Source organism: Centropristis striata, chromosome 11 (genome assembly GCF_030273125.1).
Source record: "Centropristis striata isolate RG_2023a ecotype Rhode Island chromosome 11, C.striata_1.0, whole genome shotgun sequence".
Classification (NCBI taxonomy): domain Eukaryota; kingdom Metazoa; phylum Chordata; class Actinopteri; order Perciformes; family Serranidae; genus Centropristis; species Centropristis striata.
Window position 1 is genome coordinate 27,417,874 of NC_081527.1, and position 288,358 is coordinate 27,706,231.

Consider the following 288,358-nt stretch of genomic DNA (forward strand, 5'->3'; position numbering starts at 1 on the left):
AGCCTTATTTCAGCGAGAGAAGAACAATTCAAACCAATCATTCAAACTACTGATGATGAATCAATAAATCACTACAGGGATTGAATATGAGTGAAAATGCATGTTTCCTGCTGAAAATGAGTTGAAATCACAAGAAAAGAGTAAAAATGATACTTGGGTCTTACAGTGTTAAAACATGACTGCGGGTGGCCAAAACAGCCTTATTTCGGCGAGAGAAGAACAATTTCAGCCAATCCTTGATACTAATGATGATGAATCAATAAATCACTACAGGGATTGAATATGAGTGAAAATGCATGTGTCCTGCTGAAAATGAGTTGAAATCACAAGAAAAGAGTAAAAATGATACTTGGGTCTTACAGTGTTAAAACATGACTGCTTGTGGCAAAAACAGCCTTATTTCGGCGAGAGAAGAACAATTCAAGTCAATCATTCAAACTAATGATGATGAATCAATAAATCAATACAGGGATTGAATATCAGTCAAAATGCATGTTTCCTGCTTTTAATGAGTTGAAATCACAAGAAAACAGTCAAAATGATATTTGGGTCTTACACTGTTAAAACATGACTGCTTCTGGCAAAAACAGCCTTATTTCAGCGAGAGAAGAACAATTCAAGCCAATCATTCATACTACTGATGATGAATCAATAAATCACTACAGGGATTGAATATCAGTCAAAATGCATGTTTCCTGCTTTTAATGAGTTGAAATCACAAGAAAAGAGTAAAAATGATATTTGGGTCTTACAGTGTTAAAACATGACTGCTTCTGGCAAAAACAGCCTTATTTCAGCGAGAGAAGAACAATTCAAGCCAATCATTCAAACTACTGATGATGAATCAATAAATCACTACAGGGATTGAATATGAGTGAAAATGCATGTTTCCTGCTGAAAATGAGTTGAAATCACAAGAAAAGAGTAAAAATGATACTTGGGTCTTACAGTGTTAAAACATGACTGCTGGTGGCCAAAACAGCCTTATTTCGGCGAGAGAAGAACAATTTCAGCCAATCCTTGATACTAATGATGATGAATCAATAAATCACTACAGGGATTGAATATGAGTGAAAATGCATGTTTCCTGCTGAAAATGAGTTGAAATCACAAGAAAAGAGTAAAAATGATACTTGGGTCTTACAGTGTTAAAACATGACTGCGGGTGGCCAAAACAGCCTTATTTCGGCGAGAGAAGAACAATTTCAGCCAATCCTTGATACTAATGATGATGAATCAATAAATCACTACAGGGATTGAATATGAGTGAAAATGCATGTGTCCTGCTGAAAATGAGTTGAAATCACAAGAAAAGAGTAAAAATGATACTTGGGTCTTACAGTGTTAAAACATGACTGCTTGTGGCAAAAACAGCCTTATTTCGGCGAGAGAAGAACAATTCAAGTCAATCATTCAAACTAATGATGATGAATCAATAAATCACTATAGGGATTGAATATGAGTGAAAATGCATGTTTCCTGATGAAAATGAGTTGAAATCACAAGAAAAGAAACAAAATGATTTTTGGGTCTTACAGTGTTAAAACATGACTGCTGGTGGCCAAAACAGCCTTATTTCGGCGAGACAAGAACAATTTCAGCCAATCCTTGATACTAATGATGATGAATCAATAAATCACTACAGGGATTGAATATGAGTGAAAATGCATGTTTCCTGCTGAAAATGAGTTGAAATCACAAGAAAAGAGTAAAAATGATACTTGGGTCTTACAGTGTTAAAACATGACTGCTTCTGGCAAAAACAGCCTTATTTCAGCGAGAGAAGAACAATTCAAGCCAATCATTCATACTACTGATGATGAATCAATAAATCACTACAGGGATTGAATATCAGTCAAAATGCATGTTTCCTGCTTTTAATGAGTTGAAATCACAAGAAAAGAGTCAAAATGATATTTGGGTCTTACAGTGTTAAAACATGACTGCTTGTGGCAAAAACAGCCTTATTTCGGCGAGAGAAGAACAATTCAAGTCAATCATTCAAACTAATGATGATGAATCAATAAATCACTACAGGGATTGAATATGAGTGAAAATGCATGTTTCCTGCTGAAAATGAGTTGAAATCACAAGAAAAGAGTAAAAATGATACTTGGGTCTTACAGTGTTAAAACATGACTGCTTCTGGCAAAAACAGCCTTATTTCGGCGAGAGAAGAACAATTTCAGCCAATCCTTGATACTAATGATGATGAATCAATAAATCACTACAGGGATTGAATATGAGTGAAAATGCATGTGTCCTGCTGAAAATGAGTTGAAATCACAAGAAAAGAAACAAAATGATATTTGGGTCTTACAGTGTTAAAACATGACTGCTGGTGGCCAAAACAGCCTTATTTCGGCGAGAGAAGAACAATTTCAGCCAATCCTTGATACTAATGATGATGAATCAATAAATCACTACAGGGATTGAATATGAGTGAAAATGCAGTTTCCTGCTGAAAATGAGTTGAAATCACAAGAAAAGAGTAAAAATGATACTTGGGTCTTACAGTGTTAAAACATGACTGCTGGTGGCCAAAACAGCCTTATTTCGGCGAGAGAAGAACAATTTCAGCCAATCCTTGATACTAATGATGATGAATCAATAAATCACTACAGGGATTGAATATGAGTGAAAATGCATGTTTCCTGCTGAAAATGAGTTGAAATCACAAGAAAAGAGTAAAAATGATACTTGGGTCTTACAGTGTTAAAACATGACTGCTTCTGGCAAAAACAGCCTTATTTCAGCGAGAGAAGAACAATTCAAGCCAATCATTCATACTACTGATGATGAATCAATAAATCACTACAGGGATTGAATATCAGTCAAAATGCATGTTTCCTGCTTTTAATGAGTTGAAATCACAAGAAAAGAGTCAAAATGATATTTGGGTCTTACACTGTTAAAACATGACTGCTGGTGGCCAAAACAGCCTTATTTCGGCGAGAGAAGAACAATTTCAGCCAATCCTTGATACTAATGATGATGAATCAATAAATCACTACAGGGATTGAATATGAGTGAAAATGCATGTTTCCTGCTGAAAATGAGTTGAAATCACAAGAAAAGAGTAAAAATGATACTTGGGTCTTACAGTGTTAAAACATGACTGCTGGTGGCCAAAACAGCCTTATTTCGGCGAGAGAAGAACAATTTCAGCCAATCCTTGATACTAATGATGATGAATCAATAAATCACTACAGGGATTGAATATGAGTGAAAATGCATGTTTCCTCCTGAAAATGTGTTGAAATCACAAGAAAAGAGTAAAAATGATACTTGGGTCTTACAGTGTTAAAACATGACTGCTTCTGGCAAAAACAGCCTTATTTCGGCGAGAGAAGAACAATTCAAGTCAATCATTCAAACTAATGATGATGAATCAATAAATCACTACAGGGATTGAATATCAGTCAAAATGCATGTTTCCTGCTTTTAATGAGTTGAAATCACAAGAAAAGAGTCAAAATGATATTTGGGTCTTACACTGTTAAAACATGACTGCTTCTGGCAAAAACAGCCTTATTTCAGCGAGAGAAGAACAATTCAAGCCAATCATTCATACTTCTGATGATGAATCAATAAATCACTACAGGGATTGAATATCAGTCAAAATGCATGTTTCCTGTTTTTAATGAGTTGAAATCACAAGAAAAGAGTCAAAATTATATTTGGGTCTTACACTGTTAAAACATGACTGCTTGTGGCAAAAACAGCCTTATTTCGGCGAGAGAAGAACAATTCAAGCCAATCATTCAAACTAATGATGATGAATCAATAAATCACTACAGGGATTGAATATCAGTCAAAATGCATGTTTCCTGCTTGAAATGAGTTGAAATCACAAGAAAAGAGTCAAAATGATATTTGGGTCTTACAGTGTTAAAACATGACTGCTTCTGGCAAAAACAGCCTTATTTCGGCGAGAGAAGAACAATTCAAGCCAATCATACAAACTAATGATGATGAATCAATAAATCACTACAGGGATTGAATATCAGTCAAAATGCATGTTTCCTGCTTTTAATGAGTTGAAATCACAAGAAAAGAGTCAAAATGATATTTGGGTCTTACAGTGTTAAAACATGACTGCTTGTGGCAAAAACAGCCTTATTTCAGCGAGAGAAGAACAATTCAAGCCAATCATTCAAACTAATGATGATGAATCAATAAATCACTACAGGGATTGAATATCAGTCAAAATGCATGTTTCCTGCTTTTAATGAGTTGAAATCACAAGAAAAGAGTCAAAATGATATTTGGGTCTTACAGTGTTAAAACATGACTGCTTCTGGCAAAAACAGCCTTATTTCGGCGAGAGAAGAACAATTCAAGTCAATCATTCAAACTAATGATGATGAATCAATAAATCACTACAGGGATTGAATATCAGTCAAAATGCATGTTTCCTGCTTTTAATGAGTTGAAATCACAAGAAAAGAGTCAAAATGATATGTGGGCCTTACAGTGTTAAAACATGACTGCTTGTGGCAAAAACAGCCTTATTTCGGCGAGAGAAGAACAATTCAAGCCAATCATTCATACTAATGATGATGAATCAATAAATCACTACAGGGATTGAATATCAGTCAAAATGCATGTTTCCTGCTTTTAATGAGTTGAAATCACAAGAAAAGAGTCAAAATGATACTTGGGTCTTACAGTTTTAAAACATGACTGCTTCAGGCAAAAACAGCCTTATTTCGGCGAGAGAAGAACAATTCAAGCCAATCATTCATACTAATGATGATGAATCAATAAATCACTACAGGGATTGAATATGAGTCAAAATGCATGTTTCCTGCTTTTAATGAGTTGAAATCACAAGAAAAGAGTCAAAATGATATTTGGGTCTTACAGTGTTAAAACATGACTGCTTGTGGCAAAAACAGCCTTATTTCGGCGAGAGAAGAACAATTCAAGCCAATCATTCATACTAATGATGATGAATCAATAAATCACTACAGGGATTGAATATGAGTCAAAATGCATGTTTCCTGCTTGAAATGAGTTGAAATCACAAGAAAAGAGTCAAAATGATATTTGGGTCTTACAGTGTTAAAACATGACTGCTTGTGGCCAAAACAGCCTTTTTTCGGCGAGAGAAGAACAATTTAAGCCAATCATTGATACTAATGATGATGAATCTAAAAAATCACTAAAGGAATCGAATATGAGTCCAATTGTATGTTGAAATGAAAATAAAAAAGTTGAAGTCACATGAAAAGAGTCAGTCACTTTCATCTCATTTACTTGGTAAATAGACATGTTTTACCTGGTAACACTACAGAAAGTTTAAATAACAAGAGGATCCTGATGGCATATTTGCTAGGTAAGTACTAAATAAGACCAGGCATGATAAATGAATGAGCAACGTAATTACCAGCCAAAACGGCCCAATAACCTAGTAACTAGATGGACAGGTGATATATTGGATTATACTACCAGGTAAATGTGTTGTAATTTCTCTCTTTTTACATAGCAATTGTGTTAGTATTTTACTGTAGTTACCTTCATAATGCCGGTTGTAATTACCCATTAATGCAGAGTTGTTTTTTAGTAATAGTTGAGATATTACAAGGCAATTAGTTAGTATTTACTCTATAGTTATCATCATTTTACCAATGTTAGTTAACTTGTAATTCCTTCTTTTTACCTTGTAATTACACAGTAAATACACAGTAATTAGGGGACTGTAAAAGAAAGGGTTACCGAAAAAGCATATTCCTCTTTTTCGCAGCTTAATGACCAAGATTTTTCATTGTAGCCAAAACCAACATAGTTCATATCCGCTTTTCTCTTGTTATTCTTGTATGTGAGTGCCAGACTAACTTCCCCTCTATACTCGACCTCTATGTAACAACGTCCAGTCAGACACTCAGTACTTAGGACCTGAGTCCAAACATCAAATCTATCCGGGTGATCAGGATACTACTGAGGTTTCCCTAGTGTTGCTTTTCTGTTCCCTTCAGATAATAACAGCTCTGGATATGCTGTGTTTGGATCAACTGTGATGTTTCGTGCATATCTTAGGAATACAGTTCTGGTCTTAGGCTCTGCGTCTGGGTCGGACAGTAACACATCAACTTCAGTCTGTGAGAATTTTCTCCATTTCTTTCTCAGAATGTGCTGTTGTTCATCTTTGACTTCTGACAGAGCTGCAGTCACATCCTCAAAGTAGCGCAGAGGACGGATTATAATGCTGGAGACACCTGTGTGTTCACTAACTCCTGACAGTCTTAAGTAACTTTCCCGAAACTTTTTCTGATCCTCTATGTGATCTCCTGCTGCAGCTTCTCCTGAAGCTCTTTCACTTGGCTCTCTTCAGTTTCTTGCTGGGATCTAACCTGCTGCTTCAGCTCAGAGATTTGTTTTTGGGTCAGGCTGATGATTTCAGTGAGGATCTTCTCACTGTCCTCCACTGTTTTATCAGCAGAGTTATTAATTGCATCCAACTCCTGCTGAAGCACCAGCACATCTCTCTCTCTGTCCTGGATTCTCTTGACTTTGACTCCTTCACTTTCTGATGTAAACAAATGTAAAACAATGCATGCAATTGATACCAAAATAAATAACAATAACATTAATACAAAAACAATAGCAAAAAAATCACAAATATTAACAGATGAAGCATTTAATTACTACAAGTGAATTTAAAAACGAGAAACAACTCCAGCATGGGTTTAACTGGGAGGAAAGGTATTTATTTACACTTTATATACATTTCTGGTTTGTTATCTTACAGGAAACAGTGTTTGTATTCATGTGGAGAAGCTGCCCTGCCAGAGAGAATATCAAATTTCTTCTTTTAACAGTGCTTCAACCAAAAAATGTGTAAATAAGGTTTACAAGAGGGTGGGAGGAATGGGACAAGGTGGGGGTGCCAAATAATTGAAATTAGTAAAACAAAACAAGGTCTGACTAAACTAGTATACAACAGCAACAACAAAAATAATAATTATAAGACCTAACTGACTTATCTATAAATACTGTTTAGAAATAAATATATATGTGGCACCAACCAATAACCCTAGTGTGTCTAAAAGAAATGGTGTGATGCAAGGTATTTGTTTGTTGTGAAATGCATTCATCAAATTCTAGTTTGAACTTGTTTTGTGTTTGCTGCAGCTGGTTGTCAGAATAACATGTGCAACTTGCATATCACATGGGGACATTTCCCTTCTCAAATATCCACATGTGGAAACTATACTAATTAACATGTAATGTCTTTAGGGACTAGCATTGGATAAGTGCATCAGTTGTGTCTGGTGTTTGTATCTGTGATTTATCAGTTTTAAAATAATACATTGTACTGACTTTTTCTGGGCTTTGTTTGTAGCTGCTTCTTTGTGCAGAAACATGTTCTGAATGTTGTGGAATATTTTGGGGGATGCTTGTTTCATTGTTCAGACAGTATTGTGTAAATCAACAGGAATGTGTAAATAGAATGAGGAATGATTTGCATTGAAATTAGACTGATTTTCCTGCTTTGTCCCCCACCTCATCTATTTATTCAGGTTATTTGTTCTCCTACTTAAAAAGTGTAGAAGGCAGGCTTTTCCTAAAACAAACAATCTATTCATACAAAAATAATTCCTCTCAATCATCAGCTATGACCCACTAGAAGTGTGCGGTGTGTGTCTCTGCAGAGACTCTGTCTGACTATTTCCTCTTTCTTTTCATCTTGCTTTGATTTGGACATTTATGGCTGTTGTCCTTTTGAAATGAAGCAGCACATTGTTTTGTCTAAAAACAAGATAAAAACACTAAATCTGAGGGAAATGATCTTGCTGCATGGACAGATAATTTCACTTGACAAGATTTCTTAAATTAGGATTATTAAATCTAGAAATAAGCATGTTGAACGCTTTAAATAAGAAATTAACTCTTAAAATAAGATAAATTAAAGCTGCAAGCAGCGATGAACTGGCCCGAGCAGAGTTCACTGCAAATTATTTGTTTCTTACCAAGATGAGAAAAACTTTAGATTTAGAAGTTTTAGATCATTTATGTTGTTTTAAAAATTAATTTCTTATTTTAAGTGTCAACATGCTTATTTCTAGATTTAATAATCTTAATTTAAGAAATCTTGTCAAGTGAAATTATCTGTCAGCGAGATCATTTCCCTCAGATTTAGTGTTTTTATCTTGTTTTTAGACACACCTTTTTTACAGTGCACAAATATCTGACACAACACCCATAAAATGCCCATATATACAGCGAGGCAAAATGCCAGCAAACTAAGGTAGTTTCAAAATGATAATAATTCTGATGATAATTGCTTTCACTTCTATTAGACCAAGTTTGAATGTTGTGTTAACAAACAGTGACAGAAAAGTCCTGAAGTATGCCTCCCTATTTAAATGCCAAAAAATGAATACTTTTACTTTGGTTACGTTTTGAATTCAGGACTTTTACTTGTAGTTTTTGTTCACTGTGGTATTTCTACTTTTTCCAGATAAGATGGTGTTTTTTTTCTTTGTTCAGTTACAAATAGTTCAATAATCATTTGCATTTTGCATCAACATGGAATGAGAATATGACTGATATGAAAAAAAAATGTTATAGGTCCTTTTTTCTGCAGCTGAACCTTTTTTTAACCCATGGAGTGAAAATAAATAAACCGAGAAGGCAAGGAAGAGGAAACCATCCCAAAGAGAGAGGGTCCACCTGTTGCTATGGTGAAAGCTTTCTTCAGAAAATACTTTTCATCTATTGTATGTTGAGCCAGATTAATGCGAGGAGACTCAATTGTCCAGGAAAATCATTTTTTTAAATAATGGACAATATACATTGAAATCCAAAAAATAAAACAAACACACACAATATCTGAAACCAATACAAAGTGACTCAGAGACTGCTTCTTTAACATGTGAAGACACTGAAAAACTATTTAAGTTGTAATCAAGTATTTTTACAAAGTTGTATTGGTACTTGTTGAGAAATACATTGAGGAAACGTTTAAAATTAAACTTACTCCAACACAAAATCCTCACCTATTCCTCTGCGCAGATTGTTTGATGGGGAATGATGAGCAGGAGATGTCTGAGTTCTCAGTTTAACTTCATTTTATAACAATATGTCAAGAAAAGTGCAGTTAAAGAGTCTCTGGGTTCAATCTACACATCCCTGACATGACATTAGGCTGGTCAGTTCATGAAGGCTGGAACAAGTATCATTTCCCTAAAACCCAGTGTTCTAGCCTAACAATGTTTACTCAGAATGTGGGTTGAACTCTTCAGAAGGAGCCTCCTTTCAATCAGTTGAGTTGTCAGTTTATTGCATACATGGACATGTCATGTCACCAAGCAGAGAAGACAGTTATTTTTCTGCTCAGCACACCATGTCCATGACCTGACCTGGAACAAAACTTTAAGATGTGTAAATAATCAGTGACACCTCAGTTTTTGACACTAAAGTCAAATGACAGAAATACACAAGCTTGTGGGCAAAAGATTTGTTAAATCTGCATGTTAAGAGAGCTCTGGTAATTAAAATCAACTGTTGTAGGGCAAACAGAGTGACTTTATTGGACTTATTGTAAACACTGAGGTAAAAAAAAAAATCAGATTGAACCTTCTGTCCCTTAAAGGACATCTGTCTATTTTTGTGTGCAGAACTCAGCAGTGGCTCCATATAAATAGCAATGAAGAACAAGCCCAGCATGGTGAATGTGGTCTGGACTCTGTGGAGGAAGGTCATGGTTTCAGTGAAGCTGTAGAAGGACAGAATACCTGCACTGTGATCCAGGTACACTCCTAATCTGGAGCACAGAGGACCTGATACGGGAGTTTCAACATCGTTGTGCCAAAATGTACACTTGTTTGTTTCGCATCTTACTGCCAAAGATTTGTCATTCCATCCAAAAAACCATTCATTCCACTTCCCTTTTCTGCTGATATATTTGTATGCAACTGCTATATAAAGTGTTCCCCCTCTCCACTCCACCTCCCAGTAACAACGTCCAGTCAGACTCTCTTTACTCAGGACCTGCTGATAATGAGTGAATCTGTCTTGGTGATAGGGATAAGACTGTTGCTGTCTCATGCATGTTGCTTTTCTGTTCCCTTCAGATAATAACAGCTTTGTGTTTGCTGTGTTGGGATCCAATGTGAGTTCACATGAATATTTCAAGAATTCAGCTCTGGTCTCTGGCTCTGGTTGTGGTGAAAAAACATCCACATCAGTCACAGTCAGCGAGATGTTTGTCAATTTCTCTCTCAGGACGTCCTGTAGTTTGTCTCTGACTTCTGACACAACTGCTGTCAGGACCTCAAAGTAACGCAGAGGAAATATATTCATGCTGGTTGTACATTTGCTTAATTGTGACACTGAGGAGTAGTTTTGTAGAAACTGGTTGTGATCCTCTCTGTGTGAGAGTTTCTTCAGCTCAGCCTCTTTCCTCTTCAGCTCAGTGATCTCCTGCTGCAGCTTCTCCTGAAGCTCTTTGACTCGTCTCACTTCAGTTTCCTGCTGGGATCTGACCTGCTGCTTCACCTCAGAGCTTCTTTTCTCCATCAGACGGATCAGCTCAGTGAACATCTTCTCACTGTCCTCCACTGTTTTATCAGCAGAGTGATTGATAGCTTCCAGCTCCTGTTGAAGCAGCTTCACATCTTTCTGTCTCTCCTGGATTCTCTGCTGGATGTTTAGTCGACTCACCTCCAGCTCTTTCTGCCTCTCAGTCCTTTCTGCTGCAGCTGACACCGTATCGTGGTCTTTATGTTGATCCACAGAGCAGAGATAACAGATAGACTGCTGATCAGTCCGGCAGAACATCTTCATCGCCTCATCATGCTGAGAGCAGACGTTCTCCTGCAGCTTCTTGGAGGGCTCCATTAGCTTGTGTTTTTTAAAGGCAGAGGATTCATAATGAGCTTGCAGGTGTTAATCACAGTAAGACACCAGACAGATGAGACAGGACTTGGTGGCTTTCAGTTTTCTCCCGCTGCAGACATCACAGGCCACATCATCAGGTCCAGCATAGCAGTGATCAGCAGGAGCAGCGGGGAGTCCGCTCTTCTTTAGCTCCTCCACTCAATCTGCTCACATGGTGCTTTTCACCAGGACAGTTCTCGGTGTGAAGGTCTTCCTGCACTGTGGACAGCTGAAGCTTTCCTTCTCATCCTCTTTATCCCAGTGGGTTTTAATACATTTCATACAGTAGCTGTGTCCACAGGCATTAGTCACCTTCAGTAGATCCAGACAGATGGAACAAGAGAAGGTTTCCTGGTTCAGTTGAACTCCTTTCTGTGCCATTTCACCTCTTAGAGACAAGGACTGTCTGAGTTTCACTTTCCTCGAAGGGAAACTTGTTTGAGCTCTGATCTAAACATGTGTTTCTGCAAGAAGGGGGCCTGTCAGCTCAGCACTCCACCACCATGTTGGTTACACCCATCCACAACAATTGTAGATCTGAAGTGAGAGAACATGGAAATACACAGGGGGCGTGGAGTTCGCTGTGTTTGAGAGCAGGAAGAGGAGGGAGGAATTATGAAGCAGCACTTTGCATTTAAAATGGAGTCTGGGTTAAAACCTGCTACAACAGTTAAATGTTTAGTAGCAAAAGAGTCAGTGGCTGTTAAGGCTTTTGGCATTGGCTTATTTATCTCTTCCATCAAATTCGGCTCAATGTTCTTTGCCGGGTAAAAAAAAACAAGTTATTTTTTAACACTGACATGTTTTAAAAATCTGAGTATGAGGAATAAATTCAGTTTAAAGGGTAAACTAAATGTAGCTTGTAAAATACCAGTGCAGCCTCAGATTAGATAGAGCAACTACAGGTGCATCTCAATAAATTAGAATATCATAGAAAGTTTATTTATGGCAGTAATTCAATTCAATAGGTGAAATAACACATCAAACAGAATCAAACATTTCATGTCTTCATTTATTTAATTTATTCTAATTATAATGATTATGGCTTACATTTAATGAAGACCTAAACTTCAGTATACTGAAAAAAATTGAATATTACAAAAGACCAATTTTAAAAAGTATGTTTAATATGTAAATGTTGGCCTCTGATAAGTATGTCAATCTATATGACTCAATACTTGGTTGGGACTATTTGACCTGAACTACTGGAAAGTGACTTTTCCATCATATTCTAATGTATTGAGATGCACCTGAAATATGAATTAAATATAGAGAGAAAATATTTACAGACTACATGTTTCCTGATAACAGTTAAAGCTTTTACCCTCAGGGAGGCGCTATAGACACGTCAGAGACATCAAACATGAACAGCAGCTCATTTGTGTCATTTGGCTGCATTTATGTTTTTAAAATCATGCCATGTGTGATACATTTTTCCTTCTGATTTTCTGCAGTGTAGCCACATTACAATCAACTAGAAAATAGACTCAACACAACTGAAAACATGAAATAAGAAGTTTATATGGAAACTGCGGCCAACACAGTTTAGACACATAAATTAATTTGCAAATGTGAATGTACAGCAAGTCCTTTGTGACAAATGAAAACAGGAAGCTAATTGAAAAAAACTTAGCAAGGATTTAACAAACATTTCCCCCCATTTTATTTCAATTTTGCTGTATTGATGTTTTTTAAATCCTGCCATGTGTGTTACTTTTTCCCTTCTGTTTGTTCTAATATATACAAATATATATAAATAAATATAAATAAATATATATATATATATATATATATATATATATATATATATATATATATATATATATATATATATATATATATATATATATATATATATATATATATATACATATATATATATATATATATATATACAGATTTCATTAAATGCAGTGGTGGAATGTAACTTACTCAATTCCTGTACTTTTTGGTACAATTTGAGGTACTTGTACTTTATTAAATTACTACCATTTTATGTAACTTTATACTTCTACTTCATTACATTTAAGAGGCAGATATTGTACTTTTTACTCCACTACATTTAGCTGACAGCTTTAGTTAATTTTCAGGTAGAGATTTAACATGAAAAAATATGATCAATTTAAAATGAGTATGCATGTTTATGAGCTTCATAACAGTATATACGTAGTTAGAATTAACCCTAACCTGGACAAAAGTAAAATGCTGCTTTAAAGTGGGTCAATCTTGCATAATGAGTACTTTTAAGTACATTTTGATGCTGATACTTTTGTACTTTCACTTCAGTAAGTTTTGAATGCAGGACTTTTACTTTTAGTGGAGTAATTTCACAGTGTGGTATTAGTACTTTTACTTAAGTGAAGTAATCTGAATACTTCTTCCACCACTCTGCCCTACAAAGTCTAACTGCAGTAACTACAGTTTTGGTAGTTGTGGATGTCTGTTTTATCTTGTGACAAAGTTTTAGATTTTAATTTTGGTTTATTTCAGAGAAATTACTATATAAAAACTGCAGTAACAACAAAATCCAATTCAAAGCTAAAGCAGTAATTGCACTTACCACAGTCTGCTTTGGATATATATACTAATTTAAACATAAAAATAATATAAATTATAAGTTTATTTGAAAGGGAAATTATTATTTAGATAGTGATAAAGTAAAATAGTGAGATAAAATTATATTAAGACGAAAATATAACATTACTTTATAATATTAAGTCTAAAATACACAAATCTTTGAATAGAGTTGTTAAACACTTTTAAATACACTGATAACAAAATCAATTTGAAAATGTTTATTCACTGAAAACAAAATATAAAAGCTGAAAGAAGACAACAACATTGTAGTTACTGCACTCTGTTTGTGCATTACTATTAGAACCTTTTACAGCAAAACCAGAGTGCAGTAACTACATTTTTGGGGTCAAAGGTCAAATAAATCATCATGATTTTTGAGCATAAAATGACATCATCAATACATATAGAAATAAGTGTTATATTACTTATCTACATATAACCAATTTGACTGGCCAGTTAAAAAAAAAACTTTAAAGCAGTTATTCTCAGTTTTACCTTTGTGTAGTTGCTGCAGTTAGACTCTGTAGGGCAGCACTGATTAAATGTGAATGTACAAACTAATGAAGCCACTGGACTCTGATGTCCAAACCAACAATAAATTAATTAATTGAAGTTCTATAAATGGCACTTTGCAGTCTGTGAATACAGCCTATTTCCCTTTATAAATATGAAACTACATTCCTAAGCTTAGTGTCACAAGAATTAACTAGGAAAGTCTGAGATAAATTAACAAAAATGTCCAAACATAAATAAATGGTCGATGGACACCACCACTGGTATTAAAATCAACAGTCAAATACATCTACAGGCCAATAACAGAGATGTAGAAACACTAATTTCTCTGTGTGGAAGATGTTTTAGTGAGAAAAGCTCAAAGGACAGAGTATGATAAATGTTCCTCTGCTTTAACATGAACTCTGAACTTTCAGGCCTCATGTTTACTTTCTCTGGTACGTTGAGAATGAAGACAAGAAGAAAATACTGCGCTGATGTTTGTTTATTCATTATCTAAAGACACAGTTTGTTCCACATCCCACCAGTAAATAAACATTGTAAAGAAAGAGGTAGAACACAGGTTTCATCCATCTGTCCCTTAAAGGGCTTCTGTCTATTTGAGTTTACAGAACTCAGCAGTGTCGTTAATATAATGAAGCTGAAGTCCAGCACAGAGCGGCTGAGTGAATGTGGTCTGGACTCTGTGGAGGAGTTTCATGGTTTCAGAGACGCTGTAGAAGGACAGAACACCTGCACTTTGATCAAGGTACACTCCTATTCTGAAAGACCAAGGACCTGAGAGGGCAGTTTGGACATTGTTGTGAGAAAATCTATAATTCCAAAGGTTGTTTTGTGTTTTACATTTAACCGCCCAAGATTTGTCATTGAGTCCAAAGCCACTTGCCTCTGAGATCTTTGCTCTGCTGATGTTCTTGTATGAAACTGCTACATCCAGTTCTTTTCGTCCCCACTCCACCTCCCAGTAACAACGTCCAGTCAGACTCTCTCTGCTCAGGACCTGAGTCCAGTCTGTGAATCTGTGTGGGTGATCAGGATAAATCTGTTCTAGTCGCCTCAGTGTTGCTTTTCTGTTCCCGGCAGATAATAACATACGTTTATTTGCTGTGTTTGGATCCAGTGTGAGTTCACGTGAGTATTTCAAGAATTCAGCTCTGGTCCTGGGCTCTGGTTGTGAATTTGAACGTAAATCAAATTCAATCACTGTCAGTGAGATGTTGGTCAATTTCTCTCTCAGGACGTCCTGTAGTTTGTCTCTGACTTCTGACACAGCTGCTGTCACATCCTCAAAGTAGCACAGACGACGAATATTGATGCTGGATGTGGATCCACTGAGTTGTGACACTGAGGGGAAGTTTTGTAGAAACTGGGCGTGATCTGTGTGTGAGAGTTTCTTCAGTTCAGCCTCTTTCCTCTTTAGCTCAGTGATCTCCTGCTGCAGCTTCTCCTGAAGCTCTTTGACTCGTCTCACTTCAGTTTCCTGCTGGGATCTGACCTGCTGCTTCACCTCAGAGCTTCTTTTCTCCATCAGACGGATCAGCTCAGTGAACATCTTCTCACTGTCCTCCACTGTTTTATCAGCAGAGTGATTGATAGCTTCCAGCTCCTGTTGAAGCAGCTTCACATCTTTCTGTCTCTCCTGGATTCTCTGCTGGATGTTTAGTCGACTCACCTCCAGCTCTTTCTGCCTCTCAGTCCTTTCTGCTGCAGCTGACACCGTATCGTGGTCTTTATGTTGATCCACAGAGCAGAGATAACAGATAGACTGCTGATCAGTCCGGCAGAACATCTTCATCACCTCATCATGCTGAGAGCAGATGTTCTCCTGCAGCTTCTTGGAGGGCTCCACCAGCTTGTGTTTTTTAAAGGCAGAGGATTCATAATGAGGCTGGAGGTGTTCATCACAGTAAGACACCAGACAGATGAGACAGGACTTGGTGGCTTTCAGTTTTCTCCCGCTGCAGACATCACAGGCCACATCATCAGGTCCAGCATAGCAGTGATCAGCAGGAGCAGCGGGGAGTCCGCTCTTCTTTAGCTCCTCCACTAAATCTGCTAACATGGTGTTTTTCACCAGGACAGGCCTCGGTGTGAAGGTCTTCCTGCACTGAGGACAGCTGTAGATCTCCTTCTCGGCCTCTCCATCCCAGTGTGATTTAACACAGTTCATACAGTAGCTGTGTCCACAGGGAATAGTTACCGGATCCTTCAGTAGATCCAGACAGATGGAACAAGAGAAGGTTTCCCGGTCCAACTTTACTCGTTTTGCCTCCATTTCTCCTCTTGACTGTGTGAGAGTTTCTCTGTCTCTGACTTTAAATAGAGCTCTGCTTCTTTTGTTTCTCTAGATTTACTTCTCTTCACTGACTAGCTCGTCTGCTCCTGCTCTGTCTCTTTCTGGTTGTCTCACCGCTCTGTCTCTGCTGTGTTTGGAGCGGGACAACAAGAGGGCGGGGCTACCGAGAGGAGGGTTTCTCTTAAAGGGACAGTACAAGTAGCTGACCGAGGCTTTGTTGAAGCTTACTACTGACTGTGCTTGTTTAACTTGTTATGACTTTTTATTTAGAAACAACAGTTTTTCCACAGTTTTGGGATTCAAGCGGTTTCTTCTTTTCGATACAATTTCCCCAGCCTTGGAAAAAACCTGTTTACAAGGCACAGCTGGGGTGCATAAGAAATGTTTAGCAACTTGATAAAGATTGGGATATACATTTTTGTGGTTTGCCCAGTATGTGAACAGTTCTGCAGTTCTTTCTAGTGGAGGATCAGCGAGGTAGCGGTTCACTTCCACAATAGTGTTGGTGATTTGGTGACGTTCGAAGCACTTTGCTGCTTCGAACATGTTGCACGCCCCCTCATGGACATGCCTCAGAAGGTCGTTTTTTGTCCCTGCAATTTTTACCATCCAAAAGAGATGCGTCAGGCACTAGGATCAAGCGGAAAACGGCCGCTCAAACTGAAGCCTGTTTCCCTTAGTTTAGACCCGCCCACAAGCTCCTCGATCGGCTCTGCCGTTCCTTGTGTGATTGGCCGTCCCGCTGTCACTCCATCAGGTTGTAAACAGCGCCAGGTTGCCCAGGAGACAGGAGTTCCTGAATCTAAAACAAAGTCCAGCATAGAGGACTGTGTCTTGTCTGTGCTGTTTAGTGTTTTCTCTGTAGGCCTACTCTGTTTTTACATCATTGTAAATGAGGGGTTGCCCTCAATGATTCCTCAAGAAAAAAAATAAAGGATAAATTAAATGAAATAATCTGCCGCTGTAAATTGTTGTTAACATGTTGGGCGTTTGTTCTGCCTGGGTCACGTCAACAAGACGGATTGTAATATCAGAGGTTTCATTCACATTAACGTTTGAATCGGTGTCCATGTGATAGGTGTGTGCGTGCCTGTGTGTGTGTGTGTGCGTGTGTGTGTGTGTGTGTGTGTGTGTTTGTGAGTGTGTGTGTGTGTGTGTGTGTGTTTGGTAATTAGGCGCAGCCAGGATGTCTAAAAGAAGAAAAGTGGTCATAAGAGACTTATTTAGAAGTTTAAGTGTAAATTCGTCAGATTACAGTGTAATCTAAGGAATTGCTTTATTGGGAGCCAGTGAAGGTGTTGCAGGATCGTGTAATCATTACACCATCCTGCAACACCTTCACTGGCTCCCAATAAAGCAGCTTCAAGATCCTCCTCATCAATTACAAAGCTCTTACAAAGCTGAGTTTTAAAATGCTGAAAAGTAAAATGTGTTATTATTATTATTATTATTATTATTATTATTATTATTATTATTATTATTATAACTGTAGAACCTCAACAATGAGGTGATATTTAAAAAAAACGTATATTTAATGCGAAAGAGATACACTTTTGATTATTTGTATTCATTATTTTCATGTGTGTTGAAAGGCGGTAACTGTTTAAAAAACACCAACAATAAAAGATTTAGGGAAAAATGCAATAAAACCTTGGATTACAAATGTGAAGTTTTTTCCTCTATAACTGTATCATCAAAATTGATGATTGTTTCACCGCAAATTGTCACACTGTTTATGTCATGCATCAATATATTTTTGTCAGGTGACGGAGAGATGCAGAAGGAGATACAGGAGGAGAGGCTGGAGGAGGTAGAGCAGGAGAGGCTGGAGGAGGTAGAGGAGGAGAGGCTGGAGGAGATGGAGAAGAAGAGGCTGGAGGAGGTAGAGGAGGAGGAGATGGAGGAGAAGAGACTGGAGGAAGTAGAGGAGAGAAGCTGGAGGAGATGGAGGAGAGAAGCTGTATATAGAAGCCATATATTCCAAAAATAAGTGTAAAATTGGTGGTACAGAGGTGGAGTGAAGTTCACTAACAAGGTGAAACACAGAATTGTGTGATAATGTTTTGCTACATGGTCAAACTGAAAAAGGGAACAGTAAACTTAAAAGTAACACTGGAAAACTAGAAGAACTACTAGAAAACACGGTGAACTGAAAGAGTTTGAGTTTTATTAAAGATACTTGTGTCCCCCCCACCTCTGAAATCAACATTTCGTCCATGGCCGGATCATTTGGCTCGATTCACCAAGAAGAGCTGGCACTTTCTGCTCCTAAATGGCTCTTTATTTTATCACTTATACCTTTTATAATTCTGTTTTGACTTGTATTTGAACACATCACTCATATTTCAATAAATAGTAAAATCCCTTGTAACTCTCTAACGTGCTTGAAGAGCCACTCTGCTACACAAAGCAGATAGAAAATGCCTATAAAACCTAAGCATAGAAATTTTAAAACAACTTTTGACATTTTAATTATTATTTTTGAAACACACACACCTAACAAAACAAGTACTGAAAAATAAGAAATCAAATACAGCAATCAAGTAATTGTGCTTTGTGAATGCCAACTACTGACATCTGGACCAAAATACCAACAAAATGTTTTTGGTATAGAGTAAAAATAATAATAAATAAGCAACATAATGAAAAGAAATAAAATACAATGTGCAAAACAGCAGCATCCAATGGTTTTAGGTGTCTCTATAAACTAATCACCATCATCTAACTAACTTTTTATTAGTTTGTTTCAGGGCAGATAGGCATTGAGGAAGATCAATTATATATTATTAGGGCCACGGGGCAATCGCACCGAGCACTGGTCCCATACAGCAATAGCTGTATTATTGATAATAAGCAAATCATGATCAAGAAAACCATGGAAAATGTCTAGATATCAGCTCTTAAATTAAACTCTTATGACCTTTTTTTGTTGTTATCATTATATTTGTCCAAACAAATGTACCTTTAGTTGTACCAGGCATTAAATGAACAAGAAAGCAAGGAAAAAACAAGGGTGGTCTAAGATTTTTTTTCATGACTGTATCTTTGCCAACTATAGAAGAAGAAAAGAGCATGACAGTCTTACAGCAAGAGCTTCTGTGTTTGGTCCTCGTTAAGGCCTTGTTGTGTTGTAAGCAATATCACCATTCATCCATTCATCCATTCATCCATTCATTCTCCTTATCCAAACTGGGGCTGGAGCTTAGCTGGAGCCAGTCCCAGCTGACATTGGGTGGTACACCCAGGAGAGGTCACCAGAGACATTTTATTTCAGTGACTGATCAACAAGGCCATAGAGAGACTTTTCAGTCTATAAGTGTATTTATTCAGATTTATACAGTTTAAAAACATCCCAAAACACCTTAGTGGAGCTCAACCAGAAAATATGTAGATTTGGGAGCGAAAAGCCCACGATGTGTGCAGTTTCACACTTAAACAACAACAACCCTACTCAGAATTTGAATAGGTCCATTAAAGTTTGGAAAGCCCCTTTATATGTGCAGTTTTACACTTAAATGACCCTACTCAGCACATGAATATGACCATTGAAGAATGAAAGGCCTGCATGTAACAGCAGATCTCCTCACTCAACCTCTCTTTTAAACAGTCATCCATGGTTGCAATGATTCACAACTTTGAAAAAAAAAAGGTTGACTGTTTATATCATCTTTAATAAAAAAACAAACCTTACCTGATAGGGTTAGGCAATTTAACAAACTTCATTAACAATTAAGATGGCTTCCAATGATTATGAAGACTAAATATATAAACTGATAATTGTCCTGCGTTCTATTCATAATCTCATTTATAAATCCAGAGTCACCCTTTCCCTGACCCCTTATTATATAATTCTCATGTATAAACAGATAATTTACCAAAAAGTAACAGTTGTTATAATGTAAAATATGTCTTCTAAGGGTGAAAAGTATCTATAAATATTTTACATTTATGACCAATTTAAATGTCAATGTATGTGGTTACAATTACTATTACTATACTAAGTAACAGTGTTATGAAATATATATGTTAAATGTTTAAACTTCTAATACAAATTATTCAAATTAATAATAATAATACATTTTATTTGGAATGCGCCTTTCTTGGCACGAAGGACACCGTACAAAAAGATAGTCCTCAATTTTCACAAAAAAATAAGTAAGCAACCACTTTCAAAGCATCTAATATTTATTTACCAACCCCTTTTCCCAGCAGCACAAATGTATTGAATTGATAGAGCCATCACAGAGGAAGACAAGACACAATCAAGAATCTAGAATCAAGTAGCATTTTAGTCCTCAGCTCATTTTAAACAGAAATCACCTCAAAATTAATTTTTGAGCAACAGCTCCGATTGACAGTTTAACATATAAGTGAGAGATAACCAGATATTTTGCTTGTGCCCACACTGCCCTGGGCCCTTTAGAGAGCGTGGGCCCAGTTGCCCATATGGTTAATCCGGCCTTGTGTCTTAACATATGTGGACACTTTTTGCAGTATTATTTTGTTGCTGGGTAGGATGTTGGAGTAATAGTCTTTTCTTTCAGTTCATTAAGATTGCCTACTTTACTGAAGGAAATAGGGATATAATAAGGCTTTTGCTTTTATTGCTTTCATTCAGATGTTGTTTGAAGAGCGAACTAAGACTAAGCTTGAAGCAATCTGTACATTTGAAACTGATGACAGGAAACCCATTACATCCTTCCTGAAAGTCTTCACATCTGTGAAGAGCATTAGTGTGCCAACCTCACCACAGAAACTAAGCACATTTCTGATACAGTCTGCTTCCTTTCCTTTTTACTCCACACAGTGTTGGATCAGCTCTGTGTAACATTTTCTGGTGAATTTTATTTTACTTTGACATTTTGTTGTAGATATCAGGATATCTGACCGCTGAGCTGTGTGTAAAGACAATAACAAGAGGTAGAAACACAGACAAACCAACTATTCCTAAATGTATATGAAAGGGTATAAAAGGGTTTAAAAATCAACAAAATGTTAGTTAAACGCATAAGTACTTATTTATATTTTTGTCATCAATTATTTACATAAGTCTAAGTAAATATAAATATGAAATGTATACAGATTTAAGTAAATGTTAATGTACATAAATATGTATATTAAAATTGAAGCTTTTTTCTGCTTGTTTGTATGACAATTTTTAAATTTTTCATTTCACAAATACAATAGTATAAAGTATAACTATTGACCAATATTGTACGATCTATTTCCTTTTTTAAAAAGTTTATTATGTGACAATGTTAATATAGTCATACCAACTATTCCTAAATGTAATGTATATGACAGGATATTAAAGACAAATACTTTCTATGAGATTGTTAGCAGGATGAAGGCGCCCTCTTGTGTCCTGCATTCAGTTTACACATTTCACTTGTTAACCTGCTGTGACGTTCACATTTAAAAATGTTACTGAGCCTGTGGCATCTTCAAACAACATGAGTGAAGAGATATTTAAAGATCACACAATGTCAGTTTGATCGCAGGAGTCACACCATGGAACGCTAATGATGCATTTAAGTCACATGGGAAAGACGGTAGACAAGAGTTTCCAGTTTACAATTATGTTTCACAGCAGCCTTCACGAGAGAATAAGTGTTGGGAATATGAGATTTTAGACTGTAGGTTAAAATGTTTGACTTTAACTTTTTGTATAAAAAGCATATACACATTTGGAGCCAAATATAAGAATCAACTTAAATAACGTTTTGCTTTAACTTTATCTGTTGTCAAGGTTTTAAAAAGTTCTTGTGTAATAAATCCTCTTTTTTGCTCAGTTTGCAAATAAAATATTAGTTGTAAACAGCAACCAGTGATAGGAAACTCTGTAACAAAGCTTTTCTTCAGTGAGAAAAGTTAAAAGGACAGAGACTTATTCTACAGAAGTCAGTCAAACATGTACTGTGTGGTATTTAAAGAGGAAAAACTGCCTCAGTCATACTCTGACATTTGTTTCACATTTTCTCAATCAACTTTGAATGCTGCCCTGGAATAATGACAACAAAAGAACCACTTTATCCAAATGTGTTTCTTCTTCATGTAAACCTTCAGTTAGTTCACACATCCCATCAGTTAAAAAACTCAGATATGTAGCAGTAATATAATCATCTCATTATCGATTGAGAATCACAGTCATTGTGAAAAACAAAATAAAATGTAATTTATATGTGGCAAGGTTGGATTTATTCCTAGAAATCTTTACAGTACATTAAAATGTTGCCGACAACGCCAGCTAGAGGTTTTAAAAGGAGCCTAGAACTCCACTACATAAAATACATACAGGTTCTTTGGGTATCAGGTTGTTACTGAGCAGAGAATAGGACACTGAGGGCAATTGTAAGGGTATAAAACTTTTTCTAAAAACTGTATATTTAAAATTGTCCCAGCCCAAACTCCAGGACCATTAGCCAGTCTCTAGTACTTCTTTGGTCCACTTAGGCTGTTCAAAGTCCTTTTCCAAAGGGATGCAATAGTGGCCTCAATCCGTGGCACACCAGACGACGTCCCAGCACACAGTTCTGCACATTGTTAGAAAAATTACATGAGGAAACCTTGAAAATTGAATGATCTGACACCAACAGAAACTCCTTTTCTCTGCGCAGATCGTTGATGGGGAATGATGAGCAGGAGACGTCCAAGTTCTCAGTTTAACAAAAGTTTATTACAATCCGTCAGAAAATGTGCAGTCCGGGTTCAAATCTACATGTCCCTGATACACACAGACGGGTTCAGTTCGTGAAGTCTGAGCCACGTCTAATTTGCCTGAAACATTAAATCCTCACGATTGTTTACAAAACATGATGTTAGATTTCTTCCAGGAAGTTCCGCCTTCTTCATCCGCTGATTCGCCAGTTTTAATCAATACAAGGGCACATCATGCCACCTGGTTGCTTGCTGCCCGGAACAAGGCCGTGACATCAAGTCCTGACCTTTCTGCCTTGTTATGTCTTACAGAGACACGGGATTTTCATTCCGAAAAACAAAAAACACATTAAAAACTGACCCCGTCACATATACAGGGTTTTTTTCAAAATCACAAAGTAGTGACAGCAAAATATCTACAATTAAACAAGGTCTATTTTGACACATGCAATGGAAGAGAAACAACACCCTGCTTTCATCAATAAAATATACTTTATAATAATATAAACAGTTGACTTGTCAACAGTACCCTGATTTACAAATTAACAGCGGATAAAAACACATGAATGCTACCAAACTAACACAGTAATGTAAAAAAAATAAAATAAAACCTTCTCCAACCTCCAACTGAAAATATGTAAAGTATTCTTTCTCTACAACCATCTCTCCATCTCAAAATTATATTTTGTCACCTTTGGACCCCACTTACAGTTTACAGAACTCAGCAACTCCAGAAGAATAGTTAAGAAGCCGAAGTCCAGCATGGAGAGGCTGAGTGAATGTGGTCTCGACTCTGTGGAGGAGTTTCATGGTTTCAGAGACGCTGTGGAAGGACAGAATACCTGCACTGTGATCCAGGTACACTCCTATTCTGGAGCATGGAGGACCTGAGATGGGAGTTTTTATATTCCTGTACAACAATTCACAACTGTCTCCCTCACATCTTAAAGCCCAAGATTTGTCATTGAATCCAAATCTGCATTCATCCGAGCTGCCTGCTCTGCTGATATCCTTGTATGCAACTGCAACACCAACTCCTGCTTCTTTCCACTCCACCTCCCAGTAACAACGTCCAGTCAGACTCTCTTTACTCAGGACCTGAGACCAAACAATGAATCTGTCTGGGTGACTACAATAAGACTGCTGCTGTGTCATAAAGGTTGCTTTTCTGTTCCCTTCAGATATTAAGAGATACATGTTTGCAGTGTTTGGATCCAGTGTGAGTTCACGTGAATATTTTAAGAATTCAGCTCTGGTCTCTGGCTCTGGTGGTGGATTTGACAGTAAATGATGTACTTCTGTCACTGTCAGTGAGATGTCCTCTCTCAGAAGTTCCTGAAGTTTATCTCCGACTTTTGACACAGCCATTGTCGCATCCTTGATGTTTGGACAGATATTGATGCTGGATGTAGATCCACTGAGTTGCGACACTGAGGGGTAGTTTTGTAGGTACTGGGTTTGATCTCCTCTGTGTGAGAGTTTCTTCAGTTCAGCATCTTTCCTCTTCAGCTCAGTGATCTCTTGCTGCAGCTTCTCCTGAAGCTCTTTGACTCGAGGCAGCAGGTCAGATCCCAGCAGAAAACTGAAGCAAGTCAAGTCAGAGCGTCTTTTCTCCATGAGATGGATAAACTCAGTGAACATCTTCTCACTGTCCTCCACTGTTTTATCAGCAGAGTGATTGATAGCTTCCAGCTCCTGTTGAAGCAGCTTCACATCTTTCTGTCTGTCCTGGATTCTCTGCCTGATGTTTTGTCGACTCACCTCCAGCTCTTTCTGCCACTCAGTCCTTTCTGGGAGTCCAGTCTTCTTCACTTCCTCCACTAAATCTGCTAACATGGTGTTTTTAACCAAGACAGGTCTCAGTGTGAAGGTCTTCCTGCACTGAGGACAGCTGTGGTTTTTCCAGCTGGATTCTTCATCCCAGTGTGTTTCAATACAGTTCAGACAGTAGCTGTGTCCACAGGGAATAGTCACCGGATCCTTCAGTAGATCCAGACAGATGGAACATGCAAAGCTTCCCCGGTCCAGCTGAACTCCTCTTCGTGCCATTTCACCTCTCAGCAGTGACTGCAATGAGTCTCTGTGCTATGACTTAAAGCAGAACTCTTGTTGTTCTTGTTCCTGTTCATTTGCTAATCTTGCTCGTCAGCTCCTGCTGCTCTGTCATGTAGGTTACACCCATCTTCACACTTGCATATCAGTGAGGGGGAGGGAGCAAGGTCACATCTGCACAGAGTGGAGCTTGCTGTGTTTTAAGCAGGACAAAGAGAGTTATTAAGCTGTCATGCATTCCAGTCAGAGGAGTTTCTCTTTAAGGGGCAGGGCACGTTTCATTGTCTTTTCATCAACAGTACAATGTGACTAGTGTGAATGCTTGGCCTGTGGTATTGTTCTTTGCAGGTTTCTAAAAATCCTTCAGCCAAACAACTCCAATGTGCTTGCTTGGTTCCTGACCAATACAGATCACATGACATAGTTACCTCACACACCCAGATCTCTATTTATTTATTTATTTAGTGTGAAATGCGTATGTGTGTGTGTGTACTTTGTATTTATAAGTGCTTGTATATTTGTGTGGATATTTCAGGGAGGAAAATAGATGTGTTGCAAAGTTCTGTTGAATTGGGATCAGGCATTTGTAGAGGTGATTTTTTGAATAAATGTAGACCAAGTTTTGTTGAATCGGGGTATGTTGTGATTAATTGAAAATTTTTCCATTGATATTTGATCTGTTAACAAATTCTTCCAGTGTGTGATGTTCAGTTTTTTCTTGTTTTCCAGTTTACACACCCAGATCCATCTGCACACACTCAAGGAAATACCGTACACTGATTTATGGGAAACCAGCAAACAGCTATTTATGATGTTTAAAAATAAAAAAAATATTGAAATATGCATGCTACTATACAAACTTATTCTACCTCTGCATAACTTACAAAAGACCCCTTCAAAAATATGCAACTCAACTCAACTTTTTTCAGAGTACAACTTAATTTACCTGACAGAGAAATGTTGCTAGTTAGATTGTGGTTTGAGAGTTTACTTACAAAATATAAATACTGGTGGCATCATGTGGAAAGATCTATGACTCGATAGGGAGAATACTGGGAGAACTTGTAAATGTGGATGAATCTTGTGTAATGTGGATGAATCTTGATATGAAGTCCATACCATGTATGGAACACACTCAGAACATTAGCACATTTTGTATGTGTCTATGAATCATAATGTTATTTGTAACTTAAATAAAACAATGATGCGGCATACTTATTTAGACATATGCATTTGGTTTGTGATGATTTATTTTTTCTTTTTCATGTGACAATGTTAATCTAAAAAAATAATCTGTGAAATGTTAATTGCAAACCTATAAGTACTTATTTATATTATTTCAATCAGTTATTATATATCTATACAGGTGGAAGTTAATATAAATATTATAAATGTATACAGTTTTAAATAAATATGAATATGTATATAAAAATGGGAATACTTTTTACCGCTTGTTTGTATGACAATTTTTCCTTTTCACAATAAAAAGTATGAAGATATATTTTAAAATATTCTAAGAAATTATAATAATATTTTTATGTGCCACATATAAACTAAAGTGTTGCCAAACCCACTTGTTACTTTGAGCTTCTTCTTCTTTTTTTATTGGTACACTTTGTGCCGTTAATATAAATATATATATATATATATATATATATATATATATATAATATATATATATTTATCTGAACATTTGTAATCATAAAGAGAAGAAATACAAGAGACACAGAATTCTTCTGCCAAATTTAAAATAATTTTTAACAAAAACAACAAAAAATTCACTCCTTGATGTCTGTTTTATCTTGTGACAAAGTTTGAGATTTCAATTTCACTTTATTTCAGAGAAATATTTATGTAAAAACCACAAAATTCAAATCAAAACCAAGCAGTAATTGCACTTACCATCGTCTGTTCTGTATATATATACTAATTGAAACATAAAAATAATAGAAATTATAAGTTTATTCAAAGGGGAAATTATTATCTAGATAGTGATGAAGTAAAAAAAGTGAGATAAAATTATATTGAGACTAACATATAACATTTGCTTATCATATTAACTCTAATTATGCAAATATTTGAATATAGTTGTTAAACACTTAAATTAACTTATAAGAAAATCAATTAGAATTTTTTTTTTCCCTATTCAACAAAATATAAAAGCTGAAAGAACACAACAACATTATTGTTACTGTACTCTGGTTTTGCATTACTATTAGAACCTTCGACAGCAATGTTTAACTAACTTTTTGGGGTCAAAGGTCAAATAAATCATGATTTTTAAGCATAAAAATTCCATCATCAATTCATGTGGAAATAAGTGTCATATCACTGACCACTTTGGCTGGCCGGTTAAAAAATGTAAAAAAAACCCAAAACTTTAAAGCAGTTTTTCTCAGTTTTACCTTTTGTGTAGTTACTGCAGTTAGACTTTGTAGGGAAGAAAACTGCCACATCTATTGACTGATAAATGCTTGAAACTTTGTACTTTTTAGTGTTTCAGGAGGAAAAGTGTCTTACTTATACTGTCAGCTACAAATTTCGTCAAACATCTTCGTATCATACTCTGGAATGAAGACAAAAAGAAAATACCTTTTTAATGTTTATTCATTTTGTAAAGCTTAAGCTTGTCCACACATCCCATCAGTGAATAAAACCAGTCCTAAAGAATTATGAACATTGGAATCATGAAGAAAAAAAGTCTACATAGTTATGAATTTCTTTGCAAATTTACAAAGTGGTGAGAACAAAATATGGAAGATAAAGGCACGTTCTCTCAAGAAACAAATATCTGTGTCAATATCTATCATCAATGCAAATATTCAAACATGATAGAGCAATGTCCGTGCAGGTAAACAAACTCCATCATGAACACTGAGAGCCCCCATACAACAATCAACTGTCAGCTGATTCTGTTTACTTGAGTTTACAGAACTCAACAGTAACAGGATCAAAGCAATAGAAGCTCAGTCCAGCATAGAGCGGCTCAGTGAATATGGCTAAAGCTCTGTAGAGGAGAGTCATGGTGTCAGAGACGCTGTAGAAGGACAGGACACCTGCCTTGTGATCCAGGTACATTCCTAATCTGGAGGGTTTAGGACATGAGATGGGCTGGTAGTAAGGGTGATGCTGAAATCTAGTACGAGCATGGCAATCTAAGGCCCAAGATTTGTCATTATCTCCAAATGCAACGTTAAAGGACTTTGTTTCGTGACTGTTCTTATATGCAACTGCGACACTCACCGTTTCCCCTTTCCACTCCACCTCCCAGTAACAACGTCCACTCAGACTCTCTTTACTCAGGACCTGCAGCCGCACAGGTCTGTCTTTTGGGTCGTCAGGAGAATCCCATGTTATCTTCCTGTTTCCCTCAGATAATGACAGTGGTCTATTTGCTGAGTTTGGATCCAGTGTGAGCTCACATGCATATTTTAGGAATCCAGCTCTGGTCTCTGGCTCTGGTTTTGGCAGTAAAACTTCCACTTCAGTCACAGAAAGTGAGACATCTGTCCACTTCTCCTCCAGGACGTCCTGCAGTTTGTCTCTGACTTCTGACACAGCTGCTGTCACATCCTCGAAGTAACTCAGAGGACGGATGTTGACGCTGGATAAACTGGATACATATTCATATAAATGTGACAGTGTGTAGTAGCTACGCATTACAACCTGTCTGTTCTGTGAGAGCTCATGCACCTCAGCCTCTTTCCTCTTCAGCTCAGTGATCTCCTGCTGCAGCTTCTCCTGAAGTTCTTTGACTCGTCTCACTTCAGTTTCCTGCTGGGATCTGACCTGTTGCTTCAGCTCAGAGCTTCTTCTCCTCATGAGACTGATCAGCTCATTAAAGGTTTTCTCATTGTCCTTCACTGCTTTTTTAGCGGAGCGATTGATAGCTTCCACCTCCTGGTGAAGCAGCTTCACATCTTTCTCTCTGACCTGGATCATTTTCTGGATGTTCTGTCGAGTCGTCTCAATCTCCCAATACATCTCAGTCCCTCCGAGCTCAGAGTCGTCATCATCACTGTAGGTCAGCATATCCATGGCATCATCATGACGAGAGCAGATGTTCTCCTGCAGATTCTTGGAGGGCTCCACCAGCTGGTGTTTCTCAAAGGCAGAGGATTCATAATGAGGCTGGAGGTGTTCATCACAGTAAGACACCAGACAGATGAGACAGGACTTGGTGGCTTTCAGTTTTCTCCCGCTGCAGACATCACAGGCCACATCATCAGGTCCAGCATAGCAGTGATCAGCAGGAGCAGCGGGGAGTCCGCTCTTCTTTAGCTCCTCCACTAAATCTGCTAACATGGTGTTTTTCACCAGGACAGGCCTCAGTGTGAAGGTCTTCCTGCACTGAGGACAGCTGTAGATCTCCTTCTCGTCCTCTCCATCCCAGTGTGATTTAATACAGTTCATACAGTAGCTGTGTCCACAGGGAATAGTTACCGGATCCTTCAGTAGATCCAGACAGATGGAACAAGAGAAGGTTTCCCGGTCCAACTTTACCTTCTGCGCCATTTCAATTGTGTGAGAGTTTCTCTGTCTCTGACTTTAAGTAGAAATCTGCTTCTTTTGTTGCTGTAGATATGTTAATGTGCTCTGATCGCTCCTCAGCTCTGTTTGTGTTCAAGCGGGAGGAAAAGGGGCGGGGCTGTCAACTTTTCCTCTTCCTGCCTTTGAGAAGGAGGTATCTCTTAAAGGGACAGTGCAGTTTTTCATTATGCAGAGAAGATTTTAACAAAAATGTAATTATATATCTAAATGTGAACCAAGGTTATTATAGTTAACGAAAACTAACGAAATAACGAAAACTGTAATTGAAAAACATTTTCGTTAACTGAAATAAGAAATAAAAACGAGTTTAAAAAATAAATAAAAATAAAAACGATAATTAACTGAAACTATTTTGTGGTTACAAAACTAACTAAAAATATAGTGAAAATGTCCTTCGTTTTCGTCTTTGTCAACTTTTTTCAGACGTTAACCTTTTTGGTTGGTATGAAATATATTTAATCTATCTGGTTTTATGACTTAATAACCTTATTGGGGCTGAGATGGATCAGACAAAAGAAATAAAGGAAACATTTATTATGACTTTTTTGAATCTCACACCCAACAAATACCCCATTACTAAAAAACTAAAACTAAAAAAAACTAAACCAAAACTAAGTATTTTCAAAAAAATAAAAACGAATAAAAACTAACAAACTCGCTTGTTAAAATAATTGATTATTTTCTATATTTGTAAATGATTTTATGCTTTATTTCTGCTTCTCTGTTGTTTGACTTTCTGGTGTCTGTCCCTGTGTCTGTCTCTGTTGTCTGACTCTGTGTCTGTCTCTGTGCTTGACTATCAGGTCAGCCTTGGTAAATATCTCTATGCATTTATATTAAATCAGGCAATATGATTTTGATACAATGATTATGTTTGTGTGTTAATATTATAACATATATTTCATTGTCTGTTTCATATTTTTTAGACTTTTAGAATCCATGTTAGACAGAGAAAAATATTTGACTCTGTAAGACATAATATCTTTGTAAGACATAACAAGGCAGGAGGTTTTTGTTGAATGTTCTGGAGAAGAGGCCAGGTCAGGATGGCCTTGTCCGGGGGAGCAAGCAACCAGGTGGCATGAAGTGCCATTGTATTAATTAAAACTGGCGAATCAGCAGATCAAGGACGGCGGGACTCCCTGGAGGAAATCGACCAGCATGTTTTGTAAACAAATGTTAGTATTTTAATGGGTTCAGGGAGAGAGTCCATCTGAACCCATTAAAAAATTATTTCCTCATGCAATTTTTCTAATACACTCTAAAAACATAAAAAGCGCGAGGAAATTAAAACTAATGAAAAACCCAAAACTATTTACCTTGATGTGAAGTACTTTCAATCACTATTAAAATTTTAATATCCTGTCTGGAAGGGCACAGACACTTTCTGTAACAGTGTCAGTGAAAGTTCTGTCAAACAATGTGTCGGTTTATGAAGTTATTAATCTGTATAACCATGTCTTTCCCTAACTCTAATCATGCTGTAGTCATGTGCAGATACTGTAGAATGCAGCGGTTTTATTCAGTCTAAAAAAACCCCACTATCCTATCATCTATGTTTCCATCCAGAGCCGGCCCAAGGCATAAGCGAACTGGGGGCCCCGAGAGCAATTCAAAAATATATTTATTATTCCTCTCAGATTCCCCATAAGGCATGTCACTATACCTATAGACAGTTAGTCAATTGGGAAAAAGTCAAGCAGAGCTGGTTGACTTAGTCAAGAAGTAAAGATGTTATATGATATATAGAGATATATAGATATTTCTTAGTGATTTTATTTGTTGTTGCTCTTTATTGTTGTTCTTGCACTACAATTTATTTAAGCACATTGCTGTTGCAGTTTTTTTGAAGCCAAAAATAATAAACCAGATGACACTTTTACTTAAATATATATAATGTAGTTTTTTTTAATAATGTTTTACCATTTGGAACGATGTGTAAATCAACCCTAGCTCACTCTTCTAGTTGAATGTGCTACATTTTGAGATTAAAAACCATATGTGACGCCCTGGACATCATTCATTCATTAGTACTATTTATGTAATTAACTGGGCCACCCCCATAAATGTGTGAAGACATATCAGGCTGACAAATGATAATGTAAACAACACTGCTAGGGCCGCAATGAGTTTATAGTAGGTGTGTGAATGATCAACAACCAATATTATTGGCAGAAATAGAGGGCGAATTCTGCTTAGGGCCCCATGGAGGCTTGGGCCTGTCTTCATTCCATCCCATAACCACTGGGGGGCGACAGAGTTCTACTAAAACTTCAACGAGGAGAAACGTGTTTATGTTGCTCATATTCACACACTGTCAGACTAAGTTGTATTCTTGTTATTGTCTGTTAAATGTGCACAGTGTTGACTGAAGCTGCTCACCAACGCTAACTCTGTCAGCCACTTCACATCTAAGTAAAATTCACTTTCAGTCCCTTAACTTCTGGACAACAAAATGCCATTTTAGTGAGATTTTATTTGCTCTATTTACGGTTTACTCTTTAAGTTCTGCAGCTCTATGGAGTCAGCACAAGCATGGCTAGAGGTTGGAACAACACAAAAATGTTTTGTGCAGCATAACATAGTTATAATGACATAGATCATTCAAAAAAACAAAAACGCAAGTTTAATTTCCCATTTAATTTTTTTCACAAAAAATGGGGATAGAAATTAGGTCTTAACATACACTTCTGAAAAAAATCTTACAACAGGGGTAGTAGTAGGGGTTCCAAGTATTGGAATTTCGTGTTGGTAAAACATAACCAGGTTGTAAGTAGAGCTTCGAAATGCAAAAAGAATAATCAAGAGCAAGAGGTTAAAAAAGAATTGACAATTAGAAAACTGCATTTAAACTCCAACAGGCTGTACATCAACTGATCAAAAGTTTAAGACCGTAGCCTTAAAAAAACAAAAACAGAATTGACAAGAAGTGTCAAAAAAGGACTCAGTATTGAGTAGCCCCACTGTTTTTGTTGAGTACTTGCTCGTGCAACTCAACAATAAGCCATGTTCAAAGATGGAAAGCATTTTTGCCTTTTCAATTAGGGGGTCATGGCAGTAAGTATGTCTGATGGAAAATTATGAGAAAACAAGATAAGCGGAAGAAAATGGATGGATGGATGGATGGATGGACAAGATTTTTTACACATATTTTGACTTTTTAAGGCTATGGTCTTAAACTTTTGATCAGCTGCTGAACAGCCTGTTCTGTCCATTTTTTCGATGAATTGCTTTTTTGTCTCTTGCTCCTGTTTATTCTTTTTACATTTTGAAACTCTACTTACAACCTGTCACTCTACAACCCTTGTAATTTCTCCCCCGGTCTTAAGATTTTGTTAAGGACTGTATAATACATATTGAAAAAAATAAAAATAATTACCAGGTCACGTGGATGAGGTTGTGCTGAAAAATATGATACCAAAGTGGCATGATAAACATTTTTAAGTGACAGAATGAAAAGTGTTAAAAAAACAGACAAAATAGCCCAAAACTCCACAGGGTTAGTGCAGGTTCAAGCATGAATTATTATACATTAAAAGACTGTATTTTCTGTCTGCCATTAATGAATTCTAAGCCACTACAGCAGTCGTTTGCTATAAAAGCTTTCAGTCTGAAGGAGTGTTGATGCCTGAACTGAAAGCTTGCAGTCTTTGTTTCATTAAAACTAAGCAGGATGTTACTGTTATTCACTTACTGTGCAGCTCTCATTTACTCTGAGCTGTTCTCCAAAACCCCACTGATGCATTAGATTTCTTTTTTTAATGGTCACTGCAGGCGCTGACTCTTTGTTGTATCAGACCGGCTAAACCGACTGCAGCAGTAAAACAGCCTTTGTTTTCCCTGAATCCAACAGACAGCGCACTGTTAATAAAGGAGCTTTCTGCAGAGCCAGTGTAATGCTTCAGCCAGATCTGATAAAAAATGTTTTCTTTGTAGTTTCACAGAGCCCAGAAGTTTTCCATGACTGCTTTAAAACGCCAACAGATACATTCCAACACTGATAGAAATACACAAGGGGAAGAGTATTGATAAAGTGACTTTCCGACTCTTTTTTACTTTGATTCAGGCCACAAAACAAGATATGTTCTGTGATACACATGGGGGCAAAAAAAGGCGTGTCTGGCCCGAACGATACTTTATTGTTTTATAGGTGCCACATGTTTATTTCAACGGCAGGTGTTAGAAATAATCTGTTATTCTGTCTCGGTTTTCTACAGTGATCAGACATAATGAGCAGTACTCAGACACTCCTTATACTGGGGACAATAACAGGTGTTAGAATTGTCTCTTATTCTGTCTCTGTTGTCTGTCTCTGTGCATGGGGATCACTATCTGATTGACTAGGTCACTGTCTGTGCATGCGTAATTCACTAACTGTGTGTGTGCCCCCTCTCTATGCATTTATAGATTAACCCTCTGAAATCTTGGGCTATTATGTCCGTTAAAAAATCTGTTTAAAAATCTTTACCATGCCATGTTGGCATCAGTTTTTTTCAGCGTTACCTCACCTATATGTCCTGATAATTCATTTTTAACTTTGACTTACTTGATCAAAAATTTAAAACTAAAAGAAACAAAGGAAAACATAAAATTTGATCTTGAAAATTATGTTTCACACACAGAAATGTACATGTTGCAAATATGAACACGGGTTGCAAATTTAACATATAACAGGTAAAATGAGGATAATATCTAGTTCTATATTTTTATACTTAATATATTTGACAATATCTCCAGTTTTACTGGGCCGAATATCATCATCAAAAAAAAAAAAAATCTGGTATGGAGTTTCAAGCCAGAAATTTAGAGGGAAGCTGATGGCAAGACTCAATGTTGCTTTATTTTTACTATGATTATTCTAGATACATTTATTTGATCTGCCTAAACTTTCTGTGTCCTATTTAGAGTAAGATTATATACTCACAAAAATATATATTTTACGTTTCATATCTTATGTGGATATTGCAAAATCTGTGTCTCCAATAATATCTCTGCAAGGCAGGAGGTTGTGTCTCAAAAGTTGTTCCAGGTCAGGTCACGGACATGAGGTGCTGAGCAAAAAGATAACTGTCTTCTCTGCTTGATGACATGACGTGTCCACAATATTGATTAAAACTGACAAATCAACGGTTGGAGAGGGACGCACCTTCTGGAGAGATCTACCTACATTCTCAGTAAACATTGTGAGGCTATAAAACTGGGTTTTAGGGAAATTATAGGGGGTCCAGACTTCATGAACTGATCCGCCTTAATCATGTAAATCAGGGACATGTAGCTGGAAACCCAGAGATTCTGTAACTGCACATTTCTTGACGTATTGTAATAAAATTACTTTAAACTGAGAACTTGGACGTCTCCTGCTCATCATTCCCCATCAAACGATCTGTGCAGAGAAATAAGTGAGAGGATTTTCTGGTTGAGTCAGATAACTGAATTTTAAAGGTTTCCTCAACACAGGTATTATGGATTGTGGCTTTTATGAGAAGGAGATAATAAGAAAGTGGCTGGTGACATACTTGAGACTCTTTCTCTTTCTCTTTCTAAATGCCAATGCATAAATTCTTCCAAAGTACAGGAGTCTCTTTGATGTCAGTAATCACTGGTTGCATGTAAAAACCTCACCGTTCTTTTAGACAACGCCCCCCGTCACACTGCTGCCAGAGTCTGCATCAAACTCACCTGGGAAGCCTGCAACAACTACATAAACCATTTGGACAATGTGATACAGGTCAGTGCACTGAATAGAGATCCTACAGGGATGTAGTAGCCTACATCAGGGCCTGTTCTAGGCAGCATATATGAGGGGGCAGTCAGAAATGTGAAGGGGGCATCATGTGTACACATCATGCTCCAGACCCTTTTTTTCTGTGCTTATAGTAACGATGCTTTCTTCATTGAAAGGGGTCTATGTGTCCAACCCCAACCTGGAGAAGTGGATTACACTTTGTCAGGCGTCTACCTTCAGACCTGTCCAGGTGTCCCACCTGAAGACTTAGGCCTCGTTCAGACTGCCAGCCAAAATCCGATTTTTAGCCCATCCAGATTGGAACTGGATGGCTCTTTTGAAGTCTGAACAGTCACAAATCACACGGAATCCGATTTTTGCAGACCGGATCGAAACCACCTTCGGGAGATAGCTTCAAATCGCATTTGGACAGATGCGTCTCAGTCTGAACCGCTTCAAACACTCAGATCGGTTTTGACTGTCCGTGACGTCACTCTACGTGTATCGCGGGCATCGCAGAGACGAAGTGTCCACCGGCAGCTGCGCCCAACTCATACGGGCCTGACGGGGTGTCCATCCGCCCAGTTTCTCCCCTGGTGCATCTGAGATGTTCTGCACCTCTACTGGACAGTGATAAGGCCATGATGGAGGCAGGTGACCTGCCTCCATCATTTGTTGTTGTTCTTGCCCCTTTCGCAATTATATGACGTCAGAGCGTCTGATGCCGTTACTACAGCAACCTGTCAGATCAGTCAATAATGTGGCCAACTCTGAACAGAGCCATATCCGATTTGGACACTTGCTAAAAACAGTGTGGACAGTCAGCCCTAAAAATCGGATTTGAGTAGGAATCTGATTTAATCAGATTCGCCTGCAGTCTAAACGCAGCCTAAGCTCCTGCTGGTTTAGCTATTAAGGTCACTGAGACATGCAAACCCCTGACCACAATAAGGTGGCAATCCCTCGGGGGGATTTTTATAAAAATAAATAGAATAAAACGTCCTTCATCCAGATTTCAACCAACAATCATGTATCTTGTGTCCCTTTTTCGACAAATTTTCCGCTACTGCAGATCATTTTGTCAAATTGTAATGTATATGAATTTGTGAGTATATTTAAATGTGCTTTCTCAACTTCTAAAATTTTGATTTGAGGGGGCTAGAAATTTATTTAAGGGGGCTCGGCCCCCTCTTTCCCCAGCGTAGAGCCGGCCTTGGCCTACATCCTGTATAGTTTGTAATCACTGACAAAATTCATTTTTGATGACTAATATTCACAAATTACAGTAAAACACTGTCAAATTGGATCAGAAATAGAGTGTAAAATTAAACATTGTACATCACCGTAGTAGATACTTTTAATGACTGTAAATCAAAGAATAGCATAAAAACTGTAGAAAACACACACTTTCGATGTGAAAATATCCATTTTTCATGTAAAATTAATGGAGTAATACCATGATGACACAATTATCCTAAAAGTAATGGGCTTATTCAGTATAAATTACAGTTTTTGCTGATATTTACATTTACATACGTTCACTGTATTTTTTACGGTGAAGTTCTGGCAACCACAGCTGCTGGTATTTTACCATAAATTAAACAGATTTTTTTTACAGTGCAGATCAACGTCCATTACATCTTGATATAAGCATCTGCAAAGGAGTGACAATCCTTTGAACACGTTGGGGGTCAGGTTGAAGAAACTGAATGTTCAATATCTTGCGTGTCCACCATTTGCATTTCACAGAGCAACACATCGCCTTCATGGAGTTGATCAGGTTGTCTATCGTGGCCTGTGGGATGTTATTAAGTTTATTTCGGGTGGCCCGTGTTGAGAAATGCATTGGGGAAACCTTTAAAATTAAATGATCTGACTCCAACACAAAATCCTCACCTATTTCTCTGCGCCGATCATTTAATGATGAGCAGGAGACGTCTGAGTTCTCAGTTTAACTTCATTTTATTACAATACGTTCAGAAATGTGCAGTTACAGAGTCTCTGGGTTCAAACTACACGTCCCTGACATCACATTAGGCTGGTCAGTTCATGGAGGCTGAACGCAGTCTTATTTCCCTAAACCCAGTTTTATAGCCTACAGAGGTTTAATTAAAAAAATGTAGGTTGAACTCTCCAGAAGTCGCCTCCTTTCAATCCGTTGATTTGTCGGTTTATTGCATACATGGACACATCTTGTCACCAAGCAGAGAAGACAGTTATCTTCACCATGTCCGTGACCTGACCTGTTAACAAAACTCTCAAAACCCAAACTCCTGCCTTGATATGACTTACAGATTTTGCAACAAAACAATAAAACATAAAATATATCTTTTTTGTGATAATAGAATCTTACTCTAAGTAGGGTAGAGAAAGTTTAAGCAGATGGAATAAATGTCCATCCATCCATCCATCCATTTTCCTCGGCTTATCTGGGGTCGGGTCGCGGGGGCAGCAAGCTAAGCAGGGCATTCCAGACAATCTGCCACAACCACCAGCTCCTCCTGGGGGACCCCAAGGTGTTCCCAGGCCAGGAGAGAGATATAATCCCTCCACCGTGTTCTGGGGCCTCCTACCAGACACACAATTATCCTAAAAATAATGGGATTATTCAGTATAAATTACAGTTTTTGCTGATATTTACATTTACATACGTTCACTGTATTTTTTTTTTTTTTGAGTAAATCTATTTAGTTTAATCATAGTTTAAAAACAATATTAGCACATGATCATTGTAGCGAAGCAGCTTGCATGATTAATCTATGAATGCACAGAGAGAGGTTACATACACAATTAGTGAATTATGCATCATAGATAGTGACCTGCGTCAACAGATAGTGATCCTCATCCACAGAGACAGACAACAGGAGTGTCTGAGTACTGCTCATTATGTCTGATCAAATGCCACACTCATGTCTGAGTGACTTACACACACAGATATGTGTGTGTAAGTCACTATCTGTGTATGTGCCCTCTCTCTGTGCATTTATAGATTAATAATGCGAGCTGCTTTGCTACAATTCTCATGTGCTAATATTGTTTTTAAACTATGATTCAACTAAATACATTTACTCCATCTGCTTGAACTTTCTCTGCCCTATTTAGGGCAGATTCTGTTTTCACAAAAATATATATTTTATGTGGATATGTTTGTTGCAAAATCTCTGTCTCCAGTGATATCTCTGCAGGTTGTTTATATCAGGAATTATTATTATTTATAGCAGGAATTTGTGATTTGACAGTTTTTTGCAGGTCAGGTCACCGGATATGATGTGCTGAACAGAGAGATACATGACATCTGCTTAGTGATATGACTGTCCACGTATTGACAAACTGACAAATCAGCTGATCGAAAGGAGGCACGTTTGCATAAGATCAACCTACATTCTTAGTAAAGTTCTGTTAGGCTATACAATGGGTTCAGGGAAAATACACTGGTCCAGACTTCATGAACTGACTAGCCTAGGTGTTGTCAGGGAAGTGTATATTGAACCCAGAGACTCTGTAGCTGCACATTTCTTGACGTATTGTAATAAAGGGAAGTTAAACTGAGAACTTGGACGTCTCCTGCTCATCATTCCCCATCAAACGATCTCCACAGAGAAATAGGAGAGGATTTTGTGTTGGAGTCAGATAATTTAATTTTAAAGGTTTCCTCAGTATATTTCCCAACAAGCGTGGTGTTTCGATACCTTGTGTTGTAAAGTGTATCAAATCAAAACGAATGATGTCTGAACCTTCAACCAAAGTGTTTCATTGTTTTTTACGCTAAACTACAGAAAATGTGAGGCCCCAATATGAATCAAGATTCTCCTACTGCCTGTTTAGCTGTAGTTTCAGGAAGTTTGTGAATTTCCAACCATGTCTGTCCTGCATGAAAACAGATCACGCACCGGCCCAACCTGCATATGTCACTCAGCGTCATGTCACACGCTCCATTGCTCCGATTAAATGAGGGCCATGCTTTAATTGCTCTGATTGGTCATAGGTCTATTCAGAGGCATTTTATTTCTGCACTGTTGATAACACCACTTGAAAATCAAAAAATGAACCCAGAGGTTCCAGACTAATATGCATTTACAAAATTAGTCAGGCAATGCAAGGCTACTACTGTTCATGAATATCTGTATAAAACTTTATTGAGATGCTGACCTCTCTTCAGACATGCCACACCTGCCCAAATGGCTGAAAACAATGATTAATGAAGTTTTAAAAAGTACCAAAAAGTCCACAGAAAACATGAAAAATATCTGTATAAACATAGCATTTCCCCTTTGTTTCACAAAAAAAGGCATTTTAATCATTTTCAAATGCCAGGGGGAATATGACAATTTCTCAGCACACCATGCACTAATTTAACAATTAACAAAAAACAACAACATAATTGCAGTTGTGAGTTTTGAGCCCACATTGGTGATGAACCATGTGGTGTGGAGGTGTTTAATGAGAGTGTGGATGGACCCCACGGAGAGCAGCAGCAGCAGCAACAACAACAACACGGTCCTCAGCTGATTTTAAATTTAATCACGTGTCTTTGGTCCATCTTCATTTTATCCATATTTATAGCAGCCTCCTTGGTGTCCTTCTGCTTCACATTCATGCTGTTACACACATTGACACCGAGCAGATGCCTAATTAAAATGGCTGAGAACTTAAATGAACACCTGCCAGGTTTTATTAAAGTCAGGTTCAAACTTGCAGCAGAGTGTGACTTTCATTCTGTCAGCCAATTTTACACAGTAGGCTTTCAATCTTGGCTTGCCACTGACATTTATAGATAATAGGTAAGCGAAGGATCAGATTGGTGTCAGTGTGCAGTTACCGTCTGTCTCTTAAACTCTTAGGAAGGGGTCTCACTCTGATTGACCAGGAGGGGAAATGCAGCAAGCGGCTCTGAATTCCTATTTATGAGCCAGTACCAACACCCTGAGTGATCTGAATAACTCTACAATCAGCTCAGGGGGTTGCGGCATTCAGCTAAAATAAAATCTATCTATAAAAGCAAGAAGCGTGTGTGTGTGTGTGTGTGTGTGTGTGTGTGAGACCGTTAGACAGACTGACCTCAGATTTCGTATGTGTCTTGCGCATGGCACGAAGGTGTCATGGTGTCAATTTTGAAGATTTTTGAATTCATTTTTCAAAATCTCATTATTTACGTAGGACGTGCGGCATTGCACTGTTTCCGATCGGACGCCTTTTTAGGGGAGCTCCGTCCCATTGTGTGATATGCCTACACCTGGTCAGTAACACAATTCACTCTGGATTTACACCCTGACTCATCTCATCTGTAAGTCTATTTAGCCTACCTATCTTTAGGAGTTTTAAAGTGCGCTACAAGGTTCAATTTTCCAATAATATTCAAATAGTTTCCAGCGAATACCAGTGTTGAATGTGTGCTGGATAGTGTGGTATCTTATGAAAAGTAAGTGTTTTATGGAGTTGCAGATGTTTACATCTCAATGTACATCCATGTATTACCCAATATACACTTTGAATATTAACACTACGCAAAGAGTATTACACCTCATTGCACATCCTTTTTTTCACACACAACCTCATCTGGCCATAATTGAAAAATCTACTTAATATCCCACTATACGAATACATACTTCCTACGGGCACTGCACTAGTAGGAAAAAAGATAAAAGATAGTCAGTACCAAATAATGAGTTAAGAGTCAAGAGTCAAAAAGTCAAAAAGAGTAGATCGTCCCTACCTGATATATGCAGACACATTCACACTGGATGAAATTCTCAGTGGTCAGTCCATTGGTTAAACCCAAAGAGTGAAGTATATGCAACACATGTATTGAAATTAGATTCATTAGATAACATTCACAGTAGTATAAAACATGTTACCTGTGTCCCTTATGGATTATATAATCCAACTAAATTGTGAGGGAAAATACTCAGCAAGACATCTGCTAGTTTGGTCCTATTTTTAGAATCCCTGTTTCCATCAAAGTTGAAGAACATTTTGGAATGTCACATTCAAGAAAATGCGAATTAATTGTAATTTTAGCAAACAAAAAACAAAATGAATGTTACTTACTTCAGAAAAATGAACAGCGACTCCTTGGAGTGTCTGTTAGTCCAACCAAACGCTGAACAAGACATTTTATGAACAAAATGTTCAAATAAACTGCCATTAAGTGAAAGGTCAAAGCTATGAGACGAAACCGGTAAACATCCTTTATTATGTATATAACCAAAGTTATAACTTTATTGACACGTTGCCGTGGATACGCATTGTTCTACTTCTCTCCTGATGACGGCTCACCTTGTTAGCCACCTGTCAATCAAAGGTAGCCACGCCCCAAATCAAATGATTCTTTATCTTCTGTTTTCTTCTAAATTAGGCAATTATTTACACTATTAACATCAAATTGTCTTGAAGATTTTTTAATTGCGATTGAGACCAAAGTGTTGTCCTAAAAAATACTTCTGAGGTAATAAATCAAGCGAGAAGTTTTCTCATTGCATTGAAATGAATGGACCGAAATGCTTCTGCAGCCACTGTCAGCGCCCCCTGCTGGAATGTTTGGTAGAATGCAGCTTAAGGCACTTCCTGGTTTGCCTTCCTGCTCAGACCCGGAGGTTGCCGCCTGGTACTGGCTGACTAACTAATTTGTCATGCTCCTAGTGTGTGAAGACCATAAAACCTGGTTGAAGATATGAAAACAAGACATCTGCTAATTTGTCCTCATCAGACTGACAGAGTAACAGTAGGAGATTGATCTGTGAGTAAACAAATGTGACACACGTCTGTGCATCAAATATTCCCGCAGGAGGTTTCAGCGTTTGGCTTCATGGCCTCCCAGCATGGCCCTCTAATCAGGCTCATCAGCACATCAGATGAGCAATGAACTACAGTATAGGATCTGCATTGTACCCTTTTAATTGCAGAATTAGTGTCTGGTTCCCAGGAGTACAGATCAGTGACCTGTAAATATTTATGAGCCACTGGCATGCTCTCAGCTTGTTTACATCTCTTTGAGACATGTAAACAGTTCACTCACTGTGGATACAATGCCTGCTGTGATGGATTGTGGAATCTGAAGTGTATTACCCATTATTACCCATTCGTGGATGGTATTCTTTTAGACTCCTATAGCAAGCGGAACATCTTTATTATTCATGACAGGATGCAGAAAATCAGCAATTCCTCATGCGCACCAAACTGGATAGTGACCGGATCTGCCAGAGGAGGTATCCCAGCTCAGCATGGGTGCACTCACCATCTCTATGCAAAAAAAAACCCAAACATGCTCTTATAAGACTTAAAATATTGAAAGTGAATTGCTGAAGCAGTCTCACACAAACACAGAATGCAGGGAGCCAACTGAATTCATCCCAGCAACCCTGTTGTTGATGTGGTGTGTATATCTTCTCTCTCAGCTGGAGGAAATATTCACATACTGCACTAAAGTAGAAGTATCACAATGTAAATACTCTATGCCGAGTAGAAGTTCTGTGATCAAAATAAAGTAAGTTAAAACTTAGTGTAACCTTACGGATTGATTTAACACGCACAGGGGCTTCAATTAAGGAGGCCACAACAGTCAGTGTGGGTCAAACACATGCCATTTATTTTACAATATCTAAAACTCTAAAAAACACAGTCAAGAAGAGACAAGAGGACAGACAGTCATATCACGGCTAAGAAACCAACCACCCACTGCCTAGGACACTGGGAGTATACTAAATATTCAAAAGAAATATAAACCCAACACACTTCAAATGAAAACACCACACTAATTCAATGTGCTACCACAAACCATATCACCATCTAAAGTGAACTCCCAGCATTTCAGCCTGTTAAAATCCGAAAATTAAACAACTCAAATCTAAAATAATAAAAACAATAAAATCAATATGGCTAAAATATAAAATACTAAAAAAAAAAAAATGGCAGTCAGTGCTATGCCACACAGAACAGAGAGTCACCAGTCACAGCCATGTGTTCAAACCCAGAGTTTCCAGAGAGTGACTGTGATAGTCACACCTGCTGTTAATCAGGTGTGACTATCACTCTCCTCCAGCTCCTGTCTCCTCTGATTGGTCTCTGCTGCTTCCTGGTGACCTACTGCTACATTAGTTTGTTAAGTCATGTTTGGAGCAGGGAAATGTTCCCAGAGTAGGTTTGAGCAAGGAAACACAGAAACATCCTAAAAAACAATAGTCATTTCATAATGTTTTCGGCTCAGTTTGTTCATCTGTTTGTCAGCAAGATTGTGGAGGGAAAAAAACTACTGGCCCAGTTTTCCGGAAACTAGATAGGGTGCGGCAGAAAGGGAAAGGAGGAGCCCATTTCATTTTTGAAGAGGATCTGGATAACGAGGTAGATTCCAAACATATTTCTTCACTTTTGTGAAAAATGTGAGCTAGGGCATTTCTGGTGGTATTGGAATAATCAGAAAACTGCTATCAACAAATTGTTTAAACACGAAAGCGTATGTGTTGTTTTCACATTATGACTTAGGTTTTAAACAAGGACAGCAACTAATGTTTTTTTTTTCATTGTCTACAATCTGCTGATGATTTTCTCAATAAATCGATTAGTTGTAAAAGTAGAACAACTTTGTCATAGACTTCTGTATAATTAGACTTCTTTTTGAAACCTGTGTAGTCACCCCTGCTGGCCGTTAGAAAGAATGCAGATTCAAGACACTTCTGCATTTCTGGAGGTTGTTGCTTGATTGATTGACACCCTGATAAATTAGGATTTAAGCACTTCACTTTCACATTTAGACAACAAATTGACTGACATAAGGAAAAAAGAAAGCTTGAATGAATTGAACCAGAGGAGGCTATATGTCTGGGTTTTTTTTTAAATTCAACACTATTTTTTATCGTCCTTGCCTTCATTTCTTTTGATTAATTCATGAGCAGCAAGACAAATGTGCTTACTGGGATGTATTGAGATGCATTTTTTCTTTGGGTTGGCCCACTTTTAGATATTTGGAGAAACTGCACACTCGAAGCCAAATTAAACACACACACACACACACACACACACACACACACACACACACACACAAAGCAACAGAATAGCATCAGCCTTGCTGCCCACAGGAAGCATTTGATCTAAATAGGATTCACACAAGATACTGAGTGTAGACTGGTGTCTGGGTTTGCTCTTTGTTATATTGAACTTAACTGATCCAGGATAAAACAACTGAATGCCTCAAAGTGTCCCAGTGAACTCTTTTGACCACTGACCTGTAATAATTAGGAAACTTTAATTATGGGAGATTTCTTCAGTCTGGGAGCTAACAAGGAGTCCAACATGAGAGCAGCAGGTCAACCATCGGACACTATAAATAACTGAAATCTGATTAACTTCATATAAAGCGCATAAGAGCCAAGAAAATCAAATAAACCCAAAGTAATTGTACGATCTTATAAGGATACAAGCCTCATAATAAGTCTTTTTGGTTACTATAATCCAGGTTACCAAAACTAAGCTAAAACAAAATAGAGGTCTTAAAAGATAATATTTTAATATTTAATGTGCATCAGCCGCAGCTGTTTGCTCCAAATCAATCAACATAAAAACGAAACATATTTTCTCTGTTACCGTGGTGGTGTCGAGCCAAGCAGATCGTCTCAGTTTCACACATGAGCTTTTTCCTTCCAGCCTCAATACAAAGGAGGTGAACTGAATCTAGTTTGCGGAGCACACAGCTCTGGAAAATGACATTAAAAAATTCAAAGGCAGCAACTCCCTTCAAATAGTGTCCCTGTTACTGTGGATAAGTGACAGAACTCAGTGTCCAAACTTTTCATAGAGTCGGTTTCTTTAGTAGTGGACCATTTGAACCATCACAAAGAAGGTTTCCGTTTAAAGTACAGTCAGCCAGCTCACATGGACTAGATTATTATGTAAATGGGGAATATATAGAGCATTAATGTTTGGCGTCAAGGCTTCCGACAGGAAAACATCAAGCTCAGCTCAGCGGGGAGCGACAATTCTAACTTTCCCCCCGAGAAGAAAGCTGTTCTCAAAGTCTACAGATGGATGCTGAGGTGCATGCAGCAAAACAATGAGCGAAGGCTTAAAGGAAAACTTGCATATTTTCAAATCTGGACCCCCTATTTTCCCATGATTTAGTGTCGAAGTGTAGCTTGGGTATACTCATACTGCCTTGCACGCTCGATTTAATTTCGAACCTGCAGGCCGTCTGGCAACTACGGCAGTTTCTTAGCCCTGTTTTAGGGATCCAATCACAGAACGGGGAGGGACGGCAAGACGATGATGCGTACTACTCGACAGATGGAAGCTTGTAGTTTCGTAGTTTTCTTACCGATCCAACATGGCTGCAGCAGACGCGAAACTCTCTTTAGCTGTAGACGGCGTTTTAAATAGTTTAGAGCGAAAGTTGATTTTAAAAGAAGAACAACTTTTGACTTTACACTCTTGTTTCACCACCAAAAAGGATGTTTTAGCCCTGCTTCCAACAGGATTTGGCCAAAGCCTAATCTACCAACTAGCCCCACTACCGCTCGCTGCTGTAACACTGGAGATCTCGCTACGAGCCGGGGGACAGCGGAGTCGCCGAAAGACCCGCAGCAGCTCGTCTATTGCCCATAAAATCAGTGGATGTGTGTGGCTGAATGACATGAGGGGGAATAAGGCGTAAAAATAAATAATCTTGCAGAAAGCGAGAACTGGAGAAGCAAAGCAGCAAGCAACACTCTCTCACAGACACACACACACCAACACTGCCGGTAGACTGTGAGCAGCCAGAGCCAGAACATGCTGCAGAAAAACGTTGCAGAAGCAGAATTGAGCATTTTAGTCTCAAAGTAGAGATGGGCTAGCCTGGCTATGTAAACATCAATTTCTGTCGCTCTACATACGTCATCTGGTATAACCGATGCGATTGGCTAAGAGCTACGTACGACGCTTTTGATAGACATTCGTAGAGCCCAATAAACACCTCTGGACGATCGTAAACCACGCCTCCTCTACGGAGAAATGAATGGCTGGTTTATCCTTTGTGATTAGTCTGGCGTTAGCCAGGCTAGTCGAAGTGAGTAATGGCGACTAGTTTTTGAAAGCGAGTTTTGAGCGACGGTGCTGCAGCCGATAATGATGACAAGAAAAGTTACATTTTATGAGATGACAGGAAACATTTATTGACCAATTAATCCTTCATGACGTTCTACCCTGTTTTAATGTGCATTTATGTCATCATCTGCAGCTCTGAGTAGCACTTTGTAAAGACAGTATTTTGTCATTTATTAATGACAGGAAATACAGTAATTAGTTTGCATGTTATGTTAGAAATGGATCCATTTTTCATTCAGACGGAGTCAGAAAACACAAAGGCACTTTCATGAACTTTACAGGGTGTGACTTTCCACAGAGAACAGAATTTCTTGAGCGCTTTCTGCAAGGAGATACTAATTTGCTATCGGGCAGCTCTCAGGGAGCGTCTATAATCGTAGAAAAAAGATTCTTTCATGTGTGACGGCGACAGTGAGTGGTAATGTTATCCTGAGGACGTCAGCCAGGCTTGTGTAAAATGTGTGTGTGTCATCTGAAGAAATCTTGACTCTTAACACAGACTGACACAAGAATTCTGCAGGCTTCACCGCTGTTACTACATGGATTTCACACGTCACAATGGAATCCAGGTACACTCTTAGAAATGAAATGTTGATTTTACTTAACCAAGTTATGTCAACCGGTCCCACGAAACTGTGTTGTTTAAATTGGAAAAGCAAATCACTATTAATGTGAACAACACATATTAAGTAAATCTAACTTAATATTCTTACTTTCAAGCTACATGACATTATTGTATTGTATAAACACAACAATATTATGTTGGATTTACTGACACCACATTAAGTTAACTTAATATCATTGAGTTCAATCAACTTAATACAAATGAACACTATTAATGTGGTAGGTTTGTGTTAATGCAACACCCTAGTAGCTAAATCAAAAAGTTAAATAAATTCAATTCAAGTTGCTTAATTTAACTTGAGCCTTTATTATACTCAGAGAAATTAGGAGACAGTGGGACTATTACATATAATGTGTATAATTCTGTATGTGTACAGTATACACATATTCACATTCAAAAAAACTGAAAATATACTTGTGAAATAATAATAATTTAAAAAAAGCGTATAGATATATCATGTTACTCTTTTAAAACCACACCTCATTAAATTCCCATTTGTTGAACCATCTGAGTTTTTCAGATAACTCCAAAACATTTGGTTACCTACAAACTGGTCAACCTGGAGGTTATGTTTACTGAAAATATCACAGCTGTGCAATATAGGCAGCCCTGCTAAGGTCAAAATGAAATGTAACTCCTCAAACAAGCTATCAATTGCTGAACATGGCACATGTGAAAAAAACTATAATTTCAAAAGAACACTTGCTATTTCTGAATGATTGTTTCTTCAGTGACACTTTGAGTAAGGTTTACAGTAGTGATTTCAGGGTATTCCTAGGCAATTGTGTTCACAACATCAGCACCTCCATGTTCATAGTATTTGCATATGAGTGTCTCTGACCATTATGACCATGCTTCAGACAAGATTTACTGCAGGTCATCTTACTTTCATCTTCATAAATTCCAACTCCATCACTTGTGCAAAAATGTCAAATAACACAATTACAGAATTACACCCAAAACCACTTCCTCCATTTCTCTCTCTGCACTTACATCAACATCCTTAAAATGACAGAAAGAAGCATATTATTATAGTATATTTTCCATTAATATTTGCCAGTTTCTTCAAAGACAGGTAATTGTTTGTTGAACAATTAATCTAAATGATCCTATTAGGAAGTACTCGTTTAGGCCACAGAGCTCTGTCGCACCATGGTTTGCAGAAACAGCTTCAAAAATTAATAATAATACGAGTTTCATGGTGGTTGTTTTTTACAGGAGTGATTCCTAATATTAGCCAGCAGTGTATTTTCTAAATTCTTTCCTTGTGACCATATACTGTATATTCAAATGTGTCCCTTATATGTCTGTGCTATCTTTGGAAAATTTGATGCTCAATTGTCATAATTACACATTATATCAACAAGATAATTTGAGTGTATGCTATCTAGACAGGTTTCTGTTGAGCTATGGTTGATTAACATGTCTGTATAATATGTCATAACTCACCATGCACGTCTTAACAAGGTTGTCGGGATCTTCATTTAGGTATGCTAAATGCTTTAGGTATGCTAAATGCTTTCAGTATGCATTCCCGTCTAACTTCAATGGTTGGATTCTGTGGGAGACCAAAAACAGAACTTTTACCAACCCTTTTTAAAATAAATAATGGTTTTAGATTCAGAACTTTTAATATTAAACTGACATAAGCAGAGAATATTGAATAATGAAATAGAATTAGAAATTGTGTTAATAATGCTCATGAGTTCATTCTTTTATAACACTATATTTGATTATGATATGGCTTTAAAGCATATCTGAACTTGCCTGAAAGTGAAACAAGAGGTAAAGAGGTTAAACAGTAACACCAAACAGCTTTTTTATGTTAGGAGTTCAACTCCTAGTCAGGGTTTAAGTGAAAAAACACACACCTGGTCCATGGTAACCATGGTCAGGTTAATTCTGCGTCCTGGTGCCCCTCCCTTCTTCTTGAAGACCTTCATCAGTTGGCTGGAGTAGTGATCCAGTTGGCAAATGTTGAAAGCAGGGGGATTGTGGTAATGCGGGTGAACTCTGTGTTTACCTGCAACAGATTGACACAGAAACTCACATGAAAAAAATGAGGAGCTTATTGTTTAATAAATGTACAACCATTAAAAAAAAAAAAAAACATGAACATTACCTGATTCTCAGAAAACAGAGCTGGCCATCTGTTTTTAAACTCTGCTATGAAGGGCCTATCTTCAATTACTTCTCGTCTTCGATGGGCGAAGGTTTTCTCCATTTTACTGTTGATTAGCTGATGGTTGTTCTTCTTCTTCACCTCTAATGTAAGCGCTTCCCTTTTCCTTTTCAAGGCTTTTGGTTTCGCCTGCTGGGTAATCAGGACAGAAGTTGATTTCTGCTTTCTTTGGCTTCTTCACCTGGTTTGGACCTTGACCCGTGGCACTTCGCTTTTCTTTGACAGCATTTAGGCTCAACTCTGGGCAGCCAATGTTCCTCAGTCTTGTGCGGTAGTTTGCCATTTTATACTTTAAACTAATTTTCCATCCATAGAAGCCGGTAACTGATCTCTGCTCCTTTAAACAAGGATACTTTGTTATCAGAGCATCGGCGACATCATCAAACTCTGAACTCGAAGGATAATCTTTGTATTTGACAATTTCTGATGCCAAACCATCAAGTATATCTGACTTGAGTTTGGGACTGGGACTCAAAAGAGTACCACTGTTCAGGAAGGCTTGGTTGGCCCTTTCCAACTGAATCTGTACCTCATAATTAAACTGAGGTATCTGGAAATTTTGGGGCCATAGCTGTGACCTAAGGGAAGAACCTGAAGATGTAGATCCGGGGGAGGAAAGTATATCTGTGTCTGATGCTGTGGACAAAGAACTGTCATCTAACCACCCTGAAACAGGTAGACATTTGGATGTGTCTGACTCATCTGTTAAGTAAATGACTTTAACGGTGCTCTTGTCTTTGATTTCTGAGATCTCTGTCAGGTTCACAAACTCATTGTCATATTCAATGTCTCTATACTGTAGTCGGAAACTACCAGACAAGCTGAATTGTTTTTTAATTTCTTCTTTGAGAGCCTCTACTCAATCAAATTGCCCAATGGGGTATTGTGCAGAGTTAGTTTTGATGCGTTGTCCACTCCAAGTACAACTCTCAGTGATGCAGGCATCTTGTGTTCATTCTGAAAAACAAAAACAAAATACATAATATTTTTTAATACTTTTTTTAAATACTTAATATTTTTTCTCAAATCTCAATGAATTTCCTAAATCTCATCATAATGAATTTCAGCATTGCAATACTTTATTTAGGGTTAACTGAGTTTTAATAACTGACAAACCATTTACCATACTGTATTTTAAGAAATTACCTGTCACATGTACAAATCTTTTTAAAGTAACCATTCGTAAGGGTCCAACTCTGTAGTCAGCCAGAGGATACTGGTCAGAGAATTCCTTCAGCTCAACCGCTGCGAACTGTGTTGTTGGATGCAACTCAAAAGCTCGGTAGTGGTCTCTGTACCATGAGGTCAGTTTTTTAATGATGAGACTCAAATCATTTCTTATAATGCACAGCTGCATTATTTCTGAAGACTCGGGCAGACCACCACATGATCCATGCACAACTACCATACCTTTTTTGTACTTTATGCCATTAACAGTGACACTTTGAGCAAGCTTTACAGTAGTGATTTCAGGGTATTTCCAGGCAATTGTGTTCACAACATCAGCATTGAGGACATCAATGGGGACCTCTGAGATTTTAACAACATCCAAGGAGAGGTTTTCATTGTCAGGACAAAGCATATGATGGGCAATCATTAACTGATGTTTTGTTGCCAATGACAAAGTTACATTCCTAAAGTTATTTATATGCCTCACAACCTGCTTAAAAAAAGCTGTTTGGCTTCAAACCGCATGGTCCATAATGAGACAAGGGGACCAAAACATTTTATCATTTCTGGATAATGCTCCAGAAAATGATGTTTGGGCAACAACCTTTGATCTGGAAACAGTTCCTGATAATGTTTTCGATGATCTGATATTTTGCACTCCAAGTATGCAATTGATTCTAGACTATGAACAGGTGCAACGCCCAATTCTGCAATGTCCTTTAAATCCAAAAGCACCTGCCAAGCAGGTTCCTCATTGGGAACAACTTCTCCTACAATTAAAGGGAGTAAGCGAAGAAGACACCAGTTTTCGTGGGCGTTTCCACCCACTGTGTGTTTCTTGTGTAAAGTTTTTGGTAACAAATGAGGCTGGTTAGTCTTATCTCCCTCTTTGTAAGGAAAAGAAAGGATAAGATTATTGAGGTGTTCAAGAGTGAACAACTTTTTAGATATAAGCACCTGAATGCACCGTGCTAACTCGACAGGAACTATGCCCTCAAATAGGTTGTGGACAATATCTTGGGGATAACCTGTTGTCACATTAAAGTGAGAAAGGCTGTTAGTTAAAATGCAAGACTTTCTTACCCCAAAGCAGCTTATCCCCTTTTCTTGAGCTGCTTTGATGTGAAGCTGGTGAACTTCCTTGGTTCTGCGCTCAAAAAGTCCTGTTTTTACTTCCTGCGTCTGGATGTCAGATAGCTGAGCTGTACAAAAACGACAGAAATATTTTCCTGAAAAATTCTCCACAAATCCAGCCAAACCGTGGGCTCCTACACTATCAGCAACAACACACTGTATAGTGCCCTTGATAAAAACTCCAAGATGTGGAATATATAGGCCTTGCTGTTCCAGAATCACTACATCATGCAACAGAGGTTCAAATATCTTTTCATAGCCAAAAGTTTTAACATAATCACTTTTGCATAACAGTGCCAAGTAGATTGAGGAAAGGGTCGAGCTGTAACCAGGAGGTAAGTTACCTAGAATCCAGTAAACTGCACAAAGTTTGTGTTTCTTGCGTGACGTTCCTAATGGATTGCAGACCTCAAAGTCGTCAATATAAAAACACAGGGAAATCCTCAAATCCTCACCAAAAAAAGGATTGTTTTTGTGATGCTCACCATCCTGAAAGCACACATACTGGTTTACATTTGAAGATGAAGTTGTATGATTATCAACAAGCTTATCAACTATATCTTTACGAGCAAGTAACTGCTGTAGAGACTTTAGTAAGGGAACATACTGAAATGTTTTATTGGACTTTGCCTCCAGTACATACTCGACGAGTTCAACAACCTTAAATTTTTCCTTGTAGTACTGTTTGCGTCTAAAGGCAGTTGCCAGTGGACCGCCCTTAGCAATAGCTTTTACCAAAGGATTATTAGTAGAAATGGCAACACTGAGTTCATTAATTATGAGCTGGTCAACCTGGAGGTTATGTTTACTGAAAATATCAAAAGTTGTGCTTTGTGATATAGGCAGCGCTGCTGAGGTCAAAATGAAATGTAACTCCTCAAGCAAGCCATCAATTGCTGAACATGGCACATGTGAAAAAACCTCTAATTTCAAAAGAACACTTGCTAATTTTTTAATGATTGTGTCTTGCAAGTTCTCATTTGGTGTGTCAGTTTCAATCAAATTATGACAATCTAAGTCTGAAGCAGTTTCTCCAAGATCACCTAGATGGTCTTCAGATTCATAGTCATTGCCATTTACATTACCACCTTTCACTAGTTCAACTTTAAAGTCTTTAACTGTGCAATGTGGATGCTTCCTATTCTTATGTGATTTGTAAGAAGTATATATATTCGTCTGAAACGTACAATTTTGAAACACACAAGCTACTGTTTCATAACGCTTCAGATGATTGTTGATGTGAGAAAAATACTCTCTACTGGATGGTATTTCACTTCCAGGGCACAAAGGGCATGTGAAAACTCCTAGTTCTGCACTTCTAGTACCCGACACATCAACATGACATCGACTGAAATGAGTTTTAAGAGCATTCCATGTTTTGAATGAACATGGACATTCATAGTATGTGCATGGATATGAGTGTCTCTGCTTCAATTTGTAGTGTTTTAGCAACTGGTACCTCGTAGATACACTCCCAGAGCACTGTTTGCACCTCCACATCCAGAGCCTACAAAGAAGAGAGACAGTGATTAGTACTGCTTATAAAACAGATATGGAACATAGTAAATACCAGTTAAATATTGTTACATTGAGCCTCTCTGAGTCAACTGCACTGGACCTGTATATATTTTTACCAATAGCAATTAATGGATGTAAATTATGATTTTTTTTGCAACTACATTTAAGCCTCTGGCTTTGCATCTATCAGGTGAAACACAAAACAAACAAAAACCTCTTTCATGGAACACAGGCCACATAAAATGTACAACTTTAGTATTACTCAAGGATTATTTATTAGATTTTAAAATGTGATATGAAATTTCAAATATGAATTTATAAACAGTGTTCAAGCCCACTAGAGCTCCTCCTGCTTTCTGTTCAATATTTAGGAATGCAGTAAACAGGCAATAAAGAAAATCATCTGGTTATTTATTAATTCATGAAATAACAGCTATGCAAATTTTACACTTGTCAGTGGCAAAAATATTTCAATGGCACACACCAAACTCATTTATTTAAAAAAAAAAAGTCAGGGAAAAAAACTAACTTTTTCCTCCCCAATATTGCAACTCTCTGGGAGAGAACAACTTTAAAAGATGTTTAACACAAAGCAACATCTACACCCCACAGTGACACAGTACACCCTACACTAAGTGTAAACATGAAAGTACGTGTGGGGTGGTGCCTGCCTGGCTCGTTGAAACAGTGTATCATATCCCTGGACCCTACAAGTGACAGGCAAACAGCCAATCATTTAACAGCTGTATAGCTCGTTTGCAGAACCATTACCACATGTATTTGTTGACAATATAATAGCGCGAAGTGAAAACATGAGGCTGAAAGAGGCAATTATAAACAAAAAAGAACACGTTAGCATGTGGTGTTAAACCTATGGGCTACAATAACCTAGTAAAGTAATGATAACCGGTACACTACCACTGTGAGATTGCCCCACTTAGCTGTTGCTGGAAGTAGCCCTGTATCCGAACAGCGTGATAAACTCGTCCCACATCGAGAAGAAAAAACACCTCACATGGCTGCCATGTAAGGGGGGAAAATCGCCGATGAAAAACACATTAGCAAGAAACTGTGTGTGTGTGTGTGCTTTAAGCTAACGTTAGCAATGACCGTTTCTACAACCTCTTTCAAAATGTACGACCGAGGGCATTAAAAACTGAAAACACTTATCGTCGGTTGACACAACGTACAGTTTCACACTTTATTATCAAGGAAACGTTTGTACTTACCAATTTTTTCAAGGAAGACGGCTTCCAACTGAGCACATGGCGGGCGAGTGGTGTCCGTTGCTTTGCTCTGTGGTTACTGCGCATGTCTGAGAATGCGTCGTTGCATCGCAGAGTGTCTTTGCGTGCGTGTATGATTTAAGTGAGATGGTTATGTTCGTTTGAATCTTCTGTGTTTTGTAGCCTTGAAATCACTTACTATTATGTTATTCCAATGAGACCTTGTTAATTTTTCTGTAAAAACGTAATATTTTTAGTAATTTTACCACAACAAAATTACACAATATGAACAACACCACTATTTCATTTCTTAGAGTGTAGTTGATAATCTGTTGAGCATTTAAAACCGTTTTCCGTTATCCATTATGTGCCTGCAAATACAGACCTTGAGGTGATTCCATAGACTGTATATAAATAATGGACGTAGTGACCGTGATGTCACCCATTGGTTTGTGGCCCGTTGGAAGCATCGAGTTCAGCGTTACACTCGTTGCCATCTTGCGTCACCATCTTGTTTCCGATACGGGGAGCAGACCATATCTGGACTGTGGAGGAGCGAGAGGGATCTGATCACTGACTACACGCCTCCCTACACCTCAACCTGACTGGGAGAAGTCGCTGCTAATTCATGTTAGCATTAACTGGAGCATCAACTGGGATGTTAGTTTTGGCTTGCAAAAACATTCAAATAAATTGAGTGAAAATACAGTGAAAGGGTCAAAGTTATGAGACCAAACCACTGGACGTTTTATATCTATATAACGTTATATATAACTTTATTGACACGTTGCCGTGGATACGCATTACTCTGCTTCTCTCCTGATGATGGCTCGCCTTGTTAGTGACCTGTGAATCAAAGGTAGCCACACCCCAAATCATACGATTGTGTATCTTCTATTTTCTTCTAGATGGGGCCATTATTGAGAATTCTACAATGTCATTTAGCAGACGCTTTTATCCAAGCGACGTACAAATGACAGTAATACAACACAAGCAAGGATGAAGTCAAGAAACATAGCAGAGTAAGTGCCGTGGGTTAAGTTCGAGTCCATTAGGACCCAAGTGCTTTATAGATCACAAGAGCGGTCAGTGCGATACTTGTCGTAGTCGTCAGTGTAGATCAAGATTGAAGGTGTCCAGTAAAGAGTAGGGTCTTCAGTCTCTTTTTAAAGATTGAGAAGGAAGTTACACCACTATTAACTTTAAATTATCTTGAAGAGGATTTTTTACTAGCGATTGAGACTATAGTGTTGTCCTAAAAAAAAATTCTGAGGTAATAAATCAAGTGGAAGTTTTCTCATTTTGCACTGAAATGAATAGACAGAATTTTTTTGCGGTCAAACTTAGCGCCCCCTGCTGGAATTTTTAGTAGAATGCAGCTTAATGCACTTCCTGGTTTGCCTCCCTGCTCAGACCTGGAGGTTGCTGCCTGGGTGATTCGCTTAGCTTAGCATAAAGACTGGAAACAGCTAGCCTGGAGCTTTGTCTGAAGTCACTGCCTCTTTCATTTATTCACTAATATATACCCGCTATTTACACCCCACGTAACACATAATCAGCAACTACTTTGACAATTGGTTTTAATGCAAAAGTCGCAGAAAATGTTTTCATTGATTAAAATTTTCCTTTTCCTGCTTAGTAAACATTACATGACATTTAAATACATCACCTTCAGGCCTTTTCCGCTAATTTTCCAGACAGATATTGCTTTTGGATTTTTTCGAATGTTTTTTTTGGTGCTTTAAGTACAACAAGCCGAGTACCATTAGCTAATTTAATATTTGATATCTTCAACTGCAACTGACACCAATTTGTAGATTTCTGTCTGATACAGAGCACCACAGATTTTTTTTATGGTGAACATCATTTAAAATAATTAAAATATTAAATTACAAAACATTTTCTTGAGGAAAATCTAGATTTGTATCATTTTATCTTTACAAAGAGAAGAATAGAAAAGTTTCCTTCAGCAGCAAGTCAGACTGTCTTTATCTCTCCTTTTTAATCAGAAATCTTTTGACAATATTTCCATGAACAGAGATAAAATATAATAATATTCATACTTCTAAAGGTCTTTCTGTAATTCCCAGTGCCGCTGAAGCTATCAGTTTGATCATTTGAAATTCTGTTTGGGTGGCTCTGGGCTGCCGGAGATCCTCGAGGAAAAGGACGTGATGTGCCCATTTGTTGTCGAGGTTAAAGGTCAACAAAGGCTCAAAAGCAACGGAGGAAAAAATGTACTTTCATTTAAATCGCTTCCTCAGAGGATGTGAGTTGTTGTTGGCTGAATGATTGACGTCGGCTTGATTGTTGCAGGTTTGCTTTGGCTGTGGCACACGTCTCTGCTTTTGTCAGCTGAGGCGGAGTGACAGCTCGCCCTCCCTACCCCTCTGGTTGTCACTGTAACGCTGCACTCCGCTGGTGACTCCTGAACCCCGGCGACGTCAGGCCTCCACCGGCCAACATTTGCTCCCACGCTGGGCTGTCAGTCTTATCGACCATTGAGTTATACACACAAACATACACACACATCGTGTCCCCTCTGAGCTCTCTCAGACACAATCTCACCACATTCAAGTGACGGGCAGAGGACACACCAGAGAGGAGAAATAAAGAAAAATACTCAGTGTTCTGGCGGTTATGAAAAGATGACTTCTGCTGGAGCAGTGTGTCCCCAAGCCATCCACAAACCTCTTCTGAGATGTTTTTTTAGGGCAGGTTACTGAATAAATCTTTTGAACACATTGTGATCAGCAATAACAGAAGAACAAGAGCCAAAGGCTGATCTATAGTTAAAGGGGAAAGGAAACATTGCTGCTTTACTGAGAAGGCTACACATATAATGTATTCAGATTCCAATGCATTTCTCAGGCTGGAGACAAAACAAACAAAAACATGAATAAGAGTAGAGTATTTTTACATACTTTAAATCACGCCCAGTTTGTTTTGTGGTTTTCTAGTCTGCTTCTTTCCTGTCCAAACAGCTTTAACACCTGTGACTTTTGAGGAAAAAAGCGTCTTTTGATGACATTCATCATCAGTGGTGGGTTTGATTCGAGCCTGGCATGAACCGCTCAGACAGGATATAATGACAGTTTGACATGAATCCATCACCAGCCAAGCAAGGAGACTTCATTAAATGCACTCTAATCTTTCCAGCCAGAGTCTCATGTGCTGCGCTCACGTCACATTTCAAGCTACTGAAAGTATATTTACACTATTCATAATATAAAGTTATTTGGCGTTGTGTTGCCGTTGCCTCAGCCTCTAGCCAACTATTTTTCCACACTGGCTGGCTGCTCCATGTCCTAGTGGAAAGCACGTTGACAGCAATTAAACATGACACAGTAGGATAACAAATATTCTATAATACTGTATCACCCAAATGTGAAAAAATATTATGTGAGGTGTTTCCTCTCATTTAGCTCTCAAAGTGCGCAAGGTTGATGCATTTTACTTTTCAAGGAGATGTTTCTGTACCTGCTTGACTGTTTCGACTGAGACTCCAATCTTCCTCAGAAACGTCATTACTCAACCTTAAATTAAATTCATTATGGATGTGGATTCAAAATCATTGTTTTATTTTATGGCCTTTGTGCCCTCAAGATATTTACAACACAAAAGGCCAAGTGGCCTTGCCCCTAAAATGACAAAATTCCAGGCCTGATGTTGACAAATTTTGTGTAAACTGAAGTGAAAGTTTGTCACATTTTTTCAGCAATTGTTTCACTACCAACAATATTTATTTACATGCACTCTTTTCTTGTGCCCTCGTGTTCATATGCAAAACAGCGAAATTTGTGTCATGTAGTAACTTTATTTTACGCTAAGAAAAAAAGAGAGGTTAAAATGTCCCTGTTGTTGGACTAATATATGAATATCTTAAAGATCTTTCTCCTATAGATTTGATCCTTTAATAAAGATCAGTGAGAACACAACAGATTCAGTACTATAGTTTCCAGAACCATTGTTTGTTCACTTACTGGGGTTAAAATGTTACCAAGCTGTGCACAAAAATAGCACAAAAGACTGGGATTGAGCCAGTTCTGGCTTACATGAAGTCTGGAAAAGATACAATGCATTTGAATCAGATTTGTGATCCAACTGACGGAGACAAACATGGCTAAATTCAAACAAAAGGGAAATCAATCACATTTGGACTTTACCCAGAGATAAAACACTTGACAAAAATTAAACAACACCTTTAATTTGTAGATGCAAAGCAGGTTTGTCAGGTATCAGAACAGTCTGAATTTCAGTGATGCTGAGATGAAAGTTGCTGATGAACAGATGTTTGTTGCCGACAGACGAGGAACCAGATGGCTGAGGGCTCCGACTCTTCAAGCTCACTGATCTATTTCTCACAAATGTACCAACTTCTCATTAAAAAGCAGAGCTGTTTGAAATTCGGCCACAGGAGAATCCATGTGACATGTTCAGTGAGGGAAGTGAATGAGAAAATGATATTATGCATGAAGAAGAGAATCACAGAGCAGACAGCTGGAGGACAGTGTTCACGTCCTTACCGGGCAAACAGTGTCAGAGTCCATGCAAGTTAAGGATATTTGAAGCAAGCAAGAACGTTTTTTTCATCCTTATCTTAACTTTTCTTCCTTCATCATTTCTATAGGATTCTTTGGAGATATATATATAAGGGCTGGGACTCGATTAAAAAAATTAATCTAATCAATAAGGGGCTTTGTAATTAATTAATCAAAATGAATCGCATTTTAATCGCATATAAATATTTGACCTGAGAACAGTGAGAAGTAATTTTTTTCACATGGATTTTTAGTATACCATTGAATAATGACTGAATACATAAGCTTAAGCAATAAAAATATTGTTTATTTTTGTTCAAGTCCAACAGACCATTGCAATTTTTGCGTGTGTAAGTGTAGCAATAGCATATTTAGAAATATAGTACATTTCAGAAATTCAGGCAGCCTAAAGGTAGGTAGACCTTCTGTAAACTATAATACTTTGATTTTCTAAGTAAACACAATCCACGCTAGCTACCACACTAGCCGCTAGCTGCTACATGTTTTGCATTGAGGTGAGGCTCAATGTGCTGTGGTGATATGTGAATTCCTTGTTGCATAACTTGCACACAACCATGCTGTTATCGACGCTTCCATCCGTTGGTTTCAACCACGGAGCCAACCAAAGCGCTCTCATCAGCTTCTTTGTTCATGTTCACTGTTGTTAGTTGTTGTCTGAACTCATGAACGCTAGTTGGTGCTCTAGTATAATCGGTCTGCCTGAAACTCATCCAATGAGAAACGTTCCGCAGTGCAAAAATAAGTGTGATTAAAATGCATCAATTTTTTTAACACGTTCATTTTTATGTAATTAATAATCTTAATTAACGTGCTAAAGTCCTGGCCCTAATATATAGAATATATATATATATATATATTAATATTTATATATATATATATATATATATATATATATATATATATATATAGTATATGAATATATGAAGGGATTACATTTCATTACTGTTCATCTTATCTGACATGGTTTGAGTTTATATCAGATGTCACAAAAACAGAAATATGGAAAAGACACTGATGTAAAGTGGTGCAAGAACAGCTTGTCAAACAGCCCTGAGACACTCTAAGCACTTTCTAACTTAATTCACATGTTGGTCACACTTCTTCTGTCTCCTCTGGAGACTATACTGTCTGTCTATCACATCCATCACAGAGGTAATCGTGAAATTTAGCTGTGAACGTGAATGGCCAAAGAAGATGCGAAGAAAGTGGAGAAAACAAACGTCAAGAACACTTCAAACCTGAGTTGCACAACTTGCCAAACACTGCAGAGACCAGACATGGCTGTCAGGTTGATGGCTTAGGAAAGTTAGAAAGTTTGGGCAGTGCAGATGTCCTGCAATTCAAATTCAATCCAAGCAAATTGAACTGGTTGGAAACTACCTGTTTGACACATAAACTGTATAAATAATGGACATAGTGACTGTGTCGTCACCCGTTGGTTTGTGGCCCGTTTGAGGCATCGAGTTCATCGTTACACTCGTCGCCATCTTTTGTAGCCATCTTGTTTTCGGAAACAGGGAGCAGACCATATTTGGAATGTGGAGGAGCGAGAGGTAACAGCTAATAAATGCATTAATCATGAGATATATATAGCGTACATGTTACCTTGATGGGCATTAAAGCAACACTATGTAGGATTCGTGGTACTGAGAAGGGCAACTGTCTGCTACTTCGTTCCCAAAGCGGCACAGTAGCCGACTTGAATTTGTTGTTGCCAGTACCAGTGCCATTGCTGATATTGCTGTTCCACCGACTCCAGATCCGCTGTGTACCGCACCACCATCCGTCAGCACGGCGCATCAATTCAGCACAGAGCTGAGACCATGTGAACCAGTAACTCTGCCGCTGAGACCATGTGAACAGTAACTCTGTCGCTAAGACCATGCGAACCGGCGACTGCCACTGAGACCATGCGAACCTGCAACTGCTACTGAGACCATGCGAACCAGCAACTGCCACTGAGACCATGTGAACCGGCGACTGCCACTGAGTCCATGTGAATCGGCAACTGCCACTGAGACCATGCGAACCAGTTACTCTGTCGCTGAGACCATGTGAACCAGTAAGTCTGCCGCTGAGACCATGTGAACCAGTAACTCTGCCACTGAGACCATGTGAACCGGTGACTGCCACTGAGACCATGCGAACCAGTAACTCTGTCGATGAGACCATGTGAACCGGCGACTCTGCCGCTGAGACCATGTAAACCAGTAACTCTGTCGCTGAGACCATGTGACCACCTGTATCGTCCTGATCTATCACGGAACACTGCAATGCACTCAGGAGATACAATCAGGATAGCATGGGTGACATTTGTGGAGAGAGACTGAAGCTCTGCATCCAGAGGCAACCAGCCACCAGGGTTTCCTTCTTGGGCCTTCAGGTATCCACATCTTATGGGAGACATGCGTACATTGTAGACAGTGTTGTCCATAAGAACTTGTTTTGGCATTTCCACAACAGTCAGATGGTCCTGAACATATGGGTCCTCCAACAGTGGCTGGTTTTTGAACCCCGACATACAGTAGAGTGAGTCTCCCATCTTGAGCACTCTGTCAAGGTTGGCAGTGTTGAACTGTGATCCCTCGTTGTGGCAGGCCAGAAATGTAAGACCAATGCAGGTGCACTGATGATTTCTGCTGAAGACGTGGTATCTGTCATCACTCTGACTGTGGCTCGCCCTCACAGACAAAATAGGTTTTCTCCTTCTTTGCTGTGGCTCTTCAATGTGAGGTTCTTTGTGTGGCCAGTGGGGAAGCTAAATAAAGTGGTATAAAGATTTATTATTATTATTATTATTATTATTATTATCATCATTATTATTATTATTATTATTATTATTAATTATCCTATTACAACAATATTTGTCACATAATTATTATTTTTTTAAACATAATTTCATAAAAAATAGAATGTAGTATAAATTACTTTAAATGAGAGTAGAATTCAAATTTAAATATTTCACCAGAAATTAATTTATTAGAAATGTGGGCTTATTTAAGATGTTTAATCCATCATTTCAGGACTGTCAAGAATTTATTTGCTTTATCCAATGTGACTTCAAGGTTAATATTATTGTGTGTGTCGAAATCTACATTTGAATGTCATTATTTGCGTTTGAGAAGAAAAAAAAATCATGTTAATTGCAATTATCATGTCATTGAAAATAATGTGAATATCATTAAAGGCCTTGATAATCTGAAATTATCAAAATAATGAAATTAATATATTATTAATGTGGGTTTATTAAGGATGTTTAACCCATCATTTCAGGACTGTCAGTAATTTTTTATTTTATCCAATGAGACTTGAAGTTTATTATTGTGTTTGTGGTAATCTACATTTGAATGTCGTTATAGTTATGTTTTAGAAGATAAAACTAATGTTAATTGCAAAATTAATGTAATTGAAAATAATGTTAATGTCATTGAAAGGCCTTGAAAATCTACCATTGCTTATTTTGTTTGTTTGATTTGCTTCTCTCTGGGTCAGGATTTGCAAAACTATCGTAAAATTTTGAAGCAACCAAGTAGATTTAATTTTTTAAAAAGCCTATCTTTTCAACTGGTGAACGGGGGCAAGTGGATCCAGAGGTCATCCAGCTGTTCTTGGACTGTGGGGGTGTCTGTATTTTCAGAACCTGATGACACACAATACCAAATTTATTCATACATTATAAATACTCAATTGTGAATTAATATTTTATTATTCAAAGGAAGTAGTTAAGACAGCAGATTGTATTATCAGGCCATGTCTGTGTCCACTGTGATGGGGAAAAACAAACCCATACCTTGTAGACTGGAGAAGGAGTTGTGGATGCGTTATCCATCATCCACAGCCGGCTGGTTGACGGAGGTCTTTGAGGTACCCCATGGTCGGAAGTGGTTGGGCTAAGTGGGGCAGGATCTGCAAGTCGAGACTTGTCCAACGCACTTTATGAGCGCGGCATCTTGGAAGCATTGGTCTTCCTCGTCTCACTTGGTCCTGCAATATACAATAGCCTGTACAACAAAAACTGACAAAATAACACAATTGTAACAATAATATGCAACTGTAAGTGATTTGAACTAAATTAATTTGCTAACTAAACTGTCCCTAGACCAGCATAAAAAGCTTAACGATACAAACTAAATACTCTACTATAAACCTAACCTACTCCTAACCTAACCTAAATATAAATGTGCAAAATATATGAAAAGTTAGCTTAGTCTGTCTTGAAGATGCTGGTCACAGGAAACCTGGAAAAGTCAGAAAATACAGTGACTTCTATACTATATATTGAGGACCACATGCTGAAAAATCTGCATAATGTGAAATACTTACTCTGATGTGAAACAACAACATGATGATGGCTTCTCAGGTTTTAGCCTACAAAATAAATAAATACAACATGTTAATGAGACAGCAATACTTAATTAGATGAGAGTTTGACCAAGCGTCAATTAATGAATGTAATCAATAATCAATTTGATTATTTGTACTAATAATCAATTTCCCCTCATTCTCTGATTTAAAAATACATGAATAATACTAATAATATTGATTATCCCAAATACACATTTCCTTCAGATATATTTGTATATCACTATACATGACATCACAGAACAGTGGTTGAAAGTTCTTTATGAATAATAATTTCAGTGTTTCTCAACATTACAAATGCAATTTTTTTAAATTGCTTACCTGAAAAGGTGAAGACAAACAACTGAATGCTGAAGGTCAATGAAGAACTTTATACTCAAGTCTCTTAGGTGATGTAGTGTTTATCTAGAACAGGATGACAACCGTGAGCATTGCAGCAATGTAACAATAATGTGTTATTAATATTTTAAATAACTGAATTAATGTATCACTTATTCATAAAAATCAGTATGAAGCTGAATATAATCATTTGAATTAAATGCACACATAGCACCTCTAGAAACATTTTCAGCATATGTGCCCCTCTGCATCCTTAGATAGATCCTTAGATAATATACATTTTAACTTTAAACATGTATCCCATAGGTAACACTTAATAAATGCTTAACTGCCTCATAAGCATTACTTAACCATAGGTAGCCATTAGTGAATGTTTTTTGGACCCTTATTGTAAAGTGTAAACCAGTATCCCACAGGAAATGCATAACAGTTGTAAATAAGCATTATTAACCACTATTAGTTGAAATGTAGTTGGAGCAATCACATATAAAACATTTTACATATTTTATTTTAAACATAAAAACAGTTGTAGATAACATCAGTTAGTTAGGAGAATAGGAGAACTTTGACACAACATCAACATCTGTCCTCTTATTGATCCTCTTATATGGCAATGCTCTGTCCGACGCAGTCTCTCCATCGCTGTCACGCAGACCTCCCTCAGTTGCGTTGCCATTCTTGATAGGGTTCTTGAGGACCCAGCAACGTTGTCCACCATGAAATCATATTCATAAATGAATTCAGGCTTACTTAAAGCTAACCTGCTATTGATGCACCTGGTGTAGTTTTGTCAACAAGTTTCAAAATATAGACAAATATTGACACTGAATATTTAAAACTGTTTTGATCATTGTCTTCTTTATCAATACTTCATATTCTCCCATGAGGGGGGTAGCACATTCCAGTAGAGTGATGCATTTAATTTATGTTTATCATGCACCAAACAATATTATAAGTAACTAGAAAATTTCGAAAGAAATTTTGATTGTGTGCTTGCCTCTGGCCCTTGATTCTCGTTGCTTAAATCAGCAGTTAAACAGGGACTTCATGCCGAGTAATCTGACACTTTATACAAGTTTCTAGGACAAACGGTTCATTAGTTGTGAAAAGGGGCGTGGCTAATAAAAAGGGGCGGGGTCATCAATCAACAGTTAAACAGGGACTCTGTCCTGAGTTCACAGACACTTCATACAAATATCTAGGCCAAACGGTTCATGAGTTAGGAGGCGGGGGGGGGAGTCGGGGGCTGGGGGAGGCTTTGGTAGCTAAGCAACCAGGTGGCCAGGTGGGGTCGACCAATCAGAGCAGAGCAATCAATGGAATGTTCCGGAACATTGGCCAGAGGTAGAGAAACTGATATTTCTGGCCTCGAACAGAAAGCATTTTTGGCAAAACCATAATACCTATCATTGATCTGACTTCACTTTGAGCGTCCTGAGTTCTTCCTGATCGTCTACATGTTTTTTTTTAAGAAAAATGAAAAAATAGCTCCTAGGTTTTTAATATGGTAGCAAATGAGGCTGTTGGTGTGTGTTGGTGGCGCGTCTGTGCGTCCTACGCCCAAACTATAACTCTGACAGCTTTACAAGAGGATTGTGAGTGAGAAGACAAATTTGCCTACGTTTCTATGTATAAATTATTTCTGTAGAGTGGAATTTGCACCCTTGAGCGCAGTTTTCAAATTAATTTTTTGACAATTTTTTCTCTCCCTCTACACTCTTGCGATGATGTCACACACTGACACGAACATACAAGGAAAAACTAGGAAACAAATTGAGAAAAAAGTCTAGAAATATCTAGAAAAGCTTTAGAAAAATTTAGAGAAGGATCTAGAACAACCTAGAAGGTGATAATTTAAAAAATTGAGAGATCTAGAGCTTTTCTAGATTTTTTCGATTATTTTCTAGATTTTTCTTAATCCTTCTCTAGATTTTTCGAAAGCATTTCTAGATATTTCTAGATCTTTTTCTGGATTTTCTAGACATTTGTTTTCTAGATCATATTCTAGATTTAAAAAAAAAATCTTTTTCTGGATTTTTTTCTAGTTTTTACAAGAGCATTTCTAGATCATTTTCTAAATCCTTTTAATTTTTCAAAATCTTTTCTAGATGTTTCTAGATTTTTCTAAAACATTTCTAGATTCTAGAAAAATAATCTAGAAAATCTAGAAAAAGATCTAGAAATATCTAGAAATACTTTAGAAAAGTCTAGAGAAGGATCAAGAAAAATCAAAAAAAATATCTATCTAAAATCTAGAAAAGCTCTCAGAAGAACTAGGGAAAAAAATCTAGAAAATGTCTAGAAGATGACCTAGAAAAAATCTAGAAAATCCAGGAAAAGATCTAGAAATATCTATAAATGCTTCAGGGAAAAATGAGAAGGATATTAGATATTTTTTACTTGTTTTGGAAAGTCTTGACAAGCCAAATTTTCTTGTTCCATTGGTAGATAATTTTGCTATTTCAATCAAAATACACCAATTTTTTTTAAATTAATAACAAAATAAAACACAACATAAATCACCAATTGACAAACAGTAAAAAAAAGAAAAGAAAAAGAACAACAACAATAAAATCACAATACCAACCTAAATAAGTAAATAAATAAAACAATAATAAATAAGAACTTTAACACATTAAATAACATTAAAACTAAACTAGTCACAAACAAACATCAAACATAACTAGAAAATTTCCTCTGGGGAAATTCTGAAAGGGCCACGGGGGCTACTGCCGGTGTGTGTACACTATGATGAGATTCTTCAGAGATTTCAAACTATGCCCTTTAACCTCAAAATGTGTGTGTGTGTGTGTGTAACTAAAATCACGTTACCTGTAACCAAGTTACCTGTGTGTGTGCATGTGCGTGCATGCGTGTGTTTGAAGCATGTGTATGCATGTGTGAGGAGTGTGCGCAATTACATGCGTGTGTGTGTGTGTGTGTGTATCTGTAACTGTAATCACATCAAAGATCAAAGCAATCAACAGAATTAACTGACACCTGCCAATGTCCCGGAAGAGTGACTGCAGCCAGAGGTGGGCAGACTTTATGGCCTCGAACAGAAAGCATTTTTGGCAAAACCATAATACCTATCATTGATCCGACTTCACTTTGAGCATCCTGAGTTCTTCCTGAACGTCTACATGTGTTTTTTTTTAAGAAAAATTAAAAAATAGCTTTGTTAGAGTGATCTAAAAAAACTGTTAAATCTCCCTTGTTAAGAAATCTTCCTGCGTTTTTAATATGGGAGCCAATGAGGCTGTTGATGCGTGTTGGTGGCGCATCTGTGCGTCCTACGCCCAAACTATAACTCTGACAGCTTTACCAGAGGATTGTGAGGAAGAAGACAAATTTTCCTACGTTTCTATGTATAAATTATTTCTGTAGAGTGGAATTTGCAGCCTGGAGCGCAGTTTTCAAATTTATTTTTTGACAATTTTTTCTCTCCCTCTACACTCTGGCGATGATGTCACACACTGTGACACGAACATTCCGTGCAATACACACCCATTATAATCTCACAATTTCTCCAAAAATGATCATGGTCATTGAACAGGGATTGATAATAAACTACATGACCTATCGAAATGTGGATTAATACACCGATACACAAGACTTGTGTCTACTGTTTAAAGTTTAAATGGAGTCTCTAGGTGAAATTATGCCGGAAAAGTAGATGTTTAAAGATCTCCAATTATTGTTATTTTTCGCTCATTTTTTTTCAGCCGTCCCATTCATTTCATTGCAAAATTTTGGGCAGTTTTTCGCGACTTACGTCGCCTGCTTCGCCCCGAGCAGTGGTGCATATTGTTGTTTAACGTTTGGGTATTTTGGAATTCTAATGGTCATTCATTCATTCAACAATATCCTACGCGACGGTAGCGTAAGCATTAGCGTTGTTGTAATTTATATAGCTGTGTGTGTGTGTTTGTGATTTTGGGCTATATAAATAAAATTGATTTGATTTGATTTGATTTGATTTAGTGTCAGGTTACTAAGAACCAGTACCAGAGTACCAGTACCAATAATCCTACATAGTGTTGCTTTAATGCCCATCAAGGTAACATGTACGCCATATATATATATATATATATATATATATATATATATGATTAATGCATTAATAAGCTGTTACTTAATGCTTATTCCCTCCAAATAAACACCATTAGTGAATGATTACTAGAGACATAATTAACAACTTACTAATAACTAATGTGTTACTTAATGCTGATTAGTGCATACTTAATGATAAATTATTACATTATTCAACCTTTATTAATGCTTAATAATAATTAACTAACTTTGAGTAGTAAGCATTAACTAACCGCTTATTAATACATTGACCTAATGCTAACTAATACATAATAATGATTGTTCATGTATTATTAAACAGTTAATTAATGCTTAATAATGCACTAACTAACGTTAATTAAGGGACCCTTATTTAGGGTGACCAAGCGTCCTCTTTTGCCCGGACATGTCCACTTTTTACGTCCTGTCCGGGGCGTCCGGCCGGGTTTTTTAAATTCACGAAAATGTCCGGTGTTCACTGTTTTTCATAGGACCAGTACACATGCACGTAAATTGCGCTTTGCACACAATTTTGCGAGACGTAATTACCAAGAGGCTGCCTTGTGGGCGGGTCAGCGCCGCGCACACACACAGAGAGAGACAGAGCAGACAGAGGGCAGATCGAACAGCGGAGCAACATTGCACAGGAAATGCCGAAGCGTAAGTGCAGCTTCACAGATGAACTGCAAAAAAAATTTCCGACGTACCGCCCCGGTCGGGACAGGTGGGAGGCGGAGTGCACCGTGTGCAATGCTGGCACATATGTCTCAGTGTCTAATAAAGGTGCTGGAGATCTCAAAGCTCAAAGCTCAAAGACAACTAAAGATGAAAAGTATAGATCCTTTTTGTTTGTTAAGTTAGTATCTTTGTGAGACTCTTCTATTATTTATCTTATTGGAGTTATTAAGAGATATATTGTTGAAGCTAGATTTTCAAACAGAAGAGTTCATATTTAGAACATTATTTCATATTATTTATTCATTTATTTGAAAAGAGTCTACGAGAGCTATTATTTTGTTACAAGTTTTTACAGATTTCATTTTATTTTATTACAGAAGTTAATTTTGCACCATTGAAGCATAATAAAACATGTTCATCAACCTCCGAGAAGCCTGTCTGAATTTGTGTCTCGAGGCCGTGCCGATTGTCCTCTTTTTTGGAAATCAAAATATGGTCACCCTACCCTTATTGTAAAGTGTTACCATTAATTCATGTTAGCATTAATTGTAGCATTAACTTGGATGTTCATTTAGGCTACGTTTCTTACCTGAAAAAATGAACTGTGGAGGAGGAGAGGGATCTGATCACTGACTACAGCCTCTCTACACCTCAACCTGACTGAGAGAAGCTGCTGCTAATTCATGTTAGCATTAACTGGAGCATTAACTGAGATGTTAGTTTTGGCAAAAAACAAAAAAAAAAAGTATGTTACTTACCTCAGAAAACTGAACAGCGACTCCTTGGAGTGTCTGTTAGTCCAACCAAACGCTGACCAAGACGTTTTTAATGAAGAAAACATTTCATTAAGTGAAAATAAAGTGAAAAATCTTAAAGGGTCAAAGTTATGAGACCAAACTAGTAAACATATTTTTTTCTTTTTTAACTTTATTGACAGTGCTGTGGATACGCTTTTTTGTCTCCTGATGACGGCTCGCCTTGTTAGCCACCTGTCAATCAAAGGTAGCCACGCCCCAAATCATACGATTCTTTATCTTCTATTTTCTTCTAAATGGAGCCATTATTTACACTATTAACATCAAATTGTCCATTCATTTTGTATTGAAATGAGCACCCCCTGCTGGCATTTTTAAGGCACTTCCTGGTTTGCCTCCCTGCTCAGACCTGGAGGTTGCCGCCTGGTTTGACAGTAGAGCTGAGATAGTCATTGCAGAACTTGTCACTAAAATGCTTTGACGGTTTCTGGATATTATCATCTGCATGATTTTACTGCCGGCTGTTAAAGACCCTGCAGTAAAGACCCAGTGTCCCCCCTCTGGAGGACTCTGGTTTCCACACTCAACAACCAGCGCAATGAAGCCAAGTGCTCAAACACGGACCCCTCGCCAAACCCGCCTTCCCCGTCCCAATTAACAGCGTCTTCGCCTGAAGCTGCTGCGTCAGCTCCGATCACGGCAGCTCGTCTTCTCAGAGATGACTGAACATCCAGCTCGCTGCCCCCAGGCCGGGTGGCCCCCCCTAGGACAGAGCCGACATGTAGAAAGGAGGCAAGAGAGGAGGAGGAAGAAGAAAAATGAGGGAAAATGAAGATGCTGTAATTCTCAATATCATGTCTTTTTCTGTGCATCTTCCACTTCCGTTACTTCGTGACCGTGGCATCTTTTTCTTTGGATTTTCTGTTGAATGTGAGCTCAAAACAGAAACTCTTTTTACTTGACGCCTGTATTCACTAACTAACCCTGTTCTTCTGTTCATTTAAAACAACTCAGAAACATTAATTAACTTACATTTTCTGCCATGAGTAACCAGACTGAGGGGCGAATTCACAAAATTACTGCACGACTTTTGCGATCACTAAATGGGCACAAACCAGAGAAACAAAAAACGTTTATTCCCAAAGCACCCCCAAAGGTGAAATACACCCCTAACCGAGCTGCCAAGCAAATAACATCTCGATGCTCTTGTGGTATTTGCACATATTTAAATAGGGTAATGTTAGGGCTGGGCGATATATCGATATATTTTTAAATAATATATATTAATAATATATTATATATTGATATGGAATTAGACCATATCTCATATATCGATATAGTTCAATTTTTTCTCTGAATATATAAATGCTGCCCTTACTATGGTTTGTCTTATTTAGTTCTTTTGTAATATCCGTTATTCTTTTCTCATATAAACATATAATTTCAGAAAATGATTGGCCTATTTTTTTATAGGCTATTTTTATTTCAGATATTTTTTTATTTAAATGTGCACTTTATGAATGCAGATTAAAAAGTTTTAATAAAATTACTTGTGACATGTCATATTTGGCTTTAACTTGGAACATTTGCTCTAACTTTGCGATAAAAATATCAGGATATGTATCATATATCGATATTCAGCCTAAATATATTGGGATATGACTTCCATATTGCCCAGCCCTAGGTAATGTGCATACATTTGGTGCAAAATTTCTATGCCTCGTTGCAAAAACAGTTTACTACCATGCACAGTTACAGTGAAAATATTATATATAATTATTAATAATATATAATAATAAATATAATAAATAACGCATTTTAAAGGGATGTTTGGCTAAACTCTCAGACCCCAGATCTGTAATTTTTGAAATATATAAATAAATTAATAAAAAATAAGTTATATAAATGGATTAAAAAAGTTTTTCTGCCACTCAGTCCGTTTCTCATGGCTGATATGGTCACTTTATGAAACTGGACTGGTGTGTGTGTGTGTGTGTGTGTGTGTGTGTGTGTGTGAATTTAATAAACATTAGATCCTGACTGATTCTGTGTGTGTGTCTGAGTCTGGAGATTCGAATAATCAGTGAAGTTGTGTTGTGGTGCCGGTGTGCAAAAGCGCACAATGACTCGCTTATTTCTTGAGCAGAGGTCTACAGCAGCTTATTCTGATCTTCATGATACATTTTTAAATTTGTAGTTTGGTTCATGAACATGCCTATAAATGAGCACCCTCATTAGTGGATACAAATCCTCAAAAATAGTTGTTTTGCAGTTGAAGAACTCCTCTTCTTATAGCCTGGTTTTAAATTTTCTCCATAAAGTAATGGAGCTCTTTTCTGTGGCTGCGTGTGACCTGGCACAGCAGTGGGCTGCAATTAAATCCCATCAGTTAAGTATCACAGACTGAAAAAACATATTCTTTTGAAGCTCACATTTTTCTTTGAAGACAGTCTATCATATTAACATGAGAAATGATTTGCATTAGGAATAAGAATAAACTATCTGTGAATTTAACACAGTCATGGTAATTTACAGCCATCTTTGTACAGAATTTAAATGAACATCAAAATGTCTCCTAAAAGATTTCTTTTTCAGAGACTTTTTTTAATTTAATAAAATCGATACACAAGGATTTTGTGGACAAGAATAAACCCCCAGGCTCTTAAACTGAAAAAATTCATTATGCATGTCTCAAGTTTTTCATTTAACTGCATGTTTGTGTGTGTATATTTCCTGCTGCAGTGACTTGTGAACTGACAACAGTCTGTTGCTCATACCGTCTGCACTCTTATCAAATAAGTGAATGCAGCTCAATTAGGGAGCAGTTAAAAGGACTGGAGGACGTTTGACAGACAGAATTCTGAAAGGAATGGGCGCCGACTGCTTGTTTCAATGGTTTCAGAATAATGTTCAGAAAAACATCTTTTGATATGAAAATCACTCAAGAGCAGGATGCAAAATGGAAATTCATGATATTTGTTTTTTAGTTTTCCCAACACCAACAATCACATGAGAATTTAAATAAGTGCTTAAACAAATGACAGACAATTAATTAGAATTATACCAAAAACAATTACCAGAATAGAATACCTGTAACCTAAACTGTCAAGAGAAACAAATATCCAAAAACTAAATATCTTTGATGAAGATAAAGTTTTTCATACGTAAAGTTTTACTAAAAGAGTATTATAGCAATACTCTGAGCAAATGTTTGTTTTTACAGCACCAGAATTAAATATTCTGGCTTCAATACCTCACAGCATTAATGGCAAGCAGTAACCCCAAATTTCAGGCCTCGAAATTTCAAACCTTATTCTCTGAGCTTCTGCTGAGGTACAAAGTAAATTCTTCTGGATCTGAAATGTGGCGTTCCACAAGGTCCAATCCTTGGATCCATAATATTCTCAATCTACATGTATGGAAACATCATCTGTGAGACAGATTATTTCATGTTGAAATAATGTCCCCTTCTATGCAAATGATACTCAGTTGTATGTATAAAACCTGGAGATCCCAGGTACCTAAACTGCCTCCACGTTGTCTAAATTTACCAAATTCGTGCAAAAATTATGTTGCTTCTGAGATTCTATAAACAAAATTTTGTCCAGACCTGTGTAAAATAATATCTTTTAAGGCACAGTGATGTCTGGAGTGCTGTATTTAATATGAGAATCACATACAAAACAAAACACTAAAGCCACATTTACATGATGACTGTCTGAACAGAAGACGCAAAAGTGCCGTCACGTCTTCACTTTTTATTCTGCGTCTAGACAAGCGTTTTCGGGAGGAAATCTACCTGCATAAGGTGACGCTAAAGTGTGTGAATTTGATTGGGTATGCATGCCAGGCGGCATCACTTAAAGCATTGAGAGCATCTTTGGGCATGCAGAAGTTTTCACGCCACACATTTTCATCAGCTACTCCTTCCACAAAGTTATCCACTAGATCTCCCAGGTCTCGTCCAAAGCCGTCTGGCTCGCCTCCGACCAATTGGTGCATCCAAAATGTGATAGAGGTAATTACAAATCCTGTACATTTGATGGAAAGACCGTAAGTTTATTAGAGCTGCCAGAGCAGCTTGAAGGTCCGACGCATGGAAATAATCCCACGTTTGTTTATTTCCCTTTACTGGCACATGTATGTGACGTAAACGCGTACGTGATGTGAGCAGATCTGAGCAGTTTTGCGTAGGGGGGTAGCTACGGCGGAGCGTATTCAAGTTTTCCACTCTGGAGGGTGGTTTCAGATTTTTGCGTTTTTAAGCCCCCAAAACACCGTCACAGTCTAAATGAAAGGGGCCTTAACCCTCTGGAGTCCATTAAAGCACCTGCACATTACTTCTTCATGACGTGACGACATAAAAATGAAGCAACATTGAGTCTTGCCATCAGCTTCCTGCTAAAGTTCTGGCTTGAAACTCCATACCAGATTTTTTTTTGATGATATTCGGCCAAGTAAAACCAGAGATATTGTCAAATATATTTTGTATAAAACATTGAACTAGATATTGTCCTCATTTTGCCTGTTATATGTAATATTTGCAACCTGTATTCATATTTGCAACATTTAAAATTCTTTGTTTTGAAACATAATTTTCAAGATCAGAATTTATGTTTCCTTTGTTTCTTTTGGGTTCAAATTATGATCAAGTAAGTCAAAGTTAAAAATCAAATTTCAGGACATATAGGTGAGGTAACATTGAAAAAACTGATACCAACATGGCATGGTAAAGATTTTTTAACAGCTTTTTTAACGGACATAATACCCCAAGATTTCAGAGGGTTAAAATGAGACAGAAACTGTGTTTTTTACCAAGGACTAATGTTTCCAGTGACGTCTGATGAGACCTCACCTACATGTGAACAGGTGCAACAGAAGAGTGTGGGAGGAAAGTCTTCACACACTGAGAGGAGATCCAATCAGGCAAAGTAAGCAATTTCAGCAGTAGATGTTGAATGTAGAGTTGTTCCGATTCTGATACCAGTATCGGAAATTGTTCGAGGCTTGGAGCTAAGCTAAGTAGCACTATCATGTTGGTGGTGTGGCAATATTTCACACTGGAATCTCCCAGTAAGACTGCGACATGTAACGTGGCAAAGATAAAATCTCAAGGGGTGGCACGAGTGTTGCTAATTTAAAATGTATTTATTTAAGTTGCTGTTGGACTGTTTTTTATACTGTGCCTTCATTGTACAATATTGTGGCTGCACTTTAATTTACATATATTTCTAGATTTATTTAAGTTGCTGTTGCACTACTGTTTTGTATACTGTTTTATTTAAAAATAAATGTATAAATAAATGGTTTGCTGTATTTATTCATGTTTTACAAAGGGTTTAACCTGAGCCAGGCCTTACAACAACGATAATCAGGCAGGTGCAGTACGATGTTTTTTTTTAATAACATACTGGTATTGGATCGGTACTCAGTATTGGCCGATACCCACAGCACATCAACAAGTATCGTAATCGGTATCGGGAGGGAAAAATTGTATCGGAACATGTCAAGTGACAAGTCTGGTCCTACTGCAGCAAAATGTAATATCTGAGGTCCTGGTTTAGGTTTCAGCCTCAACACTTATTATACACTTAGCATTTGGGTAGAAAATGGAAAGTGTCCAGAGGGGATTGTAAATCATTAGATGTCAAAAAGAGTCTGTTCAAATGTATACTTAAGTACAAAATTGCTTTCAGGGTCAATTCATTGCTTGGGTCTTCGTACTTTTTTTGGTTAAAAATGGTTTAATTACATAATAAACAACATTTTTGATGTATTTTTTACGGTGGCCGACAAGGGTCAAACGGACGGCAACGGCCCAATACGTCTCAGTTTGAGAAAACAGCTTCAAGTACAGAAACGATGCAAAATCACAAACTCAAACACAAGTCTAAACGAGGTACAAAACGAGGAACGTGGTGCAAATTAAAAAACGTGCTGCAAAAAACAAAGACAAATGCATCATCATCATGAAACGCGCTGCAAATGGAGAAACGTTCTGCAAACCGAGAAACGATCTGCAAACAATACAGCGGGAACGGTAATGTGACTTTTACTTGATTTTATATATATGTATATATGTGTTTATATATGTTTGCATGTAGATTAGCCTGCTTGACATAAAACACCCGTTTTAATAATACATTAAAAAGCCCTCTTATCACAGTCTCCCATACCATACAACGCTGCACATTACGTGTTACAGTATGCTTGTTAATGACAGCAGTTAACTTGTAAGCAGTCATAGATTATCTCCATTGTGTGTCAAGAGGTAGTGAAGAGTATTAATACTCACCTCAATAACGTTAGTTAGGCATATAAACACATATATACATATATATAAAATCAAGTAAAAGTCACATTACCGTTCCCACTGTATTGTTTGCAGATCGTTTCTCCATTTGCAGCGCATTTGATGATGATGATGCATTTGTCTTTGTTTTTTGCAGCACGTTTTTTAATTTGCACCACGTTCCTCGTTTTGTACCTCGTTTAGACTTGTGTTTGAGTTTGTGATTTTGCATCGTTTCTGTACAAGAAGCTGTTTTCTCAAACTGAGACGTATTGGGCCGTTGCCGTCCGTTTGACCCTTGTCGGCCACCGTAATTTTTGCTGCTAAAATTATATTTAAAAAACAGGGAGTACTCTTAGAAGTGAAACCAAATGATCACAAAACATCACCCCTATTTAAAGTGGCAGTGGGGAACTTCACCCCATGTTTGCATTTTAAGTTTGATGGGCTTTGTTGCTCAGAAATAATGTTACCACTCACAACCATTTCGAACTGAAAAAGTTTTAAAGATTTACATTCACACAGTGCAATGCTTACAAAGATAGCCTTTATCAATCATCTTTTGCATGACATTCATGGTGTCTCTATACAAATACATGAGTTGAATAAAGACATGATACTCAGCATCATGTCAGTCAACATTAAATATGAAATCACTCAACAAAACAACACTGTATGTGTTGACCATGGTCTTCAGTGTTTGTTTACACTCAACCACTTACAGTCACATAGATGTCTTATGGTACAATGAGTAACATGGTGACATCCTGTTTGTATTATATTTGGTGATACTTTTCTTAAGGCATACAGCTGTATTAGATTATAATGTTAGATTTTTTCATGGCAGCTATCAGAACCTATTTTATTTTCTTACAAATGAATGTATTTGTTTGTTTTCTTGACAGGTTTTACAGTGTATTATTTTAAATAAGTGCTTAAACAAATGGCAGACAATTCATTAGAATTATACCAAAAAAAATGACCAGAATCCAATACCTGTAACCTAAACTGTCAAGAGAAACAAATATCCAAAAACTAAATATCTTTGATGAAGATAAAGATTTTCAAATGTAAAATTTTACTAAAAGAGTATTATAGCAATACTCTGAGCAAACGTTTGTTTTTTTCCAGCACCAAAATTAAATATTCTGGCTTCAATACCTCACAGCATTAATGGCAAGCAGTAAACCCAAATTTCAGGCCTCAAAATTTCAAACCTTATTCTCTGAGCTTCTGCTGAGGTACAAAGTAAATTCTTTTGGATCTGAAATGTGGCGTTCCACAAGGTCCAATCCTTGGATCCATAATATTCTCAATCTACATGTATGGAAACATCATCTGTGAGACAGACTATTTCATATTGAAATAATGTCCCCTTCCATGCAGATGATACTCAGGTGTATCTAAAAACCTGGAGATCCCAGGTACCTAAACTGCCTCCAAGTTGTCTAAATTTACCAAATTCGCACAAAAATTGTGTTGCTTCCGAGATTCTATCAACAAAATTTGGTCCAGACCTGTGTAAAATAATATCTCTTAAGGCACAGTGATGTCTGGAGTGCTGTATTTTAATAAATTCAATAACAAAGTAAGACATACACCCCCAAAAGATAGCGATAGTAAAAGTTAAACAAATTATGGCACTTATTCAGCACAGCCAGTGGCTTTACTCTTTTGTTCACCAAAGATCTAAAACAATATAGAGAACTGTTTCAGATACTCGACCTGTGGGCCCACCCCCCGCAGAGTAGGGCATAGGGGTCGGGTGCAGTGGGAGTCGGGCAGCAGGCGAAGGCGGGTACCTGGGCGTGCTGACCCCCGGCTCCAGCGGCTAGCTCTGGGGATGTGGAACGTCACCTCGCTGGCGGGGAAGGAGCCCGAGCTTGTGCGGGAGGTGGAGCGCTACCAGCTAGAAATAGTTGGTAACGCAATGAGAGGGTCGCCTCCTTGCGGCTGCAAGTCGCGAGGAGAAGGTCTCTGACTGTTGTTTGTGCCTATGCTCTGAACAGCAGTTCGGAGTACCCGGCCTTCTTGGAGTCTCTGGGTGGTGTCCTGGAAGGGGTACCGCCTGGAGACTCTATAGTTCTTCTGGGAGACTTCAACGCTCACGATGATGGTACCTGGAGGGGGGTGATTGGGCGGAACGGCCTGCCCGATCTGAACCCGAGTGGTGTTTTGTTATTGGACTTCTGTGCTAGTCATGGATTGTCCATAACAAACACCATGTTCGAACATAGAGTTGCTCATAAGTGTACCTGGTACCAGAGCACTCTAGGCCAAAGATCGATGATCGATTTCATTATTGTATCGTCAGATCTGCGGCCGCATGTTCTGGACACTCGGGTGAAGAGAGGAGCAGAGCTGTCAACTGATCACCACCTCGTGGTGAGTTGGATCAGGTGGCAGGGGAGGATGCTGGACAGACCTGGCAAACCCAAACGTGTAGTGAGGGTGAACTGGGAACGTCTAGCGGAGGCCCCTGTCTGCAGGGTCTTCAACTCCTGAAGAATTTCTCCGACATCCCGGGTGAGGCTGGGGACATGGAGTCCGAATGGGCCATGTTCAAAGCCTCAATTGTTGATGCGGCTGGTAGGAGCTGTGGCCTGAAGGCCATCAGTGCTTGTCGTGGCGGCAACCCAAGAACCCGCTGGTGGACACCAGCGGTCAGGGAGGCCGTCAAGCTGAAGAAGGAGGCCTTTCGGTCTTGGCTGGCCGAGGGGTCTCTGGAATCAGCAGACAGGTACCGTTCGGCCAGAAGGGCTGCAGCTGCGGCAGTCGCTGAAGCAAAAACTCGGGTATGGGAGGAATTCGGGGAGGCCATGGAGGAGGACTTTCCGTCGGCCTCAAAGAGGTTCTGGAAAACTGTCAGGCGTCTCAGGAAGGGAAAGCAGGGCTTGGCCCAAGCTGTGCTCAGCAGGGGCAGAGACCTGCTGACCCGACCTGTGGATGTCGTCAGACGGTGGAAAGAACACTTTGAGGAACTCCTTAATCCAGCCAACACGTCCGCTGTAGAGGAGGCAGAGTCTGAAGGGGTGAGAGGTACTGCCTCAAGCGAAGGAGTTCAAGTATCTCGGGGTCTTGTTCACGAGTGAGGGTAGAACGGAGCGTGAGATGGACAGGCGGTTTGGTGCGGCATCAGCAGTGATGCGGGCGTTGTACCGGACCGTCGTGGTGAAGAAGGAGCTGAGCCGGAAGGCAAAGCTCTCGATTTACCGGTCCATCTATGTTCCAACCCTCACCTATGGTCATGAACTTTGGGTAGTGACCGAAAGAGCAAGATCGCGGATACAAGCGGCTGAAATGAGCTTCCTCCGTAGGGTGGCTGGGCTCAGCCTTAGAGATAGGGTGAGGAGCTCAGACATCCGGAGGGAGCTCGGAGTAGAGCCGCTGCTCCTTCGCGTCGAAAGGAGTCAGCTGAGGTGGTTTGGGCATCTGGTAAGGATGCCTCCCGGGCGCCTCCCGTTAGAGGTGTTCCGGGCACGTCCAACTGGTAGGAGCCCCCGGGGAAGACCCAGAACACGGTGGAGGGATTATATCTCTCTCCTGGCCTGGGAACGCCTCGGGGTCCCCCAGGAGGAGCTGGACGTTGTGGCTGGGGAGAGGGACGTCTGGAATGCCCTGCTTAGCCTGCTGCCCCCGCGACCCGGCCCCGGATAAGCGGAAGAAAATGGATGGATGGATGGATGGATGTTTCAGATACTGAGAAGGTAAAAAATCCGTAATGAAAAGATGATTACTCAAAATCAACCCATATTCTATATGCCTTAAGCTAAGTGTCACCTTTTTTTTTGTCTTGTGGCAACAATTAAATACAACATGTAGACAAATAGAGCACGCTGTACAGTACAAAGCAAGCTTTTCCTCTTTTTCCTTGTCATATCTTGACAAAATTTACATTAGATTCTGCAGAAAAAGTCATGTTGACAGCCATTTATCAACAGTAATGAAAAAGGCAAACACTGAGAATATCATGCAACTGCTGTGTAACACTTCCTGAATGAAAAAAAAGAAACATTATTCCCACTCATTAGCAGTTATTTTCTTTTAGGTTCCTGTATCCACCTGGAAGTTCTGCGTTAACTAATGACTGTCATGATTCAGCTGGAGGAAATAGAAAAATGTTTGAAGCAGCTTGTTGAGTGGCGCATTAAGCCACACCCACTGACAGTAAGATTTTGTCTTATTAAACCAAATCTTAATATTTGCAGTCCCTCTGCAGATTAAAACCAGTGCTCTATGGCTATATGGGTATTATTTTCTCTGTGGGATGGGGCAAAGAGATTTTCCAACAGAAAACAGTTTGTGGGTGGCAGTGATCACAATTGCTGCATAAGTAGGTTAAATTGAATGGAAATCTTACAGCATGTATTTGATCCTTCACTGTCTTCCCACTGAAAACCCAGTCCTGCTTAAATTATACATAACAAATCTGTAAAATCCATCCTGTCCTCTCCCAGCCGAAGGCTCCCAGGCTGTGTAAACTGTATTGTTTGAATACAACCGCACCAATTCAAACAGAAGTTCCCGGTGGACAGCATCTCTTTTAATCACATGACACCTTCAGTCTGAGCACCTACATTATTTCATTATAACAGATCAGCACAAACCATCATAGCACAGATAAAGGGTTTGGAGCATGCACAGCACTTCTCAATAACAGCATATGATTAAATGTACATTTAAAAAATGATGCAGTTTTGAGTTCTGAATCATTACAAAACAACCCTGTTTACCAGTGTTTTTTTCATACCAGGGCTCCTGATCTGACCTGGGTCAAAATGCATTAGTGAGCCTTTCTTAGAAGTGATTTAAACAAGCAAGTATCAGATGGGTGGGGGTGACCATCATGGACCAAAATACATCATTAAATGAACAAGTTGTCAACTTTTCCTGCAAACTTCTAAAAAGAACTGCTTTTCTGCCGTTTAGTTGAGTGAAATCTCGATGAATGGACCCAAACCAACAGTCCTTAAAAATAAGTTAGTCTTTCAAATTGAACAACTGTCCATTGAAATGACATGTTCTGTGTTCCTGATCCAACACGACTACCGGCAAAACAACATGGTTTTGGTCATTGCCTTCTGATCTAACACAACTATAGTTAAGGTTCAGGCAGGTTTAGGCACAGAAATTTCTTGGCTCGGGTTACTGCAAAAATACACTGGACACAGATGTGGCATGACAGGTCTGCCTCAGCAAAATGTGTCCATTATAATCAACTGAGGCTGATTAAATGACCATAAAAGCTGTGTGCACCTGCACAGGAATTCCTGGCTTAACTCTCTTTTGACATGGCTCACCTATTTCTTTTTCTCTACATGCAGCTACGTGGCCCAAGTACGTTACTAGGTTTCGAGGATATGGAGTATAAAGAATGACACGGTCCACGAAAAGTGGACGTTAAGTTGTTGGTGATGGGTTAAACAAACACAGGACTTGGACCCAGGAGACTGGTGTTTGTGTCCCATATCATAACAAACAAACAGTGTAATTTAAAGCTGCGTAACTCAATTCCCCTGCATAACCTGTGGGTAGCTACGTAATGTCTATTAGGGCTGCACAGTTGATCGAATTTTAATCGTTATAGCGATTTTGGCCTCCACGATTAAATTAACTTTATCGTTGGCGATGTTTCCATTTTAAAATGCGGCTCTCCTGCATATCTAATCAAGCACTTTCTACACCAGTAGTCCACCAACCACCAGGGGGCAGGGCCGTTTTTGTCCCTTAAAAAAGGCTGGTTGCTGATTGGATGGAACGCAAGGAGGATGTGACGTAGTATTCTACGCCACAACAACACACGCCATTTGTAAAAGCTGGCGAAGCAGTGTTGCCAACTTAGCAACTTGATTGCTATATTTAGCGACTTTTCAGACCCCCTTAACGACTATTTTTCAAAAAAGCAACAAGCGACAAATCCAGCTACTTTTTCTGGTGTTATTGGACGAGTTGCAGGGGCTGGCGGCTCGTTAAGAACTGGGGATTTCCACCGGGCGCAGAATGGCTGCGCTGCGGTTTTGATTCATCCTCTGCCCGGCGTCAATTCCCACAGGTCACGTAACGGCAGCGTAGCAAGTTAGCTGTATACACGCGGCCGTTCCGCGGCCGGTGGGAATCCCCAGTAAGAACGAGTCGAATCGAATCGGCACAGTCCTTCTGCAGCAGTCTTTCCCAGCTGCAGAGCTGGAGGGGATGTTAACCCCTTAGCGTCCAGTCTGCAAATTGCTAACAGGCTAACAGTTAGCTCTGTAGCAGTACAGTGTGTATGTGCTGCTGCTGCAGGAGATGTTCTCTTAGCGATCTCTGTTTGTTTACAACAAGCACCAGACACTCTGTGGACACACTAAAAACTGTTCCTGTTGTTTGTTTAAAAGTAGTGCAATAAAAATACAGATGTTTTCTCTAACATGATGAATAATCGTGATTAATAATTGTGATTACAATATTGATCAAAATAATCATGATTATCATTTTGGCCATGATCGTGCAGCCCTCACGTCTATGTCATATTTTAAGTCACCTACATAACGGCTTCACTCCTGGTAGTTAAATCCATTGATTTTACTTTTTTAACTATCTTTTGCTACACCTAACCATAACCTTAAACAAGTGGTTTTGCTGCCTAAACCTAGACAAACTGCGACCATTTCTTAATCTAAAGTCTATAGCTCTGCTAGATATGAAGAGAAGATTGGCACCGATGCATTTAACATACACAAGTCAAATCACATCCATATCTTACCTCACACCTGTGCGTGATCAAGGAAAACTAAGGCTGCTGATATTGCAACACCTGCAAATAAGCCCTGTTCTCTCTTGGCTCACACGGATAACAAAACATAAAAACACTGAGTTAAAATGGTTCTTTCTTGGCAGCAAACACAAGCACACCCTCACGGGATGGATCAAACTGCTTTAGTTCATACATTTTGAAGGCTTATAGAGATTTGTAAAGCTAAAACCAAAATCAGAAACAACATGCAGCTCCCACCCATGTGGCACTTCACCTCAACTTCAAATAATTTTCGACCCATGTCAACCTGGAGATTCTGTTTGCTTTTGTATTCTTTAAAGGGTTCCCTCGGGTCCTCACAGCACTGTGGTCTCTGACTGCAGGATGGACTGGGTTCGGGAGTTGCGGTGAAACTGCACCATGTGCTCTGAGCCGTTTCTGGAGGCGAAGGTGCTATTGAAGTGGTGATCTCTGCTCAGACGGCAGTTCAGATACATACTCCGCCACTTTCTCTTTAGCTCGCCTTGAACCTGCAAATAAACATGTTATGATGGTACGCACCGACAAAGATTTTCAAAGCACTGAATAAGTTGTTTACCAACAAATATGCAGAAAACTGTCAAAATGTGACATCTAACTGTGGTACTGCAATCATACTGTATGGAAGGATTAATTATAACACCTCAAAATGAAACACGCGTCGGTTTCTACTCAACTGTCAAGTGAATTTTAATCAAACTTTGGAAATGCAGCAAAAAAGATATAAATACCTGTTTTAGTTGGTGAATTACATTAAATATTTATCTGGATTTTTTATTTTACAGTTTTTTTAACTGGAGCATTATGTTTCCTGTTAAGATTTCACTTGAAATGTTATTTTTCAGAGATGCAACAAACAAGCTGCAGAATTTTAACAAGCAGTCCATGTTAAAAAAAAAATGGCACTTTGCTTTTTCAGCACTTGACATTTGAATATTATAATTAAAAATATTTTTTGATGGATATAAAAAAAGCTAATGATGAAATTTGGACATGCTTCGACTTATTTTAGCTCTGACAAAAGACAAATATAATTTACTGCTCATGGCCACATTAAAAAATAAGCTGTTTATAGTTAAATAATCATGTTATCAGCTGTGTGCAGAGACATTCATGGGAATATTTCAAATGCGTCCCTATTTTTCTGCCTCTCTAGAATCAAAAACTGAATAGGAAATCATGCTTTATGCAAACAGATGTTGATTAGAAGAGCCACACTCAGTTTGTCATTACTATTACTGAACACAATGTACTGTAGTGTGTTATTTATATTATGTAATGAAAGCTTACCTCACTGTTCAGGAAACAGTACAGGATGGCCACCACCAGACCCTAAAGAAAACAACACAGCAATGTTAAAAAGGGACATTTTAATCGTAAACTTACAACCTGAAGATGGGCCCAAGCTTTTTCATTCATTCATAAATAATAAAGAACCTGAAAGGATCCGAGGGCGAGGTCAAAGAATATTCTATAATCCTCTGCGATGGATTCATTGAGAGAAACGAAGACCACGTAGTGGATCCCAAACAGAGGGATCAGCAGCAGAGTGGATTTGGCCAACCTCCTGAGAGAAAAACAGGAATAAACTGTTATTTGCAGCAACATATACTGTACCATTGTCTTACCCTACTTCACTTACTGTACTGAGATATGGGGCAATAATTTCATGAGTTCAATTAAATCACTAATTATTCTACAAAAAGCAATACGGATAATACACAAAGCAGGCTATTTGGACCATACTCACTTTTCTTACAATCCAAATTGTTAAAACTAACAGACATAATTAAATTCCAAACAGCACAAATAATATACAAAGCAGCTAATAACTTACTTCTAATTAATATACAAAACTTCTTTAAGGGTCGAGATGGGGGATATCAATTGAGGGGGTCAAACAACTTTAAAGTCAAGAAAATATGTACAAATAGGAAAAGGTTTAAAATATAAAAAGTATGTTTAAAAATATGGAATGAGCTGTGTGAAGAATTAAAACAATGTTCAAACATTAAACACTTCAAAATCAAATATAAAAAGCATGTCTTCACACGATATAGGGATGAAAACGGGTGTGTGAAATGACAGTAGATGGTTATTGTTGACATTTTATTTTTTAAATGTATTATTAATATTTTTCTTTTTTGTGTGTTCTTGTTGTTTGTTTGGTTGTTCATTGTTGTCTCATTATGACTACATGGGTGTATGTGTACTTATGTGTTTGTAAGCTAAAAGTTAAAACAAGTTATGCATGTTAATGGTAATAACAAGTTTATAAACTACATTACTATGTGTTATACATACATATATATAAATAGTATTGTTGTTATATAACTGAATATAGTAAATTAACATAGGGAGAAGGGGTGGGATTTAATAAGCTTTGGCTTCTTCCCACTCCTTTTGAACACAAATAAGTGTTGAGTCTTGTTGTTTCATTTTGTGTTGTTGTCTTGTATTTATTGTTGTTCGTTTGTTTTTAAATGTTCATTTTTTTATTTTGTGTTCAAATAAATTCTCAATCAAAACAAAAACATTTGACTGTAATAGATACAGTGTTTGCTGTATGAGAGAATAAACTGCTGATTTACTGTAAGATGTAGATGAGATTCAAAAGATAGTTTAGGTTTTATGATCAGTGTCCCTGAGACACAAAAATGATGGGTTTCCAAAAAATGTTCACTCCAGGTCCACTGAGGGTATAGTCTGAGCTTTTAATGAAGTTTAAAAAGGCCTTAATTTAAGATTGTCGATAGAAAGGTTTTGTGCCGCTGGAAGCATAAAAAAATTATGAAAAGCTCAACAACAACTTGTCTTTTCTGAGAGAACAAGCCTTGTTATAAAATATTTAGAATTTAACTTCAAAGATTAAGAGCTCTTTTTGGGATTCATCAATAATTTCTCATTTCTGACATGTTCAAATTTAAGAACCAGCCATATTCAGCCGCCATCTGGACACAGTTCCTGGAGAAGACATTGGTTCTGTGCTCAAAATTAAGCATAGAATGGACATTTTCGCCATTGGAGCGGCTGCAATTTTTACACCTTACATCCATATCAAATTCTCAATAAACCAATCTGTGGCAATTTACGAGTCGAAACTGATCGTGGTGAATTTTTGCAGCAGCACCAATCGAACGAGCTGTGAAGAGTACAAAGCATGGACAGGTGTCTTTTGTGCAGTTGCTTTTGTGCACATCTGTGTTGCCTTTATGCTAGAAAAGAACTGATGATTGCTGGATTTATTTGCTCCACATGAACGGCAATAAGAGACGGACAAAAGGAAACTGCTGGTTTAGTGTGGACTTTAAGCCACAGCTAGTGATGCTAGTTCCATCTTGCTTTTGTGCTACACTGGATACAGAAAATGAGCCAAACTACAGGCTGATGCTGGGTCTAAACAAAAAACTGGGTCTGTGTAAAGAATGGACGATGCAACATTGAGGCCTAAATATCTGGATACAGGCACAACCATTTTGTTCTGTGACGTGTCTTGTTCTGTGACACACAGAGCCAGGGATAAAGAGTGGAGCGTGAGTTCCCACCCAAACACCAGCCCGACCAATCAGGAGTCAGTTACAGCTGTCATCTTGACGTCACAGCCCCGTTTTATAGAATCAAATAACTAATTAAAACCAAACTGATCAGAGAAACGACAACAAAGACACCAGTGTGATAAGAACAACTTAAAATGACAGAAACCATCTTTGGGAAACATTTCTTTGACTTGACCCGAACACCTCCGAAACTCATTGTCTAAAGACTTAATTAGCATCGATGGCATTACCCTGGCCTCCAATACCACCATAAGGAATCTCGGAGTTATCTTTGATCAGGATCTGTCATTTCAACTCCCATATAAAACAAACTTCAAAGACTGCATTTTTTCACCTACACTGTAACGAATTGCTGTAAATTTACTGCAGGATTTCAACAGTATTAAGGCGTTTTTTTTTAAATGCAGTGCTTTACTGTTAATATTAAAGAAAATCTGTTAAATTACAGTCCATTCAGTTTTTTTTAACAGAACTGTAATGTATTCCTAATATACAGCACTTTACCGTAAAAGTATCTTAACTAACACTATCATGCAGTATTTTGGGCATTCTGGGAAGTGGGAAGAGCATTGCCTGAGCTGCACATGTGAACCTGCCATTCTTGATCCATCCCCATCCTTCTAATTATTTGGTGAGTATAGCAATTTTATTTGATTGTTTTATATTATATATTTATATAATTGTTTTATTTGATTGTATTTGTTTTGTTTGCATTGATGATTACTGCATGTGCACATCATGCAATAGAAGGATATACCAGCTAGCTAGCTAGGAGCACATTTTAATTTCTACTAAGTTAATGTGTGTTGACACCTGCATATGGCCAGTGAATTCATGAAACTTTATGATAGTCTTGTGTAAACATTTTACCGTCTAAGTCACTTCGACAGTTGACTACAGTGCATGCTAATTATTGTGTGTCACAGTGCAGATTCAAATAAAGGCAATATTATTTTCAAGATATTTATTGGATGACAAATTAAGTACTGAAGAATATTTGTTTTGCTGTAACCGTGCATTGTGCAAGGGACTGTTCATTTGTATTTAGATTGAATTTTGACATATTTCTTTGATATTACAGATGCAGTAGATGACTTTACTGCTGCCCTACTTATCATAGTAAGTAGCATACTTTCATGTTCATCACATCACAACAGTCAAGTCTGTTCGGCTTGCAATGATGTTTTCTTGTCGGGTCTGTAGACAGCTAGCTAGATCTGCAGCTAGATGATACTGAGCATTTGGAGGCTAGTCCAGAAAACATTGATGATTTACCATTTTTAAGGAATCTTGCTTTTATCTTAAACTACAAGCAAAGTTGCTACTTCCATCCTCCACCATTCAGACAATCATAGAAGATATGCAGTCAATACACAACATCAGCCAGTCCCAATTACTTTTTAGACTGAATGAAAAGGTTAGATACTTTAAGTAGAACCTGGTTCTACTTAAAGTATCTAACCTTTTCTAAGGTTAGACCTTTTCTTATGTTTTCAATCCTAACTCTATACATTTTCTGACTTTTATTGTTTTGTTTATCAGATTCAGTTCAACAATTTGATTTTTACACATTGAATAAACATATATATGTCATATATATAATTTTTCAGGCGTTTCGTTGGAATAAACCCTGAGAGAGGCACCAAGACTGGACGAGGCAAAGTCGTATCCAAGAAAACGGGCAAAGTTACAACCAAAAAGAGTACCACAGTGAACCCACATGTGTCCACTCTGCTAAGGAGACTCATGGATTTTGAGTGGGACTTCATTTGAGATGGTGAGATGACTCAATCCCATTAATCTATTTGTCAAAACACCTGCTTTTCTCTCTCTCTCTCTCTCTCCACTACTCTACTAATACTTATTATTTTCTCAGTCATTCTTTTACTCATGACACCACCACACATAAACTGTTTGGATGTTTCAGGTTGGAATGTCATTATGATAGGAGGGAGTGAGGGGCACAAATGTTAATTTTGTATGCATGTTGTATGTTAATTTTGTATGCATTGTAAGTTGTTTTGGAGCTGATCTCTCTCTCCCTCTCTCTCTTTCTCTCTCTATCTCAGGCACACACACACCACACACACGGCTACCTAGGCTGGATTGAGAAACCTGGTGTCTCTGAATGAGTCGTAACTCTCCTGCCAATGTTCTTGGACTTTCACACTAACAGTAACTACAGTTTTGTAACATATACTGTGTAATGATGTTCATGTTAATTTAACATCCATTTATTTAACATGCAATTGCTCTGCATGTGAAGGTTTTGCATGTCTACTTTACATTCAAATAAAAAGTAAAGTGCAATAAGAAGCTGTGCAGCTTTTTCCCTTACATTGCAATCACAGGATTGAAAAAATCAGTAGGTTTATTTTCTTATGGTTCGCAATCTGCTTGTAGCCATGTTTCAAACAGAGATTTTGTGACAAAGACATCTATTAACATGTTTTCCTTAACAAAAGTGCCTTTTATTGTATGCAATCATATGACTACTCATGTCTTAATTTAGTTTTTAAAAATAGTTTATTAAAATGTATAAATAATACAAACTAAATAGTAATTTAATTGTAAAATACTGTGAAATTAATTTTAAAAACCAGTTCATACTGTATTTTTCATGAACAGTACAAAACTGTAAAGTAAGTGACAGTAAAAAGATGTTAATTTTACAGTAACACAATGGCAACCCAGCTGCCAGTAGTTTACGTTTTTTTTTCATTTACAGTACAAAGCTGTAACTTTCAGTGACAGTAAAAAAATAATAATTTTACGGTAAAATAATGGCAACCCAGCTGCCAGTTCTTTACTGTTTTTTTACAGTCCATACTGTATTTTCCATTTACAGTACAAAGCTGTAACTTAAAGTGACAGTAAAAATATGTTAATTTTACGGTAAAATAATGGCAACCCAGCTGCCAGTTCTTTACTGTTTTTCTAACAGTGTACGTAATATTACAAAAATTAGACACATCCTGTCTCAAAAGGATGCAGAAAAATTAATTCATGTTTTTGTTACTTCAAGGTTAGATTACTGTAATTCCTTACTGTCAGGCTGCTCCAATAAATCCCTTAAAACTCTTCAGTTAGTCCAAAATGCTGCGGCTCGTGTACTAACAAGAACCAAGAAAAGAGATCACATTTCTCCTGTTCTCCCTTCGTTGCACTGGCTCCCTGTAAAATCCAGAATTGAGTTTAAAATCCTTCTTCTTACTTACAAAGCTCTAAATGGTCAGGCACCATCATATCTTAAAGACCTCATAATGCCATATTACCCTTCTAGAGCACTACGCTCCCCAAATTCTATGTTACTTGTGGTTCCTAAAGTCCTTAAAACTAGATTGGGAGCCACAGCCTTCAGTTATCAAGCTCTTTGACAAAGCCTATAGTTAGGGCTGGCCGAGGCCTGCCTTGGACCAGCCCCTAGTTATGCCGCTATAGACCCAATGTGTCGGGGGACACAATACACCGGGGCCCTCTTTCTCTCTCTCTGATGTCCCAATAATACATGACACAAGCTTTTATTTTCCCAGAGTACTCGCACTTTTCCCTGCTCTCTCTTCACAGGGTGTGGAGCTGTGGTCTTGCTCGGTATCACTCCTGCTGGTCTCACTGCTGTGGATCTGGTTCGGCCCCAGATGGGAATGCTCCTCTCCTGGTCCACTCACCATCACTACTGGCCAATGGTGACCAGTGGATTTTGGGCTATATAAATAAAATTGATTTGATTTGATTTGATTTGAAATTGATACTTCGAGTTTTTAGTTTGGCTCATGTCCCATCCACTAACATGGAGGGGGCAGGGTTTATAACCTATACTGCAGCCCGCCACCAGGGGGCGATCCAGATGTTTTGGCCTCACCAGTGGGGTGCTGTCATGACGTCCATCTTATTAATAATAATAATAATAATAATAATAATAATAATAACAGTAATAATAAAATCTGTAGGAGGAGTTTGTTAAAGTATGCAACGTGGAAATGGCGAAAATTCCACATGCGATCCAAGATGGCCAAGTTCCTTTACATTTTAGGGTATGGCTTCTTGACTTTTTGGTGCGTCTTCCCATGATACATGTATGTACCAAAGTTTGCGTCTCTACGACAAACCTTTGTGAGGGGCTGAATTCTAGGGGGCGCTGGTGGGTGATTTTGCCATGCCCATTTCTGAAAGCAATGAAATACGTACATTTTCGACACGACTAAATTTTGGTGCGAGTTTGGTGAGTTTATGAATATGATAAAGCCCTCAAAAAGGCGATTCATTTGCCGTTATAATAATAAACGGACCAATTACAATAGGGTCCTCGCACTTTCAGAGCTCGGTCCCTAATAATAATAATAACTAGAAAATTTCTTCTGGGGAAATTCTGAAAGGGCCACGGGGGCTACTGCCGGTGTGTGTACACTATGATGAGATTCTTCAGAGATTTCAAACTATGCCCTTTAACCTCAAAATGTGTGTGTGTGTGTGTGTGTGTGTGTGTGTGTGTGTGTGTGTGTGTGAAACGTGTATCTGGAGGAGTGTGCGTGCTTACGCGTGCATTTGTGTGTGTGTAGCGAAAATCGCATAAAGTTACCTGTGTGTGTGTGTGTAATTAAAATCACATAAAGTTACCTGTGTGTGTGTGTGTGTGTGTGTGTGTGTGCGTGCGTTTGAAGCATATGTATGCATTGTGTATTGGTGCGTGTTGGTGGCGCATCTGTGCTTCCTACACCCAAACTATAACTCTGACAGCTTAACCAGAGGACTGTGAGTGAAAAGACTAATTTCCCTACGTTTCTATGTATAAATTATTTCTGTAGAGTGGAATTTGCGGCCTGGAGCGCAGTTTTTTTTGTACTTCTACACTGTGACACGAACATACCAGGAACCAGTGGCAGGCGGTGCATTTCACACTTAGGCCTTCAGTGATGTCCAACTTTGCCAGCATTTATAACACCAGGACTGGAGAGTAGTTAGAAACACACTGAAGCACTACTAGGCATTGCATCACCTCAGTTGTTTACAAAATGGGCTATTATCCGGCGCATTTTAAAAGTCAACAATAGCCTACCGCATCAGCAATTAAAACATATCTGATATGCTACTGTCAAAACTTAAAAATAAAAGGGTATTTAAAATTATCTTTCAAAAAAGTTTTATTAAATGAGTCCACAAAGAATATGCAAGCTTTAACAAGATTGTACAATACATTGCAAAATCGCAGTTTAATAACAGAAAGACACTAACAAGACGGCCATACTTTGGTGACAGCGACACAATAAACAAGTCTCTTTGTGAAAAAAACTTTTTCATATCAAAACGTGACATATCAGGACTTTCTGTGACCTGTTGCTTTGAGTACATCCACACAGCTGCGCCAATGCGCCAGATTATTTACATACCGTTAACAGTCCCAGGTGTGACTCTGTTGATCTGCAAATCAAACTAGTAAGTATCCATATCCAATCACAGGACGCGTAAATGTCACGTTCAACGTGAAGCCAGCTAGAGGGCCTTACTGACACAACTCGTGATCTGATTGGCTATCGCAACTATCTATCAACTGTATTTGCCCGTTCACTTACAGTGCACAGACGCCCGCATTGTTGATTCTGAAGGCCCGGGCAGATTTCATACAGCCTGGCAACATAAGATAGCTAAATTCTGATTGGATAAAAACTCTAACCTAAAAACAACAGCACTGGAAAGAGCATAATATGACATGAGGAGAATATGAATACTTTTAGATATTTAGGGAAAGTAAATGAAAAATTAAATTAACCTTTATCATAATCATGATCATGATTTCTGGTTATGTTAGGCCAGCAGAGAAGGCCTTGCTGGCCCTGACGGCCCACCACTGCCAGGAACTAGGAAAAAAATTGAGAAAACAGTCTAGAAATATCTAGAAAAGCTTTAGAAAAATTTAGAGAAGGATCTAGAACAACCTAGAAGGTGATATTGAAATAAAATCTAGAGATCTAGAGCTTTTCTAGATTTTTCTTGATTATTTTCAAGATTTTTCTTAATCCTTCTCTAGATTTTTCGAAAGCATTTCTAGATATTTCTAGATCTTTTTCTGGATTTTCTAGATATCTGTTTTCTAGATCATATTCTAGATTTTTTTTAAATCTTTTTCTGGATTTTTTTTCTAGTTTTTACAAGAGCATTTCTCGATCATTTTCTAGATTTTTATAGATCCTTTTAATTTTTCCAAATCTTTTCTAGATTTTTCTTAATCCTTCTCTAGAGTTTTCAAAAGCATTTCTAGATATTTTTATGGATTTTCTAGATATTTGTTTTCTAGATCATATTCTAGATTTTAAAAAAAAATCTTTTTCTGGATCCTTTTCATTTTTCGAAATCTTTCTAGATATTTCTAGATTATTTTCTAGATTTTTCTTGATTTTTCTCTAGATTTTTCTAAAGCATTTCTAGATTCTAGAAAAAAATCTTGAAAATCCAGAAAAAGATCTAGAAATATCTAGAAATGCTTTCAAAAAAACTAGAGAAGGATCAAGAAAAATCTAGAAAATAATCAAGAAAAATCTAGAAAAGCTCTAGGAAAAACTAGGAAACAAATTGAAAAAAAAGTCTAGAAATATCTAGAAAAGCTTTAGAAAAATTTAGAGAAGGATCTAGAAAACTCTAGAAAGTGATATTGAAAAAAACCTAGAGATCTAGAGCTTTTCTAGATTTTTCTTGATTATTTTCTAGATTTGTATTAATCCTTCTCTGGATTTTTCCAAAGCATTTCTAGATCTTTTTCTGGATTTTCTAGATATTTGTTTTCTAGATCATATTCTAGATTTTTTTAAAAATGTTTTTCTGGATTTTTTTCCTAGTTTTTACAAGAGCATTTCTCGATCATTTTCTAGATTTTTATAGATCCTTTTAATTTTTCCAAATCTTTTCTAGATTTTTCTTAATCCTTCTCTAGTTTTCAAAAGCATTTCTAGATATTTCTAGATCTTTTTATGGATTTTCTAGATATTTGTTTTCTAGATCATATTCTAGATTTTTTTTTAAATCTTTTTCTGGATCCTTTTAATTTTTCGAAATCTTTCTAGAATCAAGAAAAATCTAGAAATATCTAGAAAGATTTCGAAAAATTAAAAGGATCCAGAAAAAGATTTTAAAAAAAAATTTAGAAAGAAAAGATTCGTATTAATCCTTCTCTAGATTTTTCGAAAGCATTTCTAGATCTTTTTCTGGATTTTCTAGATATGTTTTCTAGATCATATTCTAAATTTTAAAAAAAATCTTTTTCTGGATTTTTCTAGTTTTTACAAGAGCATTGCTAGATCATTTTCTAGATTTTTCTAGATCCTTTTAAATTTTTGAAATCTTTTCTAGATATTTCTTCTAGAGAAGGATCAAGAAATATCTAGAAAAGATTTCAAAAAATTAAAAGGATCTAGAAAAATTTAGAAAATGATCTAGCAATGCTCTTGTAAAAACTAGAACCTTCTCTAGATTTTTCTAAAGCATTTCAAATTCTAGAAAAATAATCTAGAAAATCCAGAAAAAGATCTAGAAATATTTTAGAAAAATCTAGAGAAGGATCAAGAAAAATCTAAAAAATAATCAATCTAGAAAAGCTCTCAGAAGAACTAGGGAAAAAAATCTAGAATAAAAAGGCTAGGAATATCACATTTTTTTAAGAAAAATTAAAAGGATCTAGCAAAATCTAGAAGATGACCTAGAAAAATTCTAGAAAATCCAGGAAAAGATCTAGAAATGCTTCAGAAAAAAATGAGAAGGATATTAGATATTTTTTACTTGTTTTGGAAAGTCTTGACAAGCCAAATTTTCTTGTTCCATTGGCAGATAATTTTGCTATTTGAAGCAAAATACACCTAATGTTTTTTTAAATTAATTTAAACAAAACACAACATAAATCACCAATTGACAAACACAGTAAAAAAAAAGAAAAGAAAAAGAACAACAATAGAATCACAAAACCAACCTAAATAAATAAATAAGAACTTTAACACATTAAATAACATGAAAACTAAACTAGTCACAAACAAACATCAAACATAACTAGAAAATTTCCTCTGGGGAAAATCTGAAAGGGCCACGGGGGCTACTGTCGGTGTGTGTACACTATGATGAGATTCTTTAGTGAACTATGCCCTTTAACCTCAAAAAGTGTGTGTGTGTGTGTGTGTATAATTAAAATCACATAAAGTTACCTGTGTGTGTGTGTGTGTGTGTGTGTGTGTGTGTGTGTGTGTGTGTGTGTAATTAAAATCACATAAAGTTACCCTTTGTGTGTGTGTGCGCGTGTGCGTGCGTGTGTTTGAAGCATGTGTATGCATATGTGAGGAGTGTGCGCCCTTACCCGCATGTGTGTGTGTGTATCTGTAACTGTAATCACATCAAAGATCAAAGGCAATCAGATCAAAGCAATCAACAGAATTAACTGACACCTGCCAATGTCCCGGAAGAGTGACAGCAGCCAGAGGTGGGCAGACTTTCTGGCCTCAAACAGAAAGCCTTTTTGGCAAAACCATAATACCCATCATTGATCCGCTTTCACTTTGAGCGTCCTGAGTTCTTCCTGAACGTCTACATATGTTTTTTTTAAGAAAAATGAAAAAATAGCTTTGTTAGAGCGATCTAAAAAAACTGTTACATCTCCCTTCTTCAGAAATCTTCCTGCGTTTTTAAATATGGGAGCCAATGAGGCTGGTCATGCGTGTTGGTGGCGCATCTGTGCGTCCTACGCCCAAACTATAACTCTGACAGCTTTATCAGAGGATTGTGAGTGAGAAGACAAATTTTCCTACGTTTCTATGTATAAATTATTTCTGTAGAGTGGAATTTGCGGCCTGGAGCGCAGTTTTCAAACTTATTTTTTGACAATTTTTTCTCTCCCTCTACACTCTGGCGATGTCACACACTGTGACACGAACATTCCGTGCAATACACACCCATTGTAATCTCAGAATTTCTCCAAAAATGATCATGGTCATTGAACAGGGCTTGATAAAGAACTATATGACCAATTGAAACGTTGAGTAATACACCGATACACAAGACTTGTGTCTACTGTTTAAAGTTTAAATGGAGTCTCTAGGTGAAATTATGCTGGAGAAGTAGACGTTTAAAAATCTCCAATTATTGTTCTTTTTCGCTCATTTTTTTCGGCCGTCCCATTCATTTCAATGCAAATTTTTGGGCAGTTTTTTCGTATTCTGTAGAGAAAAGTAATAGCACACCGATCGCGATCAAACCGCAGGTTTTGATATATAATTTGTCCTGCAACTCTTCTTGCGATTGCCCCGTGGCCCTAACAATATCTCTATCTGTCATTGTAACAGGTACAACGAAATTAATTGCATTCCTTGGTCAGTGCAAAAGTAGCAATGAAGAAGTAAAAAGTCACTATGGACATAAAAAAAGTGCATAAAAACCTCACACGCCACACATATCCCACCCATACACGTTCATAAAATGTAAAACATAAAAGCTATGCTTTGGGTAAAACATAAAAGCTATACTGTTTTAGGGTCTGACACTCACTCTGCCTATCTGCAGCAGGAAACTTACTTCACTGGGAGGAGGGTGGACTGCTCCACAAGCTCATTAACCAGCCTACCATCTTTTTTTTAAACTTTCTTTATTGTACAAATGATGACATAAAGAGGATAGATTAACAAATACAAATAGAGACAATAGTGAACAAAAAACTTGGGTTATCTCCACGTTGAACAGTGCATCCTTATTTTATTTTTGGGATCAACATGCTGGACAAACAATACAACCCAAAGTGGACCTGTGAAAAACCTGTGAGACATGGAAAAACTTAGACCAGAGGATATTTATTCCAGCTCTGAAATGCAGTCAACTCGAACAGCTTTGGTTGAAAATACCAGCGATATCTGTCAGTCTTCACAGTTTATGGTCTCAGCCTGACTCAATAACATGTCTCTCCAGTTCATAGAGAGTCCACTCAGGTATGTCACATATTGATTCACACATTTTTAAACCCTTTTGGAAATAAAAAAGCACACCATCTGGACCTAATTAGACAAAAATTCTATCTTGGGCTCATCAGGAGCTCTAAAATCCCAGCAGTGGATTTAACAAAATGTGAGCAAGTAAAGCAGAAACTATCTGTATGGCTGTAGAGCAGGGATTCCCAAAGTGTGCGGGTGCGTGAGCTGCTGCTAGGGGGTGCGCGAGATGAAAAATGCAATGGTGGTCCCCCCCCCCCCCCCCCTTGTTTGGTAATTTTAACATGTATTTTTGATCAATTTGTGTCTACTTTGATAATTTTGTGTCATTTTTGCATGTATTTTTGGTTGTTTTGTGTCTTTTTCGGTCATTTTTTACATGTCTTTTCGGTCAATTTCAAAATGCACTTCATCTTTAAATGAAGCATAGAATAAGTTATCTTCTTCCTTTTTTTCCAACCCGTGTTATGATGACGGGGTTGTTAGCTCCATGCTCATTTCAACAATTTTTGTTCAATGCGGCTCAAATATTTTAACATTTTCCTCAACTTATGTGCTTTCTGCCTCTGATCCTGAGCCTGTCATGTCATCATCCTCTTTGCTCTTAAAAGTGGAAGCTTATGCATAACTTTGTTGCATTATATTGAAACTGTGTTTCAGATTAATTCAAATGCGAGAGCGCATTGTTGTAATCGTGATTATTTTATTATATGTGTGTTCTGGTCATTTGAGCATGATTAAACATGCCGCCTTTAATAAGGCTATAAAAAAGCTTATTGCATTTTTGTTTTTTTTGAAGGTGTGGGGGATTGGGGGTGCGTCAACCCGGTTGGAACATAGAAGAGGGTGTGCGGCTAAAAAAGTTTGGGAAATGCTGCTGTAGAGGAATGGAAACTAAACACATTTGAATAATAAAACTACTCATGCACTATAGTGTTACCACTGAAACTCCCACATGAGACGGTAAAATCCTTCCTCCCAGGATTACTCTCTCCGGGCTGTCGACTCTGCTCAGCCAGACACTGAACCACACGTCGCTGACACTGAGTCTTCACCTACACTAACTGGAGATCCTGCAGGGCTTACCATCATCTCTCTCCTCCCTGACTCTCAAAATCCCCGCGGCTGCAGGACACGAGAAATACCTGACAGCTCAGCGAAGCTCAGATTTCCCTGCAGGGTAAAAAGCGCCTGAATATTAAAGACACCGCCTCTGACTGGGCAAAAGACTCAAACAGGCACAGAACGCTTCATAGAGGCACATTTTATAAAAAGCTGCATCATGAAACACCGTCTTCTTGAATGAGATTTAGTGTCACTCTTATCTCTACGGACAGCAGAGGGGATAAAAATGTTCTGGGTGTCTGAGATTATCTGCTTTTTGAGGTATTTAGCTGACTATTTTTCTTACACACTTGCACTGAAACACGGGTATTTATGTGTCATTGCTTGGTTCATGAATTTTGACAAACTCTTTTATTAACAGCTGAAGTTTGTTGCACATATCCAGGTGGATAGAGATTAAATTTAAATCTCTGTGATTTTTTTTGCAGTTTGAAGAGCATCAAAGTCTGTTACCTGTATTGTGATTGGTCGTTGCCACCCACATCGGGACACCTCAGCTTCTGAACCAAGATCCGAATGATGCTTATGAACAGGATAAAGTTCACCTGGGAAATACAAAGAACTATCATAGTCAGAGAAAAACCCACACGGCAGGGGGTTATCTTGCAGCGCTGGACACTTTTCCACGCATACAAAGACAGAAACACAAAGAAGAAAACAGCCAGGTAGTGCTCCATCCAGAGAAAAATAGATGAAAGGTTTGGCGCATCTTTGGCCCCTTTTTAAGCCTGACACCTAGAAACAGTTATTGACATTTTGTAAATTACTTTTGAGGCATTTTTGGTGGCATTTGCAGGTGAATGTGCTTTTAACCAGTGACCCAAGACTTCTGCTGCTATCTTGGCTTCACATTTGCCCGTTTGCTAAAAGGCAATACCCAATCATATCTTAGAGACTGGCATAATTAAGGCATGTCAGGTCTGTCGAGCTTTTAATTTATCTTTACATGCCAAATTGGAGTGCAGATGATAAGACAATCAGCTTGATCTCATCTTCATAGACTTTATTTCAAGTTAAAGTGATAGCATTTAACAAGCACAAATTCACAAAAGCTGCAACCACATTCGTGCATGCATCTTTGCATGCAGTCACACCTACAAACACTGGACCCCAGGACAAATATCAGCTTCCTATGGTGAAAACTGTGGCCATGACAAACTTTTCTCCAAAATCTTGTGCAAAAAATCCATGCCCTATGGCTTTTTAAAACATTGTGAAATGGCTGCATGGTTGCAACCATGAACTACAATGGCATATTAGGGCCAAGCATGAAAAAAAAATACGGTACCGGGGGAGGGGGGTAATATTTTGAGAAAAAAGTTTCAAATTTATGAGATTAAAGTGGCAAATCTACAAAAACAAAGTTGTGGATATATGAGATTAAAGTGGCAAATCTATGAGAAAAAGGTAGCACATTTATGAGATTAAAGTGCCATCCTTGCATCTGTCATTGCATTGTAGTTCCTGATGCAGAAAAGCTATCACCTCATTCAAATCAGTACGGTGTTTTCATCTGAATTGGCCCAAATCATTAGCCTGGCTAACACCAGACCAAATCTCATTGGAGATTAGGTCTGGACACCTGCCGTTTATTTCTCCGTAGAGGAGGTGTGGTTTACGATCCTCCAGAGCCGTTTATTGGACGCTTAGAATGTCTATTAAAGCGTCTGTAGGTAGCTCTTAGCCAATCAGATCAGTTATACCAGATGACGTAGTAGAGCAACAGAGATGGATGTTTGTTGTGTGTGTGTCTGTGAGAGAGTGTTGTTTGCTGCTTTGCTTCTCCAGTTCTCGCTTTCTGCAAGATTATTTATTTTCACGCTTTATTCCCCCTCATGTCATTCTGCCACACACATCCACTGATTTTATGGGCAATAAACAAGCTGCTGCGGGCCTCTCGGCGGCTCCGCTGTCCACGGTAGCGGGGCTATTAGCCGCTAGCGACGCTAATAGCTATTGGCCGCTAATAGCTATTGGCCGCTAATAGCTATTGGCCGCTAATAGCTATTAGCCGCTAGCGGCGCTAATAGCCGCTAGCGACGCTAATAGCCCCGCTACCATAACGTCGGTGATCTCAGCGGAGCCGCTGAGAGACCTTTCGCCTTTCAACTTTCGCTCTAAACTATTTAAAACACCATCTGCAGCTATAGAGAGTTTCGCGTCTGCAGCAGCCATGTTGGATCCGGAAAGCTTCCAAGTGCCGAGTAGTACGCGTCATCGTCTCACCGTCCCTCCCCGCTCTGTGATTGGATCCCTAAAACAGGGCTACGAAACTGGCTTGGTTGCCAGACCGTCTGGAGGTTCGAAATTAAATTTGAGCGCGCAAGGCAGTCTGGGTATACCCAGGCTACCAAATCATGGCAATGTCTCTTCAAAGTCAGGATACTTATGGTGGTGATTCTGGGCTAAAACCACAAGTATTTCCTTATTGCTAAATCCAATTGCAAAGTATAATTTGAGTTATTAAGTCACTCACTGCTGACATAGTGTAGTGCATGCGGCAGCTTCTGTGGTGATGTAGTTCCTTGAAAAACAAAACCGTACCCTATTTTTCCAACATTCTTTCTGTTATAAATCTGCTACTTTTTTTCTCGTAGATTTATCACTTTAATCTCATAAATCTGATACTTTTTCTCTCGTAGATTTGCCACTATAATCTCATAAACATGCTACTTTTTCTCTCGTAGATTTGCCACTATAATCTCATAAATCTGCTACTTTTTCTCTCGTGGGTTTGCCACTTTAATCAGTTTTATAGAATCAAATAACTAACTAAAACCAAACTGATCAGAGAAATGACAACTAACATCAGTGTGATAACAACAACTTAAAATCTTCTCATAAATCTGCAACTTTTTTCTCATAGATTTGCCACCTTTTTCTCGAAATATAACCCCCCTCCCCCAGATCTGTATTTATTTATTTTTTTCATACATGGCTCTAATACGTCATCGTAGTGAACAGTAACAAAACCAGAAGTTATGTTAAAATAAGTCCTGTGTTTGTTTGACCCATCCAACACAACTCCTTCACAACAAATAATAACTCTATTGCCCTTTATACTTTATCACCTCAGTACCCAAGCACTTTTTTCAGGTGTCTAATAATGTCTAATATTGCTGCAGCATCAAATGACATGCAACAATGTATAAATACATTTGGTGATTCAAGGGTGTTACGCACCATGCATGTTTCCATTTTGAAGTGCTTTTTGAACTAAGTATGTAAAAACCTGCAGACAAAACTGGAGGTAAAGAGCCATCACGTACCATAATAGAGAATCCGATTGGTCCGTTGATCACCCAGTTGGGTATGGGGTTGTCATTTCTCTCCCAGCATCTGAGGGCAACATAAATAACCATTATATAAGTATTATAGTAGATACATAATATACACAAAGTGTGAATGGTTAGCTACTGCTACCTACTCAAGACATTTTCAATGCTGGCCCAGAGCTTTTAAAAAAGTAATTCACGTCCTTACAGTCTCATGTCCTTCAGGGCAAGTTTAAGTCTAAAATCCATTTATTGATTTTTGTCCACTTATCCAGGTACAGGCTGCAGGAGTTCAAGGTAGCCCAGGCATCTTTAAAGCCATATCCTGCAGCTCTTTCTTAAGGATCCCACTGTATTACCAGGTCAGGTGGAGTATGTAATCCTGCACACATGTTTTGCATCTGATTCTGGGTCCCAGTAAGGCTACGTTCAGACTGCAGCCTGAAGTGACCCAAATCCGATTTTTTCGCCCCTCTGTGACCTGCATCTGATCTTTTAATGACAGTCTGAACGACACAGATCCGATTTTTTCAAATGCGATCCAGGCCACTTGGATATGTGGTCCTAAAACCGATACATATCTGATCTTTTGACATGCGACTCCAGTCTGAACGGCCAGGTCGCATTCATCATACATAGGCTTACTGCTCGCGGCCACATTTTCCGCTACTTCCGTAAACACTGAGCACGCTCGCTGCATGTGATGTTGTCGTGTCCTCCAATGCGCATGCGGGACACTTTTGGTACGTTTAAAGTTCACACTGGAGATCACACACAAGTCGCATTTAATTGGAAATGTGAACGACCTTGCAAAAAAATCGGATTCCACAAAAAAATCCGAATTGAGCATTAAGCCCTGCTGTCTGAACGTAGCCTTAGACATGCCCAGAAAATGGAAATATAAGGCATCATTATCAGCAGGATGGACCTTTTTAATTGGCTTCTTCTGACATGGAGTTTCAACACTGAGCATCTCTTGGATGTCTGAGCTGATGAGCATACCTCTGAGGATTAACCCATCACTCTGCTGAGAAAACTAATTTCAACATCTCAACCTCAATCAGCTCATGATCATAACTGAGGGCTGGCAAGTTGACTGACCAGTAAATTTAGAGCTTGGTTATCCACTTTACAGTCCATTACATCCTCAGTCATGGATTACATCCCATTGTATTTGAATTATTTCACTGGTGCAACCTCCAACAAGTTTGAGGAACAGTGGAAACAATGGACACATTTTATCCCACAAGTCAAGATGGAAAGTCTTAAGCTGACAAGTAAAATTACGCTTTGGAACAATATTTATAGTCCTATTAGTTAAATAGTCAAGTTTCTTGTCTCAACAACAGCTGTCTGATGCTGTCCTATGCCTCTCTGACTTCCCGTGAAATCAAACTTTATGTGTGGACTGTTCGCAGATGCAATCCGAGAGATTTGCCTCACGGACACATTTGAGACATCTAATAGACCATGGGTCTCAAACTCGCGGCCCGTGGGCCAATTGCGGCCCTCGTGACGATATTTTGTGGCCCCCACCTTGATATGAAAGTTTAATGTGAGTTTTATATGAATGGCACTTTACCATGTTGTGTGTGGAAGGTCCATTTTTATTGCGCAAGCTGGAGCTTTGTTTAACTTGTTTCTACGACATTAACAAAAAAAAGTGGCTGCTACCAGACTGTTTATTATCTGCCATGTTGTTGTTACCGGAAGAAGTGGAAATGTTATGTAATGTAATTTTGTGTCTTTTTTAGGTGATTTTGTGTCTTTTTTTTCTCGTCATTTTGTGTCTTTTTTTATTTATTTTTAAATTGTGTCTTTTTTTGGTAATTTTGTGTCTTTTTATAATAATTTTGTGTCTTTTTTAGTAATTTTGTGTCTTTTTTAAGTAATTTATTTTTTTCAGTCATTTTGTGTCTTTTTTTGGTAATTTTTTGTCATTTTGTGTCTTTTCTTGGTCATTTTGTGTCTTTTTTTGGTCGTTTTGATACTGCCTCCAGCAGCCCCCAGGTAATTTGAGTTTGAGACCCCTGTAGTAGACTAAATATCTGGGTCTGTCAGAGAGTCTGTTGGGGAGCTGCGAGACGGGTTGAGAGAAGGAATATTGATTGCTGTGTTGGTGGTTTGTGTGCTTGAGATAGAAAAAAAGTAAGAGAGTAGGAGGTGTGTGCGTGTTTGTAATTGAGTAATTAATCATTTATTCTGAACGATGCTTTGACACTTTTTGCGCCCCCTGCCTGAACCAGTGATTTTTTGCCAGATTGAACCTGCCTTTCCCATGGGTCAACTTACATAGACATGCTCATCACCATAAATACTATAAAATAAATAAATAAGATCTTATAATTTGTGACCCCGTCACCGGCCAGTCACACAACAGCCTCTCAAACACAAGACAACGAATGTGTAGCATGAACTGAAGAAGCGGTCGACCGATACGAGTTTTTAATGCTGATGCCGATACCGATTATTTTGACATCAGTCTTAACTGATCCCCGATATGTGCTGCCGATTTTTTTGGGCCGATTCTTGAAGCCGATATTGCCTTTTCTCCCTCCATTACATGATAAAAATGACACAATGATAACAAATGTTACACAAGTCTCAATTTAAACAAAAAAAGAAACATTTATTAACAAAACAAACAAAACATATTTACAGTTGGATAGCAAACAATGTGTATGTTGTTCTAGGCCTCAAGGTGGTGGCGCCTCAGATGATCGAACCTGGTCTCACAGGAATCCGTGAAAAGGATTTGCTTAACTCAAAATCCGTGGAATAGCCACGGAATCACTCAAATTTCCGTGAAACTGACACGGATTACACTACAATGCAGGTTAATGACAGTCATATCCTGTGGCTATTCCATGGATATTTCCACAGTTCTCTCATTTTTAGTTAAAAAAAATCAATATTTTGACTTACTTTCTGCATAAAAATGGATTTTGATCACATTACTAGTGGGAAATATATGTTTTATTTTCTAAATATTCACTCAGTGAATGCACATAATCACTTTGTATGTTGGAATAGCCACGGGATATGACTGTCATTAACTTGCATTGCTGATGTCAGTTTCATGGAAATTTTAGTGATTCCATGGCTATTCCACAGATTTTGAGTTAAGCAAATCCGTGGCTATTTCACCTTTCACACTATTTCATGGTCCTGTGAGACCATGTTGGACGATCCATATATCTGATGTGTTCTTCTTTTTTCCAGTATCAGCAGCAGCTCACCAGAGAATGGCAGATGTTGTACCAACCCTTGCCTGGTGTTGGCTCAGTGAAATGGGCTAATTGACTGGCGAACGCACGCACGTATCAGCCGATGCTGATACAAGAAAAAACGCAAATATCGGCCCGATATCGGTCTATCTCTAAACTATAGAGCAATCTGATGACTCTGAAGGCCCGTCAGTCTGAACTAGGCTTCAGAGCCAAACGGCCATAACTTAAGACCCGACTCCTTTTAAATCTTACGTCAAGTCTAAATTGAATCAAGTCTGACAGCAGTCAACTCAAAGTCAAATCCCAAGACTCAATTTTTGACGTAATCTAGCTCTGGTTTCTGCATCTTTCATTCACATCTCACACCCTTTATCAAATTGTTGAAAGCTGCAGAACATGCAATTAAGTTTATTTTGTGAAGCTTCTATTCCCAAAGTCAAGAATAAAGTTTCCAGCTTAATTGTTATTCACCACACATTGTCCTCACACTATGAAACCGTATCCTCGCCGTCCTTTTTATAAATCAGCCTGCTGCTCTGTAATTGTTGTTGCAGAGTTGTTTCACAGAGTCTTTTTAAGAATACGCCCACTCGGTGCGACTCGCTCACTGATGAGCTGCTGTGTCGGCTGCAATAACGTGCAACAGAAGACAAGCAGATCCAATGCAAATCCCTCCCGCTGAAATATCCAATAAAGTGCTCTTTGACATGGGGGATATTAGTCTTATTGGAATCCAAGCCGCGTTCACATCTGCTGGCTTAATCTCATCAATAACATTTTATTTGTGGATTTAATGAAACAACACATTAAGTCCCTGTTCAATATCAACATGTAACACCTTCAAATGCGACTTGTCTTCATAACATGCACATAAATAATAATGGATCAAATAAAAAACAATTCCAAAGAGATGCACGTCAATATATCCTTTGGACAAAACAAATATCAATCAGGCAGCAGATGGCTTACCGATACAATTTAACTGAAGGATACTGTGAAATACATTAATAACAAATCTGAATCATGTTTTCATGCTGATGAGGGATTGTTTCCTGGTTGGTTGGTGTGACTCACCCCGTATCCTCCAGATAAATCCTTGTCATCACCCAGACAAAGACGAACACCGTGGGGATTCCTGCAAAACGTCACAAAGGAAACTTTTAACTTAAAATTTAACCTAATTGGAATAACAATTTCTTGGTTTGTCACGTGATGCCATGGGGCCCCAACAATAGACATTGGAAAGAAACAGCTGTTAATGAAATTGTTTTCAAATGCCACAACCATAGCCAAAAATACATAGCCATTTTTTAATAACATTTCGATAGTCTAGTACAGTGGTTCTCAACCTTTTTTCAGTGATGTACCCCCTGTGAAATATTTTTTCAGCCAAGTACCCCCTAATCAGGGCAAAGCGTTTTTGGTTGGGAAAAAAAAAGACTTAAAAACAGAGCACTGTGCCATCAGTGTCTGATTTATTAAACTTTGGAACTGATAAACACATACAAAATTCAAACGTTTGAAAATAAAAAACATTTAAATGTTAATAATCCATGACTAAATTATTGCAAATATTTCTCATCACTACAATGTAGTGATTCAAACTAATGTAGTAAAAACAGTGAGCATATAACCATTTAAAACTATAACTGCTACGCTTCAACCACAACTCCATCTTTGAGTTTTCAAGTGATTAACAGGTGATGCCAGGTGGCATATGACAGGTTGGGTCGAACCATCCTGGTATGGGGGACACTCTGGGTTTTTAGGAGAATGAAATTGAATAGCCGACTCAATATAACATTATTTTTATGAACTTTAACTTATATTTTCCTAAAATATTTATTACCGGTAAATTATTTTTAAAGGATTTTTGCATGGATGCTTTTTAAATGTATATTTTAAAATCTAAAATCCCTGGAGTGCCTTCACATACCCACAGGGGTACGCGTACCCCCATTTGAGCCACCGGTCTAGGGAGTTGGCTTCTTTGATGCTTGCTTTATGGACCCCATAGAAGGTGTACTGGTATTTTTAGGCACAAAAGTCATACATTTCTGGGCTTCATGCACCACTGAGCAACTTTCATAGGAATGAACAGAGCCCTGCCTCCAACACTGTATCCAGTTTTCTTTATACACATCCATTATCTGAGGCACAAAGGCTCTTCAGTGATGCCCAGAAATGTCCCGAACACAGCAAAACGAGACAAAAAGAGAAACCTCCAATACAGTTTTAGCCACATTTTTGAGTACACCCATTCAACTGTTCGTTAACGCAAATATATAATCAGTCAATCACATGGCAGCAACTCAATGCATTTATTCATGTAGAAATGGTAAAGGCGAGCTACTGAAGTTCAAAGCGAGCATCAGAATGAGGAAGAAAGGTGACTGAAGTGACTTTGAACCAGACGGGTTCTTTGGTCTGAGTACTTCCCAAACTGCTGATCTAACAACGTCTCTAGAGTTTACAGAAAAAATACCCAGTGAGCCTTGTTGCCTTGTTGATTAGGTCAGTGGAGAATAGAGACTGGTTCAACAGGAACACAAATAACCACTCACTGTCTCAGAATGCACAACACATCCAAACTTGAAGCAGCAGAAGACCACACCACCTTCTACCGCTCCACCATCAAGAATGTGTTTTCTTAATCTCTGTTTGGTTTCCTTGCTGCTCAGAAGCTGATAAAAAGAAGCTGCAGAGGGTAATAAGGTCTGCTGAAAAAACAATCGGCTGCCCCTTGCCCTCCCTGGACGACATTGCCAGCTCCCGATGTCTTTCCAGAGCGAGAAAGATCGACCATTACCACCTCCACCAGGTCACCACCTCCACCCAGGTCACAGCCTGCCCAGCCTGCTGCCCTCTGGGAGGAGCTACAGAAGCCTTAAATGCAGAACGAGCGGGATGAAAAACAGCTTCTTTCCCTGGGCTGTCAGAACTCTCAACACTCAGAACTCTCAACACCCACACAGGATAAATTAATTAAAATGTGCAATAAAACAGACATGTGCAATACAATTGATATGTGCAAAACATACAATCTACCTCACCTATAATTTATAGCATTTTCAGTCGTCATTTATTTATTTAATACTTATTTATTACATCACATGTCCTTGTTCTTGTTTTGTCCTTGCTTTGCTCAGTATTTTTAAATGTTTTAACTCATGTTGTTTTGTGTTATGATTATCATAACGATGCACCTTATGCAGTGGCACTTTCAATTTCGTTGTATAGTGAACTATAAAATGATGTAAGGACCAAGCCAGCTGTTAAGGCCTTAAACCACATGTTACTGTCCTTTGTTTCAACCACGAGGGATTATGTTAATTGACAGCCATTTTGATATTGCAAAACCTGTGCGGAGCCCCACCCGGGGGGTCTTCTCCTCAACACTCATTGGCCAACTGACCACTGACCGGTGACGCTTGCAAGAGCTGAGCGCGGTTTACAAAAACCAAACGTAGCCCACTGCTCCTTCGTTCTCAGGTATTCCATTGACCTAAAGAGACGTGTTCCAGGTACCACAATTGTTTTCCCTCTTTTTTGAACAAGACAAAGGGACCATAGTTTTTCTAAAGTTTGCTTTTTGGCCAGAGTAAACTCAGATTAATTACCTTTGTGCAACGTTTTTAAAGGACTCAGAAAACCAACCGGTTTATTTATTCACTAAGGGACAGTGAATAACTTCAAAGGAAAAAGGCGACCAGATTCCCTTTTTTCTTTTTCTTTGTCGACACTTTTTCCCTGCATCCTTCATCAGGATAATAGACTGTTTATTACTGACGAGTATTAAACACCGTCGTGCCACGAAGCCTGCCTCTCATTGCAAGGGATTCTCTGAGGCCGACGAACAGCTGATCGGCTCCACGTGTTTCCACGCCGCCGCCACCGCCGCCTGACCGAATCAGCTGAGAAATCACGGATCGATTTCTCTCAAGTAAGGGCTTAATATATCTGGGCAGATCTTAGTTAAGAAAGGTTTTTCTTTTAAATCTGTTTGTGAATTTACTGTTTGTGTTACTGTAGTTGTATTACTTTGGTGCGCTGTTTTCTCCATCTCTCTCTCTCTCTCCCACTGCGCCGGCTCCAATCGGCGCATCTCTCTCTCTCTCTCTCTCTCTCTCTCATTCTTATTTTGCTGGTGTTATTACTGCATTGTAGAGGTGTTATTTGTGTTTGACCGGCACGGTCAGTTTAACTGTGAGACCCCCGACCGGCTTATTCGCCGTCTCTCTCTCACTTTCTCTCCCTCTCTCTGCCTCTCTTTTACGCACGCCGTGCGTAAAGAACCCAAGGCGCTGTTCCGTGGTTGATTTGGTCGTTGTGTTCAAACTCCAACGCTAAGTCACCCACGTTACTGTGCGCTTTGTTTCTCGACGCCACGTGGGCACTCAACCCCCCATTGTTGGAGTGTTTATTCTACCTGGGTAGTACACGGCAGCCATCTTGCGCGTACCACCCTAAAAGGAGGGGGCGTTCGCAACTTCTCTCTCTCTCCGCCCCTCCTCTCTCTCTTTCTCTCTCTCTCTCACACACACACACACACTCTCTCTCATTTCGTCTACACACACACTCACCTCAATACACATAGACGCCTATACTTACATACATACATAGTTATACACACACATATATAGCTTCGTACATAATATTACTATTACTGTGTGCCTTATTTGTAATTTACAGTATTTTACTTGGATATTATTACTGTAAATAAATATTTTTCCTATTTTAACAAGAAGTTTCCTGGTATTGTTTATGAAATATTGTGTGAAAGCCAACCTCTGACACGTCAAGGATTCATTGACTTTTAAGATTTGAGACTGTGATTTTTGCTATCTTTCCCATTCCTACGTGAATGGGTGGTGCCCCGAGAGTAACTTTAATTCATTTAAAGTGTTAAATATTAATTTAGTCAATTTCCGATAGCAAAATTGACCTAAATTAGCTTTTACCCCTACAATGACAATAAAGGCTATTTGATTTGATTTGATATGATTTGACACCTTGGTAGGTAATAAAGTGGCTGGTGAGTGTATAAGCACTTTAAATGTCTGATTGTTATGTCGAAAACTGGCTACAACAGCTGATACATTTTGTCTAAAGCTGCATTAATCAAACTTTGGGGACTAGGGGTCTGAATAACTCCACAACAAACTGATAAGTTATCAAACAGTTGCTTATTTGCACTTCCACACTTAACATTAAGGCCCCAGAGGAGTCATGTTTGTGTCTCCATGATCAATGTAAGTCTAATATTTACTCTCCTTTTAGCTCTGACTTGGTCTCCAACAACTCCTGAGAATGATATCTGATGCTTTAGTTGGTGAATATTCCATTTCTTCAGCCACTAACTGTGTCTGTCTGTTAAAAGTGAACTAACTTGACACACCAGACTGTTTGGTACATTGGAAACTATTTGGAAAAGGAAAGACACTTTCAAATAAAACTTGGCAGGTCATTAAATCTGTCTTTCTAGGTTACATTCTGCCTTGAGTGACTCTGACTGGCCCGAACACTTGTCATGCAGACACAAATGCATTACTTAAAGCCTGACAAGATGGATTTCCATGATCTGTTGATCCTGTATTCTCATGTGATCTCATGATATCTTCATTATTAAGCTGCCATGGAAGGTAATTAGTGTGCAGTGGGTTTACCTTCTTCAAGCTGCCTGCTGCTGCTAGAAGTAAGATTGATGAAACTAAAAGAAGCTTTGTGAAGTTGCAGAGTTCAGAGACAACGCTGTGTGGATTCCAACACCTTTTGATTTGACTGAGCATAAAAATAATGAGGCTTTAAACACCAGAAAGTCAGTTCTTCTTATTCGAAAGTGGTGAAATTTAATAAGGCTCACCCCAGCCGATGAACATGTAGACGATGAAGTGTCTGTCCTCGGAGAAGATGACGACGAGTAGCGTGTGGAGGTACAGACCCTCCACCAGCAGCCAGAAGAAGTTGGCCATGATGAAATACTGGAAAAACACCAGGCTGGCTTTACATCCCACCTAAATAACAACAAAGGTCAAATTGACTTAGTGTCCAAACTCGAAACACTAAAATGGTAAATGTCTCAAAACTATCAGCAATTTTGTAACAGCGACATGAAATTACCCTTTAAGTATTTTTCTCACGTCAATATATAGTGGACATCCTATTGTTTGTAAGTGACCACAGAGACACTGTGCTAATTATGTTTATTATCCCGATATGTGGGTTTACACTCCCTGTTTAGCTTTAATTTGTAGATCAATATGTGCAGTGAGTAGAAGTGAGAACAAAGGTCAGAGCACCCTGATAGTATTAACGTCAATTATTACAGTGTTTTATCTCCAACATAAAAGCAAAATAATCTATATTTTCAGGGTCTTCATCATGAGCTGTGTACCGAGTTTTCTTGCCACCATTATTTCCAGGGCTCACTGAGCAATATGCTAAACAAAACTGGCACATGACCTTTACTTACTAATTATCCCGTCATTCTGATTGTTAAACATGTCTTTCTGTAATTCACTAATGAACCTCAGTTCATTTTTGCATTAACAACAGGCGGGAACCTCCGTGTCTGAGCATGGAGGCAAACCAGGAAGTGCCTTAAGATGCATTCTACCGAAAGTTCCAGCAGGGGGCGCTAAGTGTGGCTGCAAAAAAATTCTATCCATTCATTTCAGTGCAAAATGAGAAAACTTGTCACTTGATTTATTACCTCAGAAAATAAGGGGACCCATCATCAGAAGAGAAGCAGAACAATGTGTATCCATGGCAATGTGTCAATAAAGTTATATATAACGTTATATAGATATAAAAAAGGACGTTTACCGGTTTGGTCTCATAACTTTGACCCTTTAACTGTATTTTCACTTAATGACAGTTTATTTGAACGTTTTGTTCAGTACAAATGTCTTGTTCAGCGTTTGGTTGGACTAACAGACACTCCAAGGAGTCGCTCAGTTTTCTGAGGTAAGTAACATACATTTTGTTTTTGTTTTTTGCCAAAACTAACATCTCAGTTAATGCTCCAGTTAATGCTAACATGAATTAGCAGCAGCTTCTCTCAGTCAGGTTGAGGTGTAGAGAGGCTGTAGTCAGTGATCAGATCCCTCTCCTCCTCCACAGTCCAGATATGGTCTGCTCCTTGGAGTGTCTGTTAGTCCAACCAAACACTGAACAAAACATTTTTACTGAACAGTGTTCAAATAAACTGTCATTAAGTGAAAATACAGTGAAAGGGTCAATGTTATGAGTCATGTTAGTTATGAGACCAAACCGCTAAACATCCTTTTTTCTATCTATATAACGTTATATATAACTTTATTGACACCTTGCCGTGGATACGTATTGTTCTGCTTCTCTCCTGATAACGGCTCGCCTTGTTAGTGACCTGTCAATCAAAGGTAGCCATGCCCCAAATCATATTATTCTTTATCTTCTATTTTCTTCTAAATGGGGCCATTATTTGAACTATTAATATGAAATTGTCTTGAAGAAGATTTTTTACTAGTGATTGAGACTATAGTGTTGTCCTAAAAAAAAATTCTGAGGTAATAAATCAAGTGAGAAGTTTTCAAATTTTGCACTGAAATGAATGGACAGAATTTTTTTGCAGCCAAACTTAGTGCCCCCTGCTGGAATTTTCGTTAGAATGCAGCTTAAGGCACTTTCTGGTTTGGCTCTTTCCTCAGACACGGAGGTTGAGATTCTATTAGGCTACAGATTCACTTCCTTGTCAAACAGCTGGTTAGCTTGTCCGAGAGCGTCTAAACCTAACAGTAGTGACGTTGAAGTAATGCGACCGTGGTGTAGTTCTCTATAGCAAAATGTTAGCTTATCACTTCTCTTGGCTGCAATAAAGCTTCAAACATCATAAAAGTGGTGTTTATCTGTGAAGATTATCTTGCTGAACAAAACATGTAAGCATCAGAAATGTATTTTCTGCAATGATCCAAAATCCAAAATCGCTCAGCAGCAGATGAGAGGCAGTGACCTCATCAGTGACCTCACCAGTGACCTCACCAGTGATGGCTGGTTGGAGCACTGCGTGTTTCGGTTGAAGATGATGTCATCCTTCACCAGCACGGCCACGGCTCGCAGAATGAAGGAGAAGAAGAGGTTGAGGTGGATGTAGTTCCTGGTGCAGTGGAGCTTCCTGCACACATATACATAGAGATTATAGAAAATTAGCTTCTTCGTAGAACGATTACATAATAAAGAGAAATGGAAGTATGAACACATGCAGAAAAAAATTCAAAACGGTAAAGGCCAAGAAAAGTTCTGCACACTGCAAACTGGCTGCAGATAATTTATTCCTTGTGAAGCATCTGTTTGATCCTCTCGGATCTTCTTCATGCATGAGAGAGTTGAGACACAAATATTTCTTATTAAATGCAATAAATTACATTCACCTTATGCTGGATAACCAGCAGGTAAAAAAAAAGAGGATTAACCATCATCAAAGACACATGCACTGAAAATGTAATGAAATAAAAAACATTCATATTTACTCTGTAAAGTGTAAAATAATGAGCACATATTTATGCACATTTATCCTGATAAATTCAAAAGCTTCACTGCTCTGGTCAAACCTCCAGTGGCTTTTTTAAAAAACGAATCCCACAGCAGAGTAAAAAAAAAGAAAAGAAGAAGCTCCAATCATCACAATTTAAATGAACAAACTGAATAAAACTAAATCCAATTAAGCTGTAAAGTGAGAAGGCCGTCTCACACACAAACACACATCTGTTGACAATTAATGATAATCTGCCAAATGAAAATGTGGCTAATTGCCAGCCATGGTTAATTTAAAATCCAATTACACTGACAGCTTTTCTTCAGATTCAGCTGTGGCGTCAATCAGCACACAGAGAAATAAACCACGAGAGGAAAAGACCAAAGCTTGATGAGCCTGAAATTAACACCAGCCCTTCGTAATTAATCAGTCAGGTTTTTTTGTATCTTTTTATTTGTTTGTATTTTGCGACCACATAGTGCAATATTTTTTATTTCTTACCGGAACAGACAGAGGATGGCGCTCCCCGTGGTGAGGGCAATCAGAGACAGACTGTGACCCAGAGTGTACAGCGTCTGCACAACCAGGTAGAAGACCAGCTGCAAAGACGGAGAGAAGAGTCATTCTCATCTTCATCATGACAGCAGCAGGAACCAGAGGAAGGTACCTTTAAATCTTCATCAGTTGTGAACTTACAATCATCAGTTGTGAAGATAAAGGTTATTGTGCCTACCGAAGACTGTCTTCCCCAAAAAACGACCCCATGTGTTCACCTGTTTTAAACGTTATCAGCCCATTGAATGGGCATTATCAGCAGTGAGTAGGGTCCTGCTCCACCTGCTGGCAGGTTGAAAAGATCGTTATCAGCAAATTCAATGTTCCACTCGTTAAAAGAAAGCATTAAAAGGCAGCCGTTCCCTTGCGACTACACTTCAAAGTCATTTCTCAAAGGTTAGGGCAAAAAACTTCCAGGTTAGGCATTATAAAAGACAGTTTAAGGGTGCTTTCACAACCCAAAGTTTACTCTGTTTCAATCAAACTCTGGTGCGGTTAAAACTAGGGATGTCCCGATCCGATCACGTGATTGGAAATCGGGGCCGATCCATTCACGTGATCGGAAATCGGGGCCGATCCCGAGATTTCAGACTCGATCTGAAACAGACATTATGTACTAACCAGGGATCAGATATATGTATATTCAGCATTATATCATTTTACTGCAGGCTGCATGTCAATAAGCGAAGCAAAAGTTCACACACTCCAATCGAGGTGGCGCTAATGCACCTTAAAGTTGATGCCGCCCCCATTACAAGAAGAAGAGAAGAAGAAGAAAAAAACCAACAACACTGCAGCAGCGTGCGATTAACACTGCGATTGCAAACTGTGAGGAATTTTTATTTGTAAATATTACTTGATTGTTTAAGCTACCTCAAAGAAGTGCTCAAAGAATGTGTGTTAAATGATAAAATAAAAAAAGTACTTCCTGGATCTGTGTCTTCGCTCATTTTTTTAATGTATTATAGAAGTATTGGATCGGGACTCGGTATCGGCAGATACTCAAAATCAAATGACTCGGAGGCAAAAAAAACCTGATTGGGACATCCCTAGTTAAAACCTTGTTATGGTTCGTTTGGTTGCTTGTGAACGCTTCGATCGTACTCTGATGCTGACCAAAACAACAGAATTATCAACATATTGCTCAAAATAACTTAATATTTGCCTTGGTGGTAGGAGCAGATGGTAGTAGGAGCATCAAGGCTCTCCGTCTCTGATTCTACAGCTTCCTGATCGCAGCACGTCGTCTGTGGAAATAATGGATCAACACATTGGTGACGACCTGGAGCCTCAACAGGAGCTCGTACTGAGCGTTTCTCTCCACATTAGTTTGGTAAACACCAGAGCAGATTAAGGCCGGTAGAATCAAACATACTCGGTGTGCGTTCGGTTCCATGTTGCTTTGTTTATTTCCATGTTTATATTTTTTACCGCTAACTTTACAAACAATAGGAAAAATAATAGTGCGAGTAGATTTCAGCCCTCCACCTTCATACACACTCCTCTTCAAATCTTTTTTTGTTTTGGTCCGCTTACATTTATCAAACCAGACTAAATGCAAACAAACCAAACGTATAATTTTTACTCTGATTCGGACAAACCAAGCGGACTTGGGTTGTGAAAGCAACCTAAAAATTTAAATAAATGCATGTAAATTCAAAAGAAGAAAATGCAGGCACTCTGGTGGATTGGTGGAAATGTTAAAAACCCTTTATTAGGGCCCGAGCAGGCAACGACCTGCGAGGTCCCTATTGTATTTCTAATGATTATTCTTTTTATTATTTTTCTTCCCCCCAAATGATCGCATATTTCACTGCCTGAACATACCCCAAAAGTCATGAAACTTCAAATATAAGTCACACCTGGCGAAAAATTTTATAATCTATTGTAATCCTGAATTTCCACCACTAGGTGGCGCTATAATAAAGGAAAGTGCGTTTTGGCTAATAACTCCCACATACTTTATCGCACATTCAAAAAACATATCCACGCGTTCACTGAGTTGTGCTGAATCTCGTGATATACGCCACTCCCATTTTCGCCTCGAGTTTTTTTTCGCAAATTTGCGAAATGTCGCAAACCTACTTTTTCGAACTCCTCCTAGGCAATTTCATCTTTTTGCACCAAACTTTGCACACAGCATCTATGGACCCTCATGACAAAAAAGTTATTAAAAGAATTTTGATAACCCAAAGAATACTCAAGTTATTAAATAACAACTTCCTGCAGGTGGCGCTATTTTCAACACAAAACACAAAGTGTTGCATATCTCCACATTGGTGTGTCTGAATGACATGAAACTCAGGTTACTACTTCCCCATGAGCCCCTGAGGCTCTGTGCAAAATTTGGGGCGATGAACACTAGGTGGCGCTCTTTAAATTTAAGTATTTTATATCTCCAAATCGGTTGGTCGGATTAACACCAAACTTGGCATACTTATTGTCAATGCCCTCCTGAGGATAACCCTTGAAGGTTTTATTGATCGGCCCCTAGTTGGCGCTCTGGCAACAGTTTAATTTAATAAGTGCCACTGTGCCCAGACCATAAGACTTAAGGCAATGAAATTCATAGGGGTGGTATAGACTGGCCCCTGTAACGCACAAACCCCGACGGCAGCATGCCCCGACACGCGTGTACTGCGAGGGCCCGTTCAGTACTGCGCGCAGTCCTAGTTTTAACATAGGTTACATATAAAAAACACCAACACGTTTTAAATGCATGTAAATGTTGGAGGTAAAGGTGTTACAAAGTAGTTATTTTGGCCTTCAACCATTTTAATGGGTTCACATACTTTTTCTTGCCACTGTGCAATTTGTGCAATAAAATAGGACAATTCCCTCACATGCATACTGCACTTTAAACAATCAGTGTCTCTGCTCTGTGCATTCTCCCATTAACACAGCTATCTTATACGGTTTTAGATTTATATATTGCTCGCACTGATTTTCTTTCTTTTTTTATTCATTTAACACTTACTTGTTTTTTCAGTTTAAGGTAACTTGGTTTTTATTTTACTGTCACTGGTTTTATTTAACTGTTATTTATACCCCCATGTATATAGTGTTAACTTTTAAAGTGTATAGTGTTCAAGTTTTTTTTTTTATCTTTTTGATGTGACCATATGTATAGTATTCAAATGTTTTCTCCTCTCTTGCCATTTCTGTCTGATTTGTCGTTTGGGAGCTTCTGTGACGAACACAATTTCCCTAAAGGGATTAATAAAATATTTATATTCTATTTTATTCTATTCACTGCAAACCGGTATCAAAATACATATATATGTAGAATATTTTATAGTCTAGCTTATTTTAGAAATAATGCAAAAAGGAGTGATGTGCTGATATGCAAAACCAGCACAAGAGAAAGTTTAATGTAATTAAAGTGCAGAGGAGGACTCTAGTTAGACAGCATTAGGGTGAACAGGCTGTTTCTGTGGTGTGTATTGTCTCTTAGTACCCACCTCACCTCCCTGACAGCACTGATGTTCACTAGATGTGTGCTAATGATGTTCGAAGGGTTTCTAATCACCTGCTGCAGAGCTCTGCTGTCCTGGGCCGAGCACAAACAATGCCACTTTGAAATGTTTGTTGTTGTTTGCCTCTCCGAAAAGTTAAAAACTTAGGCACATAAACTTTGCCTTTTAAAAGCTTCACTAAAGGTAAAGTATGCAGGATTTTTCAGGAAAAGGGCAATACATAGACTCAAAAGATGATCATCATTTAAAGGACAGATGTAGTTAAATTAGCACATTTATGCTCCCCAGAGGACAAACTCTTCTCTAACAGAGCCATCAGGTTAGCATGTTATATGTTTTGTTGAACACTTTACAGCTTTAGTGTGGGTGTTGGTGAGATGATATTTAAGGCAGTTCTTAAAAACAGACTAATCTGACAGAGTGTAAATTCAGATTCCAACCAGTCTTACCAACATACAACATCCAAAGTGGATTAAACTTAAAATTTTGCTTTGTCCTCTTATTCCACCTCCAAATAATCCACATCCCACATCCATAACACCATGGAAGCTACTCAAATAAATGAAGATAAACAGCAGCGGCAACATGTTATCTGCTGTAAAAGAATATTACTTAGATTTCTGTATTCTGCACACCATTGAATGTTTGTAGGCATTTTACACAAAGGTTAAAGTGAAGAATTTACACACATAAAGTAGGATAAAAAGGAAGAAAATAAGTGTGATCAAAATAAAAGATCCTAGTGAACTAGTGAAGAGAGAGAGAGAGAGAGAGAGAGAGGGAGGAGAGAGAGAGGGAGGAGGAGGGGAGAAAGAGAGAGAGACAGAGAGAGAGAGAAGGAGGAGAGAGAAATATAGAGGGAGCGAGTGACACACAGCTGTTGTTTGTTTTGTTTTTATTTATTTTTTCTTTTCTTTCTTCTTTGCTGGGACGGATAGATTGTATGAATGATCAATTGATTGTAATTCAATGATTGTAAATATTGCTTTCTTTTATTGTTATTAGTTTTTCTTTTCTGAATTCCTTTAAAATGAATAATAGAATTATAATAATTTATTGTAAATATTGCTTTCCTTACTGTTATCTTTTTTTTTCTGACGCTTGCTTTGGCAATATGTACAGTGTTACGTCATGTCAATAAAGCCAATTGAATTGAATTGAGAGAGAGGGTGGAGAGAGAGAGAGGGAGCAGGAGGAGAGAGAGAGAGAGAGAGAAAGAGAGAGAGAGAGAGAGATTGACATCCTTCATGTGAGAACAAAGACACTGAAATACTGAAACACTCACTTAATACTGTTCTTCTACATGATTTATGAAGATTTATCTGGAAAATATTTTGGTTTCCTTACATGATTTGTTGTATGATCTGCTAAAATAAGATGCTAATGCAACTAAAAAAAGCGGAAACTGATTATTTCCAAATTAAAAACCAGGTTTGTTTGAAAGGGCGAACAGAACTGATCAAATAGCTGCAGGTGCAGCATTATAACTTTTGTTCTAAACTTCATGTTGTCACATGGATTTGGAAAATTAGTAAACAGAAAATGTATTTTTTGGCTCTGTCTTTAAATAGAGTTCAAATGTTTGATCCATTGAAATCAGGGCAATACATTTTTTTTTAAAGTTTGTTGTTAGTCATCACTCATTACATGCAGCCTTGAAGCTACATACTAATGGCTGCACGCTAACATGCAATTTAGTTCCAAAATGAGACGATTTCACACAGCCTCACACACACACACACACACACACACACACACACACACACACACACACTATGAGGGGCATTTTATGCCAGCACACTATACTAAAACGCCTGTACAGCGCCTATGCGATGACATCAAACGTCTAACGTGCGCGTGTAAATTCCATTCACTTTCAATGGACAGACAGGCGTCACGTAGGCGTCACGCAGACGCTGTACACGCGTTGTTGCACATACGCCTACGTGACGGCTGCGTGACGGGTGAACTACGCCTCAAATACGTGACATGAAGACCCGCGTGACTGTTAAGTACAATTCTACATAGGCGTACAGACACGCGTATTGCGAGTACACCAGATAACATGGGTGACGGGTGAAAAGTGCCACCAGCGAACGTAGCAGACGCCTGTGTGTGTGTGTAACGCGTGTACGCCTATAACAGTTCAGCTGTTACACAGAGTCTCAGCTTCATATGGTATTGTTTATAAGAAAGCACAACTTATAGATGAAGAGAAAGACTATCTAGTACGTACCAGATAAACTTAACGTTTTTCCGGCCAAAACCGGAGGCTTAATTAGCCTGTTTTAGGAGTGAAAGTCAGCAAAATGCAGCTTAAACAAAATGTTTTACCTCATTAGTTAACTACGAATTTCTGTAAAACATAATGGATCTGAGCATAAGTGCCGAATTGGGTTAAACAGTGTAGATATAAGGTCCGATGGAATCATATTGTGAACTGACTGCTGTCCACATGGCTACTGAATATTCATTAGATAGGTCCGCATGGCTACTGAATATTCATTAGATAGGTCCGCATGGCTACTTAATATTCAGGGGTGACAGCGATTACGGCTTCTGCAGGCAGGTAAACCTACCTAATTACAGCTGGTGCGTAATGAACTGTATGTCCGCGCGCTAAGCTGGGAACTGGCTGTGAGTGTCGCACTTTACTATTACTATTTTTAAGTAGCTGAAATTATTTTAATTATCCCTTTCACCCTTGCTATCATTAAATATCAATTCGATATCATTCAAACCTAGAAAGAGAGAGAGAGAGAGAGAGAGAGAGAGAGAGAGATTTCCTTAACAAGAAAATAAAAACTGGCCTGAAAATAATAGAAATATCCTGACAGCTCTGTGGGGGCTTGGGGTTCATCTATAAGTTGTGCTTTCTTATAAACAATACCATATGAAGCTGAGACTCTGTGTAACAGCTGAACTGTTATAGGCATACACGCGTTACACACACACACAGGCGTCTGCTACGTTCGCTGGTGGCACTTTTCACCCGTCACCCATGTCATCTGGTGTACTCGCAATACGCGTGTCTGTAAGCACGCCTATTAATCAGACTTTATGCTGGCACAGGCGACGCGTTTTAGGCGTTTAAGTATAGTGTGTTGGCATAAAATACCCCTGATACACACACACACACACACACACACACACACACACACACGCTTTTTTTTGATCCCAGAATGCTGCATGCTATCGAAAATGTAATGTCATTAGTTTTCAGGTATTCAGTCATAAACCAAAGAAATGTAACAAAGTCAAACTTGAACCTGATGATGCCGTGAGAGGAAAAGTCTATCTGTCTATAAAGGGTATCACCAGATTAGCCGTGTTTCCATTAAAGTCAAAGCCACTTTTGAAGATTTGTGAGTTTCCATCCGCTGGCTTAGAGCGAATAAACAAAGCTGCAGTAACGTACTTTGGTCAGGAAATGGCAGTGTAATGTATCACTGTAGGCTAATCCATCAGTAAACAGGAGAAGAAGAACAGAGAAAACAACAACAACAAAAAGACAGAAAATGGAGAGAAGTAGATTCAAGTGGGCAACTTCTAATTGTTCTTTCATGTCCGAGGAAACAGCTGATTAGTCATGTGAGTTCAATCTTTGCTACATTAGAATTTATTGAGAAAATGTGTTTCCATCTCCCATTTTTTTTTCCGGAAAAGACAAAAAACATCTAAAGCAGGCATAAAAATTTTAATGCACATTTTCGAAAGTTTCATTGATTTTTGGTCTTTCCATCAAACTTTTCTCATGAGAATCTTCAAAATTTGCAGAGAAATTCATATTGATTTTGAGGGGACTGTAAATGTGTAGTGGGAGTCAGTGGAGGAGTGTAACTAGCTACATTCACTCAAGTACTGTACTTAAGTAAAATTTTAACAAAATCGTACTTTACTTGAGTATTTCCATTTTACTCCTTAACTTTATCTACTCCACTACATTTTAGAGGCGAATATAGAATTTTTTACTCCACTTATTTTTTGTATTTGGCAACTGTTGAGATTTACATTTAAGATTTAACTACTTTTTTTAATCCCACAATGGGGAAATTCAATCTCTGCATTTAACCCATCCTTTTTTACACACAAGTGAACACACCATGTAAGGAGCAGTGGGCTGCACATTGCTGCGCTTGGGGAGCTGTGTGGGGGGTTAGGTGCCTTGCTAAAGCCCAATTTCTAACCTCTAGGCCATGGAATGCCCACTTTACACCAAAAGCCTAATTTCTGTATATATTTCAGTATTTTGTCATATCATCAAGAATATCATTATCCCAAAAATACCCTGAAATATCATGATAATCTTTTAGGGCCATATTGCCCACCCCTAGTTGAGATTAAACATAAAAAAACATGATCAATTTCAAATTATTCTGCATTAGCCCTATCTGGACATGTAAGTCCAGTAAGATGCTGCTTACATAAATGCATGAATAATAATAATCTAATTGGAATATATGAAATAATCTGCAATTGATAATTTCAGTCATGTCATTTAGCTGACGCAATTGTCCAAAGCGACTTACAATAAATGCATTCAACCTGAAGGTACTAGCCTTAGACCACAGGAATCAAGTAAGTACAGAACTTTAAGAGCCATCTGTAATCTATATGCTAACGAAGAGAAGAAATAAAAGAGTAGAGGTTTATTTATTTATTTATTTTTTATAGATTTAGGCGACCATGACTTAACCAAGGTATTGTTGGAAGAGGTAGGTCTTCAGCCCGTCTGAGGTCCAGTACATTTTGATGCTGATACTTTTGTACTTTTACCTCAGTAAGTTTTGAATGTAGGATTTTTACTTCTAGTGGAGTAATTTCACAGGGTGGTTATTAGTACTTTTACAGAAGTAAGGGATCTGAATACTTTTCCAACGAACAGTGTTTGATAAACGTACTATTAATCAGACCACAAATGAGACAAGAATTAGCGTTTCATTGCTGTCTCCTCCAGGCGAAGCGATTGTTTCAAACCATAAAATGCTGATTATTTGGTCACAAATGTCCACATAAACAGCAGCATTGGCGTGTTCATGGTCATTCAGTTATTTGATTTAACTTAATGCTTATAAAACATGTTTAAATGTGCAGAACGGCTTTAAAGTCAATGGGGTGTTTGTCACTCTGCAGAACATCTGGTCTGAACTCTGTGTGACCCTCTGTCCTGCTTTGTCTGTTTTGTGAAATGTCTTGTAAAGTGTCAACACCAGTTAAGCAGGTCACATTAAGGATTCAGGAAGTAAAACAATGTGACAGGATTTGACGTGACTGTTGGCAAAAGTCTGAAAAATAAGACAAAAAAAATATTTTTTTATGGGGAGACATAAATAAACAGAAATAATCAAGTTGTTCAAGAATGATGAACTTCGCAGTATGCAGATTTTCTCCATCAATACAATTTTTTTATTATTATTTTACCGGAAATAAAATGATCATAATAACATTTTAGTTCACAGGATGTAAATACAATAAACCCATATTATTAAAAAAGGTAGATAGACAGGTAGATTCTAGGTCTACACAAAAATAGCATCACTTTCAGCTCTTTTTTTTTATAGTTTTCTGTCCTTACTTTTATATAAAAGAACATGGAGAACTTCTTCAGACTTGAGAGCAACAAGTGAAATATCACCTGAATGTCTGAAAGGAGCAAAACACACATTATGACAGGAAAAAATAAAGTGTGAGCCAGCTGTGTGTCTGTTTTAACTGAATGTAAATGTGACTTTAGCTTCTCAATCATGCTTTGAATTTTCTCCCAAAAAGAAGTCAGGAGAGGAAATCAAACACACACAACATCTTTTTCTGAGGAAGCCAGATAACAGGACACACACACACACACACACACACACACACACACACACACACACAGAGTATTTATTAGCAGATTCAGATCTTTTTGTGTTGGTTTCTAACAGGAAATTACCATCTCTTCAGCTCTTCATGCCAAAAAGTTTCCTCAGCAACAAAAACACTTTTCTCCCTCTCTCTGTCTCTCTCTCTCCTCCTTCAACACGTACAGGATAATAAGCCTTAAATCTGATGCAAACCTTCATCCAAAGCACAAAAGCTTCATTACATCATATTTATGCTGAAACACGAGTTATACATATTTTATGTCCTGATGAAGTCAGAGCAGAAATTAACCCTTCCTCCCTTCCTTCCTTCCCAGGGTCGTTGTCTGTGTTAAATCGAATTTTGAATAGATTTGAAAAAGCATTTCAACTCCATTCTATTGCATTTTTTAAAATTAAATATGCACTCTTTATTATTTTTTTAGCTAATATTATATCGTTGTAATTTATTTGAAGTCCTTTTAGCAATTATTTATCTATTCATCTCTTGAATTTAGTTTTCAGTCTTTTATTTTTAAATGTATTTTATTATTACTATTATTATTATTATAATAAATTATAGCTTTTGAATACATTTTATTGTATTTATGTACGTAAAATGCACTATTTTTTATTTAAGCTAATATTCAGTTTCTCCTTCTTTGAAATGTATTTGCTTTATCTTTCTTATACATGTTTTTGTCTTTAATTTTTATATTTCTTCTTCTCTTATCATGGCTTTTAAATACATTTTGTTGTATTTGTGTAAGAAAAAAAATATTTTTTTGTTTATCTAATCTGATGTTATTTTGTTTGTTTTAATAATTATGTATTTTTCAGTCTTTTATTATTATATATCTTAGAAGTATTTTAAAAGACAGGATGAGAAGGACAGTTCGAGACAGGAGAGAAACGAGGAGAGATAGTTAGTTTAACAAGTACAAAGGCTGATTGAGAATAAGACCAGTCGTGACCCGAACTGAACCTCCGCAGTGGCGGGGAGCAGCAATTATCAGCATCCAGGCCAAACAAGCCTTTCTTCTGCTTCCATGAACTGTTAGAGTGGAGGCGGAAACCACAGCACGCCTAACAAACCACATAAAACCACACAGACTTATCATCACAGCCTCAGAATAGCTTCTGCTGTGACTCTGAGGATGGGTTGTAAGATGTAAATACAGTTATATCTAATGAGATATGACGTGTAATAAACCTGATTGACTTGATAACAGTAGCTGCACTTAAATACAGACCTACTTGTTCTTATGAAAATCATGAGATTGATATGAAAGGAAGAGTAGAGAGCTCTGCCTAAATATACTTTATTGGTCTTATTCAAAATTGTATCTCTTTCAATAGCTGGATTACCTCTTTAAGATGATACAAGAATCAATAAAAACAGCCAGGAACATTCATTTATGCACAAATGTGCTCACTTTCCACAACTTATAGAGACTGCCTACTGTGACTTTGCAGATAGTCATCAAAAAATGCATTTATGTGCCTTTATTTTTTAACTATTTTATGATGCTTCACCATCTGCTTTTTTCAACAAGATCTCCAACTTGGACAGAATAGACAGTTTGTCAGCACCATCTATAACGACTCATGACTCATATATATTTTAATGGACATAGTCACGCTGATGTCACCCGTCGGTGTGTGGACTGCTCATTTGAAACATCACAATAGTTTGGCCTTACGACTGTCGCCATCTTGCTTAATGTCCATCGACATTTTTGTTTTTTGAAACCAGGAGAGAACATATTTGGAATGGGAAGGAGCGAGAACTGGTGTATTTAAAAAATAAACTGAAAAAATGAATAGCGACTCCTTTGAGTGTCTTTTAATACAACGAAACGCTGAACATGAGACATTTTTAAATGAACAAAATGTTTAAATTTTCATGAAGTAAAAACTTACTTACTCAAAGTTCTGAGACAAAAACACAACAAACAAGTTCACGGCTCCTGACGGCGGCTTGCAGAGTAAGCAACCTGTCAATCAAAGGCAGCCACGCCCCAAAACATACACTTCTTCATCATCCATTTTCTTCTAAATGGAACCATTATTTGCACATTAACATCAGATTTTCTTGAAGAAGACTTGAAACTAGCGATTGAGATCCTAATGTTGCCACCAGAGTCTGAGGTAATAAATCAAGTGGCAAGTCGTCTCATTTTGTTTTAAAGAATGCAGGCTGAAGCCACTTCTGGGTTTGCTTCATTGCTCAGACCTGGAGGTTTTAGCCTGGTCATTATACAAGCATGTACAAATCACAGTTGTAAAAAAGGCTGCATGTTCTGAGCCACTGACCTATGTTTGGGGGAAAAAAACTTCCTGGTTAGGCATTATAAAAGTTTTGAGGTCGTCTGGTTCTGACTTGTTGATATTGTTCTGCCTTAAAAATGGAAATGTATTCAGTGTGAGGCAAGAGTCATGATGGTCAGTAATTAAGACTTTAATTGCAAAAAAAATCATTTCTGAAAAGAGGTTTTGTGACATATAAAGATAATTCGTAGTGACCAACCTGTTATCAGGGGTTACAGTAGGGAGGTAGCTGACTTGTCTGACCTGTCGACCAATCAGATGCTAATTAAACCTTTCATTCAAAAATATCCACAGGACACACACCTGGGTACACTGCTGTGTAAGTGAAGGCTAATGTTTTTTTTCATTAGATGACGCAAATACCGAGTAGGGAAGCACACACAAACACACACACACACGCAAATTGCTCACATTTAAACATGTATCACACTGCAGTCGGGCATATTGACCTTTTAAAGATGCAGTTAATTACCAGCCGACCCCTGCAGGCTACATCAATCACAGGCTGCTAATGGTCCACTTTATGTTGCAGCTGCTTTTTCCTGCTGCAGGATCATGTTCATTAGTGCTCAGGTGACATTTACATCACAGTAAAGACGCTCTCTGTACCTTGTCCTGGCTGGTGTCCGACCCACACACACTGCTGATGTTTGGGAAAACGTCCGTCCAGCCCATCGACGTGCAGTTCCTGCTGATGTTACCTGTGGATATAAAGAGATAATCTCTTATTTAAGCTTTTTAAACAGACTGGCATCATCATACTGCAGTTAAAGCGATGCTTTTGGAAAAGGTGCTCAAACTTTTGCAGTGGATGCTCCAAATTTCTGGAACAACTTTCCCTAAAAACTTTTAAGTCACCGCTGAAGACTTTCCTCTATTGTTTGCTCATATGCTTTTGTTTCTATCTACGGATATGAAAAATTGTTCCCAACCTTTTTGGCTCTGGGGAACATGAAACTACTCCACACCTGCATGACAGCGTCTCCGCTGATCATAAACATATTGATCATGAATTAGTGTCCAATGCTTGTTGTAAACAAACAGAGATCGCTAAGTGAACACCTCCTGCAGCAACAGTACATACACACTATACTGCTACAGAGCTAACTGTTACCCTATTAGCAATTTGCAGACCGGACACTAAGGAGTTAACATCCCCTCCGGCTCTGTGACTGCAGCTGGGAGAGACTGCTGCAGGAGGACTCTGCCGCTTTGATTAGTTCTTACTCCTATTAACGAGCCACCGGCCCTGCGGCTCGTTAAGAAGAGTAAAAACGAGTCTTCAAAAAGTCTCCAATAACACTACAAAAAGTTGCTGGATTAGTCTCCAGTCGCTTTTTTGAAAAATAGTCGCTAAGGGGGTCTGAAAAGTTGCAAATTATAGCAACAAAGTCACTTAGTTGGCAACACTGCTTAGCCGGCTTTTACAAATGGCGCGTGTTGTTATGGCATAGAGTACTACGTCACATCCTGCATAGCGTTCTATCCAATCGGCAACCAGGCTTTTTTCAGGGGAGAAAAACGGCCCCGCTCTTCGACAGGGACAAAAAATGTCCTGTTAAAAGCCGGCTCTGGACGGCTCATATTCAAATTGGGGGCATTTTGGCAAGTGAGACCCGCCTCATTTCGGGTATTGGGCTGTAGTTGAAAACCCTTATAAAGAACTTTTAAACCCACACGCTGGACCTGTGTTCACTAGATTGCCCTAACACTCTGACCGTCTCCAGGGAAGTTTTTAGTAGTAAATCATTTGTGAAGCTGGTATTATGTCAGAGAAGTCAAGACACAAATCAGCCTTGTTTCAGAGCAGCCCGATGTCTTTAATCTGCATACAAATAACAGGACTTTAGACCTTTAAATTACATGCAATGCATACACCAAATTGAAGTTTTGGATTTGAAATTGTGATATTATATTATATATTTGGAGCAGCTTAATGTGTCAGGAGTCATTTGGGATATTGGGTTTTTTGGGGGGTTTCTGGACAGCGCAGAATTAAAGCCCAATTTTTTTTTTGCGTAAAAAATATTTCTATATATTTTTTTCTTAGTCATGACAACAATACAAGTGTTAAAAATAAACCCTCCAAACATAGGAAGGGAGGACACAATAGAACAGTGACAGTTTTATTTTGTCAAAACCTGAACAAGCTTGGAGATATAATGTAGAAATCATGTATCCTGACCCTGCACACTACAGTCTTATGAAGTGTAAAACTTTTCACATCACTCAGTGTGTTTCAGATGAGAGGCATTTCAAGCAGGCTGTGAGCTCCTGAGGGACATTTTCTGTGTGTCCTAATGCCAGAAAGGCTGCAGTGCACTGAGAGTTCATCTCTCTTGGAAATTCCCAGAGTTCACTGTAAAAAAAACCATGCAGCATCCCCTGCTCACTGACTGGAAAATAACGCTACTGCACTTCTGCCTCATTACACTCTTTCCAAACCCTCCTCACACTGTAAACACGGCCCTGAGAGCTCACAGCGCTGCAACTTAAGAAAGCACATGCAAATACACAAAACACAAGCAAATTGAGAAAACTTTTTCATTAATTTGAGCATTTACAAAACGCGCTGCAAAGACCACAACACAACAGAAGTGTTTCCAGAGGACACTTAAAAGTGATGCACATGTCTGGACACGCATGTGATATTATCACGTTATTTCAAGATAACATAATTTCATGTTATAAGGTGATAAGGTGCGTTAGCCGGCTAGCCCGCATGAATCACACTGCAGTTAAACAAATTAAATAAATGAACAAATGAATGATGCTAGCCCGCTAACACTAGCGGCTTACGTTAGCATGCTATGATCAGCCGCTAACATTATAACGTGACAAGGGGGGTATTTATCTCGTGGGTAAATAACAAAATCTACAAATATTTATCCATAGATACACATAAAAACACATTTTATACACAAACTTTTGCATGATTATGTATATACGCACATAGTTATATACCTACATATGCATACATAAAGTTTTTACGTCAGGTCAAATCAACCCATAGTAATTCTTAGTAGTTTTTTAGCCTTAACCAAATGAAACTGCTGCATTTCAAACGTAATGACACTAAAAGTGTAATGTAACAAAATTGTGAGCAGCCATTGAATGGGCTGATAACAACCTACTAGGAGGTGGAGTAGGCCCATTTTTCCTCAGACTTATGGCATAATAAGTGCTGAAAAACACCCATTTACAGTGTCATAATGCGAGTAAATAAAAACAAAATGTGATCACTATTGACGGCAGCCCTGCTTCTCTAAAATCACGATTTCTGCAGGATGATCTGTCTCACACTTTTGACAATTATCTCCTCCTTACACCATCTAGAGTTGATTAAAACATCATACCAGCTACGATCCACAACTTCAGCTGAGGAGCGCCGTTATATTATGAGTATGTAACTATTTCTTTAAAAACTTCAGGAGGTTTGGATGCGTCCCAGACAGACAGACAGGCAGGCATCAGACTGAACTCTGGCTCGGGACAGGCTGCTGGGTGCTTACATAATGTTCAGTCATCAATGTAAATCAAAAAATGGCCTCCAAACTGCCATCTGGTCACTGGCTGGAAAAACTCAGCAGGGAATCCACTGCACATTCTGACACAGAGCGGCAATAACGGAGGGTGAGACGAGGACAAAAGGCCTCTTCAGTTTATATATTGAAAACCTGAAACACAAATCTTTCAGTGGAGTCATCCTGTGTGACAGAGACGTGGTAAGAAATGTTTGGATTGATTGTGGAGACACAAGTGTGTTTACACAGACTACAGGATCAGTTTCAACACAAATTTTACAATACAAACACTGTGGATGAAGACCTTGTGATGTGATCGAAAGCTCCAGTCACAGTAGAGAAAACGGTTTCCCAGGAAAGCCAAAAATTTACTTTGAACCACATTAGTCTCCTCCACAATTTGTGACCATCAATACTATACATATTTCAACTTAATGTAAATGAGTAAATAACATACCATTTCTGCCGAATACGGTCCTGAGGACTCGGGGACAGGGGATGGTGACCGTCTCGCCGATCTCAGTCTGCTCCCAGCATGCAATGTTGTCCCACTCTCCTTTGCACCCCGGCTCTAAAAACCAACAAAAATGCAGCTCCATGAGAACATTTTTCCACCGAAATATAAATTTAAGAGCCTATCTTTAAAGATGCAAATGTTAACATTCAGGGGCAGGAAATATTCTCATTACTTAATCATTGCATATCTTAGATAATTATTGTAAAGGAGAATGAGGGTTCTTCTATGTTTTATTTAAGGCATCTTATTTTGACAGTGTTCTTGTAAATTCTCTGGTGGACTCTGCTAACACATCCATGTGCTCTCATCATGTGCTCTTATTTTGAAAGCAGGTCTAACACATTCTTACTGTCTTTTTTTTTTTTTTTCAAACAATGTGTTTATTGGATTTTACATTTTAATAAAACAAACAATACTGTTCCATACACCAGTAATTGCAAGTAAATGCAACATACTACAGAACAGATACCAACCCCCCACCCCCCTCCCATAGGCACCTAGCCCCAAGAAATTGGCAAATATAGTTGAAAAGTAAAGATAAAACAAACAAAGGAAAAACAAAAGATGATGGGTTGTGATAAAAGAAAAGATAAAATTATAAAATAAACAACAATAATAAAAATAAGTAAATTAATAAACAAATAAATAGATAAATAAAATCAATAAGAAATAACAAATACCTAACTTATTATATATACATATATATATTTAATTAAAAAAATGTAGTAAAAAAAAAAAAAAAGATAATAAGTAAATACAATTAAAGGGAAAACAAACAAACAAAGGCTCAGCTCATTTCAGTACTCAATTCACAGTCATCTGACATCTTGTGTTATTGACATAAGACAAAAAGGGATTCCACGACTTCTCAAATGAGACAGCCTTACCAGTCAAAGTCAGCCTAATTTTCTCTAATTTAAGAAAAGAAAGCCTCCGTGTGAATAGGTAGGTGGGACTGAAGATTTCCATTTTAACAGTATCAACCTCCTGGCCAGCAGAGTAGTGAATGCTATCAAGTCCTTTTTAGCTGGGGAAAGAGTAAGTGGGAAAGGCCATACACCAAATAGGGCAGTTAAAGCATTGGGAGTCACATCCCTTCCAGTTACCTTGGATAAAGTACTAAAGATCTCAGACCAAAATCTAGTCAGAGAAGAACAGCTCCAAAACATGTGTGAAGAATTAGCTGTGGCTTGTTGGCATCGATCACATACGGGAGACACTGTATCAAATATTTTTGCAAGCCGCGCTTTAGTGTAGTGAGCTCGATGGAGAATTCGACATTGCATAAAGCTGTGTCTAGCACAGATCGAACACTTACAGTTGAAACCAGAATTTTACATACACTATATAAAAAGACACATATGCTTTTTTTCTCACTGTCTGACATGAAATCAGACAATCACTTTTCCTGTTTTAGGTCCGTTAGGATTACCAAAATTATTTCTATTTGCTAAATTCCAGAATAATGAGAGAAGGATTTTTTTAGACAATTTTTTATTACTTTCTTCAAAGTCAGAAGTTTACATACACTAACATTATTATGCCTTGAAACAATTTGGGAAAGCCCAGATGATGCTGTCATGTCTTTGGAAGCTTCTGATAGGTTTATTGACAACATTTGAGTTAATTCGAGACACACCTGTGGATGTATTTTATGGCACACCTGAAACACACTGCTTCTTTGTGTGACATCATGGGAAAGTCAAAAGAAATCAACCAAAATATCAGGAAGATAATTGTGGACTTGCACAAGTCTGGTTCATCCTTGGGTGCAATTTCCAGATGCCTGAAGGTGCCATATTCATTTGTTCAAATAATTATACCCAAGTATAAACACCATGGGAATGTCCAGCCATCATAGCGCTCAGGAAGGAGACGGGTTCTGTGTCCCAGAGATGAACGTGCTTTGGTCCAAAATGTGCATATCAACCCAAGAACAAAAGCAAAAGACCTTGTGAAGGTGCTGGCTGAAGCTGGTAAAAGTGTGTCATTATCCAGAGTGAAACGAGTACTGTACCAACATGGGCTGAAAGGCCACTCTGCCAGTAAGAAGCCATTACTCCAAAAGAAACATAAAAAAGACAGATTACAGTTTTGTCAGACCAAAAATTAAGGTTTTTGTCCCTGTGTGCATTTGCAAACTGTAATCTGTCATTTTTATGTTTCTTTTGGAGTAATGGCTTCTTACTGGCAGAGTGGCCTTTCAGCCCATGTTGGTACAGTACTCGTTTCACTCTGGATAATGACACACTTTTACCAGCTTCAGCCAGCACCTTCACAAGGTCTTTTGCTTTTGTTCTTGGGTTGATATGCACATTTTGGACCAAAGCACGTTCATCTCTGGGACACAGAACCCGTCTCCTTCCTGAGCGCTATGATGGCTGGACATTCCCATGGTGTTTATACTTGGGTATAATTATTTGAACAAATGAATATGGCACCTTCAGGCATCTGGAAATTGCACCCAAGGATGAACCAGACTTGTGCAAGTCCACAATTATCTTCCTGATATTTTGGTTGATTTCTTTTGACTTTCCCATGATGTCACACAAAGAAGCAGTGTGTTTCAGGTGTGCCATAAAATACATCCACAGGTGTGTCTCGAATTAACTCAAATGTTGTCAATAAACCTATCAGAAGCTTCCAAAGACATGACAGCATCATCTGGGCTTTCCCAAATTGTTTCAAGGCATAATAATGTTAGTGTATGTAAACTTCTGACTTTGAAGAAAGTAATAAAAAATTGTCTAAAAAAATCCTTCTCTCATTATTTTGGCATTTAGCAAATAGAAATAATTTTGGTAATCCTAACGGACCTAAAACAGGAAAAGTGATTGTCTGATTTCATGTCAGACAGTGAGAAAAAAAGCATATGTGTCTTTTTATATAGTGTATGTAAACTTCTGGTTTCAACTGTATGTACTCTCCGTAAAATCTCCTCCCAAACATCATCTAGAATCACCTCTCCAAGATCTGTCTCCCAAGTTGTTTTAAGTACAGTAGAAGAGCCTTGACACAGGTTATATATATTTAAATAAATAGAAGAGATTGCCCCCTTTAATGAAGAGGAAGGCTTCAGAAATGTTTCAAAATCTGAAGACTTAGGAAGAGCAGGGAATTCTGGGAATGAGCTACGGATAAAATTTCGCACCTGAAGATATCTAAAAAAATGACCTTTAGGAAGCAAAAATGTATCTATCAATTGCTGAAAAGAGGCAAAAATAGAATCAACGTACAGGTCTCTAAAAGTTTTTATGCCCAGCCTAGCCCATATAGAGAAGGTGCTGTCCAATAATGATGGGGGAAAAATAGGATTAGTTGCAAGCGGAGCACCAATAGAAAGTGTTTTCAGGCCAAAATGACATCTAAATTGAGACCAGATTTTAATACTGGAGGCCACTATCACATTGTTAGTATAACCAGAAGTAGAAAAAGACAGGGGTGAGTACAATAAGGCTTTCAATGATACCAGATAAACAGAATTTGCTTCCAAGATCAACCATGATGGAGGGACCTCAATATCTCCATAATTAACCCAATAGTTCAAATTTCTAATGTTTGTTGCCCAATAATAGTAAAGGAAGTTTGGCAATACCATTCCGCCCAGAGCCTTGGGCTTCTGTAAAACTTGTCGACGCATCCTAGAGTTTTCTTGTTCCAAAGAAAATCAAAAATAAGGGCGCTTTCACACCTGAAAGTCCGGACCAAGGTCCGTGTTCTGTTACATTGTATACATTTGGTCCGGTTGGTTTTGGTTTCACACTGCAAAAAGAAGAACGGACTTTACAAGACAATTCTACTGGACACGTCATCTCCCTGTGTACTTCCGCGGCTCATTTTGTTTTGGTTACGCTGCGTTGTTAGGCCGGCCGGCATCTGACGTCAGTGTTACTTCTAACTTGCTTACACAAAATGAATCCAGCGAGACACCTTTTACTCCGTTTAAGTCCTTTTCCCATGCGTTATTTCAGTCTTGTGGCAGTGAAGGTTTCTGCTGCTGTCCTCAGCTCCGTTGTGCACACAATTAAATGTTTGTCCTATGTCTTGTGTTACCTTGCCGCTGATTAGTGATTGTGCTCACCTGCTGAGGCGCGCCGCGGAGCAACGCACACGCCGTAGCGTGCATGCAGCAGCACGGCCGCTGTCACACACACGCAGCTGCACCTCCAGGCAGCAACAAATACTTTTGCTGGTCTTTTGCTACCTGCAACACCAGCTTAATCAGCAATACGTGAGAGTGCTTGGTATTCGCAAGTACCGTAATTCTAGAGCAGAAGAAGAAAAAAACTTCCTGTCATTGATACGAAGGTCCGAACTATAAAAAAGTTGTTTTCACACTGCAAAAGGTTCGGACCTTGGTTCGTTTGGTCCGGACCGAGACCACCTCTTTTGGTCGGACCAAACTTTGGTCCTTTGGTCCGGACCGTGGTCCGCGGCACCTTTCACACCTGGAATTTAGGTTCGGATCAAACTGAAAAGTCCGAAAGTCCGAACCAAACGAGATAGGTGTGAAAGCGCCCTAAGACTATCTACTTTACGGAAGAATGAAAGAGGAAGAAAGATTGGAATGCATTGGAATAAATATAAAAAGCACGGAAAAATGTTCATTTTAATTGCATTGATTCTGGCAGCTATAGAAAGGTTTAATAGCGACCATTGCTCAAAATCTATTTTAGTTTTTGTGAGCAGAGAGACAAAATTTTCCCTATAGAGATTTACCAACATTTTGGCAACATATACTCCAAGATAGACAAAGCCAGAGTTCACAACTTTAAAAGGTACGTTTGGGAGTTGAAGTGAATTTTCTTTTACTTTTCCATTAAGAGTAAACATTTCACTTTTGCCCAAATTAAGTTTATATCCAGAGAATCTACTAAATTGGTCTAGAACTAAGAGGACTGCAGGAATAGAATGTGACAGATTAGACAAAAATAATAAAAGGTCATCAGCATACAGCGCCACCTTCAGCTCTACACCATTTCTGGTTATACCACAAATATCAGGATAGACCACAGAGCAATTGACAAAGGTTCCATCACAATGGCAAATAAGAGCGGACTTAAAGGGTAACCCTGCCTTGTAGAACGATGTAACTGAAAATATTCAGAATTTGTGCCATTTGTCCTGGCCAATGCCTGAGGAGAAGCATATAATAACCTGACCCATGAAACAAATTTTCCCCAAAAACCCAATTTCCCCAAAATGAAAAAAAGATAATCCCACTCTACCCTGTCAAACGCCTTCTCTGCGTCTAGTGCTATCAGAGCTTCTGGGAGATCGATTGGAGGGGAATTATAAACCACATTAAAACACCCTTCTAAGATTAAAAAAGGAATGTCTGTTGCGAATAAACCCAGTTTGATCCAAAGATATGATCAAAGGTAGGAAAACTTCTAAGCGTCTGGCAAGCAACTTGGACAATAATTTGAAGTCAGCATTCAGCAGACTAATGGGACGATAAGAACCGCATGAAAGTGGGCCTTTACCTTTCTTTAAAAGCAGAGAAATGCAAGCCTGGTTTAGGGTGTGGGGAAGAGTGCCTGACCTATAAGACTCGGTGAACATCTCTAATAGGTGCGGGGCCAGCTGTTTCCCAAAGGTTTTATAAAACTCGGCTGGGAAGCCATCTGGACCGGGACTTTTACCAGTTTGTAACGATTTAACTGCCGCCTCAAGTTCAATCGCTGTGATAGGACATTCCAGCTCCTCAGCCGCAACCCGATCCAAAGTGGGAGCGCTAAACCTATCAAAGAAAGAGATCACATCTGCAGAGGCATTATGACAATCCGATGAATATAGCAATTTATTGAATTCCATAAAGGTTTTATTAATTTCCAAAGGGTCAGATGTTACACTCGAGCCAGTATCAATCCGAAGAATTAACTGAGACGCAGAAATTTGACGTAGCCGATGAGCCAAGAGTTTGCTAGTCTTATCTCCCTGTTCATAAAATTTAGACCTTGATTGTAGTAAAAGTTCAGTAGTGTACTGTGACATAATAAGATCGTATTCAGCTTGTAAAGTAATTCGCTCCTTATAAGTATCTGGCAGTTTTGATACTGCATATAAAGAATATAATTGTGCGATGCGTTGGGATAGCTTGGCAAGCTTCTCTTTTCTAGATTTCCTCTGATGAGCCTTATAGGAAATAATCTCCCCCCTGATAAAAGCTTTCATAGTTTCCCACAACACAGAGGCAGTTATTTCTGGAGTTTTGTTATCCTGGAAAAAACATTCTAATTGCTCAGAAACAAATTTAATAAAGTTTGTATCTAACAACAAATGTGTATCTAGGCGCCATGGTGGTCTTGTATTAACAAACTTCTGAAAGTAAACATTCATAAAAACAGAGGCATGGTCCGACACAACAATCAAATCATATTTACAGCCAGAAATAGAGGATAACAACTTATTATCCACTAAAAAGAAGTCAATTTGTGTACAAGTACGGTGAATATGTGAGAAAAAAATGAGTATTCTCTTTTATCTGAATTAAAAAAACGCCAAGGGTCAACAACATTAAACTCATTCATAAAGGCTTGAACCACTTTGGTCGATTTGGACAGAGCAGCCGCGGTTGAGGAAGAACAATCTAAGGAAGGATTCAGCCAGCAATTAAAGTCCCCTCCTAACATTAAATCATATGTGGACAAGTCCGGTAGCATTGAGAAAACCTGTCTAAAAAAGGATTCATCATCCCAGTTGGGTGCATAAACATTCGCACCTTTACATCGAAAATGTGTCCCATAACAGCTATAAACCTGCCAGCAGAATCAGAGATTGTCTTGACCTGGACAAAAGGAAAATCTCTATGTAAAAGAATAGCAACCCCTTACTGGAAAATGAGGAATGGTATATTTTCCCGACCCAGTTCTTCTTCAGTCTAACACTATCTATCTCTTTTAAATGGGTTTCCTGCAAGTATATTATATGAGCATCAAGGTGGCGTAAGTAGTGCAAAACTTCACTGCGCTTGATTGGGTTATTTAGGCCCTTACAGTTTAAACTCACAAATCTAATATCCCCACCCACACTGGATAATGTTCTATTAACGTGGGTCATCGAAAGACAAAGAATTCAGTATGTAAAACAGCAGAAAAAAAATTTAAATAAAAAAAATAAATAATAATAATAAAAAAAAAATAAATAAAAACCACTCCATACGTCTGGAAAAGTAGCGCAGGTGCCAACCCATTACCCGCAAAAATTACATAAACTAACAACCCCCCCACATAGGAACAGAACACCCGACCTTCCTCCTCAACTAGCAGAAGCATCCAGACAATGATGCGTGCTACCTCGCCCCACATTGAAAAAACACCTGTCGTTACCAGCATAGACATATAACAGATTTACAGTACAAACCCGATCGCATGGACTTACCTTTCACAGGTAAGAATCAAAAAATACTTTTGATTGTATCTGGCTATTATAACGTCATTTTACGAACAGAATTTGCTGAATAATGACTTAGCATCTCAAAATAATTATTTAGTATCTAAAATAATGAGAAACTTTTTCAAAATAGTGACTTAGCAACACAACATTATGGAAAACTTTTTCAAAATAATGACATAATATCTCAAAACAATGACCTACTTTCTCAATATTTTGTAACACTCATTATTTAGTTATTATTTACTCATACTGAGTTATACTGATTTGCATAAAGTATTTATAAAGTCTTTTACCAAGTCTTTATTTTTAGATACCAAGTCTTTATTTGAGATGCCAAGTCTTTATTTTTAGATACCATGTCTTTATTTGAGATGCCAAGTCTTTATTTTTAGATGCCAAGTCATTATTTTGTACGGAGCCCCTAAAGGGACATGGTGAAAATAAAAAAAAACTTTGGTATCTCGTGAGCACGAGATATTTTCTCGTGATGCATATTGCATGCGCGCAGTACAAGTAAACACTGGCGTGAGACAACAGAAAGATTAAAGGCATGCGTTGTGTCCTTACTGGTTTCCACACTAACTGGTTGCCGTGGCTATGATCTGCGCAGTTTCTGTTACGCATGAGCTGTCCGTGGTACTGAAAAAACAATCGCCGTTAATGTGATAATTTTCTGTCTGATGCAGGTCTATGTTATGCTGTACGTTAACACTTTAGCGAGCCTACTGATTGGGTACATCTGTAGTCGGCACTTTGTGCAATAAAATGATTTATTGTGCCGTGCGATAGAGCCGATACGCATGTTTTGTCTTTACTGTTGTGTTGTGTACAGCCTTTATAAAGCTCTGTTGGGAGAGCTTGTGTGAAATATTATTTCTGCCTTCGCCACTGGTAGTATACCCTCTGGGTCCAAAACGGATTGCACTACATACACAAAGTTTCTAGTGACCCGCAATCCTGCTGATCTGCATCTCTCAGTCATCATCTGGTATCCATGGAGACACCCGGTGGCGAAGGCAGAAATAATATTTCGGGTGGGCCAGTACAAAAGTGGATGGGCCATCTTTTCCCAGAAAAAGGACTCGTAAAAATGTAGAACTATAAAAATGACAAATATAGACAAACTGGAAAAAAAGTGACTATTTTACTTTGCAACATTATGCATTACAAAGGAAATGACAGCAAAACACTATAACACAAGCTCTCCCAACAGAGCTTTATAAAGGCTGTACACAACACAACAGTAAAGACAAAACATGCGTATCGGCTCTATCGCACGGCACAATAAATCATTTTATTGCACAAAGTGCCGACTACAGATGTACCCAATCAGTAGGCTCGATAAAGTGTTAACGTATAGCATAACATAGACCTGCATCAGACAGAAAATTATCACATTAACGGCGATTGTTTTTTCAGTACCACGGACAGCTCACGCGTAACAGAAACTGCGCAGATCATAGCCACGGCAACCAGTTAGTGTGGAAACCAGTAAGGACACAACACAAGCCTTTAATCTTTCTGTTGTCTCACGCCAGTGTTTACTTGTACTGTTTAAGGTTGAGCTGCCTCGCCGCGGTCCGAGCCATAATATAACGACCACCCGTGTCCGACTGGTCCCTCCTCCGCCCTTCATCATCATAAACAACACAACGCAGAGTCCCAGGGTGTGGAGAGGCTCGTCCCACACGGGCCGGGTTACAAATACATTACATTACTGGCTATGCGTCTGGACTACACTATTGTTTTGTTTTCTCAAGATCTCTAATTAATGATATCGTTATCTTGGGAAAACAACCGTTGTTTTTTTTCAAGTAAAGCAGCAATGTCCTTATAATGAAGCCCCAGGTCAAAATATAGCCGAACTAACTCCTGTAATGTCGTTTTCATACAGAAAACAAGCTGAAATGCAGAGGGTGTTCTTACAGACACCATGCACGCATGCAATATGCATCTCGTGCTCACGAGAAAAGTATCTCGTGCTCACGAGAAAAGTATCTCGTGCTCACGAGAAACGTATCTCGTGCTCACGAGAAACTAATCTCGTGCTCACGAGAAACTAATCTCGTGCTCACGAGAAACTAATCTCGTGCTCACGAGAAAATATCTCGTGCTCACGAGAAAGTATCTTGTGAGCACGAGAAATGTTTCTCGTGCTCACGAGATACCAAAGTTTTTTTTTATTTTCTCCATGTCACTTTAGGGGCTCTGTAATTTTGAGATGCCAAGTCATTATTTTTAGATACCAAGTCTTCCTTGTGTATATATGTTCATCAATGTGCACCCCCCTCCCTGTATATATATATATATATATATATATATATATATATATATATATATATATATATATATATATATGTATATATGTGTATGTATATATATATCAATGTGAATATAAAAACGATTAATCAAAATCAGTTAAATGTAAACGTTAGTGCTCTTTATTCAGAAAACCCTCATGTCACATCTACATTTCAGGATCTGGTTATTATAGACACAGATTAAATGTTAAATTTCAATATTTATCATTACAGTAACAGTGTTGCACGCATTAGTAGCTGAAAACACGCATTAGAAAAGTACATACGTTGGTTTGGTGCTTACTTATATCCTAAACATAAGGAGTAAACATTTATAATCATCACTTTAAAAGTTACATATGTTGTTTTTGGTGCCTATTTGTTTCCCAGATATATTAGTGTGTGTGTGTGTGTGTGTGTGTGTGTGTGTGTATGGGTGAATAAGAGGCATTAACTTAAAGCACTTTGTAGAAAGGCCCTTTATGAAGTTCAGTCCGTTTCCTTTTATTAGTTTACGGGCAGATCTGCCACATCCAATATGGCGGACGCGCTGACGTATTGCAGCAACGAACCAACCTGCTCAATGCGGAGTCTATGTATATATGTCTATGGTTACCAGCAGCTTAACCGAACTGCTAAACGACCTCGGGGCTTGTGAATATGGGCTGTCCCAAATAAAATAAATAAATAAATAAATAAATAAAGTAATAAACAGAAAAAGGTGCCATGGATTTTTTTTAAATGTTTCAAAAGCACTACATTCTCCAGAGTCAGAAACGTCCTTATCAGCAGAGACTGACTAAAAAATAAATAAAAATAGCACCAATATGCTCAGAATGAAGCATTAAAACGAACAGTCAGTACCCAGACAATACTGTATTTAGTCTACAAACAAAACAACAGCGGCATAACAGGGACCTGCTAGATGTGCAGCATACTGCCGCAAAAATACAAACCGAGCCAACGAGCGCATGTGGATCCCAAAGTTATTCACTCTCCGGGGCCGGATTCTTCTTAAGTCTCTTGTTAACGAAGTCCATGGCCTGGTCCGGGTCTTCAAATCTGTGAGTCTGGCCGCTAGACATGGTGATTTGCAGAGTAGCCGGGTACCGGAGGCCGAATTTAACGTTAGCGCAGGCATGGAGCTCCCTCTTCACCTGGGCGAAAGCCGCCCTCCGCTTGGCCACAGTCGGTGTAAAGTCCGGGAAGATGAACACCCTCTTCCCGTTGTGTAGCAGTGGGGAGCTCTGTCCCGCGCGGCGGAGAATAGCATTTCTTACTTGAAATTGTGTCACCATGATGACCATCGGGCGCGGTGGTTCTCCCTCCTTTGGCTTAGCACGCAATGTGCGGTGGGCCCGGTCAAGCCCGGGCATCTCGTCGAGTCCCAGCAAATCCATTAAAAGTTTTGCAATAAACTCTGTAGGTTGGGGACCCTCGGATCCTTCGGGCAGACCCACAAGTCGAATATTATGCCATCGAGAGCGTGCCTCCAAATCTTCACATTTCTTCCCAGAGACTCTACCATAGCAGATAGCTTAGCTATATTCACCTGCATGCCAATTAGTTGGTCCGAGTGCTCATTAGCGGAGGTCAATAATAGTTTCACTTTGCCGGGAGACTTTTTCTTGCAGCGGTTTGAGAGCAGTCGCCACCTCCTTCTTGACCAACTCCGAAATAATTGACGAATTATTCGAATTATTCGAATCATAGACTGTATATATATATATATATATATATATATATATATATATATATATATATATATATATATATATATCCTACATCATTCGCGTCACCGGAAGTCTCCCTTCTTACTGTCTTATGTTGTGTTTAATTTACACTTAAAGTCAGAACTTGAAAGTCAGAACTTGGAGCTCGGAACAACGAGGAAAATTCTTACAATCGCGTAGACCTTGAACGCACCATTAGCCGCCGGACTCTCTATGTGCGCTGCAATGTAAATATTAAGTATGAGCAGTTCATTGACAGTAAAATGCTACTTACATAAAAGCACCAATATTAATAATAATCCAATCATATATTTGGAAGATAACATTCTGCATAACAAGTACTTTTACTTTTAATAATACTTTTTGAATGCAGGACTTTTTTTTTTTTTTACTTCAGCAAAAGATCTGAATAGGCTACTTCTTCCACCACTGCAAACCTGAGCCGTCTGCAGCTGCAGGTTGTGAGCATCAGTGAACTAATCTTGTCGCCTTCCACCACGATTTACTCTCCATCTTTCAGACAGACCCTGGTCACAGGAAACAGAAGACCCCTGGGTAAAAATGATTTTTTTTTTTAAAAGAAGAAAAAAAATATGCTGGGCTAAAATAAAATAAAAAGACCAAAAAAGACATAAAATAATCAAAAAAAGAAAGAAAAAAAAGAAAGAAAAATTTAATAAAATTAAAAAAATAAATGACCAAAAATAAAAAAATATTTTTAAAAATACACAAAATGGCCCAAAAATAGTCACATAATTACAAAAAAGACACAAAGTTACCAAAAGACACAAAATTACAAAAAAAACATGTATGCCTAAAATAAAAATAGTAAACCCAATCATATATTTGGAAGATATTGGGATTATTCTGCGTAACAAGTACTTTTACTTTTGATACTTTAAGTAAATTCTGATGTTTTGTACTTTTGTACTTTTACTTCAGTAAGTTCTTGAATGCAGGACTGTTACTTTTACTTAAGTAAAAGATCTGAATACTTCTTCCACCACTGCAAACCTGAGCCGTCTGCAGCTGCAGCGGGCTGTGTGCATCAGTGAACTAATCTTGTCTACATCTTGGTGTGCTTTTCATCTGATCTGTAACTTTCATGCTGCAGAAAAAATACTGCTTATTTGAACCTGAGCTGTACATTTACCCTAAGCTTCACACAATGATTTACCTGCAAAGTCGAAATTGTATAAATAATATAACAGTCAGGGTAATGAACTACTGTTGGCAGAAAAGAGGAACAAGTAATGGGTAATAAATAGCATTTTAGGAGTATTGAGGCCAGCACTGTGGGGGGTGAAGGCTCATGTAATGCTTAGATCTCTCTCTGATATTGTTCATGGTGGTGGGTGATGATTGCTTATCGATCTGTGTACAGTGTGCTCTATTTCTTTCACTAAACATCAAACCTGAAGCTGCTGGTGAAAGAGAAATACTGTTTTTGATTACTGAAATACTGTCTTTCATTGTTTTTACAAAAGAAGCTCACATACAGACTTTGTGCACATTTGGATGCAAATTGCAAATGTGTGTTCACAAACCCCCAAATATTACAGAAAAAATTCAAATCTGTTCTTATCCAAATAATGTCTTTGCATTCAGTTATATCTAATGAGATACAATTAAAATTGGATTTATGTAAACAATTATCCTCCTCATTAAGCATTTTGGATTTCCTTTCCTTTCAGGAGACAAACACATGTGTAGGATTCAGTTCAGAATAAGGGAGGAGTGTCTCTGGATGAATACAAATCTGTCGCCCACCCTCCAGAAACAAAATAAACAAACTGCCTCCCAAAATAGCTCCCCCAGCTCTTCAGCGTGAGCCTTAATGGCTGATGGCAAACGGAGCAGTCAACAGGGCTTTTTAGCGACAGATGAATGGAGACAGTGTGCTTGGTAAAATATAGCCCTCATCTCCAACATCGCTGTGAAAGAAGCCGAGCCAGCCAGCGACCGAGGCATCAGACTGTGACGGTGAACCAAACTGCTGTAAAAATAAACCCATGAGTGTCGAGTAGAGAAGAAGAAGAGAACCAGAGGGGGTGAGATGTTTTAGTTTAGGTTCCTATAGAGTTTCAATTATTGGATTGCATTTTATAATACAAACTGCACACAATCACAATCTCATGTTTCAGCCGTTTAGCTGAATTTTTTGCTGACAGAATCACTCGTGTTGCAGAGATCAAACTTGTGACTTTGAGGAACAAGAGGCAGAAGAATTATCCTCAACATCTTTGAGATCTTCAAATCTCATCTTCTTTTACTCTAAAAGACAAAATAAAAACCAAATTTCATCAGCCCTCTTCAATTATATATTCATCTCACTTTACTTTTTCATCAATCTGCTTACAAATAATATGACTTAAGACTTTGAAATCTCGTGCACTGCAGATGCCAAAATCCAATTTTGCGTGCATATGATACGCTAATCATTCCCCCATGTTCATCCTTGGAGTTAGTGGCACCCTCTAGCAGTCGTTATAATTGTGAATGATGCTGAGAAAAAAAAGGTGAAAATATGACCAAAAAGACATGAAATGACAAAAATAGCCAAAGAGGCTACGGACAGACAATTTGTTCCATCTGCAGTTTGGTTGACATTTGGACATCATGTAGTGTTTTTATTTTAGGAACTGAAGCTTATTCTTGTCTTACTGGACTGAACAAACACAGACCGGATAAAGAGAAAAAGTAAGTGTAAGTGGTGTTCTGAAAGGATAGAAATAACACGAGGGAAGACGAAAGAAAGGGTCCAGAACAGCTGTAAAGAGAGGAAGATGAAGCAAAACAGAAAAAGAAGTAAAGGAGCTGGTTTGTGAAAGGGTATAAAGAAAGAGAGGACATAACAGAGACACTGAGAGGACAGATGTCTTTGGGGTAAAAACACAGATCTGAACTCATCAGTGCATGAAGAAAAGTCCATCCACCCGCTAAGTGATCCACTCTTTCTCTGCTCGCTTTCACCGAAAAGCACAGCAGCTCACATCTGGAGGGAGATCCTCTCTTTTTTATTATTCTTTATTCAGCACAAAGTGAAGGCTGACTGAGCACAGCGGCCTTTTCCAGCATCGCCCTACTTTGATTTCAGGCAGTCAGTTAAACAAATGGACTTCCTGTTCCATTATCCCTCCTTCAACAGCACAGCCTTTTCTTCGGTGCAACTAATGTTTGAATGCATCTTTTGCTGGTGGTTTTATTTTCTGTGCAGTATCCAAAATGTACTATTTCATTGGATGGATTTCTGAAGCACAACTGGCTGGTGTTCAGGAGTGGGAATCATGAACTTGATGCTCATAAATAAGATAGGTCACTAAATGACCAAAAAAAGCTCAAATTAAAAAGCGTAGGTGCTTATATTATCAAAAAAGAAAAAAAATAGCAAAAGAAAATGTTAAAATCACAAAAAAAGATGTAGTCATGAAATTAAAAAAGACCAAAAAGACAAAATTACCAAAAAACTATGTAAAATTACCAAAAAAGTCAAACAATTACAAAAAAGGGACAAAATTACCAAAATAAGACACAAAATTGTAAAATAAATAAATAAATAAAATAAACAAAATAACAAAAGAAAATGTTAAAATCACAAAAAAGATTTAGTCCTAAAATAAAAAAGACCAAAAGACAAAATTACAAAAAAACAATGTAAAATTACCACAAAAAAAAGGGACAAAATTACAAAAAAAGGGACAAAATTACAAAAAATAAGACACAAAAATGCCAGACAAGTCATAAAAGCAACAAAAGACATCAAATGAGAGCAGGGTAAAGTAAACCATGTGATTCAAACATCACACTTCTTTATGTCTTATCTGTGCATTGAATCTGCTCTCCTCAGCACATTTACACCCACAGACACTTTGAACCATGTTATAATTTTGCTCTTCTTCGTGTCATTGGGCTTTAATTAACACAGCGTGGGAGCAGGGGATGCTTTAGGAGTCTGTCGCAGATAAAACAAAAAATAATACAATTAATTTGTTTTTCATGGAGCTTTAACTTCAGAGGCCAACAACTGTCTGTTAATCCCTTATCATTCTGCCTCTTCGATTGAGAGGAGTAAGGGGATGTTTAGAGGGGGACAGCAGGTCAACAGCAAAAGTCACATAGAAGTGGTGTACATCATCTAAAAGCTGTGAAACATAAATCACAAATATCTAATTAAAAAGGACTTCAAATAAATCGTTATAATGTTTGGCTATCTTACATTTACATTTAGTCATTTAGGAGACGCTTTTATCCAAAGCGACTTACAGGAAATAAAAATATAAAGGGGAACAATCAAGGTATAGTGCAATAAGAGCCATTAGTGCAGCAATAATTGCTAGCGACAGTTCTTTAAGGAGTAGAGTTGTCGTGTGGTGCTAGAAGAGAAGATGCTCTCTGAAGAGCTGGGTCTTCAGGAGGTTTTTAAAGGTAGAGAGGGACGCCCCTGCTCTGGTAGGAACTGGTAGTGGTTCCACCAACGGGAGATGGGAGTGGATCTTTCCTTCATCTCCTGGATCATAGATTACCTGACAGGAAGACCACAGTATGTCAGGTTGGGGAACTGTGTTTCTGGGACATTAATGAGCAGCACAGGGGCTCCACAAGGCACTGTTCTGGTTCCATTCCTGTTCACACTGTACACAGCGGACTTCAAATACAACTCTGAGTCCTGCCACATCCAGAAGTACTCGGATGACCCTGCTATTGTGGCGTGTATCAGGAATGGACAGGAATCGGAATATAGGGATCTGATAAAAGCCTTCAGTGACTGGAGTCACAAGAACTATCTCCTACTGAACACCTCAAAGACTAAGGAAATGATCAGAGGTCTTCGGCAGGCTCAAGCCCCCTCTTCAGCCAGTGAATACCTGTGGGGTGGACATGGAGGTGGTGCCAAGTTATAAGTTTCTAGGTGTATACCTGGATAATAAGTTGGACTGGTCCCTAAACACAGACACTCTCTACAAAAAGGGGCACAAGAAATGCAAAATTTGGATTGCCTTGGACCAACGGGTGGCAGAGTCCTGAGGTAGCATATGCCTGAATCAGGGCGTTCATGGACACAAATCCTCCAGAATCAATACACTAAGACCTTTGGGATGACAGAAAAATCCATGCTGTGGTTGGTTCAGAAAACATTTGGGAGATTTTTAGGTTAAGAATGTAGAGAATATATAGGACATTATCAAATGTGCAGTTTGGAGGTAGATGCAGATAACACAATTACAAAAAAGTCACACAATTACAAAAAAAGACACAAAATAACCCCCCAAAAATGTTAAAATGAACCAAAAAGATGTAAAATTAAAACACTAAATGACCGAAAGAATTATGTAAAAATCAAAAAAGATTAAAAAAAGACACAAATAAAAAAGACAGAAAAAATAACCCAAAAATATGTTAAAATGACCCCCAAAAAAAGATGAAGGTCTAAATTAAAAAAATATCAAAAGAAAAACAAAAAATTATAATTAACTACTGTGATTTGGTTTCAAAAACTTTAGACATTTGGTCTGGGTTAAGGATGTAGACTTAAAGTTTAAAAAGGACATTATTATGTGCAGTTTAAAGGTAGATGCAGGTAAAACTTTAAGGAGATTGATCACATTCACTGCATATTCTGTGGTAATAATCTTCGTGCAGAAGGACACATACCTGCAGAACGCCGTATACCACTGACAAAATATATTTTAACATCACAGAAAGGAAGCATGTGTGTTTTATCTTAGTTTTGTTAGATCAGGATTCCTGCCTGTGTCTATTTATATAACAAGGTAAAATAACCTGAACTGGAGTTGATTGATTGCCACGTTTTCTGTTTTAAGATCCAGTTCAGTTCCACAGAGTTTTCACATCTTGTTTCAGTTTCCTGTAGAATTAGTAATAGCAGTTTAGAGAGTGACTGTGACCTTTATGGCTCCTGGTGGCGTCTTCCTCCCTCAGTCTCCGCACACACTCCGCCTGGTCTCTCTCCACCTCCAACATGAAGTTACAGGTTGGATGTCGTCCATCAATCTGCAGAGGAACAGATAAAAAGAATCCAGTTGATATGGTGAAATCTGCACAGGTTTTTGTGAATCCTTTGTGACATATTTAACTGAAAACTGCAACAACAAAAAAGCCAATATATCTATTCTCTAAACTGATTAACTTTTGTTTTGCATTTTGAAAAGAAGTGATTTCCCAAGAGATGTCATCCTTAACAAAGTGTTTGATTTAAGAAACTGTGTGTGTTGTTTTGCAAGAAGTGTTTTACAGAATTTCACAGAAAAGTGCAGAAAATGCTACCTGTGTTTGTGCTTTTGGTGCATTAAGGCTGTTTACAAAAATCTTCTAAGTGCTAACATTCGGTAAGCAATCAAAAAATGAAGTCAGACATAATAAAGCTGCATAAGAAAACAACTAAATAAACCTCAAATCACCAAAGTAAAATGCCAAAAAGGCTGCAGTCATCACATTTTTTAAAAACCTTTGAACCAAGTAAAAATCTGTCGAAAAGTGTATACGTTTAAGATAATTGGTGGAGGGAGGTTTCCAAGGGAACAGTTGAAAAGTTATGATTGACAGATGGATAAATGTTCAACCCACTGCCTGATAACTGGCTGATAAGGATGTCTTGGATTTAGTCGTGAAAGAATTGTGGCCAAATGTTGTGCTCTACGACAAGGTTAGAAAACTAACGAAATAACAAAAACCAGAATTGAAAAAACATTTTTGTTAACTCTAATAAAAAAAAAAACGATAACTGTATTTTGTGGTTACAAAACTAACTAAAATTATAGTGAAAATGTCCTTCGTTTTCGTTTTTGTCAAAATTTTTCATACGTAAACCTTTTTGGTTTAAATGAAATCTGTGTCTTTCTGTTCATTTTACTTCTTCTTCTTCACCTTCTTCTTCTTCTTCTTCTTCTTCTTCTTCTTCTTTACTTTTTTGGTAATTTTGTGTCTTTTTTGGTAATAATGTTTTGGTAATTTTGTGTCTTTTTTGTTGTTGTTGTCATTGAAGTTTGAGGACTTCAATCAAACAATCTGCAGCTTCGTTGTGGATCCAATAACTGGATCAGCAACATTTGAAAAAGCTCCCAGTGCACAGATTCCTCTCCTGCCCATCAGTCTCCTAAATCCTCCCACACCAGACTGTGACTGTGTTTCCTCTGGCAGCAGGCGCGGCTGGCTGTCATCAAGACAACACACAGGTTCAAACATGTACTCAGACATGCACCACCATGAGCCGGCAGTGACAGCTGAGCAGATTTTGGTGCATTAAACACCAAAACTCTTGATCCTGAAAGTGAATAACAGATTAGGATTTCACCTGCCAAAGTGAATCAGAACGCAGTTTATACTCCATCTGAAAGTGTTTTATAACATGCAGCAGAAATTATTAAAATTCATCAGACAAGATGACTAAAACCCAACACTTTGATTTACTGCAACCACCTGGAGGGAGATAAGGTCTCTCTCACACACACACACACACACACACACACAGAGAGATTCTTGTACTTCTATCTTTGTGAGGACCCTCATTGGAATAGTCACAACTGAATGCCCAACCCTAACCTTAACATAAACCTAATTGTAACCTTAACCCTAAAACAAGGTCTGAACTCTCAAACAAGCCTTTAAAGAAGTGAGGAGTAAAGGAGAAAATGTCCTCACTTTACAAAGATGTCCTCACTCTGTTGGTTAAAAACGTGTCCTGGTCCTCACTATGTCCACAAACCAATGGATGACATCACGGTGACTACGTCACTTATTTATATACAGTCTATGATTCATACTGGTGGCAGAGGCTACCAGGGCACACTGGTGCCAACTGCCACCATTGGGAATTCATTCAGCCATTTGGGGTTCAGTATCTTGCTCAAGGATACTTCAACATGTAGGCTGCCACGGTCAGGGATCGAACCACCAACCTTCCGATTGGTTGGCGACCGATCTACCAACTGAGCCACAGCCGCCCCAATATGAGTAAGACACCAAATGTAATTCACAAATTTGAAAGAGGTCTTCTATGGGTGTGAATGCTTTGAGTGCCATTACAGAGAGTCACTGCTGTCTTTGGAGTTTATAAGTTACAGCAAGCTCACACTTCATTGTCAGAAAGATTAAGACTGAAGACGATGTGAGCAGGGCTTGAATCTGCGCGGGGAAGTCCCATTGGATTTCAAGTCCAACACCTTCACCACTCAGCCATAACAGCAGTGGAATATATACTCGGCCATCACAGCTCTCAAAAAAGCTTCATGTTTCAATAAAATTAACCTGCAAATGACTGAATCAGTATTAATTAGGCAATGTTTCTAAAGAGATGATGGAGTTGAGTGTTTTTGTAATACTGACTGTAAAATCACTTCCCACACGAAGACAGCAGATTTGTGAGTCTCACAATAAATAAACACAGTTCAGAAAGGGTCAGCTTGTCTAAATAACAGTAAATGCAGTAGTTAACGCTGTAAGAATGGCAAGTACCGTATCTTTAACTTTGGTGGATTATAAAATTTCAGGTATGAAATGAATCAGCAGATTCTCATGTTCAAAATTAGAAAAACCTTATTCAGAATTGGTTTTGAACTAGGCCTGGGCCGATAATCAATAAATCAATTAATCGCACGATAAATTAAATGAACTCAATAATTTTGCCGGCCTCGATATATCGCCATGCGCATGCGTGTTTGTTTTCCTCATCTGTTGCCTCCAAGCAGGCTGGATGACAAGAGGGTTCACTCTGTGCTCGATCTCAGCACCTGGGCGCTTTTGTTCCATAGCAGAATGAGCGGAGTGAACCCTCCTGTCAGTCATCCAGTCTCTTTGTCTCTGTGGAGAAGGCTGGGCCGCTAGCATTGGCTACACACAGAGTGCAGCAGGTGAGCCTCGTGCAGAGCAACGCGAGGAAAAAAGATGATTGCAAAGCCAAATGCCACAGCCCCGGTGTGGGAATATGTCGGTTTCAAACCGAATGAAAAACACACGGACGAGCCTGTATGCCCAATTTGTTCAAAAGTGGTGGCAACAAAAAAAGCCACCACAACAAACTTGCATGCCCATCTAAAGCAGAACCACCCGACCCAGTTTTCCCAGCTGGGGAAAAAAACTGCACCTGGAGATGCAGAGCCTTCGTCCCGACAGTCAACACTGGTCGACAAAGTAAATATAAACGGTGTGCGCTCACAGAAAGTGGAGTTTGCTACATCGCAAAATAAATGCTGCCCTTTAAAAAAAAAAAAAAAATGTTTGTTTTATTAAATTAGGATATTTAAGCGTTCTTAAAATTACAATGGTAAAAAACACTGAGAAATAAAAGTGTATTGTATTTGAAAGGGTGTGCATTATTATGATTTATTATCATGTTGACAATAATATCGTTTATCGGCAATAATTTGTGGGACAATATATCGTCCAGCAAAATTTGTTATCGTCCCAGGCCTATTTTGAACGGAGCGAATGTTGGAGGTCTTTGCTGCTTGCAGATATGGGGCTTAGTGTCCTGTCCAGTTCTGCACCAGAGAGGTACCATGATGGTGCCAGTTCCAAAGAAATTCCAAAAACTCTACCAGTCAGGTTGTTGCTCTGCATTCCCAGAAAATTTGAATAGGTGAGCCTGTACCTGTTTTAGAGTAAGGTGCATTGGCATGGATTTATAATTCTGCTCAATCATTTTATTACAAGACAAAGAAGTAAAGACATTTTGACAAATAATACCCCACTGGTCATCACTGAAATCAATGGTGTTTTGCCATAAACTGGGGTGTGCATGTAAGTTTTTGAGCTGCAACAAAGACCAAGTTGTGGCCTTCAACAGATGAAACAAGATTTGTTTTTAGCCCAGCCTTCCCTCCATCGATCCGTCCATCCATTAGGGCAATATATCGATATAAAAGTTATATCGATATATTTTTAAATGTGATATGAAATTAGACCATATCTCATATATCAACATAGTTAAAAAAATGTTCTTTCTTTATATACAAATGCTGCCCTTACTAGGGTTTGTCATATTTAGTAGCTCTTTTGTAATGTTCGTTATTCTTTTCTCATATAAATATATTTATTTCAGAAAAAGATTGGCCTATTTTATTTAATAGGCTATTTTTATTTAAGATTTTTATTTATTTTAATGGGCACTTTATGGAGCTTTGATTTTTTTTTTTTTTTTAAAAAGGTACTCCTGTTGTTATACAGTATTTATGTTAACTTCACCTACAAGTTTCAATAATGTGACATGTCAAATTTGGATTTGACTTTGACTGAACATTTGTTCTCTCCATCCATCCATCCATCCTCTCAGTTAATCTTCTCATGACCTCCAGACAAACTAGAAAGTGTAAAATGCATCACTTCCTTTTCACCACAGCACTTTTCCTGACAGCGATTGTTCAGCAAACAAACTGGAACCACAGCGGTCTGAATCACTGGAGTATTACAGCTGCCAGCAGATCTGACATTTATTTACATGTGAATGTAGATTTATTAGACAGCTGGATGGAAACACTATGTCTCTCTCTCTCTCTTTCTTTCTCTCTCTCTCTCTCTCTCTCTCTCTCTCTCTCTCTCTCTCTCTATCTATCTCAAACACTCACACAGACACACACAAACACACTATCAGTCTGTGTCAAATGTTGCTTTTAGTGGCTTCTACTTTCTTTTCTTTTCCATTTATTTCTTTGGCTTTTTACTCCTTTTTTGTGTTTGAAGTCAAAGACATTTTACAGTCCTCATTCCCACACCTGTCTGAGAGCTGTGTGTGTGTGTGTGTGTGTGTGTGTGGTTGTGTGTGTGTGTGTTCCTGACCTAAGCTACCTTCAGGGATCCACTACAGACTAAAAACTGTTTATAATTTGTGACAGCACACACAAACACTGTTTCCTCATTTGGAAAAAGCTGAATTTTGGGTCAGTTGTTGAGGTTAGAGTCGGTCTTTGTAATGTTGCCAAGTGTGTGTGTGCGTGTTCCTGATTAAGGCTACCTTCAGGGACACGTTTCAGACTAAAGACCGGTCAACTGGGGACGACATACACAGACACAGTGTCCCCCCCTTGGGAAAAAGCTACAGACAGCGTGCAGCTCTGATACAGGAGCAGCATATTTATCTCAGTCCTGGATGGCTGCCCCACTTCTATTTCATGTTCCAGAAGTTCTGTTCTGATAAATATTGTAAACAAAAAACTTCTCAGCAACACTTTTTTTTGTTCAGAAGATGTGTAAAGCATAAAACTCACCACTTATACTCAATGAGTGTTTGACTATTTTGCAGATATTGCAATAATGAAAATGTTGTTAGTGGTGCACAGGGAAACTATGGCCGCGTTCAGACTGCAGGCGAATCAGATTCAAATCAGATTCTTACTCAAATCCAATTTTTAGGGCTGACCACACTGTTTTTAGCAAGTGTCCAAATTGGATATGGCTCTGTTCAGACTGGGCCACATTATCGACTGATCTGACAGGTTTCTGTAGTAACGGCGTCAGAGCGTCTGACGTCATATAATCGCGACAGAGACAAGAACAACAACAACAACAAACATGATGGAGGCAGGTCACCTCAGTATATTGGCCTTATAACTGTCCAGTAGAGGTGCAGAACATCTCAGACGCACCAGGGGAGAAACCGTGCGGATGGACGCCCCCGTCGGGCCCGCATGGGTCGGGCGCGTCTGCCGGTGGACACCTTGTCTCTGCGCTGTCCACACTACGCGTAAACTCACCAGCCTTCTGTCCCTGACCTGGAGTTTCCCTACCAGTCGAACCAGCTTCGCTGCCAGAGACTTTGTTAAGAGACTTTGCTGTTACATTCAAGCTGTTCAAAGTGCATATTGCTTGCATGGTCTGTACCTGCCAAGGTTGACATTAAAAGTAATAACCAAGTGTTGCTGGTATCCTGTGTGCTGCAATTGGGTCCATACACAACCCGTTACAAGTAGAGTTACTCCAAAGCTTCCCGAAGGGGACACAAATGTCTGAGTCCAGTTTCAAACATTTCAGTCAGACCCAAAAAAGAAGGCTGATTGCTATACATTAAAAGTGAGGGATGAATTGAGTCATAAGGGTTCAAGAGGAAAAATCACAGAATTTCCAAAGTCATCAATAATATCATTTAAAAAATTAAAAAATTAAAAAAAACAGGACAATTCCTCCCCATCTGAACCCACTAGCGGGAACAAAATGGGTTTTCTTTCCAAAAGTCCTTGAATGGATCCTAGATTACAAAAGTTTCTGTTAGAAAAAGTAACCAAAACAAAGCTTAAAATTACAATATTTCTCATTTAAAACACTGCCAAATATTTTTTTAAAATGGAATAACTAGATCCTGTTAACATTAATTCTGCACAAAATATATTTTTGAGTTGTTCCGACTTCTAGTCATGATTGTTCTGATTCCACAGAGCTGCAGGACTTAAAGATTTATTTATAGATTTATATTGCAGTGGGAAAAAAGGACAGTTAGTAAAATGTAAAAATGGCATAAAACGCCCTGAAACAGCTTGTTGGGGTTCAGAACAGAAGCAAGAATTGTAGCGTACATAAGTGGTAAAATTTGAGTATTTCCATAGATTCAGGGAGTAAAAAATAATTAGATTATTTCGTGAAAAGGTTCTTTAATTCCGATTGAGTCTTCTTTATTCTGGAGACAGCATCTCCGTTATGTTAAATAACCTCCAACATGTCCTCAGCTCTAACACACAGCAGACTGTAGAGAAAATCAGCCAGTGTGAAAAATATTGCTGGAAAGTTTGTGTTTTTTGTCCAACTTAGATGTTTTTCCAAAGTCTGACAAAACCCCAACACACACATTTGTGCTGTGCTTCCATAAAGGCTTGGGATAGATAAACAATAATGTAAGCACATGAATAAAAGTCTCCCTTTAGTATAACTTTAGAAATGCTAATGACTCGCTCTTATCTGTGTCTTTCCTCATGGGTTTTCCTGCCGGGAATTCGCTCAGCAGTGATGCGCACCAGTGGCTGCTGGCCGCCAACAAATGAGCTTTGGGAGATGATTGTGTTGCTCTGAGTTTAATGTTCACTGCAGCAGATATTACAGCAGAGGTTAATCACGGCACAAACAGGCCTGCTGAGCCTCCGCGGTCACCTCATAAACTGAAACCTGCAGTGGAGACAAAAACAAATTAAAGGAAGGCCAAGAAGCAGCTGTGGAAACTCAGCAGACACCTGCTGTGTCCCAGCCATGTTTGAAAAGTTGGAAATCCAAACTTCCTACTTGGAAAACTATGGTTTTTCTAGAGTCTCAAAAGTTATTTAAGAGTATCTTAAATTTCAGATCGTGTAAAATGTGTATGTTGTACTGCAAGAAAAAGTACAGGTATAATAAATAAAGTTGATCATGGATCTGTTCCAATGAGGCAGCAACCTCCGAGTCTGAGCATGAAGGCAAACCAGGAAGTGCCTTAAGCTGTATTCTACTGAAAGTTTGGCTTCAAAAAATTCTGTCCATTCATTTCAGTGCAAAATGAGAAAACTTCTAACTTGATTAATTACCACATTTTTTTTTTTTGGACAACACTATGATCTCAATCACTAGTAAAAATCGGCTTTAAGACAATTTGATGTTAATAATTCTAAGTGAGTCCTCCAGTGAGTGTTGCAATGCATCAATAAATGTCATTAGTTACATTAGCAGCAGAAAAAAGACATAACATATTAAGGTAGATCCATTTAACCTCAGAGCTGCACTGTTAGTTTAATAATGTTGGGAAAATAGTCAAAAATGTAATTTAAATAAGTAAATAAAAGTAGAAATCTCACTTAAGGAACCAACTTATCCAGAAACAGCGGCTACATTTTAACATGGTAAATCCATTGATAATGTCACATAAATGTGTTTCATGCAAAGATGCAGAGCTCAGGATCAGATAAAAGTCAGCAACAGTAATAGTAGTAATAATAGGTAAAAGGAAATATCACTAAGTGGGTTTTAAATTTTAGGCAGGGCAGTGACTATCAGTGAGCACAGTCTGGATATATGGGAACCTGAAGTGCACTTAAAATGTTATAATTTAAAGTTAAATATACTATTTTTCAGAAGCAATGTCCTTGAACTTTTAGGCCGGTAAATTCTGAAAATGATTGTACAAAAAAAACCAACATATATACATACAATTAAACAAAGTTTCCATAAGAATTTAGACCTGGTGGAGGAAAAGAAAATCAGCTTGATAAAAAAAAATTAAAAAAGGATTTAAATATACAGCAGTACAATATAATTATTAAAAACGTGGATTCAGACACATTTGTCTTTGGCTTTTAAGCAACCAAGAAAATTCCAGTGAACTTTGATGAAGAGAAATAATACTGATAGTGACCTGTCAATCATCCAGTAGCCCGGCCCTAAAGCATACTCTGCTTTATAGTCTATTTTAATCTAAATCAGACCATAATTTACAAAATAAACATCATGTTGTATTGAAGAAGACATTAAATGAAACATTGAGACCATAAACTCATTATGAGAATGTTCACTGAATGTTCACTCAGAAATCAAGTGAGAAGTCATCATTTTCCTATTGATTTACATACAATCTGACTTTTTCTGCAAACAGTGGAGTTGCCCCCTGCTGGCTGTTAGAGAGAATGCACTTTCTTCTGCATTATCAGGCCAACAGGTTAAAAGTACATTAAAAGATAAAATAGTAACAAGAGTGGTTAATTTGGATGAAAATAACAGCGAACGGACAAACTGATGAGTTAATCACTTAATATCTGTGCTGCTGAGCTCAGTGTTTAGATGTGGAGCCGAGCAAAAGATCAGTTTGAACAAAAGAACACTGTGAACTTCAACTCCTCTGCTTCACATGGATGAAAGGTTAAAAGGGTACATTAATAAAAAGCCAGGCAATTTTCTTGATAAATTTCCTCTTAAGTGCATGAACGCTTTTTGCCACATTTCTAAAAGCTGAAACGAAACACTGCACATAAAGATGTTGTGACATTCAGAGCTAGATGTGCTCAGCTGACTCAAGTGGTTTACTCATTATGAACTCCTGAAGCTGAAAACATTACACTGACCAACAAGTATCCTGAACTTTGGAACTAAATAAAGGCTAATACATACTCAAAGTTATTCTGGCCAGGACATTTCATACTTCACAAGAAACTCAAGTGCAGAACTCCTGGGAAGTCCTCATAGGGCCCTCCCAATACAAATGGCAAAATCCAATTAAAATTTCTGACCGAACACACAAAAGATCTCAAACACCCAGGGCTGCAAGAACATAAAGACGACATTCTGTTCTTGCAGCCCTGGGAGAGAGTACACATTTCTCTGTTCTTGTGGAGTATGTATTAGCTTTAAGGGTTCTGTTATTGTCTTTAAGGTAGCTGTCACGGCTGGAGTTGTGTTTTGGTTTGTGTGTGTTTTTTCTTGTCTCCTTTTAGGGACTGCCTCCTGCTCCTTTCCCCAAAGTTGCCATAACGCCGGGATTCCACTGGATGCGTAACGACTCCGAAAGGGGTCCGTCCGCAACGGCTGCGTATCTACGCAGTCCGTCAACACCCACTGGATCCGTCAGTGTCGGAGCTGTTGCGGACAGCAGAATCCCAAGGACGCACGAGATCTCGCGAATTCACGCCTAATCAATTGATATAACTGGAAGATAATCAACATCTCCTCGTTAATGACTGGAGACAAATCCAGCGACTCCGTCTTAACAAGCGCAACGAGGTCGACCGGCTTGTTAACAAGAGCCTCTTGTTAACAAGCCTTAGTGATCTCTGTTTGTTTACAACAAGCACCGGAGTGAGCGGTGTCAGTGGGGTGAAAAGACGAGTGAAAACCTCTAACCTGTTGATTTCAGGTCTTCAAGTTATGAAATACGATCCGCCGTGAACCTGAGGTACTTTATTTTGAAAATATACCGGATGTTTTATTTTGTGTCTGTGCACGACTTCCTGTCCCGAACGATCTGTTCTGTGCTGAATTTATGCTTCGTGCTCCGTCGTCCGACAAAAATAGAAGCTATGCGCAAGTGTTGCGAGGGCTGTCGGATGGCCATGCGTTGTCGGACTCATTACGCAGCGGATCTGCAGTCGGTGGAATCTCACACATTGATTATAATGGGTGCGTAACGGCTCCGACGACTGATCTGCAGCCGTTACGCATCCAGTGGAATCCAGGGGTAAGTCATGGGTCTCAAACTCGAGGCCTGTGGGCTAATATCGGCCCTCGTGATGCTATTTTGTGGCCCCCACCTTGATATGAAAGTTTAATGTGTTTTAATGAGTTTTATATGAGTTTTTATATGGCACTTTACTGTGTTGTGTGTGGAAGGTACCTTTAATTACTTTTTTTGGTAATTTTGTGTCTTTTTTAATAATTGTGAGTGTTTTTTTAATAATTCTGTGTCTTTTTTGACAATTTTGTGTCCTTTTTGGTAATTCTGTGTATATTGTTTGGTCATTTTGTTTCTTTTTTAAGTAATTTGTTTTTTTCTGTCATTTTGTGTCTTTTTTGGTCAATTTGTGTCTTTTTGGGTCATTTTGTGTCTTTTTTGGTAATTATATGTATTTTTTGTCATTTTGTGTCTTTGGTTTAAGTAATTTAGTGTTTTCGCAGTCATTTTGTCTTTTTTTGGTCATTTTGTGTCTTTTTTAATAATTGCGTGTCTTTTTTGATAATTTTGAGTCCTTTTTGGTAATTCTGTGTCTTTTTTGGGTCATTTTGTGCCTTTTTTAAATAATGTGCCTTTTGGTAATTTTGTTTCTTTTTTAAGTAATTTAGTTTTTTCTGTCATTTTGTGTCTTTTTTTGGTCATTTTGTGTGTTTTTTAAAATTATTTTGTGTCTTTTTTGGTAATTCTGTGTATTTTTTTGTCATTGTGTGTCTTTGTTGTCATTTTGTGTCTTTTTAAAGTAATTTAGTGTTTTTTTCAGTCATTTTGTCTTTTTTTTGTAATTTTGTGTCTTTTTTTGGTCATTCTGATACTGCCTCCAGCGGCCCCCAGCTAATTTGAGTTTGAGACCCCTGCCATAAGTGGTCAGACACACCTGCAATCATTAACTGATCAGTGGATGAAAAAGTTAAATAGAGTGAAGGTCTAAGCAGATGGGACCAGGGGGTCACGTGATGACTAGATGTTACTGTGATTAAAGCCTAATTTCCACCGGTCACGTAACGGCTGCGCAGTGGTCACCAGAGCTGATCGATGCCACTCTCATCAATGTGACCAACTATCAATCCGTAGCACTTCAATTTCTGATGTTTGATGTTAGCTGTTGCTAAACTGCATAAAGCTCAACAGAGCAGATTGCACCAGACACGAAATCCAACACAGAATCAACACATTACACCTCCGCACCCTTTCAAAATAAAACACATTAGCAGTTCATGTAGCCTAAAACTACTTCACATCAACATTACGCCATGACCGGGGGCACCAGGTGTCAATCGGAGGGTCTCAGTGGGTTGGAGACATGGACGATGAGAGACTGATTGTTGAAGTGGAACAGCATACAATCATTTATGACCTTTTTATAAGGATAGATGGCCAGATCAACAGATCTTCCACGCCGGAGAAGCAAAGTAAGCTGTTTGTTGTTGTTTACTTTGTGATGTCAACCATGTTTTATGTGAAATGTAATTAGATATTGTCTGTGTGTTCTTTTTGATGTATGTTATGTATTCACATAATATATGTCATGTCTGTTATCGTTCTGTGTATTTCTACATTGTATTTGTCACAGTGAAATATGATGATAGACCCCAGGAAGAAAAGCTGCTGCTTTGCAAAAGGTAATGGGGATCTAAATAAAAACAAATAAACAAACAAAATTTATACACACAGTTTATCACAGGATCTGTACGTTCAGGATTATTGCGAGTTCTTGTGATCTCGTATGTATATGGCTGGCTCATTTCGCTGATGTTACGAGCCCGGTGGGGATTGACGCCGGGCAGAGGATGGAGCAAAACCGTGGTGCAAGAAAGTTAAATGTGCTAGTAGTGGTTCCTGTGAGTTAGTGACTCGTTAGTGTTTTCTGGGTGTGTCTTGGGTACTAAGTTAAAGGTGGTTCATTCAATTTACTTTTAGTTTCTGTTTAAGAAAGTAGTTCTGAGTTTTTTTTATTTGTATGGGAGAGGATCGGGAGAAAAATATATTGATGATGCAGTTTGAGAAAAAAGTTGTAAGCAAAGTCAACTTTTGTGTTCAGTAAAGCTGGTAAGATCTTAATGCACAAGATGTATCCTAACTCATCTTCTAGATGCCAACATGTGGGTCGGCTATCCATGGTTGTCTGCAGAAAACTAAAATATATCTGAGAGGCAGTGCAACAACTTGACTGCCAGAGTGTTGGGATTTTCTTTGGACTTTGCACCAATACGGTTCCTCTCTGGTGCAGAACTTGACAACAAGACACAGGAAGAAAAAAATCAAAATGTGGAGAATAAAGTCACTTTTTGTGTTCAGTAAAGTTGTGAAGATGTTCACAGATTGGTTGTTCCCTTGCCAATAAGTCATCAGAGGAACATTGTTTTCTATCCAAACAGTGACTGCAAGCTACAACCTGACTTCCATCAATGTCATAAAACTAAAACTAAAATCCCCCGACACACAAATCAGCTGTTCTTGGTAGTATCTACTACTACCACCTGGCCTACATTTATTTACTAAACTGTCTTTTATAACTCATAACAAGGACGTTTTTTCCCTAATCTCTGTACCACGAACCACTCATATGGGTCGTTATGGACGGTATTGACAAACGATCTATTGGAGATCTTGTTATTTTTATGACAGGAAGCATTTTCTGTGCATCCTCGGACCTGTCACGGACCCTGAGCTGTCATGTCTGCTGGCTTCATCTTGGCAGCAAAGATTCAACATTTCACGCTTGGCCTCCAGTTTGTATCTCAGCCTCATCTTTGAAACGTTCGCTTCAGCAGATGCTACACGGTCAGCGGTGACGATGATGTCAGGGAGGACTGAGGAATGAGGACTGGTGCCAGCAGCGATTCATGAGTCAGATTTCAGCCTGCGGCATCACGTGGCTCGTCATGGAGAGAGACATTTAATTCTGAGTCTATCAGCCGGCATGTTTGACCTCCACAAATCTGATTTATATGTTTCTTGCAAATGCCACTAAAAGCACGAGGAAGAGGAACATGATTTTCTTTTGCAGAATATCTGTCTCATGCACTTCTTTCAGGATATAATGACATAAAAGTCACATAGAATAGATAGTGTAAAGGCTGAGCTGCAACATAAATCTGTAATAAAAATATGTTAATTAATAAATCAATTAATAAAATTGTGAAAGTCAGCTTTAAGATTAGAGTATATTAAGTCCATTTCTATGCTCAATTATGAATCATAAGTTGTTGCAGCAATTTCTTGGGTTGATACCATTCGTTCAATGCATTTGGTGTTGAATTATGCAATTTATTTAAACTCAAAACACCATATTCATACAGCAAAACCTAAGGGAACAACACAGAAAAATCAATTCTGAGATTTAGTTTCAAAAACTTTTGACATTCCAGGGATTTCTGCATTTTTAGCGATTGTACGGCAAGCACTTGTGTTGTGTTGCCTGCTGAGAAACCCTCTTATTGTCAAAATAGTGTGTCAGCCATCCATCCTCTGAATGCTCCAGGTCTCTAGTTTGTGGTTGTAAAGTTCCATGAGGCTGTGATTATCCTAGAGGTCACAGCAGCTAATTTTATACACTGAGCTCAAGTTTCAGCACAAGAGTCTCAGCTTTCCAGTCAGACACGATTTATGCAACTCACAGACTGTTTAATATGCTTCAAACAAACTCAAATTGATTGCAAAACACAAAGCAAATTACATTAAATAAACTTCTTTTGGTTAGAGACTGAATCTTTCTGTCTCAACTTTCATCGATCTCACTTGCAGCCGCAGTCTAAAAATGATAATTGATTTCACTGTTATTTAAATGTGTTTGATTGCATTTCTACACCATAATAAAGTACTTTGAATGACCTCTGTGTTTATAAACTTGCTTTACAAGCGATGACTCATCACTATGCCCTATCATTCATTGTATAATTATGATATAAATCAAAATAAATAAAATCCTTTCCATGTTGTTTATCGAGGAAATGAATCATTGTATTCACAGTGGATAAAAAAAAAACTGCCTCAAGTGTATATGTGGTATCAGACATGAACAAATAAGCAACTGTATTAATATGACAGATCCCCAAAGCAAAGACTTCATAATAAAGAGTATTCACAGTGCTTATCAGAGCTGCAGTGTGTGTGTGTGTGTGTGTGTGTGTGTGTGTGTGTGCGTGCGTGCATGTGTGTTTGTGGGCAGTAAAGCCTATTAGGAGACAGAGCTTGCATCAGATTACACAGATGCTGGAAAATGTGGTTTCCTTGATTTTCTTTTATCACTATAATCACACCGCAGGGGCGACTCAGAGCAGCATGAAGCTCCACTTCCTCCAACAAGCTTCATTTTTTTAAATCCACTGTGACTGAAAGAAAAAGTCTCATCTGGAACCTCGACTTCTGAAAATCATCTTTTCATACTGTGAAAAGCCTGTTCAATTCCAGTGCCTTGCTCAGGGGCTCTCTGCAGGGACAGTAAGCTTGTCTCTCCAGCTGGTCCTTCAGGTTACATGCCTGCGACTCAGACTTTCATGCCACAGCTGGCCTCCAAATCTCAGTCATGTAAATACAAAGGGGACTTGGTAAGATATGACGGTTGACCTCGGCCCCTCAAGGCTCTGCTCCACCACGGCTCCACCATGTGCTCCAGGGAACCACAGTCACTCAGAGAATTCAGTCCTCATTGTTCATCAGAGCAGAGCACACAACTTCTCTTTACTGTAATAACACTGAATGAACACAGCAAACAATGCAATGCAAACATTCTCTCACGCCAGTTCAGTATGTGTGTAGAGATGATTGAAGATAGCCCTGTTCAGAGCTGATTGTACACCACTATATACTGCAAACAAGCAAGCTTACAGTGACTTCAAGTAATGATGCCATATTACTTAAGAGACCTCAATGGAGCAGTGGCGTAGCAAATTCTCTACAAACTGCACTGTAAATAATCGCTGTGAAATCTAGCATTATTCACAGTTCATCACTGTGTTTGATTTTTACAGTATAGTGCTGTATAATTTACAATAAAAATCAGTCCTTGTGACAAAATCACAGTAGTTAAAACATACAAACAGAAAAAACACAGTAGACAGTGTAGTACTGTGAAAAGTAAAGTAGACTTCTGTATTTTTCCATTTTTATCACAATTTTGATCAGAATCAGTCCTATAAAAATGCTGTTTAAATAATTAACTTAAGGTAAAGTTTTTCATACAAAACACAGTATGGAAATCAATTGTAAAACAGTAAATGTATTAATATTATTTTCTTTGGTGTATAGAGTAATTACTTGCAATTACTAGTTATTTCTATAAAAAAAAATGATGAAATTATTATCAAATTAACAGCATTGTTATTGTGCTGTATTGCCATATACAGTACCATTAAAAATTAAGTTTTTTTATTCTTACAGTAAACAAATCATTACTGTAAACACAACTAAAACTCTGTGTTAATTTGTTTTTTTATTTTACAGTAAAGAAACCAGTACTGTAAATGAAACTAAAATCACAGTGTTTGTTTTTTATTTTACAGTATAAAAAACGGTACTGTTAAATAAAAATACAGTAGTTTTGCTGTAAATAATAATTACAGTAAGTTACTTGTTAATTGCTGCCAATAAGTTACTGTAAAAATCACAGTAAATTCTTTACAGTGTGTTTTCAAAAAATACAATATATTAATTCATCTGCCTTCTAAATGAGACAGAGAGAAATAGTCATGTTTTTTATCAAATTCCAGGTTGAGACTAGTCTCCCAGCAAAACGTCAATATAAGCCGTATGTACAGGCAGCAAAATACAACTCATACTTATGTTTTAGACTGTCCTCCACCAACATCTTGCTGATGTAGTAATAGTAGTAGTAATGATTGAAGATGATGTGTATGGAGTTAGATTTGTGCCAAAATGTTCAAACACTTCTTCAAATTCAAACAAAAAATATTAATCAAAATATCAAATACAAATTTAAAAAAAAAAAAAAAAGTCAAAGACAAAATTCAAAACTTGCAATCAAATTATTTGTGTAGTTGCAAAACAAATCTGTCTTTAACCCTTAATAAGGCACTCATTGAAGAACTTCAACCCTAAAGCATATTGGAGGATATTACATACTGCCAGAATGTGTAAAAAAAAAAACCATACGAAAATAGTATTTTGAGAAAAACGTTTACAAAATTAAAGTTGCAAATCTACGAGAAAAAAATCTGCAGATTTATGACATTGGAAGCGGTGAATCTGGGAGAAAAAAGTTGCTTTTTCCCCACTTTTTTCTCATAAATCTGCGACTCTTTTCGCGAAGATGTGCCACTTTAAATCTCTTAAATCTGCGACTTTTTTCTTGTAGATTTGCCACTTTAATCTAGTAAATTTGCAACTTTTTTTCCTCAAAATATTACCTCAAGTTACCAAATATAGTTATTTGCCCGATAAAGGGTCTTTGAATTGAACTGTTTTTTTGTTTGGTTTTGGTTTTGGTTTTGGGATTCTGCCTTTGTGTTTGCAGCCTTTGTGTTTGCAGCCTTTTTGCTTGCGGTTCTGGCACAAATTTCATGTGTGGGCGGGTTTCTCTGGGTGCATTCCTATTGGCTAATGCATTCTGACTGACAACTGCAACTGCCCCGGAAGTTAAAACAAACTGCTCTCTGCTTGTTTCGGAGTGGACTGTGGAGAATTTCTGGTGATGAAGGGAGCGGTAATTTGGAGATCCAACTCATACAAGTGTAAGTAAGTTTTGAATGTTGTCTTTGACTTTATTTTTTTTTGTTTAAATTTTGTATTTGATATTTTGATTAATATTTTTTGGATTTGAATTTGAAGAAGTGTTGTTTGAATATTTTGGCACAAATCTAACTCCATAGATGTGGAGTTTAAATGTGGGATATCACACTCGAGCGGGATGCGTCCAACAAATGGCCTTTCACCAGGAGAACATGGTTCATGTCCCGTGTGAAAACAAAAGTACGACTTTTTACATAACTTGGCTCACGTCACACTTGTAACTCCTTCCCTTCCAGCATTTACGGACATGTGCTGGACACTTTTTTTTTTTTAAACCTAGGTCAATGGTTTAGTAGCATAGATTTACATACGTGTATGTATAATGACGTGTGTGCCATTTTTAAAATGCTCCGCTCTGTAATGCGAAACACGAAACGCTCATATGAGTCTATGGGTGGTATTGACAAGCGGTCTATTCTGTCGTTCAGGCTGGAGATCTTGTTGATAAGGTAACTACACATTACAAATCCCAGCTGTGCGATACTTGTCTCCTTGTGGGACATGAATGCATATACTGTTTTTAATAAACATGATCTTTTATCGTGGCTTGTATGAAACTCATTTTATGTATTGTAGTGTTCTTTTTGTTTCTTTTTCTTTTGTTTCTTTTTTAGTCTGAATAAAAGTTTAATTGAAATGAATTGAATTTAGTGTCATGAAGACAAATTCTGATATTCCTAAATATTTACAGGCCAATCATCTGGGACAGAGGGGAGGTGGACAGGACTTACAGTCCCTAACAAATGTACAATTCTCTCCTGTTTGATTAACATTTGATAAAAACTTTAAAATAAAATAAATTACTGCTTTGTTTTTGTGTTTGTTTGTGCACTGATTTAATGTGACTGGGATTGGGGCTCAGTGACACAAACTAACACATTGTTGGTTTTGGTCTTTTTTCTGTGATTTGTTGACAAAAAGAAAGCAGAAGAGAATTTGGGACAATAAGCCGTGTCAATCCCATTTAGCTCCATTTAGATGATGTGATTTACAGTGGAATAAACAGACAACATCCAAACCAGATTATCAGAACTCTGAGACACAGACACCAAAGGGAGTTGTTAATATTTTTAGGGCCTCTATTATCCTCGGCTCTGTTGTGCGCCGGCTGCATATAATGGAAGCGAGCGCTTTTCGTCTCATTGTGTTAATGTTCGTGCTCAAGGCACAAAAGCAACTGTTGGTAAGAAAACTGCACATGAGGAATCATAATGGGTTCTGCCTCGCTGCTTTCTGTGGCCTAAATACAAAGACAACAAACAGCTTTCCAAAATATCCTCCTTTTAAAGGACGGATCAGACCCACTCACAGCCATCAAACATGTATGCAGCAACTTTAAAGGCTTGTTGACTATATGTCACTCTTTGTGGAGCTTTTAGATGCTCTGTGATGAGTTATACTCATTTATATCAGAACTCAAATATTCTGATATAAAAGCAAGACTACAGTGCGTTACTTTGATTTATTCAGACTGACACTTCAGTAGCTGTAAGTTTATTTTACCTTAGGTGGAAAGGTAAAGTAAAAGCAGATTTATTTAGTATTTTTCCTTAACCCGAGACACCCAAAAAGGCTTATATTCATCCACCTGGCCAGATGTTTAGCCAAGAAATAACTCAATAAGTACATTTTAAAAGGGTGTTTCAATCTAAAGCCACTGGTGTCAATAGTCCTGTTTCCATCAAAGAGTTCCATTTGAAGATTCTCATGAGAAAATCTTGATGGAAACATCAAATTTAGATAAAAAGATGCGCATAAAAGTTTTTACGATTGCTTGAGGTGTTTTTGTCTATTTCAAAAAAATAGTTAATGCTCTAAACAGGAGATGGAAACATTTCTTCAGAAGCTGTTTCCGCTCTGCTGGAAAACACAAAATAATAATATAATAATAATAATATTACTGCTGTCAGTAGCAGTGTTGAATTAAAGTCGAAGCAAAATGTTGAAATATTGCATTAAATAAAATGTGAATTAGTGCGTTTCCAGAGCAAATGAACAAAGCTGCAGTAACATACTTTGGTCAGCAGATGGCAGTGTAATGTATTACTTTAGGCTCATCCATCAATAAACAGGAGAAGAAAAGAGAAAACAACAATAAAATGAGAGAAAACGGAGAGAAGTTAATTGTTCTTTAATGTCAGAGAAAACAGCTGATCAGTCATGTGACTTAAATGTTTGCTACGTCAGAATTTATTTGAGAAGTCTTTCCATGTCCTGTTTAGTCCATTAACTATTTTTCAGAAAAGACAAATCACCTCAATCCATCGTAAAACCTTCTATAGGCAAGGCAAGACAATTTTCAGTTTTGGCTATAGCACATTTCATACACAAGGCAACTCAATGTACTTTACATAAAGCATAATTTGAAACCTACAATTAAAAAGCAAAAGTACAGAAAAAAGGACAGAAAGGAAGAGCTAGATTAAAATGGAGCATAAAATAATGACTTACTTAAAAATTATTGAAAGAACAGACAGTGCAAATAAAAGATTAAAAATGTCAACTATTTTAAAAGGCTTATCCATAAGCACATGAAAAGAGAAATGCTTTTTATGCACATTTTCATGGAATTTTGCTGTTCCCATCAAGCTGCATGCACAGAAATTTGTTGATGGACTTGTGTCTTCTCTCCATTTCCTCTTGTGGGTGGCCAATGTTGCTGGATTAACAACCTCTTTTTGTTGTTTTCTCTATATATGCAGCTTTACCAGTTGATGGAAACTTCTATAATTCACATTTTCTTTAATGCAACACTTCAAAATTTTGCTTCAAAATTCTCTTCTGTGTCATGTCCTACAGCCTTTATGAAAATGTGGATACTGTCAGTTGGTGGTCACAGAGAGTGAGGAAAGCCATCTAAAAGTCTAAATGTCACAGTAACATCGCAGCCTGGTTTAACTACCAGACGAATGGATGTTCACTGAATTATTGATGTATAAGACATTGGAAGTGCTCTCCGGCTGGCTCTTCTCATATTCTCAGCTCCAAGTCTGTTTTTTGTGTGTGTCTTTTTTAAGTTCTATCTAACTCTTAAACCATGGTAGTGTTATTCATCAAACCCCTCTGACCAAACTAGACTGTTTATAACAAAAACCTGAGCAAAGCTTAATGCGATATAAATCAGATTTGTGTGTGTGTGTGTGTGTGTGATGTGAATGTATTTCTTGTTGCTATACAGAGTTTTTGAGCCTGTTTAGGCTTTTTTTGTGCCGCTTTCATCTGTTTTTTAACTAATAACCTCTGTACACCAGATGACGTATCACCAAGTTAAACACTAGTTGTTCAAATGAAAGTGGAACATCGAGCAGATACAGAGACAGATGTTTTTCATTGGAGTTGGTAGTTGTTGCCAAGAATCGTCTGGTAAGAAAATAGTTTTCTGACACAGCAGCCATAACAACTTTACAGCAGGAGAACTGGTTGAGGCTGTGAGGCTGTTTGCTGCTGAGCAGAAGTTCTAAAGCCAGACAGGTCTCCCCTCAGTAACGACAATATAAGGTGTACACTGAGGCAAAATACGACTCATATTTACGTTTTAGACTGTCCTCCACTGTCGTCTTGTTGACGTAGTAGTAATGATTGACGGTGATGCTGGGATAAATGGCAGATGTCATACTCACCCAGGAGATGATGCACATTTTTGTTGACTTAAAAAATACAAATGGCTTTGGGCCGACACCAATGATAAATAAAGTAAATATGTAAAGAAAAAACTGTTTCATTTGGTGTCATTTTTTATGTCTCAGCCACAGGGAGCCACTGCAGACAGCCTGAAGAGCCACATGAGGCTCCGGAGCCACAGGTTGCCGACCCCTGCTCTAAACCTAGCTCAGTGGATTTGTTGCCTAAATTCACAGAAAGTGCAGCTTTTTTATAACCGTGAACCGTACGTGTTTGTATAATGACATGTGAGCTATTTTTAGAACAATCCGCTGTACCGTGAGCTGCTATATGCTCATATAGGTCTTTATGGGTGGTGCTCACAAACGGTCTATTCTGTTGTTCTTGTTGTTCAAAGCTCACAGATTGACATACACTGTAAAAAAAAAAACCCTGTTGTTTTTACGGCAAAAAACGGTAGCTGTGGTTGCCAGAACTTTACTGTAATAAATACGGTGCAACTTTTTTAAATATTATGGTAAAAAGATATTGGCACTGTTGATTTCACTTTTAAGATTGCCATTTTATTCAATTTTTTATTGTATAAATAAAAGGTTTTTCCATCAAAAGAAACGCTGTTCTGCCATATAACTGACAAGAAAATACTTTATGAATGCTGCATACATTAAAGATTTTACCATTAAATATTACAGTATATTTTTAGATATGGTGTATTAGTAATAGTATTTTTTACGAAATATGAATGCAAAAATTACAGTGGTGGCTTGTATATATATTACATTAAATACATATTGCAGTGTAATTTACAGTGGAGTAATGTATTTTTTAAAAAACTGTAAAAAAAAATACTGTTAACTGATATATACATTTACAGTGTTTCATTGTTACAGAAACTGAATTAACCCATTTATCATTTTACGTCTTTTACTGTCATGGTTTAGGGTGGTTTAGTTTTTCACCGTAAAATCTACAGACATTTTTTTTACAGTGTATTTGTTAGACAAACAGAAATGTAAAAAATTATAATTCTTGTGCTGCGCCTGTACACAAACAAGTCCTCCAAATAACAGTAAAAATCAGAATACAGGGTTTCTCTGCGAGTGTTGACATGTGGCACCTATTAATGTCAGTGATACATAAATTTATCTGAATGAATTTGAACTACTGGACTTTATTAGTTCATGTGTTTCAGCAAGATGTTCCCAATAAAACATATCCTCATATATCTGTGTTGTTTTTGTTCAAACATTTTTCACACTTGCTTTCAAACAGTGATGGAAACTAAACTGACTGTCCCTAGCGTCTCTGGTGTAAATGAGACCTCTGCCACGGACAGACTTCACAGCTGGTTCCTGCCATCAGCTTTCTGCCCATGACCTCTCCATCACTGCACAATGTGCAATCTGACTGTTCCCGCTCATTACAGAACACTGTGCCCTTTAATCTCGCCTTTCAAGAAGAAACTGAACGCATCTCACATGCTTGTTACAGGGTTTAAGTCTGAAAAAAACATCCAATTAGTATGAACAGAGCAGTCTTCACAACACACACTGGGTCACATCATCAAATCCTCTTTTCAACACAATAAAAGCTCATTCTCAGCTCTTAATCAGTCATCAATTCTGAGTTTTAAACCATTTAAACCCTGTTTTGCTTCATAAAAAGTTTCCAACTATTATAAATCTGAGTTGAAACTGAACATGCACATTTTACAAACTTATTTTATTTTTAGAAGCTTGTTTTTTGGTCATTAAACGTGCAAACTGATGTTTTTCCTCTGTTGGAAGTGAGGAGTAAATGAAGGAATTAATGGATGTTATGTGGAAATGAACCTAAACCTAAAATAGATGAAAAGAATTAAACACGCAGCTCCATGCTGAGAATGTTATCCTTTTTTTTTTTTTTCTTAATTGGCTCTAAACGGTTAATCTAAAATGGAAACCTTTAAGATCCTTTCGGCTTAACTCTCTTTCTTTCAATGGGCTTTGAAGTCTTATATGTGTTTTGTAGAGATTGTGTGGATAGTATACGGCTGAATTAGAGCTGGATTAAGTTTGGCAGAGAGGAGGTTTGGAGACAAATTGCTTCTTTATAAGTTTACAATCTATAATTTCCATCCACCCATCCATTTTCCTCTGCTTATCTGGGGCTGGGTCGCGGGGGCAGCAGGTCTAGGGGACTAGGGTTGTCAAAAGTATCGATAGTCAAAAAAGTATCGATACTAAAACGTTGTATCCGGATACGATACTCATATTCAAAAGTATCGATAGTTTATTGTTATGTGTGTAAAGCATAGCCAATGAAGGAACACTTAAGTTATTTTTATTTTTTTATCAAGCTTTCCTAATATTGTGCACAGCATACAACCTCAAAATATTGTTCTAATTGTTAGTTTATTGTATTTATTTATTTATTGCACTACCTCAGACCTTTAGCTTGTTATCATAGTTCCAGTTTCTTTTTGCACAACTGTTTTTTATTATAAATATTTAACCTGTGGTTCTGTTAATTTTAACATGTTACATTTTTCTTGTTAATAAAAATATTTGTTAAATTTTGGGGTCTTTGTTTTTATCCTGGTGGTATCGAAAATGGTATCGAGTATCGAATATTTTCCTGAGTATCGGTATCGAGTTTTAAATTTTTGTATCGTGGCAACCCAATTCCTTTCAACGCGAAGGAGCAGCGGCTCTACTCCGATCTATAATTTTGTCTTCCTAATTGTCTACATTGTTTTTCTACTTGTCAGTACAGGGAGAGTTTCGTTCTGGGTTTAATCTTTATCAGAAACAATTGTCTAAGAACAGATTGTACATATTGTCAAGCGCCTTTGATGTTTTTTTAGAATTTTTAAAAAAAAATTTTATTTAACCTTTATTTAACCAGGTCGGTCCCACTGAGACACAAAGACCTCTTTTTCAGGGGAAGCCTGGCCAAGACAGCAGCAGGGTTAAACGTTACAACAATAAGACAGACAGTGCATCATGACAGAACAGACAATAAAACATGGACATACAATAAAATACAAGCAAGCCAGACAACACAGTAAGATAGGCATGGACAGTACAAGATCATGACATCATAAAAAACAAGTGCAAAGGCGATACGAGTCTGCTTCCAGATCTCTCAAGAGTTTTTTAAAGGATGTGACCGTAATAAGGTCCTGCAGATTGAGACTGCTCTGGAGCAGATTCCAGGATGAGGGAGCCCGATACATAAAAGCCTGTTTACCGAGTACGGTGCAGACTTTGGGAACAGTCAACCAGTATGTATCGTTGGAACGAAGACTGTAGGTGCTGTGGGTCCTGTTAATGTAGTCACACAGGTATGTGGGGAGTAAACCTAGAATGGCCTTATAAATGAAACAATGCCAGTGGGTTAACCTGTGAGCGGCTAAGGACGGCCACTCAACCCGGGCATATAAGGAGCAGTGATGTGTGAGAGCTTTGCAGCCTGTAACAAACCTCAAGGCACCATGGTACACAGTATCAGGGATTGAAGACAATGTACAGGGGCATGCATATACAACAGATGTACAACAGATCACCATAGTCAAGCACAGGGAGAAAGGTAGCAGAAACTAGTTTTTTCCTTGCAGCAAAGGAGAAACATGACTTGTTCCTGAAGAAAAAGCCCAGCTTAATTTTCAGCTTTTTGATGAGGCTCTCAATGTGGGTTTTAAAAGTTAGGCGGGCATCAATTAAAATTCCCAAGTACTTGTAATGTGTAACCAACTCGATCTGGTTTCCCTGCAAGGAAAATATGCTGGGTGGAGGATCACTGACCTTCCTGCCGTTGGTGAACATCATTAGTTTAGTTTTAGAGACATTTAAAACAAGTTTCAGGTCGATCAGTTGGGATTCCAAAAGATTAAAAGCTGTCTGCAAATAGTCAAAGGCTTGATTTAGAGTTGAACCACAGCAATATAAAACCATATCATCGGCATAGAATATTGAGCTATATAAATAAAATTTACTAGACTTGACTTGAGCGACTGCCTGTTTATTCACATTTAACAGGCTCAGCCGGTGCATAAAGTTCTTCCTACTGGTTTGCTTCTGTGTTGTGCAGTTCATGAATGACATGTGTTTGTTCTTCCCCTGGCAAAGCTGGGGCACTGGACAGCTGCTGATAAACACCAGAGCTGGACCGGCCACTGGGAGCAGTGGGAGAATTCCCAGTGGCCTGGCTAGTGTTAAAAATGCAAAATTATATCAATGTGAAAACAACATCATTTTTCTCAAAAAGTTACTAATGTGCTCTTCATTTATATTTTCTGTCTTTTGTATTGATGATTAATTGAGGAGAGTTTCATGCACATCCAAGCCTTGAATTGTTGTATTTATTGTGCAGAAAAGGAAACAGGCTTTTACCCACAAAAACCAGTAACAACATTCATCATTTAAGGCTAATATAGTTTGGTGGCTAGTGCTGCTCATGCTCACTACAGTTGTTCTTTAGCTGTTGTGTTTTTCCTTTTTTAAACAAACCAATAAACCTAAAACACATCACCTCCTTTAGACCAGAGAAGGACTATCCCTGGACTAATTGATGAGTGGATCTACAAAAAAAAAAGCCAAGTTTTTTGATAATAAATTAATTGTAAAAGAAATTCATCATGCAAAATGGCAGAAAATGCTCTTTTCACCATCTCGAATATGAAGATTTGCAGCTATTTTACTGTTTTCTATCATAATTAGACTGAATACCTGTAGGGTTTTTAACAAAACAAGACATTATAGGGATCACTTTGGATTTTTCAGAAACAAGGGAGGGATTTTTAATTATATTCTGACATTTTATAGACCAAACTTTTAACGGATTAATGCAGAAAATAGTCATCAGAGTTGTAGCCATACATACAGCAGATTTCAAAGTACTCCATTATCATGTGTATCAGTGGTGTGTATGATTGCATTTATATCCTTTGTAGCTCAAAAGTTTTCAAGTAGTGTCTCATTTTTCTTTTGTGTAAATGAACCATGTTGCATCATCACAAAACACATTATTTCTTCTATTCTTCTTCTTGCATCACTCTCAGTAGATCTGTAAAGCGATTCAATAATTCAACAGAACACAAATGATGGAGACATAATTTTTCTTCTCTTCTGAATGCAAAACCATTTTGGTCACACTGTTCTCTGCAGCTCTGGACAGAACTATTTGTTCTGCCAAATGCTATCAGACAGACTCGGCCCAGCCGACCTGGAGTCAGAACACTGTGTGAAAGTTTTCAACCAGAACCCTGAATCCTCTGCTTTTCCTGTTTTTCTTTGTGTTTAAAATCCACTGTGCTGTGTTGAATGTCCTGCAGCTCAGGTTGAGACGGATGAGTTTAATTTACCACAGTGTCTGTTCACACCTGAGTCCCTGCTGTCCTCAGAAACGGATCACAGCTCGTACAGAGCTACTGTTGGCTTTACCTCTTCAACTCTGCATTATCATATTATAATTACCTGTCACTCATATCTATGGCAGGTTTGCTAAACACTGTTATCACATGCATATGTTGTTTACACCTCACACTTCTGCACACACATGAAATTGAAGTGTTGTCAGAGGAACTTTAACTGTAGGAAAAATAACTTATTTGTGGCTGTAACTAATAATATGTAGCTCCTGGTAAATTAAAGCCCTGAGCGTACTAAAGAGAGAAAAATATTTCTAAACTTAATTGTTTTCTCTTCTGTATTAAGACCTAAGAACCGTTTTTATTCTTTTACATCTGTCAAACAGGTGGAAAATTACGACAGGGCCAAGTATGAAAAAAATAATAATACGGACCCGGGGAGGGGGGTAATCTGCTACTTTTTTCTTGCAAATTTGCCACTTTTAATCTCGTCAATCTGCAACTTTTTTCTTGCAGATTTGCCACTTTAATCTAGTAAATATTAGCCCCCTACCCCGGGTCCAAATTTATTTATTTTTCATACTTGGTCATAAAACGCTGTTGTAGAAACTAACAAAAAAAAAAGTTTTTCCATTTCTCCAGCACCCTTAACACAACCTCTTGTGGCTGAAATGAGTATTACAACAACAAACATTTAGAGAAAGATCTTGATAAAAAAAATTAAAAACGACCAAACAACTGATTTACACATGAAAAAAAGTGACAAACCCTGGCAAAAAAAACCCTTTTTGCCTCTTATATCATACAGACAAGAAAAAAATTGGAGCCCCTAAAGTTACAAATAAGTTGTTATCTTGTGTAAACAAGTTATTATCTAGTGGAAACAATATGTTTATCTTGTGCACAGAAATTAGATTATAAATTGTAAAGATAAAGAGGTGTGGGCTCAAAACAATTCTCCAACTTTTGTGCATAAGATATTTATCTTGTGGGAATAAGATGAAAAATCACCATGTGGGACTTAATTGGCTCTGTAGAGTTAAGATCGTGTTTCTTAGTTGTCTCTCGGCTTACGAATATATATTGCTTATTGTTTTTTAAAATTTCTTTATTGTTTATTCATCTTTTAAAAATTTAGCTCATACAATGCATACAAAAGGAAAAATACCAACATAATCTGCTTCTATTTGCTTTGTTTCAGTGTAGGTGGACACAATCTTCTTTTATGGTACATGTGATTTCATATCATGCTACAGGCATTGTGGAGAAAATACATTTAAATTCCATCAAACTTAAGCATCAGCAAACGTACATGGGACACCAACAGCATTCTCATGGTTGAAAGTCTGTAAGACCGTAAGCCCGTCCATATTTCCTCTCTCCCACCATAACTGCAATATTTTGTGCTTTATACTCCGCCTCGTCATTCTTTACTATGGCCACTAGAGGGCAGAAGAGGGCCGTCTCAATCGTAAATACGGGTTGTTTTTAAGGGGAGAACATTCTGTCTGTCTTTATTTACCTCGCTTTACTTCCTTTATAATTACTACGGCCACGAGAGGTCGTCTTATAGTGACAAATGAAAATATGGGTTGTAATACGAATGCAATTTGATAATTACTGTGTGTTACTTTTCGTTGGTAAAACAGTGGCCAAGTTAAAGCAAACTGAACCAAAATGATTCGGTTTGACATTCGTCCATCCTGCTGCAGTCTCCTCACACTTAATCCCTCCCAGAATAAAAGAGGCAAAGAGAGGAGCTCTCGGTAAAGAGTCTGTGTTTACAGAAAAAGGGGTTTTGTGTACTTGAGGTGGCAGTGTTCACCAGTTAGATAATTAAACCCTCACATTTGTTTTGGGTGATGTGAACACTTTGACAGCCCGGTCTGCTTTTAGTCAGAGGAGGCTTATGGGAAGAGAGCTGTGTTTATCCTGTGAGGTGGATCAACACTGGAAAAGGACAGCCGCAGGACAACCCGCACAGGAGTTAGCTTAATTAATGAAAAAATACTTTAAAATAACTTCAGCTGATTTTTATTCCCCACAGACACAAATATTTTCATTATTTATTATGCTGACACAAATTTTCTCGGCTAATAGATTTTGCTTTTGATTTAGATAAGATGTCAGAAAAGTATTGCTTTCTGAGCCCAATAAGGATAATATTATTATTTTTTGCCATTTTTGGTCCAGAGCCTAAAGACTTTAAAACAACTACTTAGTAATCACAATAGTTGCTGATTAAATAAGTTGTTTTTCAGCTTCAGTAGGGTTTTAGCCATGTACTAAAACCTGATAAGATCAATATAATTACACATCACATTCCAACAGATAAGAGCTGAAATAATTAGTCCAAGATCAATTAAGCAGGTGATAGAGATTGGATTGGTAAACGATTTAAAAACAAATTTATCATTTCAGGTATTTTTTTTTAAGTCAACAAGCCCAAACACTCACTGCTGCAGCTTCTCAAATGTCAATATTTGTTGCTTTTTTGTGCTCTACGTGAGTAAATTGAATATTTTTTGAGATTTTTTACTTTTGGGTAGACCAAACTGGACTAAGGCTGCAGCTAATGATTATTTTTACTTTACATTTTGTGGGCTTGACAATAAATCACTGACAGTAGAAAAAAAAATCACAATTTTGCAAAACCCCAAGCTGCAAAAGAACAAAGTACTGAATATAATTATAGGTTAAGGAAACTAGTTACTAGGTTCCTTGTATGTGAAAACTGATTCTGACGTGTTCAAACGTCTTGTTTTCCTGTGATTTAATAACCTTTAAGAATGGCAAATTTTCCCGATATATAAAGGAAACCAGCATATAAGCACTAGCCAGGTTTCCATCTAAATGTATGTCAAAATTTGATCAAATTTTAAAAAAAATCTGCAAAATTAAATGCAAATTAATGCTTGCTTCATCCACTGCTGTCATGTGAATATTTATTAAGAGTAGGAAAAATAGAAGAGGACTCTGAATAAATATTTCAGGCTTCTCTCCTCTCCTGCACTGTCATTTCTGTCCTTTCTATTGTATTCATGTTATAATTTCATTATTGTGCAATTATAACACTGCAGGAATGCTTGCACTGCAGACAAAAGCAGGAAATATAATAGTATAAAGTACAGACATTCCACACACAAATCAACAGCTATAATTAGTAGTAATAATTCATTAATATTAGCAATATAAATGTTTTATTTCACCATTAGTAATGAAAATAAGACTCTATAACTGTGTGCTATCAAGGTGTAAATTTTAATGTGACCTTTAAATGCATCATTTTGTTTCTGTCCGGCCGTTTTACTCTTTAAATAGTGTAAAAAATAATAATAATAATAAAGAAAAAGAAAGGGACTCACCATGATCGGACACGTGGAGAAACACAAGGTGACAAAAAGCAAACTTTTCATGTTTCCTCCTCACTCAGGTACAATCCGATATGAGGTGAGAGAAACGCGGGTTATTAATAAAAACTCGAGTCCGGACTTCATTTAAACTCCACTTTAGACTTTTTCAGCCGCTGAACAGGATCTGAATATTGTTTTAAATCCATAAATGTGACGCTGAGAGAGGAGGAGAAGCGGGTGATGCTCTGTATCCCCACTGCTCTCATACACTGAGCTCAGTGTGGAGACAGATCAGTGACCCGCAGTTGCAGTCACCTGCGATGTACACGCACACTTCCGGTACTGCTTTTCAAAATAAAACATCAACTAAGCAATCTATCTCGCATCCGATTTATCGCACAATTAGCAATTATTTTAATGAGGAGGTATTCAGTGGCGGACTCAGACTGTTTGAAGGGCAGGGACGAAAAAATAAAAAGGTAAAAAACGTAAAAAACACGGGGCCCTACCAGCGCGCAAAAGCTATGATGCATCATGTATGATGAAATAGTCCTGATCCTTGATTACGATTAGCATGAAGTTAAAAGGAGATCCAGATCAAAGTAATTAATTATATGGTACTGACAATTAGAATTGATTTTAAGTTTTATTACTTGTTTTTAAAGCCCTGAATGGTAAGGCTCCTGACTATATCCATGACATGCTTCTACCCTACAAGCCTGAACGCTGCCTGAGATCCGCCGGCTCAGCTTTGCTTCTGGTTCCGAGGTCCCGTCTCATTACAAAAGGTGACTGGGCCTTCGCTGTCTGTGCTCCACAGCTGTGAAACTCCCTGCCCGGAGATCTCAGGCAGGCAAGCTCAGTGGCTTCTTTTAAATCTCTTCTAAAGACTTACTTTTATCCATTGGCCTTCTCTTAATTTACTTTTATTACGTTTTATGACTACCTTGTTGGAAATGGGGATTTTAAATTTGTCATTTCTTTTTGTGGTTTTATTTTGTTGTTGTCAGTTAATTGTATTTGATACGTTTTATTTCTCTTGTACAGCACCTTGTAACTCGTTTTTGAAAGGTGCTATATAAATAAAGTTGTGATTATTATTATCATTAATTAAAGCCGTTGAACCGAATTTTTATAGGGCAGGGATGGGCAACTGGAGGCCCGGGGCCCGCATACGGCCCGCACCCTCACTTGAAGTGGCCCTCAGTACAACTACATGCATTTGAGCATGAAATCTTAAAAGCGCAGTGTAAAAAAGCACAAAATTACTTCTTGCTATTGATGTTGGTCTGTTGTTCTTGCACTGAAAAAAAAAATCACAGAAAGTGGTTATTTTTTATTTGCTTCAAACCTTTTGGTCATGAAATATGTTAAGTTACTGCACTGTAAACATATTTAAAATTGCAGTTTCATCATATCATTAAGTGCACGGTCCTGTATGTGGCCCTGTGGTAGTGTCAATGAAAAATTGTGGCCCCCTGCAGGATTTAGGTTGCCCATCCCTGGTCTATGGGGTCCGAGGGCATGCAAAATGAACATTTGTACATTTTTAAGTAAAATGTATCAACCTTGTGCACTTTGAAAGCTAAATGAAAGCAAACACCTTACATAACAATTTTCACAGTTGGGTGATACTGTATTATTGAATCTTTATTGATATCCGACTGTGACATTTTTGTATCACTGCAGATAATTTTCTTCACTGGGATTCTTTTTCTCTCTATTCCAAGGGCACTTTATCCTGTTTTCTAATTTGGCATCTAATTGTGCTTTTCTACTACGAGTACATGCAGACTATTAATTCGCTTTTTGCTTCATTGCAAATTTAAGTATCACTCGATGTAGCTGTTCGTCATAGCGACGGCACATGAAAGCAACGCCTCTTTCACATTCCCCGTTCGTCGGCTACCAAAGAGAGGCACCATGGCTCCAGAAGGGCACTAGAATGGCCCTCATTAAGGCACATTATCTAGTTTTTTTGCACTAGAGGGCACATCATCATAATTTATTACATGAAGGGGCACCCGAGAGGGCACCCAATCATTTTTTGCACGTGTAAAGGGCAGCCAATAAGGCACTTCTTCTCGTTTGCACCACTGTAGAGGGCACTTTAGCGCACTTTTTTAACCATGGAGGCATGCCACTGGAAGTATTGGATTTAATCTTGCACCAATGGATGATGCTGTAGAGTTGCACAAGAATCATGATTCATCAGAATCAGATTTAATGCCAAGTAGGTTTTCACAAACAGGGAATTTGTGTGATATTTTGGTGCATAAGTACAAACAAAGTAATACAAATATGAATAGAGATTAAGAAAGTACTGTACTAGTTAAAAACTGCAGCATACATGAAAAAAAGAATAAAAGTCAACTATACCAAAAATATCTGAATATATTTTAAAAGAGAAACAGTATGTACAAATACAATGTTTTTAAATGAGGGAAGGAGTGGTGCAAACTTTACATAAGTATGCATCTCCTTCATTTATATAAAGTAATCTATTACACTGGCAATTTAGATCAAAATAATTGATATTCTGATATGTTGTTGATACCATGTGTTTAATATAATACAATCTTCGTTTATTATACATCTGAATGCGTTAAAGTACCACAATTATTTAAAAGAAACAGATTTAATTTAAAAAAAACTAAAATATTAACAATATAACGAATGTGTACGTCTACAAGTTGAGGAAAACATTAGAAATAATGATATTAATTACTTATTCTCACTCTAATTAGAGTGTGTTCAGTTACCTTTTCCTCTCAAAGCACTGTGTGCAGGATGTTTAAATATATAGCTGTTGATGTTTTAAATATCCTATATCCTATTCTGGCTTCTGTCACAGGAAATAGACTCACATAGAGATATAAGCAGTCAGACAGAAAGCAAACAGGCTCAGTAATGGCAGTACGAAAACATTATTGTATGCTAATGTTACATTTAAGAAAGCATTGTGTAGCTAAAGTTATTCACCATTTCCTGTTGCTCGTATCAGACCTAGTGAGGCTGGAGCTGAAGAGTGAGGGTTTTACTGCTCATGAATAAAAGTCTCACTTTAAAGGGAGAACTTGGCTACAGATATAATAACTGTTGCCATTAAAGGGAGAGAAATTATAGAAAGAGAAAACAACTTTCAGCCATTCTTCTGTCATCCAAACGTCTCAGTGTTGTCTTAAATAATGACTTGAGTGCTTCGGAAATTGCTTTGGGAATAATCTTGCACATGAATAATTGAGAATGAAGCAGAGGAAAATGGTTTAAATAAAATAAATAGAGCATGTGGACCGTGGCGTGAGCTGACACAAACTTTCTGCACAGCATCTTTCTTCCAAATTTGTACCATTGTAAAAAGTCTGAAACTACCAATTCCGCTGTGCAACCATTCAATATTGACTCTGTCAAATCCTCCACTGCTCTGCAGGGCCGTCGTCTACAGCCAAGACTACTTTGTATTTCAAACAGTGACAGTTTTTCTGTGGAGACAGTGTCTCATTGGCTTGTGTCCTCCAGTACATCACAGTTGGGTGGTGGTCTGTCAAATATGTACAAGAACTCAAAGCTGCATTGATTAATTGTTAAAGTTCATTGTCACTACACCAGAAATCAGCAATTCAAGTTTTGAATGTCATCAGCCGGTTCATTGGCAGTTATTCCTTTTCATCAGCCTCACACGTACGTGTTATTTTTTTATTTATTTATTTATTTTTTAACCCATAAGAACCGATGGTGACACCCGTGTAACAAACACTTTAAATCTTCTATAATCTCCCATATTCAGCTTTATGCTTCACCATAACTCATTAAATCCCTAAGCGACACATACTCAACACCCTGGTGTGGTGGTCATGTGACTGTGACAGGAAGTGACTTCTCCAAAATATGGGTGTGACTAGAAACAGAAATGTGAAAAAGTAGCTAATTCTAAAAATCTTATTTTTTGTTATGATGCTTAGTTTAAACCCATTTAACAATCCAACTCCATTAATAGTTTGTCCTGTATTGCATTTAACTTGTTCTGACCATATTTCCTGAACAAATTAAAGTCACAATTTTGATATATGTTATGAAGATGCAAACAAAAAGGCAAATGGTTATTTGTTTTTATCTATTATTGATTTATTATTATTTGGTACTTAATGTTTGTTCGCCTTTTTCTTTGCATGTCATTTATCATTTATCAAATATCATGAACATAAATACCATAAATGCAATGTATCGTATATGTCACATGTTTTAAAAACATGACAAATGTGTTCTACGTGGTCCACTTGGTTTGTGGTATATCCCCCATAATTTTTCTTTAACCCTCTGGAGTCCATCTATTTATTGAAAATACATGTTTTATTTACAGTAATAACTTCATTTACATATGATATGTAGACAAGCTGAGAAAGCCAGTTGAAAGTGCAATCATAGGAGCTTTCACAGTGGGCCATCTATGTTTCTAGACCGTTTTTAAAATGTGAATTTTCTTTCCACAATGAAAACTATTACTATTTTTAATTTACACGCAAATAGACTGTTTTGTAGTTTTATTATTTTTTTCTGCTGTTTTTGTGTGTATAAATAGTAAAAAAAAAAGGTACATTTCCATAGACACCTGTGTGTCTGTGTGTTTGTTTGTATTTTCGTTTCCTGGCAACTTTATACTGTTAATTAAAATAAAATGAAAAATCTGACTGATAGCCAAGTTTGTGTGGAGAAAAAGGAGCCATAAATGTGATGTAAGGACAGACTGAAAGATGCTAAACAGAGACGGAAATTAATTTTGAACCAAAATCTCCTGGACTTGAGAGGTTTAAGGATTACTTGGTCTGCGTTCTTATGGCTTAATACTCTTTTAATTGGTTTTTCATTTTTATAAACACAAACGTTAGAAAAAACAAACCAGACAACAAAGCCCAAAACAAAACAAAAGAAGTCCCACCCCAAACTAACAGTGAGCGATGCACTATATATTTCTATTTATACATAAAATAAGTAAGCAAATGAAAAAGACGAAGAGCACATACATAAAATAAATGAAAGGGCAGACGGCCCTGATCCTCCAGGGACACGAAGAGTTATAGTTTCTGTAAAAAGGAATGCAATGGTTCCCAGATCCTCCTGAACTTGTCTGATTTGTGATTAAGGTCATGAGTCAACTTCTTGAGAGGAATAACTGTGAAAAAAAAAAAAAAAAAATCTGTGAAATCCACATGTCGACTGGGGGGATCTGGGGAGTTGACCACCGCAGCATGATACATTTTTTAGCCAAAAACAAAAGATTTATCAACAGAGATTTGGTGTCTGTGCCTGAGAAATTGTCTGAAGCATGATTAAGTAGATAGAAAGAAAGAGTCAACAAAAACTGTTTACCAGTGACCTCCTGGATTACACAGTGAACCCCCTTCCAGAAAGTCGCAGAGTTGACTTTTAGGTATTGAAATACCTTCTGAGGGCAGCATTGCTTGCCATTGGTTCTCTCGGCCGCCCAATCAGAGACAGCAGGGGGCGGGACATGGATTATTTCAAATTTTTAGTTGGCGGGACTTGGATTACTTGAATCAAAGTAAACTGCTGCAAAAAAACTGCTGCGAAAATGTCCTTAGACCTAACATTATCAGTTGCAATGAGAGGAACATATTTCATCAGGCTAAGATAAATAACATTAGCTATGATTAGTCTAGTTAACATTAGCTATGATCCTGTTATTGCTATGAGCAAGCTAGCTAATGTTGCAAGTTACATCAGTAGCTAAATAAGAGGGACTCAATAGAAACAAGCAGCATTTCTTTCATTCATATCTTGATATCACCTAATATAGTACAATATAAAACATATTATTACATCTGCAACAATCTCCTAATGTTTAGAAAGAGTCATTGCCATGAGCTAGCTAGCATTGCAAGTTAGCTTACTCACATTAGTTAGTCTAGATAGCGAACGGTAAATAAGAAGCCTTACTTTAATACAAAAGCACTACTAATATCTTGATATTTTATAATATAGGTCAACATAAAACATGCCATTACCTTGACTGCAACAATCTCCTGGGAAGTGATTCAAGTAATCCAAGTCCTGCCTACTAAAAATTTGAAATAATCCATGCCCCGCCTCCTGCTGTCTCTGATTGGGCGGCCGAGGGAACCATTGGCAAGCAATGCTGCCCTCAGATGGTATTTCAATAACTAAAAGTCCACTCTGCCAGAAAGTCTGGATGCGGTCACATGTTAGATGGTGCCTGCTCCACCTACTGTATGTGCAGACATTCGTTGTCAGCCAATTAAATGACCAGTCGCAGTTTTGTTCAGTTCAGGTGCAAAAACTCATGTTTAGTGGTTAAATTCAGAAAAGAAAGAAACAACACGGGTAGGTTTAGACAGAAAAAGGTAATGGTTTGGATTAAATCTTTAGTTTTCTGAATTTAAGCATGTTGTTTATTTATGGTTTCTGCTACCCCAAAGTGATGTTATTAAAGGTTTAAATAGTAGCTGTTCTGGAGCTTTGACTCATAATAAATACTGTTACTTTCTAAAATTCAACTATTAAAGTATAGTTTGTAAGGACAAGGAGCGCTTAGAGTACTGTGAAAGTTTGGATAACGGCAACTAAATGGATGATTAATTCCTTGTTCATTATTAGTTCAAAAAACACATTTGCTTCCTGTTTAATTTGGTGTTTAATTGGATGATGATTTTCACCACCTGTGGCTCAGAGTTTATCTTCTTTAATGAAAGCCTCACTACAAACGGCTGCGATCCAGGCCTCTTTCATCTCCACCACAATTCTTTCTGTCCAGACAATCAGAGCTAAACAGAGACGCTGAGACGCTGATGTTACATGTTTCCCCCACAATAAACGAAGGCTGAGCAGAGCCGTGGGCCGCTGGGTCCAACTGAGTTTGTTTGTCTAAATCAAACTGTGAAGTCACAGTCCAACCACTTACATAGCCTTTAACAACTCGTAACCTGGGGCTGATTATAACCTGAACTTTTAAAAACAGTTTTTGGGTATATTTTTGGAAACAGCTGCTAAGTTTCGTTCCCCAGGGTGTTTTTTATTTCATGGCAGCGGCTGACTGACACCTGAGAGCTGCAGGTGCTTGGAGAGTTTGTCAGCTTCTAGGATCAGTCCAAATATCCACCCGAAAGCCTAAAGCCTAAACCTGAACCCTCACTGACTTAATTAACTTCACATAGTAAGTCTTAGAGTGTGAGGTGCTGCAAGTGCTCAAAATGGTACCAAGGCTAGACAGGAATAGGATGGCACTTTGCAGCAAAATATCATGATGCCACCAAATTGTAAAACTTTAGATAAGGGACTTTTTCTATGAAGGTATTATTGGTACAAAAGATTTGAGCACCTTTAACAGTGGAATTTGTACTTGTGTACAGTGATTGTGGATGCATATCAGTAAATTTGATGTCACTTACTCTGAGTTGTGTACTTGTAGATTGTTTTTTCTCCACAATTACAACACTTACAACAAATTCTTAATTACAGGTGCACAGATCCTATTTTACAAGTCACAGATTAAAAAACTGACACGCTCACATTTTTAATAATTTCTCACAAGAATATTTATGTTCTTTTAAAACAGAAACACAAATCGACAACTGCTCGAATCTTCCTCATGAATCACAGATTCTGTTTCCTTCAACTACAAATCACAACTTGCGCCCCTCCACTGGGGTCTGTGGTGCAGAACTATCCGTGCATTCAGTCTATGGAGCAAAAGGCGGATGGTGATCTGAGATCGACTGATCCCACAGCCAATCAGAGGAGAGGGGCTTTTGTAAAATCCGGCGAAGCAGTGTCGCCAACTTAGCTACTTTGTTGCTATATTTAGCGACTTGTGTAATAAAATATTATTGAGATTTTTGACACATTGTTGGACCAAACAACATAAAAGGTGGAGCTAATGATTTATTTTTATTTTTTTTTACCACTGATTTAATGTGAAGTCCATAAAATGCAAGACAGTAGAACATCTTTTTAAATGTTACAATAACAGTTTTGCAAAAAAGCTGGTACAAAAAACAAAGTATTGAATATAAATATAGACTGAGGAAAAAAGTACTTTGTGACCAACGTCTTGTTTTCCTGTGATTTAATAACCTTTGAGAATGGCATATATTCCTAATATATATAAGAAACCAGCATTTGCGCACAAGCCAGGTTTCCATCTTAATTTATGTCAAAACAGGCCAGTCAACAGCAAAAAGTGTTGCTTTTTACATTTCTGCAAACCACAGACATGTTGATCTGAAATGTGGTTTTTTTCCGATAACGATGTGTAATGTGATGTTAAAAGCCACGTACAGTTCAGCCGTCAGGTGAGTGGGAGGGCAGGTAGATGGCCCAAACCAAGACAAGACTAAACCATAAGACAGGAGGCAGTGTTTTTTATGCATTCATTTCCATACTCGTCAGATATCGACACACGTGGAACCCCTTTGCTTCAGTTTAAGTAGAACCTGGGACGTTGTGTCACCTTTCTCAAGTTACATGCTTATTGGCTTTTCAAAATAACTTCCATATTCACATATTTTCATCATTTTATTTTTTTCCAGAGGCTGTGAGAACAACTAAAACATCTCTCTGTCTGTGCATTTATATATATTTTTTATATTTTATTGTTAGTTTTAATCTAAGTCCTTTGCTATACATTTAAATGTCGATTCTGACCTCCTGAGTGTGTAACAGTCAGCTTCAAGCCAGAGACTCCTTGGAAAGTAATAACTTGGTACTTTGGGATTTGTCACAAAATTACCCAAAAAAGAATCAAATTGACCTCAAAATGACACAAAATGATTAAAAAAAAGACATAAAAAGACATAAAATGACCAAAAAATTACATAAAATTAAGCAAAAAGGGACTCAAATTGACTACAAAATGACAAAAAAATGACCACAAAAAGACACAAAATGACCAAAAAAGACGTAAAATGACCAAAAAAAGACACAAAATTACCAAAAAAGACACAAAATTACCAACAACAAAAAAGACACAAAATTACTAAAAAAACCACAAAATTACCAAAAAGACTAAAACACATGAACACTTTAACACAGTGGAGACAGAGCTGACTTCCAAAATGATTTGGCGACCCACAGAAATCCTTTCGCGACCCCAATTGGGGTCGGGACCCCAAGTTTGAGAATAGCTGCCCTGGACAACAGGCTCCCCGTGGTGGTAGCCACAAGAACATATTGAATTCTTCAGACCCCGGGAATGAGAGGTTCGCTCAAACACAATGGCTCTAATTGATATTTATTTATGTGATGGTGACTCTCTAACTGCTCAGTTGTAACCTCCTGTCCCTTGGAAGAATTGCAACATTCAGTTCACAAACTAGAAGTAATGGTGTGGGACATGAAAATTGAAAAGGAACATATAACATAGTTAAATCAACCTCTGATGGAAATCAGACATGACATTAATGACAGTCAGGAACATGGATACCGGAATACAAACGAGTTTTTGGTCCAAAATACAGAGTACCTTAGAGATCAGCTCAGAGACACTATGAAATGGCTACAACAGCATCACTCAAAACTCTTAAAGATATACATTGGGTTCTGTCCCCCATGGTTGAGATAATCTGCCGGCTGCAGGAAGAAATAACTTCTTGCAGCCTTAAGCTACACAGTGTCTTTGAGGAGGTTACTGCAGTAAGACAACCACTCTACATGATTTTACTTCAATCCAATCCAATCCACTTTATTTGTATAGCACATTTAAACAACAAAAACATCTCCAAAGTGCTGTACATAGAATCAACAATAAAACAAACATTTCCATATAACAATCAGCAATAAATAATAAGTGTATTACTCTAAAATGATGCTATAAATAAAACAATAAAATCAAACAGATTTTAAATAAATAAAAGACATAGTTTGAAGTAGTAAAAGAAATAAAAGACACAGAGGACCACAAAACTCACGCAAAGTTAAAAAGCCAGGGAATAAAAATGGGTCTTAAGACGAGACTTAAAGCACTCCACCGTGGGGGCTGTTGGGACATGGAGGGGGAGGGCATTCCAAAGTCTGGGGCCCACCACAGAGAAAGCCCTGTCCCCCCTGGTTTTAAATCTCGCTCTAGGCACCACGGGCTGGAGCTGGCCCTCGGACCTCAATTTGAGCGCTGGAGTATAGATTTGGATGAGGTCCTTGATGTACTATGGGGTCAGTCCATTCAAAGCTTTAAAAACAAACAACAAAATCTTAAGATCAATACGAAAATGAACAGGGAGCCAGTGCAAAGACGCAAGGATTGGGGAATTTACTTACAGATATCGGTCACTTTGTCAATGCTGGAAGTCAGATATCACAGAAGGCAAAGAAGCCTCTTTCATAGTGCCGTCCTGCAAATGTCCCGCCATATTGCCGGAAAGATCTGTCCCAGCTTTTCGCCTTAGGGCGTTCATAGTGATCCCACAAAGGCTTGATATTCATGCCCTCTCATAGTGCAGTCTAGCGTCGTGGAACAAGGTGATCCATGTTTTGAAGCTGCCATCCGCTGTGCCATCTTGGAACTCCTTCAGATGAAAACATCTAGCAAGTCTACATACCAGGATGTCTCTGAGAACTCCTTCCTGGAATGTTTTTTTTTTTTTTGTAAATTTTATTTATGCAAAGTTTTGGCACATATATATATATTACACATACAGTACAATAAACATAGAAAAAACAGAGAACAGAGAAAAAAATAAAAATAAAATAAAAGTAAACAAACAGATAAAACAAAACAGAAGCAACAGACAGCCAGCCACCAATTACTCATTAATGTAAAAAGAAAATGTGCACAAAAACATGTCAGTCCAACAAAATGTCCCCAATTGTCCACTCACATGAAATGAAAAGGGCCAGAGAATGAGTCCAGGAGGCCCGAGCCAGAGGGGAACAGCAAAGTCTCATAACCCGGATACATATCAAGAAAAAATATACAATATATATAACATATATTTATATACAATATAATATAATAAAAAAATAATAATAATTACTTAATAAAATAAAAATAAGAAAGCAGTGCGTTCAGGTACCAGTTTGAGGTTTATCTTTTCTAATGTATTCAATAAAAGGGCCCCAGATCTTTTTAAACCTATCATGAGAATTAGACAAAGAAAATCGAACCTCCTCGAGGTATAAACAGGAAACCATATCATTCAGCCACCTTTTGAAGCAGGGAGGGGAAGCGGACTTCCACTCCCTTAGGATGACTCGTTTTGCAATGGCCACATGAGGACTTGTTGTAAAGCAGAGGGAAGAGTCAATGAACTGTTGGAGCAGCCCAGTATCACCAAGAGACAGTCAGGGACCAGTCGTTTGTCATATACAGTACTATACAAATAAAAAATATCAACCCAAAATCTAGTGAGCTTAGAGCAGGACCAGAAGAGATGCCCAAGAGTTCCATCAGCTGATTTGCATTTATCACAAGTGGGAGAGACCGCAGGAAAGATTCTATTCAACTTAGTCTTGGAGTAGTGCAATCTATGTACTACTTTAAACTGAATGAGCTGAAGTCGAGCATTAATAGAGCATGCCTTTATCCTATTTAACCCTTTCGTCCATAGCTCATCAGAAATTACTTCACCGGTGTCCTTAATCCACGCCTCTTTAATATGGAGAGAGGGGGTTGCCCTAGAGAAGAGGTTAACTAATCGAGAGATCAAATGTTTGGAGGTGGGAGGTTTGGTCATAATATCATAGAAGACATGTTGTATCGGGATCACATCTAGGCTAGAAAATGATTGCTTGGCAAAATTCCTAATTTGCAAATAACAAAAAAATTGACTAGTAGGGAGTTTGAACTTTGCCTGAAGTCGAGCAAAAGAAGCAAAATGATTGTCAATGTACAGATCCCTGATAGTGGTAAGACCATCATCTGACCAGTGCTTAAATACAGCATCCATCAACCCTGGCTTAAAACAGGGGTTCTGACATATGGGGGCATAAATTGATATGTCAGGGAGGCTCAGGATTCCCCTAATTTGCTTTAATATTTTAATCGAGTTGCAGAGAAAAAAATTACTGCGCAGCGATTTAATTTTAAAATCAGGTTTTGAAAACAGAATGGCTGACAAGGAGGCACCAGTAAGTGATAGGGCATTACTAAGATCAATCTCAGGCCATCTAGGGCCGGGCCCATGCACCTCTGCACCCCCAACTGTGGACTGATTCCAGAAAATAAAGGCTCTGGCATTACAGGCCCAGTAGTAATGTCGAAAGACAGGGAGGCCTAGACCTCCTTCCTCCGTGGGCTTCTGTAGGTGGACCTTTGCTATGCGAGGAGGCTTGAAGGCCCATATGAAGGGCATAATAATAGAGTCCAACATTTTAAAAAAGGAAGAAGTAAGGAATATGGGCACATTCTGAAAAAGATAAGTAAATTTAGGGAGCACGACCATTTTGACGATATTGACACGGCCAATTAGTGAAAGGGGGAGAAGTTTCCATTTATCTATCATGCGTTTGAGTCTGCCAATCAGGTCCATATAATTTAATTTAAAAAGAAGTTTTGGATTTCTAGGCACAATGATCCCCAAATAAGAAAATTGATCATGGGAGACTCTGAAAGGCAAATTATGAAGAAAGCTGGAGTCAAGACCGTTAGACAGAGGCATAAAAACAGATTTCTCCCAGTTTATAGTGAACCCAGAGAGTCGCCCAAAGCCCTCTATCAGGTTAAGAAGCGGTGAAAGGGATGTCTTTACATCTGAAAGAGTCAAAATAACATCATCTGCGTACAGACCGATGGTACACTCTGATGTGCCGCAACTTATACCAGAGATTTGGGGATTGGCTCTGATGGCTATGGCCAGCGGTTCAAGAGCTAATGCAAAAAGCATTGGAGAGAGGCAGCAGCCCTGCCTGGTGCCACGGTGCAACAGAAACGGGGGGGACCTGTCATGGTTGGTTAGAACAGAAGATTGGGGACTAGCATAAAGCATCTTTAAAATATTCATAAATTTTGACCCAAAACCGAATTTGTCAAGCGCGGCAAACATGTATCTCCACTCTACCTGATCAAAAGCCTGCTGGGCATCTAGTGAGATAACAGCCGAGTGGGGCAACTTTGTTGAATACATCAAATTTAGCAAACATCTTGTGTTTGAGAAGGAAAACCTGTCGGGAATAAAACCTGATTAAACGGGATGAATTAAAGTGCCAATATATTTATTCAAGCGGTTGGTCAGGACTTTTGCAATAACCTTTTGGTCAGAGTTAAGCAGACTAAGGGGACGATATGACATTTGTTTCGTCTCTGTCCTTTTTCAAGAGGACACAGATATGGGCGTCGTATAGAGAATGAGGGAAGGTACCATTTTTCACCGAGCAACTGACCATTCGTAGCAAGAGGGGCGCAATGACGTCAATGTGTGTCTTATAAAATTCTATCCCAAAACCATCTGGCCCGCATGCTTTGCCGCTAGGGAAAGAACGAATAGCATTTCTAATCTCTACCAGTGTAAAGTCAGAGTCCAGAACCAATCGCGCGGGCTCAGAAAGAACTGGGATGTCTAATGTATGGAAAAAATTGTCAATTTCTGTATCAGTGGCATTAGATCTAGAGGCATATAGCTGACTGTAAAAGCTAAAAAATCTATCATTAATCTGCTTGTGATCAGTTAAAAGCTGACCCGTAGATGAAGAAATTTTATGTATTGCCCTATCAGCTTGGACGCCCTTCAATTGCCTTGCAAGCAATTTATCGGCTTTCTCTCCCAACTCAAAGTGCTTCTGCTTAAGTTTACGAATATAGTTCCCAACCTGCTCGCCGAGAATATGGTTGTATTCATATTTCACTATCAGAATAGAGCTAAGGGTGTCTTCAGACCCTGTGTTACGATAGTCCTCTTCCAGTACAGCTAATTCAGCCTCAATATCGGTGAGGCGCCTACACCTGGCCCTTTTACGAGATGCCTGATAAGAGATGATGTGCCCTCTGATAACCACTTTAAAGGACTCCCACAAGTCACCATTGTCATTGAAGAGCAGAAAATCAGCAATTTTGGCCGATATGTAGCTACTGAAAGTATCATCTAAATATAGTGAGGGATTAAATTTCCAATTATATTGCGGGGCATTAAGATGAAAGTCGATAACCAATGAGAGGGGTGCATGGTCCGAAACCAAGATACTATGATAGGTCAAGCTTATCACATTTGAAATTAGTCTAGAGTCAACAAACAAATGATCAATTCTTGTGAAACTGCCATGCACAGGGGAGAAAAAAGAATATTGTCTCACAGATCCAGAGATTTGGTAAGATCATTGAGAACAGGGACGGATTTCAACACTGGGGCCACGGACGATGAGGACCTATCCAAAAGCGGATCAAAATAGCAATTAAAATCACCGCCAATAATTATATTGTGATCATTATATTCGGTAGCAAGGTTGAATATTTTACAGAAAAAATCAGGGCTATCGAAATTGGGGGCGTAAATGTTTAGGAAAACTAACGGGACTGAATTGACCGTGCCCGTGACCAAAATGAACCTCTCATCTGGATCCGTAATCTGAGTTTTGAATACAAATGGAATGGACCTGCGAACAAGAATGGCAACCCCCCTCGCCTTGGAGGAAAAGGTGGACTGATACACCTCATCACTCAGACTCATCACTGGCCTAGGTGAATATATGACATAGATCTATGTAGAGGGGCAGAAAGTGAAAACCGACATGTTTCTGTGACATGTCACATGATTCTGTGACGTACAGAAGGCTGGCAAAAAGTCAAGTGACACCAAAGACAAATGAAAAAAAACAAAAACAAATAAAACCCACAAAAAACCCAAACCCGCTATAGGAACTAAGCGGTACATCCCACTAGCTAACAAGGAGGCTGCCGGGTCCTGGAATGTTTAATGAGAATTCAATATCAGGATATCTTCGAAAAATACAAGACCTATAAAACAGTGCTTTGATATATAGGTGTTGATTGGGCTCAGCTCTGCTAATAATCCAAATTAAGAAAAGCAGGGAAATTGCAGCTTCAGAAAGACCCTGGGATTTCATGGGCTCTTTCCCATAGAGTTCCAGAGGAAATGTGTACTCTGTTGTATTTAAGGACTATTACACCCATTCGGTTGAGCTTTACAGAAGAGAGGGTGTCCAAGTCACTCACCAACAAAATTATAAACTGATGGGGAGTATCAGACCTCATCCTGTTACCCCTAAATTCCACTGCATGCATAATGGCTGCAGATCCGTCGGCGGAGCCAATACGCATTCATTATAATCACTGTGTGAGGTTCCACCGACTCCAGATCCGCTGCGTAGTGAGTCCGTCGTCGCACCGCCATCCATCAGCCCTGGCAAAACTTGCGCAGAGCTTCTATTTTTGACGGACAATGGAGCATGGCGCATCAATTCAGCACAGAGCTGAGACCATGTGAAGCAGTAACTCTGCCGCTGAGACCATGTGAACCAGTAACTCTGCCGCTGAGACCATGTAAACCAGTAACTGTCGCTGAGACCATGTGAATCAGTAACTCTGCCGCTGAGACCATGTGAACCAGTAACTCTACCGCTGAGACCATGTGAACCAGTAACTCTGTCTCTGAGACCATGTGAACCAGTAACTCTACCGCTGAGACCATGTGAACCAGTAACTCTGTCTCTGAGACCATGCGAACCAGTAACTCTGCCGCTGAGACCATGTGAACCGATGACTCTGTCGCTGAGACCATGTGAACCAGTAACTCTGCCGCTGAGACCATGTGAACCAGTAACTCTGTCGCTGAGACCATGCGAACCAGTAACTCTGCCGCTGAGACCATGCGAACCGGCGACTGCCACTGAGACCATGCAAACCGGCGACTGCCACTGAGACCATGCGAACCGGCGACTGCCACTGAGACCATGCGAACCTGCGACTGCCACTGAGACCATGCGAACCTGCGACTGCTACTGAGACCATGCGAACCGGTGACTGCCATCGAGACCATGCAAACCGGCGACTCTGCCGCTGAGAGACCATGTGAACCGGTGACTCTGTTGCTGAGACCATGTGAACCAGTAACTCTGCCGCTGAGACCATGTGAACCGATGACTCTGTCGCTGAGACCATGTGAACCAGTAACTCTGCTGCTGGGACCATGTTAACCGGTGACTGCTACTGAGACCATGCGAACCGGCGACTGCCACTGAGACCATGCGAACCTGCGACTGAGACCATGCGAACCGGCGACTGCCACCGAGACCAATGCGAACCGGCGACTCTGTCGCTGAGAGACCATGTGAACCGGTGACTCTGTCGCTGAGAGACCATGTGAACCGGTGACTCTGTCGCTGAGACCATGTGAACCAGTAACTCTCCCGCTGGTACCATGTGAACCGGTGACTGCCACTGAGACCATGCGAACCGGCGACTGCCACTGAGACCATGCAAACCGGCGACTGCCACTGAGACCATGCAAACCGGCGATTGCCACTGAGACCATGCGAACCGGCGACTGCCACTGAGACCATGCGAACCGGCGACTGCCACTGAGACCATGCGAACCGGTGACTGCCACAGAGACCATGCGAACCGGCGACTCTGTCGCTGAGAGACCATGTGAACCAGTGACTCTGCCGCTGAGACCATGTGAACCAGTAACTCTGCCGCTGAGACCATGTGAACCAGTAACTCTGCCGCTGGGACCATGTTAACCGGTGACTGCTACTGAGACCATGCAAGCCGGCGACTGCCACTGAGACCATGCGAACCGGCGACTGCCACTGAGACCATGCAAACCGGCGACTGCCACCGAGACCATGCGAACCGGCGACTCTGTTGCTGAGACCATGTGAACCAGTAACTCTGCCGCTGGGACCATGTTAACCGGTGACTGCTACTGAGACCATGTGAACCGGCGACTGCCACTGAGACCATGCAAACCTGCGACTGCTACTGAGACCATGCAAACCGGCGACTGCCACCGAGACCATGCGAACCGGCACCTCTGTCGCTGAGAGGCCATGTGAACCGGTGACTCTGTCGCTGAGACCATGTGAACCAGTAACTCTGCCGCTGAGACCATGTGAACCGATGACTCTGTCGCTGAGACGATGTGAACCAGTAACTCTGCCGCTGGGACCATGTTAACCGGTGACTGCTACTGAGACCATGCAAGCCGGCGACTGCCACTGAGACCATGCGAACCGGCGACTGCCACTGAGACCATGCAAACCAGCGACTGCCACCGAGACCATGCGAACCGGCGACTCTGTCGCTGAGAGACCATGTGAACCGGTGACTCTGTTGCTGAGACCATGTGAACCAGTAACTCTGCCACTGAGACCATGTGAACCAGTAACTCTGCCGCTGAGACCATGTGAACCAGTAACTCTGCCGCTGAGACCATGTGAACCAGTAACTCTGCCGCTGAGACCATGTGAACCTGCGACTGCCACTGAGACCATGCAAACCGGCGACTGCTACTGAGGCCATGCGAACCGGCGACTGCCACTGAGACCATGCGAACCAGCGACTGCCACTGAGACCATGCGAACCGGCGACTGCCACTGAGACCATGCGAACCGGCAACTGCCACTGAGACCATGCAAACCGGTGACTGCCACTGAGACCATGCGAACCTGCGACTGCTACTGAGACCATGCGAACCGGCGACTGCCACTGAGACCATGCAAACCTGTGACTGCTACTGAGACCATGCGAGACGAGGAAGACCACTTTTTAGTTTTAGACTTATCTTTTCTTTTCTCTTTGTTTTTACATAATTTCATATGAAAAGTACTATATAGTGTCAATTTCTTTAAATGAGATTAGAATTTAAAGTAAAAATATAAGTATTTCACCTGAAATTAATATATTATTAATGTGGGCTTATTAAGGATGTTTAACCCATCATTTCAGGACTGTCAATAATTTTTTATTTTATCCAATGAGACTTGAAGTTTATTATTGTGTTTGTGGTAATCTACATTTGAATGTCATTATAGTAATGTTTTAGAAGATAAAACTAATGTTAATTGCAAAATGAATGTCATTGAAAATAATGTTAATGTCATTGAAAGGCCTTGAAAATCTACCATTGCTTTTTTTGTTTGTTTGATGTGCTTCTCTCTGGGTTATTTGCAAACTATCTTAAAATTTTGAAGCAACCAAGTAGATTGATAGTTGTGTATACAGATAGCTTTCCCCTGAGACGCCGGTATTGGTCTCTTGCATGCAATGTTTAGACTTACCCTCTCCGCCCCCTCCCCAGAAACAACAATTACAAATCTCACAAAAGTTTTGTTAATCTAAAAAGTTACCATCAAGATGTAACCTCTCCTTGGATGGAAGTGTGTGCAATGGTTGGTTTAAAAGAAAGTTAAAAATTAACCTAAATATAAATGTGCAAAAAATATGAAAAGTTAGCTTAGTCTGTCTTGAAGATGCTGGACACAGGAAACCTGGAAAAGTCAGAAAATGCAGTGACTTCTATAATATATATGGAGGACCAAGTGCTGAAAAATCTGCATAATGTGAAATACAACAAACAACAACATGGTGATGGCTTCTCAAGTTTTAGCCTACAAAATAAATAAATACAACATGTTAATGACACAGCAATACTTAATTAGATGAGTTTGACCAAGCGTCAATTAATGAATGAACATTATTGTTACCAATTTTTTTTTTACTAGTTACTAGTTTTTGTACTAATAATCTTTTTCCCCCCCATTCTCTGATTTAAAAATAAATAAATACATGAATAATACTAATAATATTGATTATCCCAAATACACCTTTCCTTCAGATATATTTGTATATCACTATACATGACATCACAGAACAGTGGTTGAAAGTTCTTTATGAATAATAATTTCAGTGTTTCTCAACATTACAAAAGCATTTTTTTTAAATTGCTTACCTGAAAAGGTGAAGACAAACAACTGAATGCTGAAGGTCAACGAAGAACTGGATACTCAAGTCCCTTAGGTGAAGTAGTGTTTATCTAAAACAGGATGACAACCGTGAGCATTGCAGCAATGTAACAATAATGTGTTATTAATGTTTTAAATAACTGAATTAATGTATCACTTATTCATAAAAATCAGTATGAAGCTGAATATAATCATTTAAATTAAATACACACATAGCACCTCTAGAAACATAGCAACATTTTCAGCATATCTGCCCCTCTGCATCCTTCATAGATAATATAAATTTCTTTCTTCATACATTTTTACATGTTTTATACATTTTTATAGCACCCATGATCCTCAGGGTCAAAAAGGACCTCATGACATTGGACTGGTTTTATGAAATGTAGAAAAAAATATTACCAACTTTTTTTTCACCTTTTAAGGTAACTCATGACCCAAAAAAATTATATTTCATTTTCATTTTTTTTTTCATTATTATTGGTCAATTTTATTCAAATATACAAATGTCAAAAAATAAGTTTCACTAAAAGTTGACATGACCTACTCTGTGCATTCCAATCAAGAATTATTTTTTTTCCACTATTACTATTGAAAAAAGTATTCAGTTTTTTTTTTTACTTTTTTCTCTTTTGAAATGAGGCCTAATTTTGAATATTTGACTAAAACAGGATTAAAGCTTGCAAAGAAGATGAATATGAATTGATAGGTTGATAATTCTATTGACACCACAGCTCGGTAACACCATGGTAATACTTTCAAAAGCTTTCAGTGTAATAGTACCCAAATGCACCCTATACTAAATTTAAGCCATTAATGGCTATGACTCTGGTATTACAAATACACCTTATTACATAATAACCTCTATTATCAAAATAGTACTGCAGTATTAATATCAGAAGAAAACAGGATTAAAGCCTTCAATGAAAATGCTTCACAGCACCACTTGAGGACACACACACACACACACACACACACACACACACACACACACACATGAATTAATCCAAAGCTGTTTAAGCCTACATTTTCAACTTCCAATAAATCTCTCTCTCTCACTCTCTCTCTCTCACACACACACACACACACACACACACACACACACACACACACAGAGTACATTAATATTAGTCACAGGAGCACATACTTCAGGTACATTTGACATGACAAATTGAAAAAAAGAAATGGTAATAGTTTAACAGTAGTGAGTAACATTGACTCAATGTAAATCTTAAATGGGAAGTAAACTACCAGTTCATCATTACAGTACATTTTTACAGCCCTGACTCCATGGTTAAATGTATATCCCCATGATTATCTTTTCTTTTTAACCTCTCATTACCAAGTGACATGAGTTTCAGTTTATTATTATCCAAATACACCGAATGTTGAAATGTAGCCATTGATGAGTATGACATTGGTGTTACTATTACACCTTATTACATAAGAATACCAAAACATCCTCACAAAAAACAGGACTATTATCAAGAAGCTACCATCAAAATCCACATACAATTAGCTACATATCACAGTAAAAAAAAAATTAGTCAGGCCAACATTGTACACAAACCCTACATTAAAAATGGCATTTATACAACATTAATCAAGGAAAATAGTATAAGCTAGCAATTTTTTTGCATTATTATATTATTATTAGCATAATGACACCTTCCCAGACAGACACAAGACAAAACACAGCAATCATAAACTTTTGTGGCCTAGATTATCAACCCACAATGCATTATAGGCTGTCTGTCAGTAGCATCAAATCAGTCAAACTATGCAATGCACTCTTAGAATCAATAGTGTTTGCTAACATCAGAGACATCTACTGTTATAACAACTGTTAGCATGGAAACTGTAACATGGAGTAACTGTGAAGATATTCTGCCTCGACGTACCATTTATAAATTGCTTCGACATGATGCTAAAGCTAGCTCGCTAGAGAGCACTAGCTCAGACCTTAGACCAGTAGCCACGAATAAATTAGCAAAATAAAATGACAAACATCGTCCAAATGAAACTCAAATAACTTGCAATTACATTTCACAAAATTTTCGACAGAAGTTTAAAAGTTCAAATATGAAAATGCTAACATTGTAAGGCACAATTGTAATGGTAGTATGCTAGCAAAACACGTCTTCTTACCTCAGACGAAAAGCCAGAGAGGCCGAGTCCCGCCAGCGGACAGGATTTACATCAAGCCAAAACACAAGGAGCCATTCAGATTCGCCCCATAACTGTGCTCCAATCCAGTAATTCCCAACCACTGTTCCGCGAAATCATCAGGTGTGCCGTGGAAGATTATCCATTTCACCTGATTGGTACTCTAAGTGAGCGGCATGAAGTGGGAGGCAGAACAATTAAATGCTCTTCCAACAGAGTGCAGTGTATCAGTGAATCTCGCGAATTCACACGTAATCAAGTGATATAACCGGAAGAGAATCAACATCTCATTAATGACTGGAGACAAATCCAGGGAAAAAAGGGGGAACGATGGAGACTGGTGAGCCAAAGGAGCTGAGAAGACAGAAGGGAGGACACTACTGTATTGTACTGGGGTGTAAAATGAGTTTTACAAAGTTAAGGCCGAGGACAAAACAGTCCATTTTCACAAACTTCGGAGAGCAGTACTGCTGCGCTGACTGGCGGTGAACTTAGAAACAGCCAGAGCAGCTCCAGGCTTTAGTCTGCTGGTCCGGCGGACCACTAGCTTGCCAAAGTCAAAACTCTTCTGCTCTATGAAATCTTCCTCCAGAAAATGCTAAGTAAAGACGCTGGAGTGTTTTTAATTTCACTGCCGTTATAACCGGAGCTCTACTGAGAGCACAACACTCAGTATCGCATCAATCCACCGCAGTGACAGACAGGCAGTGAGACAGGTCAAGTTAAGTCAGCAGGTATTAAGTCATCAACTATGTCCATACTCCAAAACGAACCGTATACACAAACATAATAATTGAAACGTAGCTGTCCGACTCTGTCCCTCTGTGAGCCTCTTATTAAACACACCTTTCACCTCAAACAGCAGCCCTCATAAATACCCTCACCACTCTGAGCCTAAACATGAACATGAATGCAGCTCAGGATTGGTCTGAAATGACTGTCAAAAATTAAAAAAGTAACCACAATAATATAAAAAAAACACCTGTCTTAAAACCCAAATAATTCCACATCAACATAATTTAATTCCTTGGCCAGAGGAGCTCATCACAGCTGATGCAAACCTCTAAATAAATTATTATTTTTACTTATTATTTCTTACCGTGACTCCACGTTCTCCACGTCAGTCAGTCAGGTTATCCTAAATTCTGCGACCTCCCTCACCACATCTTGCAGGCTATATTCTTGTGATGTGCAGTTTAGCATGCGCTATTCCTTTACTTGGCCTAACTGCTTCAAATGCGTCTCCATGTGTAGTGGCAGATTTTAAAAATAAAAAAAAAGCTTCGCCAACACGAACCAAAACAATGCACAATCATTTACTTTTGGAAAAATATTTTACTCAACACAAGTATTGACAGTAGCTGTGTCCCAATGTCAAGGATCCTTCCTTGGTAGGATCCTTCCTTCAGAGTCGGGTCCTCCGAAGGCAAGGCAAGAGTCCTTCCTTTGACTGGTGTAATGCACAAATGGGACAGCCTTCGGAGTGTGCAGCTGTGCGTCATTGCGTAATTGGACATCCTGCTTAACTTCAGCGCCGCTCTCGGCCCTTTGGCTAAGATCAAGTGTAGTATCTGTTCTTATCAGTTTAATAAAAAAATAAATTCAGCGCCGCAATTTCAAAATCAGTTCACGACATGAATGTGTCTCTGGCATCAGCACTCTGACACATATTTGTGAAAATGGAAGAAGATGCTTTAAGGTTGAATCTCCATGATTTATCAAGTAAAAACCATAAAGTGGATTAAACCTGAATATTTAACTGATCCTGGCTGAATTCGGCCGCTACTTAGTGCCATGAATGCAGCGGCGCATAATTCATCATGGAAATATGTTCTGTGATTTTTTATTTTTTATTTTACAGTACAGTACAGTACAATAACAGTTATTTATAAATAACAATAACGGATAATAGCGGACTTTCGGTCCCTGTAAACACAATAAAGAAATGTATAACTTTCTGAATGGCACAGTTGCACATAGTACATCATCATCGGACACATATAAATTAATAAACAATAACTTTAGTGACTGAGACGGCATTAATTAACTTAACCGGCAATGTATCAAGATGACGTTTATTATCTTTAGTTTAATATTCTGGCATTTGTTTATGTTTATGTTTTTGCTTGACTTTGAACACACGTTTTGTAAGTTATGTGACAACATTCAGTGTAAACTGTAAATACTTATTTAAATGCATATTGCGCCGCCAGCGTCGCTGTTTCTACGCTCGCCATTTTTAAATCTCCCAGTAGACCGGTGTGCGCAATGCTTTATGGGTAGTCGGAGCGCACGAAGGATACACACATGCATCCTCGGAATTTGGGCAAAAGAAGGACTCTGTCCTCCGGAGCATCTTCGACATTGGGACAGTCCTTCGGCGGATGTCGATGACGTAGTGTCCTTCAAATCCAGCCGTTTGAGCATCCTTCCTTGACATTGGGACACAGCCAGTAGCTCGCTAAAAAACAAACACTTGAGGCTGACCTTAGATCACATGGGTTCCTTTGACCCTTGGACCCCGTGTTCCGTTAAGACCCGCCCTATCCTGCCTCTGATTGGCTCTGACTCTGACAGCTCAACAACATGAACCAATAGTAGCACCAGTATACCAAGTATATTATATTAATCAACATGGCGAATTTTCAGTATTTGAGCCTAGTCCAGCTTTTGTATTTGAGATTCTATCATAATCAGTTTCTATAACTATTACTAGCAACTTTTACATCACTTACTAAAAAAACAAACAAAGTGAAGAGCAGAAAACAAACCATTAATAAAACATTATACAGTACTTGATGCAAATGGAAAATGTTTAGGAAAATAATTGGATATAGGGATATAACCATAACTATGCTACACTATGTGCTGTTTACAGTGCACAATGATGTTAATATGTTATACACTGTACATAAGTGAAGTCACGTGGTTATTGCTAATATAGTAAGGTGCATGATTGTCCATAAATGTTAGAAGTAACTGCATATTGATACTTTTGATAGTCACAGAAGAATAATACCCTGGCTTCTAAAAGAATGTGACATTAATATCATTATGTTCAACATCCCTCAGAATGCCAATCAATTTCATGCAACATTCATAAATCATCATAAGCATACTCAAATCCATGATATACCAGGGGGAAACAGCTCTGATGGAGTGGATGACAGGCTGGAGTCAGGATCCTGTTCTTCTTCCCCAAAGGCCCCCTGGCCCAAAGGGTTAACTTCCTGGATGCAGTCAACCTAAAGAGACTGATAAAAATATGTATTGGTTAGATTTAGTTTTACCACATGTATTCATACATATCAACTCCAGAACTGCTAGTCATGCTGTCTCAAATGATTACATTCATAAAATAGTTGTGTGTAGTTGTGCAACAAGCTAATATAAGGTTAATTTATAGGGTGACAGTCCCTGTATGTGGTGCTCTGTACCTAAGGTTAGCTGGTGCTGTTACCACAAATGTTCCTGCCCCCTCCCCTCCTCATAAAGTGCTGGCCGATACAAGATAAACAAACAAGCCAAACAATGCATCATGTGTCATCATGTTGTCACCCAGACTTCTCAGACATGTTTTGCATCACACTCTTTCGCCCACAAGAAAACGTGTTCTTTCAACCTAGCCGGCCATTTGATGTCATTGTTAGCTAACGCTAATGTTAGCTAGTAACTAGCTATTACGTTAGCATGGAGCGACATAAACTAAAACGTTTTCGTCTGATAACTATTGAAAATGGAAACATTGTTCGCATCTTCTCCATCATATTCCTGTCTCACTATAGCGTTTATTTATTATATTTTACGTTAAACCACCGGCGATTACTGACGTTAGTTAGCTTGACCTAGTTACCTGCTGTTGACAGGACGCTCCGGTGTCTCCGCTCGGACATCCTTCAGCTCGGACATCCTTCAGGGAAAGCACGTCCTCTTCCCGGCACAGTACTCCAAATGTGCGAAAATTTGTTACACATGCTTCACCACGCACGGTATGGTCCAGGTCAGCCTCCTGACAGCAGATAGACTCAGGACACACCGACACCAGGTGCTGCCGACCCGCTCCGCCCCCCAGACGAGCTCCGGCTCCACATCATCCTCTCTCCGGACCACCGCTCCAGTCTCTGATCAGAAAGTCTTCCATTGTTTGTGGGCTGTCTGAGAATACTGGCATAAATTAAGACGACCGCCATCCTCTGCTTCAGAGAGACAACTTGCACTGCTGGACTGCAGGTCTCTGCTCTGTGTCACGGCAAACCCATGGATCTAACACTTTAACAACTGTATGATCATTTAGAAACAAGAAACAGCATTTTTTTAACCTTTTTATTAGCAGTGATGAAGCGTAGAGTTGTGGTCGTGAACGTCATGAAACAATCGTTGTTGTTGTTTAGATCAGTAGTTCTCAACCTTTTTGAGTCGCGACCCCCAATTTAACATGCATGTTGTCCGCGACCCGTGCTCACTGAACAGAATTTCACACGCACAGTTCAGATCACCAAATAAGAAACAAAATGACCACAAAAAGACACAAAATGACTAAAAAAAGACACAAAATGACCCAAAAAAAAGACACAAATTGACCAAAAAAAGACACAAAATGACTAAAAAAAGAAACAAAGTGATCAAAAAATACACAAAATGGCCGAAAAAAGACACAAAATAACAAAAAGACACAAAATTACCAAAAAAGACACAAAATAACAAAAAAGACACAAATTGACCACAAAATGATAAAAAAAAAGACACAAAATGACTAAAAAAGACACAAAATGACCAAAAAAAGGAAACAAAATGTCCAAAAAAAGGAAACAAATGACCAAAAAAAGACACAAAATGACCAAAAAAAGTTGCGCAAAATGACCAAAAAAAGACACAAAATGACCAAAAAGACTCCAACTGGGGTCCCGACCCCAAGGCTGAGAATAGCTGGTTTAGATGATGCCGCCGCTACCAGCTGTCAGCAGTAAACTGAAAAGGCACCCACGTGGAGGGCTGGAAAATGACCAATCATAAGAGGCCTGGGGTCAGCCTTGGCCCCGCCCCCAATGTGTAAAAAGTTGTCGTTCCGCGCGAGCAGAGCTCCACTGCAAGCGAGCACGGGGGAGAATCTGCTTCACTCAGTTGCTGAATATGTGCGCGAAGATCAAACAAGTGCGCGCGGCAGTTGAAACCTGCGCTCGCGCGACTTTTGAGTCAAATATGACACCATACTGCTCTAACTCAACAGACATGGCGTTTTTTCATAAAACATGAGAACTTATAACTTGACCATACATTGTCCAATCTGCCTCAAACTTGTCATGCATGATGATGGTTCATCACTGACCAGTTCTACATAAAAATATTTCATAAAGTCCCGCCCCGTCTGATTAGCCACGCCCCCTTTATTAACTAATGAACCATTTGTCCTAGATACTTGTTTGAGGTGTCTGTGAACTCAGTCCCTGTTTAACTGCTGATTTAAGCCACGAAAATTACAGTCCAGAGGCAAGCACACAATCAAAATTTCTTTAGAAATTTTGTAGTTTTTAATCTTCCTTTTCTTCCGTGGTGATTTTTCGGTCGACTACTCCTCCCAGAGTTTTGGTCTCACATACACAAAAAAGGTATCAAACCGACCGGCTCGCCCATGACAAGTGTGCTATGACTTTTCTAAGGGTTTCAACAAACGGTTTTCAAATTATTGGGCAAAATCACGTCAAAAAATCCCCCCAATGTAACCCTATGGAGAGTCTAGAGTGGTGATGTCATCACGTAGAGTCTAGGACAAACTGTTCATTAGTTAGGAGTGGGGGGAGTTGGGGGCTGGGGGAGGCTTTGGTAGCTAAGCAATCATGTGGCCAGGTGGGGTCGACCAATCAGAGCAGAGCAATCAACAGAATGTTCCGGAAGAGTGGCCAGAGGTGGAAAAACTGACATTTCTGGCCTCGAACAGAAAGCATTTTTGGCAAAACCATAATACCTATCATTGATCCCACTTCACTTTGAGCGTCCTGAGTTCTTTCTACATATGTTTCTTTTTGAGAAAAATGAAAAAATAGCTTTGTTAGAGCGATCTTAGTTTCATAGCTTTTTGAGTCAGCTGTTTTGTTTTCATAGTTTTTTTGTAGAATCTTTTATTTTTCCTGTCAGGTTTTGTTTCCTCCCTTTTGAAGCACTTTTTGTTTGTAGGAGTTTATATTTTATTGTTTTCCCCTTGAGTTTTTCCCTTACTTTAGATTAGGATTATTTATTTAGTTATTAAGTGTAGATAGCTTTCAGTGTTTTTCCTCCTTTGGAGCGACTTTCCTTTGTTAGATTTCTACTCAGAGTCAGGAGTTCATAGCCTTTTTCTTTCACTCTTTGAGGTTTTTCCTTGCTGTATTTTTTGAATAAAGAGAATTTAGTTCACCTGCTCTGCATCTGAGTCCTGATTTGAGCCCGGCCTGACAAATTGTGGTTAAAGATGTGGACATTTCATGTATCTGTGATTTGCAGAAATGTACAATGACTGGGTGACTGAGTTGGTGTAGATTATTGGAGCAGGTTATTATGTGTAGATACAAGACATTATTTCCACACTAACAAGCCTGAGCATCTTAAGAGATTTTGGAAAACTAGTCCCATAACCACATTCAATATTTGAGAGTGACTGTTAAGTTTGTATTCCACTTCGGAAGCAAAGAGTGTTTCTATCAATTACCATTTTTAAATTTTCATATAAAACCTAAGTTCACTAGAAAAGAAACTTTAAACTCTTAGTCTTTAATCTTGGCTGAGGTGGAAAAGACAGAGACTAAGTGAGCAGAGCTGAAATCCACTTTGTGAGTCTGTCATATTTTCACCTATAGTCTGAGATTATGGAACATGTGTCTTGATAACACAGAGGTCAGTGAACTGCCTGATAAAATAAATGTCAGGTTATCAGCAAAAAATGTCATTTCGGACCCAGAGTGGAAACTTCTAGATTAGGTGGGTGAATAGCAGAACAGAAATTACACAGAGCCCACTCTCTAATATAAACGCACACACTCTCAGATGTGTACACGGTTTCTGTCTTGGTTACAGTAAACTCATGAAAGCAGAGTGAGGATGAAGTGGCACATATTTACACAAAGCTAGAGAGCATCAGCTGCCCTGCTGCGGGCAAAAGTATCAACACTACGTTCAAATGTGCAGACAGGAAATGTAAAGCAGTCGCTCTCCATAGAACTGCCTCAAGTGCTTTATGGTTTGTGTATAAATCCGAATTTCAACAGTGTGACGGCATTGGAAGCACTCTTAAACAGAGTGTACCCATCCTGAGCCAGATGTGTGAAACAAAGGCTGTATCCCAAAGTCAAGGATCCTTCCTTGGTAGGATCCTTCCTTCAGAGTCGGGTCCTCCAGAGACGAGGCCAGAGTCCTTCCTTTCACTGTAATAAAGCACAAATGGGACAGCCTTCAGAGTGTGCAGGTTAGAGGTAGACCGATATATCGGCCGGCCGATATATATCGGCCGATATTTGAGTTCTTTACTTGTATCGGCATCGGCCGATATGTGCGTGTATTCCCCGATCAATTAGCCCATTTCACTGAGCCAACACCAGGCAAGGCTCAGTGCAACATCTGTCATTCTCTGGTGAGCTGCTGCTGATACCAGAAAAAAGAAAAACACATCAAATATGTGGAGTCATCTGAGGCGCCACCACCTCGAGGCCTAGAACAACATACACATTGTTTGCTATCCAACTGTTAATATGTTTTCTTTGTTTTGTTAATACATGTTTCTTTTTTTGGGGCGGCTGGGCTCAGTTGGTAGAGTTGGTTGGCCCCCAACCGAAGGGTTGGTGGTCCGATCCGATGTCAAAGTATCCTTGAGCAAGATACTGAACCCCAAATTGCTCCCGATGCTGTGTTCATCGGTGTGTGAATGAATTCCCAATGGTGGCAGGTGGGACCGTTTAGGGTAGCCTCTGCCACCAGTATGAATGTGTGTGTGAAAGGGTGTATGAGCGCAGTCTGTAGTGTAAAGCGCTTTGAGTGGTCGCAAAGCGACTAGAAAAGCGCTATATAAGTGCAGGCCCATTTACCATTTACCATGTAAATGGAGGGAGAAAAGGTCATATCGGCTTCAAGAATCGGCCCAAAGATATCGGCAGCACATATCAGGGATCGGTTAAGACTGATGTCAAAATAATCGGTATCGGCATCGGCCTTAAAAAACCTGTATCGGTCGACCACGAGTGAAGGTGTGAGTCATTGCGTAGTGGGACGTCCTGCTTAAATGCGCTGCAATTTAAAATCCAGTTCACCACATGGATGTGTCTTTGGCATCAGCACTCTTCACATATTTGTGAGAATGGAAAATGATGCTTTAAGGTTAAATCTCCACGATTTAGCCAAAAAAGAAAAAGCCACAAAATGGATTAAACCTGAATATTTCACTGATCCTGGAATTTGGCTGCTACTTAGTTTCATAAAAGCAGCGGCGCATAACTCACCATGGAGATGTGTTCTGTGATTTTTTTATTTTAAGGTACAGTACAATAACAGTTATTTATAAATAACAATAGGATTATAGCGGACTGTCGGTCCACAATAAACACATGTATAACTTTCTGAATGGCATAGCAGTGTATTAACTTTGCACATAGTACGTACATCATGTGATGCATATGAATTAACAATTAATAACTTTGCGACTGAGACAGCATCAATTAACTTAACCGGCAATGTATCAAGATGACATTTATTATCTTTTGGCAAAATATTCTGGCATTTGTTTATGCATATGGTTTGCTTGACTTTGAACACAAGTTTTGTAAGTGATGTGATAACAAATATTCAGTGTAAACTGAAAATACCTATATATTTAAATTCATATTGCGCTGCCGGCGTCCCTGTTTCTTTGCTTGCCATTTTAAATCTCCGTGCACAAGGCATTATGGGTACTCGGAGCCCACGGAGGATACAAACATGCATCCTTGGAATTTGGGCAAAAGAAGGACTCTGTCCTCTGAAGATCCTGGACATTGGGACAGTCCTTCGGCTGTCGATGACGTAGTATCCTTCAAATTCAGCCGTTTGAGGATCCTTCCTTGAATTTGGGATACACCTAGTGTCTTATTTTCGCTATATCAGATTTGTTTTTTCATGTCACGTAGCCACTCAGTTATTTTTTTAATGCTATTTCCAACCAAGGTGTGGTCGAAGAAATTAAATGATAATTAAGTTAATTAAAGTTTGATTTAAATTTGCTCTAAAATGTTTGACTTGTTTTTAAGACATTAAGGATTTGATTGAAACAGACTTTATCTGATACAGACATATGACAGAGCCACTATTTAATCAAGCTTGCATGATTTCATTAACCTTTAATCCAAACTCTGTTTTGTAATTATGATTCAAGCAAAGTTGCTCTAAAAAATGTCTTTGATTGACAGGTTGAAAGTTAATTCTTGACCTCGGAAACAGAAGCTGACAAAACAATCACACCACATGGTCCATAAATGGCTGTTTCCATCTCAAGCACCCGTTTCAAACTTCATCACACAATTGAATTGGCGTTATCAGCAGTTATAAGAATGGGCGAGTAGGAGTCTGCTCCACCTGTTGTTATCAGCCCAACAAAGCAGTTACGCTAAGTTAAAAGGCCACAGTTTCCTTATGATTACACTATGAAACCACTTCTCTAAGGTTAGATAAATCAATGCTGTAGGTCAGCGAGCAGATCTGATTTGAATCTTTATTGGCTAGATGTCTAATATGACTGAATCACAATCTCCACCATCTCACACCCTGTGGATTAAAGCCTAAAAACTAATTCACAGCGTCATAAAAAAAATACATGACAGCTCTTCCAAGAAGTTTAAAAAGATGTAGGGACCTCACTGTAAAACCAACTTGTTGTTTCAAATTAAATATTTGAGTGTCCATGCTGCAAAATAATTTTATGTCTAGACAACAAAGACAATTGAGTTGACTCAAATGAATCTTGCTTTTTGACTCAATATTTTCAGTTAAAATTAGTTTTTGCACAAATCTTTGTTGTATTGAAAAGGAAAAATTAGTTATGATAACAAACAAGCAACATTGGGTCTTACAGTGCTTTCTTGACCTACCTTCCCACTTATCACTGAACGAGAGCAATTTTATTTCAGTCATTTATTATTATTATTATTATCATTATCATTATTATTATTATTACTGTTTTATTTTGTCCTGAAAGGTAAATGGTAAATGGACTGCACTTATATAGCACTTTTATCCAAAACGCTTTACACTACAGACCAAGGTTATTATAGTTAATGAAAACTAACAAAATAATGAAAACTAGAATTGAAAAAAACATTTTCATTAACTGAAATAAAAATAAAAACGAACGTTTAAAAAAAACAACAATAACTAACTGAAACTGTATTGTGTGGTTACAAAACTAACTCAAACTAACTAAAATTATGGTGAAAATGTCCTTCGTTTTCGTCTTTGTCAACTTTTTTCATACATAAACCTTTTTGGTTGATATGAAATCTATTTCATCTATCTGGTTTTATGACAAAGGTAATAAAGGCACATTTATTGTGACCTTATTGAATCTCGCACCCAACACATATATCCCATTACTAAAAAGACTAAAACCAATAAAAACTAAACTAAAACTAAGCATTTTCCAAAAAAAATAAAAACTAAACTAAAACTAGCAAACTCACTCTAAAAAATTAAAACTAACTGAATTAGTCGAAAAGGTATAGTTGTATTTCTAGTACAATATGTTAGATATGACCAAGCTGACTATTTCTGTTGCATGTTGCATTGTTTTGATGCATGGTAATGGTAATACCATAACACTGTCACTCACAAGTGCATTGAAATTGTTTTCAATTTGTGGATGAAAACCAATAAAGAATTTTCATAAATAAAATAATTGGGGTTTGTTTTTTTTCAAATGCCGGAAATAAAGTGTCACACCGCGGTGAGTGTTTTGTCAAGTTGCGTTTTTGTCCTGTCTCTGTCTTGTCAATTCCTGTTTTTATTTTGAAAAGTAACTCTCCTCTCGTTTCAGGTCACTTGCCCTTCCTCATGTGTCTCCAGTCTGATTGTCTTCCCTGATTCCCTGATTGTGTCCACCTGTTCCCCATTACCCTCATGTGCTTATAGTCTGTGTCTCCCCTTTGTCCTGTGCCAGTGTGTCATGTCTTTCGTCCGAACCACTAGCTCTGAACCACAGTATTGCCACAGTCATAGTCAAGTTATTTTGTTGTTTTTCCTTAGCCCTCGTAACGAGTGATTTTTTTGTTGGCCTTTTGCCCCTTTTTCGCTTAGAGATCTCCTCAGTTTAGTTTTGGTTTTCTCTTAGTAAATCCCTTGTTTTTTGAGGCGCCTTTTGTTACCTGAAGCTCCGTATTTCTTGGACACAAATAAAGACCTTGTTTTTCTTAACTACTCTGCATCCGAGTCCTATTCCTGGGTTTCCCCTCGTGTCATAAAGTTGCTATATGAGTATGATTAAAATTATATATACTGAAATTAATTGGGATGCAATCCAAAGCTCCAGAAGAGAAAGTAAAAGTCATGAGACTGTTTGGAATAAAATGATTAGTCCTTCTATATTCTTTCAGATAATGTATTAATGTGCCTAAATCCTAAATGAACTGCAACAAAAATGCAGTTTATCGCAATAAAGGTTTTTATTCCCTTCATCTCATATTTCTCCATTTAAACAGCCAACTCAGCCTTGTACAAAACCCATGTTTACAAAGCCAATATGAGTTTATAATGATAAATGACAATAAATATAATATGAACGTGCATGTGTTATGTTGCATAGGTCATTTCATTTCCTAAAACATCACATGAACCTGTCCATGAGAATATGTTGAGAAATGCACACTTCATATTGTATGACCATAAAGGCTTTTATGTATTAGTCGAGTGTGTGGGTTTACTGGGATTTGAATGTGTAATCTGGTTGTGAAAGCCGTGTCATTTTGTCATTATTAACTGCAGCACAGAAGCCTGTTATCTGGAAACAGACAAAGGTGTTGCATTTCAATGCAGTAATATGTAGGTGTGAGGAGAAGGCTGAACATGGAGCATTATTGCTGAAATGTAAACACAACTGTTAATACAAAAGTGGCTGCAGATTGCACATGTTGTTTGCAGAGAACCTTTATAAAAAATTAATATAAAAAAAAGATTTTCTCCAATGGAGTGCGCTTAATTACCTCTCATTACTGGATGTGTTTACAAGTTTCTGTCACTCTTTGCCCTTGAAGCTTGTAAAACACTCACTGTCTTGTTTTAAGAGCAGGAACATGAATATGGAAAGCATTACTTTTCCTTTTTATAATTGAGGGCACGTTTATGTCATTAAAAATAAGCCCATGTTTGTCATTAATATTCCTCATATCATATTAAACCTGATCAGAGTCTCCTCTTCAGTTTTATTAAATTAATAATGATACCCAGCTCATGCATTTCAAATTATTCCTATGAATAATTAAATCAAGAACCTGCTGCATATGCATTAAAAAACCAAAAGTGATTAAATGTTTGAGAATTTCTCTTACAAACTTTTACCTTGCTACCTTTACCTTTGTTTAATTAGGCTGTTTTTGTTGTTGTTTTGCTCATTTAACTATGAAGAAAATAGTAGAAACAAACAAACCTTCCCTGATTTAAAAAAAAAAATGTATTTTATTCTTTTAACATTTTTTCCAATATATTTATTGAATATTAAAACCATATTGGTTGAAAATCGGTTCATGCTGACCTACTGAAATATAATTAACTATAATTTAATTGCAGAATACATATTATAGACTACCTGTGCAAATTCCTGAAAGAATTGTCAGCTTTGATACTTTACATTTCTATTCTTAGTGAGCTTGTATTATTCCTTTGCTGCAAATACTGTCCATCATAGAGTTTCATGAATACTTATATTTAATAAATGAAGGCCCTTGTAATACTGTGACTGGCATACAGCAGCAGTTAATGACATAAATGGAGCTGCTCTAATTGGAGATATTTTTTAATAATTCTTTAGACAGGAAACTCAATCTGCTCCAGCTGTGATGATTAATCACTTGGGTTTTTTTGTAATTCAACCACTACAATAGGCCTTATTTCAGGAATTATATTTCAGACAGGACCACCTATTGTGGAGCTAAAATCAAGTAAATCACAACCTCTCATGAAGTGTTGCTAAGTGACTAAACGTGGCATGTCACTCTTCAGAAGGAAAAAAAAGATTGAAAAAAAAAATGCATTTAAATTTCTTTGTGATTCCCTGAGATCTATGTTTAAGGTATTAATATTCAAGTCCTTTAGAACTCTAGTTTTGCTTATGTGGGTGTTATGGAATAAGGCGTTACCATGTTAACTGGCGATTTACAGCCAAATATGTTTGTGCCGCTGCCATGTTATGGCAGCTGTTTAAAGACAATTTGTAGTTGCCCTCTCTGGTTTGCTTTTTTATTAAAAAGTCAAAATTATTATTTTAATTCAATTTTAGTAAATATGTCTCACATAAATGAGCTTATTCGGTCCTTTTAAACATTAAAGGGTAAGTGCTGTTTCCAGCGGCTGTGGTGCATTCAGCTCAGAGTCACCAAATAACACGGTCACGGTTTAATTCGTAACACCACATGTTCTAATTTCACCTCATCCTACTCTGGAGAGTGTTTAAAAGTTATAAAAGCACATAGAGGGATATAAATGGACGAAATCTGGTTCCACATGACTTCTTAATATCCATGGGTGACTGTGATCATGGTGTCTGCAGGCAGCTAGACCTACCTAATGTGTTGGTGATGTACCTGGATGCAAGAATGACATAAACACTGCCTACTTAGTGGAGCGGTGATATAATCGTTCAGTTTATGATACAAGCGTGAAAATTGGCATGAACACTCTCCATGGGTCACTTGACAAGAAAATTGTCCGAGACATTTGAAATTTTAAGATGTTGGCCATTTTTCAAGATGGCCGACACCTAAGTGGAGCAGTTAAGTGATATAACGGTTTATTTGGTGATACAAGCATAACAATTGGCATGAGCAGTCTCCATGGGTCACTTAACAAGAAAATTGTCCAAGACATTTGAAATTGTAAGATGGCGGCCATATTTCAAGATGGCCGACACCTTAGTGGAGCAATTAAATTATATAATGGTTTATTTGGTGATACAAGCATAAAAAAAACTGTATGTCTGTGCATGTAAAATTACGCACGGAGCTGAGAACAGGCTGTGAGCGGCTCACTTCACTACATGCAGTGTAGTGAAGTTTAATTACACTTGTAGGCTATATTGTAATGTTAGTTGTCAAGTCAGATGTGTGTGTGACAAAATAACCATGGTGTGCATGTCTGTGCCACGCAAACACACGCCGCAAACTTGACAGCTAACATTATAGCTTATGAAATATTTAGTTCGGTCAGCTTACTTCACTTCGCTTTATTTGCTTGTCAAAAATATTATTAGAGTTAAGATTTATTTGTCACCTATAGGCTATAACGTTAGTTGTCACGTTGACTTCACTGCACTGTGTGTCTGCATAGCGCGTACATGCACACTATGCTTATTTTCTCCACACAGTTAATATCAGCAAGTGCAATTAAAAGTGAGTCGCTCACAGCCTGTTCCCACCTCCGTGCGTAATTTTACGCTTGCGAAAATACAGATGCACCAGGCGCATCATATACACATTATTTGATATTGACGATGAGGATGATGTTGTTGATGTTGGGGACTTATGTGGTTGACACTTCACCTGGAATTGCCTTCTGTTGCACTATTGTTTTGTTTGTTTTATCTTTAGATATATATATAATGAGGCTGTGATCTGTTGTATGTATGTGTGTTGGAATGTATTGTTTTTTGTTTTTTTTTAATGTATTTTATACACCTAAACTGCAAACAAATTGCCCAAGTTGGGACAAATAAACTATACTTGACTTGACTTAGGTGCCTGCAGACACCATGATCCAATGTGATGTCATGACCTGGCTCAAAGGAGATGACAAAAATGGGAGAGAAGCGGTGCATAGCAGATATAAAAATAGATTTATTTAAATAAAGTAACACAACCTAAAGTAACATAAGCATGACGTGTGTACGTCAGTGGTTTCAGTCATGTAAATGTGGGTGCATTGATCTTGTAAGGTGTAGGGTGTTGTGAAGTGGAACTGAATGAAACGCCAAAGGAACCCAAAAAGGTGCAGATGCTGGCGAGGGAAGCAAGAGAGAGCAAGATAACAGCCAGCTGCCCTTTTTATCCAGCTGGTACACCGGGCCAGGTGCTCCAGATCAGGTTGATGGGCCAGCTGATTAGGTCATCAGAGTGAAATAGGCGGGGCTGTCACAGTGAATATTAAGTAGCCATGTGGAACATTCCATCAGACCTTATATCTACACTGTTTAACCCAAGTTGGCACCTATGCACGGTCCCATTATGTATACAGACATTTGTAGTTAACTAATAAAGTAAAACATTTTTCTTTATGCTGCAATTTGAACTGATTTTCATTCCCCTTTGTATCGTGCATAAGGCACTTCCCTCAAAATAGCCTAATTAAGCCTCAAAAACCTAAGTTTATCTTATTCATTATCACGAGAAAAAGATCTTTGTTATATCGAGATAATAAGTCATTATCACGAGATAACAGTGCATAAAAAAAAATAAAAAAAAATCCTTGGCATTTAACTGCATATAAAATGTCAAAAATATACCTGCTAAATGATAAGCATCAGAGAGGTATAAGGAGTCTAATTTTGAGTGATGTATTCACACTATTAAATGTAGACAAGTGTGATGAAAGTGTTATGAAAAGCATTTTGTATTCAATCTTTGTTCAACTTTATGTCCATAAGTTCTTATCTTCTAGTCTTTCAATTTGGAGGTCTCGTTAGACGCGTCATAAAGACAGAAGAAGTAGTGAAGAAGCTGCTACTGTGTGGGATCATACTCAGCAGACTAATGCATAGAGAAACAAATGGGTCATGTCCCAGGGGTGATGAGTTTTCACTTCTAATTGAGTATTTCTACATTTCTAAAACACGTCTGTAAGGGAACTTTAGGTGTCTTTTGGCTTGATGTTAGAATAAACCCTGCCTCAGTTCTTTTTTCTGATTCATTTCTCAGTCTGCAGACACAGGATGTTTATTGCCTTGGTGCTCTGGCTTTGCAAATTGCTCTTCTCCCACCTTCATATAAGAAAGCACATTGTTCCTCCCCCTCCTCCCTGTCTGTGTCATTACCCTGCACAGTTTCAGAAAGCCGAGGAAATGAGAATAATGAACATAGCAGTGTTATGAGCTTCATTTGTCTTACAAGATAATCCCTTTCATATTTATATACGTAGACTGGTAAAAAAAAAAGACATTTTGCTCATCTCATTTCAGTAATTTGTTGACCCAAAGTGACAGCTGGCCTGCCTGTGATGCATCCAATCCCCGCCGTACCTGTGGGAGTCGGACACAGAAACCAGGACAACACGAGCTAATCTACTGAACCTTCAGGAATTTCTTGAATAGCAAACAGTGGGCGACTAAGGAAATGTGGGCACGGATGAACATATGACATGTGAGGAAATACCAACACTTTCATTTCACACTCAATGCCACAAACATTCATATTGTCCAGAGTTATACCCAGACCCATTGTCTTTGATTAACTTAACTCACGTAAGTGTGTTTTTTTTTTATTTCCCCTGGTTTCTTTTTTCCAACTTGCATGTACACTGATTTATTATTTATAGCGTATGAATGTTATGAGTGGTTTCTGAAGCGTAGGACGGATAAGCTGTCAAGAGAAAATTAAAACACCTGCCGGCACCTACATTAGAAATTTTTAAATGTGAGGTATTATTTTCTTTTGTCATGTTTAAGTGTTTTATTTTTGCTCTGATTTTGATAAATGCACTTGTTGTGCATTTATTGTTTTTCTGTCCGTTGCAAATAACAGATTTCTGAGTGTTTCATGAGTTTATATATATATATATATATACATATATATCCTTTATTTAACCAGGTGAAAGTCTCGTTGAGATTAAAAAAATCTCTTTTCCAAGAGAGACCTGCCCAAGAAAGCAGCATAAAAAGAGACAACTTACAACATTTAAACACAGTTAAAATAAACAATTAAATACAATTAAATCACAACAACACTGAAGGAGCCTCAGTAGAGACTTATAAGGAGCAGTCACACCGACCAAGGAGGAGATCTCTTTATCCTTTAGAATTTATTTAAATTCACAGATTGTGATCAATTCAGACAATTTCAATTCCTTTTGCAAGATGGCATTTCAGCAGTAGCATACAGAGTACAATGATGTGTACGATTTCCCAAGCCAGTAATGAAACGCAGAGCACAATGATAAACACAGTTCAACTTACTTTATATCAGCTGTAGCTAAACATTTGGTCTTCTACTCAGAGTTTAATTCACAGTCTGTGATGTGGATTTATACTCAGTTTATAAACACGACCATGACATCTAGTGGGGAAATGTCCTCTGTGCTATCCAGGTTTGTATCAACACACTGTTCTTAAGACATTTATATTTCCTGAGGTTCCCTTTGAATTTTTAAACACCTTGCTGGTTTACTTACACACTCTAAATTACATCAGTAGGCCAACAGGAGATTAAGCTGCTGAATAGGATGAAAGGGTCAAAGGTCAAAGGCTTGTTTCTCTGATGGCATTTGTAAGGGATTGGGCAAGAAGAATTGACAAATCCCCTGCTGTACAGCTTCACCAGACAAGATATAGAATGAAGCAAATTTGGCATCATATCTACCATATTAAAGTTGTGTTTTAGACATAGACTGTATAAAATAGGTTTTAGAAAAAAACAAACATATATACACATTAGAAAAAAGAGGAAAATAATATTTACCAACTGCATGGAAATACAATGTATATATATTTTTTATAAGGACAGGTCTGGATATTTAAGGTTGCATCCCATACATACATTGATGTATTATTAGGGACCGAGCACTGAAGGTGCGAGGACCCTATTGTAATTGGTCCGTTCTTATTATTATTATTCATACCAAAAGTAAATCGCTAATTTGGAGCCTTTATCATATTCAAAAACTCACCATTTTGGGAATATACGTCAATCTCCTGTGAAATTTACGTATTCTGGTATTCGCGGGAATGGACCTTGCAAAATGACTCACTAGTGCCCCCTTGAAATTTTCAAAAGAGCCTCAAAATATAGGATTTTTTCACCTAGACACGACATTTGGTACATACATGTATCGAACTTTTCATTGTTTTTGGCCTATTCCATGCAGCATACTTTAACGAACTCCTCCTACAGATTTCACCCAATTCTCTTCAAACTTGGTCAGTAGCATCACAAGGCCTTTGGGATCAAAAGCTATTGAAAGCTTTACTGCCGGTCACACTATGTGGGCGTGGCATGGTGGCAAAATATGGCGTCTCGCCATAAAACAACAGATCTTTATAACTTTACAGACTTTGTCCCATCTCCTCCAAACTTCTCATGCTTCATCAGAGTCCAGGCCTTAACACTTCTAAATAACCATCTTTCATCAAGCCCCGCCCCGCCCCTTATGCTTTATCCATGCCCCCTTTCATAAAATGACCACCTTGCATACTTTACATAAATCCTCCAACAGATTTAATCAATTTAAACCAAGATGGCACACTTCCTGTTGGGTTTGAGGTATGGCTCCAAGAGGCTTTTTGGTGCGTCTCCACATGATTCATATGTGTACCAAATTTTGTGTCTCTACGTTAAACCTACTGCTCGGGCTAGGCGTAAAATATGTGACTTCCTGTTGCCAGCGGGGGGCGCTATGACTGTGTGTCAATACTGACACGTGGGTGTGTTCAGGGCTGGCCCCTCATCACGTGTGAGAAATAGCGCCCTCTTGAAATTTTCAAATTCTGGCTGATCCAAACTTCTCATGCTTCATCAGAGTCCAGCCCTTAACACTTCTAGATAACAATATTTCTTAAAGCCCCGCCCCTTATGCTTTATCCACGCCCCCTTTTATAAAATGAACAAGTTGCATCCTTTAACAAACTCCTCCGACAGATTTCACCCCATGGACTTCAAAGTTGGTCAGTACCATCACAAGGCCTTGGGGAACAAACCTTATCAACAGCTTTACTTACCCTTGCATTATGTGGGCGTGGCATGGTGGCAAAATATGGCGTCTCGCCATAACACACGAGACCATATAACTTGACCATACATTGTCCAATCTGTCCCAAATTTCACACACGTGATTAGGGTCCAGCCCGGAGCACACCCATGTGTCAATATTGACACAAAGTCATAGCGCCCCCTGCTGGCAACAGCAAGTAACTTGTTTTATACTTAGCCCTTGCAGTAGGTTTCACGTAGAGACACGAAATTTGGTACACACATGAATCATGTGGAGACGCACCAAAAAGCCTCTTGGACCAATACCTCAAACCCAACAGGAAGTCTGCCATCTGAGTTATGGTGCATTACTTTTTGAAGTCATAAGTACGATCAAAAGACAAGACAAAAAAAACCCATATTATAAACCCAAATTAACCCATAAGAACCCATGGTGACCCGTGTAACAAACACCGTAAATCTTTTAGAATCTCCAATATTCAGCTTTATGCTTCACCTTAACTCATTAAATCCCTAAGAGACGTATACTCAACATCCTGGTGTGGTGGTCATGTGACAAGAAGTGACTTCTCCAAAATGTGGCTGTTACTGGAAACAGAAATTTGAAAAAGTGGCTAATTTCAAAAAGCTTATTTTTTGTGACGAGGCTAAGTTTAAACCCATTTAACAATTATAATCTGTTAATAGGGAACTGAACTTATTAAAGTCACAATTTTGATATATGTTATGGAGATGCAAACAAAAAGGCAAATTGTTTGTTTTTATTTGTTTTTTATTCATTCCTATTTTGTTACTTAAAAACAAATCTGTAAAATAATTTATTGTTAAACAGCACTATTAATGTCGCAATTTTTATATATGTTGTGGAGATCCAAAGAAAAAGGCACATTTGTGTCTCTGTAAGCAGAAAATGTGTCTAGTTTTTTAAAATTTTAAATAAGAAATATCATAAACATAAATATAATAAACGCCCAATGTAACGTGTACGTCACATCACAGATCTTTGACATTTAGTGATAGAACTTTTTTTTAGAACATCATAAATATGTTCTATGTGGTCCACTTGTTCTGTGGTATATCCCCCATTTTTTTGTTTCCCTACATGTATTCCACAAAAAGAAGTTATTTGTAATATCGTGGTGAATTGAAGACTTTCACTTGCACACAGTTAAAACACAACATCATAAGTTTACAGAGTGTTGCGCCAGCGACACTTTTACCACAATAACTAAACGGTTTGCGCTATCGGGAAAATTCGAATGTTTTCTGAAAGCTGAGAAGTTGCTCTTTACAGCCAACATGTTGTCATTACGGTAATTTCACTCGCACTTCTCCTGGAAGCCCACAAAACAGGAACACACACACTCAGCAGTGGAGAAATAGAAACACTGGATTATTTATGAAAAAAGTTGACAAAGACGAAAACGAAGGACATTTTCACTATAATTAGGGCCCGAGCAGGCAACGACCTGCGAGGTCCCTATTGTATTTCTTTTTTTTTTTTTTATTGGTGAAATGACGTAACAAACAAGGTGACATGAGAGACAAATACACTACACCATGTGGACCACAAGTAGAGACAGCAGACATACAGCGCAAACAACAACAAAGAAAAACATAAATGATAAACGATTTGCACAGAGGCATCACAGGTGTATGTGCGTGTGTGTGTGTGCGTGTGTGGATGTGGATGAGGGGCAGATGCTACGACATAAATATAAATATATATAACATGGCTCACCTATATGTATAACACAATGAAAATAAATAGGCAAACAAAGCAAGAAGCGCTAACGCGAGAAGAGAGGGAGGAGGAAAGAAAGAGAGAAAACAAATAAACAAGAATAAATAAAACTAGGCCTGCAAGCAGGACTGAACGGGACCGAGCAGAGTGGAGCAGTCAGAGGAGGCCACGTCGGGCGCAGCGCTCTGGGCTCAGTCCCTATGCGTCCCAAATGGCGTGTCTGTGTAAAACATGTTACTTCCTGTAGCCAGCGGGGGGCGCTCTGACTGAGTGTCAATATTGATATGTGGGTGTGTTCAGGGCTGGACCCTCATCACGCATGAGAAATTTGGGACCGATTGGACAATGTATGGTCAAGTGATACGGCCTCGTGTGTTGTGGCATAATTTGCCGCCATGCCACGCCCACATAGTGTGACGGTCAGTAAAGCTTTTGATAACTTTTGATCCCAAAGCCTTGTGATGGTACTGACCAACTTTGAAGTCAATCAGGTTAAATCTGTAGGAGGAGTTATGTAGTATGTATGCAACGTGGTCATTTTATGAAAGGGAACGTGGATAAAGCATAAGGGGCGGGGCTTTATGAAAAAATTGTTATGTAATAGTGTTAAGGGCTGTACTCTGATGAAGCATGAGAAGTTTGGAGCAGATGGGACAAAGAATGGAAAAGTTAAAACGATCTCGTGTTTTATGGCGAGACGCCATATTTTGGCACCATGCCACGCCCCCATATATTGTGAAGGTCAGTAAAGGTGTTGATAAGTTGTGTTCCCCAAAGCCTTGTGATGGTACTGACCAAGTTTGAAGTCAATGGGATTAAATCTGTTGGAGAAGTTATGTAAAGTATGCAACATGGTCATTTTATGAAAGGGGGCGTGGATAAAGCATAAGGGGCGGGGCTTTATGAAAAAATTGTGATGTAGAAGTGTTAAGGGCTGTACTCTGATGAAGCATGAGAAATTTGGAGCAGATGGGACAAAGAATGGAAAAGTTATAACGATCTCGTGTTTTATGGCGAGACGCCATATTTTGGCGCCATGCCACGCCCACATATTGTGAAGGTCAGTAAACGTGTTGATAAGTTGTGTTCCCCAAAGCATTGTGATGGTACTGACCAACTTTGAAGTCCATGGGGTGAAATCTGTCGGAGGAGTTTGTTAAAGGATGCAACTTGTTCATTTTATAAAAGGGGGCGTGGATAAAGCATAAGGGGCGGGGCTTTATGAAATATTGTTATCTAGAAGTGTTAAGGGCTCGACTCTGATGAAGCATGAGAAGTTTGGATCAGATCAGACAAAGAATGGAAAAGTTATAGCAATCTTGTGTTTTATGGCGAAACGCCATATTTTGCCGCCATGCCACGCCCACATAGTGTGAAGGTCAGTAAAGGTGTTGATAAGTTGTGTTCCCCAAAACCTTGTGATGGTACTGACCAAGTTTGAAGGCAATTATTTCAAACCAGTGTGAAATAATGACATTTAGGGGGCGCTAGTGAGTCATTTTGCCACGCCCATTCCCGTGAACAGTAGAATATGTAAATTTCACGTGAGATTGACGTTTATTCCAAATATGGTGAGTTTTTGAATATGATAAAGCTTCCAAATTAGCAATTCATTTTTGGGAAGGACAGACCAATAACAATAGGGGCCTTGCACCGTTAGTGCTCGGTCCCTAATAAGATCAAATAAAAACACATTTTCCCCATTTATCTTAGGCCACATTGGACCAGGTCCAGATGAAAAACACAAAAAAAACCCAACAACAAAAAAAACTACAAACTTGTCAAACTGGGTCTTGATTGATGTTACGGTTTAAACCACTTTTTACTTGCCAGGGACCAGACTAAGTCATTTTTACTAGAAGCACTGGTGCTCCTAACTTTTTTAGGGGCACAAGCAGAAAATTTAAGGGCACAGCTTAAATCACCCTGCAATGCAATTATTCACATTCAACCCATTTTAACTATGTAAGGCCTACTAATAAATGGTTTGAAAATGGATAAACAACTACTTAAAATTACAAATGTTTAATTTTATTTTAAGATCACAAATAAATAAAAATGAAATAAATTACATTTTACATCCAAGAGTTCAATATGCCCCTTAAATGTTGTGAAATAAGTTCTTCCTTAGCAATAAAATATACAGCATTAAATTTTGCTATTACAGGGTATATACAGAAATACTTAAATTGAATTTAATACCTTTTTTAAAACCTTCACAAAATGTTTGAATACCAGCCGAAAAAATACCAAACTGAATTTTGTTGCACAATGACAAAAAAGAATCTTAAATCATGAAAACACCATTTTAGTATGTCATAAAAAGTCAAGAATCGGCCATGGAGTAGTTTGTCCAAAAATGGCAAGAAACGCTGTAGAATAGCATATTTATCATGGTAATAGTATAGTATGTCCTAAAATATCAAGAAAACAACTTGTTATGTCTAAATATTGAGAAAAAATGACATGCACATCATGCTCATGCAATTCATATGAAGGCAAAATGTTATAATGACATTATTATATTAGATAATCATTCAGATACACATTCAAAATAAAATAAATTAAAATTTAAAGTTGTTAAAGACAATTTACAGTAGAACACCACTAATATATTTCTGTATTATCAATATAATTTAAAAAGTGCTAAATTTAAAAATATATATATTAATATTAACAATATAAACTAAAACCAAACTAAAACCAAATGTATACAAGACAACAGAGGGCTGAGATAGATTCATAGTTCTATTAGTGGGGCGGATTAGCTCAATATTTTACAACAATCGTTCACTTTGTGATAAAAGCATGAAATTTGGTAGATGTGTTGGTGAATATGTTTCGAACAAATCTGGATATTGGGCCACCTCAAAAGCGCCCCCTAGTGGCCGTGGCAGGCATTTGTTATACGAATAAATCAATGATGAATAAAAACTGCCCTTTTAATAATACCAACTGGTGATGAATTGTATATTGTTTGAAAGCCTGATTAGTCACCTTTACAACGAGGTACAGCTTGTAAGGATCGTGCATTCATGGAATGAGCAACGGGGCTAAACGTGTGGGTAGCAACCCCCAAAAATGTGCATCCCCTGTGTAGTGGGGCGGATTAGCTGAACAATCGTTCATTTTGTGATAAAAGCATCAAATTTGGTACACTCATTGCTGAATACATGTTTAATGAATCTGGATATTGGGCCATCGCAAAAAAAATTCTGATGGCTGTGGCGGCCATTTTTAAAAATGGCCATTTAAAAGCGGCCATTTTTAAAAATGGCCGCCGGTGGTTACTGGCGAGGAATGCTTTGCCTACCCTACAGCTGCAGTTTCATGTTTTCAGCACCACAAATATAATTTAGAGACATGTTAAAGTGACAAAAGCTTTATTACAGTCTAATAGAAAAGAACATTAACTTTGTATAACATTTTATTAGGTCTTGATATTCCCATTCACAGGCTACGGCCTCCTCTTTGGCTTGTATTCTTCTGTTGCTCCTTAAAAAGAAAAAATAATTTTCAATATTGTATGACCTGCAACAATAAAAACAAAACACATTTAGACAGAGAAAAAAATCATACATTTTAAAAATTCTACTAGGGTTACTTGTAGCAGGTTACTCTTTCTGGCAAAATCCTTGTACTGAGGTGTGTGACTTAGTCAGGCGGCTTAGCCAAATAAAGGGGACACGCCGGACAAGAGCACCACATTTTTTCCACATACTCTCTATCATTATAGGTTTCAATTTTTAGTAGGAGCCACTTCATCAAGATTGCGGTGATGGCAGCCATATAAAGTCTATGAGAAATGCTATATCTTCCAAGCCACTTAGAAGGTCAATCTTGGTGTCAAAATATACATTTTCTGGGTCCAGGAATCATTTAAAGCTATTGAGAATATCACTAAATGATTATTTGATCAAATAGATATGTTCATTTTCACTCAGACTGGGCAACTCGCTTCAAGTGCTGCAGCAGGGTATCCTGAGTTGAAACTGTTTGGAATCTATGTTCACGGAGAGTGTGGATTAGCTGCCATGTACACTGCTCAAAAAAATCAAGGGTACGCTTTCATCTCATGTCAGATCTTGATCAACAAATTATTTACAGTGAGTCATCCAGTGATATTCTCAATAGCTTTAAATTATTCTTTGACCCAGAAAATGTATATTTTGACACCAAGATTGACCTTCTAAGTGGTTTGGAAGATATATTGGTTCTCATAGACTTATGGCTTATATGGCTGCCATCTCCTATCTGCAATCTTGATGAATTGGCTCCTACCAAAAGTTGAAACCTTTGGTGATAGAGAGCATGTGGAAAAATGTTGGTGCTTTTGTCCGGCGTGTCCCCTTTCTTCTCAAATCTGGTCCTAAGCCGCCTGACTAACTGTGATGGAGTTATAAAATACATTTAAAAAAAGAAAAAAAGAACCACATGGGCAAAGGAGACATTACATATAGTGTGTGTGTGCCTGTGTGTGTGTGTGTGTGTGTGTGTGTGTGCAGAGAGGGATGTCCACATTCCACAGGACATAATTTAACAGTGTCTTATTAAGCTTTAACACCCAACAGCCACTGATACATGTTCCAAGCTAACTAGCTAGCTTAAGTACCTATTTTTGCTATCTTGCTAATTTACTTTTCCGCCAAGGCCCATGATGATTGTTTTTCTCTGTAGCCTTTATGATGTTCATAGCATATTTTATTCATAATTATAACAGGTGAAATAAAATATTTAGACATACCTTGATGGACAGTCCACTGCACTGCTTGTCCCAGGAAGCAAATGCTAGCTAGCTCATTTGCTAGCTAGCTCGATGGCTAGCCCGATTGTGGTGGGGCAGGAAAAATAACTGAAAGAGTGTCTAACTGGATTTTTGTTCATTTAATATGTATATTTGCATTTTTTAATTTACGTTTGTATATTTAGTTTAAATTTTTTAAATATTTTAAGAAATAATTTAAATATTTTTTGTAATTTTAACGAAGAAAATGACTGCTATGGCCACTAGGGGGCGAATTTGCGATGGCCTAATATACAGATTTGTTTGAAACATATCCACCAACATATCCACCAAATTGTGTGCTTCTATCACAAAATAAACAATTCTTGTGATTTATTGAGCTAATCCGCCCCACAGGGGATGCACATTTTTGGGGGGTGCGACCCACACGTTTAGCCCCGTTGCTCATTCCATGAATGCACGATCCTTACAAGCTGTACCTCGTTGTAAAGGTGACTAATCAGGCTTTCCAACAATATACAATTCATCACCAGTTGGTATTATTAAAAGGGCAGTTTTTATTCATCATTGATTTATTTGTATAACAAATGCCTGCCATGGCCACTAGGGGGCGCTTTTGAGGTGGCCCAATATCCAGATTTGTTTGAAACATATTCACCAACACATCTACCAAATTTCATGCTTTTATCACAAAGTGAACGATTGTTCAGCTAATCCGCCCCACTACATGGACTTGATCTCAGGATAAAAATATTTAAACAATAACAATAAAACAACAGAAATAGTCGTTAAAGATTCCATGGTTGCTACGTTTGTCTCTAGGTGAGTCAAATATATAAGATCAGAATTTAAACAAAAACAACTTCTCAGATGGTCAAAAAAATATCTTTCTGAACTTTCACTCGACGATTTCTCTGAAATGATCTCTTCAACTCTGAACTTTCTGCATCCTGTCAAGAGTTAAAGAGCCAAAGTGAAAAGTTACAGCGAGAAAAGGGACTTCCATCATGGAAAATGTGAGATTTGAACACTGTGAATATCTGCAATTGTTTTCTATGTATTTTACCATTGAGACGTTCAGATGTCTCTCAGTTTACTGATGTTTAGTCAATCTGCTCTGTTTAACCCTCCTCCACCCCGGGTCACTTACAGACAGTATATTAAAGTGGAAATTAATAAACTATAAATAAAACCTTTTTACTGTAATAAAGCACAGAACTCTGCATTTATTTTATTCAAAATAAAATTATATATTATATATTGAGATAGGATTATATTATATATACTAAAAATATATATACTAAAAAAAGTATACAAAATATGTCAACTGACTGCCAGCCCACATATGCAGATATTTTCAATTCAAATGTAGCCATAAGCTAGCAGCTTTGAAGTGTTTGAGCTTTGCAGATGTGTAATTTTGTACAGTTTCTAGCAACACGTGTAACATAATATATGCAGTTTAGTGGTGGAGGAAGCATTCAAACAGTAAAAGGTTAAATAACAGCATAGAAGTGCTCCATTATAAGTAAAAGTGCTGAATTCTAAATATAAGTCAAGTAAAAGTACATAGGCGTTATCACTAAAATAAGGCCTACCTATGTACCAAAAGTAAAAGTAAAAGCTCCTCAACACAGAAAAACTTTACACACTGTGGGAATACAGGTGAAAGGGGCCCAGCAGCTCTTTTTTTGCCCTGGAGGTCCCCTGAAAATTAATCTGGCCTCATAAACTTCAGGAGTAGAAATTGATCATTTATGCTTGTGAAAAGAAATGTCAATTTTTAGGGAAACCTCAAATTTTTTGTTGAAAATATCATCAAAGAGACAGCAATTATACATACATGGTCACCCATAAAGTTGGAATCAATTTTTTTAATTTTTTTTTTTTTTACCTCTTTCCATGAAATGATTGTGACAATGTGATTTATTATTGGCTGATAAAGTGTATATCTCCTCAGAACTTTATTAATCGATCTCTTCCAAACATATCACAATGAAAATGAAGCCACAATTAACAGAGGATTGTGTCTGAAAACAAAATCATTACAACCTTATGGGCAACCTATGTATATATTTTCTGTATGTATGTCATGTTTTTCAAAACAGTTATGTTAAATAGTAATAAAAAAGGATGTTAGTACTATAAACTAGAAGCTTGCACATCATGCTCATGCAATTCATATGAAGGCAAAAAAATTATAATGAAAAATGAATATATTAGATAATCTTTCAGATACACATTCAAAATAAAATAAATGAAAATGTAAAGTTGTTAAAGACAAATTCAGCAGAACACCACTAATATATTTCTGTATTAACAATATAGAAACTAAAACCATACGTATACAAGACAACAGAGGACTGAGACAGATTCATAGTTATATGGATTGATCTCAGGATAAAAATATTTAAACAATAATAATAAAACAACAGATTAAAGATTCCATGGTGTGGTTACAAAACTAACTAACTAGCCTAAAATTATAGTGAAAATGTCTTTCATTTTTTCATACATAGTCCAGTGTTTCTATTAGAACATGTAACACATTGGTAAATATGTTTATTGAGACTGGGATGTCTATACTCAAACCAAAATTCAAAACACTTGGAACTGTAAGAGTTAATAAACTTATTGGGGCTGAGATGGATAAACCAAAGGAAATAAAGGCAAACTTTATGATGACCTCTTTGAATCTCGCACCAAACACATAGCCCATTACAAAAAAAACTAAAACTAACACAAAAACTAATAAAAACTAAACTTAAACTAGCAAACTCACTCTAAAAGCTAATTAAAACTAACTGAATTTGAAAACAAAAATTCACAACGAAATTAAAAACAGATAGACCGTTTGCCACATGCTCTGCCACAGGCTGTTCTTTTTGGGAATAAGTTTTATCATACTGTTTACTGGTGTTTAAAATCTACCTCCCGATAGATATCATATTTGTTTGTTTTATTCTTTGATTCCACGTGAGGGAGCGAGGGGTACTGCCAATAATTTATTAAGGAAATAAATACGGAGATAAATAAATAAATAAATAAATAAAACCGATAAGTAAAAGTAAAACTAATGAAAAATCCAAAACTATTATAACCTTGGACGTACCAAACCTGGACTATATTCAAATTAAAACACTTTCATAGGCTTTTTGTGAAACATTAAAACTGGATGATACACTTCAGAACAGTAGTTGTTCTCCACCGCTAGAAGGCGCCCCGGTCTGCCGCTGAGCCGGTGTTTTGAAGCTCCCTCCCTGTCGGAGGCTGACCCTTTCCCGCGATGACAGTTTCCTGCAGGCTGGTAGAGAGAGAGAGACTGGCCGCCCTCACAGCGAGATGTACGTAAGGGGAGACAGGGTTATCTGAGTTTAGTTGCTCGGCATGCTGTGGACTGGGCTGGTGGAGTGAATTTTAGTTTCTTTTCCAGGGGAAAGCGAATGTCGCATGCGGATACAGGTGAGTGTGTTGCCTCGTTTAGCGGTGATAGGAGGAGAAGAAGTTGTTTTTCCTGGTGTTTGGTTTACGCAGTGCTGCTGGTGAAATCTAGCCCCAATACGTGTCACTTTCTGGATAGAACGTCACGAATGACTCCGTTGAAAAAAGCTGGAAATTAAGAGTTGATGTACTAAACGGTTAAATTATCCACACTGTAAGCAATGACATAAGTCATTTTTAGATTTAATAAGCAATGCTCTTTTATTCGGCATACATAAAACCAAACTTATCAGCACATATTATAGTAGAATCTCTACTTTCATAACCGCTTCATACTTGACGTTGGCATCACTTTGGCTCTGCTGTGAGAACGGCTGAAGCACTTTCAAGCTGATATACTACCAAAAGACTGCGTGTATTTATATTAGATAAGAGCCGAATTGAGGAGTACTTCGAAACGTGTTCCATTATGTAGTTATTTACAAACGTTCAAGTTCGTACTGCTGCCATTTCCCCCAGGAATAAAAGTTTAAAAAAGTTAGCATATTTTTAAAGGAGTTTCGGGTGACCAGAGGGTGCCACTTGAATGACAGCTCAGCATGTATGAACATGCAATATAAGCTGTGAAAAATGTAGAAGACAAAATAGTAGGTGGTAAACAGATAAAATAATGAAGTCATCTTTGGTTTAGTGTAGATTTAATGGGTATTTGAGGCATTTACATGATACCAACTACTTGTTGAAGGGGAATTAAGGTAACTTGGGGCCTCTGGGGAAGGCCTTCAATGACACAATTATGTGAGGTATACTTTTTTTGATATGCAATTTATTTTTTAGATTTTAAGATCAGGGATACATAATTGGCCTGCTTTCTTACAAATTATAGTGTTTTAAAAGAAAAAAATGAAGGGAAATATATTTTATCCACTATCGCCACACTTCCATGCAGTTCATCAATCAAATAAACTAGTAAGACACAGAATCTCAATGGTTTATTTATCAAGCTCAATAGTCTGCTTGTTTATTCTTTGTCATGCTTAAAAAATTGCAATTTGTAATGCAGCATGAGGCAGCAATTTTGAAAGGCACTGTGTGTGAGAAGACTGATGTTCACTGTACATGTCTGTCAAAAATATCTCCAGTGGGGAAATGAGTAACAGGATGGAGGGTTCGGCAGGACCAGGTGCCAGGACAAATGGACCCGTGGCAGCGCCCAGCAGCCCGGTGAGCTCCATCGGCCCGCCTCTGTCCCCAGAAGAGCTGGAAGGAGAGCCACAGTCGTCCCTGACAGATATCAGCCAAATGTGGATTAAATTCGGCAAGACTTTCGCCATCATCTTTCCGATCTATGTCTTGGGATACTTTGAGTTTAGCTTTAGTTGGGTCCTGATTGGACTCGCCATGCTGTTCTACTGGAGGAAAAACCACGGCAATAAGGACTACAGGATAAACCGTGCCTTAGCTTTCCTGGAGCATGAGGAGAAAGTAGTGAAGCAAAGTGTGCCAACGTCTGAGCTGCCGCCATGGGTGAGTCCTCCAGCATTATTGCATTCCTGGTGTTATCACCATCTTGTCATTATTGCTTTGTGTTTTGACTCAGTTTCAAGCCTCAGCCCTCCTCCCTTGGGAGTTCTTCCAGCCACAATCAAGTATAGGATGTCAACATTGACTGTTTGCCTGCCAAACTGGCTGATAAGGACAACTTATTTCGCTGCCGTGGCCAAAATGCAACTGTAGTTTGTCCTCCCACTCACTTAAAATAAATATATTTCTATTTTTCTCTTAGAGAAACCAGGGAGAGAAATATCTTACTTTCTTACCTTGAGAAAGTAAGTAAGTAAGTAAGATATTGAGTTAATAACCTTTCCAAACCCCTGCATTGGAGGTGATGTAACTACATAGTAGTACTTTTCGCAAAACTTGTCTGTACCATTTTCAGAGACAGTATTTAAAAACTATGATGATCACTCTCATTCTCATAGTTTGGATATTGTTATAATATTATTGGTGAAAAAACAAACACTTCTTTGGTGAAGTAGCTGGCAACAAATATTTATGTTGCACTGTATTTTATTACAATTCTCATGGATTAATAATTTGCAATAATTTGGAAGCCATTTCTCAGATGGTCCAGAGATGTTTTACCAACAAAGCTCAATATTGGACATTCAGGACAGCGATGGATAAAGACATGCATTATCTCTGACACTTGATCCTGTGACACTGTCATTTTAATCCACTGGACACAACATCTTTGTAGCTTGTTAATAATTAAATTCTCATAAATAGCCATTGGAAAGGAGAGACATGCTGCACACAAACTCCCCATCAGTCCCAGGGTCGAATCTAAACTAGATTCATTTTGATCATTCCAACAGTGTTAAGGACCTGAAGGTGTTGGAGCCCTCTATGAATAATTAACACATGGCCTCTGAGCCCACGGGGCTCCCCCAGCTGACACTGTTATAGCCAGAGAGCCATCAAATCTGCTCTAATTTTCACTGTCCGTATCCATCCACATCCTGTGTGGTTGCCTGTCAGTGTGCACTCCTTGTGCCACAATAAGAAACCAGTGTGAAGGAGGAGGAGGAGATGGCCACACACCTTCAGCATAGCTGCCATTCTGTCTGTCTACTCATTCCTCCCAAGATTACTAGTTCCCAAATTGTTAGGAATGATGATTACTCACTGGATATATATGTGAGCAAACCAGTAACGTTTGCTTGCAGGGCTCAACAACAGGGCCAGGGCCATTGGCAACGTTTTGGGAAACTGGCAACCAGTTCTTGGGCTTTGGTTGCCATCAGTGGAAACTACTTTTTAGAACAGGGATGGGCAACTGGAGTCCCGGGGGCCGCATACGGCCCGCACCCTCACTTGAAGTGGCCCTCAGTACAACTACATGCATTTGAGCATGAAATCTTAAAAGTGCAGTGTAAAAATGCTCAAAATGAGTCAAAATTGCAATTAATGTTGGTCTGCTGTTCTTGCACTGAAAAACAAAGAAATCACAGTAAGTGGTTATTTAGCATGAAATATGTTAAGTTACTGCTGTAAACATATTTAAAATTGCAGTTTCATCATATCTGGTTAAGTGCACGGTATATGTGTCCCTGTGTTAGTGTCGATGAAAAATTGTGGCCCCCTCTGGCATTTAAGTTGCCCATCCCTGTTTTAGAACATAAAAAATCAGGGGCAGCAAATAGCAAAACATGTAGTCAACGCTGCTGGTGCTTTTATTGACTTGCACATTTGCTTTAAAGACAATAGCTAATTTAGATAAAAAGAAAAAAAAAACACTGTCACTGTACAGTCACTGTAGTAAATATTTTATTCCTTTATGGCACAATTTAATTATAAACCTGGCATATAACTGCTTAGTAGCTTAATTACTCCAAAAAATGGGAAGTGCGTTTTCAGTTTTGGGAACCAAAAGCTGTTGTCTTGCCACCACTTTCAAAACTTCGTGATGAGCCCTGGCTTGTCAGAAATAACTCTGCAAATTATGTTCTTTGGGCGGTGATGGCAGAGATCCTTAAGAGAACAATAGTTTCCCAAAAGCTTTTTTTTTTTTTTAGAGCAGGGCAATGGATGGAAAACACAGGTTCAGTCATGAATGGGTCCATTTTCTGAATTCAAGGCTTCATGAAATCCAAAATAAACATTGACTTGACAAGAACATAATCTGCATTTTTCAGTGAAGGTCAGATGATAACACAGCATTCAGGACATATTATTATTTAATTGGTTGTCTGTTCGGCCTCTCCCTGCATGATAAAAAACTTTATACTGTTCTGCAGTGTACCCATCAGTAAATCAATGTTGTGGTTAGATATTGGACCACCTTGCTGCTTATATTAGCATATTAATGAAGAAAAGGCAGATTTAAAACTGCCAATAACTGTTTAGTTGTTGGACATATGGATTAACCCTCAGTGGCCACTTTATTAGGGACACCGAAACAACTGTTCTGCCTAACTAGTAAAGTGGTCACTGAGTGTATGGACTTTGTTTTAACTACATAAAGTAATGCAAGAACAGATTTACTTGTGAAGAAATACTTGCTGAGTCAAGTTCATATTAGTACTTGCATGATTCTTGTACTTTTTGGGATTATACCATTATGTTGAATGCACTAATTGGACGTCTCTTTGGATAAAGGCCTCCACTAAATAAATCTAATATAAGTTGGTACTTTTAAACACACTCCTGCTGAGTGAAAATATGTTTTTTTAAATGTCTTTTAAGCTTTTCTAGTTAGTCTAGTGAGTTATTGACTGCTGATTGATTGATTGCTGCTTTTAGTTCAGGCCATATTAACGATTTCAACATATTTTGAAAGCTGAGTGGTTAAGGATTCTTATTCACAGCCACAAACAGCTACAACATGTTCTATTGCATCATACATAATTGGGTCTTAACACTATGTTCCTGAACATTCATGAGCTTATATGTAATTATGAAGCATTTCCACGCCTGTAAACTGCACTCGTTCCCATACTGGTGAGATTTACACAGACTCGGTGCCTCTGTAATAAAGAGGTTCCCTTCCTGCAATAATATTTTCTTTTATCGCTGATGATGCCAGAAAACTGTGAGAGGCTGAGTGGATGGCAGGATGCCCGAACACAGCCACAGCCCCCTCCCATGACAGAGCATGCCATCAACACATCCATTATCACACAGACCTTGAGAAACACAGCGCTCAGCAATAGTTCGGCCCCGATGCGGAAAGCTTCTCTGTAAGCAGAGACACAGTGGTTGTGTGGAGCAGCTGTCATGTTGTCGTGTTGTGACTCATCTTTATGTTGCCGCTTGGTCAGCTGTTCTAACCAACAACAACGTTGTTGGCTAATGACGTTTGAGTGTTTAAACTAGGGTTGTCAAAAGTATCGATACTCAAAAAAGTATCAATACTAAAACGTTGTATCCGGATACAATACTCATTTTAGTATCGATGTAGCACGTAGTATGCCTATATTACGTTAATTGACACAGTGTCAGTATACATAAGCATTAATTAGTTTACATAAATGTTGGTGACTGAAAAGTGTTATTTTGTCTCTTGAAGTCCCAGAATGAAGCAGAGAAAAGTCGACCTGCAACCAAACAGCAACACACACAGCTGACTCTACCTCTTTTTTATCAAGCTTTCCTAATATTGTGCACAGCATACAACCTCAAAATATTGTTATTGTTTATTGTATTTATTTATTTTTTGCACTACCTCAGACCTGAAGCTTGTCATCATAGTTGCAGTTTCTTTTTGCACAACTGTTTTTTATTATAAATATTTAACCTGTAGTTCTGTTAATTTTTACATGTTGCATTTTTCTTGTTAATAAAAATATTTCTGTTAAATGTTGGGGTCTTTGTTTTTATCCTGGTGGTATCGAAAATGGTGTCGAGTATCGAATATTTTCCTGAGTATCGGTATCGAGTTGAAAATTTTAGTATCGTGACAACCCTAGTTTAAACCAAACAGAGCTGAGTGACAGCTCATTGTCTGTGTGATTAAAGGGAAACTGAGAAACCAATGAAAGGATGTCAAAGGTTTAATGTGTCCCTCTGATAAACAATCAGCAGTAAACTTTGACCCCTGAAGGACTCTCAGATGTGGTCAGTGTGTTCCTGCATAGAAGATAATTAATCTGTTTCACCTCTGTCACACTAACCTCAAAACTGATTGGAAGAACAGAGAAAGTCCCTGAGTCACCATTTAATAACCATCATTTGGAGCTAGGGTTGTCGCGATACTAAAATTTTCAACTCCCGATACTCAGGAAAATATTCGATACTCAATACCATTTTCAATACCACAAGGATAAAAACAAAGACCCCAAAATTATTAACAAGAAAAATGCAACGTAAAAATGAACAGAACTACAGGTTAAATATTTATAATAAAAAACAGTTGTGCAAAAAGAAACTGCAACTATGATAACAAGCTTCAGGTCTGAGGTAGTGCAAAAAAATAAATAAATACAATAAACAATAACAATTAGAACAATATTTTGAGGTTGTATGCTGTGCACAATATTAGGAAAGCTTGATAAAAAAGAGGTAGAGTCGGCTGTGTGTGTTGCTGTTTGGTTGCAGGTCGACTTTTCTCTGCTTCATTCTGGGACTTCAAGAGAGAAAATAACACTTTTCAGTCACCAACATTTATGTAAACTTATTAACTCTATGCTTATGTATACTGACACTGTGTCAATTAACGCAATATGGGCATACTACGTGTCACATCGATACTTTTGAAAATGAGTATTGTATCCTGATACAACGTTTTAGTATCGATACTTTTTTGAGTATCGATACTTTTGACAACCCTATTAGGAGCCCCCATTCACAAGAGTGAAATTAGTTCCAAAAAGAACTAAATAAAATGTCCATTGCGGCTTCTCAGAGAGCAAAGTAAAGTCAGATGAACGTTGTGGACTCCTATAGAATCAGCACATTCACGGCTAGAAGTTGTGCAGTATAACACACACTGTAAAAAATGCCTGTAGGTTTTACGGTGAAAAACTGCTAAACCACGTCAGTAAAAGACCGTAAAATGATAAATTAGTTAATTCAGTTTCAGTAACAATGAAACACCGTAAATGTATATATCAGCCACAACAGTATTTTTTACAGTTTTGTTTTTTGAAAAATACATTACTCCACTGTAAAATACACTGTAATATGTATTTAATGGAATATATAAGCCACCACTGTAATTTTTTAATTTATTTTTTGTTAAAATACTTTTTCTCACTGTTAAATGTACTAAACACCACTTCTCTAACAAAAATACACTGTAATATTTAATGGTAAAATTCATGCATTTTCATTTATAAAGTATTTTCTTGTCAATTATATGGCAAAACAGTGTTTCTTTTGATGGAAAAACCTTTTATTTATAAGTAAAAAATTGAATAAAATGGCAATCTCAAACGTGAAATCAACAGTGCCAATATCTTTTTACCATAATATTAAAAAAAGTTCTACCATATTTATTACGGTAAAGTTCTGGCAACCACAGCTGCTGGTTTTTTACCGTAAAAACAAATTTTTATTTTTTTTTACAGTGCAGTTACTATGCCATGAATCATCAAAAAAATCAATGTGTAAGTTGAATTTCTTAGATTTTTTTCTAAAATTTTGTTTTTCCAAGTCCCCACAAGTGTTAGTTTGAATGATAGTTAGTTTGTAATTATTTCTTCAATAAAATCCCAGAAAACAGTCCAAACTGCCAAATACAATATTCCAGAGCCCAAGGTGTTGCCTCAAAATCTTTTTCTCTTTCAAATTTTAGTTCAATATTTATTATATTTATATTGTAAATTGTATTTTTGCATGATAAATGAGTAGTTGCAATATTGTCTGTCAGTTGTCTAACCAATGTTTCAAAATACTAAGCATTCATTTATTTCTAAAATGTTTTTCTTAAGGAAGATGCATCATTTATTTTTTCCTGTCATGAAATTTGTGCCAATGTTTGAAGGTTTTGTTTTTCGGTGCAAATTTCTCACTATTTTTTGACTTGGGAATCAAAAAATGTGATTTTTATTTGGTGGTTTCAGTATTTTTGTTGTTCTGATAAACATAACTTAGTTACATGTCATGCAAGTTGCACAGTGTGAAACACATTGGACAAAACGTCAAGTACTGTACAGAGTCAACATACACAGTCTTTATGAAGAGTCAACAGGATGATCCACATCTGCTGTATATTTGCAGGCAGTAAACCAACTGTGATCATCACTAAAAATATGGATTTTGGAGGAGAGCCCGTCGTTTTGGCTCGCTCTCTCAGAAAATATGCCTAGAATGAGGCTTGATAAGCAGTGTGGGCAGCAGCTCATAGTTAACAGGCCAAGAATGCCTGAGGAGGTAATGGTACAGTTTTATTTCTGTGAAGACAAAGTGATGCTGCAGCGCTCCGTCACTGCTGTCACAAACAAACAGATGCATATATAAATGCTGGAATTTTAAGTTTGATTGCAGAGTCAGACCAGAAATTGATACTCAGATAATCATGTCAACTTTCAAGGATAAAAAGTAGCTTGTAAGTTTACCATCAAAGAGGCGTCTGTTATAACATAAATACTGTATAACAACAGGAGTACCTTGTTTAAAATCAAAGCTCCATAAAGTGCCCATTTAAATAAAAAAAATCCTAAAAATAACCTATGAAAAAAGAATTACGAACATTACAAAAGAACAAAATATGACAAACCCTAGTAAGGGCAGCATTTATAAATAAATAAGGAAAAAAATTGAACTATGTCTATATGCGATATGTTGTGATTCCATATCATATTTAAAAATATATTGATATATCTTTTATGTCGAAATATCGCCCAGCCCTACCTAATTATTTAGCCAAGTAAACGAGTATTTAAGGCCAGTAAATTCCAGTTATTCTTTATGTCATATACACCCTAGAGGATACAACACTGCAACACATATTTATAAGATTATAAGATAATTACAGTTTGTATATTACAGTTTGACTCGTCCATAATGATGAACTATTGTAATTTTTTTACACCAATGAACAATTATTGCATATCATTTGATTCTTCTTCTAATGAATGGATTACTTATTTATTTTACATTTAGTATATATTGAAAATCTTCACTGTGCCTGTATAAATCAGTAGACATATTAATCTTGAAAGATCATTCTTGATTTTCTAATCAAATTATAAGTCCACATAGTTTTCAACTACAGCTGCAATGACTTGTAAACTTATCACATAGTTCAGAATAGGGCTGGGCGATATAGACCAAAAGTCATATCCCAATATATTTAGGCTGAATATCAATATACAATATATATCCTGATATTTTTATCGTAAAGTCAGACCAAATATTCAGTCAAAGCCAAATATGACATGTCGCAAGTAGTTTTATTGAAATTGTTTATTTAAGTGAACATAAATACTGTATAACAACAGGAGTACCTTTTTAAAAAAATCAAAGCTCCATAAAGTGTACATTTAAATACAAAAAATCTTAAATAAAAATGGCCTATGAAATAAAATAGGCTAATCTTTTTCTGAAATAAATATATTTATATGAGAAAAGAATAACAAACATTACAAAATAACTAAATATGACAAACCCTAGTGAGAGCATCATTTATATATAAAGAAATCACTTTTTTCAAACTATATCGATATATGCGATATGGTCTCATTCCATATCACATTTAAAAAAAAATGTATGTCGATCTATCGCCCAGCCCTAGTTGAGAAGAAGATTATTTGGCAACTCTTTTTAAAATTGACCAACTGTTTATTTTTATTCAAAACACAAGAAATCTGAAGGTTCCAGGCTCTCAAATGTTACGATTTGCTGAATTTCTTGGTCTATCACTACAGAAGACATTTGATGATGTCATCCTGGACTATTTTTCACAGTTTTTTAGTGTTTTACAGACCAAAACATATATTAATGAATGGAGAAGATGATCCACAGAAACATAATTAGTTGCAGCCGTACTTGGAATGCAAATATAATGCTGTGTTAATTGAAGGCTTGTCGATATAATGGACCTGAAATGAAAGTATAATAAGACTTCAGAAAGTTTTTGCTAATAAAAAAGTCTACACTGCAAAAAAAGGGCTTTTCCAATATCCCATCCTCTGCTTTTTAATACACTCCCAAACATCACAAATCTTTATGCAACATTACTATCTAAACTGCATTTTCCTTTGCAATAACACGTCTTCTCAGACTGTGTTTCCCTGCAGTCTGTAACTCAGTGTGTCCATCCATGATTGCTCCACTGCCCTGTAAGCCTTTGATCCATATGAGCTAGAAAATCATAAAGACACACACGTGCAACCTTTAAAGCTCTTAATGTGATTAGTGATGCATGACATAAAATTCATGGCAGTAGGATGAAGGCCTCAGGTTCGTAGAGTAAAACCACCTTCCTACAGAAAATAAACACAATACAAGAGCTGATATTTGAGCATCAGGAATGAGTACAGTATGCTGACTGGGTGTTATTTCTATAGGAAGCTGATGCAGTAGCACAAATGACTTGTGTGGCAAGTGTGAAGTGTTAGCAGAGTGTAAAGCCAGGAACACACCGGCCCGACTGTCGGGCGTTGGGGACAATCGTGGACAGTCGGGGACAGTCTGACGGTGTCGGGTACGCGTCTGTTTGGTGTGTTCATCTGCGTCGGGGAAGAGCGGAAGCTGTCGGGCCTCGTCAGACCCGATTCGACATGCTCAGTCAGGGAGCGTCGGATGTTGGGAGATTAGACTCGTCGAGTCCTGTGATTGGCTGTGTGCTAGCTATGGGCGGATCTGATTGGCGGTGTGAGTAAACATAAACACATGGCACCGGAGAGACAACTACATTTTGCTTCGTTTTTTGCATCGTTTTTAGAAATACAGCCGCTCAGCCGGAGCGACCATTTTGCAGCAAAGATTTGTTTTCCAAAACGTCTTCTCAAAACTAATAACAAGCTTAATGCTGTGTGCGCTTTGTTTTTAATCTCCATGGTTACTTCTATGGTTTCTCCGTTACGTCGTTTCCTGTTTTCATGTTTTGGATTACAGTCGCGAGACTAGTGCCACCCTTTGTTAGGGAGACTTATTGCATCTTGCGCAACCGCAGAACGTACAGGCTGCTGTGTAGTCGGCAGACGTCGTGGTGGTGTGTTTCACTGCTTTTTTTCACCCGACTGTGTCTGAAGAGAGGTGACAGAATCGTCAGACAAGAGCTTGTCGGCGTCGGGTCCCATTGGGGCGGTGTGTGGGGGCCTTTAAACGTTGTGAGTTCATTTTGTTGTTTGTTTGTTGACCTCCAGGTGTTTGACAGTGGGGTTTAGAGTAGGCTAATTGCCCTTGGATTGCTTCTGATTGCTTCATCACAGTTAATTTGATCATCAGCAGTGACATTGAGCAAAGGTGAACCAGGTGAAACCAAAACAAACAAATGAAAGGCAGCATTAAAATGACAATCCATGGCCCCCATCCCCCAGCTACAGCCTAGACACTCCATTGAAATCAGTCTATCAGTCATTCAAGAGCTAAATCAACTGTTATACTGATACACAAGGAAACACAAGTGCCCTTTATGGCTGCACTATGGACTCATGCAGTATCCCGATCACACAAAGGCACTATTTGTTAAAGGCAAAATACATGTTAAGTATTGCAGTGCTGCAAGTTTTCTCAGCCTAGAAAAGTTCATTCTGCAGAATTTGTTTGGTGCAAAGATGCAAAAATGACCAGTCCTTCCAATACTTTGAATCATATCCCCATTGCAATATCAGTCAAAATAATTGCAATAACATATTATTTCCAAATGATACAGCACTAATACCCATCATAAGTTAACCAAGTCAAAATCAATGTGTTCAAGATGTTTGTTTGGTTTGTCTGACATTCAAAGAAAAATCTAAGATGTGCATGTTTTGTACTTTTACTTGATAATTGACGGTAAGTAAAACCTAATATATTATTAAGACAGTTGCTTGATCCACAAATGTATTAATTGGACAATTTTATCCGTAGCTATTGCATATAATTTTATTTTAAATGCTTTTTCTGAGTTTTCAGCACAGAACCAGTTCAATTTGCTGATCAAGCCTATAACTTGTGACTGAAAGCTCAGAAAATAAAGCAAAAACAAATATCTATATTTCTAAACTAAGAAATAAATACTCAAATAAGCTCTAAAACAGAACGGTATGCTGAGTGAGAGGTCTGCAGTGGGCTGTTTGTATGTGTGGGTGTTAGTTTAAATATGAAGCTTGTTGTTGCTGGAAAAGTTCAGTCAAACTCAGCTAACATTTCCCCTGACAGCTTCATGTTAAAACAGCCTGTTCAGACTGTGTCTTCAGCCTACTAAAAGACAAAAAAATGGAAAGTTACTACGACTACGCAGTGTAGCTGTTCCTCCCTGCACCACCTTCTCTCTCTCTCTCTCTCTCTCTCTCTCTCTCTCTGTACCCGTATGACATGGCTTTGGGTGGGGCTTTCCCGTTCTTTTGATGTGCCAAAGGGCTGGGCTCTACTCCACAGCAGAGAATGGAAACAATGTGGAGGAACAGAAAAGCCTTGTGCTGCTCAGTCCAGTTTCACCTCCAGTCCCTAAATGTTTCCAACGATTTTAAAAAATCCCTTCTCCCGCACATTAGATTTTAAATTTGTATTTAATTATTATTATCATCATTGGGGGTGTTTACATCCACATCTGTTGCACATCTGAGTACAAACTGTTGTCCTTTTTTCTGCATCTACACCAAGATTAACAAGGACTACAATTCCTACAGTCCTGATTTAATATGGATGTAAAACACCACCAAACATGCTGGTAGTTTAACAGAAATCCAGTGTGCTGGAGTAGATCCAAAAGAGCTGAAGCAACTCTTCTCTCCTTCTCCAGTCCTTTCTTTGCACTCTTAGTCAAATAATCTCCTTTTAAACGGTCTTTCTGGAGAACAGAAACTTGAAGCTGAAACAATGAAGTCACATTAAACTTCAAAAAACCAGGCTGATTGATTTTCCTCCTCTCTTGAAATGATTTGTCCTCCAGATAAACTTTTCTTTCAGGTTTAGAAAGAGACATTTTGTTGCCTGATACAAATTTTGACACAGTTTACTGCAGCTTGCTCATAGTTAGATATTAACTAAAAAGCCATTTTTAAACTTTGATTATGCAGCCTTGATTGAAATGTATATGATCACTGTAAGCTGAAAAATCTGGGAAAAGTTTTGAGCTTCAGGATATTGATTCTGGAAACTTTTTGGCTGCAGATACTCAGTTTTCAGCAGTTCTACAGAAAGTCAGGTCAACATGCTGTCAGGCTCTGACTCTTCAGTTTCCATTCAAATGTATTCAAACTGTATTTTACCTTGAGGGAAATGTAGCTTGTCACAGGGTTTGTACTCAAAACACACAGCAAAAACACATAACATGGATGGAGAGCAAAAAGGCTTTCCAACAACACTCTCTTCTTCTGCTGCTTTTTATCTCACAAGCAGAAGCAGTTTGCAGGTCGATCGATGATCTGTTTGCTCTGCCAAAACTGCTTGGAATGAATCCTACTGTTTTAAATAGATATGCTGATATGTTACAAAGACAATCTATATTGCCATTTGAGTAGATAAACCATATCAATAAAATTATTTTCTACAACAGAAACAGGCTCTAGAGTCACATTCATTTTAGTTCCAGGGGAAAAATGAAGCACGGTCAAATTAGACATATTTTACTTGTCTTTTTATGTATAATTTGTTGTTTCATTATGCAGCAAAGTACTGTCTTGAAACTCCATGAGGCCAGTTTTTGTTTGATGATGATAGGCCAAGTAAAACTGTAGATAAGGTCAAACACATTTAGTGTAAACCTCTTATGTTATATTTGCAACCAACATATAAAACTCTTCATTGAGCATGATGTTTTAAAGTAAAACAATCTGATTTTATGTTTTTTTTGCGTGTGTTTTCGGGGTTCAAAATGTGAATCCAGTAGGGTTATCACGATACTAAAATTTTCAACTCGATACCGATACTCAGGAAAATATTCGATACTCGATACCATTTTCAATACCACCAGGATAAAAACAAAGACCCCAAAATTTTACAGAAATATTTTATTAACAAGAAAAATGCAACATGTAAAAATTAACAGAACCACAGGTATGTGGTAAATATTTATAATAAAAAACAGTTGTGCAAAAAGAAACTGCAACTATGATAACAAGCTTCAGGTCTGAGGTAGAGCAAAAAATAAATAAATACAATAAGCAAAAACAATTAGAACAATATTTTCGGTTGTGTGTGTTGCTGTTTGGTTGCAGGTCGACTTTTCTCTGCTTCATTCTGGGACTTCAAGAGAGAAAATAAAACTTTTCAGTCACCAACATTTATGTAAACTTATTAATTCTTATGCTTATATATACTGACACTGTGTCAATTAACGTAATATGGGCAAACTACGTGTCTGATTTATTTATTATTATTATTATTATTTATCGATACTTTTGAAAATTAGTATCATATCCGGATACAACGTTTTCCTATCGATACTTTTTTTTGAGTATCGACAACCCTAGGATCCAGTAAGGTAAAGTTAAAAAATAGTCATCAGGTCATATAGGTTAGGCTGTGCTGAAAAGAAATTAGATCAACATGGCATGATAAACATATTTTTAAGTGGTAATTATATACAAGCAAAATAAAAAGGAATAACAAAATGGATAAAATAGCACAAAACCCCAAAGAGTTGAGATGCAGGGAGCAGTTGCAGCTCACTACAGACTCACTATTACAGGCTGTGCAATCTAAATGTATTCAACATGAAAATCTTTCCCTGTTCTGTCTTTGTGCCTTCAGCACAATAGAGCCTCAGATTTCCTTGACTGATCTCTCTCCTGGCTGCAGTCGATCCTCCTTACATCCTCGACAGCTCTTCTCTTTCTCTGTCTGAGCCTAAATATAGACGTCAGCATGAAGCAACCGTCTCGTCATAGAGCTCTCCTGTTTCTGCACCTTTCAACGCCTTTAGCGGTTTGACCAGAAGCTGATTGAGCATTTTTCTGCTTGTGTTTTTTGCTTTTGTGGGAAGCAGAGGCTGATTAGTAAACAGCAGTGACAGAACATGCATTAAGAATGACGATGAGAAACTATTTTAATTTGTTAGTTGCAGTTTGAATTCATAAATTCCAGCAACGCTTGACATAATTATTCATCCCCTCCACACCCCTTTCTCTCTCTCTCTCACACACATACATGCATTGTACTGGGGGTGTGGCTGGAAAGGGAGTTTAAGATTTCCAAACAGCTGTGACATATTTTCACTGTGAGTATAACCAACTGGGCTCGTTTTGACACACAGAAATACACACACACACACACACACACACACACACACACACACACACACACACACACACTATGAGGGGTATTTTATGCCAGCACACTATACTAAAACGCGTGTACAGTGCCTATGCGATGACATCAAACGTCAAACGTGCACATGTAAATTCCATTCACTTTCAATGGACAGACGAGCGTCACGCAGACGCTTTACACGCGTTGTTGCGCATGCGCCTACGTGACGGCTGCGTGACGGGTGAACTACGCCTCAAATAGGTGACATGAAGACCCGCGTGACTGTTAAGTACAATTCTACATGAGCGTACAGACACACGCTGTGTAGTGTGTGTCGAAATCATGTAGCGATGAGTGAAAGGGATAATTAAAATAATTTCAGCTACTTAAAAATAGTAGTAGTAAAGTGCGACGCTCACAGCCAGTTCCCAGCTTCACGCGCAGACATACAGTTCATTACGCACCAGCTGTAATTATATCTACACTGTTTTACCCAATTCGGCACTTATGCACAGTCCCATTATGTTTTACAGACATTTGTAGTTAGCTAATAAGGTAAAACATTTTGTTTAAGCTGCATTTTGCTGACTTTTACTCCTAAAACAGGCTAATTAAGCCTCTGGTTTTGGCCAGAAAAAAACGTTAAGTTTATCTGGTACGTTCAAGATAGTCTTTCTCTTTATCTATAAGTTATGCTTTCTTATAAACAATACCGTATGAACCTGAGACTATATGTAACAGCTGATCTGTGTATATATGCTGCAGAACATAGAAAATGAATAACTGTCAGGTCCTGATGATCCAGTGGACCTCGTGCGTAAATGCGCACAGCCTCTTCCTGAGTTTGTTCCTTATAGGCGTACAGGCGTTATAGGTGTTAACGCGTGTGTGTTATTGTCCTAAAGCCAACGCTTCAGTCGCCTTAACGTGTGCACGTGTAGACTAGAATAGTTATTTGTACATTGAGACGAGCGTGCACATAGGCGTCTGCTACGTTCGCTCGTGGCACTTTTCACCCGTCACCCATGTTATCTGGTGTACTTGCAATACGCGTGTCTGTAAGCACGCCTATTCATCAGACTTTATGCTGGCACAGGCGACGCGTTTTAGGCGTTTAAGTATAGTGTGCTGGCATAAAATACCCCTCATACACACACACACACACACACACACACACACACACACACGTGTAACCAAAAGGGAAACTCCAACTCTAAACTGATCACCAGTAATGAGTTAGAGGTGCTGCTGAGTTTTATCTCATTTTGCAGGATGCCAGTGTAGCTCCATTAGCTTGTATAATCTGTATATACACTGCTGTACAAAAGTTTGGACAAAAATTCGATCAAGTAAAGTCAGCTGAACATACTATTAGAGGTCGACTGATATATCGTCCGGCCGATATATATCGGGCCGATATTTGCGTTTTTTACTTGTATCCGTATCGGCCGATACATGTGTTAATATGTTTTGTTCATAAAAGTTTCTTTTTTTGTTTAAATTGAGACTTTTGACGTAACATTTGTTATCATTTTGTCATTTTTATCATGTAAATGGAGGGAGAAAAGGCAATATCGGCTTCAAGAATTAGCCCAAAAAAATTGGCAGCACATATCTGGGATCAGTTAAGACTGATGTCAAAATAATCGGTATCGGCCTTAAAAAACCTGTATCGTATCCCTGTATAGTCGACCACTAATCAAGTAAAATCAGCTGAACATACTATTAGGTTTGTACTATTTTTTTAATTCAAAGCTTTTATTGAGGTTTTTGAATTAAGCTTCAAATGCTTTTCATATTTCCAGAGTTTCAGCTGTGAGGTGTGTTCAAGCATGATAAAAAAGCTCTCATAGCTGATCTGACATGGAGTCAGGGCGGTCTGGGATCAGACCCCTTGGTCCTGGGGTTTGTGCTGGGTGAATTGGAGTTGCTGCAGCTCTCTGCTCTCTGCACTTCTCCCAGCGCAGTCTACTAGAGTCAGGAAGTGAGGCAGAGCGAACTATTCAGTAACAATCCTACACATCCACCACTGTAATATAATTCTACAAATAGCATAATACTGATAATATAATAGTGCATTATAATCTTTATCTTTATCTGCAGCTGTGCAGAAATACTGGCTTAAAACAGAATCAATAGACATGCAAAAAAAGGCTGCACACCATTCAAATCTTGATTTAGAATCGAATGTCAACATTATGAATAAAGCTTCGATGCTTGAACTATTCAGCACAGTTTTACATACTGTGGACTGAGAATTTCCAGTTTAAATCTCTCTAATCTAACCACTGTGCAGACTGCAGACGGCCCACAGAAAAATGCACTAACTCAGTATTTAGAGCCCAGTTGCACCGTCGTGGTTCAATAATGATCGAAGGTCACTGATGCAAGATCTTGCAGTATTGCCACACAACACTGTGGAGACTAGGGCTGGGCGATATATCGATATAAAAGATATATTGATATATTTTTAAATGTGATATGGAATTAGACCATATCGCATATATCGATATAGTTACACCCTTACTAGAGTTTGTCATATTTATTTCTTTTGTAATGTTCTTTATTCCTTTCTCATATAAATATATTTATTTCAGAAAAACATTGGCCTATTTAATTTCATAGGCTATTTTTATTTAAGATATTTTTTTATTTAAATGTGCACTTTATGGAGCTTTGATTTTTTTTTAAAAAAAGGTACACCTGTTATACAGTATTTATGTTCACTTAAATAATTGGTTTCATTAAAACTACTTGTGACATGTCATATTTGGCTTTGACTGAACATTTGCTCTCACTTTGCGATAAAAATATCTGGATATATATTTTAAATCGATATTCAGCCTAAATATATCGGGATATGACTTTTGGACCATATCGCCCAGCCCTAGTGGAGACATTGACTAAATGGAAGTTTAAATCATTTTATTCTTCTAATTTTGGTGCAAAAACTATTTCACATGTAAATAACACATCTGGTGTCTGACTTATACTGATTTGATCTCTGTAAAGTGGACATTACTGAAGGAAAGAAAGACTTCAATTAGATGATTAAATAGCTGATTCGGAACATTATACACAAGTGTAAAATATACATATGGACAAAACCTGTAATATACCTTAGCTGCATTAGCTCTGTTAGCTTATAGCATGCTAACTCAGGCTCCCAGTGCTTGCTAGTTATTAGCAGGCCGAATGTTTTTGTCCTTGATGTTTGTATATTTGTATCAAGCATCTTTTGCTTTTACGCCATAAAATAAATGTGAGATACTAGGTGTAGCATCTTGCCTTGAACTAGTTAGTGTTACAATAATTTTAAGACTGAGATAGGGTGGCCATTTCACATCAAAAAGGAGGACACTTTGCATACACAGGGACACACAAGCAGATATTTGTTTGGCATGATCCGGTTTTGAGCAGAGTTGTACCCCGATTAGCTTGATGCTTGTAAGTGCTAGCATGTCTCTCGATAGCTGCTTCGCCTTTGCTGCTCACCTCTACATCGCTTCCACATAATGTACAAAAATAATGAAACTCATCCCTCTTACTTTTTGTAACAAACCTGTGTTCTCTTGCCCATTCCGGGTTAAAGGAGATCTTTCGTTTGCCATTTTCAGACTTTCAGATGGCTCATTTGAATATTCAAATTAGCGATGTGTTAATGGAACCAACAAAATCCTTATTTTGACACAGATTTTTTGACACAGATTTTTAGCCAATAAGTATTACACTACCAAGGTAACGTGACAAAAGGCAGACCTTTTTTGTTATTTTCTTAAAAGGAGGACAAATGAGTGTCCGGATTAAGGCTGCGCCTGCAGCCGGACAGGGCATTTAAAAGCCACCCTAGACTGAGATGATTCTTCAGTGTCTCAACGCATCGATGCTGTAGTTTTACACTGTGAGCCGTTGGTTGGGATTTGAAGGAAATCTTGTGGATGGTGGAGCTGTTCCTCCAGTGCAATCAGAGCTAAAAGCTTTCAGATTCTCTGCTAAGAGCACATGTACAGGATGAATGACCTGAACAAACCTTTGTCCTTCGTCACCGTGAAACACTGCAGTGCCATTGTTGCTCTAAAAAGAGAGAAATGTCCCCAGTTTTTTTGAGGAAATGAATCAGTTTCCTTGCTTTGTCACTCTGTGGGCTACAGAAGGTTTTGCATCATTGAAAACTGTAAAAGAAATATAAATTAATTTTTAAACCACAGTTTTGTTCACCCCTCTGTTTCTCCTTGTATTATCGCTGCGTCGGCTTTATTTCCCATCACACATTTTGTGATTTATCCCCAGTGTTGTCTCTAACTGAGTCATAGTTTCTTCATTAGTCGTGGGTGTTGTTTCCTGTTTACATCATGTGAATGACTGTCATATGCTCTGAGTTTTAACTGCACTTCCTTTCCATTATTTTTTCCCATATACTTTTTCAGTCTTGCTCTCTCTGTCTCTGTGGTGGACCCTGAGAGAGGAGAAACTGTTGTTCTGCAGCTGCCTGTTTTATTGTACAGATGAGTCATTCTTTCCTCCACTGCTTCAGCTCCTTTGCTTTGTTTTGAGTTTGCAGCAGATGCAGCTGGTGTAGCTGTGATTAGTGTAGGTACCGACCAAAGGATGGATCATAGCCACATCTGGCACAGCTGCACTTTGTTCAACCTTGAAAAAACATGAAGTGTTCACGGCGTAAAAACAACACAGACAACCAACATTAGTGTTTACATGCTTGGTTCCACTCCATCTTTACACTCAAATTGCTCATCATGCGGCATGTGCCGTCTGTATGACAAAGAAATGGTTTCTCACTAGAAATTATTCAAACAGCAGTTGAAATTGCAATTGATATATATCGCAATATTTTTGTCGGGAAGTGAGAGCAAATGTTAGTCAAAGTGAAATATGACATATCACAAGTAGTTTTATTGAAACCGTTTATTGAAGTGACCATAAATACTGTATGACAACAGGTGTACCCTTTTTTAAAATAAAATTTCCATAAAGTGCACATTTAAATAAAAAAATATCTTAAATAAAAAGAGCCTATGAATCAAATTCTTTTTCTGAAATAAATATATTTATATGAGAAAAGAATAACGAACATTACAAAAGAACTAAATATGGCAAACCCTATTAAGGGCAGCCTTTATAAATTTATAAAGTAGCTTGCCTGGAGCAAGGATCACAGTTGGACTATATTTAACCAATATCTATATATGCCATATGGTCTAATTCTATATCACTTTTAAAAATATATCGAGATATTTTTTATATCAATGTATCGCCCAGCCCTATTTACTACAATCTTTTATTTGTTGTTGTTTTGGCTTGTTCATCCTTGTTACAAACTACATATCCATCGAAACAAAAGTTGAAGTTAAAGAGAAACATGTTAGGCATGCTCAGAGAAATACTGGGAGCAATAAATCAGTATGTGTCATGTGTCCATGAAAAAAACAAACAAACAAAATTTGCTCCGTTTTTAATGGTAACCATTAAATCTTTGTGTGTGTTATAACAAAATGCTTTCACATTATCACAGTATATTATGTTACAATTTTAACTTTGAGTCAACATCTAATGTACAAATATCAATATAAATGCAATATATCTACCAATATTGCCTTCTTTGATAAGAATCCCTGTCATACTGAGGGAGACATTTCACAGTTGACAGATAAACCTGTCGGCGCTCTCTAAACATATTGATAATAAAAATGTTTCTATATCACCTCAGATATATGTTTGCATTTATGTGGTAATAATACTAATAGTACTACTACTACTAATAATAATAATAATGATAATGATAATAATAATAATACACTTCATTTATGGGCGCCTTTCACGTCACTTAAGGGCACCTTACAAACACAGCAAGAAACACTAGATAAAAACAAGAACACAATCAGCTACAGAAAAAGAAACAACTACATAAAAACAACAAACAAGGTCAAACAGTAAAGTCTGATCTAAACAAGTGAGTCTTGAGCTGTGATTTGAAGGTGGAGAGAGAGGTACTTTGTGGGAGAGAGTTCCAGAGATAGGGGGCTGCACGGCTCAAAGCTCTGGACCCCATTGAAGAGAGCCGGGCAGGAGGAGTAGTGAGGAGCAGGGAGGAGGAGGATCGAAGGGTCCTGGAGGGTGTGTAGGCGTGAAGGAGATCAGAAAGGTACGGAGGTGCGAGGTGATGAAGAGTTTTGAAATTGAGAAGTATCTTGAAATCCATGCAGTATTTAACAGCTAGGAGGAGGTTCTGGTGATGATCCAGACAGCTGAGTTCTGGACCAGTTGGAGTTTATGGAGAAGCTTGAGAGGTAGACCAGAAAGGAGGGAATAACAGAAATCTATACGGGAGGTAACCATGGCAGTGCAGTTTCTTGTTATTTATCAGCCCAATGATACACCAATATGGATATATCTGCAGTAAAGAAGTAAAGGAAGTAGGTTTGTCACGATACTAAAATTTTCAACTCGATACCATTACTCAGGAAAATATTCAATACTTGATACCATTTTCGATACCACAAGGATAAAAGCAAAGACCCCCAAATTTAACAGAAATATTTTTATTAAGAAAAGAAAAAGAAAAATGCAACATGTAAAAATTAACGGAACCACAGGTTTAATATTTATAATAAAAGAGGTAATGCAAATACTGATTCTCGATACTTTTTAAATTTGAGTATCGTATCCAGATACAACGTTTTAGGGTTGTCAAAAGTATCCATACTCAATACAGTATTGATACTTTTGACAACCCTAAAAGGAAGTTTCCAATCATGTGTTTTGAAGTTTGATGAAGGGCTCTTGGTGGTGCGCTTTTTGTTTTTACATTACAATCACCAATCATGCCTTAAAAGTTATATTTCGACTCACTGTACTTATAAACTTGAATTGATCCAATAAAAGTGTATTCATGGGACTGTACTTTAAAACGGTGAATAAAAAAAGGTGAATTTAGTGTACTTTTAATACATGTACACAAGTACATGCATTTATAGATTTACATGCAAAACACAGTTCTTACTTTATTTTCATTAATTGAATATGCTTCTTTTTCTTGTTGTGTAAGAGATGATACAGACATTGTAATGGTTATTACAATTAATTTGTGATAACTTGAAGAAACATCATGGTTGTTTTTGTCTCACTGAATTCAAAGAGTGAAAAGATAAAGCACTCATACACAAACTATTTACTTATTTATGTATTTAGGGACTAAAACCTTCCTGGAACTCCCCCTCTGCTCACATGCATTGTGTTCATGGTGCTACACACATAAACTCTATCAGGGTTTATGTGTTTCTGCCGTGGGCTCCAGTTTTTTTGGTTATGTAACGGCTCTGTCACAGTCGACTCCCAGTCCTCTACAGCAGCTCTGATGCAGCTGCACTGACACGCTGTCAGATTGTATCCCACTGCAGCTCTGTAGAATCTGTCCTCTTAGGTAGTCAGATGTGTGAGCAAGTAACGCAGAGAACCACTGTATCCGATATGCAATGCAATATGGATTGGATGGCTTGGTGCAAAATCGAAATCGTGAAAATACCACTCTGAACTGTAAATGATAATTCAATTCTGAAGTCTCTAGTAGGGCTGGGCGATATGGACCAAAAGTCATATCCTGATATATTTAGGCTGAATATCGCTATACGATATATATCCTGATATTTTTATTGCAAAGTGAGAGCAAATGTTCAGTCAAAGTCAATCCAGTCCAATCCACTTTATTTATAAAGCACAATATTGGCAAACACAAGGTTTCCAAAGTGCTGCACAACAATAAATAGATACACAATACAAAGAGATGAAATAAACAATAGAACAGTAAAATACAATAAGATAAAATAAGATAAATAAAATGTACTGCCCGCACAAAATAAAATATGTATGTATACAAATAAAAACATAATATCATAAAAAAAATTCAAAGCCAAATATGACATGTCACAAGTAATTTTATTGAAATGTTTTAAGTGAAGATAAATACTGTATAACAACAGGAGTACCTTTTTAAAAACAATCAAAGCTCCATAACGTGCACATTTAAATAAAAAATATCTTAAATAAAAATAGCATATGAAATAAAATAGGCCAATCTTTTCCTGAAATTTCCGCTTAGTAATCTCCAAATTTTAGTTGTCACCAGGGAAGCCAAGAGTCTTCCAGCGTGTGTGCAGGCTTCTACAGGCTGCAACAGACACTGTTTCAGTGCTGCTCTGCCAAACAGAACTGGCATGGACAGGGCAGAAAGAGCAAGATACATAATACTGTGTCAAAACAAAGAGGAGTGTTTATCTGTGCTAATTAGGATTTACACAGAAGGCTGGCATACAAACTCACAAACCTGCAGTTTGCTGAATAATTACATGCACACGGTTTGGTGTATTTTTAGTTTTCTCATTTGGTTTTCGTATCAGAAATGTTCACCTGTACTCTGCAGTAAAACTGAATCTATCCTCAGTGATATAAATGGGTAGGAATGTGACATTATAATTATGTTTTCTGTGCATTTGTAGCATTTATTTTAGGTGTATATAACAAACTTGCAACTGGCATGCCATTTCAATAAAGGATAGTTATGCTATATAGTGATTCCAGGGACAAATGTACTTTTTCTGATCATATTTTTTCTGAGAGGCTGTGGCTCTGACTTATACGGTGGCCCTGAAGTACAAACCACGCCAGCAATTCACACAACACAACAGCAATTCACACAACGCACCAGCAATTCACACAACGCACCAGCAATTCACACAACGCACCAGCAATTCACACAACGCACCAGCAATTCACACAACGCACAAGCAATTCACACAACACTCCAGCAATTTACACAACATGCCAGTAATTCACACAACATGCCAGCAATTCACACAATGCACCAGCAATTCATCACAACGTAAAGGGTAGGTACATATTGGACACTGATCCTCCTCCTAATTGGTTGCTGCAGTCAAGTGAGCTGTCATTAGTCAAACCAGCCACCCCTATATGTGTGGTGCGCCTGGATTGTGGTATTAATAGTAATAGTAAATTAACTTTACATGAACACATCACGTGAAATAATCAAATTGCGCCACGTCGAAAATTAATTTGTTGCGTCGGCGAAATTCATAATACAATAAATTTTATTCTGATATTCCACAATGAAACGCTCTGTAAGTTTGTGAGAAGATACCGGAGGTCCTCCAGAATTTATTAGACGTGGAATTATTGATTGGAAACAGACAGTTTTCATTTAATTAATTTTTTAATATAATAGTTGATGTGTCGACGTTCGGTTTTCAGTTTTCATAATAAAGTGTTACACAACCAGGCCCGAATACCAGGTAAATATGGAAAGAAGATTAATTGCATGATATTCACAGAACTGCTTACTGTGGATTTAAAAAATAAATAAAATGCCTTTCGATATAGATTGTACAGTAAAATATTACAGTATATTAAAAATGAATAAATGAAAACTGTCTGTGAGAAAGAATGACAGTAAAGTGTTTATCCTTCATGTCACCTCGCTCTGAGCAGTCTTAATGAATTTACCATAAATATCACAATACAGGCGCACAACATTATATAGGGGTGGCTGGTTTGACTAATGATGGCTCACTTGACGGCAGCAACCAATCGGGAGGAGGATCAGTGTCCAATATGTGCCTAGTAGGTACATATTGGACACTGATCCTCCTCCTGATACCCTTTCCATTGTGGTGAATTGCTGGCGTGTTGTGATGAATTGCTATTGTGGTTTGCACTTCAGGGCCACCGTAGACTTATGATCTTCCTGCTTATCTCTGTGCAGTTGCCTGTCCTCATTGAGCCTTCATTGTAATTCATCCTCAATGACATCTTAACACATTGACTGCTTTTTGAATTTTGAGGCAATTTGTTTTTTTGGTTGTGTTTTGTAGAAAGAGAAAGTATGGAAATTTGAGTCAAGTTCAACACAAATTTCCAAGCATTAGCTGCAACTGGATGAAACAAAAATAGATTTCAGTTTTTACTTGTATGATCTGGCATTGTAGATTGTAGTAATTGTTGCAGACTGCAGCACCTTAAAACTTTAGTCACATAGGAGCATGAAGTAAATCACAGGAGGAAAAGCGACAGAAATGTGACCTTTTGACGTAAGAAATCAGGCATGGATGTGTTCTGTAATTACATTACATTACATTACATGTCATTTAGCAGACGCTTTTGTCCAAAGCAACTTACAATAAGTGCATTCAACCTGATGGTACTAGACATAGACCATAGGAATCGAGTAAGTACATAACTTTAAGAGCTAACTGTCATTGCTAAGGAGTGCTATATGATAAAGAAGAAAAGAAGAGAAAAGAATAAGAATGTTTTTTTTTTTTTTTTTTAAATATATATATCTGTTAGGTGACCTGATCTGTAATTCATCATGAATATAAATCACATTTGTAACTCTTCCCTTTCTGTCTCTCATTTCAGGTCCACTATCCAGATGTTGAGAGGGTGGAGTGGCTGAACAAGGTACACACACACACACACACACACACACACACACACACACACAATTATAGGCATACTCAACCCTTAATATGACCATGCATGCCTCAATGGTGAACAAGTAATCCAAAAATGGCCAAAAATGCTGTAAGTTCTTGAACTGCAGTAAATGTCCAGTTTTAACAAAGCTACTGAATATCAAAGCATCTGTTGCAAACTGTCACACAACTTGTGCAGTTTAATCCCACCTTAATTTATCAAGCTGTATGCTTACTTCCCAATAACATGTGATTTATCTCATCCTACTCATCCCAACTGGCACAGACTCACCTTGTGCCTGGGTAAGCCTGTGTTAGTGATGGAAGGGTTTCAAATATTAAGATTGCAGAGAAAAGGCATGCATTTGTGAAGTAGCAAGAATACAACTGGATTAATGAGACTTGAATTATGTTTCCAAAGAGTTAAGTTAGTTTGTAAACAGACGTTTTGATATAGTTTATAATCTAGTTGTTAAACCTTGCTCCCATATACTTTAATTAATCAATGATTTACTACATTTTTGTCAATTTTCTGTTCGTCCATTTATTATGAAGGCAGGGCTGGGCAATATGGCCAACACCCTTTATCCAGTTATAGGTCAATTCACAGTTCGATAAAGATTTATATCACAATACAGCACTTTTTCTAGTAATTCAACATATGAAATAACCAGATGGCTAAGGATATTTTTGTATACTTATCAAACAGAACTTCTATGGTTTGCTACAGCTTTGCTCCCATGTGCAAGAATCAGAATGTAAAGCATCCAAATAATCCAAATATTTCCACAATGCATTTTGGCTATTTTTGACATCACAATAGAAACAATTTGGAAAAATATTTACAATATACATTTTTATTGTATCGTTTATTGTGTTGTTTTGACGCTCTATATCAGGGATGGGCAACTGGAGGCCAGGGGGCCACATACAGCCCGCACCCTCATTTGAAGTGGCCCTCAGTACAACTACATGCATTTGAGCATGAAATCTTAAAAGTGCAGTGTAAAAATGCACAAAATTACTTTTTGCAATTAATGTTGGTCTGCTGTTCTTGCACTGAAAAAAAAGAAATCACAGTAACTGGTTATTTTTTATTTGCTTCAAACCTTTTGTATTCCTATTTATACTGTTATACATGCATTTGAGCATGAAATATGTTAAGTTACTGCACTACAAACTTTTAAAATTTAAAATTGCAGTTTCATCATATCTGATAAGTGCACGGTCTTATATGTGGCCCTGTGGTAGTGTCCGTGAAAAATTGTGGCTCCAGCATTTAAGTTACCCATCCCTGCTCTATATCATTGAATCGCACAGCCCTCTGTAGCATGTGAGAAAAAACATGTTTTCTTCAAGACTTCAAAGTAATGTGCAGTGAGTATCTGATATACAAATGGTCATTGTTAAGATAGAAGTGTTCCTTTAACTCTCGTCGACTGGTTTGCTCTACGTCAGGCGCTGTAAGCCTGTTAGCAGACGCACACAGGTAGTATATAAATAGGATCTGAATCTGGAGCTCTGCTAGACCCTGACCCAGTGCTAACACCTCCCTGGAGATGCAGAGAGACAGAGGGAGGCGGAGAGAGTGATAGAGAGGTATAGGGAGAGAAGAGGGAGAGCAGCACTTACTGTAAACGTTCAGGTCGACTTCCAGGAAGAATTTAATGGATGCTGATGAAGAAGAAAATAGCTTTTTAATATCTAAACATCACATAGTGGTTTTACTGCTGCATTTGTCTTTTATGGTTGTTTACAGGCCGACTTAAAATGTTTTTGGGTATCATAAAATGTATGTGCATAAGCAGCAAAAGCAGTTTTTCAGAATTTGTCTCCCAGCTCAGAGACCACACCCCACAAAGAGCATGTCAGGTAACCTCCAGCCCTGAGCACATTCCTGCCTGTTCGCTAACACACATTCATGTCGTCTCGTCTCTCAGCCCATAAAAAAAAAATCTTCAAAGGTTTTTCTGGGTCAGTGAGCTGCAGATGATAGATAAAGCGAGGAGAGAAAATCTGTGAACTCAAAGTCCCCACAGTGCCAATAGATAAATGAATAATTCCCATTATTTGTATTACTGTGAAACTATTCATGCACAGGACATAGATTAAAATCTGTAGTTTGCAGCAGTTTTACATTGTCTAGTATTGCAGACTTCTGTTTGTTAGTCAACACAGCGCTGCACTGTTTCTCATTTAAACCACATTAATATATTGCCACATAAATCTCCTGTGTCTCCAAACAATGAGAAGCCAGATCTCTTCCCACAAATAAAAAGGAAAACAGAGGAATTCCTCCAAGAATGTGGCATCCAAAAAGGGGTCTTGGCTGCAGTCTGGCATCCAACATGTGGGGTTTATTCTAATTCTGTCTCTGTTTCTCTCTCCCCTCAGACGGTGAAGCAGATGTGGCCGTTCATCTGCCAGTTTGTGGACAAGCTGTTCAGGGAGACCATCGAGCCGGCGGTGAAGGGGGCCAACCCTCATCTCAGCTCCTTCTGCTTCACCAAGATCGACATGGGCGACAAGGTGACGAGATGACAAACACCAAGACTGTCAACATGATATTAATACATCCAATATCTGATCTGTAAAGGAGATTAAACTTGAACTAAAACAAACAAAACTGCAGCACAAAAACAGTACAAACAGAAAGATCATCACATAAAACTACTCCTATGTGCTATTAGGTTACTGGTGCTTAGGGCTGTGCAATGTTTTATTATAATACCTGCCCTATAAACAATATTTTTAGTCTATGCTGTTTTCTTTAAAATAACTGTTTGATTTAACCCTTTGATGCATATTATCACAGCAGTGGGATCATTCTAGTAAATCAACTTGAATTTAGAGGGAACTCAGCTTATAAACAATATTTTAAAGGACTTGAATTTTGGAATTCCACATCAGAACTTCCTGATATTGTCTGAGTGAAACTCTGAGGTGTGTACTTTTTTAAAACAATATGTTTATTGACATTTTCTTACATAACAAAACCACATTACAAATAAACTACAAACATACACTTCTCAGCCACATAACACTTAACATAATCATTAATGACCTCATACAATTGTGGGTATTGAACTATTGATTAATTCTGTTATAAGGTTTTCGTAGCGGACTACTTATACCTCTTCATTGTGTACTGTCATTTTAAAGCTAAATTGGTCTTTGGAAAAGTATTCTATATTCATACATTTTAATTATTGTTTGTGCAGTCTAAGTGTCACCTTTTTCAATTTGTAGGCAGTAGTTTTCATTATTTATGGTTTTATTTATTTATTATTACTCAACCGACTTATTGAATGAATGTAAAATTGCCTTGAATCACCTTTCACCATATGGTTGTTTTTATTTTGATGTCAGTTCTTGCCACTCTTACCATAATGCCTAGTATATGCACATACTGCAAAACAGTGTCGGGGCGAAATTTGACCGTTTTTTCCTCATGTGTATGTTGACTTGACTGCCATGTTCAGAATACATTTTTGGGGGGTAATTGATTGTTCTGGTCTGGGCTCCTCTCTGGGATCTTTAAGATTGTTGAGAACTCATGACAATAATTGGCATTAAACTGTTAATAGGTGGTTGATCAGTTTGAGTTGCCTTGTCTCCTGCATGTAAACACAACCTACTTTTAATGCATATGACCACAAGGAATTACCTCCATATGATGAAATGTTCTTCTGCGATATTGATATATTTAAATATGTTCAATCTAAACCCTCCGCTGATGCTATTACATCTCTGTGTCAAAGCAATTTTGCAAGCAACAATATAATATACACAAATAGATATGAAATACTGCAGTGTTACATTATAAAAGTATTAAAAATGATGTTTTATTTGTACTGGATGGACAAAAACATGCAAAATAACCAGTGTGGATCTCTAATACAGCTGCTCAGAGCTTCTGTCAAAGTGTAGGTGTTTTTATCGCTGGGTTTCTATTTTGGTCTACTTTGTTGCTTTCATGACTCCCATGAACAGAAATTTCTGCTCAGTCTCCATTTTATCAGAGTAGAACAAAAGCAGCAAATCTGTTTTTTAATACGAGCTGTGTTCTGTTATGAAAAGCATTCCTCCTCTGTTTGTACCAAGCTGTCTTTTGTTTGTCTTTTCTGACTTGAACCACATACTGAGACAGATTATGCTAGCATTCCACAGCAGAGCATCGTATTTAGGTAATAAACAGACAGCCAAACTGAAAGGCCAGAGTCTGGACACAATTGAGAGAGATTTGCTCACTTTTACCTGTTTTGTGTGTTTCTGCAGCCACTGAGAGTGAACGGGGTGAAAGTTTACACAGAGAATGTGGATAAGAGGCAGGTCATCATGGACCTGCAGGTCAGGTACAGTCAGACTCGCACTCACACTCACAAACTCTCTACTTTACCACTGATCACTGGTAGTTTCTGAAGGATAATTCTGGTGAAATTCCATGTTATTATTATGGTCAAAAAATCCCCAAAAGACCAAAACCAACAATGACTTGATCCCAATAACAAGCAGTGAAAGATGTGCAAATAGTCTCAAATGCACTATTTACAATCCAGAAACCCAAGGACACTTATAAATTTAAAAACTACAGCACCCAGCTGTTTTAGCAAATGGCTGCCAGCAAACCAGCCTTTTCATTTAAAGTCCCTGTGGAACAGAAGTTCTCTTTAGTTTCAGTAATGTATCGTTTTCCCCACATTCTTATTTCTCACCTCACTTTCATTACAACTTTAATATTCTTATTGTATTTTTCTTTCTCTCAGTTTCGTAGGGAACACAGAGATTGACGTGGACATCAAGAAATACTACTGCAGAGCTGGAATCAAAAGTATACAGGTAATTCTACCGAGACATCAGAAGACTTTGAAAAGATTTGGAAAATACTCCTGGAAAACTATCAGCTCACACCTGCTCACATCTGAAGACAAGTGTTTAGAGTTTTTAGTCTCGGACTGAGATTTTAGACAGACTGTGAATCTTGCAGGGTAACTATTTACAAGACTACAACTAGATTCTTTTAGCATTTTTTTTCCTACCATTTCCACCATTTCCACCTTAGTAAAAACTTACTAAATGGAGGAGAAGCAGCTTTTGGCTCCAGCTGCTCTAGTGTGTGCAGCTGTTTGTGTTGAAAAAAAAAAAACAAGAAGAAGAAGACCCACAAAATGCCCCTCACAAAGCTGAAAAAGGGTTTCTGTTTTCCTGACATGAAAGTTGACTATTTTACAGTAAAAATAGATATAAGGAAGAATAAAGGAATGGAACATTTAGAAATTAATTCATGATATACATTTATGTCCTATTTAATTATAATGTCTTTAATTGAATAATTATATTTATCAGCTCTATCAACTTTCATTAAGTTAATCATACATTAATCATCGATAATTTTTTACTTATTTATGCATACATTTATTTATACATTTTAACTGGGTCTCCTCACTGTTCTCTTTACTAAGAAACAGCGCCCACAAAAATCTAAATATATGACATCACTATATTTGTAATTAGGACTGAGCTTACTAGCATTATTGTGATGTTGCTTTTTCCTGTGGAAGTGGTTTTACTGGGTCTGGAACCGGGGACCTTTCCCCCGCTCATCTATTGGTTGGTGATACGTCACTGAGACTTGAGATAATATCAAACCCGTTTGATATGATCCAAACCCAAGACTAGGAAAAGACTGATATGAAAAAAAAGAAGCAGATTACTACCTTAAACTTAACCATGGAGATGACGGGAGCACCGTGACTCCAGTAAAACTCCTAGATTTACTAAAGACTTTCAGTTTTAGTCTGGGACTGTGGAAATCATTTGGTGTAAGCCCAGCATTAGACTACGGTGAGGAATCAGTGCGGTTTGTAGTTTTATGTCTTGTCAAGTGAAGAACACAAACAATAGCAATTTATACAATTATTTTTTTAATTAAATTATTGCAAAAATGATTCGTATCCAATTTGAACTTCTCAAATGTGATCATTTTTCTTTTTTTCCTCTCTCATGCACTTAGCATGCTTTAAGATTATTTTTAGACATTTAAAACCAATTTAAACAATTTTCAGTCAATCAGAAAAATAATCAACTGATTTGCTAATAATTTAATATTTTATTATATATTATTATTTTGATTATAAAGAAACTTTTTTCTGTTTTGTTAAATAAATATTACAACAGAAAAGATAACATAAGCTATGAAAAAAATACAAAAGATCAGGGTTGCAACTAATCAAGGTCATTATCAGTAATATATCAGCTATTTGTTTTATTTATCCACTAATGTAGTTTAACGTTTAGTCTATACAGTGTCCAAAAAAGGAACAGAGAAGTCTGATCAGCAGTTTCAAACTTTAGGATATTTAATCAATGATAATATGAAAGAGAAGAGCAGTATTTTTATTTTATTTTAGATGCCAGAACCAGTGAATCTGTGGACATTTTGGTAACACTTTATATTAGGGAACACATATTCAACATTAATTAGTTGCTTAATAGCATGCAAATAAGTAAGATTTTGGCTCTTAATTAGTGATTGGTTTCCAGGGTTTCGTTCACCGCTATGTAGAGACTTATAAAGTCCATACAAAGTAAATCATATTAAGATCGTAACTCATATACAACAACTTCTTTACTTACTACTAATAAGCAATAATTCTGAGGTTATTGAGGGAAAACTCTTAGTTAATGTCTTACTGGTTGTATAATTAGGCCATGCAGAATAAGGTATTAATAACTACTTAATAATGACTAATTAAGAGCCAATATGTTACTTATTTGCATGCTAATAAGCAACTAATTAATGTTGAATATGTGTACCCTAATCTAAGGTGTTACCGACATTTTTTACAAGAATAGGCTGATACTGTATATTAACTGATAGATTGTTGCAACAGTAGAAATACTAAAATAAAACAAAAATACAAAAAAAGAGTTACTATATCAATCAAGTTGATATAGTAACTTCAAATCAATTTAGAGCAATATTTGACCAAATATTTGATCCACATCGGCAAGCATAATAATACAATTGTGATGAGGCTACATAGAGGATGAAGAAGAGACTTTGAGACAGATGTTATGGGTACTAGCCCTCATTTTTCTGACCATGACCAGCGTATTAACCCGCGACCTCTCCAGAGACATTTTTACATAATGTGTTGACACAGGGCTGATAACGGAGACGTTATCCTCTCCGCTGCAGGCAGAGGATCAGGCCATATTTACTGTTCAGAGATCAGAGACCAGGAGGGAGAGAAAGTGAAGATTTACAAAGAGAAACGCTGCAAGTCAATATTTGCCTCTGTGCGTTGCTAAAATTTTCTAGCTGCAGTCTTGGACTGTATGTCGGCTTTTCATAGGTTTCTGGAGAAATAAGTAGTTCACACGCTGAAGATGTTAACATTATCGTGAATGATGAGTCACACTCAAAGATGCTTTTTCACACATTTCTTCCCTTTAAATGTCAGACTACATTAACTCTCTCCTTTTTTGTCACATCAGTTACTGAATAGAGAGCTTCTTCTTCTTCCTCTGGTTCAAATGAATCCTGACACAAATAATCATTTATAAATGGGAGGGTGGAGAGGATAAACAACAGCCTATCTTCAATCTTTCCACTGCACCCATTTTGATGAGCAAAATGTTGGTATTTGATTACTCAGAGTGAACTACGACCAAATTTGGAGCTGCAGACGGGCAGTCTACATATCTGAGGTTTGAGTCACTGCAGCCACTGAGAAAGCTGCGTCCGTAATGATGAGAAGGGGGAAACATTCACTCGCTTCTTAAGGATTATCACACATGTCTGTGATTTCAGTTTAACATGGCAAAAAGCTTTGACTTGCACCTGCTTTTTGCATTCAAGAGTTTTGCATTGATGACTGATCAGATGGTGTTCTCTCCTCATGACTCTGACTACAAAGGTTTCCTAATGTCAGCAAGTCACAATCTGTTCTCAGTGGAGAAATGTCAGATGTCAAGTAAACAGTTTGGCCTTGTTTTTCTGAGACAGCACAAGGCCAATGTGTTTTAGGTTTGAGTAGAAATACTGTACGAGAATTACTGAATGAGGACAGAGCATGAAAAGAAAGAAAGACAAGTGACAGTTAGAGAGCATGATGATGAGTTCAGACTGTATAATATCAGTCAGGAATGGTGTTATCGTATGTAGTCGGACCTCTTGGCTTACAGCAGGAAAAAAAGCACCATGATCACCTGGTCTGACAATCCCTAAAGCCTGATTTCCACCAGGCACCATCAATCTGTAGCATTTTCTCTGCGTCAAGCTCAACAGAGCAGATTGCACCAGACAGGAAATCCGACACAGAATCAACGTAATACACTTCCGCCCCCTTTCAAAATAAAACACAATACGCAGTTCATGCAGCCTAAAACTACTTCACATCAACATTATGTTATTACTGGGGGACCAGATCAGCAATCAATCAATCAATCAATCAATCAAAGGGTCTGAGAGGGTCGGAGACATGAACAACGACTGATTGTTGAAGTGTAACAGCATACAATCATCCATCCATCCATCCATCCATTCTCGTCCGCTTATCCGGGGCCGGGTCGCGGGGGCAGCAGGCTAAGCAGGGCATTCCAGGCGCCCCTCTCCCCAGCCACAACGTCCAGCTCCTCCTGGGGGACCCCGAGGCGTTCCCAGGCCAGGCGGGAGATATAATCCCTCCACCGTGTTCTGGGTCTTCCCCGGGGCCTCTTACCAGTTGGACGTGCCCGGAACACCTCTAAAGGGAGGCGCCCGGGAGGCATCCTTACCAGATGCCCAAACCACCTCAACTGGCTCCTTTCGACGCGAAGGAGCAGCGGCTCTACTCCGAGCTCCCTCCGGATGTCTGAGCTCCTCACCCTATCTCTAAGGCTGAGCCCAGCCACCCTACGGAGGAAGCTCATTTCGGCCGCTTGTACCCGCGATCTCATTCTTTCGGTCACTACCCAAAGCTCATGACCATAGGTGAGGGTTGGAACGTAGATGGACCGGTAAATCGAGAGCTTTGCCTTCAGGCTCAGCTCCTTCTTCACCACAACGGTCCGGTACAACGCCCGCATCACTGCTGACGCCGCACCAAACCGCCTGTCCATCTCACGTTCCATTCTACCCTCACTCGTGAACAAGACCCCGAGATACTTGAACTCCTTCGCTTGAGGCAGTACCTCTCTCCCCACCCAGAGGGGGCAGTCCACCGTTTTCCGGCAGAGAACCATGGCCTCAGACTTGGAGGTGCTGACTCTCATCCCAACCGCTTCACACTCGGCTGCAAACCGCCCCAGTGAGTGCTGGAGGTCTCGGCTTGATGAAGCCAAAAGAACCACATCATCTGCAAAAAGCAGAGATGCAATTCTGAGGTCACCAAACCGGATCCCTTCCTCCTCCTGGCTGCGCCTTGAGATCCTGTCCATGAAGACCACGAACAGAATCGGAGACAAGGGGCAACCCTGGCGGAGGCCAACACCCACCGGGAACGTGTTTGACGTTGTGCCGAGTATGCGGACACTGCTCTCACTTTGGTTATATAGGGACCGGATAGCTCGTAGCAACGAGCCCGGTACCCCATACTCCCGCAGTACCCCCCACAAGACTCCCCGAGGGACACGGTCATAAGCCTTCTCCAAATCCACAAAACACATGTAGACTGGATGGGCAAACTCCCATGCCCCCTCCAGAAGTCTCGCATGGAAAAGAGCTGGTCTGCTGTTCCACGGCCAGGACGAAAGCCGCATTGTTCCTCCTGAATCTGCGGTTCGACAATCGGCCGGAGCCTCCTTTCCAGCACCCTGGAGTAGACTTTCCCGGGGAGGCTGAGAAGTGTAATTCCACGGTAATTGGAACACACCCTCCGGTCCCCCTTTTTGAAAATGGGAACCACCACCCCGGTCTGCCAATCCACAGGCACTGTCCCAGACCTCCACGCGACACTGAAGAGGCGTGTCAACCATGACAACCCAACAATGTCCAGAGCCTTCAGCATCTCAGGGCGAATCTCATCCAACCCTGGCGCCTTGCCGCCGGGCAGCTTTTTAACCACCTCGGCGACCTCCGCCAGGGATATTGATGAGTCTTCCCCTGAGTCTTCAGACTCTGCCTCCTCTACGGAGGACGTTTTGGCTGGATTAAGGAGTTCCTCAAAGTGTTCTTTCCACCGTCTAAGGACATCCCCAGGTCGGGTCAGCAGGTCTCCTCCCCCGCTGAACACAGCTTGGGCCAATACCTGCTTTCCCTTCCTGAGTCGCCTGACGGTTTTCCAGAACCTCTTTGAGGCCGACCGGAAGTCCTCCTCCATGGCCTCTCCGAATTCCTCCCATACCCGAGTTTTTGCTTCAGCGACTGCCGCAGCTGCAGCCCTTCTGGCCGAATGGTACCTGTCTGCTGATTCCAGAGACCCCTCGGCCAGCCAAGACCGCATACAATCATACATAACACATTGTTTTTATAAGGATAGATGGTCAGATCAGCAGATCTTCCACGTCAGAGAAGCAAAGTAAGCTGTTTGTTGTTGTTGTTTACTTTATACACACAGGTTATCACGTGATCTCACGTTCTCCCGTACGTTCAGGATTATCACGTGTTCTCATTATCTCGGGTGTATACGGCTGGCTCGCTACGCTGCCGTTCCGCGCCCGGTGGAAATTGACACCGGGCAGAGGACGGAGCAAAACCGTGGCGGAGCCGTTGCGTGGCTGTTCCGCGCCCAGTGGAAATCCCCAGTAAGGATATTAACGTTGAATAGACTAATAGAAAACTTCAGACTCCAGGGCTGACTGACTCCGTTTTTGTTTCTCTGTCCAGCTTCATGGAACAATGAGGGTGGTGATGGAACCTCTGCTGGGGGACATGCCTCTGATCGGAGCCCTGTCCGTCTTTTTCCTCAAGAAACCAGTGAGTACCTCGACCTTTGACCCCATCCTCTGACCATATACTTCTTCATGAGTTGCACCAGCAGAGTTTCTTTTCTTAAATCTTTTTCAGCCTGTTTACCATGAAACTTCATTCTACAACAATCTCTCACAAGTCTTTGACAACAGATTAAAGGTGCAGTGAATGATTCTGGAGAAACATAATTAATCGATGAGTCTCAAGACTGCAGGGTTTCACACTGCACCATTTTAATAAGCCCCATATTAGGGTTAGGAGATATGGACCAAAAGTCATATCCCAATATATTTAGGCTGAATATCGATATACAATATATATCCTGATATTTTTTATCACAAATGAGAGCAAATTTATGCTGTCAAAGTCACAACCAAATATGACATGTCACAAGTAGTTTTATTAAAAAACGTTTATTTAAGTGAACATAAATACTGTATAACAACAGGAGTACCTTTTTAAAAAAAAAAAATCAAAGCTCCATAAAGTGCACAATTAAATTAAAAATATCTTAAAATGATAATATCCTATGAAATAAAATAGGCAAGTCTTTTTCTGAAATAAATATATATAGAAAAGAATAGCGAACATTACAAAAAAACTAAATATGACAAACCCTAGTAAGGGCAGCATTTATATATAAAGAAATATTTTTTTTCAAACTATATCGATATATGCGACATAGTCTAATTCAATAGCGCATTTAAAAATATATTGCTATATCACCCAGCCCTATCCTATATACAATACCTACATAAAACTACTTGGCATATTAGCCAAACTCTGGTGAACCAGTTGAAGTAGGGCTGCCTTTGTTTAAAAGTTGAAAAGGTTTTGCAAACAGTAAAAGAAAAGCCTGAACAAAAATCTGCTGTGTAATGCGCCAAAATAACTTTAAAAGTATTTTGCAGGAGCACAAATTAAGATTTTTACAATGTTTGTTTCATACATTTCAAAAATATAGTCGATTATGTCTGAAAACTAACTTTGGCCACCCTTCATTTTATTGTATTGATGGATATACTGCATGGATTATCTTAGTCTCAGTCTTCCTGCAGCCCAGCCCCCCGTCCTCTTTATCAGTGCATTCCTTCTCTCTGACTGCTGTCTTCCTTCCTTTGCTTCAGCACATTTTATCTTCCAGATTCAGGCTTTGATAACAGTACCCACATAAAAAATATTCACCATCAAAAGCCTCAAACAGATATGTGAAATTGTTCCATCACCTCCAAAAAAATGTGTTTCCAGTCTGAATTAGAAGTTGTTGAAGAAGGTATGACACACAAACTTGTGTTGTTTATATGAATCAAGCAGCTTATACGTGAAGATCTCCGGCATGTCTCTGCTAAGATTGATCATACATGGTCAAACATGAGGAATCATTTTTGTGCAGAAATGCAGCATTCTACCTCCTGCACCACCAGACAGAAAGATGGGTCCATTTTCATAAACCTGCAGCTGGATGGAGTTCACTGATCAGCTGCTTTTTAAGCTTTGTCATAAGAGTCGATGTTGCATCTTCTCATCTGACACCAAAAAGGACCTGACACCAATCACTCATTCAAACTTTATGTGTATCGCACCATTCACACAGGCTTCTGCAGGTGAGAGTGCTGCACAGGTGATTGACAAGCTCAGCGAAGACCATAAAAACAATAGAAAAGACAAAAGCAGTATAAGAACTACAGACAGATCCACAAAATCTATTGAAAAATTGAAGAAAAGAAACACTTGAAATGCCATCTAAAAATGTACAATGTTTCAAAAACAATAAGTTTCCCTGAAAGTTGACATAACCTACTCTGTGCATTCCCATCAAGAATATTTTTTTTCCACTAATACTATTGAAAAAATATTCAGGTCTTATTACTTTTTTTCTCTTGAAATGAGGCCTAATTTTGTATATTTTACTAAAATTGACCAATACTAATGAAAAAAAATATGAAAATGATATATCAATGTCATGAGTTGCCTTAAAAGGTAAAAAAAAAGTTGGTAATAATTTTTTCCTACATGTCCTAAAACCAGTCTAATGTCATGGGGTCCTTTTTGACCCCTGAGGACCATGGGTGTGATTATTTTTAATTTTTGCTGACACCCAAAAATAAACAATGTTTTCGAAACACAAGTTTCCCTAAAAGTTGATATAACCTACTCTGTGCATTCCCTTCAAGAAATTATTATTTCACTATAACTATTGAAAAAAATATTCAGGTTTTATTACTTTTTTTCTCTTGAAATGAGGCCTAATTTTGTTTATTTGACTAAAATTGACCAATAATAATGAAAAAAATATGAAAATTATATATCATTTTTTTTGGTCATGAGTTGCCTTAAAAGGTGAAAAAAAAGTTGGTGAAAATTTTTTCTACATGTCCTAAAAACAGTCTTGTGACCATGGGTGTATAGTCGACAGGAGGAGTACACAAGGGTTAAAGCAACATGCTGGTTTTACATCAATGCAACTTGTGATTATTTTGCATGACTTCAACAAGTTGGATGGCAGTTTTTGGAAGAGTAAAAGTTTTAATTACCACCTGCGATGAATGTTCTGAATGTTTTGGTATCCTGTCTGGTAACCACAGTGCATAGCTGTGGTCCATTGTTAAAGTGGTGTCATTGGATGCACATGCCAGGCATTGTCTGGTTTTATCTGGTATGTATTCTTTGTACATCTTTCCATTATGGTTGCCAGAAATAACATGAGGTTTGAACACAGAAGAGTGCTTTCACTCAGGGCTGGAGATTATTTCACGATGTGTCTCTTGTGGCTACAGTTTAAAGCACTTTATACATTCTCAATTCAACTTGTGATGCATAAAATCACATCAGTATGATGTTTCTAGTTCTCCCTACAACATGTGTCCGCATTAAAACAATTGGAATGGAAATGGAACAATTTAATAAACTTGAATGCAAAAACTTGAGTGCTCACAACCAAGTTAAATTTAACAAGACATGTATTTAAAGTAGGCAACAGACAACTTTAAACAACAAACACTCCAGCTTTAACAGCTGTTAAATGATAATATATGATGGCATGATGTAAACCTACACTGTAGACACGTCAAACTGTAAACAAAAACTGGGGACAGAGGAGAGCTAAATGTTCAACTCATCCCTATTAGTGATGGGAATTTTACATTTTACCACTTATACCTTTTATAATTCAGCCAAATTTAGCTCTGTTTTGACTTGTGATTTGTATTTGAACACAGGCCCGGGGTGGGTAATCGGGAGAATCGGGAGAGTTCCCGGTGGGCCGCTTCACTTTTGGGCCGGCCGATAATTTATTTATTTATTTATTTGACATTTTTCACGTTAGTCCATCTTCTCTTAAAGTACGCTAAACACGTTTTGCATTCTGACACCGCAGCCTCAGCATGGGTTGTACCATGCGAGGGAGTTCTCCCCTCCCAAATAAAGTTGGTTGGGTCCATAGCCGTCTTTCCAAAAAAGTTTTCTCAGGTAGGCTACTGATAGCTGGGCCAGCCCTATCTCAACGATACACGTCGGGGAGGATGGATGGGAGGAAGAGGCCAGGAGGGGCTGAAAAAGCCAGGTTGAAGAAAAGAAAGGCATTGGAGGAGGATGCTGCCAAATGTGCCAAGCTTACAGATTTATTTTCGAGAGGACAAACACAAGTGGCAACTGGTAAAGAGAGACATAGGCTTAATGCAACGTAACTGTTCGACTAACGTTGTAACGTGGTTAATATCGTTGAAGCGTTGTCAACCTATTCGCAAGCAAAATACTGAATTGAATTAAAATATAAGCCTTTTTATATCACCTGATATATGGCGATTCATAGACTTTGCAAATATTATGAAAATATCGATAACAGAACTCAAACTTGATCTGTGTAGGCTATGCAGTGAAATTATTTTTTCTTTGTAGCTTCTGAGCAGCAGATAAGCCAGTCTCCTGCTGAAAATGATGAGCCCGAAATTTGCAATGAGGAGGCCATGACTACAGGGACAGGTAGAGAAAATAACAGAGTAAACAATATGAATTAAAGTTATTTAATGTAAGAAAGAGCAGTATATGACAGTCCATGATGAACCAATATGCATTATTTGCTCAGATGTGGCCGCAGTAGCCTAAAGGAGTAAACCACCATAATATACCAATGCAGAAAAATGATAATGACCATGACATGACGGCCCCCATGAGGTCTTATTCCAACAAATCTGGCCTACTGCCTAATCTGAGTCTGACACCCCTGATATGCCCTTCTGCCTTGCTTAATGTTATGCAATACAGGTGAGTCAAATGCTGAGAGGGGAGATGTAGAGGAGACAGCATCCAGTGGATATAGAGAGGAGACAGCATCCAGTGAGACAACAGCCCAGCAAGAGATCCCAGAGGCACAGGCACAGGCAGATGCTAGTGTAGATGAGGAAGCCTATCATTTTGATAATTTTGTTCATCCTCAAACACAGGATCTAAACACATTTTTCAGTTACCATCCTCAGCAGCCAACAAAACACCACCTATCTAAAGTTTTTCACATAGTGTAGCTACTGTGAGTTGAACTGTAAACAGTAGTTCAATATGCATCTTTATGGAAGAGTGGGATATGTTTTAAATGCTTTATTTATTTTATGCTTTTGTTAATTTATCAACCTACTGTATCCTTGTGGAATAGTGAAATATTTTTGTTAACTTCTCAGCTTAAATGGATTATTATTTAACCTTTACATTATCTGTTGAACCATGGTATTAATAAAAAAACTACAGGCTAGTAAGAGCTGAACTGTTGCTTCATTTATCCAATTTCCACTACCATGGAAAAAGTGGGCCGGTCTTGGGCCTGAAATTCCTGGGCTGAAAAGTGGCCCCACTCCGGCCCTGTTTGAACACATATATCACTTCAATTTCTATAAATTGCTGTAGCCAATTGGATTTACAGTTGTAAAATTGTAACTCTTTTACTTGCATAAAGATCCACTCTGTTACACAAAAAGAAAGAAAATGCCTTTAAAAACCTAAGCATAGAAATTAAAAAAGGACAGCTATTGACATTTTTATTTTATTTATTTAAACACACACGAACAAAACAAGTAAAGTACTGAAAAAATAGAAATTAAATACAGCAATCAGTAACAGTAAATGTGCTTTGTTAATAAATAAATAACATAATAAAAATAAATATAATACAAGGTGCAAAACAACATCCAACAGTTTTAGGTGTCTCTATGAACTAATCACCATCATCTCACTAACTAACTTGTTTTTTTTTCAGGGTAGATTAGCATTGAGGAAGACCAATTATATTATAATATATTATATTATATTATATTATTTATATTATATTGTATTATTTCTGTCATTGTCACTGTCTCAGCGCTGCCACCCCCCTTTTCAATCCTCACATGATTGGTTCACACAGCATGCGCGTGACACCCGTAGTTAGCATCCGCAGCACCTGCAGGTACCTTTCCTAATGGGAAAATTTAAATAAAATAAAAAAGAATGGCTTGCTGATGGACTTAGCACTGACACATCACTAATCCCTACCCAGCATTTTCCTCATCATTGTACGGTCTCTGCAAAGAGATACACAAAACCTCATGATTCTTGCAGAATACAGCTCAACATCAGCATGACACATAGCCCTCTAAAGCTAACAAGACTTTATTACACAAATTACATGACTGTGTTTGCAATATATTAATTTTAAATAAGCTGTGATACACTGAGTTTATTCAGTATATCGCCCACCACTATTTCCACTCTAAATCAGGAATGTATGTACTCAGTCTATCCTTGAACTAGATAGAACCTGATTAATACATTAAGTGCTGCTTTGGTTTCATATGCATAGTAATTGTGTTTTTGGAGGATGTATTTATCAATGCACTTTGTTCCCATAGCACTACAAACTGAACATGACAGTTCATCCCTATTCTTCCAAATTGTTGTTTTAACAGAATACTCCTGACTAAAGTTTTTCTTAACACTGTTTAACATTGTGCTTCATGCGACGAACAAACCAATATCAACATTAAGTACTCATAGGAAGTACAACACAGCCATTTACTTATTAATTTAACACTCATATGCAAAGGAAAAAGAGTAAAATAAACAAAAGTCAGGGCCAGTTTTGGTGATAAACAGAATGAAATATTGTTGTTTACAAGAGTCCTCGGAGCCTTAGCAGTCACTAGTTTGCACACACACACACTGTGTGTTTTTCATGGTGGCAGATTGAGTTTGTCTCCCCTTCTCAGCACAGTTATTTTTAAGTGTCTGTCATCATTTTGTGACACGACTTGTTTTGTGAAACACCCCACGCTGCTTTCTGTCTCTTCCTGTACAAGCCTGGCACAGCGGCATTGTGGTCCACCGCGGTCTTCATGTAGAGCGCTAACTAGGCCACAGAAAGACACCCGCCCACCTCACTGTGCTCCACACGCACACACACACTCACATTTACACGCATACTGTACACTTAATTTGTCTGATCCATGCAGATTAACACACAGACATGAAGGAACGTCTCAGGATTAAAGAGGAGCTCAAATTGGTTTCACACATCAACATCAGTTTATATAACTTAGTAGCATCATGTGAGTGTCTCTACATGTTTATAAAAGAAATTAGCTGTTACAGTTTGGACATATGGAGAAAAATCTACTCTCTAATCTCTCTAATATTTCCAATTTCAAAACTATTTCTTTTTATTTTCCAGGATTTTATAAATACATTTAGAGACAGTTTTCTGTCTGTTTCGTCTCTTAAACAAAATACTTGATAAATAATTGTCAGACTTTTTCATCTAAAAAATTCATGCAACTATAAATCCAAGTATTTTGAAACTCCATGTAGGGCTGGGCGATATGGGCCAAAAGTCATATCCTGATATATTTAGGCTGAATATTGATATACGATATATATCCCAATATTTTTATCGCAAAGTGAGAGAAAATGTTCAGTCAAAGCCAAATATGACATGTCAGTTTTATTGAAACCGTTTATTTAAGTGAACATAAATACTGTATAACAACAGGAGTACCTTTTTAAAAAAAAAAAAAAATCAAAGCTCCATCAAGTGCACATTAAATAAAAAATATCTTAAATAAAAATAGCCTTGAAATAAAATAGGCCAATCTTTTTCTGAAATTAATTTATTTGAGAAAAGAATAACGAACATTACAAAATAATAAATATGAAAGCCCTAGTAAGAGCAGCATTTATAGATAAAGAAAGAACAGAATTTGAACTATATTGATATATGCTATATGGTCTAATTCCATATCACATTTAAAAATATATCGATATATCTTTTATATCTATATATTGCACAGCCCTAGGATGAATGTGATGTAAAGACACTACTGAGTTTTATTATGGGGCGTGTAGGATGCAGTGTTTCAGGAGATTGACCCGTATTAAAAGTCAAGATATCTCAGCTTATGCACAAAGATTTTGACCATTTTTTTCTAATTTGTCCCTTGTAAGTCCCACATGTGTTTCCTGACTGGATTATGTTAAATGAGCAATAGTTCTGTATGTAAGTTGCAAACTGGACAAGTTAAAGTTCTCTTGTTTTCTGTATTTTTCCTGGACAGAAAACTGGGAAAAAGGCTAACCCCCCCCCCCCAGGGTTATTTTTGTAATAATGATAGTGATCAAATATTGCTCTGTAACTCAACTAATTTTTGCAAAAATCGGCAAAACAAAAGTTGCAATACATGCATCAAACTGTGTAGCAGACCATGGTATGGAAAAGTTTTTAGATTCATTTATTCAAATAATCATGATATTTATTAATTTCTTCAAAAGGCTTTATAGTTCATAGACAATGTTCATATCTAATAAATCAAGTTCAAACTAAATAAGTTTAATATTTGTCTATTATAGGGGTGTACACTCTTTGTCAATTAGTGAATTAATTAGTCGTTTTGCTCGTAGTCTAATCAGATTTCTTTGCCAGTTTGCCAGTTTTTCATGTTGAATAACTTCTTTCCAAGAATCTAATGAGCACATCTTTGGTAAACACAAGATTTAAACTGCTTTTGCAGGATTCACTGTGGAGAAACTCAGTTTTACAGGTTTGATTAAAACAACTAATTGATTAGTCAACAGAATTTCTTTAGTTGAGGAGAGCCGTAAGAAATATCTTTCCAAAAGATGTCTCTTGTCTTGTTATTTCACATAACTGAGACTAAAGAAATGTAAAAAACAGCTACCTGCAAATTATTCAAAGGGACAAATGAGGGTTTGAGAACCTCTGCTGTATGCCATATTTGCACTTAGAGACACAACCATGTCCCCTTCCTCTCTTTCTCTCTCTCTGTCTCACACACACAAACATACCCACACTGGTTCACACACACAGATGAAAGGATCCTGCTGCTCAGAATATCTTCACTGCGAACGGAAAAAGAAAGAGTCTGTAAAATGACTGTCTGCACGACTAAATCACAGGGAGCTGGAAGTTACCACACTCCCAAAATGGCAAAAACATTTAAGGTCTTTACAGACCGTGCTTTGTCTTTACAGAATGTGCAGTTCTCAACGTTTGTTCTCAAGAAAAACTGTTAAAGAAGATGTTAACGTAACAGAACATTACAGATAATGAGTGACAGGAACATCACAAGTGTTCTGTTGTTTCTGCCTGTTGGAAAGGTTTGGGGACAGACCTCACAGCTGCTTATGTAATCGGACAGATTTAATACTGTAAAAAATTTAATAACCAGCCTGCCAGAGGCTTTACTGTCTGCACGGAGAAGACAGCATGTTCGTGTTTTTATATGCTGCTTTACTTGCAAAACACTGCTTATGAAATAGGTGATAAAATTTAGCATTTTCTCTTTAAAATCTAATTTCCCTTTAAGTAAATTGATTTGGGGCTCGTCTCTCACATGCAGGTCATCACTACAGAAGGTGTTGAGTGGCTGAATATCATTCATTTATATTTTTAAATTCTGAAAATAATCCAGAAAATTATGTTTACAGACATAAGAAAAGTTTTTCAAATCATGTACAAAAACATAGGATTTTTTAATTAGTTTTCTAGTCATAAAAACAATGAGCAGTGGCTGAAATAAAGTTTTTAGGTATAATGTATACTTCTGTTTTCTGCTACTTTATTTGAAACAGAGTATTTTTTACTTCTTTTTTTTCCCCACAGATCTTTATTAACAATGAAGGAAATACAGGCATTCAGTATATACAAGATATACAAAGAAAAAAGTCAGTTACAGTATCTGTAGAATTAAATATATATATAATAATAAAATAATAACATAATAAGGCACATAGGGTATAAGGTGCTTCCCTTTATATTATTCTGGGGTATCTGAAAATTAGTTTTTAAAGTGTATGAGAGAGCGTTCACATTTTTTATTTGACATCAACTCTAAAATTTCGATTAAACCTTTTAATTCTCTTGTGAAAACGTTAAATTAGGGAGGGATTTGGAAAACTTCATCCTGTGGATGTGAAACTTTCCCATCAGAAGCATAAGATTTGTTATAAAGCATACTGTTTTGTCATTAGAGTATTTTTTACTTCTTTCACAACTGAACATGAGTAGTTTACTTCATATAATTTCTTAAAATACTGTGTGTACATCCACACACACACACAGAGCCTCTTTGTATAAACGTAGAGTCATTTATTTCAGCAGTCACTGGCGTCACTTCTCCTCATTGCTCTTCATCTGTTTCAGCCATAAAAACCGCTTCCAGCACTTGACATTTTAAGCTTCTTTTATAACCTCTTTTCAACTCTGTGGTCAGACTTAATCCTTAACATACTGACACACACACACACACACACACACACACACACACACACACATACACACATACACATACACCCACAGTCCTTGTCTGTCTGGCTCTGATAGTGACTTTAAATCGTCCATCTTTCAGCGTCGGTGACATGTTTTAAAACACAAACACGCTGACTTCATGTCATTCCACCTTAGAGACACATCTATGTTAACCTTGACAGCTGCCACACGACTCCCTCTCCTTTTATGGCCTGTGCTCTGGTGGTATTTTGAGCTGGAGTCTGGTGAATGTCTTGTGAAGGAGAGCGTACAGTGTGTGATGACCTCCATGTCTGCTGCAGCAGCACTGCAGGAGCTTCGCAGAATAAAACTTCTGCTTCTGCACTTCTGATTGACTTGTTTACTCTGTAAAAATCAAATTTTCTTGATTGTCTGGACACAGAGTCTCCCTGCCTCAGCCTGTCTCACTCAGGCCTGGTAGTCGCTGCTTGTTGGCCCCACCTCTGCTCCATCCAGACCACAGCCTCATTTGAAAACAAGGATTTTTTTAGAGTTGTTCCGATGATACCAGCATCGGAAATCGCTCCGATACTGCCGAAAATGCTGGCAATCGTTATCAGCGCGTACTGGAGTCCAGGCACTGATCCGATACAATTTGTAATTTATTTGCTGGTTCGCTCTATTAAGATCTGGCACAGTTCTTCACCACTCTTAAAACAGTAGCACTTTATTTATTTAAGTTGCTGTTGGACTACTGTTTTTTATACTGTACCTTCATTTTACAATATTGTGGCTGCACTTTAATTTAAATATATTCCTAGATTTATTTAAGTTGCATTACTGTTTATTTAAGTTGCATTACTGTTGTATACTGTTTTATTGAAAAATAGATGTAAAAATAAATGGCTTGAATCTGCTGTATTTATTCATGTTTTACAAAGGGTTTAACCTGAGCCAGGCCTCACCGCAATGATAATCATATCACAGTCATGCAGGTGTAGTATGATATTTTTTTAATAACATACTGGTATCGAATTGGTACTCTGTATTGGTCGATACTCATAGCACAAGTATCGGAATGGGTATCGGGAGGGAAAAAATGGTATCAGAACCTCTAATTTTTTTGCACCCATGCTCTGACAAAAGATAGTAACAAGCAGTAAACTACATGTCCACATACTTCTGTCTACTTTTGTGGCTGTTTTTTAATGATATCTGCCAACAATATACTAATGGTGATGGGTTTGGAAATAATAATGGCCATTCAGTGCACTAATACTGCCACTTCTACTGTTCCTACTATTATTATTGCTCCATTACTGCTGTTACTAAATGGGCTACTACTACTGTACATCCACATATAACAGCCCTTATGATAATTAATAGCACTTCTTAGGCACAAGCACACAGTGCTTTCCAGATTTAAAAGGTTTTACAGAGTTAAAATTAATCTCAAAGACCCATATAATTCCCCTCTGAATGACATAAATTAGTAACATGAGAATCCATACGTCAAGCAAATAGAAGAAACAAGTTCATATTGTAAGATGTGGATAAGAGAATAAGGCAAGTTCAATTTATAAAAACTGCACATATATAAACAATAGGATACACATTATCATAATAATAGTAATAAATAGATGTTCTCATACAAGGCCAACCCCCTAAAAACAAACTCTTGAATTTAAAACAGGTAAAAGTGCAAAATATGTGGATTTATTTATAAAATTATAAAATTATAATATTAAAAAAAAACAAATTAAACAACTAAAATATGTAATGACAGTGAAGTTATAATAAAACACAGGAAAATATCAGGTAACACTTTATATTAGGGAACACATATTCAACATTAATTAGTTGCTTATTAGCATGCAAATAAGTAACATATTGGCTCTTAAGTTAAGTTATCGTAAAGTGTAGAAGATCCTCCCACTACAACAGTTACTACTATAATCATTGCTGCCTGTATTTCTCTGTCAGCTGATATGGCTGCAGCAGAAACAATATTTAGCAGACACTGGGTGTGGCAGTTATGTGTGCCGTTTAGTTTATTTATGTTCGGAGGTTCCTATCTGACTAACTTAGCAACATGTGACTTCCTCTTAATAATCCGGTTCCTCAGGTAACCCTGTTTTATAGTGAGCTATATAAGTCTGTATAAGTGACTAGGTAAGAAAAACAGGTCAAGCTCCCCTTGTGAATATGAGAATCCTGTGGATGTTTCCTTCATTAAAACTGTGTGTGACTGTCGGGACGTGTTGCTGCCTGCAGAGTTCGGTTTCATCATCTGTGCAAACTCAGATTTGTACATCATTTTTTGTTGTAATGCCAATAAATGCATGATGGATTGCAGCACCTCCTTCAGGATAAGCTAAAAGATAGTTTATTTTTCAAATGTTCGACTCAGTACCAGGGGCTACCATTAGAAGGCTTAATTACAGCACTTAAGCAGTTTTAAACTGTATTTTTTTAGGCTATTTTTTTAGGCTGAAAATCAATGTGAAGGGCATCAAAACTAACTTCGAAGATCTAATGGTTGTAGTTGGTCCCCAGTGGACTTCTATAGCAAGTTTAGTCCTTAAGCCTTTTTGGTGTTGTTTAATTATAAAATAATGTAACTTTTCCAATTTTTTTGTACACATATGGGAATAATAATGGTCCAAAATGCACTTTTTTTTTTTAACCCCAACGCCACTGCCAAATACTTAGTCTTCCACAAACCTTTTTCTTTTATTGTAAAGAAGCATCTCGTCACTGCAACATTTTTATCTGTGTTGGATTACGGAGATCTTTTGTACATGAATGCTGCTGCTCAATGTCTTAGAATGATTGATAGTGTTTATCAGCTTCTTTGAGGTTCATTACTAACTGTAAGATGTCCACTCACCATTGTGAATTATACTCTGGGGTAGGATGGCCTGCTTTGGCCACTCCAAGGGCTAGTCATTGCTATGCTTTCAGTTATAAGGCAATATTGGGACTGCTGCCTTCATACATTTGCAGCTAACTTACTTAATTTCTTTGAGCACTTTTAAATCCAAACTGATCCAAATCAGTTCCACAATATGCACTTGTTTCTCATAATGCGTTGAAGGTCTGTGTCTTAAATATGTAACTGTATTTTGTGTTTGCTGCCTCTTGGCCAGGGCTCCCTTGAAAAAGAGGTTCTTAATCTCAATAGGATATTTCATGGTTAAATAAAGGTTAAATATAAAAATAAATAACCTAGAGAAAACACTGATCTAGCACTGCGTATCTTGGTCTCAAATTCAAGGCATTCTTGTGAAAAATGTTAAAAATGGTTAAAATAGTTAAAAATGTAATGTGCTAATGTTATAGGACCAATATTGGTAGATCATTGGATAGTTTTAACTCTTTAATATCAAATCAGTATCTGTGGTTTTTTAGCTGTTTTATACTGTAAAAATGCTAACTTTATACTTTAACTCAGTTATAGTTATATTCAATTATCTTTTCCTAATCCTCTGTTTTCTGTCTTCCTCACATGTTTTTCATTAACTGTGGATTCCTTTGTGTGATGCTTCATCAGCGGTCCTGTTCATGGTGATGAGAAACAGTTTTCACATTTGTGTCTTATTCAGACTTCTCTTGTGATTCACTGTAGCACCTAGCAGCTGTTTATTTGTTTCTATAATGTCATTTCCAAAGAACCTTACCACACACTTCCTGTTTTATTAAGCCTAACCCAATCAGCCTGGCTCTATTGACTATCGGGTCGATTGAGTTTGAGAGTCAGGCTCCTCAGCTGCTCTGCTGACTCATGACAGTGAGGAGCTGTGGAGGAGAGCTCAGAGAGCACTTCAGTTTCAAAAACTATTATTTCATTTTATGTTTCTGCTGCAGTTATGTTTATTATTTTTGAGTAAAATGCAGAGACATATTTTTTTCTTCAAATCATGTTAAGGGTCTGACTGATTTGGGCTTTAAATCAGATTAATCACTAATATTAATTTCTAACATTTACTTTATTTGAAAGTTTGACTATTTTGAGGCTGGGGCGTCAAACAAAAAATAATTCTTCTTAATTCGTCATTTATTCTAAATATCTATATTTATTCTAATATCTAAATAAAAAACTAAGCTGCTGTCAGGTTTAAAAAGTTGGCATTCTATACATCTAACAGAATAGGTTGGAGAGCAGAACTCCATTCTGCAATCAAAAATTAGAGTTGAGAGAAAAACTATCAACACTGCAAATAAAATCCAAAAGTTCTTTCTTTTAGTTACAAAAGATCCAAGTTCATATTTAAATAAGTAAGATGTTGAAAAGAGAAGTAAACTCCTATAAGGCAATTCAATTTAGAAAAACTGCACATATATAAACAATAGGATACACATTGTAATAAATTATAATAATAGTAATAAATAGATGTGCTCATACAACGCCAACCCAAAAAGAACAAACTTTTCGATTTAAAACAGGTAAAAGTCCAACATATGTGGACCTATTTAAAAAAATACTAAAATTATAATATTAAAAACAAACTAAAAAACTAAAATATGTAATGACAGTGAAGTTATAATAAAACGCAGTAAAATATGATTATTAAGACGAAGGAGTATGAAGTGGTGTAGTAATAGAAAATAAGTTATCTAAGTGTAGAAAATCCTCCCACGACAACTGTTACTACTATAATCATTGCTGCATTCTTTAGGTTACAAAAGATTTTCTTTTTGTTTACCTCTATTTTGTGGGCCGGATCTACACTGAAAGATGTGAAACGTTTCCCTATTGGCCGACACGATTTGACTGACAGCTGAGCATCTTTGAGTTTAGGTCCTGCTGACGAGATTCAGCTCAAATGCAGGAATAACTTTTTGATTAAGATTAAGTTTTTGATTTGCATGAATACATTTAATGCAACTGAGTGTCTCCTTCAAATTTGTTTTGTGGTGAGAACTGAGAGTGTGTTCTTTTCTTTAAAGGGGACCAGGTTGAAAGAGTCAAGATGTTTTACCTCTAAAACACTCATCTAATTTAAAAATTTAAATTGTATTTCCTTTCTCTCTTTCAGCTGCTGGACATCAACTGGTCGGGACTCACAAACATGCTGGACATCCCCGGTGTCAAGTAAGTAACTGCATATAAACTGCACTGTTGAAATCTCATCACTCATCCCTGTGTGTGTGTGTGTGTATGTGTGTGCATTTCTAGATTTTTGGCATGCCTGTGTGTCTATTGATTTAAATTAATCAGTTTGTTTTTAAGAGCCGAGGAACATCCTGACACACACATATACACACACACACACATACATACACACACACACACACACACACACACACACACCTGTGGGGCGGCTGTGGCTCAGTTGGTAGAGTGGGTTGCCCCCCAACCGAAGGGTTGATGGTTCCCTGATCCCTGACCGTCACAGCCTACATGTCGAAGTAACCTTGAGCAAGATACTGAACCCCAAATTGCCCCCGATGCTGCGTTCATCGGTGTGTGAATGAATTCCCAATGGTGGCAGGTGGCACCGTTTAGGGTCTCCTCTGCCACCAGTATGAATGTGTGTGTGAAAGGGTGAATGAGCGCAGTCTGTAGTGTAAAGTGCTTTGAGTGGTTACAAAGCGATTAGAAAAGCGCTATATAAGTGCAGGTCCATTTACCATTTACACCTCCTGCTCTGACTCCAGCTGGGAGAGACTCCTGCAGGAGGACTGTGCTGCTTGTGCGTTGGGGTGAGGGAGGGGCAGCCGGACGACCCCGCGGCTCATTAAGAAGAGAAAGAACGAGTCTCAAAGTCTCTAATAACACTAGTCGTTAGTCGCTTTTTATTTTTCATTAACATACTAGGAAAAACTAGGAAACAAATTGAGAAAAAAGTCTAGAAATATCTAGAAAAGCTTTAGAAAAATTTAGAGAAGGATCTAGAACAACCTAGAAGGTGGATATTGAAAACAAATCTAGAGATCTAGAGCTTTCCTACATTTTTCTTGATTATTTTCTAGATTTTTCTTAAGCCTTCTCTAGATTTTTCGAAAACCTTTCTAGATATTTCTAGATCTTTTTCTGGTTTTTCTAGATATTTGTTTTCTAGATCATATTCTAGATTTAAAAAAAATATTTTTCTGGTTTTTACAAGAGCATTTCTAGATCATTTTCTAGATTTTTCTAGATGCTTTTAATTTTACGAAATCTTTCTAGATATTTCTAGATTATTTTCTAGATTTTTCTTGATCTTTCTCTAGATTTTTCTAAAGCATTTCTAGATTCTAGAAAAAAAATCTAGAAAATCCAGAAAAAGATCTAGAAATATCTAGAAATGCTTTCAAAAAATCTAGAGAAGGATCAAGAAAAATCTAGAAAATAATCAAGAAAAATCTAGAAAAGCTGTAGAGAAAAGTAACAGCACACCGATCCCGATCAAACCGCACGTTTTGATATATAATTTGTCCTGCAACTCTTCAAGTTGTAGGGGCTTGCGATTGCCCCGTGGCCCTAATTATTATTTTTTTGTAACCTTCACCCTAAAACAAAGTCTTAAATCCAGCCTTTAAAGAAGTGAGGCCCAGCCAAAATGTTCTCACTTTGTTGGTCTCACTATGTAGGAAGTACAAGAACACACACACACACACACACACACAGAGAGAGAGAGAGAGAGAGAGAGAGAGAGAGAGAGAGAGAGAGAGAGCTGCTCTCTATAATAGCCATTGAACTCCCTGAGGAACTGTGTGAAGAGCCACCTGGCCATGATTACCAAAGGTGTGTGTGTGTGTGTGTGTGTGTGTGTGTGTGTGTGTGTGTGTGTGTGTGTATGGAGACATGATGTCATAACTGTGTCTATTTTGTCTGCATGTGGACATGCTCTGACACTATGTAATTCCTATGTTTGGATCACGGCGCGCTATATGCAGCACACATCATGTGACGTACGCACACACACAACAAACACACAACTTTAAGGGTCACTGTGACCTTGCATGTTTGACCTCTGACCTTAATTTGGCAGTCAGATTTTAATGCTTCCTAAAAATCATGATAAGCAGCCCATTTTAGATCATTTTGCATTGTTATTAAGCAGCAATTCTGTTTAAACATTATCCTTTTTTTACTGTCTGTCATCTGGCATTGCATTGTGGGAATACTTCCACCTCATATTAGACTGGATGAAAATGTTATTATGGTTTAACTGGACATTATTTTCCAATGCAAACACTGGGGATATTCTTAGGCCACTGAAAGGAGTTCAGAGTGGTTGAAATTCAAATGTCTCATTCAAATGACGCACAGTGAGACTGCACAGAACTGACAGAGTCCCATTCAGCATCAGACAGTGTGACTCACACATTGGATGTCATTTTTTAATCATCGTAGGAAATATAATCTGTATCTCTATAATACAGAATCACCTCTTTGCATTCTTCTTACATTGCAAGTAATTATACTGTAAAATGTAAGGAGCATTTTCTTACTTGTGTATTCCATTTAACAAGTTGAGCTAATGGAAATGTTCAAAGTTCTCCATAAACAAATAAAGTTATGATTGCATTCGGTGTTATTCACTTAATTAATGCAAATAATATGTTTACTTCTGCAAGGCCTCAAACTATTTAAATTACATAATTTCAGCCCAGAATGAATCTGTCCATAGACTGCTATGAGAAAAAGGGATTTCTGTGGACCAGAAAACTCAATCAAACATTTTCTACTTGTCATCATACATCCATTGTTCAGCATTTTTTTAATGACTGCTTCTTCTTCTGTTTATTTCAAAACAAAAGCAATACATTTAAAAAAAAGTATAAGTATAAATGCCAGACATAAAATTAAAAGCTCTAACAGCAAAAGTTTGCATATTGAAAAAAGACAAATTTGCTACATATACGGGCCTCCACTCCACCAGAAAAATGCAATCATTTGGGACCAAGAAAAATAAATTAATAAATAAATAAATAAAACAATTCTTACATTAAAAGAAAAACAATAAAAGACTGAGGAGGAACAATCACAAGACAGTCTCAGATACACAGAAAATAAAAGGAAAAAGGAGTAAAAAAGGAAAAAGTGAAAAGGATTGATGAGACAGAAAGTTGTTTTTTTTGTTTTGACTTTGGAACGGTCAGAAGGGCCCCACCAGAGGATCTAAGGACACGGGACGGCTTGGATTAGTAATTCTGTTAAATACCTAGGAATAAATAATAAATAATAAATAAATACCTACCTTTAAAGAGCTTTAAAAGTGATCAAAATCTTAAAATCAATCCTAAAACTAACAGGGAGCCAGTGCAAAGAAGCTAAAATCGGGGTGATGTGGTCGTCTGTTAAAACTGGTAAGAAGCAGAAAACTACAGAGTCTTTAAAGCATCAACTGAAATACTTTTATAAACCTGGTAGACGTTATATCACTGTTTTATTTAAGCAGGTAATAGGGAAAAGCTTCTGTTTCTGTCCTTGTCAGAAAGTATCACATTTAATGGTAGGAAATCTAAAAACATGCCGAGCACTTAGTGCAGTTTGGAGCGTGGAGAAGCACATCCTTCCAGTTCTGTGTAATGACAAAATGAAGCCGGTGCTTTGAAGAGAGGTTCCCGGTGGACACGCAACCTCTCAGGCTCTGCCGCTGAAACCATTACATTAACCGCCGGATCACAGAGTGGATTATGACCTTTATTTTTCCCCCACTAAGTGTCGGTATTTATAGTAATGTGATTATGAAAGGAGAGCCGCCGCAGACGGAGATGTGATGTTGGGTGGATTAGAAAGAAAGCTTTCCAGACGGGATTTGATTTAATTCTGCATCAGACACAGCAGCAACAAACTTTAGATTTAACAGATGTAACATACACTCTGACAATGATGCTACACATGTCAAATGCATTGCATGGTGGGATTTATTAAAAAATAAAATAGTAGTTTATGTACAATAAACAAGACTTTTAGAGGGAAATTTTAGAGTTTGAATCCAAATTGATGTTTTTAAACTGTAAGAAAACAGCTTTCATATCTGGACATGAGCAAGATTAATTACAATATGGATTTATCATATGATAATGATATATAATACTCCAACACTTAATCCAACAAGATGTTTGACAAACTGCGGGTTTTACCCACTATTATAAGACCTGGGAACGGAGCCTGAGCATGGTTTTACAGCAAACAGAACTAAAACATAATTTCTGCTCCATTTATTTATTGAGGATATTTTAATTTTTTTTTTTCACTTTCATGTGTGAATATTCTCAAGAATTAAAAGTTAATTGCTCTTTGAAAATCTATACTTTAAATTATAACTACGGCTGGGCGATATGGACCAAAAGTCATATCCCGATATATTTAGGCAGAATATCGATATACGATATATATCCTGATGTTTTTATCGCAAAAGTGAGAGAAAATGTTCAGTCAGAGCCAAATATGACATGTCACAAGTAGTTTTATTGAAACCATATATTTAAGTGAACGTAAATACTGTATAACAACAGGAGTACCTTTAAAAAAAAAAAAAAAAAAATCAAAGCTCCATAAAGTGCACATTTAAATAAAAAAAAATATCTTAAATAAAAATAGCCTTGAAATAAAATAGGCCAATCTTTTTCTGAACTTAATATATTTATATGAGAAAAGAATAAGCAACATTACAGAAGAGCTAAATAAGATAAACCCTTGTAAGGGCAGCATTTCTATTTAAAGAAAGAAAAAAACTTTGAACTATATCTATATATGCAATATGGTCTAATTCCATATCACATTTAAAACTGGACCCTGTTATAATATATCAGAGGCATAAATTTGTTTTAAGATTACAATGATATTGTTTATCACAATCGTTTCAGGGACAATAAGGTCTTACAAAAATAATAATCATGACCGACCTTATCATTCATGAATTAGCACTTAATAAACTGCATTTCTACAGCACATTTCTACCGAAGCCTTTACAGGTTGTCTCTCTATTCACACACACATTCCATGCACCAATGCTGGCGCGGCTGCCATGTTAAGCACTGGCAACTCCGGGTTCAGTGTCTTGCTCAGTGGATGCAGACAGGAGAATCTAACGTCTGACCTTCTGGTTTAAGGAGAACCTGCTCTACCTCCTCAGCCACTGCCGTCTCTTACTCTGAACATAAAGTAAAGCTGAGGCTATTCTGATTCACCGGATGTCGACTGTTGATTTAAGCCTGCTGTTGGAGCCTATTAATTCTTTGTATTTTGGGAATGCTGATGACTATTGTAGGTTGACTATTATTATTGATTATAATTGTTTTTTGCTGCTCAGGTCCCTCCTCCTAGCCAGGCCATCCTCCTCCTGTGATTAGGGAGTGAAGACAGCTGGTTTCTTTGAGTCCGTTTTATTTTTTTTTTGCGATCAAATGTTTTTATTCAGAATAATCATACAGGGTGGCAGAGCACCATCACATGAGTGCTCTTTCAAATTACAAACAATATGCTGAGACAGAAGGAGGTGTGGAGAAAAAAAAAAACACAGGGAGGAAAGACGGGAAGGGGAGGGGTACATAATAAAAACACAACAGTAAGAATGATGTCTGCAGCTTACTAATGAGCTATATAGAAACAGACATACACAAACACATACATACACACACACATAGACAAACAAACAACATTAACGAAGGAACAGACATAAGACATAAGACATAGGGGACCATACATAGGGGACCATACATATGTGCAAATAGAAGTAAGAAAGCTATAGCACACATCTACAGCATATTTTTCAAAGACTCAGCAATGTTGAGCCAAGTGTCCAAAGTCTTTTCTGGTGCTCCATTTATACGAGCTGTAGAGAGCTTGATATATATGACATCCAAAAAGGAAAGGGTCGAGTCTGTTTTTTGTTGAAGGAGTGAGGAGTGAAACAATTTTTCAACCACTAAATTAAATTTTTTATTTTGCTTATTGTTGAAAGTCAACCCAGAGAATATTTCAGTTTTTGTAAATAAATCCCACCACCTTTGGTTGAAACTGAAACTCTGTGAGTGCTTATTATTTAATGAGTCGTAGACCTCCTCCTCACAGACTACTCTGATGTTTTTGACTTTTTTTGAAAGCAAGAGTAGCCGTTACACCTGCAATTTGTTGCATTTGTCATGCGCCGTTTTCCCCTCCTTCTACTATCTCAGCTATCTGTTTTACAGGGGCACTTTGACTAATCACAGTAGGCACAAGCATCAAGTTAAAAAATGTCTGCTGTGAAGAGGGCTGTTGTGATTTGTTTAAGGAAATATAAGCTAGCCAGATCGTCTTTCCCCCTATAGCACACTGACAGAGGTAGGGAGGTCTATATGAGACTAAGCTGAGGCTGATGGGAGTGTCATTTGTTCTGTAGCTTTTTGGTCAAAAAACAAAGTATAAGAGAGATCACATTGTGACATAATGATGGCACTAGATGGACATTGAAAAAGAGAGTGTCCTCACCTTCCATCTTCCTGTCTGGTTTGGTTACTTAAGTTGTAAATGTAAAACCAAACTAAACAAAATTGTGTTGAGGGCAAGCAAAATAGTGGAACGACCCCAAAAGTCACTAACAGAAATTTACACAGAGAGGACAATGAGGAAGGCCAGGAAAATGACAGCAGATCGCTCCCACCCCCTAACCAACCAATTGGAGCTCCTGAAGTCTGGGAGACGTTACATGGTCCCACTAGCTAAGGGAGCCTTTAAAAAATATTTTATCCCCAACGCTACTCACTTCCTCGACTCAACATAAGTGATGCACTAAATTTAACTGCTTAATTGATTTTTCTTTTCTTTTCTTTTCTTACTCTATCTTTTAATTCTCAACTGCTGTATGTTTTTAATGAAATTCTGTATCTTTACGGTGAGCCGAAGGCAAATTTCCACCATGGTGAATAATAAAGATTTATTGTATTGTATTGTATTGCCTTCATCCAAAGGTTGTTGAGGTGTTTCACTCAAAACTACAAATGAGAATCTCATGGGGCACTAGAGATTCATCACCTGGGGCCGGTATTTCAAAAGTGATCAGATAGGATTATCCTGGTCGGATAGGATTAAATCTAGATCTGATCTGAAAACTGGGTATTTCAAACACGGATCCAGATAACCCTGATCCTGAAGATCAGGATTCCGCTCCGGTAATCCAATCCTCCCTTGAATCCAGATAAAAGGCTGGATTTGGGTATTTCAAAACTCAAGGCAGATATCTGGATCAACTTGGTACCAAAATTTCAGGATGATCCTGATCCCACCTCAGAGGTGGATTTCACTTAGATTGACAAAGTCTCAGCTCCACTTCTCCTAGATATTTTTAGTCAAGATGTTCATTTCACTTAATCAAGTGTTAGTGTTTTACTTTTAATAATTAAGTAGCCTAATTGAAAGAAATTTAAAGCATAGTAAAATATTTGACCCCACTTTCTGAAATTGCTGTAAATATATCATGCAGCACATTGAAGCACTTTCAAGGTATATTTTCATGCATCTGATTATTGAAGACAAATTCTGTCAAACTTAAAAATGTACCTTTAAAATGTCTGGAAATAGCTTGAATGTGATTTTTAAAACATGCAGTAAGGTGTTTGTGTACAAACTGATTATTCTACTTCATCAAATCAGATTATATTTTGCTATAAATGACCATAATTGTGTTTAGTGAGAGTCTTCTATATAAGGGAGACAAATTAGGATGAAAAATGTTTCTTATTGTGTCACTGACCAAGCTATATAGCATGAAAGTAATGCAATTACAATTTCAAGCAGTTTCAATAACTTTATTCAGAATCCAATAACATTGAATGGATCAATACAATTAAAGTGTTTCCAAGGATTTCCATCACTCATAGAGACCCGGTTGTCCTTAATAGCTGAGAGGTCCATGGCTGTGAGTGACTCTGAAAGTAAGAAAGAGAAGGTGTATGAGTATATCTTTACGTACACAAAGCATGACATCATCACCAGCATTACTGGAGCATTCTGACACTTCTGAATGACCCGTATAGTTAATACCGTGTAACGTTACGTTTCCTAAGTACTGCAGCAGCCTGCTCTGTACACATGGAGCAGATTTTTTTTTTTAAGTCTGCCGTGTTGCCAATAATGTAACGCTAATAAACTCTAAACAAGTTGGTGTTAGTTTAAAGAGTTAAGGTATGATGTACGTCCGATTAGTTCCTTTATAAGTTAAACCATAGACTAAAATTAATCAACAAAGCAGCTACCTCGCTAGCCCGCTAGCTACTTAACACACAAGTCAATGAAGCGGAGTTAGCTACCGTTAGCACGGCCGCGTCTCAATTAGAGATCGCTGCGGCCTGGTTTTAATTAGGTGACAATTCAAGAAGTTGGCTAGCATGATATGTTGGTTGGCATTCGTATGGTCTTAAAACCGCTACACATTAGATCAGCTATTCTCAACCTTGGGGTCGGGACCCCAATTAGGGTCGCGAGATGATTTCTGGGGGTCGCCAAATCATTTTGGAAGTCAGCTCTGTCTCCACTGTGTTAAAGTGTTCATGTGTTTTAGTCTTTTTGGTCACTTTATGTCTTTTTTTTGGTCATTTTGTGTCTTTTTTTAGTCATTTTGTGTCTTTTTTTTAGTCATTTTGTTTCTTTTTTGGGTAATTTTGTGTCTTTTTTGGTCATTTTGTGTCTTTTTTGGTCAATTTGTGTCTTTTTTGGTCATTTTGTGTCTTTTTTATGGTAATTTTGTGTCTTTTCTGGTCATTTTGTGTCTTTTTTGATCATTTTGTGGTCAATTTGTGTCTTTTTTGGTCATTTTGTTTCCTTTTTTTGGTCATTTTGTTTCTTTTTTTGGGTGATCTTAACTGTGTGTGTGAGATTCTGTTCAGTGAGCGGGGGTCGCGGACAATATGCATGTTAAATTGGGGGTCGCGACTTAAAAAGGTTGAGAACTACTGCATTAGATGACTGTTAACTTACACTTTTGACGTGAAAGTGGTGCTCCCTGCTCCTTTCGTCAGGTAGTCTGCCATGTTTCGATCCCAGAGTCGGAGACACGACAAGATTTGGAAATCCAGATCCGCCCACATGGACGTCACGGTGATCCACTCTGCCAATGTTTTGAAATACTCAGATAAAGTCAGCAGGATCACCTTGATCCATGACTGAGAAAAGGAGGATTTCGTTATCCGGATTATCCTGATCCGGATTACAAATTTTGAAATACCGCCCCCTGGGGACCATGAGTGTCTGTACAAAATTTTATACCAATCCATCCTGAAGATTTTTAAATATTTGGACAAAAGTGTTGGCATCCATTGAGCCAAGCTGAATAGCTTCTAACAAAGACATGAAGCTGCAACATGTCATTTTAAATCCTAGCTGTCATTCTTTTGAATCACATGCAACAAGAGTAAGAAAGCCTGAAACAGAACCTGCAGGTCCTGCAGAGGGTTGTTACCACACTGAGTTCCTCCATGTTGACCTGTTGCTGTTTCCTGCTGCTTTACTGTTTGTTTTCAGCAGAGGAACTCGCTGTGGTTTGCAAAAAGACTCCGCCCTGTGAAATGCCGCTTTCCTTGTTTGACGAGTTTGTGGGACAACACCAGTGTGTGTGTGTGTGTGTGTGTGTGTGTCTGCAGTAAAGACCTGCCCTCGCCCCACCCTCCTCTCTCTCTTCCTGTGTGTGTGTGAGAGGGCAGTCCTTATTTCCTTTAAGGCAGATTTGCATTTCGTCCTGAAACGGCAGGAAAAGCTGAGGTCACCTTCATGTGTTTAGTTAGTGAGCAGAGCAGGAATCAGCCAAAATCAACTTTGCATTCACTTGAAATTCTGATCTGAAACTGACCCAGGACCAGCTCTTTCTTTCATTTCTGCTGTGAAGCACTGCAGCTGTGTTTTAATGCAGGCTGCTGCTGCCCTCTAGAGGAGATGAGCTGAAATATCACAGGAGTTTTTGTCTATACCAACAATGAAGACAATTTATGAAAAAATGTGAGATAAAATTAAATATGCAGCTCATATTTTTTAAGTCCCATCAGCTAAAAAGAAGCCACAACTTACTTAAAAGGGGAATATTTTTGAAATCTTGATCAGTGGAAAAGAGTCGGAACCCTTGGATGTGGGTCATTTCCCCAAACAACACAAAAACACAACAAATAAATAATCATAATATAAGTGACTCACCCCACATAAACATATTATTTCTTCTTTGTTTCTTCAGGTTGTAAATGGTGAAATAATTGATCATGTATTTCCTTACTACTATCAGAATTCAGCAGCCAACAGAAATGTGTTTCCTGTCACCCATGTGCTCGTGGTGCACGTGTGTCACTTCCCTCCTCTCTCAGACACCCAAACACACACACACACACACACACACACACACACACACACACACACACACGCAAACACACACATTCCACTGTACAGTCACAGTATCCAGTGTCAGAGTTGTGAAGCTGTGCCAGCAGCTAGTTAACAGTCATATCAGGTTGTTTTCTGCTGAGATCAGTCAGGAAGCTGCAGCCTTCTTACTAGTATGTGTCTTATATAAATAGTGTTGTAACCTGAGAGAAGTGTGTATGTATGTGTGTGTCTGATACACGTGTGTTTGTTTGGACATGTGCAGAGCAGGCCTGTAAACATAAAGACAGCTTCAGATTTTAACACTTCTTTAGCAATGTGATCCTGCAGGTCAAGAGAAAGCCCTTTGTTTTTTAGTGTTTTAAGGCTATTCTATATTATTATGCACTCATCATTTTCTTTATCCTATCTCTTTTTTTTCTCTACCTCTCCTCCTCCTCCTCCTCCTCCTCCTCCTCTTCCTCCTCCTCCTTCGATCCATCTCAGTGGTTTGTGTGACAACATCATCCAGGACATCATCTACAGCTTCGTGGTTCTGCCCAACCGCATCACCATCCCTCTGGTGGGTGAGACCCAGCTGGCCCAGCTCCGCTTCCCTGTGCCCAAGGTAACACACACACACACACACACACACACACATACACATACACATACACACACACACACAGACTCTGCTGTGTGCAGGTGAAAAGCAAATTTTTGACTATGTTCTGCAGCCTGTAGGTAATTTAAGGTTTGGTGAAATTTTGTCAATATTTATATTTATATTCTCAGGTGTCCTCAAAATAGGGCTGCACAATTAATCGAATTTTAATCGTGATCACGATTTTGGCCGCCACGATTAAATTAACCTGATCTTCAGGGATATTTTAATTTTAAAATGCTGCTCTCTGCATATCTTATCAAGCACTTTCTACACCAGTAGTCCACCAACCACCTGGCTAAGCAGGATGTGATGTAGTACTCGATGCCACAACAACACGAGACATTTGTAAAAGTCGGCGAAGCAGTGTTGCCAACTTAGCAACTTTGTTGCTATATTGCAATCCAAGAGCCCAAATGGCGACAAATCCAGCGACTTTTTCTTTCTTAACGAGTCGGCTCATTAAGAAGAGTAAGAACGAGTCGAAGCGGCACAGTCCTCCTGCAGCAGTCTTTCCCAGCTGCAGAGCCGGAGGGGATATTGACCCGTTAGTGTCCAGTCTGCAAATTGCTAATTTTCTCCCCTAAAAACAGCCTGGTTACTGATTGGATAGATCGCTTATCGGGATGTGACGTAGTACTCTACATGGCAACAACACGCCCCACTTTAAAAAGCCGGTGAAGCAGTGTTGACACCCTTAGCGGCTATTTTTCAAGAAAGCGACTGGAGACAAATCCAGCGACTCCTTTTTACTCTTCTTAACAAGCTGGAGGCCTACTTGTTAAGAAGAGCCGCCGCTAGCGGCAGTTAGCTACAGTTAGCTCTGTAGAAGTACAGTGTGTATGTGCTGCTGCTGCAGGAGGTGTTCACTTAGCGATCTCTGTTTGTTTACAACAAGCACCGGACACTGTGCACACACTAAAAACTGTTCCTATTGTTTGTTTAAAACTATCCATCCATCCATCCATCCATTTTCTTCCGCTTATCCGGGGCCGGGTCGCGGGGGCAGCAGGCTAAGCAGGGCATTCCAGACGTCCCTCTCCCCAGCCACAACGTCCAGCTCCTCCTGGGGGACCCCGAGGCGTTCCCAGGCCAGGCGGGAGATATAATCCCTCCACCGTGTTCTGGGTCTTCCCCGGGGCCTCCTACCAGTTGGACGTGCCCGGAACACCTCTAACGGGAGGCGCCCGGGAGGCATCCTTACCAGATGCCCAAACCACCTCAGCTGACTCCTTTCGACGCGAAGGAGCAGCGACTCTACTCCGAGCTCCCTCCGGATGTCTGAGCTCCTCACCCTATCTCTAAGGCTGAGCCCAGCCACCCTACGGAGGAAGCTCATTTCAGCCGCTTGTATCCGCGATCTTGCTCTTTCGGTCACTACCCAAAGTTCGTGACCATAGGTGAGGGTTGGAACGTAGATGGACCGGTAAATCGAGAGCTTTGCCTTCCGGCTCAGCTCCTTCTTCACCACGACGGTCCGGTACAACGCCCGCATCACTGCTGACGCTGCACCAAACCGCCTGTCCATCTCACGCTCCGTTCTACCCTCACTCGTGAACAAGACCCCGAGATACTTGAACTCCTTCGCTTGAGGCAGTACCTCTCTCCCTACCCAGAGGGGGCAGTCCACCGTTTTCCGGCAGAGAGCCATGGCCTCAGACTTGGAGGTGCTAACTCTCATCCCAACCGCTTCGCACTCGGCTGCAAACCGCCCCAATGAGTGCTGGAGGTCCCGGCTTGATGAAGCCAAAAGAACCACATCATCTGCAAAAAGCAGAGATGCAATTCTTAGGTCACCAAACCGAATCCCTTCCTCCCCCCGGC

The 288,358-nt window shown here is 38.1% G+C and overlaps 5 protein-coding genes, 1 long non-coding RNA gene and 2 pseudogenes across 8 annotated transcripts in view; 2 read left to right on the forward strand and 6 right to left on the reverse strand.

The window, feature by feature from the left end:
- Window positions 1-8,839: 8,839 nt before the first annotated feature.
- LOC131980785 (tripartite motif-containing protein 16-like) lies at window positions 8,840-11,268 on the reverse strand (annotated as a pseudogene).
- Window positions 11,269-14,446: 3,178 nt separating this feature from the next.
- LOC131980505 (tripartite motif-containing protein 16-like) lies at window positions 14,447-16,289 on the reverse strand. The gene has a single exon (XM_059344754.1). It carries the CDS (start codon window positions 16,250-16,252, stop codon window positions 14,573-14,575), a length of 1,680 nt encoding a protein of 559 aa, XP_059200737.1. The 5' UTR covers window positions 16,253-16,289; the 3' UTR covers window positions 14,447-14,572.
- Window positions 16,290-23,635: 7,346 nt separating this feature from the next.
- LOC131980996 (E3 ubiquitin-protein ligase RNF135-like) lies at window positions 23,636-24,979 on the reverse strand. Its single transcript, XM_059345293.1, has 3 exons — window positions 24,692-24,979; window positions 24,227-24,625; window positions 23,636-24,028 (listed from the first exon to the last, which is right to left on the reverse strand). The coding sequence occupies exons 1-3, from the start codon at window positions 24,977-24,979 to the stop codon at window positions 23,636-23,638; spliced, it is 1,080 nt and encodes a 359-aa protein (XP_059201276.1).
- A 2,695-nt stretch (window positions 24,980-27,674) lies between these two features.
- On the reverse strand, window positions 27,675-29,587 carry LOC131980657 (tripartite motif-containing protein 16-like). Its single transcript, XM_059344940.1, has one exon. It carries the CDS (start codon window positions 29,495-29,497, stop codon window positions 27,899-27,901), a length of 1,599 nt encoding a protein of 532 aa, XP_059200923.1. The 5' UTR covers window positions 29,498-29,587; the 3' UTR covers window positions 27,675-27,898.
- Window positions 29,588-79,081: 49,494 nt separating this feature from the next.
- On the reverse strand, window positions 79,082-174,849 carry LOC131979809 (vasoactive intestinal polypeptide receptor 2-like). The gene is made up of 13 exons (XM_059343850.1): window positions 174,544-174,849; window positions 145,241-145,346; window positions 127,844-127,957; window positions 124,472-124,563; window positions 112,165-112,262; window positions 111,171-111,303; window positions 109,015-109,165; window positions 104,226-104,286; window positions 99,916-99,985; window positions 97,100-97,191; window positions 83,452-83,581; window positions 83,305-83,346; window positions 79,082-82,505 (listed from the first exon to the last, which is right to left on the reverse strand). Exons 1-13 carry the CDS (start codon window positions 174,592-174,594, stop codon window positions 82,332-82,334), a joined length of 1,314 nt encoding a protein of 437 aa, XP_059199833.1. The 5' UTR covers window positions 174,595-174,849; the 3' UTR covers window positions 79,082-82,331.
- Window positions 174,850-192,153: 17,304 nt separating this feature from the next.
- On the reverse strand, window positions 192,154-199,635 carry LOC131979810 (uncharacterized). The gene is made up of 3 exons (XR_009395140.1): window positions 199,436-199,635; window positions 198,719-198,836; window positions 192,154-193,487 (listed from the first exon to the last, which is right to left on the reverse strand). It is a non-coding gene; the product is annotated as an uncharacterized LOC131979810 (long non-coding RNA).
- Window positions 197,113-197,292, forward strand: LOC131981154 (U2 spliceosomal RNA; annotated as a pseudogene).
- Window positions 199,636-224,514: 24,879 nt separating the features above from the next.
- Window positions 224,515-288,358, forward strand: part of LOC131980958 (extended synaptotagmin-2-A-like) — a 92,827-nt gene continuing 28,983 nt past the window's right edge. For all 3 annotated transcript variants that reach the window (XM_059345254.1, XM_059345255.1, XM_059345256.1), the window contains exons 1-9: window positions 224,515-224,641; window positions 225,763-226,147; window positions 249,917-249,958; window positions 252,367-252,501; window positions 254,251-254,327; window positions 254,739-254,811; window positions 260,783-260,872; window positions 275,651-275,706; window positions 286,378-286,498. In XM_059345254.1, the coding sequence (XP_059201237.1) occupies window positions 225,770-226,147; window positions 249,917-249,958; window positions 252,367-252,501; window positions 254,251-254,327; window positions 254,739-254,811; window positions 260,783-260,872; window positions 275,651-275,706; window positions 286,378-286,498 (972 nt within the window). In that variant the 5' untranslated portion in view covers window positions 224,515-224,641; window positions 225,763-225,769. The remainder of the gene's footprint in view (window positions 224,642-225,762; window positions 226,148-249,916; window positions 249,959-252,366; window positions 252,502-254,250; window positions 254,328-254,738; window positions 254,812-260,782; window positions 260,873-275,650; window positions 275,707-286,377; window positions 286,499-288,358) is intronic.

What these genes read in the sequence shown, in the direction of transcription:
- LOC131979809 (XM_059343850.1), bottom strand. Translation starts at nt 174,594, where the DNA reads ATGAAAAGTTTGCTTTTTGTCACCTTGTGTTTCTCCACGTGTCCGATC. An exon ending in CTACATGTTCATCGGCTGGG is followed by an intron (nt 104,287 to 109,014) that starts GTGAGCCTTATT and finishes GACGTTTTGCAG; the next exon opens with GAATCCCCACGGTGTTCGTC. An exon ending in CAATCGGATTCTCTATTATG is followed by an intron (nt 97,192 to 99,915) that starts GTACGTGATGGC and finishes TGTATTTCCCAG; the next exon opens with GTGAACTTTATCCTGTTCAT.
- LOC131980505 (XM_059344754.1), bottom strand. Translation starts at nt 16,252, where the DNA reads ATGGAGGCAAAACGAGTAAAGTTGGACCGGGAAACCTTCTCTTGTTCC.
- LOC131980657 (XM_059344940.1), bottom strand. Translation starts at nt 29,497, where the DNA reads ATGGCGCAGAAGGTAAAGTTGGACCGGGAAACCTTCTCTTGTTCCATC.
- LOC131980996 (XM_059345293.1), bottom strand. Translation starts at nt 24,979, where the DNA reads ATGGCACGAAGAGGAGTTCAGCTGGACCGGGGAAGCTTTGCATGTTCC. An exon ending in AGTGGCAGAAAGAGCTGGAG is followed by an intron (nt 24,626 to 24,691) that starts GTGAGTCGACAA and finishes CTGCTTCAACAG; the next exon opens with GAGCTGGAAGCTATCAATCA. An exon ending in TCTCACTGACAGTGACAGAA is followed by an intron (nt 24,029 to 24,226) that starts GTACATCATTTA and finishes GTTTGGTCTCAG; the next exon opens with GTCCTGAGTAAAGAGAGTCT.